This window comes from Tachysurus vachellii, chromosome 3, assembly GCF_030014155.1.
Source record: "Tachysurus vachellii isolate PV-2020 chromosome 3, HZAU_Pvac_v1, whole genome shotgun sequence".
Lineage (NCBI taxonomy): Eukaryota > Metazoa > Chordata > Actinopteri > Siluriformes > Bagridae > Tachysurus > Tachysurus vachellii.
Window position 1 is genome coordinate 21,973,355 of NC_083462.1, and position 288,358 is coordinate 22,261,712.

A 288,358-nucleotide genomic window follows, 5' to 3' on the forward strand; every position below is an offset into this window, starting at 1 on the left:
AGTAGTTTAAGGACCTTGGTGCAGCGAGCAGAAATTCACTCTTGTTTTTAGCCAGTATCATAGAACGGTCGGCTAAAATTAGTCTAGCATCTGCTGTGATTTTCTTTTGTGTTGGAAATATTACTTTTACATGTTGTCCAATTCACCAAAGTGATATTTTTCAAACTGTAATGCTTTATACTGCCCTTAATAAATCCCTCAGCTACTGTTTTGAAAGTCAAGCTCTCCACTGACCCTCCCAGAGTAATCAAGTGCCAGATTTTCCATTAAGATTGCAACATAGGATCAGGACGAAATTTTCCAGACAGCATGCATCTTGCTGAGAAGGTTCTGGTGTTCCTTTTGTTTTACTACTGTAGTACAATCAAGAAGCCTCTTTCATCTGAAAGTGCTGAAATAAAAACAGAGCCTGAAGGGCCTCCATCTGATGCAGTTTAACTTTAAACATGAGAGGAAGCTAACTAAATTGAAGCGATGGTTCAACTTCCTAATCTTTTTATATTCTCGAGTACTAATTGTCTGTCACGTGACTGTAGGTCACTTGCTGTACATCCTATAATGCATGACAATTAAATCAAATTTCCTTTAATCAGGATGGGAAAAATTCTGAGATATTTTTAAATCTTTTCAAACTTGGCAGCAATTGAACCATTAGGTAAATGCATAGCTTGCTAGCTGAGGTTAGGAAATCTATTAGAAATCTACTGCAGTTACTCATTGAATCCTGTCTTCTGAAGGAAGTTAAGTCAATAATTGACTCATTGGATGCAATTTAATGCATTTTCATCATTTAGGTAAAAACCTTGATTGAGTAATCACATTGTTTCTCAGATAGTTTGTAACCATTCCCTTGTTCGGACGTTTCTTCAGTAATCTTCCAAAAATTTCTTTCCACCTCACAAAAACCAGTAGTATTAATTGGAATGTGTGTGTGTGTGTGTGTGTGTGTGTGTGTGTCCAGTGATGGACCCAGATTTCCCAGGACATGCTCCAGATCCAGCATGAACCTGTCAAGGATAAACTGGCTATCTGAAGATAGATGAATGACATCTGGATAATGGGCCAAAATAGCAGCAATTCATACAATCATATCTTAGCTTTGGTGTCACTTTAGATTTGGGCCAAACATGGCCCACCTCTAAGTTCCCATCTGATCAAGGTTGAGAGATGACTGTGCTCTGGAAACCAGATTCGGACAAGTTTATTGCTTCATTCCAAAGCATTCTGTGGGCCAGATGATAGTAGTAAGTGTGTGCTGACACTCAGCCATTGCTAATCTGGATTATTACAAACCTCTCTGCATTCATTATGTTGATGATCAGTGCTTTCCATTATGCAGCCCCATCCCTTTATCTTTGATTAACAGGATTAGGCAACAAGTATCATCGTAAGAATTATAAACAGTAAGCGGCATGTAATAAAAGCATAATAAAACCAAGTGACATCTTATGGCAAGCAATGTGGGAAAAGTCCTGTGTACATTACTCCCTGTCATCTCCATCAGGAACAATGTGCATGTGTCTGGCCAGACATCTTGAGACAGCAAATAGAAGGAACTAGAAATGAATGCGCTTTCAACGTTTTCTTGGCCATACCGATGTTGTTTCACCACTGGATGTCAGTGTGTCCCAACAGAGACGAGTGTGTGACACACTGGAGGTCTGATAGTGCTGCGTTCACATATGATTTCTATTATCTCAGTCTGTCTCTTTATCTCACTCTCACTCATACCCTCACCACATTTCCCAGACATCACACCATTGGTCCATGTCAGGAACAGTCTGACACGCTCGCCAATGACAGGACTGTATTTTCCGCTACCACTATTTATCTTAGTTGACCTTAGTTGATTTAGAAAAAATATAATATTTTACATAAAAAAACTCATGGAAGGAATAACATGCATTTCCCCTAAGCACTGTGTCACAGCATGCAGGTTACAAGAGTGCATTTTTGTTCAACTTCAACATCTTTATGCGTTTACTATTACTGATGTGAGTCGGATGTTCCTGTTTGTGCAAATTGCAATTCTGCTGTGTTGCACGAGCGTGCACAAAAGAGTCATGGGTTCCAGATGCACTCTCTGTGAAGTCACGTTTAAGTAAAATGAAATAAGTTTTTGGCATGATAAAAAACACAATAGTATTTAGAAACAGGTGTTAAATGTTGCCGTCAAATTACGAGGCACCCGTTGAGATGAAAGTCGTGCTAGCAGATAGTATGAAATACAATACATGTCAGTGGTAGCTTTGTATGTCAGCTAATGAGGAGAAGATTGTGAGTTCAAATCTCAGGGCTAAACCACTGTGGAGCCCATGAACAATTACCCTAGCAAGTATCAGGCTCATTTCTACCTTTGATAAGAAGAGTGTTAAATTCTGGCTAATTTTACACTCCACTTAAGAAGATATTTTTGACTGATTATGAAGTGTGTGGATCCTGAGTCTCACGCCAGCTCAATTACAGGAATTTGTGATGTTGTCTGTTACAATTTCTGGTTAAACCTTGAAAAGTGTAGCAATGCTTTTCCAAAAGTCCAGCAGAATTACACCATTGCAAGTTTCTCCAGACCACCTTGCATGGAAACACTTAGCGGTTGTGTCTTGTTTAAAACTTTATTTTTATGTAAACCAACAAAATCTCTCTCTTTTATTATAAAAACCAACAATAACCTTATGCAAACGGAGAAAAGCCGTTTTATTTGTTGTCGTTACTGTTGTGATAACAAGTTCAATTAATCAGATAAACAGAACTACAGCACAGCGTAAAAAGAAACGCAACTATTTGTAACTTTTGGTTTGTATGAATTCTTACCAAGAGACCATCTGGACTAAAATGCAGACAATGTGCAGTTTTCTGACAGTGCTTTTTTTTTTTCCAAAATTTTGCAAATGCTGTTTTTTTTTATCTTCACATGTGTACGTAAATGAGTGGCGATCACCTAAGTAGTGTAAAGTGTCTCCAGATCATCTGCATTAAGTGATGTCTATGAAAGGAAAAGCTCACAGAGAGCTGAAAATGCACAATGAGGAAGACAAAGGAAACGGCATTTCTCAGAGGCTGTGCCAATTAAAATATTATTTGAAAACGTGAACTAAGAAAATTTGTAGAAAAAGTGAATTGTTTGTGATTTTAACGAAGTGTAAAAAATTGTTTGACTTTGAAACAGAGAATAAAAATATATCTACACTGTAGCAAGGTGAAAATTAATACCCTCACTCTCACTCACTCATTTTCTACCGCTTATCCGAACTACCTCGGGTCACGGGGGGTCTCAGGCGTCATTGGGCATCAAGGCAGGATACACCCTGGACGGAGTGCCAACCCATCGCAGGGCACACACACATTCTCATTCACTCACGCAATCACACACACTACGGACAATTTTCCAGAGATGCCAATCAACCTACCATGCATGTCTTTGGACCGGGGGAGGAAACCATAGTACCCGAAGGAAACCCCCGAGGCACGGGGAGAACATGCAAACTCCACACACACAAGGCGGAGGCGGGAATCGAACCCCGACCCTAGAGGTCTGAGGCAAATGTGCTAACCACTAAACCTCCGTGCCCCCCGAAAATTAATACCAATAACATCAAATAATTCCATTAAAAAATTCCATTAAATTTGTGTGGAATATAAATAAATTAGAATGAAATCTGTGTATAAAATTGCACTCATTAACAATCAAATAATTTTTGAAAGATGATCAACTGAGGTTTACAAAGACAGGAACTTTTATAGGACCAACTAAAACTGATTTGAATGAATTTCTTGTTTAAATGATCTTATGACTAAATAATGAAGTCCAATGTGATAAAAGCAGCTATTCTGGAGGATTCATTTCTGGTTTGCTTGATGTCTTGATTGAGGTGCTACCAGTTATTGGTTTCTATCATAGAGGTTTTTAAACAGGATTACGCAAATGGTGCCCCGGTGACATGTCCAAGGGTAATCGTTTTTACCAGTACACTGGCGCTCCATTGGCGCTCCACTGCTGTAACTCAAATCATTTTATTTGACATTTTAAATCTGTATAAACAAATGAATTATTTTTTCTCAGCAAGTCTGTGAGTCAGGACTCTGTTGGCTTTCAGTGTGATACATGTTAGATGCTTATGAATAAGCACTTGGGCCAACTGAAAGAGCAGAAATAGGTCTGATATCACTATTTACTTTGAAGATAGAAACATTTGTGTGAAAAAACTAATCGTTTTGGTGTTTTTTTTGGGTTTTTTTTGGAACTTGTCTATGAATATATTGTCTTCACTAGAAAGTAAAAACAGAAATGCTTTAGAAGTAAGGATAAATCATGCTGAGATGATGCTCCTGCCTTCCCTTTGAAACAAATTCAGGGTTAGCTAAAAACATCCCTATTAAAATGATCATGGCATGGGACTTAAAATCTTATTCACAGGTGGCAGATGCCTTCTATGACTTCCAAGCAATTATACCCAAACTCTTTAACTTCAGTCTATTGAACTGCAAAGTTGCATGCTGAGATTTCAGTAAGGGCCAAACACATGGAAAGCATACTTCTTTTTCAGCAAGAAAGAAATCGACAACATCTTGAAATGTGGAGATTGTGCCAAGCAGCCTACAAAGGTATTCTAACACTTTGAAGCAATGAGATAAAATAATGAAAATTAAAACCGACAGCTAGCATAACATTAGCTGACAATCGAGCTGTGTTTCAGCAAAGTCATGTGAGAGTGTTGAACCTAACCATTGAACTAGATTATACTGGTAATGCTCTCACTGAGCATGTTGGAAAAATGCTTGAATTTCATTACTTTAAATTGAAAAAAGCTGCACAATCACTGTTCTTTGAAGAAGGCGTTAAAGTCTGTGGACAGTGCCATGAGAAAAGACACCAAGAGTCCCAAGAAGCCAGAGAAGCTGCCTGCTTCTGAGACGGCATTTAGAAGCACAAACAATCCAAGGCTTTTAAACCCAAGAGGTGTATGCCAAAAGCTTAACAGTTATGCACATTTAGTAAGGATTTAATACAGAAATCATACACGACCTACATACACATACACATAAGCATTTAAGCAAATTATGTGAAAGTTATACATGCTTGAAAAAACAGAGATGTATCATTACACCTGGTCACTTCATGCGTTTTCTGTGATCTGATAGCTATCTGATCGTAAAAAGACCAGGTCTAAATGCCCTCTGAAACGTTTTCGAGACGGATATAAATCCGATCGTTCAAACCGCTTCAGGAGGTGGTCTGGGACGCATTTCAGATGAAACTGGACAGGTGTAAATGAATGTGGTTGTTCAAGCCACATACGTCAGCGCTATACTCCTCCCAAACGGAAGTACGTCACTCGCAAGTGATCTTTCACCCAGGTGTCTCGTTGGGTCTTAAAATGCGCTGCTGCCGCCAGCGAAAATGCAGCAAACAGTAAATGCAGTTTTTGTAGGCTAAACGTTGTAACAAGTTTTTTTTTCGTCTTCTTTTTGATTACATTCTGAAAACCGCACACACCAAAGCGTGTTCCATTTCAATTACCCCAGAAATGAGGTAAAATATATTTGCATTTTGGGCGAAAGTAGCAAGATCGGATTGATATCCGATTCGCCAAGATGCATTTATGTGGCCTAATGTAAATGGAACAGTTTTAACAAATCAAAGGATCAGAGAAAACACATGAAGTGACCAGGTGTAAAAAGGCCCATAGTTATACATGACTGAGCAGAGTGCAAGCATTATTGCCATTAGTTTATTAATCAACAACTTAAAATACCAAAAATGCTAGAAAATACCATGTTAGAATATTCATGACTGATTTAGTATCAAAATTGTAATTCAATTTTAACTTTAACCATGACTGTCAGCACATAATAAAGACAAATACTGTAATACCAATTGCTGAATCAAGTGCTATTTTATAAGATGGCAGAAAAGCTGTTAACGTTAAGCACATAGTCAGTGAATAGGTCGCTGTTTGCAGTACTTTTAGATACACCAATCAGCCATCACATTAAAACCACTAGCAGGCGTATACAGATGCATGCAGTTTAACACTCATGAACAATGGAATATACAGGAATCAGCTGGACCAAGCTCTTTTTTTAAGCAGTGAAGTGAATAACATTGATTATCTTGTTATGGTTTGTGGGCTATATTATACAAATGTACAATACGCTCTTGAAGTTGGTGTCTTGGAAGCAAGTAAAATTAAAAAGCATAAGGATTTGAGTGACAAGGACAAAACTGTGATGACTAGACAGCACCAGGATACAACAGGATGCCTAAGAAGAGGCAGGTGGGATGAATAAAAAGAGGCAGTGTGAAGCTCTGGGCAATGTTGCAATCAGAGAATGCCTGTGTTCCCTAATACCGTTGGAATAATGCTTCCTGCCACACTGAAAAAAACGGTTCAGGAACATTAGATGACAAACAGTTCAAGGTTTTGATTTGGCCTCCAAATTCCCCAGATCTCAATCCAATCAAGCATTTGTAGGATGTGCTGGAAAAAAACATCTGTTCTCACCTCACAACTTACAGGACTTCTGATGCCAGATACCACAGCACACCTTCAGATGTCTTGTGTGGTCCAGGCCTAAACAGGTCAGAGCTGTTTTGGCAGAAAACAGGGGACCTACTCAATATTAATCAGGTGGTTTTATGTTATGGTTGAACGACATATCTGCTTCAATGTTTGCTGTCTTTTCTTTCATACTGTATAATTACATTATTTTTCACTTTTAGCATTTCTGCATTTTCTATCCATATCATAAGGTTAAAGGATTAAACCATAAAACCCCAAAATCCCCTCTATAACTCTTTTACTGTGTCTAAAACACTCATAAGCCATTGCACATCATATGCTCTCTACATTCATCATGTTAGAAGACTATGAGGCTGGTTGTTTTCTAGTGTTTGTATTTCACTTTGTGTCACTGCTCAACCTTTACCTTCACTCACGTCCACCTCTACCATCATTCCTGACAACACGCTTAGTTCTATATCTTTTAGTTTTTTTCTTCACCAAACTCTATGTGAACATATTCCTCCATGCAACATATAAATAAATAAAAATGAATAATTCACATGAATAACTTAAATGATGCTAAAACAAAATTATTCCAGTGGGATTTGTGCATCAATCTACACACAGATAAATATGAACGTGAGTAATTTTGTGTGAACTTTATCACAGTGTTCTGCTTTACAAGTAGCTCATATCAAGTGCGCAACACAAACACACCATTAAATCAGTCAACTGTAATAGAATAGGCAACAATACAATTGAACGATTCGATGTTAAAGGTTTTTATACTGTGTTTCCCAACAGTTATGTTATTCATATATATGCACAGAATTTCTGTGATAAATGCCATTATCAACATTTCTTCATGGTCTGAAAAACTGACAGAAATTTACAAAAGCATTATTTTATTAAAAAACCTCAGACCTAAGGCTTAGTTCATTTGAACACTTCTCTATTGGATTTGTAAAGTCCAGAATTTGAGACAGTTTAGTTTCTGGGATGCTCACATTCTGAACATTTCCTTTAATAGAGAAAATGCCTGAACTGATGAGACGATCCAAGTGCGTCACTACAGTCCATGTGTGTGTGCCGAAAAATGTCCTTACTAAGCTGTGCTCGGCTTTAACAGCATGCAGCGAAAAGAGGTTTGCAATAGAGCCACACAGATCTCAGAAAAGTGATTCAATTTGCCCTTATACATACAAGGTCTTATAGATATATGCCCTTTCCCTACAATTTCCCTCTGTATATGTAAACAACTGAATATTCTATTGGTGTTTAAATGCACAGAAACCTGCTCCATCCATAATGTCTCTATTTAGACAGCTGCTTGAAATATTAATGTCTTAAATTTCTCCTATAATAAACAAGGAATGAAACTGAAAACTTCATTTTATTGTGCATTGTTTGTTGCAAAAAGTGTATCAGAGTTTACTGAGACCAATGGCACAGAAGTATATTTTTTATAACTACAAATGTAGAGTTGCTTTAGCTTAGTTTTCATTGTTAACATTTTAAGCTGACGTACCCTTTTAGGAAAACTCCAAGCTCCATCCTGGAAAAAACATAAACCAATGAAAACAAAGAAAAGGTGCCTTTCTGCTACTGGAGTTGTTCATTGACAATCAGTTCATGTGTCCCGCTAGTTTAAAATGATCCAGTAAAAACTGACATGAGTCAGTCAACTATATGGGGGATGTGGTATCCTAGTGCTTAAGGTGTTGGACTACTGATCAAAAATTGTGAGATCAAATCCCAGGACCACCATGGTAACCATACCATAACCCTCAATTGTATAAAATGAGATAATAATAAAAAAAATATATAAATGATATATGAATATATGAAAAGAAAAACAATAAACTGCGCACACTTCATAACTAAAACTTTATCAAAGCACATTTTGTGTGCTTGTCATATAGCACTCGGTTCTTTGGGGTCTACCAACTTGGCACATCTTGGTTTGCCAATTGTATTCCAATCTTCTAAAATTTCTCCAAATTGCTCAAATTGGATTTAAATCTGCAAACGGATTGGGCCATTTCAAAACATCTTAATTAATTTGAATTTGGGCTTTGCATCAATATCATGCTGGGAAGTAAAATTTTTCATCATGTTTATATATTTTGGTATATTTATGCTTCCATATATCTTGAATAGACCCACAGCCTCAGAAGAGGAAGTAGCTGCATCGCGCGATGCTTCGACCACCAGGCTTCACCGTGGTGTTCTTTCATGGATAAGCTTTCTTGTTTTCTTTTTTTTGTGTCATACATTTCTTTTACAATTATGCTCAAAATGTTCTACCTTTTTTTCATGAGAGGCAAGTCCCATAATGCAGTTTGGTTTTTTTGTTGTTTGTTTGTTTGTTTGTTTGTTTGTTTGTGAGATGGTTTCTGAGGGCTTCCTACTAGCCATCCTACCCCATGGTCCAGACATATGAAGAATGCAAAAAATGGTTTTGTCTTTTCTTTTGTCTATAATTAAAAGATGTCTTTTGGTGCTAATGTCAGTGTGATGCCCCATGGTACATTTAATGTCCAATCTGGAAAAATCAGGAAAATTTGATTTCTCTGTTTTTATTTATAGTGACCCAGCAGACATGTAGGTTCCGTAGGCTAGAAGTCACCATGTATATTTATATTTAAACAATAGTAATATAAATGAATAGCTATAGTGCGCTATTCATTCTCAATCCCACCATCTACATGCCACTGTTTTATTGTTTGTTATTTGTTATTAGTCAGATTAATTAACGTTCACAGATGACACATGACCTACTGTAATCAGAAAGAGGAAGACTCAAGGGTGTGGAACCACAGACTAAACCAAGCAAAATAAGATGCAGACAAAGCTGTCCTATAACTCTCCAGTTAGCACAACACATGGTCACATGATGAGAAAAATAACAATACTAGCCAGACTCAGTTGATATCTTTTATATTTGATGTGAAGAAAAAACACAACTTTTAGCTAAACACTAGCTGACAACTTCATGACTTTTCTGCAGGTGCAAACATAATCTGCTACTTCGTGGGATATGACCATTTGAAATGTCTCCTAAATGAGGATTTTTCTTTGTTTGTCTTATCCCTGTCTCTTGGGTACAATTTAGAACTATATACGAGAATAATTTAATAATAACAGTGTCTCTATCAGATAGGGTTTGTTAGATACACAAAAAAACCTTTTCCTGTGTAGAAAAGCTTGCAGCAGTGTGTTTTAAGGGACCAAGGTTGGGATTTTAGAGCTGGTGTAACCTTGATTCATGGGATTTGAAAAGAGGACATTGACATGAGAGAAATAATAGTTAAGAAGAGGGTTAGAGGCTGGTACTGTATGAGCTGAGAGATGAAGGGATTTGATTTTGAGTTTTGAGGGGTCGGGGAGAATTCACTAACCATGAAAAAAAAGTGAAGAGGAGAATTGTTAGATACATACAACTAAAAAAAGAATAACTGTGCTACAGTATATACTGTTAGTAAAAGTTTATTAACTACACACTGTCTTGTACTATATACTGTTAGTAAAAGTTTACTAACTACACAGTGTCTTAAAGTCAATGTGACACTGTGAGTTCACCGACTGCATTGAACCAGCGGCAGTGCTTAAACACCACAGGGAATCAGCGATCATTTTATAATGCATGTTAATTCTTTCTTTCTAGATTTTTCTGAAAAGTAACAGCACGATATAGATTGTTTTTGGTGACGGACAACATAATGTGTCCAGTTCTGAGGACTGGATAATCACAAATGATCTGCATTATTGAGACGTTCATTATTTAAAAAAAATAAATAAATAAAAACCTAACTAGACAACAATGCATCATACTTGAGGAATCAGTATCATATTTTATTAATCATTATACAATGCTTTAATGCTTTGAAGAGTACACACGCTTGAGCTGTCAGATCTGATATAGTACGTATTCCCTGAAGGTATTTTCAGATTGAAAGGGATATTTTCCGTGACGGCAGTTCATTCTCTGCGCTGTGGCAGCCTGTTAAAGGTTCCCGAACTTGGACGGTTGCCTGGTACAAGGCCAAGTTTAGACAAGCTTCCAAATGAGATGCCATTTTATTTCATATATGGGATTTGTCATTTTAAAAATAGCTAACAGTGGAAAATCAGTGGATGCAGAATTAATCCAGATCCAGTATATCAGCTGTTGATTGTTCATGTACTGTATGGAAAAATAACTTTAGTCCTGAAGGAACTGTTCTCTTTTGGGAAGTACACAACATAATTGCAACGACTTGTTAAATGTGCTTGAAATCACGACTACAAAAAGCACACATTTTCCATTCGAAACTACCCACACAGATCTGTACAGGTCTGCATTGACTCAATGTGGTATTTGCATGTGTTTGTCTCAGACCACGCCTGTTTTGGTCTTCTTTAACCCCCTCACCGAGACCCACCGCCGAGAACACCACCCATGGTCCATGATCAGCAGACAAGGCCCAGTGCTTCTCCATGCTATGCACAATGTAAGAATTCCACATTTACAAAAGTGAGTCACAGTCCAAATTTTTCTACTCTCTTTCCCGTCAACAACACATCCATTATAGCTTGTCTCTATGCTTCTTGGTGAACTTTGGGGATGTAATGGAGGAAAGATTCTGGAGGATAGTGCATCATCTCTGTGGCCTGTTCTCTCAGCTATTTAAAAAACTTTAAGAAACTAATAAAAAAAATTTATACCATCTGGGATATATGATATTTTAAACATGTCATAAAAACTGGATCAATAGCAATGTTATACTTGCATTAGCACTATATCATATCATCGGCGCAGTGGTGTCTCAAGCGGTTACGGCACTGGGTTGTTGATCTGAGTTGATGATCCACCGGTGGGCCCTGGGGCAAGGCTCTTAACAATCAGTGCTCCAAGGGTGCTGTATCATGGCTGACCCAGGGTTTTGATCCTAATTTCCAAAGTTGGGATATGCAAAGAAAAGAATTTCACTGTGCTATAATGTATATGTGTCAAATAAAGGCTTCAATAAATCTATATAAATCAGCATGGTGACTAGTGCAAGCGGGTCATTAAAGTACCACCTGTCAGTCAAAGGCATAATTTTTGGCATTCAATCACTGGTTTAAGATTGATGTTCTTTATGAGGTTATGTAGATCAGCCCCTTCAATAGTGCTCCCAATCATCATATGGAGAAGCCATACATCCAGGTAGGACAAGCAAAGAGCAATAAGCATCACCTTTTTTATTCTAAGAAAAACAGCTTATGTATTACAGTGTGTGTATGTGCGTGTGTGTGTGTGTGTGTGTGTGTGTGTGTGTGTGTGTGTGTGAGTGTGTTTAGTTCACAAATGCATTCCATAATCCTTGAATATTAAATTTCAACCCACATAATTGATATCTTGAGCAGCCATCAGTGTACATCAGGTACATACATACTAAAATAAAAAATCTCCTAAAAACCAAAAATGGACCAAAAGATATTTGAAAATTAAGAAAAGAGACATTTCAAAAAAAAAAAAAAAAAAAAACATTTCTGATTTATAGATTTCCATTTGAAAGACTGCAAAGAACACATACCTGTACAAACAATGCTCTGGGAGCAGGTGGAAGACAGGAAACATGTAGAAGGACTAATGTGTTCCTGGCAAGAATATTTTGCCAAGTTATCTTGTAAGAACAAACTTGTAATAACATGAGGACTGGGAACAATCCTGTAAGAATTTGAGATATGCCTTTAGTGCCTTAAGTCCTAGCAGTTCTCAGCTTTACATGCCATGGCATAGGTAACAACCCAATAAATCTAACAGGAGCTTTCTCCTGGTCAAATAAAAAAAAATGAAAAGGAATGTTGAAAATTAATCAATTGTATTATGCATTTCACAGGTATTTCTTAATTTGCTTAAAACCTGTCGTTCTCTTGCTAGTGTGTTACTACTGTAGATTTTTGCCGTTAATCTTATATTTTTCAGCTTGTTCACCTAACAAGTCATCAACGGATGTGTCCACTATGTGAACATTGAGAGTGACAGTGGGTTCTTCACCCCTTTTTTCACGTTATTTAAAAAAAAAACTCTAACCAATTAAATCAGAGTACTGTTGAATTCTTCGCTCTGATTGGTTGCTTGATGCTGATGAATTTTGTGTCACCCTGTCCCCGTCACTGATTAGTTTCCCATTACAGCACTCCTATTTGTGTTTTGTTCTTTTCTTTCTAAACACTGATTTAAGCCTGTTAGAGTATTTTTTGTACACTAATTTTCATCTTTGCTTTAAAACTCTTGTCCAGCATCTGTAGTCTGTTACTACAATAGAGATGCTGAGTTCATTTTGAACAGTATTTTACTCTGGTCAATGATTTTTGATATTCACATATATGAAGTAAGTGTAGAAGAAGCCTTTATATTTGTCATCTAGACATTACAGCACAGAACAGAAATTTTAGGACGTTTGGGGTCAGAGGGCAAGGCCAGCTATGATACAGCACCCCTGGTGCAGAAAGGGTTAAGGGCCTTGATCAAGGGCCCAACAGTGGCAGCTTGGCAGTACTGGGGCATGAACCCCAACTTTCTGATTAACCACTTGAGCCACCATTTCCCACATTTGTTAAAGGTGCTTGTGAAATCTTGTGTAAGGTTCCTCAACTATCCAAAGAACCCTTAGGAGTCCCTGCTTTTTTTATTTTAAACAATGTAATAATAATTACCCAAACTACAACTATCAGCAGTGAATAGGTTATAGTATGTGTATCAGGTTCTTCTCTCGGGGGTGATTTTTGTTAGGTTACCCCTCTGTGTCTTCTTCTTCTTCTTCTTCTTCTTCTTCTTCTTCTTCTTCTTCTTCTTCTTCTTTTTCTTCTTCTTCATCATCATCTTCTTCTTCTTTTTCCTCTCTCGCCACTTACCCCAGCCCTGACCCTGCACATTTTTTTTGGAACACAATATGATTGTGTGTCTATCATTGATATTGAGGACTAATCCACAGTGTAAACTATGTGTGGAAAAGAGTAAAATGGCTGAACCACACCTTATATTCTGGTTCACGTTTATCCATCCAGATTGAACTGGTTTCATTAAAGGCAGACAGAAATGTAATCATTGGGATGACAAAAAGGAAATAGTATTAGTCTATTAGTCTATCAGTCTACCAGGCAAAAATATGTGCTCTCTTTTATTGCTTGCTATATTACTTATGAGAAAAATAGTTACAGCATAAAGAGAGAATTTGAAAAAATCTTTTTACCTTTCTGCTTCCAGAAATTGCGAAACAAAATCCCCAAATTTGAAGCAGGAACTAAAGTAGGACTTGTCACTGAGAGGAACATACAGGTATGTTAAGAATCTTTTTGTTTGTTCGTCATTACTTCCAATGGATTTCCCTTTTTCTGTCTCCGACATGCTCACATCTAAGCAGACTGGCTGTCTTCTGAATATTTGTAAATAAAGGATGCCTAACATGTGACACAATTCATTTAAAGACACCATTTTATTTTTCCACCCCTTGCAGATTAATGGCATGCACCTGTGTGAACTTATTCACACAGACAATTCTGACATATTTGTGCACTGAGACACTCTGTCTGTGTTTCATCCCCCTTGAATTATCAGCAAATATTTCTCAACAATGGAAATTATTTACTCTTTTGATGTCAAGTCAATGAAATGACTTTTACGTTAGTATTGAAAGACACAATAGCACAAACCATGTGCAGTAAAATGTTGTTAAAACCTGAAACTTTTAATATTTCTTTATGCACAGCACATAGGCTTAAAACAGTGCATTCAGCAAGTATTCAGACCTCCTTCACTTTAGTCAATTTCTTTATGTTGCAATAATCTACACTAAATGCCCTGTAATGGCAACGTGAAAACAGAATTCTGGTAATGTCTGTAAATTTATTTAAAAATAAAAAACTGAAACATCACATGTACACTAGTATGAAGACCATTTACTAATACTTAGTTAAAGTACTAAGTGGAACAGGATTTTATTAAGAATATTTTCTCAACAATGACCAGGCTCCCAGTCCCTGCTGCTGAAAAACACCCCCACATCATGATGCTGCCACCACCAGCTTCACTTTTTTGCAAATTACAAGCAGGCTTTCATTTCGTGTTTTGTACTGATGAGAGGCTTCCGTCTAGCCACTCTTGCCATAAAGCCTAGGGTGGTGGAGGTCTGCAGAGCTGGTTGTCCTTCTGGAACTGAGTTTGAGTCGGAACTCCACAAAGGATCTCTGGAGCTCAGTCAGGTTCTTGTTCACCTTATTTTATTTTATTTTATTTTTTTTTTTTTACGAAGGCCGGGTTTGGCCGGGTGACCAGCTCTTGAAAGAGTCTTGGTTGTGCCAAACTTCTTCCATTTAAGAATTATGGAGGCCGCTGTGCTATGAATCTTCACTGCACCAGAAAGTTTTTTTTGTAACCTTCCCCAGATCTGTGTCTTGCAACAATCCTGTCTCTGACCTCTTCAGGCAGTTGCTGTGACCTCATGGCTTGTTTTTTGCTCTAATATGCATTGTCAGTTGTGAGGCCCTTAATAGAGAGGTGTGTGTCTTTCCAAATCACGTCCAATCAATTTAATTTTCCACAGGTGGACTCAAATCAAGCAGTAGAATCATCTCAGCACAAAAATGTCTAGATCTCTTTTCACATTGTCAATATGGGGAGTGTAGATTAATAAGAAAAAGAAAGAGTTTGAACGATTGTAGTACCTGGCTGCAACATAACAAATTGAAAATAGTTAAGAGGGATTGAATACACCGTAAATTTAATGGATTTGCAGCATTGGCTAAAATAGTCCCAAAACAACACCATTATAAAAGGTTAAACATACTTTTTATTTCTTTGCTAACAATGAGAAATGGAAAAGAAAAACAAAAAGAGAGAGAAACAAAAATCTTCTGCCATGCAATGATCACATTTCCCTGTTCCCTTTGCCGATTTAGAGAAGGACTGCTTTTTAATGTCTCTTTAAATCTTTCCCAATTAAATTATTGTTTACTTGAACAAACTCAAAATACCCGAACAATTAACCCACCTCAAAACCATAATAAATGTATTATCATGAACCTTTTTCTTTCTCTCTGAACTGAAGCATGATGTCATATCCTCTTCCAAAGTACTTTCCAACAGAATTGGTCAAATTTAATAGCTTTCATAGAGAAAAGGCTTGGTAAATTGTGCTTAAACAAGGCTTATTGTGCTCTTTTTATTAGAGTGATTTTTGCATTCAGACTGTGCGGCAGATGCGTAATTTGTGGTATTTCATGTATACTTTATTTAACCACTGGCATGGCATGAAATTTTACGTGCTGGAACGTTCTTTGGTTAAATGCAAGCACATTTGTCTGCAGATAATTTAGGTTATGTTCAACTATACATTTCTTTCTCTTCTTGATATTCAAATCCCGTAAGACTTAATCAGGTTATTTGGTTAACAGCTAAAAAATGAAGAAAAAGGATTCTTTATGGTGGTATAATCAATTTTCTTATAATCATTATGTCTTTTTCATATGCCAACTGATGACTTAATTAATTTCCAATAACAGCACATCTGTTGTTTTTTTCTCTTGAAATAAACACTAACAATTTTACTTATTAAAAATATTTTATATAATAAAAAATTTAGATTTTTATTACAGCACAGTAGTATAAATAATTTACTCTATTTACTCTGCAGACTGGTTTGACACCCACTGAAGTTTTTTTAACAGACTATAGTCTTGCATTAGCACTATACAAGTCGGAGGAACTTGCAGGCAATCCGTGTTGTCTGTACTAATATCCAGCAAGCAGTTAGGCAATGTGCCAATAGCCAGTGACTGCAGAGCTGCTCCAGGGTTCAGACTGCTTCTGTCACATTTTAAACCTAAGCCGAGATGTAAAAGGGGATCAAGCAGGCTATTGGTCTAAAACAGAATAAGACAGCTCCACTGAGATTATCCATATGCAAAGGCATCAAAGACAGAACTAAACAAAAGGAACACTGTGTACAATATTACACTGAACGATACACTGTTGTCACGGAGACATGCCATGGAGTCTCTTCCCATGATGGATGAACCTGATGCAGAACTCCAAGGTTGGAGTGGAAGAACTCATGGCAGCACAGAGCCCTGACCTCAACCTCTGAGGTAATTGAACATATCTGAGATAAACCAAGCTTGTCACTTGCCATCAATGTTCAGCCACAATTCAATTCAGTTCGATTTTATTTGTATAGCACTTTTAACAAATGTGACAGTCACAAAGAAGATTTCCAGGAATATAAAAATTTTATATCTAATATAAAGGATACAGATTTAAATTGTATCATTGAGCAAGCCAGACGTGATTGTAGCAAGGAAAACCTCCCTGAGATAAAGATCACCGTCATGTGAGTGACACTGGATTTTAAATAATTTTCTTTCTATAACTGTATTATTGAGGTTAAATTGGCAAATTCCAACAGCTTTGCACAAAAATCTAGTAGAAAGCCTTCCTAGAAGGGTGGAGAATATTATAACAGCATAAAGTGACTAAGTCTGGAACAAAATGCTCTAATTGTCAGAGAAGAGGCTGAATTAATGGATAAAATTTCAAACCCAAATGCAAGGATAACATAAAAAGGGTTTTTTTCAGAGAGAAAAAAAAAACAATGGGCTAGAAACACTAGGAAACTGGAAACACACAAACATGAAGTCGTGGCCTAATGGTTAGAGAGTTTGACTCTCTGAGGTGCCCTTGAGCAAGGCAGCAATTCCCCCCCATCTGCTCCCCGGGCACCGCAGCATAAATGGCTGCCCAATGGTCCGGGTGTGTGTTCACGGTGTGTGTGTGTTCACTGCTGTGTGTGTGCACTTTGGATGGTTAAATGCAGAGAACGAATTCTGAGTATGGGTCACCATACTTAGCTGTATGTCACATCATGCATCATGTTAAACACAAGGACTAAGTAACAAAAACAAAGACAAGACAACCGTTATAAATAGGGGTGACAATCATTGAAACACAAGGAACAGATGTGCAGAGGCGGGAACAGATAAGGAAAGGGCAGGGCTAACACACATGATAAAACAAAGACACATGGCACAAAACAAAGACACATAGCACAGAAAAACAAACTGCAAGAATGTCCCCCTAGTGTCCAAACAGGAATAAGTCCAGGCCATGTCCTGATGCTAATCTACATTATATGACAACTAGGAGGTTTGTATTGCTAACTTAACTTATTAGCAAAAATTAGCTTTTATTTTCCTGGCAATGATAAAGAGATTTTTCTTGTCTGGGATTATTTTTACACCTAGACATAAAGACCATGAAGCAACAGACAACTTTGGTACATTTTCTGCCAGTTGGAATCAGCAGTTATTGGGATCCCATCTTTTAGCCATCTTACACTTTTGTGGAGTGAAGCCAGACATTTCGTCATCATGACCAAAACAGAACAAAATATATGACTTATATACAATGATAATATATGTCCAGAGGGTTCAATCTCTTCTGCTTATCTTATCTTATCTTATCTTATCTTATCTTATCTTATCTTATCTTATCTTATCTAGGATCCAGGAGCTATTGCACTCTAATCCACCCCAGATCCAACATGGCTCTCTCAATCACCTACAGTAAACTCGAGTGCACCTGTTTCCTATTTTCACCCATTACTCATTACAGTACATTTAAGCATTTCACTCACACATGTCCATGGTGAGGTTATGACTTTCTTTTCATTTGCAATTCTGAGCATTATTTCTGATTGGTTTCCTGGCTTTGGACCATTGCTCATTTGTCTATATTTTGATCTCCACTTTGCTCGCTGTGTGTGTGCCTGACAATGTAGATTAGTTAAAAAGAAACATTTTTGCTCGCACTTACGTCCAAGTCCCTCAAAATTTGTGATGTTGGTTTTGGGTTGTGTCTTTTCCTTTTTTATTTATTGCTTCAATCAAAAGCAGGAAGTGAAATTTTCTATTATAGAATTTTCTAATATTTCTATCTATGAAATAAGGCAATAATATGAGTGCTGGGATTTTATAGGAAAACAGAGTTGAGTTTGGTGAGATTATGATTTATGGGAAAGAAGTCAATATGCTTTCTGTACTGGGATTAATGAGATAGCTTGTTGCTATAATGTGAATATTACAGGTCATAAATGTTACACAGAATTAAACTGTCCTTTCATATATGGACAATTGATTGTAATGTAGTGACCCCTTGGGCTTACCATTTATTATAATTTTTTTTTTTTTATTGTTGTTTGTGTAAAGATTTTTCTGGCCAAGCCATCTGGCTGTGAGTCTCTAAGACTCGCGCTCTGTGACGCAAGTTCCTTTTATAAAGCAGATGTCAGATCTCGTACAATTTACGTGCTTTTGCTGTTTTATTTATTCAGCAGAGCTAATTGGAGAACTAAATGCATTTATATTTCACAAGCTTATTGTCAAGGATAATACGTTAGGATTATTATTGCAGTCATTGTTGACTTGTGATGTTGGATAGGGTTAAAAAACAAATGATTATCAGTGAAACTATTCAGGTTGCACAATACATCATGTGAGGCATCAATTATTACGACACACACCCACACACAGCTGCATTCATGATTGAACAGCTCATGATGTAGCTTCAAGTCGGTAAAGCTCTATTTCTTCATGTTTGCTCCAAATATCAAACATGGCTAAAAAAAAAAAAAGAATAATTTTCATTCAAACTAATGATTCTATCATCTGTCTCTTTGTGTAATTTTCACTTTGACTTGATGTACAAAATGTTCTTTTCTACTTGGCTACTTTTACTTTTACCTTCAAATGATGTTGTATTTGGAATGCAAATACAATGTGGTGCAGTTACATCAGTAAAGGAGGTGAAAAAGTTCAGCTCAAGCTTCACGTCTTCATACCATTTTGTTGCTGGTGCTGTTGTTTAATTCCACACAAAAAAAAAAAAATAATAATAATAATCTGATGCAAAAAAAAAATGGACCTTACTTGGTAAAACATGGTTGCAGTGGATGATACAGAACTAGGCACAAAAGCGGCGTATGGACGCATTTAGTTTTTTATCTTTTTAATCGTGCATTAAACTAAAAGTGAACACTGCAGAAAAGCACTGAGGAGACGCTGAGGTGAACCGAAAGCATTGAAATAGCAGATATATTTAGGGTCTCTGCTTAACTGTAGTAAAAAGTTGTGTTAAAACAGTGAAAAGTGCATGATGAGAAATAGAAGAACGTAATGGTAAGAAGTCAGTGATTGAAGCTGTGTGTTTGTTTAGTAGCACTCAGTGTTTTGTGGTGTGGAGAGGAAGCGACAGAGAGAACATGAAAATCAGTAGATTTTAGAGTGAATGGTGAGTATGAAGAAGAAGAAGGCTAGAAAGGAAACCAGACCTGCAGACACATAAATACCTGGGCCCATATTCACAAAGATTTAGATTATGATCTCAGAGAGTTACCCTACATGATCTCAGAGAGTTCATAATCAGAGAGTTTATAATCTATCTTAAAAATTTCTAAATAGGATATATATATATATATATATATATGAAATTTCTGCACTGTTGGAGATGTTTACATTTACATTGGTCCCAAAAGTAAAATAATCCCTACACGATCTAATCTGTGTCATCTTATTAACTCACTATCATTATTAAATATTGTATACAACACTTTTCTTCTCCATCTTCAACTTTTGGCAATGTTCTCCTCTTTTAAAGAAACTCTTAAGCCTCTTAAATGTCCTCCTCACTACTCCTTACACTTTTTGACTTTATGAGCTCTTTTTAGGGTTAAAATGCTTTGAGAATAACTTTTATCTTAACCAGGATCTTCTCCTTAATTTTAAGGGGAAATGCCCACATTTCTAAGAATTTTCTTAGAATTTTAAAATTAGGGCTGAGATCAAGCATTTAGTATTCTGAAATAATCTCTCCCTCTCTCTCTCTCTCTCTTTCTACTGAGCCACACATGCTGATATCAGTGATCTTGATGCATCTTGATGAAGTCACCCAGATGAGTAGGCTACCTTTTTGTGACCTAATAGCAATTTGACTGACGTGCATGGCAGGTTCTGGGTATTGCGAAAAGAAAAGAGCTAGAAATACTAATAGAATAATACACAGAGTAACAAGAACTCAAAATAAATTTGACTGTAATAGAATGGGTTAGCAGAAAGTTGAAACCAAAAATAAATTGCTTAATAATAAAACTACTCAAAAAGAATATTGGTCCCATCATTTCCTTTCCTTTTTTTTTTTTGACATGTAATCCATGTGGATCTCTTTAAAATGTGGGAACAGTCAAGGATTGTGGCATTGTCTGGGGGTGTGAGAGATGCTAGTATGCTAGCCTTGTTGGGTAAGTTCAGACAGCTGACCAGCTCTTGGCCCACCGTAGCAGGGAATGTGGAGGAAGCGCCAGTGAGTGTTACGGCCCTGCAGTGCTCTGTAAACACCTGCCAGAAGCAGTTGAGTATACACAGTTCTCCTGCATTAATGCTCTCTTGTGGACATTTGTGAGCTGGAAAGAGGTGACATTTGTAAGGTAGCATGGAGTTTTACAGGCTCATGCTGCTTCCTATTCATTTCACAGTTGGAAAAAAATAAGAGATATCCAGGAAGTGGTTTCAGAGGAAGGCTTTGGCTAGCACAAAGATGATAAATAATGACACCTGAGCAGGCAGTGGGAACTGGAGTGTTTCCAGCTCAACGATTTTCGTCATGAACTTTCGTCATTAGAAAGTTGAATAGACCAGAGTCCCGATCACGGAAAGTAAAACACCAGTTATAGGAAAAGGAGTTTGGGAATAACAGACTAATCTTAATGGATTTTTTGGAATGGGCAATCCTCCTCATTCTACCCACAAAAATGTTGTGATTTTATCCACCTTAAGTATATAAAGGCTACCTCAGTATCTTCTGTCATCCTAAACAGGATCACATGGAACCTGGAATATGTCCCAGGGGATTCAAGGCACAAGGTGGGGGTCACCCTGGGCAGAGTGCACAATCACACACACTCACACACTCACCCTTTCACATATTAAGGAGAAGTTTAAGGGAATTGAACCACCAACCCTCGAAATGTTTACTGTCTAAGCCCCTGTGTCTCCAAGCAACAACATATATGAGTATATGAGAAAATCCATGAGTCGTTTATTATTATTCATTATTCAATTCGTTTGAGGGATAATACATTTCTCACTGGTATTTAGTGATAGATTTTTCAACTATTTTTTCTGATTAATATTAATATTAAAACCCTGAGTCTTTGCTACTTTTCCTTACATGATTTTTTAGCCAGGAGGACAAGAAAGAAAAGCTGTTAATGTTAGTTATGGCAGTGAGGCTTGTTAAGCTGTTGAGTGTTGGAAGTGATATCAATTTGCTCCCCCACTTCAAATAGAATTGTGATCTTAGTGTTTCCTGTTTTACTGAGCAATCTTCACTTAGATCTCACAATATGCAGTATATGGCAGAGCATTCAACTCTGTTTGGCTAATCAGAAATGATGAAAACACTACTTTGTCTTTCTTTGTTTCAAGTACTGAATTTTATATAATGTCGTGTTTTTATATAAAAAAAATATACAATCACCGGATAAGTGTGATAAGAAGAGATCTTTAAGAGAAACAGATCTTTTGTGATGAGTACTTTGAATGTAGAAATATAGTAATAAACAAGTTTTTTTTTATTTTTATGCAAATAAGTAAGCATGCAAGTATTCAAATGTAATAATAATCAAGTAAAACATAAAACCAGCAAAATTATAGTACAGTATTATCAGTGTACAGTTATTGTTCCCTGAGGTTAAGAACAAAAGCAAAATTTCAGCGAATTCTCAAACCATCCTTGACTGTTGCATAACTGCTTATCTGTAGTACTGCACATGGCAATTTGAATGAAATGTCACAAGTGGTTTAGGTTAGAGCAAAGGGCAGGGGTAATGCTCACTTTATTGGTAATCCAGTTAAATCACTCTAGCTCGTTACCATTCCTTTAATTGTACATTTAAGCTGACTAAACCGAGAGACTTCAGCTTCTTATAAGTAAAAACAATTAATAAAACATCAAACTATGTGCAAATTAGCTGCAGTTATGGTTATGTCCATGGAAAAACAGAGTATGTGATATGCGGCAACAACAGACCTCTTAAAATAAGCCGCAAAAGGACTCTACGCCAGGATACCATGGAAAAAAGTGAAATAAATATATGATCAGTTCTGAATCACTTCTGCTTGTTTGCTTGTAATACACTATTAAACATGTCTAGACGTTCATTTTGAAATCTTTTTTGAATGCTGCAGTGTAGTGACGATTATATTTCCATCTTCTGTGCTATGTGGTAGGTCAGGGTGAGTCTTGTTAAATCACAAAGACAAGAGTGATAAAGACCTAATGGAAAAAGGCTTTAGGGCACTTGTTTCCACTGAAAATAAGCTCAATAAACTGAGACACAAAAAAAAAAAATAGTGTGTGAACTGCAGACCAAATGACATGCAGCTCAGTGGGGTATGTAGGATAAGATTACATTATTAATGCAAAAGTGTTAGAATCTAGTATAATATTGTATAGGTCCTGGTTGTGCTGCCAAAAACAGCTCTGACTCATCGAGGCACAGACTCCACAAGACCTCTGAATGTGTGCTTTGGTATGTGGCACCAAGAACCTATAGCAGTATTTGCTGAACATATCCCACAGATCCTCGATCGGATTAAGATCTGGTTTAATTTGGCAGCCCTTGTCATGTCCTTTAAACCGTTCCTGAGCAGTTTTTACAGTGTGGCAGGGTACATCATCCTGCTGAAAGAGGCCATAGCCATTAGGGTACACTATTGCCATGAAGCGGTATGTTATGTTTGGTCTGCAACTATGTTTAGGTAGGTGTTATGTGTCAAAGTAACATCCACATAAACACCATGACCCAAGGTTTCCCAGAAGAGCATTGCCCAGAACATCACACTGCATCTGTTGGATTGCCTTATTTTCATAATGCATCCTGGTGTCATCCTTTCCCCAGGTACATGCCTTGGCCATCCATGACACTGTCAATGGTTCAGCTCAGTTTTGGAAGGTACTGTACTACCTGACGCATATCAGGATCACCTCACAACACCTGTCTTTTTGGAGATGCTCATACTCAGGTCAATATATACATGAATGTGTATTGCTATGTAGTTAACATATAGCCTCCTAACTACCTTTTTTTGGTGTACTTTTGTCATAGTTTGCTTTGATGTGCCAGCTAGCTTAGCCAAATACATGTTCTAAACATTGTTACACTCGGTAATAGGCCAATGAGCAAATGGCTAGTAGTAAAAACTACTAGTCAAGCATAACCACTAAGAAGAGAAACAATACCACAGGAGCTAAAAAATCAGCTATTATTTATTTTAATTGGCATGAATTGCATTACTGGACAGTGGAGGTGATGACCTCACATGCCTCTCCTAGGGTGGTCTATTCTGTAGGAAAGCAAAAAATGTCTAGAATTGCGCTCAAGTTTTTGTGATTTGTGGCACAGGTTATGTATGACAGTCTGTATCCTGAGCTGTGACTTTGTTGACTTGGTTTCTAGTTCAAGCCCTATAACATTTATATTTGTTCTAGTTCTCCTATTTCTATCCCTAATTGTGCTTCTGGTTTTAATATTCATCAGGGCCATGCTTTTGGATAAGCCTTAATAAAGAAAATCAGCATCCAAGTGCCTCTGGCATATAGCATCTACATGATTACTACTGAACGCAAACATTCAGAGCTGTCATCTTTTCATCTGAAGCCTTAGCTCTAATTAATCTTGGGCTCTGAGCAGCAATGGCTTAAACACAGACACAATTTTATTGGGCTATGGGTTTTCTGGATGTTTGCAGCCAACATCTTTTATTAATTGTAGTAACCATCAACTAATAGTTTTCCATGGCAAAAACAGCTCTTGCAATCTGCTTCTGTGGAAAAAAAGCCATTGTTTTTGCCATGCCTGTTAAACTACTTCCTGTATTTGTGCATCCAGGACATTTTTAAGACATAATTTTATTCTATATTGATGTCATTTTTACAATATAGGTTTATGAGATCTGAACTTCGGGACATTCTCGATCACAGCGTGTGCCTAGATCGCAATGAAAGTCATTACACCGTGCTCTGTTTCTGGCTGGATCTCCATCTCTGCTTCCTCACCCGCCTTAGCATTTTAAAAAAACGTTGTGTTTTTTTGGACAACTTTACATCCATCCATTGTTCCATTTATAATGAACCTTGACTATGTCATGAAAAGTAAGCAAGGTCTTTCTTCACGAAATGTGCCCAAATAGATAAACACACACAATGCCTAACTCTACTAACTGACCAACTACCACCCAGTATCTCATAGAAAACTTAGAGAAAAGATGTCTAAATACCATATTACTGTAGATCAACTTTAGCCGCAGTCTTGGCAAAGTAAGATAATCAGATATTCTGGGTTGTGGGATTATGCAAGTTTCAAATGTGTGCTCTAAAATGACTCATTTGTTCTTATCTTATAAGCTTACAATAAAAAATATTACAGCAAGCAAAAAAAAAAGATCATTACACATGTCTCTGTATAGGTTACCTAGATTTTATCGAAGTGTGTTTTTAATAATACCTAAATCATTTTATGTCTGTCTGAATGTTCTCCTCTAGATTGGTTGAAGGTTTTGAGTGTAAACCACAATCACTTTCAAATTCTTTTCTAAACATGAGTCATCTAGAGGTGGTTTTAATTACAAGCACGATTGCAGTAATCTGCTTGTCTGAATGTGTGTTATCCGCAAATGTCTATAAATAATCAAGATAAAGACATTCCATGATTACTGTTACTCTCCAAGTGAGAGGAAGAAAGACAGGCCAGGGTTCTGGATGAGGTCCTAAACAGCAGGACTGCTGTTCCACATAAACCGAGGCATAAATTCAAGCACACTGCCAGGGTGCTATCCTAAATATATTTCACTATAAAAGAGAATAAACTTTCCATGGAAATGTACTGGTGAGAAACCTTTAAACCACAGCCGCTGAACTTTATTTTACTCTACTTCCAGAGATGAATGAATATGTTTCTAGTTTTACACAGATGAAAAAGAAAACCCAGACAAAACAATGATGCATGCAGATAGCTGTATTATTTATCAGTCATGCCATAATTCCAGGAAGCACGCTTGTTGATGAGAACTATTACTCACATATATAACATGAGTCACTGCTGCTTCGTAACTAGAGTTCACATGTCTTTAGGCCAAACGATATCAATAGCCTTGACACGGCTTGATGTGGCGATGTTTCCGTTTGGCCCAAATGATTTCATGCATGTCTTAGATGTGGAAAGATGTAGGATTGCTTTCTGAAATCTGGAAAGCAAATGATTTTTAAAAAATTATGTTTTTATCAGGTGTATTACTGATTGAAAATTATACACTGAGATAAGTTTGTCTAAAAATATCACGGTTATCACGGTTTTATATATATATATATATATATATATATATATATATATATATATATATATATATATCACGGTTATCACGGTTTTATATATATATATATATATATATATATATATATATATATATATATATATATATATATATATATATATATATATATATATATAAAACCGTGATAACCGTGATATTTTTAGACAAACTTATCTCAGTGTATAATTTTCAATATATATATATATATATATATATATATATATATATATATATATATATATATATATATATATATATATATATATATATATATGTATATATATACACATACACATATACACTTTTTTTTCTTAAAGGTGGGGTCTCCGAAGTTTGAAAGCCAGTGTTGACATTTGAAATCACCAAAACAAACACGCCCCTAACCCAAATGGGTCCCACCCCTGTATTGATAGCTCCGCTAATGGAACTAATGGAAAGAAATGTGTCTTTATCATAGCTGAAGGGAAGAACAATACGACTGCAGATAAACAAACAAGCAAAAAAGACACACAAGCATAATCATGTAGACGGCATATATTAGTTCTGTGAAACAAAGCAAAACCAACGTTACTCACCTATTGAGAAGGAAAAAAGCAACCTTGGCGTCTTAAGTAAAGTTGGCCGCATATTCACAGACTGGAGTTTCCCGAGTCAATAACTCTTGAGCTAAACGCTGTTACTAGCAAAACGCGGTTGTAGCTCCCTCTCTACATTACTATGATAGAAAAGAGGTGTTATTTGTGTAGTAACAGCGTTTAGCTCAGGAGTTATTGACTCTCGAAACTCGAATCTGTGAATATGTGGCCAACTTCCTGCTCCTTCAGTTCTCTCCAGCGCTGGAAAGCTGATCCTATATTAACACGGGTCCTACTTCTTGCCTTTCTTCGCTTTCTGTCTTTGTTTTTATCCTCCATGTCAATGTTAAAACCGCTTTCTGCTAATGTCACACATGCACACTGAACACTCTCTCCGCCGCGTATTGACAAGACCCGCCCCTTTCTGCTCATTGGCTACACGTTTGTTTTGATTTTTGTTTAGTTTTCGGCCCGACTCAGTTTTCTGAAGCATTTCTCAAAAATCGGAGACCCTACCTTTAACTTTTCATATATCTCATATATTTAAGCAGGAGACAGAGAGATTCTGTACTGTTCTTTGTGTGATTTTTATGGTGTAAACCACAAGTTCCAAACCTTGTCGAGTATTACCCTTCTTGTGTTTGTTTTCAGCTCTAATTTCAGCTCAGTAAGGGCTGTTACTTATGTGCTGAGGTGAATCAAGTATGAATATTCTACAGTTTGCCAGACAGGGGGTATTCCATGACCAAGGTTGGGAACCTGAGCTGCACACAATAAAAAATAAACCTATACACTGTATAACACAGCGTAAAGGACATTATGAACAGTATGTAACAGAGCTTCATACACCGTCCTTATTTAAGTATGTTGAAGCTATTCTAGCTTTTGCAGGTTTTTTATGAATTAATGACTTTTAGAGCCAACAATAGGTAATTTGTCCCACAGACAGAACAGTTTATGTCCAAGGCTCACTCTTGCTTCAGTGGACAATGTATCTGGTACCTATAGAAGCTACAGTAATCCTAAAGACTGCTATGTGAATCTCCTCACTACTGAGATGCCAAATTATTTAATAACAAGGAAATCCAGTCTCCAGAGAGAGAACAGCATTTCAGCACAGAAATCCCTAGTGTACTGCTAATTATTTTTTAAACATGTGTGCCAAGAAACATTAAGAAAACAGTGTGACTAATACTTAGCCATTAGAAGCTTTTCCATATTTTTTTTTTACCAACCAAAGACATCACAGTTCCACCCACTTAGTTTGTGTTGGCTCACAAGTCTGAATGAACAGGTCAAAGTTCCCAAAGTCAGAAGTCCTTTTCTAAAATCACTGAACAGAAATAAAGGACGCCTACACACCTTATTTTTTGGCAGAATAAGGGTCTTCAGAGGACAGCTGTATTCCAGATAAGACAACCTTTATGGTGGGAATGTTCTACCTAAGTAGCGAGCTGCTTTCCCACTGGAACACAATGTCTCTAGCCTTCATATTGGAAAGTGAATATTATTTCATCAGAACTACCAGTACCTTCCACACTGGATGAAATGTGGGATAATTTATGTGCAGACAATAAACATTAATACATATGCACTAATTAATGAATAGGATTTATGATTTTCTTTGTTTTTGTTTGTGCTAGTGACCATGGTTAAATCTAATGTTAGAGTTCTGACGCACAAAGGAAAGTTTTCTAGGTTTACTAAAATTTTTACAACCCAACAGGAAAAAGCATTCCCAGTAAATCTGTCATATGTGAATGAGTAAAAGCCTGTCTGGCTATTCTAGATTGAGAGACTTGCCAATCTCCTCATCTTTTGCATCTATTTTATTTTGTATCTAAATTATTTCAATGGGGAAATAAAAGGAGAAATAATGATGGCACTCATTAATTATAATGCTGACTGGCAAAAATAGTAAGAATAAAAACATTTAATTCCAACAAAAAAGGAAAGAAAGTGTTTCTAATGGGAAAAGATTTTGGAAATCATTGGTAAATGGTATTACGGTTGGGTTAGGAGCTGAAACAAAGCACAGAGTTGCTTCTCATTGAATGTCTTAGCATTTACTGTATATCTTTAATTATTTACATTTATGGCATTTGGAAGATGGCATTACCAGAAGTGCTTGCAGAAGTGCTTTAAGCCTCTATCAATGAAAACATCCTGGCATTGGTTCACTAGGTCATGGTCTAGGAATACCATCAGTCTAGAAACTCTGTATGGGGAAAATATGGCAACAAATGCATAAGTGCTATGCTATTTTAAGTAATATAGGAAGAGATAGGTCTTTAATTGTCATTTAGAGACTAACATTAAGTGACATAGCTGTTCGGACATCTCTAGGAGAAGTTCATTCCACCACCAAGAACTCAAAACAGAGAAGAGTCTTGATGCAGAGCATCCGTGTACCCTTAGAGATGGTGGAACCAGTCAAGCTGTGCTAGAGGATCTGCCGGGGTGTGGAGCAGTATGTGGAGTGAAAAGAACTTTGGGGTAAAAGTGGGTGCTGGTCCTTTTTTGAACCGTTTTAAATCTGATGCATGCAGCTTCCGGAATCTAGTAAAGGGAGCATAGCAATGGGGTGGTGTGAGAGAACTTTGGACGATTGAAAACAAGTCGCACAGCTGCATTTTAAATCATCTGTAGAGGTCAAATGATGCTCAGAGTCAGACCTGCCAAGAGTGAGTTGCAGTAGTCAGTCCTGAAATGACAAGGGACTGAAATCATAATTGGTTGTATGCTGAAAATTTCCCCTAAACGAAGTAGGACTGAAGATAAAGATTTTAAACAGCAACAATGAAAATACGAAAGAGATTCATTATGTGATTTTACTCAAAGGATTTCTTCCCTTTTTATCATTGTCCAAGCAGTAGATGATTCATCATTTTACTGGAACTGGCTCGGTGTTCTGATTTAGACTTTCCGCTGGACAGTGACGGTTTCAGTAACATGGGACTTGCAAGGGAATAACTACTGTTAGAAGAAGTAAGCTGAGCAACAGAGTCAGTGTGTCCTCTCTGGAGACTTCTGTTTCTAATTGAATTAGATGCTAGACACTGAATCAACTGTCTAGAGTAGGATTCTGTATCACATCAGCCACAGACATAATTCTTTATTTGATAATAAAACACAGACACAGATTAGTGGGTCAATGACATGTAAGACCACTTGGGGATGAATGAAATTCAAAAAAGCACAGACAGACAGACAGATAGATAGATAGATAGATTTTATCACATAGACATGAGAGCACAGTCAAATTCTTTTATTTGCATATCATGAGTGTGTGTAAAGTCAGCAATGATACTGCACCCTTGGAGCAGTAATGGTTAAGGGCCTTGCTCAAGGGCCCAACACTGCATCTTGGCAGTACTGGGGCCCCTATCCTCTGATCAACATCCCAAAGCCTTAACCATTTGATCACACACTACCCTAATGTGTTCCCTTATCACACAAAGATGAGCTGTGATACAGTGTTATGGTTAAGGGAAGAATGATTTTGTGTGATGGTTAAGTTCTTATTATGGATGAATAAGTCTGTAAAAATGGGCTTTGCTGTCTCTGTACAATGCCATGACTGAGGTGGGATGGATAATCCATAATAGAGAGCAGTTTGTTCAGCGACCTCCTATTTCCCACTGACTTTCCTATTTTTTGTCCAGTGAAAGGTTTGGGCCTAGAGAATGAGTTTCTTTATCCTGAAATCTCAGAATCTCAGACTTCAGAGAAGAGCTTGAAGGTTATAGTTCCCACTAAACTGTCCCTGTCCCTGAAACTGACTCTTATTATTGTCTCGTATAACAGATTGATTAAAAAAATGAAACTTACTGTTTTAGATCATACACAGTTTAGAGCAATTTTTTTTACATACCAATAAACATAAAGCCATGGCATTCAACCACTCTATGTATAACACTAGAGTAATGGATAGACAGTATTTACTCTATAAATAAGTTTTGTGGGGCCTTTTTTTCCCAGGGAGCAGACAATGTGCCTCCAGAGAGTATACTAACATCCCTGTGGGTGTTCTGTAGGCCGCCGATCTCAGGACCTCTTTTAGGGAGGTTTTGGACTTAGTTCAGATGAAAAAGTGGCATGGAGTAATTCAAGAGTGAAAGATTGATGCTGGTAAACTGAAAGAAGCATTCAGAAGCCAAACTCATTGAAGATGCTCATATGCTCATTACTGTAAAAACATGCCCTAATGTTTGCCTCGTACAGTAAGTTGTCCTTAATTTTTTTCACAAGCATTAAAAAGCTAAATGAAAAAATATCTGAAACATATTTTATATAAATGTTTATATATATATATATATATATATATATATATATATATATATATATATATATATAACACAAAAATGTATGTCATCTTGTATAATTTTTTTAAATCCATCCTATTAGATTTCACCATGTCATGAGTCCACTGTTGTGAGCAGGGTATCTGGGTTAAATTTACAGTGTCTTATTTCAAGATTTATTTTCCAGTTAAAAATATTTCCCCACATTTTAGGCAAAAGGTTTGGATCCTTTACATAGGACGTTGTGCAATCCGTATCCAAATACAGCCAATAAAATGTTTAGTAATGACCTGATGGGTCTAAACAGCTATGTGTATTGACAGGCTAGACATTTTGATTTTATTATTAAGAAAGGTGTTTTGAAATTCTCTGCTAGTGAAAATGACTCATTGAAATAAATACCTTGCTAAAAGTCAACGTACAGCTTCAAATCTGTCATTTGTGTTCAAGTGGAACAGCATCAACCCTTAAATTTAGTTAAAGTGTCAAAGTACAGGAAAGATTCACAAAAGAAAGAGATTTTGGCCTCAAATCTCACACTGATGGTAAATTAGTGCCTCCTTCAGAAAGGAACCAAGAAACATGGGAAAACAAACTCGAGTCCATAGGATTTGGGAAAAATACGTGCAGCAATTCCTAAAACAATACACAACTGTCATGATAAATACTTTCGATTTGGGAGGAACCTCAAAAAGGTCAATTCAGTCTATTTCATGTGTGTTTAACCCCCAGTTTCTATAATACCAGAGGGGACCTATGCTTATATTTGTGCTTATACACAATGTGTGTCCAATTCTCAGATCCTTGCTGTGAATTTATAATTTGATAATATTGCATACGATTTCCAGAGTCCGCCATGTTAATTTCGTGTATGTACAATTGCATTCTTCCATGTCAGGGAGACTCCCAGGCTTAATGGTTGTGTGCGTTCTCTCATCACATCAAAATTATACTTTGAAAAACAATGTCATCTGTCGATTACTTGGAAAAAAAGGGAAAATTAGATTTGACAGTTTGGCCTTGGGCTATGACCTGACATTTGAACATTCTCATACACGTTTCCAAACCAAACAAACGTTCTAAGTAATTCTGCTTCTTTAGAAGAGATAACAAGTAATGTCAGAGCTTTTTCAAAGACTTTTGTGATTAAAAAACACAGAAGGAATCCTATAAGATAGATCTGTGGCTGCTGAATCAACATATGAGGGTGAAACGTTTGAATATTAAAAATAAAATGAATAAAATTAAATACACAATGCAAAGTAAAAAAAACTGTATCTTTAATTTGTAGTTACAAAGTAAAAATGCGCTGCATTGTGATCAAAAGCCTGTTCTACTGTTTAACATTTGTGTCGTGTTCGGATCAAATTGTCCATCTTTATATTTTTTATTAAGATCTGCATTTGCAGGTGTATTTTTGAGAGCTCTGTTTCATAGCCAGTGACTGCAATAATCTTTTGATTCTCATGCTTCTATTGTTGTTCATCGCCTGTATTTGATAAATCAGTACAAAGTAATAAACAATAGCTTAAACATTGTTCCTTTTTTAATTTGTTTCTAGATTTTTTTGCCACCGAGGTCTTTATTATAGTACATTTCTTTTACAGAAAGAGAAAACATAACACAAATTACATTTTAATAAACTGATAAGGTTTTGAAACCTCTAACTACGATAAACAATACAGAAATTAAAAGAAAAAAAGTTTTCCTAGGTAGTGAGGTAGTGTTTAGGTCAGCATTTAGGCAGATATAGTTTACACTTATGGGTGTATAGGATTGACTTAGTGAACCATACTGTGTGTATTTACCTTTACTTTAAATGATATCTTCATTCTATCAATATAAATAGTGTCTGGAGTGCTTTAAGAGCTGGAGTCCCAATGTCTGGTTGGCAAAAAGAGTATGTTAGCACAATCCAGAGGAGGAAAAAAGCAGGCCCTTATCTTAGATAATTGCTCCTCTCAAGATAAAATTCACTCTTTCCATGAGCATGGCATTGTAAACTGTTCACACCATGTTCCATGAAGCTTTTTGTGCCTTTCTGTATTTTGCAATTTTTTCTTTATTTTTAGGGATCTATTTTATGTCATTCTAAATCAGAATATTACAATATTTATAATTACGGACGTGAGGCAAATTCTTTTCCCCCTACTCTGTGATTTATACATTTACAACATGGACTAGAAAGCCAAAATAGAGAATTCATCATCTTCTGGTGAGTCAACTTCTTCTCTTCAGACTAAAATTGACTGAAGAGTCCAGGCAGAGTATGATGAAACTGAATGAGATTATGCAATCTCTATAATTCAGTTATTTGCTGTACACGAACATCTTTTCATACACTTAACTGCAAGGATTATACAACTGATGTGGAATGTGAAACTGCAGTTCAAGCTCAAGGAGAGTTCAAGATAAACTGCAACAAATATGGAATGTATGTTCTCCAAGCATTTCAGTATTTCACTTGGCTTTGTTCCAGGGGTCAGAGTCTTTGATGGAGGGACCTCACAAATGCTGGGTACTAACATTTCACTGGCAACAACTACAAAAAGTCGGCACTTCTGACATTTGTGAACATGGCTTTGCAATCCAGGAACACATTCACTGAATTAAGCATGCATGGTCCATTGATGTGATAAAACAGTTCTGGAAGGATATGCGCTATTGACTGCTATGGTTCCAATAATGTCTTTGTAGTCTGGTGGACTTTGCAGAATCCTATCATTCAAGCTCACTATTCATTATATTTTCAGTCATGGTATTCAGTGTTTTTTATGATCTCATGAGTAGTGAATGGAAATGTATGCCTGGTATTTGATTATGTTATGTGTAATATTTTATTCTTGGTGTGCCAATAATAGAAAATTGTATATTTAAGCTTCTACAAAGCTCATTGTACCCAAACCTTTCTTCACATATTCCAGCTTCACATATTCCAACATAACCCCAGGATGTTGTGGTCAGAGGATGGGGTCAGCTTTGATGCTTATCAGTTTTGGGGTGAACCACAACTTGAGACTTTGTCTATATTGCTAAAGTGCTATTACTGAACAAAAAATGTGAATGTGGACAATTCAAACTATTCCCTTTAGTTCAAATTAAATATAAATTCATTTTCCTTTATGTAGCAATTTTAAATCATTTTCAAATTTATTTTACAGACCATTGTCAAAGTCAGAAAGTCATCAATTTTTTCGCTATTCTGAATTTTGATGTGAACATTAACCAAAGCTCTATATTTGTGTCTGCCTGATTTTATGTGCTGTACTGCTGTCATATCATTGGCTGATTTGAAGAATAGGTTTATAGATTTTCATATTAAGTGGCCAGTAAATGTATAACATGGATATATTTAGACCCCTATTGGATGTTTATTTGAATGCTTGCCATTCACTCATTCATATATCATGATATAAACCTTTAAGATTTTTCAGATTTTATACTTTATTTTAATCCATCTTTTGACTACAAAGAAAAAAAAATGCAATTTCCATTTTATCAATGATTTGTTTCAGGTTGATTTCAATTGTCTTGTGTAGTCCAGAAACTATTGAAACACTCAGATGCTTTTACTTTGAATGCTCACAAATTTCCCCATGTAAATATTGACATAACATTTGGACCTAAGTCATAGTCTTAAGTCACCAGCTCTAAATACGACCCAGTGTGTTTTGTAACTATCCAGACATTGCAATTATTGTTCAAACGCAATGGGTTTATATACAAATTAAACAAGGAAGTTAACCAGAAGAGAACAGCAGGGTTGTGTTAGTATCTGGGAGATTGTGACCTCTGATAGTGGATAGAGGTATAACATACTGAGCTCCAGCAGAAAGTTTCTGTTTCCTAGGAACAGGACGCTTTTGCCTCAACTGTCTTTGTCCACTCCATCTTAAGATATATATGGATATACTGAATGTGTATGTAGAACATTGCAAACTAGTTCATAACAAAGACCTGGGAAAATGAGGGAACATTGATCAATCTATTAGACATTACTACCATTGGTGGTGATGAAGGGCTAATCTGTTAATACTATAAGCAATGCATAGGTCAAGTTTAGCATTAGTATTTACTATTAGTATTTACATCTCTGTAATTAATTCAGGGTTAAAGTACATTTACCAGAAAATGTAGCTACATTTTAGTACCTTCATCGTGTATTAGTCCACAAGTTTCAGGGAACAGCAGAAATATCTTTCTGTTTTGATTTAAGTTTAATTTGAGCGGTATAACATACCGCCATTACATCATTTTCTCCATTATTTTGTTTTATTTCCATTCAGTAATCTCCTAAGATACAACCTTGTGGGAAGCTGTAACTCTATTTATGCTAACAAACCAATCAATAGGCAAGATCCATTTTTTTTATTCTATAAAATACAACTGAATCAAGCAAGAACTAGTTTAACAAGACAATCAGCTGGTCATTGATCACTTTAGCAGAGCTCATTCTGTTATGCTGTGACAGTATGATGCTTCCTGAAACCTGAAAAATTGTACAGTATAAAGGATTTGTTGGAGTCACTAAAGCAGAAGGACGTGTGAAGTGGCAGATGAATTTATCAATTAAGTTATCCACCAAAGCATAAAGGTGTAACTTAATCTCAAATATCTTTGAGATGAACAAGCAGAAGGAACAGATATGTAGCATATAGGCCTATATATGACATCATATATCTGTGTTGGTGAGTAAAGGACATCTTGGCTTCTCCTCCTATTCATTGTTTCTAATCTCATGAGGACACACACGGGGCTTGTTTTCATAACTCACCCTTTAATTCTTCAACCTTTAATTCCTAATGTCCAGACAATCAATGTTTAGCAAGTACTAGCAGGTATTTTCTATTCCCTTGAGATAACGCAAGTCTTGATCTTAGCTAAGAGATTAAATGTTGTGAAAGCTTTTTCATGCGAATATAAATTCTAGAACATATTTTGTAAATGTCCGCCAAAAATGTTTATGATACAATACCTGGTCAGTGCTCTCTACTCTTCAGTTTTTATTAAGAATGTACTTGAACTATTTACGTTACTAGACATCTGAGAACAAACTGCAGGTCATGGTCAGAGTTTCACTGAAACAAAAAGAATATGTCATTCATTTGATTTGGGGTAATATACAGATTACAGACATAGGTAGTTATGTTTGTCATGTATCTTTGGGCTGTTGTGTTTCACAATGATTTTAATAAGCATACATGGGCTGTGGAAGATGTCAACATGACCATCTGAAGAGTGATCAAAGCAAAGAATTGAAGCAGTCAGGCTCTTCTGCACATTATCCAGCCTCCAAGATTGGGCTTGATGTTGGGTGGCTGGGAACAATCATAAAATTGCTATCTTGATTTATTTGACTAGGTACCATTACAAACATGTTAGGCTGAAAGGATAATAGTTAAGTATAAGAATTATATTAAATATGAGAATAAGTTTTATTCATGGTATAACAAAGTTCCTATTATTTAATAAACAACCAAAAATAGCAGCAATTATTTAAAAATGTAAAATATATACATTTTAATTGTGTGTAAGTTTCTGAACTAATTTAAACATGTAATTCTAGTTTCACACTTATTTACTTAACTAAAGTATGTACAGATTTCTTGTTTGACAATACATTTCATAAATTAAAAGTCTCATGGAGCCAGAAAACAGCTTCACAGAAGAGATGTAGCTCTTCGTATTCACCATATCAAGCACGTAAAAACATTCACGCTGATGATACATAAAGTAACTCTTTTAATAACCTCAATCAATTCTCTAGAACTTGTGGATCCAAGCATATTAGGTAAATATTTCTGGTAAACACTTTTCCCCAACATCCAGTTTACATCTGGTTGTTAAGTGTCTTGCATCTGGATTGCATCCTGATAAGATTTTAACCACATGTATTCACCTTTGCAGTCAAATGTGACTTTAGTTTGCCAAATTGAAAGCAGATCATGCAATAAATGACGGAATACCTCTAAATATATTTCACATTTTCTTTTCACTTTCTTTATTTATATATATATATATATATATATATATATATATATATATATATATATATATATATATATATATATATATATATATAAGACACACAAGTGTGAATATTTATTAAGTATGAAGTATGTATATATAAAATTTCAAGGCCCTTGCCAAAAATCCTGTCTGACATTTTTTATTATTTTGCATCGGCTAAGATTTATTCTCACTGATGCCAAAACTAGGATTTATCTAGTAATAACATACATACAGTACACACTGTATAATTCATGTGTTCATACTATATAAATTATAATGTAAAGTCCACCAAAATGATTTGAATATTGACTTCTTGGGAAATGAAATGAAAAGACTTTTAATACTGTGGCGTAAAGTAAAGTTTTCAGCATGATTGGCCATTTGCCTTTTTGCTTATTACAAAACACACAAATCACATTTAGAGGATGACTCATAAACATGGGCCAAAAAAATCCCAGACACAACAATTTCTTTTTGAATTCATTGGTATACATGCTTTTTTTATTAAGTTAGTTTGCTTCCAATCTAAAACAATGGCCTGAGCTGAACTAATGCAGTAAGTTTATGGCTAAAATGATCCATAATATTTAAAAATATTTCATATTGGAGTCTATTTTTTTTTTTAATATTGACAGGAATTTTATTTTTTACAGACTAAATAACAAAATACAATAAGAAAACTAAAACCTGATAGAGGTTGTGCAAAAGGCTTTGGAAAAAAATAACAGGACTTGAAAGACGTTTCCTGAGAATCAAAGAAGATTTATATTATACTTTGTAATTATACTTTCTTACTATGGTTAATGTAACATTATTATCCAGAGAAATACAAAGAAACTCATACTCCCAGAATTCTGCCATTTAACATAACACTTCTACATTGGATTTAAATTCTCAGCAAACCACAAACCACTTCACATCTTCAAACATGCTATTCATTGATCAGTCAATCACTCAATTGGAGGATTAGGGTTGCTGCCACTGTTTGGGCCTCTGTTCCAGTGATGCTGTATCATGTCTGACCCTGTGCTCTCACACCAACCTCCAAAGTTGGGATATGCAAAGAAGAAATTTCACTTAAAGGTATATGTAACAAAATAAAGTCTTCTATACATGTAACTGACTCACCTGTGTTCACTTATACACCCATTTTGTTGCATACACCCATTTTGTTGTATAACACTCACCTGTGTTCACTTATGCACCCATTTTGTTGTATAACTGACTCACCTGTGTTCAATTATACACCCATACTGTTTTTCTCCTCATCTGTTTAGTGTTGAGTCCCCTGTTCTTTGTGTATGATATTCCTGTTTAGTGCTTTTATTTATTTATTTATTTCCCTTTGGTTTGGTTTAGGTTCACCTGTCCTTGTTAAACATATGTTGGGGTTGTGTCTTGTTTTAGCTCTAAAATTTAGTTCTAAATAAATCCTGCAGTTGAATCGTACTGTTGTGAAACAAGTGTGATTGTGCTGCATTCCATTTTTTATTTGAATTATTATTAAAATTTAATGTTGTTCTCTAATTACATTTACAAGAAAAAATATTTATGTTTAATTTAGAGCTTCTACTCAGTACAGTATGCTTAGGTACTCAACTCTCTTCTGTTATCCATCCAGTGATACTGTATGTGAAACGAACGGGTTCGATTTAGCATCAAGTCGAGTTCATCAGTGATGAAACTGGGCTTGATTGTCCCTGGTCCTACGTCAGTAAAATGTTTGAATATGCTGGACTAACTAAAGACTCCTACTCTCTGTCTCCTTTGCCCAACTATATGGCACAAACCTCCCTAGAAGGCACTTTAACTTTACCTGACTACATTTAACAAAGTTAACATGTTTATTATTTGGTAATGCCAGGTTAGACTAGCTAACAGAATTAGAAATATATAAGTGGTATATATAATGTAAATGTAATCTGTATATATATATATATATATATATATATATATATATATATATATATATATATATATATATATATATATATATATATATATATATATAATGTATATAATGCAAATATAATGGTAAATATTTGCTATTGGCATTCTGTTTAATTCTTTTATAATGACTCATCTATTAATTTTGGATAAGTCAAGTCAAGTCAAGTCAAGACTAAAAAAGGTTTTATTGTCATTTCAACCATATATAGCTGACGAGTTAGTGATGAATGAAATGAAATGTTTCTCCAGGACCATGGTGCTATATAGAACAAAAACAGTGCTACATAGAACAATACAGAGCTAAGGACTTAATGTAAGTTAGTCCAAGCCACATAAAGTGCATCTGTGCAACCTAGTGCAATAAGGGCAAGACAAAAGACAGTGCAAAGAAACAATACAAGACCAGTGTACACAGTGTATATTCTACATTACATGTGCAAAAACACAAGAGTATAACAGCATTATAGCAATATACTGTAATAGCAGAAGTTATATGAGGTATTGTAATGAGTAGTTAGATAAGTAGACAAACTTGATTCTCTCAGAAAAATAATAAATAGTAATACTTGACTTTCATTTGAATACATTCTTGGCTGGATACTTGGTTCATTATCTATACTTTCAATATAGTTTCAGTATATTTTCTGTTAATTTTTTACCCATGCTGAAAATATGGCTCATGACGATCAACTATCAATGGCTTAATACTGTAGCTGTTATATCTCTGACCACACTTGGTCTGTGTTAGCAAATTTGTATCTTTACTGATGTTCCTACTATTTTGGAAGCATTGACGGTCTGTCGAGCCACAATTGAGGGTAGCTTGGCCTAGTTAAATTCAATCATGAATATTAGGAGAAAATAAAATTACTAATTGTGATGAAAGCTGCACAAATCAAGATCTATATTTTTCCACATAAAAAGCATACAGTTGATGAGAATCAGGAGCCAAGGAACAGCTAAGCTAATTAATATGAAATTAGGCAATCAAATCTCCATAAAAATGGAAAGATTTTCTTTTATAGACCACATTGTGTTCCAGAGTCAGTTTGATATATGGTTTTTGTTGTGCAACCCATGAGAGCCAGAGGTGATTCATATTTAAGGTACAACACACGTGCACTGATAGTTTGAAAGAATTTAAAATAAGCCAAGTAGTGGTATTGACATTGACACTTCCTCATCTCATTGTTCCTTGTTCTATATTGTCACATAAAACAAAAATGTAAAATCTCCATCTCCAGATTTCCTTCCATCTGCAACAGTTTACAAGCTTTGGCATGATTGCCATGTCTTCATAAACATAATGTGTTTGGTTCCATTACCTTGTGTGTTGTCTCTAATTATCGCATTTGATACAAGCAAAAACTACAATAAAAAGTGGTTCTATACACATATAAAGCTGCAACAAAGGATGGATCAAAGTTACATTTTAAAGCAATTAATCTCCAGAGAAACTTTTGGAAACTGGGCTGAACTATGATCCATGCGTCGATAGGTTTAATGACAGAATCACAATGCAAACACATATAACAGGTCAATCCGTGAGTCAAACCAAATATTCGCAACTAGTGAAATTGTGAGTTTATGTGATTTGTGAAAGTCAACAAAATAAGTGTCAGATGTCATACTAGTACTCAATATAGTTTACCCAGACTAGACAAAGGATAATATCCGGATCTGCTGTTACAACGATAAGCCCTTGTTAGAGGTTTGTTGTTGAAAATATGTTCATCAATGTATTTCATCCTTGCCTTGATTCTTTAATTCCCTAGTTCAAGTAATCATGTAAGCAAATAAAGAAAATGAAACAAATATCCACATTAGCATTTAAAACAGATTAGCTTTGAAATAGATGCCTTTCTTTTGTAACATAAAGATGCCTTAAGATTTGGAAGTTAGAGATCAGCCATGATACAGGGTCAGCCATGATACAGGACCTCTGGAACAGTGAGAGTTAAGGGCAACAGTGGCAGCTTGGCAGTGCTGGAGCTTAAACCTTGATCCTCCCAGCAACAACCCAGAGCCTTACACTTGAGCAACCACTCCAAAAGTATTACACATGATAAACTAAGACGTAAACAGGAGAGTCTCTTTTCTACTTCAAGGTAGTATCTGACTATACAGTAAATCTTGACTAGGTTGAGATTCTTTATTCCCTTATCTCATTCTAAGCTGTGTTAGATTACAGTAAATATAATGTGTTGTTTAGCTGCTTTTAAAAGGATATGCTCCTAAAAAGTTATCATAGTTTGGTGGGTGTGAAGATAATTTAAAAAAAGAAAAAAGAAAAAAAAACTTTTAAATATCCCACTGAGCACCACAAAATATTATTAAAGGAACCAAATGAGAGAGAGAGAAGAAAGACATTATTGGGGGAAAAAAGTATTCTATTTTATGTTTGCCAAAAGAACAAGACTCGTGCCTGCAAACATTTGGGAAAAGGTTCTCTGGGTTTAAGAGGGTAAAATGTGGCCTATATTGATGCTAAGTTTGGCATAAACCTAACCATGCTCACGTAGACAAAATCAATTTTAACTAGTCAATCAAAAAGCACAGATGATAAACAATATAAAAGAAAAGCCATAAATACTTCTCCCATATGATATCCAAATGTGAGCAGTTTCACAGAGTGTGCAAATAGTTATAAAAAACACAAGCAAGACAAGCAAGACACAAGCAAGACACTCAAACTATGACTGTGGTTCAGGTCACAGAATACAATAGGTAATACATTGCAAGTTCAAATGAACTCATTACTGAGAGCATCTGCATGTTGGCTTGTCTAACTGGGATAGAGATAGTAAGAAAGTTATGCAGACTGTAACCCGAAAAATTCCAGAAAAATCTGTTGTTGGAAAACCTGCACTTTTAACCATCAAGTTTGTTCAGTTAATGTATATTTCCGCCCTTATGGAGGAAAGCATCAACGTTAATTTGTTAGAGAAAGAGTGAGAGGAGTTTTTGTCCAATTAGACACAGAATAGCCAGGGAATAATTCAGAGTAATAATTTAGTTTAATTTAATGGTTGTGATGAATATTGTTTAAGTGCACAGTACTTTACTTTGTCCATATTTCGAGTAAGTGAATTTAATTTGTACGTTTGTTTATTTTTTTTTTTGTAGGAGACATATTCTGTGCTTAATATCCTCTCAAGTTTATTTATGTATACATCTGTTTTGTGTTATTCTGTTAGTACTTTTTTGAAAATAAATGTTGTCGTAAATTGTTATTTATTTGACACGAGTGCCAAACCACTGTGGTATGGATGACATTATTATTTCAGCAGAACCAGGAAGAATAACCCCTTGTAGGACTTGGTCTGAAGTCATGTTGTAGTTCCATTTGAGGTTCTGTGACGATATTGTGCCTGGAACTCAAAGTGACTCAGCTTTTTTTTCCCTTAAAGGTAAAAACAATATACTGTATTGAGGTTTGAGAAGTAGGTGTTTTTTCATACCAGGTTGACCGACTGTTCATACATGGGCACATTGTAAGAGAAGTTTGTCCAGTAGGTCACTAGAGGCACAATTTTGTGCATGCACAGAATAGTGGTGGGGAAGGAGAACACACACAGTCCTGTGGTGTACCAGTACCTATGGTTCCAGACAACCCAGGCACACAATGTTTGTTGCCATATAGGAAGTCAGCAATCCACTGACGAATGGAAACATGCAGAATAAACTCTGTGAATTTCTTTTCTTGCACCACAGTGTCTTGCATTGCAGTGGAGGGGCTAAAGAAATCTGCTCCAGCTGCTTGTCTAATGTGCAGGGGGTACACCATGTCTTATTGTTTAAGGATATTGTACAGTTATTCATTTTGAGAAGCCAGGTACAGTGGTAAGTCTCATGTAAGCATGTAATACACAATGTTCCTCGATATTGTATTAAAGAAGTGCCCATGGTGTTTACTATGCCTTTACCAAATGGTTAAATACTATAAGAAATAAATAAGGAGATATATTTTCTTTTTCTGATTAAGCTTATAAATTATTACTTCTACCAAAAAGAAAAACAAAAAACACATGGGATGCCAGTTTATCACAGACACACACATATTTATACACACCTTCATAGACTTGTTAACACATAAGAACAATTTAGTGTTACCAGTCTGCCTACCTGAAAGAGCTGCAGGTAAATGGAGTATCTCTAAGAAACCTGAATAGGGGCCCTGGCGCTGTCCCGTCCCCAACACCTCCCACCCCCAAATTTTTTTATTTTTTATAATTTTGTACCTTATGCTGTTTATGAAACATATCATTTGCATCTATAATCCATTGTATTTGCCATATGAGCTCTAACAGTCTCTAGCACTGTAATGCCTTATGGGAATTCTGTATCTCTTGGACATGTATATGTACTGTATTGTGGGAATTCATGGGCTCAGTATTATTTCAGACATGAGCAAACTTTCAGTAATGCAGCACATACTGTTTAGCATGCAGTGTCAACACCTCCATGATGGAAGTCTTTGACATGTTCGTAAGTGGGTATAATTAACACAGAGGGGTAACAGGGTTACCATGTTTTCTTTAGCAAAGCACTAACATTAGGTCTGATGAATGATGGCTGACACATCAGGGATGTTGATGCTGAGCAAGTCCTTGTTCCTTTACACTGCAGCCACATGTTAAGTTTGTTTAGACTGTCCCACATTAAATCATTTAAATCACTGCATTCAGAAGTTATTACACATCTATCTTATATATTGGCGTTTTTGCCCTGCTATTCGTGGATGCTTTCAGGAAGGATGGCATTGATTTAATTAACATCACTACGGGGTGGTGTTATTTGTAGTGTGTTTGTTGATGGAAACCAACAACCCTGCCGTTTTATTGAGTTTAATCTGTAAAGAAATGGCACGTTCAAAGGAATCAGTAATGAGGTTGTAAATATGAACATCTGGGCCTAGTAAAGAGTCACTGGGCTTAACACTTACCCACGAGAGAAGAGTGTCTCAAAGCACAGAATTGTCCCATGTTCCCAAGGGTCTCCCATACCATGCCTACACTTTAGGGTCAAAACGCATTTAACATGACTATTACTTAACTGGAAGATTTAACCACTGAAGCCTCTTTTCTTCCTTTTTTCCATCAATATGTGTGTGTGTGTGTGTGTTTGTGTGTATGTATATATGTGTATATATATGTATATGTGTGTGCCAAAAATATATGTTAAATGGCTGCAAATTTTAAATGTTCTTAGTGTTCAAGTAAATGTTTTAACTGATGAAATTAAGTTGTCATGTTTTCGTTTTAAAAGTAAGTTTTATTACATATACATTATATATTTATTACATATTAAACAGTTTCATAATAAATGAATCAGAAGTAAAATAATATGTAAGTAAACAATATTTACCATTGGCTTCAATTTCACTCGAAAACAGAAACAGGCAAACTCCGATTAAAAAATAGCTAGTTAATGTTAGCAAATTAGCAAAATGTCCTTTGACATTTTCAGCTTGGATGTACTTTATGCGTTCTATGTAAGCAAAGGATATGGTTTATTACCTGCCAGCATATTTACATTTACAGCATTTAGTAGACACCCTTATCCAGAGCGACTTACATTTTATCTATTTTTTTATGCAACTAAGAATTTAGGGCCTACCACATCCCTATACATATTTAAATGTTTTAGTGAAGTAAGATAAGATAAGATAAGATAAGATATACTTTACCTTATCTTATCTTACTTCACTAAAACACAAATAAGATATTCCTTATCCTATCTTATCTTATCTTATCTTATCTTATCTTACTTCACTAAAACACAAACAAGATATACCTTATCTTATCTTATCTTATCTCATCTTATCTTACTTCACTAAAATACAGATAAGATATAACGTACCTTATCTTATCTTATCTTACTTCACTAAAACGTTTCAATATGTATAGGGATGTGGTAGCCTAGTGTTTAAGGTGTTGGACTACCAATCGGAAGGGTGTGAGTTTGATTCCACCAAGAAGTAGGACATGGTACACTCATTCTCACTGCACTCCAGTTACTTGTCTATGTTCAGTTTCAAACAGATAGCTACAGTGCTAACTGCGTGTAAAGCATGAAAGTGTTTTTTGTTTATCACGCTGAAGAATTTGATTTAATTCTTAAGGATGAATCATGAATAAGGATGTTAATTTAAGAAGTTATATGTCAAAACTTTTTTTTTATTATTATTTAAAGAGAACAACTAGTTAAATAATACAAAAGTAGAAATACATCAATCTTATATTTAAGAATAGTAACTGAAATTGAATGAATGATCATCAAGTCTCAAAACTGTAAGTGAAACAAAGCTGTACTTCATGGTAGTGCTGCTTTTCAGAAACCGTCTGCATCAAAGAGACCAGTGTGCAAAGACATTTAACTGATGTAATGACCCCAGAGCAATGAAAAAATGAATATGGTCCGACTTTCACCATATTTCCTACATCTGGACAGTTTTATGTTTGATGGAAGTTTAAGGATGCATTCAATCTAATGGATCTCCTGCCAGCTATTAAGTATGGTAATGGAATTTATAATGGTATGGGTGGACATCTTGTGGAAATCATTTAGCCCATTGATTGCTTTGTATAGTCATGTAGCTGCCAACAAATACAAAGTAGTTTTACAGCAACAGATGTACCTTACAATGCAGGTCTAGAACTAACAAGATCCTGTTATTCAGATGGCCTGCTGAATAGTGGCTGAATAATGGAAAATGAGCAAAATACTTAATGAATTATTTAATTGTGTGAAATACTGATGCAAATACCCGATTAAATTTAAATAACGTGTTCAAAAATTAAAGCATATGCTGCATTTACTTGCCCAAACAACGTTTTAATGATCAACTACGATTTGTGCCAGGAACCTCCTACTGCATGATTTGTAATTACACCAGACGATAAATGAGCCAGACAAACATGCTTGCTTTAATAATAAAATGACAGATAAAGACAATAAAATTATAGTTGTTGATTAATTGTTGAATGTGGTTTCAGGCTCAAATGTTCTCTTTAGGAATATCAAGGAATATTTGGTATTAATGATAATGGAGTGACTATAATGCATGCTAATGGTAGTGTTGTGGTCTGTATGATGAACAATGAACAACTGATTTACATTTACATTTACATTTACAGCATTTGGCAGACGCCCTTATCCAGAGCGACGTACATAAGTGCTTAAATCTCTAACATTGAATACATTAATGCTGGCTCACTAAGTTACATACTTAAGATACCATGAGTTTAAAACATTTGTTCAAAGTTACAATGAAAGTGTCAAAGGTGTTTTTTTTTTAAGTGTTCTATTTTCTTTAGCCAGTGCTAGATGACTATCTGTCCATTTGTTGTCTTTAGTACAAAGAGTTGCAGGGGCATAATCACACACACACATACACACACACACACACACACACACACACACACTCCCTTTCACACACTACAGACAATTTGGAACTGTTATTCATTCAGCCTCAATACATGTCTTTGGACTGGGATACTGGGAAACCCCTTAATGCACCTAGATAATCTGCAAACTATAGTGTGGAGGCAAGAATTAAAACCTTCAACAAGCCAAATATGCTACCCACTAAGCCACCATGCCCCTGTATCTAACATTAAGCACAGGGAATCATATTGCCATGCCCTGGTAAACACTTGTTCCTGATTATGTTCCCTTGTTCTTGGATGATTGTTTCCTCATTCATACTGTTAAAGGTGTTTTCCTGTTGTATTCCAGCATTAGGATCCCATGCTCTCATTGCCATGGCCTGGTTTCTGTTCCCAGGCAGGAAAGAAACCCAGCCACCAAGGGCTTAACTGTCAGTTCAACTCTTTGGTTCAACATTCAACTCAACCCTCTTCCATTCCCAAGCCCGGATAAATGGGAGGGTTATGTCAGGAAGGGAATCCGGTGTAAAACCTGTGCCAAAGGAAATATGTTGACCAGATGATCTGCTTATTGTGACCCTGAACAGGGAGTAGCTGAAAGAGCAACAGGTATATGTAAACAGCATACAGGTAAAAGTGGTCAGTGTGGTTTATTGAGCACCATTTTAAAGTCAAGCACCTTTCATGGCCTCCATAATCAACAACTAGTGTAAATCACAAAAGATTTTCTCATGAGCACTTCTACTCCCACCACAAGAGAAATAAGTGGTGGGAGTAAGAAAGAAATCGCTTCAAGAAGGATTAAAGTTTACTCCTTATTAGGCTCTTGATTTTAATGTGTAATATTATTGGCTTCCATCATTTGGTCATCCCCTGAAGGACAGTATACACCGACAGAGGAAGAAAAAAAAAGAGCTTTAGTCTTTGTGACTTCACTGAGTTTAGTTGGACAACTTAGCAACTCTTGTTACATATGAATAATTGAATCTGATGATGAAAAATGACCATCCCTAGTTACTTCAACAGCAAATTTGTTGCAGATGTGTCATGAAATAAAATGCACAATATAATGAAATCAGCATGGAGGTCAAAGCCAATCACAGGGAGCTTTTTGGGCAAATCACCAAGCTCCCCCGCCAATCTGACGATGGAAAACTTGGTAGGGAATCTCTCCTAGGGATTTCTCTTGCATACACGTGTCTAGATTGGCATATACACATTGTATGTTTAATCACATTTGGCACAGACACTTTTCCAGAGCAAATTACAATGAAATAATGATTAGGCAATAACAAACAAGCAAGCGTGCTGAGGCATTAAGTATCAACACATTTAGTACAACAGCACAATTGCAAGTGTAACACTGCTTTCATTCTACACTCTACATTCTAAACAAGAAATTAATATTGACAAACTGACACACAATATGGCAATTGTTATTATTTTTCCTCAACAATAGCCTTTCTCAACAATAGTAAGCAAAAAGGCCAAAGATGGACAGAGCATTGGGTGTTTAAGTAGTACCCATAGTAAGCACAGTAACAGCTATAAATTGAAATTTTCTGTAGTGAACACTACAGAAAATTCGGAACAATCGGAACAAATGGAACAATACAAACAATGAAATGTTCTATATAATAAACATTCATTTGCTTCACACATCTTAGGTTGGGAGTTCAAATCCCACTTCCACCCTGTACATGGACAGTTTCCACATTCTTCCTGTGCTTTAAGGGTGTTCTCTGAATAATTTAGTTTCCTCCCCAGTCCAAATACATGTCTGTAGTGTGTGAATGGGTGCGTGAGTGTGTCTGATTTATATCCTGTGGTGGGTTGCATGCTGTAAAGGGTGTCCTGGGGATGGCTATGGGCCCTCTTGGAATGGCACTTGCTTAATAACATAATATGGCAAGAAAAATTAAGAATCAAAGAATAAAAGCAGAACAGGAAAGAGGGCATGAATAAACCAGCAGTATAACCAGCCAAGGAAACAAATATGAAACTAAACATATACTAAATACAAGTACATTAGTGCATGACTAGACTTGTTATTGTGGTTGACTTGACACCCACATGGATACAGTACACATCTATGGAACTATAGGATTTCCAGCATATTCTTAGTACAGTTTGTCCTTCAAACAATTACATCACCAGTCTACCAAAAAGTCTGTGAGGGCCTTCACACTGAATTTACATTTACGGCATTTGGCTGATGTCCTTAAACAGAGCGACATACATTTTATACAACTGAGCAATTGACGGTTAAGGGCCTTGCTCAGGGGCCCAGCAGTGGGGTTCAAACTCTCAACCTTCTAAGCTGTAATTCAACGCCTTAAACACTGAACTACGACATATCCTAATTTAAGGCCTCCAAGAGCTGAAGACGAAAAAAAGAGCTTTAGTTGCAGCAATTATTTATTCTGATGTGTCTTTGAAAACTAAAAGTAACATACAGCCCATGGGACTGTACCACACTGACCTTTCTCATTTGAGACGAGTTGGCACATTTGAGACGAGTTGTTGTGTAATTGGTTTATTAAACTTTTTTTTTGGTCTGTTCCGACTATTAAGGAAACTCGTTGCAGAGCAGAACAAATCTAAAAACAAAGGGAAGTCTGAAGATATTTGTTCCACCAATCACACTAACAATCTTGGTAATGATCCCAATTTAACTATTGCCATATGTTGAAACACCTTGCGCCCCTTTCACCTTGCATTTTGTGGAACAAAACGGTACGTCATTTTTGACTTAGATTTGACCTCTGATTCAGTTGCCAAAGACATTTGTACAGATTGATAGGTGCAAGTATTTGTCTCTGTTTTGCAGCTGTCTTGTATTTTACTTTACTTATATACTATATATAATTTATTTATTTATTTTTTAAGTCTCTATTGAGAACTGGCCATTATAATCAACAGAATCTGTTAAATGTTTTACAAATAATCAGTACATTTTTTTTCTTCTTACAGTAAATTATGTTAACTGTATTTTATCTCAATAACAAATTAAGCCTAAATCTAAAAAAATATTTTTAACATTGTAGGGAAATTTTAAAAATTACTGAATTTAACAAAAGAAGGTGAATGTTACATAAGATGTTTAGTATGTCTGTGTCTTATTCCAGAAAAGGTTTCCAGTAGAAGGTGTGGTCATGTACAGTATGCTGCAGAGGAGTGAGTCTCCAGTAGAGTCTCTCTTTTTTTTTTTTTCTTTCCAAATGCTTTTGGATTCTCTGGAAAGGTTGATAAAGGGTGATCCAGCCTGATCAGAAACACATTATGGATGAAAAGGAAAAGGAGACAGAAATTGAAATTGTGCTTAAGCAGAGTCCCCCCCCTTTTTTTAATTAATGTTTTTGTTAAAAATGAACACCTTTTCTATTATAACACAAACTGCTGAGATTTCTGTTCCTCATTTACAATGGAACAATGCAAAAGCATGCAATTCAAAATAAGGGGGAAAAAAGCTCAGAGTTCATACATTGATGGATTGCAGAAGTTGCAGAACGGAAATTGGACCATCTGCTAGAAGCAAAACTATATTGCACGCCGGATCAGATGCCAGAATATGGATAAAAAAATCGGTTTGGTTTTGATACCAGATCTATAAGCTACACAGGAATTTGATTAAGCAAATCAGTGCAAGAGCAATGTATGTGTGGCACGTGATTTGATGTATAATCACATACAGGAGAGTGTAATCTATCAAATGCCACAGCTATAGGGCTCTGAAATACAATAGATATGCATAAGTCTTCATACCATTTTATAATAAAGGATGTGGCTGTGTTCAAAACGAACCAATCACGTTCAATTTCATGTTCAAAAGCAATTCTTAGGCTGCTGTCATCAATAAAATGATGTATTTTTAAACCCAAATAAAGATCAGCTGTTTCTACTGAATCCATGGACTGCAAAAGTTAGTTTTAAAATCATGTGATGTATCTCTCTCGATGAAAGACATATATATATATAGTATGAACTGAGCTAAAGCCTGCAGTTAGCACAAGATACTGTGCCAGATCCCTGCGGCAGAGTATAGTGGAAAGAAGAGAGCCCCTCTGTAAACACATCCAATATATATACTGTATATACTTCAGGCCATTAGATACGCAATGGAACAGCATATAAGGGCCAACAGAAATCGGCAAATAGAGCACCACATACAGGACAAACAGGACGTCAATGCAAAATTTCTAAAAGGACAAGGCAAAAGCTTATCCATGAGCAACATTAAAGGAGCTGCAGGATTATCTGTCGAGTCCTGCACTAGATGCTCCAAGCATAGGCTTGACTTCAGAATGGACACTTTCCTTTTCTGGAGAGTCTTAAGCAGCTTAAAGAGAAGCTTAGGGTTTTAAAACCCAAATAGTTTTTTAGAATTAACATTGGTAATAGTTCTCCTCATTGCAGTTGTCTTAAACACACAGTCACAGAGGCTAAGAAAAAGATCCATCCATCACACTGCAGACCTGCTGAGGAGGAAACTCTTACACACACAGGCACATGTGGAGTCTTGTCTGGGTCAAGATTTGCGTATGAGGCTAACAGAAGGGATTCGTTTCAGTCTGCAGCATGCTGCACAAACACATCACATGATTGAAACAAACGTGATCACTCACTAGACCAGTCGACTGCTTAATCATTTCCTGGTTGGTTGACAACCAATTTGGACCCTAGCACTGCATTTTATCAGTAACAACTTCACAGTGTGTTTGAAGTCAGTTTAAGTGATCGTCTGAAGGTGTTTTAGGTGGCTGTAGACTCCTAGAAAAGAGAAACGAGGAATACATTCTTTTTCGGTGAAACAAAGCTGTTTTCCTGACCACTGAAAGTGTTTACAGATGTGTGCTCAAATTTTATATCTGAAATTGCAGCTCCAAAGAGCTATTAAATATTCTTCTCTCATAACACAATCGAGTGCTATCAATAACCCATGAAACTTTCCCAGAAAGCAGTCTTACTCTCCTATTCATTAGAGAACCTGTATGACAGGCCAGTCTTTTTACTGATCCTTTTATTGTCTTATGTACAATGGGGTCTATAGGGGTGGAAAACAATTATAGCTTGTGTCTTTTGGTCTTTTTGGACCTGTGCATGGATTCCAGATGTGAAAACACTGCAGCTCAACTCTGTGTGTCTAGGATCAACTGAGTCTCATCTGCAGCAGTTGATTTAAGGGAAAACAAGGATGGAGTTTGAAAGCATGTACACAAGCATGTATTGTGTGTGTTCAGTGTGTTATGGCACAAATGAAGAAAGCGTGTACATCACATACATGATTTGCTGAAGTCTGTAACCGATCGTCAACACTTCCTGTTTTGTTTCCCGTTTGCTTTCGAATCTTCTCCTTGCTCCACCTTAGTCATTCCCCTCGATAATTCTTTGCACTTGCAAGTAGTTTGTCACACCTGGACTTATTTTATCTCCTTAGTAGTGTTTATAGTCCTTTGTCCTTTGCTTAAACACAGTATTATATTGTGATCTTAAGACTTTAATGTCTCATTTGCATGCCGACACACTTCTACATAATCCGACCCATCGTATATACACTATATAGTATTTCCATATTGGACAAATCCCTTGACTTGGGTGCTTAGGACAAACACAAATTTTGTCAAGTGAAACTAGGCGGTCTGTTTTTGATTCACATCTCATTCACTCAGTAAACAAGTAGACTTTTCCAAAAAAAAAAAAAAAAAAGCATTTCATATGATGTTTTTGACGTAGCATTATTGGTAGCACAAACAACCTTGATACCATGGTGTAACTTCTGTGCACATGGAGCAAGGACATCGTCTAGCTGTAGATAGGAATACAGGATAATGTTCCAAAGACATTGGCCAGACTTGAATAATCTCTTTGTGTGATCCCAGAAAAGCAGCATGCATATCTAAAGCCAAAGACTTTCTTCCTTTTTTTGAGCACACAAACACAGCAGCATACCGTAGCATAAACTTACCCAGTGTGCTAGATAATAGAGTTATGGATTATTGACCCCTATATACTGTGGGAGTAAACAGGATACACAAGTCATGCAAATGCTTCTATAGGATATTAACTATTCATTATTCTAAACTATCCGAAATTCTCACAAACAAGCTGTGATTACTCTCTCATCTTGTGTAAGTGAGAAGAAAAGAACAGCGAACAGAAATCAAAGTAAAAATGAAACCAAGATTCTTTGAGTATTTGCTACCATCCAACTACATTAATTGATTTGGAAATGCCAATGTTGATATTGTCAGCCTGTTATCTCATTTAGGATTCGGTGTAATAAAATTACACACTGTGAGGAACTGGCATCACATCCAGAGTGTATTCCACCCTCATGCTCTGGTGATCTAGACCCCCCTTGACCCTGACCATGGTAAAACACATCGCATACTGTAAGTACATAAGGTGTGATTTTAGCTAACAATCTCAGCAGTGGATTTACAAAGCTGACTGAAATATATAACATGATCTTATTATGCCTCGCAAATTGCATTTATTTACATGTTTATTTTTAACCAGGAAACTTTTCTTGTGTCAGTGTCAGCGAAATTTATGCACTACTTCGGAAGGTAATTGCAATATTATCTACTAAACCATTGACACTTCATAAAACAAATCATCACACTTTGTAATACGCCTCTGTTGCTTACTTTGAGATGTTCGGAAAACATTCCGCAACGGAACATTAAAAAACTAAAACGAAATCAGCTGCAGAGCAAGAAGCTTCAAAGCACAATGCTTCAAAGCTAATGGCATGTGCTAATAATGCCATCCTTACAACAGGCTTAAACTCCATTTACACTGACTGGAAAATGTTTGCTTGTTATCTGCATTTTCAGGAGCCAATCACCCAAACTCAGTGAGCCTCATACATCCGCTACAATTGCGGCCTAAGTTTCAGAATCATTTTAAGCAAAGGGATTCATACGTGGATTGTAGTCTCACTCATGATTTGTATGCTTTGACCATGGACAGTTGAGTAATTCTCTGATTGTAGTAGGAAAGGTCTCGCTAAACAAATGGGCAGCAGAGTGGCATTGCTGCTGCATGTGCAACTACTACTCTGATTTCTGGTGTTGTCTGATGATGAGAGCCAAATCTGATGAAGATTGGACAAATTTTTTATTGAATTGAACATAGAAGTTGTATTAAACATTTGAACCTGGTGAATCCAGGATTGCTTGACTTTCAATTTTGGACACACTTTTCAAACGTTATGATGATAAATGTATTTTATAAATAGGCCCAAATCTGCCCCAATGGTGGCCCTGAAACATTGGTAGCACATGGACAAAATTTGGTAAGAATATTCTTTCGGTCCTCCTTAATCATTGTGCCAAATTTCATAACTTTTTACCAGACAGTTTTGTGGATTTACCATAGACATGCAGAAGAAAAAGAAAAAGAAAAGGTAGAATTAACAACTTGGTGCTTTGTCCAGTAATAATATTAAATGTTTCTGTAAATGTTAATGCAATGATACCTTATGTTTGATTAACATTTGTTTGATGTGATGTGCAAAAGACAATAATTGTCTCATTACTCAGACAATAATTGACTCATTACAGCCCATTAGGAAGGTCAGGAACTATCATTGGCAATAATAATAATACCAGAATATAATAAATTCTTTGACTCTCACAACGTGACTAACACTCAAGCAATAAGCTTCTCAGATGAATGTGGGTCTGGAAATGAAGCTAATTGATGCCTGCAAAGCTATAAAAAGATATGAAATCACTTCCAGCACTCACAATTTCCAGTGTTTGAAATGTCATTAGGAAATTGTGTACTGTAGCTCTTGGTTACATAACTCCACTTGAGTATACACAATTGTAGAAAGGACATAATTTATTAATTTACTCTTGTGTCTCCATGATGAGGTTCCCTTTTGGTTCTGTTTCCACTCAAGGTTTCTTCCTCATTTTTTCGGGGAGTTTATTCATACCACCATTGCCTAAGACATGCTTATTAGTGATGTGAATGTAATAATAAATTTAAGTAAAGTTACATGTAACTGTGGAAGAGTCAAGGCAAGCTCTGGGATTGGCCATATGTTGGGTAGAAAGATGCCTCAGAACACTCAACTGAACATTAAAAAACTGCAGAAACGTTAAGTGGTGCAAGAGTCTTTACAAGGAAACCTTTGTTTTCTGTATGTATCTTGGATGCAGTGGTTGCATTTACTTTGTTGAAAATTTAAATATGTAATTTAGCCATAGTGCCCAACTTTTTCCACACAACATGGTTGCGATGCAATCTTCCTAAGAAGTGCATCCAGATCTCAAAGGGTATTAAAATTACAAATATGAAAAATTACTATACACTAACCTTCTGATTATTCTTCTGATCTGCTTTCCTTAAGTCTCATTCCTTCATAATGCTATCTAATTCCATTGGAACTGATTAGCTAAGTTCAGATGTGGAACAAATTTAAGAAATTAGCAACAAAGGGAAAAAAATCCTTCCTACTTTTATTCAGAACTTCAGCAGAATAGATTTGTATTTTATACTAAGCATGAATGTACTGTATGTTGGTTAGCACTTTGCGGGCTATAGCTTGTATGCTCTTAATTATTTCAAGATGAAAGGACATAATCTAGTAAATTCATTACATTTGCTTGTTTGTGCAGCTTTAAAGTTAAAGAAACGTGCAACTGTGACTGAATTATTTTGGCAGGGATACATCAATTGTAAGCTGCCAGCTGTTTCTTTCGAGTGATTATGATTTGAAGCAAGGACAAATTTAAGATGTTTATTCCAGCTTTAGCTACATTTTTGTAGTGAAAGTACTCAAGGCAGGCTTTAAGCATCCACAACTCGATCCATATTCTCATATTGCATCAATTCCTGAGACGGACAATCAAGAACAATAGATGCCTGCTCCCTCCTGCTGAGGTTTGTTCCAGTGTTAATCTGAAACAGATTCTTTTGTTAAATTTGAATAGATGTTTAAGGTGTCTTACATAAGTCTGAACCCAGGCTCTGTTTAAAGATTAATCTGAAGTGGCACCACTGAATTGTATGGTCCTTTGCTGTTTGCATTTTGTGATGTACCATACGTTGTGTATAATGGACCATACATTACAAATACTACCATTTATTCTAGACAATCCATTTAGCTATATGTGTTGGAAGTGGAAAGAAACTGGAGGAAAGTTCTTGCAGAACTCTACACCTGCAGTAACCTGAGCTCAGACAGGAACCATTAGCTATGAGGTAAAAACACTACCCAAATAATTTTAAAAAAATGTATTTCAAAATATTCAGTAGGCTTGTGGTCTGAATCAAATTTGTAAATAAGTACATTATACAAATTTCCTTATGTCATAGTTTAGTTCAAAGCAAGTGCTCCAGATGTGAGGGATCTAATATTAAGCAACTCAAGCTACAGCTCAAAAGTTCAAAATTTTGTGTGATTCAACTTTATGCTTATTCGATTGAGTTTTTCTGAGACATTGCTGCTTAGCACTGAGAACTAGTACAGTTTTATTTTTTGTAGAAATGATGCTTGGAGACGGCTATCAGAAGGTATCAGATGGGCTGATTTCTGCTGCCTGGCCCAAGTTCTGGATTGTCACAGATTAACTCTGTCATAAGATCATGAACCAGACAAAGACAGAGAAATGAGAACACCACCTTCTAGAGTAGGATGGATACTGTCTTGTATCCAGTGCAGAACATAAAAAAACTGACACACATTAGATGTAAAAAGAGGAGACAGGTTCAGGTCACTAAGTTCTGGAAAGCATGTGCTGCAACTTTGAATGGTGACCTGATGCAATATGATGAACAAGTGCAACATGATTTGTTGAGTGAGCGAGCAAGAATGAATGGCTGATACAAGATATATGTATGGCTAGGTCCCTATGGATGCGCAAACACAGGGTTTTAATTTAACACTGTACTAGTTATTTTAACACACTGAAGTCCACTTCCTGGGTGTGGTTAATCTAAATAGTATGTGTGTGTTAGAGAAGAGAGGCACTCACACAGGTGGAGAACACATGCTGGCCAATGAACATAAACCAAGACACACAGGCTTTCAAAAAAGCACTATATGACTGAGTGAAACAGACTGATGGCAACTGCTGTATTTTGTTGCTCAGCCCCATGAAAGAGGAATGAACAGCCAGCAGGGAGAAAGTAAAATTGCACTGAATTTGCAACTTTGCATAAGGATGGAATGATGGGACCGTTAGGAAAGGAAAAGGAAAAAGGAAAGAAGGCCATGGTTTAGCAATGTGTTTTCAATTTATTTGGCTTTTTCAGGTCCAACCAAATGTTTTGTGTACTGGTGCCATCATAGTAATACATACTTTAATGTGCTCAGTGCTTTAGGTGTTTTTGGCAGTTTCTTGATTATAAATCATTAATAATGTGCATTGAGGGTTTTCTGGCAGCTAATGGTGATAAATGACACCATATAATTTAGATGTTGGTAGAATCCTATTGCAGGATGCACATGTACAATGAACACCACACATATATTTGATTGGGCCCATGACATCTTTGGACAAAATAGTCCTAACCACTGTACTTCCTTCTGTTACACCTCACACTCATCGGTCAAAATCAGTTTGAGTTCAAATGTGGTCAAGACTGAAAGGTAACTATTTCCCCTATAAGATTTAAATATGAATGAAAACCCTTTTCTCTGGAGCCCTTTTCAAGCACTAAATCACACATGTAAGATGTCTAAGATTTCCAAAGAGGCAGCTTCAGCACAAGATGATGTTAGCTGTGTGCAGAGGAAGAATAGAAGTTGAAATAAGGCCAGATTAAAGAATACTCTTTGGGCTTCTTGTTGCTTTTCAACAGCCCATTGGCATTCAAAGCTGATTTAGCAAAGACTGAAGGGCTAATCATTTGCCAGTGAGCAAAAATATGAAGGCCCCTGCATAGACAGTCCAACAGTAGTTCCTCGGTATAACATGGTGAGCAGATCTGTGTCCTCTGCAGACTTCATATGGTCTATATTCTGAATGCATTACAGTTAAACTCAGGGTTTAGCAATTCAGGGTTAAGGGATGAGCCATCACAGCCTACCAAAGTCAGCAATATCCAAATTCGAAAGATATGTCAAAAGTCATATGGGGTTCATACTTTTCACTGGTGCAATATACACAGATTCAGAAGTGACCCATTTGTTAACCTGCCAGATTTAGTCACCACTGATCTCTTATACAGTTACTATACTTTCTTCCTGTCATCATGTATTTTGATATCTAATAGTCTATGGAAGGCTACTATTTCTGTTGTGAATGTTGCTTATTTGACCAATTTTATTGCTACCGTATGTTTGATAGAAACTTTATACACTCCTGTTTACTTGATTTTTCTACAGTCCAATAGCAGATTTATATTATTTTCTTTATTTTGATCCAGTTTTATCCTCAAATGGTCTATGAGGGTGCAGGGTTTCATTCTAATTAACTTACAATCTCTGTTATATTTTGTAGTCCAAAAAAAGCCTAAATACTTATTAAAGTCATGAACTTTATATCTTAATTTAGCTATTTTTTAAAGTGAGTTAGCACTTCTGTATCAGTCACTATGCAAGCTAAAACCCACAAGCAATAACAGTATCAGGGATTTTTATTGAAACCCTCTTGTGGCTGATGGATATTTATCACAGATGGTTTAGACTATTCAGCTTTGCAATACTGATTTCTTTTCATCTCGTATCTTCACTCCAACATAAGGCAGTAAGCAGACAGTCTGTCTTGCCTTGAAATAATCCAGACCTTGATGTTTTACTGAACAAATTACCAGATACAAGCCTTTTTTACTGTATGGAGTTTAATTAAATCAGAACTGACAAAAACAAAGCAAAATGACATCAAAAGCTAACATAGCTAGATAGGGCATTATTCTGCGATTTGTCCATTTCCTATTAGTGTCTGTACAGTATGCCAGAAAACAATTATAAAACAAAGCCTGTACTCTAGGGATGATCACAGCACAAACATTCTTTTAAACAATGATTCTTATGAATGCCTTGAAATGATGTTGGTTGGTTTGACCCGTGTGAATTTCCATAGCTAGCACAGTATTAGCACAGCAGTTCAGAATCAGAATCAGAATCAGAATCAGATTTATTGGCCAAATGTGTTGACCCACACAAGAAATTTGGTTCCAGCAGTTTGTGACTCTCAAAAGTACAGACATACACAATACTATACAAACAATACAAGACAATGCAGACGATGGGATACAATATAGACAGAATGAGTATGAAATATAGAATGAATAAAATGTATAAAATATGAATATAGAATATGACAGATCAGTTATGTACATAAAGTGTGGGAGTGCAAATAACAACTTGCTCATTTCAATGTAGGAATAACATTTGATAAAACTGCTAACATTTTTAGTCAAGATGTAGGTCTCATCATAGCACAAAGACAGCACTGGTTAAAGTGGTAAATGACCGGCACCTTGCTGGTGTTACCGTCTTTAAACTGCTGTTGCATCTGTCAGCTTCGTGTTTGGGAATTCAACAGTGAACAGTTTAAGACTTGGGCAGAAAGGAATTAGTGTTAAGTCTATAATGAACTCAGAATTTACACTGATGTATTAGTTACTCAGGAGCTCTTGGTTTCACTTGACATCATTTACTGTCCAGTGTCAACCAAATTAAGATGAGGTTCCCTGAGTCTGGTTCCTTTCAAGGTTTGTTCCTCATATCATGCAGGGACTTTTTTTCTTGCACGGTTGCCTCAGGCTTGCTCATTAGGGACAGAAGTTAGAGATAAGTAGTAGCTTAATTTTAAACTTTGATTTTTTTTTATTTTACATTCTAATACTTCTGTAAAGCTGTTTTAAAACAATGTCCTTAGTTAAATCTGATTATACAAATAAATTGAACTGAATATTAGCTAAAAAGAAGACTGCTGTGTTTTGTGGGCTTTTCTCCCTTGGCTTTGTCTTTTATACTATCCAACATTGAATTCCCAATTTACCAAATGAGGTTTTACTACTGTTTTTGTCATCATTATCATGTCCAGAAATCACTTTATGCAGGCTCGGGACAGAGGGGAGGCTGGTTTACTGGGTTGGAAGGTGAAATGTGTGCGATTACCATTAGACTACTTGTGTGCTTTTGTTGTACGTGTGTGTTTAGTGGCTGTTTTTGGTGTGTGGTGACATAGTTAAAGACATATTTGGTTAAGAAATTAAAAGTAATCTTAAAAGTAATTAAAAAAGTTCTGATGAAATTCTGCCTGCCTCTTGGTTCTTCATCTGTCTTCCTCTGTTCACACACTCCGTGATGGCAGGGCAGCATCCACACACACATTCACACACATGGACAATTAATTTTTTTCAGGGGTGGGAAGAAACCAGAGAACCTGGAGAAAATCCAAGCAGACATGAGGAAAATAAGTGAAATTCCAGACAGGCACAAACCTAAGCTCAGGTTCAAATCTGAAACCCAAAAGCACCACCATGCTGCACTGCTGGTTTTGTGCTTATGCTACATGGAGTCTATGGGAGGTAAGAAAAAGAAATATATTTTGAAAAAAACAAAAATCTAAATAAAAAAACAAAAACCAGACAAAGTCAGCTAAGAATGACACACGATGAGAATCAATTTTCAGGGAATTGTATGGTGTGTCTATTAACCAAAGGTTGTCCCAGTATTGTGGATACATTTTGCATTGATTCTGGAAGTCTTTCTAGTAACAAAATGGAAAAATAGATTAAAATCCCCAGGGGATTTCACTTTTCACTGTGAGGGTTGTTGGACTGTTTTCAGAATGACCTGAAGGGCCTCCAGGTCTGTCTGGCTAATTCGTGCACAATTTAGGTGCATAGAAACTGAACAAAAGCATTTGTATCTTTTGTGTTTTTCCCTTCTTCCTCTTTCTTCTTCTCTTTTTCTCCTTTTTCATCACATTCAAGGAGAATTTCACATTTTGGCTTAAACTCTTTGTCCTTCACCAAGCTTCTTTCCTCAGAATCGAGCCTCTTGTCTCTTCACATTCATATTTTGGTATCATGAGATTGCAATCAAAGCAGTAATTCTCTGCACACACTGTTCTTTGGAAGTTGAAATAAACATCACAAACAAATATGTATGAAATGTTTGCTTGAAATTAAATGTCAAATCATATTTGGAAGTCACGTCAGAGCAGAGTACAGAAGTCTTCAGCCTTGTGAAATTCTGCTGTCTGAATTTAATTCCAGTAAGTGAAGAGGACGATGTTAATTGTTTCAAGATCACAACATGACCAACTGATCTGTTGCATTGGATCTGCAACATACAACTATAAACTGAACATTATTGAATTTGAAAAATGTAGAAAAACAACTGACATCAACTAATTAGCTGTAACATATTCTTCAACTTTGGAAAGACTGTTAATTATTTGATTCATGAATCAGGTGTGTTGGAAAAGAGCAGGGTTAGACCCTCCATGACCAGGGTTAGAAACTTGACTCTAAGTAATATTCACAAGGATCAGAGATTCCTTTTAGGCTGCCAAGTCATAGTAGGAGCTGAGAAACCAATGATGCTCAGTGAACCACTCTCTGTTTAGCCAAGGGACTTCTCCATGTCCTTCCCCATGACGGATGAACAGTTATGCTCCTGATTGAAATATCACTGCCTGGTTCACATAGTACTTCCAACAAACATATACAAAGAACACAATAGACCAGCGGTGTTCAATCTTTTCCGGAAAGGGTCGGTGTGGGTGCAGGTTTTCACACCGGCCCTTTGTCGATAAGATTGGACACCGCAGCAATAGACAATAGTCATCAAAATCACGGCTGTAACAGCAGTGTGGTCAAAGCAGATCTCCCTTAATGAAATGCTGCAAGGTCAATATTTTTAGCAGAAACAGTGTGTTCAACACTCCAGGGTCATCTGGCCATGCAAAGTGAGTTTATTGATACTAAGATACTAAGCACAGCGTTTTTGTCTGATCACTGCGTTTAGTGAATTGAGTCCGCTTATGGAGTGGAGCTTTTGTGCTGCCATGGTGCTTGATGCATCTGACTAGGTGATCTGGTTCATCTAATGCTGGCTGCAGATCTGAGGCTGGTAATAACATTTACCTTTTTGCAGTTATGACAAACACCAGATTAATTCACTGCTCTTGATTTGGCCTTTTAGAAAACAGGTGGAAAAGAACTCAGGAAGAAACCCGTCACCCTCCACATATTTCCGAATTCAGTGATTTATTCCTGCCTCAACAGATCCACTCAGAGAGTAAAGGCAGATTAGAAAGCCTCTTTTTAAAAACGTTTCTGCTTCTAGCTGAGTGTAAAAGAGCTTGAAATGATGTTGATCACACTAAAGTCAAATTTATGAAAAGTTTGTAATTTGGAACATGTCATTTTATTAGTTTTAACACAAATAATGAGCGAAGCTATGACTCCTACAGTAAATGATAATCCTAAAGCAGTTCTGGGCCTAGCTATAGCTCTCGATGCCTATCAGCCTACAACACATGGCTTTGGACTGTGCAAGGAAACCCCAACACAGGGCAGAGGCAGGAATCCACACCCAACTGGAGGTGTGGGGCAAACAATTTAACCATCAAACCCATGCCCTCTTCTGTAATAAAAAATGTTTAAACAAATTAGAAATGTACAATCATCTAAATCACTACTGATACAGAATTCTGCTTCGAAACTTTCAGGGCCTTTCTGAATTTGACTTAGCAAGTAATTAAGGTATAGTTTAATAGTAATGTGTAAAATATAGTAAAAAAGTAAATGCAAAGTTTAGACAGCAGTGAGTTCAACTCCCATCTCCACCCTGGGTGCTTGGAGTTTGCATGTTCTCCCTCTGTTTTATGGGTTTCATCATGGTACTCTGTATTCGTCTCCCAGTCCAAAAATGGGTCGAATTGCATCTCTAAATTGTCTATAGTGTATGATTGCAAGATGTACTTGTAAGATACCTTGTATCCCAAGTCCCCTCGGATAGGTTTCAGGCAGCCCATGATGGATGGATATATAGTTGTATGTCCGAAATGGCGCTATATCGAAAAAATATACAAAATTTCCAAACTCTTAAGAGCTGAGTATGATTTAAGTGTAAAAACCACAAAATAAATTCAGATTTCCTCAACTCTCATAATGACCTGTGAACAGTCAAGGATTGTATTTCCCTGATATATAAAACTATCCAGACTATTTATTCAGCTCTCGGGATCAACTAATAACGTTCTGCTTAGTAAAATGGTTTAAGGTGCCAACCAGGTTTCAGCAGTGGAAACATGGTCAATGTAATTGTACTGCTGTTTTCCAAATATTTGTCCAGTTGACTGCTCCAACACGTTATCTAAGCTTCAGTTTATAAGGTAGCAAACAAACAACCAAACAATAAACAAGCAAATCTGTTTTCTAAAAGAAAAGCCGGAACTGTGAGTAGTCTGTTCTCAATAGCAATGCTGGCGTTCACTCAAAGAGCTGCCAGGTTTACAGCCTATTATAAAAGGAAATGCATTCCTATTAGAATTGATTTTTGAAGAAGGGAAACTGCTAAAATGAATAAATGGTCCCATTCTTGTTCTACTCAAAACCTGAAAAAACAATCCTAAAAGAAAAGTATTTATTTATTTTTTTGGGAAAAAGGCATAAGTGATTGGCATGTCACATTATAGGCATTTGGACTTATCTGCAAATGAAAAGTAAAAACTTACAGACTACTGAAATCTGCCTATCACACACAGTCAAAAGATTAAAAAACTTTTATTTTTTCCCCAGATGTTAGTTTTGCCCAGATGTTGTCTGAGACAGGATTACGAGGAAAATATCTTCATGGTGAGAAGAACGTCACCAGTTCAGACAGATATTTTTTTTCAGCATGAAGATCATTTCTTATAATACCCAAAGCTTACCAACAATATGCCGTTGCACAAAAACACCAGCTTAGGTAAATCCTGGATACTGTGGGCAATACTTAAAATCCTAACAGTTTATGAAATGATTTCCATCTTATTTATGTAGATGTTTGTGGTGATGAACAAAAAAGAGCTAAAACACACACTACCACATGCTATTTGATTTGTAACTTGATGCTGAATTAAACATTTAAACATATGCTTTTCTTTTACTTTGAGGCAGTCATAGCAGAATAAATATGGAGGTTTTACTTGATTGGTTGAAGTTTTGACAAATGCAACCCATCTTTTCTTAATCTATTTATATACACCCATCTGTCATAACATTAAAACCACCTGCCTAACATTGAATAGGTCCTCCCTATGAGGCCAAAACAGCTTGTGATGCACTGTGTTCTGACACATAGCCAGCATTAACTGTTTCAGAAGCTCTACTGTGGGATTGGACCAGACAGGTGCCTTCACTCCACAAGTCTTGGGTGCCCATGACCCTGTAGTTGGATCACAGGTTTACTGGTTGTCCTTCTGTGGATCACTTTCAATAAGTACCAACCATGAACTTGGAGCAATCCCTCAACACTTACATTCTGTAGATGCCCTGACCCAGTCGTCCAACAAGAACAATTTGCCCTTTGTCAGAGACACTAAGTTCCTTACACTTGCTCATTTCTCCTGCTTCAAACACATCTGCTTTAATAACTGACTGTTTATTTGCTGCCTAATTTATCCCACCATTTTACAGGTGCCACTATCACAAGACAATATTATTTATGTCACCTTTCAGTAGTTGTAATGCTATGGCTGAATACATTAGACCAGCATACACTACTACTATAAATTGTTAATCATTCTAACTGACCTGGACACCTGTGTTTAATTCCCAATAACTTTGCCTCAACAATCCTTTCAACACACTTACTACTGCTAACCTTTATTTTTCTACACCTATATACTGTCATAATAATTAATTCTACATTCTGGTTTCACCCAGATGAGGATGGGTTCACTTGAGTCTTGTTTCTCTGAAGGATTCTTGTTCTTGTCATCTCGAGGTTTTCCTTTCTGCTGTCTAACCGTCTAAATCTACATCAGGATTACTGAAAGGCTGCTTCATGATGGTGTCTGTTGTTAAAAGTACCATACAAATAAATCTGAATTGAACTGACCTGAAGCGAAATTAGTCACATGGTTCTGTTTTTAAGTCCATTATGGATAAGAATGTCTCCCACCATAGACTGCGCAGGACAAATTGTGGTTATGATCAGTGCAAAAGCTGTATAATGTAAACCTGGCAGATTTAGGCATTAGCCATTAGTTCATCTCCTGGGAATCAGCATGATCAATCATTACATCATCTGCACAACGCTATGACAAGGACACAGGCTACTCACGTGTGCTGAAATCAAAACAAACAAAAACACCTAGCTTTTTACAGGCAGGGTAAAGTTTCAAGATTCATGTGTTTGCTCCGTCATCTTGATTATATAAACAACCACATAAAGTCTAATGGTTCCCTGATGGCTTATGATTGCCTGATTGGAGGATGAGCTCAGCAATACAAGTTCTGTTTCCATTACCCAAAATGCCCCATCATCGTTCAGCCCATGCCAGGTGCCATGCTGATTAGCTTCCTGGGAAATGTAAGCCCATACTACCATGCACAGAGTCTGGTATATGATTCACATACAGGTTAGAAAAATAATCTGAAATACTCATCTCTTCAGAAATAGCAGAATATTTTTTAGACTTTCATTATTAATTTTGCTGCATGTACACCATGGATTTATGGCCTGATTATGACAAAATGTTGTACACACAACTCAGGGTGTTAAAATTGGGGTATAATTTTGAATGTGCTAAACAAATGGAAGGTGTGTGTGTGTGCGTGTGTGTGTGTGTGCGTGCGTGCGTGTGTCTGTGTGGCTGGTTCATGTGACCAGCTACAGTGAAGACTGAGGCCTTAGCTACAGTTCACAATGCCTTATACCTATCTAACAATTTAACAACTAGGAATTTATGGTGGAGAAAATGTGTATGTGTATATATACTCACTCAATCTCACTCATTTTCTACCGCTTATCCGAACTACAGTACCTCGGGTCACGGGGAGCCTCAGGCGTCATCGGGCATCGAGGCAGGATACACCCTGGACGGAGTGCCAACCCATCGCAGGGCACACACACACACACTCTCATTCACTCACGCAATCACACACTACGGCCAATTTTCCAGAGATGCCAATCAACCTACCATGCATGTCTTTGGACCAGGGGAGGAAACCGGAGTGCCCGGAGGAAACCCCCAAGGCACGGGGAGAACATGCAAACTCCAAACACACAAGGCGGAGGCGGGAATTGAACCCCCAACCCTGGAGGTGTGAGGCGAACGTGCTAACCACTAAGCCACCATGCCCCCACCATATATATATATATATATTTTTATATAAATTAAATATTACATAATTATATGTTAATTATATCTATTTTATATATCTAAAATATTCTGTGCTATTACCAAATATGAGTCTAATATTCTCTGTCTGTAGACTTTGTAATGGAGGACACTTAGTACCTGTTAGAAATTGCTGATGCATAAGACTTCTTTCATAAATATTACAGAAAAAACAAACAAAATCTTGTTTTGCAGAATATACATCATACAAGTCCTTGTTTAAGCTAATAGAATGAAAACACTTTATTTTCACTCTGGTGGGTGAGTTTTATGTTCAGTCGAGCAGAGTAGATTAGAGTACTTCAGTAATCCCTGACGGGACATTTGGTGTCATAAAAGTCAAAACACAGAGCAGGGCAAGACTTAACATGCACAATAAACTCAAAACACCGAAAGTACACCACAAATAATAAACATGAATAAACATAGACATAACTCTCCACATAATGCAAATACTGTGATTTATGTACAGATTTACTATATGGTAAATATTACAGGGTGACAGGATTAACAACTGCATGCTAGACATGTGAGTTGTGTTATTGTGTGTATAGAAAATCTACAGTTCTTCTAAATGCAGCCATAAATAATCTGCATCTGTAAGAATGTGCACTAACCCTATCTAAAAAATAGAGAAAAAAGAAATAAATATTATAGAAAATATTTACTCCTTTCTTTGATAAGGTTGTGAGAGTCTCAATATTATAGAATTACAATATTAAAAAATGAACCTTTTCACAAGTTGATACTTGCACTGATCACCTCTGTGCAAGTAGATCAGTATATTTATATATAACCTTTTACCTGCTTTAGTCCTGAGCGTTGTCTTAGGTGTTCATACCTTGGGAACTCGGTAGTGGAATAAATTGTAGTCATTACTGAATTATCCATCTGGTAAGCATTAAAGGGAGCTTTAAAAAGAGAGCTAAATGTATGACTGAATGTGGAAGTAACAGAGTTCGTAATTCACAGTGAGCTAAAAAGTGAGTCATTCTTTACACATGAAGCCTCAGACTTTATGTTCACTGGAAATATCACCACTGAAATGTCCATTGCTGTTATGCTCTACTTTTCATTCATTCATCATTCATTCATCTTCTACTGCTTATCCGAACTACCTTGGGTCACGGGGAGCCTGTGCCTATCTCAGGCGTCACTGGGCATCAAGGCAGGATACACCCTGGACGGAGTGCCAACCCATCTCAGGGTACACACACACATTCTCCTCCACTCACACACTCACACACTATGGACAATTTTCCAGAGATGCCAATCAACCTACCATGCATGTCTTTGGACTGGGGGAGGAAACCGGAGTACCCGGAGGAAATCCCCGAGGCACGGGGAGAACATGCAAACTCCACACACACAAGGCGGAGGCCGGGAATCGAACCTCCAACCCTGGAGTTGTGAGGCGAACGTGCTAACCACTAAGCCACCGTGCCCCCCTATGCTCTACTTATGTGTATTAAAATATAAGGTTATTTTTATTTATTTATTTGTTTGTTTGTTTGTTTGTTTGTTTGTTTGTTTGTTTGTTTCCCCTTTAATTCCAATCCCATCCTGTCAAAAGAAAATGCTAGCAGGCCTGTAATTACAGCATGGATTGAATTTTCTTTGCGAATCAGGTTTCGCAGGTCCACTCAAGGGCTAGGTCACTAAAATGACACTGCTAACTAGGTTCTCGCTCTCATGCTGTACAGTTTTGTTTGGCTTCGGACCAGACATTTAATGGATCCAGACGTCCCATTACTTCAAACTTATCCCAAATGGCTGCTCGTTGTCATCAGAGAAACTGAACTCTGCCCATATTTACTTTTAATCTAATATAAGGAAAGTAAATATAAGTTGTTTGGGTACATATTTACCCAGAAACCAATGCGGTCTAAGTCATGCTATGTTTCTAAAAAATGTGGAAAACAATTTTTTTTTTCTTTTTTTTCTTCATAATTTAATTACATCACTGTTTTTTCATTGTTATGTGACAGTTATGTCTTACAGATTGTTGTATAAAGTTTGTATAATTTTTTTTTAAATAAATGAAATCAAAAAACAAAAATGAAATAATTGTTCTTTGCTGTTCTTACAGTTATTTTATCATTTCTTCTTTTTTTTGTCTTTTTCTGCAACTTTTGTCTTTTTTTTTTATATCGGTGTGCTACTGGATATATAAATATAAAGGAAATCACTTGTTTCAAGTCATGGAAATTTCATTTAATTGTGCACACCTCATCTGTTCATTAGCACAATAATCTGTCCATCAACCAGACTGAAGCTGGATAAACACTGGCTATTGATATAAACTGTTAACATTTACTTAATAACCTGAGATCTGACAGTGGAATGAGGCATCTCTCCAAGCTGTCAGATGAAATGATCCATTTCCAGGATTAATTTTAAGCAAAGCACCTTGCCAAGAATGCACATTATAAATTCTTCGTTGGTTCAGCACAACCTCAGACTGTCTGAGAGCATATTGCACAGGGAGTCCTCTGTTAAGCTGAGTCTGTGGTTTAGGAAGAACAAACTGATTTTTTCCAGAATTTAAAGGCTGGTAGTTCCAGTTATATAAGTGTTTTGGGATGATCTACTTCAGTGGTTCACATCCACTCCATGCTGCCTGTTGGCACATTATTACAGTACAGATTAATTCCCTGCTTGTTTTTGAGAGTAACCCAGGACATTCTTGTACTGCATGTGAAGAGACTGTGAGGAGAGTGTATTTTCATTTCTCCCTTCAAAGCACAACCTGAATGAAAGAGAAGGAACAAGTGTGTGTGTTTGGGTTACACAGCTAACATGTGCTTGGCTCATTAGTGCAATTCAATGCTACTGTGTTGTGAAAAACTGGATGCACTTGTAATCACGCCGTCACAAAAACATTCAGAGATTAATAATGTAATGTTTCATTAAGTATCACAGACAAAATAAACGTTCGAGGCAGCAGATTGCGATTACTGAAGATAAACTGGTTGGTGTTCATGTGTCTGCATTTGCTGGCATCTTTGCAAAGGGCTCGACAAACGTGTATGTGAGAGACGATATAGCATGGAGTTTTACAATGGATTTTACAAATAACTGAACAAAACAGCATGATCAAATTTTGTTCAATTTAAATGGCTAATTGTATTACACCAAACTAGCAGAGCGTTTGCCATGTGTCGAGGATGAGAATAGAAACGGTGTCTTTTGTTTTGTATGATGACTAACTGTGCAGTACTGCAGTGACCAAGAACTAAGTTATTTTCAATAAGCTGGCTCCACCTTGCACGTCTGAGCTAAAGTGCATGTCAGGATGTGTCAGCGTGACATATTATGTATCTATTTATTTATGGTAACACGGATTAACCAGAAGACAGGAAACAGCTTGTTGCTTATGTGTAAGGCCATTTTTGTAACTACTCTTTTGCCGTTCTAAAGTCAACAAGAACAGACCGTGCACTACACCTTTGTTATATATTATAACTTAACCAGGAAAAACTGGAATTCCGGATTTCCATGGGTCTTCTCTTTCCTCATCAATTTCTTCAGCTGTATGCAATCAAGTGGTAACGTCTGCGGATTGTATTCCTCCGTACTGATAGCATGAGGGTCTGCTTCATCATTCTGGTCCCACGTTTCATCACTCTGGTCTCATTCAGAAGAAGGCTGATAAACTGAAACTGATTTTCCAATATTATACCTTCAGTATTAAAAGCTGCTATCTGCTCGTCTTTCTTCACCAAAAGTTATTGACATGTTCGTAGATGCTGCTGTATAAAGATCATTAACACATCCACATGCTAGCACCAGTAATTCAGTCTAAGCATACCATTAAATTAAACCCTTAGTACAACATATGGTTAGTGCTGTATGTTAGAACAGTGACCATAACGGCACCATTTGTGTTTTTTCTTTCAACAAATAGTGCTCATTTACTTTAGAGAAAAGTTAGATCTCCAGGCTTTGTTTCGACATCAGAGTTTTAGACATCTGTGTCGGGATCAGATGTTTAGACAGCTAAGTCAAGTTCATTTCACCAGCAGGATTTCACAACACAAAAGAACCTTGATGCATGTCTTCCTTGAGATATGTGTGTCGAATTGAACCACATGAGAAGCTTGTTGAGTGTCATGAGCACCTTTACGTTCGTACATTTTCAGCTTGGTAGGTGAGCATCAAGAGTTCTAGGAAGCAGAGGAGAAGCAGTTGTTAGAGATGCACAAAGAGGAACTAGGGAGCAAGCTGCAGTGGTCCAATCTCAAAATAATATATTAAACCTTAATGTATCTAAATCAGAATCCAAGTATGGAGTAGGGAATACTGACACAGTTTAAGTTGACTTAGTGCTTTAAAAGTATAATTGTTGTCATGCAAACCTTTTCTGAACTCTCAGAAGAAAACATCTCGTACAGAAAGTTTACGGCTGACAAAGATTTTGTGGTTTGAGAGTTCTCCTGCCTTTCATAATCACACTCACCAAGCACATCTGCTTTTCTAATCTAAAAATGACCACTATCCTGAATGTTTGCCAGACCCAAATATATGTAACCCAAATTCCTATAGTTTAACCATTTCATCTCTAGATTTTGCTGATATGTTTTATTCTAATTTCCCTCTGATTGGTGACTATAGGCAGATGTTTGTTTGCTTTGGATGAGCAGAACAACTGATTCAATGTGGCTTGTAACCGATGGGTTTCTTTCAGCAGTCAGAGAACACAAAGCTTTGAGACATGCAAGATGTTACAGAAACTCACATCTTGCTGACTACATAATGACAGAGTCCCAGTGTGGTTACAGCATAAAAATTTCCAAACATGATTTCCAAGCGGCTGCTCCAGCAGGTAGAGCCGTCAGAGTGGAAGATTTACCCTGTGATTCAGAGTCTGGGACTTCTACAGTCTGAGTCAGTTTGCTTTCAGTCCGATTCAAGCTCAAATTTTGCTATATTAATCTGAATTCCAATCCAATATCTCCCATGTTATGGCCAGCATGTGCTTATTCTAATTCTATTATTGCTCCAATGGCATGACAGGGCAGCATAACACATTCAGAGGAAAATGTTCATCATTCCAACTCTCTCACACAGAAAGCATAGCTATTTGTCTCCCTTCTCTCTATGATCCAAAATCAAGGCGTTATTAATGGTGAAATCCTTGTTTCACAAAATAAATCTGTTAACCTTATAGGCACAATCTACATACAGATCATTTTAATATTCTGAATATACATTCCAGAAGATCAGCTTAAGTATCTGCAAAGACCAACTCTTATACAACTCTACTGTACATTGAGGATCTCTCTATCTAGTAGAATAGGATGAGTTTTCTCATGGCTTTTTGCTGGCTCATCAGGCATCTATATTTACATTTGGATTTATGTTTTGTGAATTTCATGCCAAATTACAGAGCAGAAATACTCGCTGTATTAACTGTTCAAAGTGTTTGGTTTGCACATCAAAATGGGGGAAATGCGCTCCCTACGGAAAATAGCTGAGGCGGTCTAGTAGCATGTGGAGAATGGAAATTTGGTGACATTTGGTGGTTTGGATGAAAATAAGGCAAATCCATGCAAATGTCAACATTACTGTGGAAAAACAAAATCAGAAACATAGGAAAAACAAAACACTTTTAAGCTGCTATTGCATTTATTTTATATTTTTTCCCCTCTCTACACAAAAGTTCTAAAAGAATAAAGCTATTCATTGGTTGAAACATGCCTATCATGTCAACTTTCAGGTACTTAGAGACACAACCACAATGTACTTTTGCTCTAATAACCCTGCAGAGCTCATTATTCAGGCCAGAGCACTTAAAAAACAAGATCCCATGAAGACCCAACGCTAGATTTTTGTTCTTAGTGACATTTAAATATGTTCGTCTCATTTTTGATTTACACCTAATAAGCAAGACCGAGGTAAAGGTGGCAAACACAAACTCCCTGAGATGATATGAGGAACAACACTTACAGTAGAATGAACCAGACTCCAAAGGAAACACATCCTCATCTGTGTGACACAATGATTATAAACACTACAGTTTATTGCAATGCATATTTTATACCCTATAACGGATGACACATAGAAATCATGAGATGTAAAATGAATAAACACAATACAAACATCGAGCTTTGAAGGGTTTGTAGTTTCTTTTTTGTTATATTTGTGTCTATATTCCAAGGTAAAGTAGTTCGGTCAGGTGGGTTAGGACGGGCAAAAATTCATTGTTCTGTGTGATTAGATAAATTACTTTACTAAAATATTTTTAAAGTATTTACATGTTGTGAAAGACACCTAGGGGGGCACGGTGGCTTACTGGTTAGCACGCTCGCCTCACACCTCCAGGGTTGGGGTTCGATTCCCGCCTCCACCTTGTGTGTGTGGAGTTTGCATGTTCTCCCCGTGCCTCGGGGGTTTCCTCCGGGTACTCCGGTTTCCTCCCCCGGTCCAAAGACATACATGGTAGGTTGATTGGCATCTTTGGAAAATTGTCGCTAGTGTGTGAATGAATGTGTGTGTGCCTTGCGATGGGTTGGCACTCCGTCCAGGGTGTATCCTGCCTTGATGCCCAATGACGCCTGAGATAGGCACAGGCTCCCTGTGACCCGAGGTAGTTTGGATAAGTGGTAGAAGATGAATGAATGAAAGACACCTTACACAAGTTGCAAATTATTTTTTTAGGTTAATTTTACATGCATAATTTGTAAAAGTTCTAACAATGGGATCCAAGTTACCTCCTCAATTATGGAATCTCCTTTAAGGATATATGGCAGTATGGAGTAGTCTGTGGCTATTTAAATGGGGTTAACTTGAACTAGCTGCAGAGATCTGGAGTAATAATTCTGGTCGCCAAGGAAGATAGTAACAGAATGTTACAGCTTGCCCACAAGGCCAAAATGGATCTGGTTGAAAAATAAATAAATCAGGTTCTTTTATATGTGAAGGTGTCTCGTGTGACAGACTAACACTTTGGATATCTTAATAAACTATAAAAGATGACCACTGAATATGCATCCTGGAAGTACAGTATACTAGTGCAGACTTTTACAGTACTCTTATTACTGGCAAGTAACAGCTACAGTTAATGAGTGGTCCCACTTTCCATTTGTGGAAGCTGTCTGATTCATCTCAGCCAACACTGTGATCCCTATCCTGGAGTGTATATTCTTGCTGTTGGCAGCTCCCAAACTGTAAAGACAGATATTGGGCAACCTTTCAGCAAATTCAGCAGCATATTTAGGGTTTTACCGCATAAAAATTGCACCCTTATGGCCACAGTTCACTACTGCTACTGAGCAATTCATGAGGACCCATGGAAAAGCTGTAAGACATTGCATGGAAACAGCATCTTTCTTCAGGAATACAGTTGAATGTCTGACAACCTGCTGAGCTGACATTTGGAAAGAAAATTGAACTGAACTGAAGAGATCTAATGGCCAAGGAAAAGATCAAAGTACATTCTGACTCTCAGAAATGTCCAACTCCATCTTGTCTGGAGAACTTCTACTGTATCAGATTCTGAAATCTAACTAGCTGTCAGCATTGTATATAGCAGTAAAACAGCCATATTGTAAATGTTCAAAGTCCAAGGTTTAGTAGTTACAGTTCATTGGATTGGTTCCTCTGTGTATAAAATATAAGGTTAAACACTTAATGACTCTGTCACCAAATGGCATTAAGATGATCTCATACAAACTTCATAAAAATCTGAACAAGCAGCAGTGATGTCATTATAATTGTGTTCAGTTGAACAGAAATGGACTTTTGAGTGGCACAATGGAAATTTGACCTTGAATCTGGAAATATCAAGTTATAATCATGGTCAGGATACAAGAGAACAGAATTTGCTGTTATATAGTGAGGGAAAAAATATTTGATCTCCTGCTTATTTTGTATGTTTGCCCATTGACAAAGAAATGATCAGTCTATAATTTTAATGTTGGGTTTATTTTAACAAGCCACTCGAATCTTCAGCTCCCTCCACAGATTTTCTATGGGATTAAAGTCTGAAGTCTGACTCCAGGACCTTAATTTGCTCCTTCTTGTTATGCTGGAATACCCATGCACAACCCATTTTCAATGCCCTGGCTGAGTGAAGGAGGTTCTTGCCCAATATTTGACGGTACATGGCCCGTCCATCGTCCCTTTAATGCGGTGAAGCCGTCCTGTCCCCTTAGCAGAAAAACACCCCAAAGCATAATGATTCCACCTTCATGTTTGAATGTGGGGATGGTGTTCTTAGGGGTCATAGGCAGCATTCCACTTCCAAACACGGTGAGTTGAGTTGATTGAGTTGCTGAAGAACTCGATTTTGGTCTCATCTGACCACAACACTTTCACCCAGTTCTGTTCTGAATCATTCAGATGTTCACTGGCAAACTTCAGATGGGCCTGTTCATGTGGTTTCTTGAGCCAGGGTGCTGCAGAATTTCAGTCCGTTAGGGTGTATTGTGTTACCAATTGTTTTCTTGGTGACTATGGTCCCAGCTCGCCTGAGATAACTGACTAGATCCTCCTGTGTACTTCTGGGTTGATTCCTCACTGTTCTAATGGTCATTAAAACTCCACAAGGTGAGATCTTCCATGGAGCCCCAGACCGAGGGAGATTGACAGTTATTTTGTGTTTTTTCTATTTGCACTAACTGTTGTCACCTTGGCTTAGTGGTTAGCATGTTTGCCTCACACCTCCAGGGTTGGGGGTTTGATTCCCGCCTCCACCTTGTGTGTGTGGAGTTTGCATGTTCTCCCCAGGCCTCGGGGGTTTCCTCCGGGTACTCCAGTTTCCTCCCCCGGTCATGGTAGGTTGATTGGCATCTCTGGAAAATTGTCCATAGTGTGTGATTGCGTGAGTGAATGAGAGTGTGTGTGTGTGCCCTGCGATGGGTTGGCACTCCATCCAGGGTGTATCCTGCCTTGATGCCCGATGATGCTTGAGATAGACACAGGCTCCCCGTGACCTGAGGTAGTTCGGATAAGCGGTAGAAAATGAGTGAGAGAGTGAGTGGGTGTTTTCACCTTCTCACCAAGCTGCTTGGCGATGGTCTTGTAGACAATTCCAGCTTTGTGTAGGTCTACAGTCTTGTTCCTGGCATCCTTGGACAGCTCTTTGGTCTTGGCCATGGTAGAGAGTTTAGAATCAGATTGATTGATTACTTCTGTAAACAGGTGTGTTTTATACAGGTAACGAGCTGAGACTATGGACACTTTTTTTTTTAATTCTCTTTTTTTTGCTGTTATTCTGTCTCTCATTGTTTAAATAAATTTACCATTAAAATTATAGACTGTTTATTTCTAAGTGGGCAACTGTACAAAACCAGCAGGGGATCAGAATTGTTTCCCTCACTGTAAGGCTTTCCTGCATTGTTGGCTGTTGTGTGATCAAGAACATCAAGCTATTCACCAAACTGAAGACAACGGAAGAAAACTTTTCATACAAAATATGCAACAAAACATACCACACTTATCTAGCAATATTATAAAAAAAAAACAAGAGCTCTTTTATATATTTTTAAACATATATATATATATAGGTAGATAGGTTTACTATATATTTACCTATGATTTGTTTTGTTTTTTTAACTCAATTTGTTGAGACATGATTTTTTTTTTTTTCTTCTAACTTCAACCTCACCATGACTTGTTATAGCACACAGGGAGTGTCAGACTTTAAGCTGGAGCCAAAACATGTCAAACATATCACAACGTACTGGTAAGAGATTCACTGGAATAAAAAGAAAAAGGATCAAAGCCAGCATTAGGCTTTAATCTATTTAATGAATGTAAATAAAAAAGTCTCAAATATTTGCAAGCAGGGTATTGCGAAAATAAATACTCCAGGCAAAATGACTGGCTCAGACTGTTGGAGTAACATGTAAAAAAAGCTGTGAACCACAAATACTTTATAACAGCCTGTTTCTGGGAGTTGTATTTAAAATCAAGTTTAGTGTTAAGCTCAGATTTTGTAAGTAGTAAGAGACTGGGGAATTTGCATGCTATTAAAACTGATTTGAGTGACGCAAGTAGTCATCAAAAGCAACATCTGTGTTTATACATGTGGGTCTTTGCATGCTCTAGATCTTATTAAAATCATACATCTGCATCATACATGAATAATGAGAACATGGGAGGAAAGCAGTATCTTAAGTTGAATCGAGGTTACACAGTACAAAAAAAAAGCCTACTGAGAAGGTTGGACCTGGACACAATAGTCAACTTTCTGTTTCGCTCTGGTTAAAAAAATAGGTTTTGATTAGAGGTTAGGGATGTACTCTAATATACAATCAGAGTCAGAAAGACATAGACCAGTGAAAGGCTGTGGTAAGCATTAGGGTTGTTCTTAAACATCTTTCACAAGACTGTTTGTGGTAAATTTCAATTCCAGAATCTGGTTGGTCTGGAGAAGGAGTAGGAAACGAAATATGAGGTTGGAAAATAAAAATGATTGGGAGGGAAAGGAAAGTGAGACATACAGTAGGTTTGCATTAAATCAGAGAATGAAGATAGAAATGGTTCTTTCTGAGATCCCTAAGCTGGCATTAGTGGGAATCCCGACAAGGTTACTTCAAATGAAACAAATGTCTTAGGGCACAGGGCTATCAATCTAAACTGAATGATCATGCTGCAAAATACTGAACAAGAAAACCTGATGTGTAGCACATGAGAAGCCAAAGCCTTTACTTCATTTTAATACATTGTAATGCATTTTTCTCATTAGAAAATGATGCTTATGGTAACCCAAAGTCCCTTAGCATCAACCTTTCAATTTTTTTTCTACTCTGCTTATAAATTGAAAGCCCAAAGAAAACTTTAGCCGTATCCTGATGGGGTTTTGCACCTTTTCCTTTAGAACATCCCAAAGATTGGGCTCCACTAAGGTCACTCAGGTGCTTGTTTAGTTTGTTGTCATCTAAGACTTGGAATACTGCAATTCTATCCCAGCAGGTATACCTCTAATTGCGACTTGAATCCTGAATGCAGATTTATGACTTCTCTTCAATGGCTTACAGTTGCTGCATGCATCAGATATGAAAGACTGATTATCCCATACAAAGCCATTATCAGATGACTCTTACCTGCTTGAAGACCCTGATCAAACCCTGCTGTTCACCATGCTCCCTTTAGCCTGTCACATGATTGAACTCAACCCACCATACCGGAAGATGCATGGTAAACACGCATCAAGACAGTTTTCTCTCCTGGCACCTGAGTGGTGGAATGACCTTCAAACCACTGGACTGTCTTTAAATAAAAGCTAAAAAACAAATCTCTTCACTAAACATTTAAATGAGCACTAATGCTTGCTGGTATTAGCATCAGCATATGTTTTTGATAGAGACTATAACTACAAAGCAATTCTATAATTTACTGTGTTTAATAGCATCTGCCAAATGCTGTCAATGTACATGGAAATGCAATGGAACAATTGGTTAATAGCTTTTAGTTCATCTAAGCCTCAACGTTTTTCACTAATACCAAAGAGAGGGGAGGGTGTGGTAAACAATTACACCAGTATTTAACTATTTCTGCCAAGTAATAGAAAGCCTTAAGGGAATTTTTAATTTTCAATGTCTTTTGGAAGAGGTTCTGTGTGTTAGAACGGCAAGAACGAAGAAGAAAAAGTAAAGCTTCGGCAAAAGTGCTGTTGGTTTTGGAAGGTTTCTAGTTATGATGTACCAGTGCTTCCTCTAGCATTGAAGACTGAGCAAAGCATTAAGCACTAGGATAGTTCTACATGTTCTACAACCTCTCCTTATCAATGTTGTAAAAAAAGATCATATTTAAGCTCTAATAATTGCGTTTTCTGTTTAAGTGTGTGGTGGAGTGGCACCATGGTGGTAATACTGGAGCTCTGACAAACTCTGGCTGATTTTTCCCAACCATGACCGCTGGCTACTGTAAATGCTTGAATTAGTTAACTAGCAGTGAGACTAAAAAAAGCATGAAGCTTTATGGCCCAGAATCCCCTCATGCCTTTGGTACTATACCCTGCTTCCCTTTTTATTTGGTATTACTGTATGTATGGAAATAACATTGGAACTGTTCTTTCTGTTGGTCCTATCTACTTACAGAACTACTGTATAATTTACAATACATATTATCTGCCTCTCGTACATTTCTGCATACCCGCTTGCCTCAGTGTGTGTTTGTAACAGACCGACAGGTTGACAGAGTTGTTTAAAGAAGTTCCTATCCTACACATCAGACTTATTCCAAACATTTCCCATATTTTCGACATTGCATTATTTTGAGGACACTCGTCTAGTGATGAGGACACTCGTCTAGTGATGAGTGTAGAAATGTATTAATTATGGCATCCAGTCCAAACATTTTTCAAACCGTTTTTCTGTGATCATATGATCATATGAAAACTACTACACATAAGTAAAGTACTTAGATTAAAGATTACCCCAAAGAGGTTTCCATGTAATCATGACAAATCTTTGAATCTACAAGCCAAATTACAGCATTTGAATAAAGACTCCGACAATTTCACTAATTTCCATTACTTTCTACAATTTGAGGTTGTTAAAAATCCAAAGGGAAAAAGACATCTGTAGGCGCTGTAGGCCAATTTCAATAGCATTGTGAACAATTTCATAATGAAGGGATTCCATTAGATTGCTGCTCCAAGCACAAAACTATTATAAACACAGATTTTGTCATGGAAAAAATAATTATGGCAGTATGTAACATTATGGCAGTCATTTAAATAGGTTGACCCAGTGAAACCACGCAAACTGACTGTATCAGAAAACAAACACATAAATAAACACAAATAAATAAATAAATAAAATTCTATTAGTATAAATGATGCCTTAAACTCCTTGGAAAATAGATATATAGTATATTATAGTGCACTTTAAAATTATGATCAAATACAGTAATGACTAGGAATGACAATAGACATGGAAATACAAATGGAACTATTACAAGGAAAATGACAAAGCAAGAGTCAAGGAGTTGGAGAACTTTTAGTTGGAGAGTTGTTAGTTATGAGTTAGAGACTTATTAGTTATTAGACACTATTTTTCAAAGTGCATTACATTTTGTAACTGCCTGTGGCTCTCAAATCACCACCGCTGTCTCTAAGCTAAGGCTGAATTTCTACGTCGCTCACACTGGTACCGTTTTATTTATAAATCAATATGAGGCTTGTTACCTATATATTTGGTATACATAATTTTTGTAAAAAATGGAAAAATTAGTGATCTGGTGTCCCTGCTGATCCGGAGGCAGGATTCCATGCTTCCACTGCTCTACGGGCCAAGCCCAGATAAAATGTGAGGGCTGGATCAGGAAGGGCATCCAGCGTAAATCATGTGCCATTCAGGCAATATGGAATTTCAAGGAGTTTCAAAGGAAATTATTCAACCTCTTGATCTTTGTATTGGGTCCAAGCTGGATTTAAATGTCTTATAGAATGTAGAATGTAGAAGAATCTAATGTAGAATAACTTACAGGAACATTTCTAAAAATGCTTTCTTTGCTGGTTTTATTTATTGACCTGATTTATAAGCTTGATTATAACCATGTGGAAAGTTGCTTCTGTAATATTTGATTCCATATTAATATGTATGTATTGTACAGTATTGTCATGCTTATTGTTGTATTTTTAAATGTTGTTTCTTTTTCTGCCTGCTTGGCCAGGTCATGCTTGTATAAAAGATTTATTTAACCAAATTAAAAACTCATTGAAATAAAGTTATTCCTACCACTACTACTATTACTAATACTACAACTACTACATCTATGTAAAGTTTCATAGAAATCTTCATTAGTCATCGTCGGCAAGAACCGTTGTGGAAAAGAGCATTGAACCAAAAATCTCAATTGGTTCCAAAATCTCACTTATGGCTTCTGATAGTAACACCAGTATTGATTTGCTGACAGATTTATCTGTAAACAAGGGGTTGGAATAGTTCCCACAAAAAAAAAAATTAAAATAGAATGCATGCAATCTATTAACATTTTCTCATCACATGAGGTTTGGCAAATGGTTCGGTATGTTTGGTTATCTGGAGGGGAAGAATGCATTGCCCAAGATTCTCCAAACCAAAAGCATTTGGCCCGCAGAGACCTGCAGCTGTCTGTCAGATACAAATAACAGATCTATGGTATTTATGAGAGAAATTTATAATGAAGATCAAAGATCAAATCCCTGTGTACAAAAAACTGACTGATGGTAAATGACTGCTGTCTTGTTAGAGGTAATGCTGTGTTGTATTTTGTATTGCAAGTTAGGGTCACCCTTGTAGCTGAATAAAGATAAACAATGTAGTTTCTGTTGGCTCGAACATTTTGTATTAATCTTCAGACCTATTTTTATAGCTCAAAGGATTAAGGAATTAGTTCTTGCATCGGGTGCTTTATCTTTAGTTTAACGCAATCTTTAGTATATTATTAAAATATTATATAGTATAATATTCATAATCTTTAGTATTACGCAAACCTTGACCCTGAAATAATATTTTCATCTTTGGTCAGAAAGGCAAACAATCTCCTACTAATTTGGCTGGATGTCAAATTATTACAAATTACAGTGTGAATTTTTACAAATACATACTCATTAGCACAGAGTAGTGAACAACAGTTAAATGGGTGTCTCTGAGGGCCTCTGAGTTTACGCTGAGAAAAATGAAACACTAAAATGTTGGCCCTTATGTTAGTAAGTCTGTCAAACTACCTATTGTCTGTTGACTACTTATTGACATTTGCCTTCAATTACATATTTACTGAAAGTCTGTTTCAAAAATATGTTTAACTATTGTGTCTACTATTAGGTATCATATTATACACATCTCTACAAATTTCTTTAGAACATATGCTTTCAATATTTTAGGTGGCAAAGGTAATATTCTTTCGTTAATGCATTCATTTGTTTTGCTTCAGTAACCATCTGATGCTTGTTAGGGTCAAGGTGTATCAGACAGCCAGAGGAAACGAGAGAACCCACAGGAACCTCGAGCTCAGGCTCTAACCCAGGACCCTGTTCAGTGGCAATGCTACCCACTGTGTGAGCATTCCAATATCATGATATCAAGGATATCATTGTTTCTTCTTTCAACTCATTACTAACTTACTGAGCTTATTCATACAGAACACATTTTATTTAACTTGTTTTAACAAATTTTGTAATGGACTCATAGAGCTGTGTTTGTGTTGCTGTGCTGGCAGTAGAAAAACTCTTGAGGCTGGGATTTAGCGCCAAAGTGCGTGTTAAGATCCGTGAAATTATTTCAGTAATTGAATTATTTCAGATCAGTGCATATTTTCGCATTTGTTAATAAAAGTGTATTTCCCCATAATCATGTGCATGTTTGAATCAGCTCATAATACTGATATAAGTTGGGGATATTAGGAAACGGTACTCCTTACAATGAATTGGGTAGACAATGGACCATTCCAGGACATGCCATGTGCACAGATATGCCAGTTTAAACTTTTGAAAGACCAAAAGCAGTACCAGAGCCTGAGCCAGTTAAGTAGTATTGGCCTGAGATTAAAACAGAACAGATAGGCACTTAGCTAAAAAAAAATACTGATCTCTTCTTTCAGTCCATATACAAGTCACATTAGCCTTCCCTCAAAAAATTAACAACAATATCACATAGTGACCACCTCCACTCAATTGATTAGGGTGAAGGGGTACTGCATCACTCAATTGACCAGTTCCTGCCCCGTCAATGTTGAAACAAAGCCATCACACATGTTGTGCGGTAATGCAGTAGAGGCCCAGCCATCAAATGTCTGCCTGCCAGATGTTAAAATAGACCAGGGAGGCGTGCCGATATGCAGGTTGCTGTAATCTTGGTACTCCAATTCTTCATAAAGAAGGGCATTCTGCATGTGCATACCAAAAAATATTTGCCAAGATCTTGTGGCCACAGACTCAATGATGAGGGATAAACATCATTCTTTTCCAGGTGTAGCTCTATCATCACTACCAGCATCACAAACAACTGGTGTGCCATAGTGCTAGATAAAATTCAGACTACAGATCTGACAGCTATTCAATGTTTACGCAGACACAGCAATGATGATATGTGGATAAGTGAGTTTGCCTCTCCATAACTATACTGACTCTATTGCTTCTGGTCATTGTTAAATATATATCTTATTCTTCTTCTGCAGGTATAGTTTCTAAGCTGGAGGGCCACTCTAGAATCTGTGATAACTGTAGAACCTAAAAGATTGTTACCAAGATAGAAGTTTCAGCACCAGGATAAGTTAATACCGGTGTCATTACTTGCCATCCCTGTGAGATTACCCTACTATGTGAAGAGAGACCAGCCAGTTGGTAGTGTCTACCCTACAAAAAGCATCAGAGGCCCTTCTGTGTTTCCTGGATACACAGGAGATATAGGAATAAACATCATGCAGACCTTTCACAGTCATTATATTGATTTGAAAAAGGCACTAAGAGGTGAATGCAACACAATACTCTTTCTCCTGTATAAACAAAGTTGACCACTTCATAACACTTTACAATCCTTCATGCTCCCTGAGATCAAATAACTCAGGACTCCTGTAATTCCCAGAATATCTAAGTCTACTAAAGGTGGTCGAGCGTTTTCATATTTAGCTCCCAAACTTTGGAATAGTCTTCCTGATAGTGTTCGGTGCTCAGACACACTGTCCCAGTTTAAATGTAGATTTAAAAATTATCTCTTTAGTCAGGCGTACACATAATACATCCCATAATATTGTGCACTATTACATCAGACTTGCTAATATTATGAACAGCAGCTAAGTTAATCCCTCTCCACTGCTTCTCTCTTTCTACCCATCCCGAGGCGATGAAGATTTTGGAGCCCCACTGAGATGAGGCCGACTCTATGAGAATCCTGAGGCATCTAGAGATCTACCAGCTCCAGTTGGACTCTGCTATACTATTGAGGAGATGTGAACTCCATGTGATCTTTTGCATCAATACAACATTTGTCAGACAGTACAGTATATTTATAATCACACCCTCCAGTGTCACCCATATGCAGATGGGTTCCCCTTTGAGTCTGGTTCCTCTTAAGGTTTCTTCCTTACCATGTAAGGGAGTTTTTCCTCCCTACTGCTGCCTGAGTCACCTCAGACTTGCTCATTGGGGATAATACATACACATTTAAATATACTGTATATAATATTAATCTTGAATTTTGTATTCTATTTATATCATTCTTTATAATAACCTTTTGTTCTATGTTTATGTTCTGTAAAGCTGCTTTGAGACAATGTCAATTGTAAAAAGCGCTATACAAATAAAATTGAATTGAATTGAATTGAATTGAATTAAGGTGTTATACATGAAACAACGTCATTTTCTTATACCAAGGAAACAACATTTACACTATCCTGGGTCCCTTCAGCATAGTATCTTAAGATTATCTTGGTTTTATATTTTGTAAAATCATCTTATTTTAGTACAAAGTCACCTTTTAGTTGCCATTGCTTCCGACTTACCTCTGAACATCTAAGCAAAAAAGCATAAAAGGTATCCTATGAAGTAGTAGACATCTGTAATAAAGACCTCTTCTTTAGCATGTGTGAGCTGGAAAGCCACAAGCTTGATTTATATTTGTATCTGGAAAGTTTCTTAAAAACAGGAACATGCCGAAAAAACCTTTAAGCCTGACATCCTGACCAACATAGCTTTGCAATAATCAATCACCATTTAAATCATACAGCAGCCATTCAGCATTCTTTCCACAATACAAACTAAAGGCATTGTCTATCAAATGATAGAAGGGCTTTGGTGTTCCCCTCAGTAAATTAGTCAAATCAGGGAAGTCCTTTGGCCTTTATCTGTCTGTGGCCTGGTGATGTTCTTTTTGGTTCCAATGACTGCAATTCCAGGAAAGAAATTTCATGCATGGGGCACAAAGGTTCACTTTTTGAAATTTGTGATCTCCTTCATAAACTGAGATATTTGAGAATATATTATACTACAAATTAGCATACTACAAAATCTACATTTTCTTCATAAGATTATAGCTATCATAGTTTTCCTAGTTGCTTTGTGTCTGATTTGGCCATATTAGAAAGCCCTGCCACCGAAAGCATTTGGATTTTGGAATTGTTTATGTTATAGTAGCTCAGAGATAGGAGTAAAAAGTCAAAAGAGTTTTATTTATTTATTTATTTTTATTATTGCATAGGAAGAATAAGAATTGATTCCCACTAATGTTTAGTTGTTGTTGTTTTTTCAAAGTATACAATTGTCTTGTACAAATAAGGAATAATTTAATAGAAATCAGCAAATCTTTGAAGTAAACTGTAAATATGAAAATAAATCTTACGGAAAAAAAGAAAAATACCGGGCATGTGATGTCTTTTTTAAAAATAAAAGCCCCAATAAAACTGTTGTGCTGTTGTAGGCTGAGCTATAAATTCAGTATTCATTTAAACCATCTGGTATTATGACACAGATCTGCCACCATCACCACCTTCTATTTCTGCACCTAAACATTCAAACAGTCATTATCAACACCATGAATAAGATCTAGCAGTTCATTAATTAACTTTGGATGGGAACCATTACTCATTAAAGTCATTAATCACTTTAACTTGCTTACCCAGTTACTCAATCAACACAAGGTCTGGCCTCCTACATTTCACTCACTTCACTAGCATTGCTGGACAATGCTACTGCCTTTTTCGAGGTGAGTCCTCGGATTCTGGTTACCAGACTGTGACCCCAAATTCTTGGCCCACGCTGCTGTAAGGGCTTTCCCCTTTATAGATTTTCTTCCTGTAAGTCTGCACAACTGGCTTTGATTTGAGCAGTCACCATGGAGTAATCAAGCTGCAGTTGCATTTCAGAAACTATTGGTGGCTGTTTGAACACAACAGCAGAGTTGCGGTTTGACATTTAGTATATTTGTCATGGACTAAGAATTTGTGTATAAACACAACCACCATTAGCACGATGCTTATATATAATCCAGGTGTTACATTTCCTTCCATGCTGTGTCTCTACATGCCTACTAGCATATTTTTTAGTTTTTCTACATCCAAACTAGCTATTATATTGCACCCATGTGGAGAGACTGAATGAAGGTAATGGAAGGTGAGCAACGCTGCACGTATTGCTTGTTAAAACTCTGTTAAATATCAGCAGGATGACATAGCACACATCAGCAAAAGTAAGGGTAATCAAGCTACAATGATTTTGAAGTGGTGAAGTTGTTTTCTGAAGTGTAAATACACCTTTGTATGATTTTTGCATTTTGTAATTAATGACATCAAATATTGGTCTGTAGCAGATGTGATTTAAATAATGGCTTCAATCTTCTTCTACTTTCTGCGTTTCACGTTAGGGGTCACCACAGCGACTCATCTGTTTTCACCTATTCTCGGCATCCTCTGCGCTCGCACCAATTACATTCATGTCTTCATTTAACACAGCCATATAGCTCCCCTTTGGCCTTCAATTCTCTCTACCTACGAACGCTTCTTCCTCCTCTCCTTCCTTAACCAACAGTAGCCCAATTTCCGCCGGCACCCTGTGGGTCAGCAGTGCCAGTGGTCATTAACCCGGGGTTCGACCGATCCGGTATGGAATTCACACTGGCGACTTGCATGTTTAAATTTGGCACGTTTACGCCGGATGCCCTTCCTGATGCAACCCTCTCTGTTTATCCGGGCTTGGGACCGGCACAGAAATCTTTGGCTTGCAACCCCTGTGGCTAGATTAAATATTGCTTCAATGCTGAAGCAAAATATTTTGTCATATGCATGCTTTATTTCTTCAACAAAATCAATTTTGTGAGAAAATGAAAGAGAAGTTCACACATTTATATATCCACATCACTGTGCAAACATTCACATCTCTTTTTCTACTATGCACTTGATTTCCAGTTGTATTTTTTAGCATGTCACTATCGACACATACATTTTTCATTACCATTTAGATAGAGAAAAGTTTTTTGCAGCGTTTGGCAAGTTTCAGTCGATTGGCGCATTCATTTTTCAGCAGTCACCATGACACCATTCAACATATCGTCAAGTGAAAACTGGGTCCTCTTGTGTCTCCAATGCAAAAATCTTCTTTGACTAAAAAGGCTTTCTGTTCAGGGGCCAGCTGTATCTTTCATCAGGTAGTAAAAGTTTCAAAGAAAGGGAACATTTCTTTGAATAAAATAAATGAAGTGTTAACAGTAAAAGGAAAGAATGCCATTTGTTCTCTGGTAAAGCTATTTATCTACTATTTACCTCAGAATTCAGAGAAGCTATAAAACTTTAATGATATTGTTTCACAAACAAGAAAAGAATTTTGACATGGAACCAATTTTCCAAATGTATTTTTTTTGTAGTTCAGTACAGATTGTTCAATCAAATGATAGTGTAATGAGTCTGTCTGTGTTTCTGTCCTGTTTCTGTCTGCTGTCTTTCCCGGTTGTTAATTGTTTGCTCCGCCAACTCTTTGGTTTCCATGGACATTAATTGTACTCCTTCTCTCCTTCAGGTGTGTTGTCTTTGTCTCTAATTAGTTCCGCTTTTTCATTGGTTCCTGTCAGCTATATATACTCTGTTTGTTCACTTCCCTGGTGTTGGTCGTTGTTGTAAGTTGGTGCTAATGTTCCCGTCTCCTGTGTGCTCTGTATTCTGCTCTGTTTGTTTGCCTGTTTCTTGTCTTGGTTTAGTAAAAGTCTAAAACTGCATTTGGATCCTCTTTCGCCTTTGTCCAACATTGTGACAGATGGATTGCCAAAGGTCACTATAAAGAACCATGAAAAGGGCAAGAAGGATTTCCCTGGATTTGATTTGTCACTAGTTTAACTGCTAAGCCTTCTCTTTACAAACTGTAGAATTTATACAACTTGTATGAAAAGCTATAAATGGTTCTGTAATGAAACTGCCATTCCAGATTTATTTACAAAGCACCACAACTATAGTTAAGAAAAAACTCTCATGCTTTATTTTTTTAAATGACCTCTTTAAAAAATAAGTGCTGTGATTATTAAAAATCTAACCACCCTCATCCCTGATTGCATTTTTTAAGTAAAAATAAAATAATCTGATGTTTTTCCAGCTTTAATTGTAGCCAACAAAATTCAAGTTAAAAAAATATAAATGTTTTATGGGGAAAAGGAAAAACTTACAAATAACGTAGTTGCCCTTAGCTAATACATTGTTAAAGCACCTTTTCTTCTAATATATCACTCAGTCTTTTGGGGTAAATGTCTACCTGCTTAAGTCATGTTGCTTTGGAAATTTTATTCCACTCTTACTTGATTCAAAAAATGCAAAATGATTCATATTAATGTATTACATTTATAAATGTATACATATATACAACTATAAACCGATCACCAAACTTCAGTTTGCTAGCAAATATCCCACCTAATAAACTTTATTTTCTAATGAAGCATTTCTATCCCGATGGGAATGGTCTGTTCTGGGAAGAACTGAATGGATTGATGGGGATGAAAATGATATACATTATACTCTGTGACCTTTTACAGTAAGATCAGTTGAACCAAATTGAATGTCTCTTGGAGGTTTTGGATCAACATGTTAGACAGCACTTTGCACAATCATTATCAAACCATCATTTAAGAAAATTGTTAAACCCCTTCTGGACAGTTTCAGTTTTGTGCCATACAAAGATATTGTGTTGAATTTTCTTTTAATTTTACTTTATAGCATTTGTGTAGCTTAAAATTATTCAAGGGTTTGTTTGCTAGCTAACCGCAAGAAGTATATACTGTAAACTTCACGACGTGTAGCTATTTTCACATGAATTGTTCTTTTTATAGCAAAGAAACCCAAATATTAATCACTATTTACTACACTAAGTAATCCGATCTGCCTGCCTGTACTCAGTATACTGTACAAGTTAGCTTTTATACAATATCCTGGTTCCAATATAATATACACATTCACTTAATTAAAACAAGTGCAATACTAAAACCAATCATGAAAAACATTCATCTTGCTTTTTATTGACTCATTTGCTTAACATTCATAGCCTTAGCAGTGTCTCTACTATTTGATACTGTATTTGTGTGCATGTATAGATAGATAGATAGATAGATAGATAGATAGATAGATACTGTAGATAGATAGATAGATAGATAGATAGATAGATAGATAGATAGATAGATAGATAGATAAATCTATTTCCTGTGTACTGTATTTCAGTAATTTGAAGTCAAAATTAAATTAAACGCATCAGCCTTATTTTCTTGCCAGATCCTGAACTTCATCACATCATCCTCCTCCTCCATGCATATACTCCTTTCCTCTCACCACAGAGAAACTATATGGAAATGAATTATGTAAATATTGTATCTACAGAATTAATATGGGCAACTGTAGTGCAAATCAGCAGCAAATAATGTGTAAGGGTTTTCTTTTTCCACTCACAGGGGCAATACAAGTGAATTCAATTAAACTGCTGTTGGACGTTCAGCATGGTCTCTACAATTTATAGCCAGTATTGACAGGAAACAGAGCAGGAATTACTAGAGAGCATTTTGGACTTTTAACATTCCAAATATATGACAAAATTAAATGTTGACATGACAACATAATATCAAGATAAGCACATTCAGCTTGTTACATTCCACTATGTACTGGTTTTAATTGTGATGGTCATTAATTTAAGTGTACCTGTAATGAACACGGGACAGAGTGGACCCAAACGCAGGATAGCAAAAATAAACAGGGTTTAATAACATAAAACACGAAACATGCCGCGGACTAGAGACAGGACAAAACCACAGTAGATGCCGCGTTGCACAAGGCAACGCGGCACAGTTAAATAGACAAGGTAATTACAATGGAAAACAGGTGTGTGGAAGCGGACAGGAAGAGACAAGGGGCAGGGCAGACACTGACGAAGAACATAAACAAATGCACGTGGCCAGAGTCCAGTCAGAGTCCTAACAGTACCCTCCATTCAGGAAATAATATAAAAAACAAACAAACAAAAAAAAACGATGTAACGTCTGCACTTTAATCTTTTTTCCTTAAGGTTAAAAACATTCCTAAAATTTAGAACACTGGTGATTGCTTCTGCAGTTTAAATTCCTTTAGACTTAGAGTGAAACTAGAGTTAGGAGTAATACGCATTTCTTCCTTCTGGCCACACAGACATGTGTAGACTACATATAAAACATAATAAATAGTTATAAAGAATTTACAATTAAAACATTAAATGAACAAGAAGCCACAACATGTTGTCAGCATGCATATGTGTGTCTTTAAATACCCTGGCCGTGATTATTCAGTTATTAAAGCTTGTGTGGTCTCCAGCCTTTCATGTGTACCCTTCTCTGGTTTGTATTACTACATTGAACCTAAATGTCTAAACTCGCACACAAGCTGAAAAAAGTAAAAGTAATGGAACTGGAGCTTTCTATCAAATTAACTTTCTCTATTACGATCAAATAGATTGAATGGTCTAGGAATCCACTTTCTTGAAAAACCTACCAATTCAGTTCAATACAGTATTTGCTAGTCCAGTCTAGGTAATCATGAATCATAAGAATTATTACAAATGTGAATATCATGATTTTCTCTTTAAAATATATTTCTCTTAATAAAATAATACTCATCATTATAATCACAAGACACCATACGGAGCGCTAGACTGATGCATGTGTCCTCTGATAGACCGAACACTGGAATAATTCAGTAAGAAGAAGCACATCACTCTGAAACACCCCAAAGTCCAAACTGTGCAAAAGTTCAATTCAATTTTCCATGTACAGTATAGCACTCTTTACAATGGACATTGTCACAAAGCAGTTTCACAGGAATAAAAATAATGCTGAAAAGCTGGGGGACACTGGACAGTGCGATTATAAATTGTTTCCTTTATGTCAGGTACAGTTGATTATCCAGTTGATTGTACAGTAAGTAACTTATGAAAATTCATGTCAGTATTATTTCTGAATTCATTCTAGTTTTAACATGAAGTTTTTTGTTAAAGTTATGAAATGTTCAATGATGGAGACTTAAGTGCAAAGCTCACTGTTGCTATTGCAGTCTAAAGCCATCATCCCAGTCTCTAAGTGGTACAATCCACAGCAATCCCATGATGGGATCCCTCCAGGTTGTCTATTATGTCTGGGGTTATCCTTAGCAGCGGCAAGCACCTCCAAGTGATGAGACGCTGACCAGAAATAGGGAATCAGTATAGATCAGGCAGATCCAGAGACAGAAGAGGTCAAGAACGCTGGGTTCTCAGAAATAGCATGTGCAGCCTAAAAGAGAGAAAGAGACAGAGACCCTGGGACCTAAAGCCAGGTGTACACAGGGCATCAGGCACACTTATTCACACACCAATTCAAACATATTGGTAATCTAGTGACATTAATCTACCTATTAGCGTGTTTTTGGAAGTTTACTGAAAAATTCAGTAGTATGGTGATCTTGCGATCTGTTGACAAGAGTTCAATAATGATATACATTAAAATCATATCACTACCTTAAAAGGAAGTTTGTTTAGAATCTTGTTTAATCTAACATTTACTGAAATATGATTATATATTACTTAACACTGAACAAAATGGCAACACAGATACAAAACTCTTCCATGGAAGGCAGGAATGTAGTTTGAAAATAAGGACAGCAGCATGCGGAGTTTCCCAGGACAGCATTTCTGGATCACATGCTTTTGTGCTTAGTAGAGGTCAGACCAAACATAGTATGTTTATTTACTGGTTTTGGTTAGACATGTTTTGGCTACTCCATTTTCCCGTCTCCACTTTTATACCATCAAGCATCAGAGTGAAAGTAAATCATGTTGGGCTTTATATTTCCCATACTTCAACCTCCGTCACGGGTACTGCTTCAGTTTAAGAAAATGGGCTGGAGATTGATTTTAAGAAAATGACTAATTTGAAAATGACATCCATTACTCACTGACAAACAATCAGGGAGAAAAGCCTGGGAAATTTTTATAATGTTTTGATTGCCTATATAAAGTTAAATTGTATTAGGGATGTCTTATTGTCTTCATGAAACATGAAATTGTGAACAAACAAACTCAATCTCATATAAACTTCCAAAGAATTCCATTATCCTAAATAAAAATACACCTGTTCCTCTGACCACTGAAAACTATTAAAAACCTTTAGAAACCTGTTTTATCTCAACTCAGTGACCCCCTTGTTGGATACCATGCGGTTTGCCTTTAGCGCAAACATGTGTGTGAATGGTGCAGGCTACATAGATCTGTAAGTGATATGGAAACATCTGGACAGCCCAGAGTCATATGCAGTCATTCTGTTTGGTTTTAATTCTGCATTTAACACAATCTTAGTTCTGCTACAGGCCAAACTTTGCCAGCTGTACATGCAGGATGCTTCTAAACACTGATCAACAGCTAGCTAACAAAAAGGAAAAGGCATGTGATGCAAGATTAATGAGTCTGCTTGTAGACGGGAAACTTTACTGATCATCGCTAAGCCATCCATTTTTGGGAAATTATTTAACGCATTTAAGGACTGCCAAAATATAAGAACAGCTGAACTGTTCCTGATCTATGTGGACATCTCAAATTACATACAGAATTCTTATTTTAATTAATTAATTAATTATTTTTATTTATTTTTTTAGCTTAGAGGCTACATGGTAACTCAGCAGGAAGGTACATCAATTTTGCAACAGCTTCCCAGTTTGACTATAAAAATGATTTCAGTACATTCTTCTTTTGTCTTAGTTTATATTTACTGATATATTTTTTGCTGACTCTGTGTCAAACAAACTAAACTTTAAACAAGACATTTAGCTAAAAAGCATTAATTTCATGACTGTGTATATATAGACAGCTTAAAAGAACTCGGTATTCGGTAAGAATTCCGCCAGAGTTACTAAAATATCTTTTCCTGTAAACACAGCCAGTGATAAATGATTCAGAATCTTCAAGCTATTGACACATCTGCTCGACTGTCATTTATAATTTGACATCTTCTGGGTGGATTTTGGCCTCGACAAAATCCAGGCCACACTATAGAGTCAGACTGCAACTAGCTTGCTTTTACTAGCATGATGTTTTAATCATGTTTGCTATAGCGTTTGGTTTCAATTTCAGTTCCCACATCTGTACTTATACATAAGGTTTGGCACATTTAGTGGGCGGTTATAAGAGATAATTGAGAGATAGTGACATAATTGAAAGTTACATTCATTTCTCATTTGTGAATTGTTACAAATCATTTATAATAGTTTTCTTTAATATTTTAGAACATTTACAAATGGTTCTATTTTCTATGTTTGCATTTTTCAAATAATTTAAACACATGCTGTCACAAAACTCATTTATTATAATTCCTACAAGTTTCCATGAGATCTGGCTGTTGAATTGATTCGAATGAAAGGAGTGTCATAGTCATATTTGTTCACCCACAAAGAATTCTCTGGTGGTCACCTGGTCTCCATCAGTCCATTAGTAAAATATAACACTGGCAAACAGAGCTAATCTAAGCGATCGTACTGTGATATGGCGTTAATGTGGAAAGTCTGGTTCCCACACAAAAGCTGACCTCATTTTCAGTGTGTCTAGGATCATTTAGAGGCAACTGTCTGCATCTGATTTGGAAAAATCATGCTCAGACACACCAGGAAGCTTGAATTCTTCTTGATGTCAAGTCGTGCTCTGTGTCATCATATCGCTATGACAACCGCAGTATTTCTACTACAGAGCCAGTTGGCACTGTTTCTGACTGCAGTTTTTCAGTGGGGAAAAACAGGGGCACTTTTATACCACACCATATTAAGGCATTGTTCGTTCTTCATTACTTCCATTCTACATTTGTTCCTTTAGGAAATCTGAGGAAATGCCTCAGTTCAAGCCACAAAGTCCGTTTTTGAAAGAAAGGGTTTGTGAAATCCTTTTCTATATTACAAGAAATGCATCCTCACATCTGTCCGAGACATTTCTATACATGCGGAAACATCTATGATGTCAAACCAACTTGTAGTCAAGAGATAACAATGCCTTTACAGAGAGAACTGCATAATCCATAACTCCAAACAGACTCATTTACAGCTTTTGCTTTCTGAATGCATCAACCCACACTTTGTAAAAAAATAAAAAGTGCAGATGTTCCAGCGCTCTCTTCCCCAAACACACACACACAATCCTTGTTCTCAGCATATGTGTGAATTAAGTCATACTTTCAACTCCCACTCTACATGGGTGAAAGAGTTTTTGTGGCCCATGACAGACACATCAAAACACAATTCTGACATTTTCAAATTCATTAAATCCTTTTTCAATATCTCAACCAAGATTACCTGAGCTCTGGAGAATGTGATGCTGTATTTCAGTACAGTACATCGTTGTTGTAAAAACATGTCATGACAACATTCTCAGTGAATGGTGGTAGAAGATGCTACTAGAAAGAAAAATATTCTGCCTTGTTATTGTCTAGTGACTTCACAGTTCTGCAGAAATAAAAGCTTCTTGACTTGAAGCAGACAAAACACAGTCAACCTCCACACCTGTCAAGTAGTAAAATATGCTTAGTCTAAACAGCTGGTGAGGACCCAAGGAAGGCTGGAGCATGAGGAGCTAGTGAGTTGTGAGTGTGTTGTTTTCTCTGGTTATGTCTGGATGTCCATAATGAGAAGCACACGCTGGGTGAAAGTCATAGAATTCAGAGGACATTATCATTTATCTTCAGAGCCTCAAGATGGTAAACAAATGCGTTTAAATACTCCAGTATGGTTGGAAGTTTTATTGTTAGAAAACAGAGCTGGAGGCTTTAGTACATTGTCCTGGTGTCACAAAAATACCATATGTGTTTTGGATTAAGATCTTGGACCAAATAGTAAAGGACTTGGTGTGAGCTCAGCAGCAACTTCTAGGCTTGTGAGCAGAAGATTATGGATTCAAATCTTGCTACTGATGTAAACTTGATTAAACGCCCTAATACTCAACTGTTCAGCTTATCTTACTTGCAAGTTGCTTTAGAGAAAGCATTGACCAGGGGCATCAATAGACCCATTTTACTGTGGTACAAGCTTCAGTAAAACTTTCTTTTCATGAAATTTTCGTGAGAAATCATTGTCTGCTGATGTAGATTACAGTACATACATCTATCAATAGAATATTCGATTGGTACATGAAGGCTAACAGTGCAACTGATGCAAAAATATCCTGCACCTCCTCTTCCCCCTCACTGTGCTCTTCATTCCTACACTTTTTCCCAGTGGAAACCTCGATAATTCACAGTACAACATTTTAATTAAGGATTCAGGAGAGGTAACTGCAGGCTGCCGTTATTTATGTTGAGTAGTATACAAATTCATACTTAGCTGTATCCAATTATCAAGATCTAACTTACTTGGCACAGATTGAATCAATTGTTAGCTAGTTAAAATCTAATTAAAACCTAAAATAAAAGACTAAACTATTTTTCTACTTTTGTAAACATTTATGGGGGCCTGTGCCATTGTGTTCATTAATCTGTAGAATTGCCCCTGGCAATTCAGATTAATGAACCTGACTAAAATCAGGTAAAATAATTAGTATTTAAGTGATGGATGGATGGATAGATGATATCATTTTCAAATCCAAAGCAACAAGCTCCAAGACACCAAAGGTATTTCATAAAACTGTTTAGAGCAATGGTTTTATAATGACCTGAAGAACATGGTTAAAGGTTAGACTTTAAAGCTTTAAATATTTTAGAGGAACATTTGCTGAGCGAGTAGGGTAAAAACACATGCATGGCTTTGTATGTCAAAAAGCACAAATGACAAATAATGACTTATAAAAAAAAAAATGTTTTAAAAATGGAGTCAGCATGACCCTGCAACAAACTGTCCAAAAATGTTCCTTCCAGAAAAATTAAGATTCCAAGGTCATTAGGGAGGAAGATGTGTTTGGATGATTCACTGCAACCACAGGTTCAGAGGTGGACATATTTATAAGGTAGTAATCTTTTCTGGCTTCAGTAAATTGGATAGGAGGACTAAGCCTTCTCTCTTTTTAAAAAAAAAAAAAAAATGTAACTGTAAGGTTCAATTTTTTTGGTTTCCACATTTACAGTATAGTCACTGTTAACAAATGGCCTAAAGTGGAGTTTGGTTGTTATAATTGTTGATATGTGGAAACAAGAATAAGATCACCACTAAGAGCAAATAACTTGAATGGTATTAAGTTTGCAAGCTTGGGTTTCATTTTGTTTTACCCTTGATTGTAGATTAATACATACATACATACATAAATACCTCTAGATTCAATGTGCTTTAGGTGAATAATAACGTATTAAAGCTCGGTTTACTGATAGTTCACGACAAGTGGAATATAATAACAGTTTATATGTGAGAGAGAAAAATACATTGGGGATGTTGTAGCCTTGTGGTTAAGGTGCTATACTACCAATCTCGGAAGGTTGTGAGTTTGATTCCCACGTCCACCAGGCTGCCACTGCTGGGCCCCTGAGCAAGGCCCTTAACCCTCAATTGCTAATTGTAAATGTAAAACCTACAAGTTTATATGCTAAGCAAACTTCATCCAATTAAAACTGTATGTTGTATGAATACTGTAAGTTGCATGTGATAGAACAAGATAACTCTTCAGAGCGTTTCTGTTTTCTATTTGGAAAAGACACGATTACAGACATGAATATCGACTTAAAACGCAATCCTAAAATGCGTAATAGTTGTATGCCTATGAGGAGACCCTATATTGTCTTGCCTCAGGCTTACCTCATTACTTGGACACACGAATTGACCTTTGAAGTGTGATTTCTTTAACAAGCCAACATCCACTTTTGTTACAGTAAAAAATTCAGAGCCAAACATTCAAAGTCAATTATGCTAGCTGCTTATTTGTTTATTTACACGAAATCCTTGAGATGTCCAGACATATGGTTTCATACTTAACACCTAATCGAGTAAAAGGCAGACGTGTTATGTCTGAAAAGACTACAAAGCAGCATTTCTTGTAATACGGGTGAATGCCTGGCACCTCAGTAATTTACAGCATCAGTGACCTGAACCTGTTTTGAATTGCTGATACACAATGTTTATTAGTTGCTAAACTGTAATGGCTTTTCTGGCTGTGTTCTTTGTTAAATTCCCTCTTGAGTTTCCAAATGAGTTAAAAACCACATATGGGATAGCTAGTCATCTTATCAAGGGTTTAGAAGTAAAAGGATGCAAGTGACTTTTAACAAAGTTTATATGTGGTTGTAGGGTTGGTTTTTGTAATTGCTGCTTTAACAGGTTTGATCCATTATGCAGTCATTATAAAGGATTATTTCAATGATTATTTTCACAAGGAACATCAATAACATTTTTGGGGTTCAGACAACTTTACATTAATGAGCTTTGAAATTCAGAACGAATTAATCATAGTAAAGCAATGAAAACAGAGTACCAAAATGATGTAACACGGAATGATTTGTTTAAATGATAACAAAATATATCTGAATTATTTTTCTTTCAATTCATAAATAACATTTAGCAGATTATAAATAATTTTCTTAAATCTTGATAAATTCTTGAATTCATGTTGACTATGGTATTTATTTAGATCAGTCTGTTTGGTCTGAATATTGATGAATTAATTTTTTTTATTTATTTTGTTAACAATGAAATTTGGTGTGTTAATACAGAGGAAAATAGTACTAATGGCTCAAGGTATATAATGTCATTTAAGAGGAGCTTAATGCCTTAACTTTTATCGTTTTCAAAGAAAAGTATATAGAAGTAAGTCCAAAACACAGCAACATTAGATAAGGGAAGAAAAACAAATTGTTTAGCTCTCAGTTTGTTTAAATTCCACCACACACTGCAGCTGTATGTTAGATTATATGTAAAGCATGATGGACATGATATTGCGTGTCTAACCATATGAGATGCAGAACTAGCCATCACTGAGAGGTTCTTCACACATTCAGTGCAACTGCTCCCACTTAAATTGTGAAATTACTCACATATAACACTAATTGGTAAAATAAAAAGAAGATCAAAATGAGAAGAGCTCATTTAGAACCTAAAAAGCATAAAAAAGGTATTTAAGCTTGTAACCATTTCAATAGCAGGAAACAATTTCACATGGGTCTAAATCGTAGAAAACACCTTTTCAAACCACAAGCTGATAACCAGAAACACGACTTGGCACTAAGTTCTGCTCTGGTTTTTGTCACTGTTTAAAAGAAAGTATTTCATCATTTGTTATAACTATGGCTCTGAGCCTGAGTGAGAGTATCCCCAAATCTTCTGTGAAATAGACCATAATTACTCCACAAGGGATCCTTAAGCACAGTCAAACAACACAGAATGTACCGTCCTAGACCAAGTAACAGTGCCATTTGGTTTTACTTTTCCAAAAAGATCGCGGATTTTAACTCCAATATGGGACAGATTTCTGTCTATTCAAGAAAATATTCTTTATATCCTGTGACACCATGAGGAGATAATAATGCATGGGAGATTGACTGTGAATAGCAGACCACCCACATTACACTCCACATGTTTTACATTGTTTCACACGTAAGTCAAGTAAATAGAGCATCTGGTGGAATATTTCAGGAAACTTTATGTATTGTTAAAAGAGCTGCTTTTTCTTTTGGATGCTGTTGCTGTATTTGAATCAGTATATACTGTATTAATTGGATACACACATTAATTGTATTTTACTGTTAGAGCTTCATTTTAAATATACTGTGTTTATCTTGGTGCAATTGAATTTAAAGTATTTTAATAAACTGGATTACCACTTATTGTCCCTACAGGTCCAAATCTCTATGAGTTCATACTGTAAGACCTGTGAGTAGCCTTCTGTAAAGCAAGCATTGTGCAACTTGCTGTAGGTAGATAATAATTATTTGCTAAACATTCAGGGTTTCAGCTTATTCATTCTGCTTATTCAGATATGACATATGTGTTTAATTGTGCATGATACACAGTATGGCCAAAAGGTTGTGGACACCTGATCATTATACCCATATGTGCTCATTGCATATCCCATTCCAGATGTATTCCCCTTTTGCTGTTATAATAAGTTCCACTCTTCTGGAAGGCCTTAGTGGATTTTGGAGCATGGCTGGGATGCAGTTGGTGTTCCAGTTCATCCTAAAGGTGGTCAGCAGCAGAAGGTCTACATGGAGCTCTGTGCTGGAACAGGTTTGGGCCTTTTATTTCCAGTGAAGGGAAACTGCAATGCTACAGTATAAAATTTCCTTCTATTTTTGGCTTTTCCTATTGGGGTTTGCCACTGCCACCTAACACAATCCTCGGCATCCTCTACTCTTGCACCAGTTACCTTCATGTCCTCATTTAACACATCCATATATCTCCTCTTGACCTCTTACCTGGCAGCTCCATCTCCAACATCCTTCTACCAATATAACCATCTCCCTCCTCTGTACATGTCCAAACCAACTTAATCTAGCCTCTCTGACCTTGTCCCAAAAGCAGCCAACCTGAGCCGTCCCTCTGATGTGCTCCTTCCTAATCCTGTTAATCCTCGTCACTCCTAAAGAGAACCTCAACATCCTAAACCATAACGCCTCTAAACCATATAGCCTTACTGGTCTCATTACTGTCTTATACACCTTTCCTTTGATTCTTGCTGACACTCTTCTCTCACTCAACACTCTTGACACTTTTCACCACCCACTCCAATCCGCCTTTACTTGCCTCCTTACCTCTTTTCCATACTCCTACAGTATACAAATATATCCTATGTAATTGTATGCTTCCAGCTGTGTGGGAACCGATGGAGGAGGACCAGGTATGGGTGTGATGGTCAGGTATCCAAAGATTTATGCTTAAAATGTCTTATCATTTAAATGACCTTCTAATGCAGGCCTGTTGGTGTTTGTTGGTGGTGCAGACATGGTTCCAAAGTCACTGTTACAACTTAAGTTTAAAAGTTATGAAAACATGTATGTGGGGAAAGATAGTGATAGTGATATTACAAATTGATCTATACAACTACTTAATCCAACTGCCTGAGATTATGTAAATCACCTGTGTAGAGTTCATGCTTTCATGCTTTTAGATTTGTCTAGCGTAGAAGCATCCACGAAAGAGGTTTTCAGTGGTGTTTACATAACCAGCTTTAAACACAAACACTTGTGTTTGCTGATGGGTTGAAAGATAAGATGACTCAAATGGTATTCTGTGGTTTTGAGTTTATGTAAAATGCTTAAAAAAAAAAGTCATCAGACAGTGACTGGATTTAATATAGCTCCTCATTCCAGCTGATATCAAGCTAGAAATATGCATTTAATTCAGTGTCAGACTCACCCATAACTGAGACCTTTTATGTAAGTAATTAAACACATAGTTATGTCTAAATAACAATTTACAAAATTTCCATTCTCAACTCTGTCTACAGCCCATTGCAGGATTTTGTAAAGAATTTGAACTGTTTAACAGGCCTTCCTAATATCTCCACATTCCTGATTCTAATATTTTAATGATGCTTATGAAAGTCCTTAGACTTTTGTCCAATAAAAGAGTCTTTGGAATCCAATGACTGCTCCATATGTTTTGCATTTTCATGCTGCTGTTGTTAATGTACTTGTTGTTACTTAATGACTGAAGGGGAGCCCTTGTTTTGATTTGGGCACTGACAATATAGTGATTTGATATGCACAAGATGGTTTTTGTTGGATGCATGCTGTGCTGAAAGACCATTTGGATGCAAGAGGAATTATTATTACTCCCATAGATGAGTTTCAGAAGCCTATTTGAGGCATCTATTGAGAGAACAGCCACAGATCCGTTTTTGTGAGCATAAATTGATTCCAGCTCTGCTTAAATCATATCGGTTTCTAGACTGTCTCAAAAGCAAACAGCACTTAATTAAGTGATATAAAGAATGTGCATTTTATTTATGTGTGTACTATATTTTTGGCATGAAGTCAAAGGAGCAACCATCACATGCTTTCTGTATGGTATGTATAGGTTAGGTCTGTAGATGTAGAGCATCCAGTGATGTAGGACAACTTGTTCAAATTGAATGTCATTGCCTGCTCACTGTTTTGGGGTCACCACAGCAAATCATTTGATCCGCATATTTGATTTTGGCACGAATGCAATCCTGATGCAAACCTCCCTTTTTATCCAGACTTGGGACTGGCAGTGAGACCAGCAGGGAGTGGCTAAGACCAGCTGGACCAGCAGGGACCAATGTGACCATATTAAATAATTACACAAAATATTTTACTACCTGTCAAATTGTCACAACCAGGGAAGGAAGGAGACGAACCCGTACACAGGATAGCTTCAAATGAATGGGGTTTAATAAATGATAAAGACAAAGACAGTAAAAAAGGGACGAGGACTAAAGTAATACAAATGACGAAACCTAACCTTGACTAGACGTAACCAATGAATCCGCGCTGCCATCGGCAACGTGGCTCACATTTATACAAAAGACAATGAGACACAATTGGGAACAGGTGTGGAGATAGGGAGGCGCAGACGAAGGCGGGGCAGACACATGACAACAACAATAACAATAACAGCACATGGCCGAAAGTCCAGGCTGATCCCTGACACAAATAAGGTTCCAAAATTATATTTTCAAAAATGTTTACTATTAGGCTTAGATTATTAAAGTGTACATCCATGTAAGAATGATAACATATTAGAACGTTGGGTGACAGATCCTTGAGGTACACCTTCCATAGTTCCTATGATAAATATGTAAACATAAAAATAGTTTTAATTATTACTAGTTTCCATGAACAAATAAGGATTTAACAGGAGGTATTATTCCAGGGAGAGGAAACACTAGGCAGTATATGTACAGTATAATTTTCTCTATTGCATTTGACAAGAAAGAACAGATAGTAAGTTTGTCTGCTTGAGCCATCAACCTACAATGCAGTAATCAGGGGCCTTATTCGGGATCAAACCAGAGACCTTTAGATCTTTAGTTTTACACTCTCCCAAATGTGCTATTTAAGCTTAAAGCTAGGCTACTGCTACTAAAAATGTGCTGAGTGATTTACAGCACAGAATAATATCCTAGGATCATTTCAATTACTATTAATGTCTTTGTGCTGGTGAGAGACTCACAGTGTAATATGCAGGTCTATGCGGTTTAATGGCATTCTCAATTTTCTATCTTTTTTATAGTGGTCAAAATAGTTTTTATGAAGCTGTTCTTATGTTACTACTACTTTTCCTTTACTTTTTTTAATGAGCTGGCACATTTACATTCAAAACATAAGTTAACGTGTTGAAGAGCCTTACTTAATTTTTTTTTATTTACATTATAGGAAATATGAGCTTGTCTGATGGAGAGAGCCAGTGGGTGATCTGAATAAAATTTATAGCACCAATTCCTGTCCAACAAAAAATGACACACAAAAATGTGTTTGCTTATGCAAATCCCAAAATGACGTGTTTTATTGTGTTCTCTGTGGAATAGTTTTACTGCTGCTTATAATCAGCCTTCCTGAATTTCCTCATGTAGCCTTCTGCAACTTCTGAGTTCTTCCCTATTTAGGAACATTACATTTCTCTTTCACAATGGATAATGGGTTTTGTTTATGAGCCACAGCATCCAATAATTATTCCTCAAGCCTATTTATATCCAATGCTCCGTAGAAGTGTCTAGGTCTGGTCATCCGAACCAGCCACTGGGATGATTAGCAGAAGGAACCTTACAGCTACTGTCAATGAAACAGATTAACACACTGGTGAGGAAATGAAGCGGCTCCAAAAGGAGCAACTCCTGTAGTGCTAACTGCCATGGCTTCCAAACTGTCCTCTGCCTCCCCTGCTCTTTCCATGAGGTAATTCTTGGCTCTGGAATGTGTTATGAGTTAATAGATCTGCTAACAGCCTAAAAGAAGAAAATCTTATATTGCAGTTTGGTGGTTGTTAGAAGCAGTGTTAAATACATGCGGAAAAACTTCCTTGTGTTACTTCTACTGGTTTGTGTCAAGGATTGCATCAGCCACATCTATTATTATTAAGTTTATACATGGTGATGCATATGCATGTAAATGTTGTGAAGTATTGCACCATGAGAACACCATCAGTGGACTGTTACCTGTGTCAAATTTAGGACATTTGATATATGCAATATTTAGAGTGCTTGGTCTCGAATCTGATTGCTCAGTTCTTTTTATTTTTTTGTAGCAGCAGCTACCGTACATTGACTCATATTAATCTGAATTTAAAACACTCATTCTAATACATTAGCAATGGCGGCAAATAATGTCAAGCTTTCTATGAGGAGATTTTTCCATTTTAGAAAGAGTCCCTGCTTTGTAGAAATCCATGTAAAAACTGCTGCTTTAAGCTTTCTGACATGGGAAAACCTCATGCTGTTTAAGAGTTTAAGGCATTGAACTACTGATTGTAAGGTTATGAGCTCAAATACCAGGACCACCCAGCTAAAACTACTGGGCCCTTTAGAAAACCTAAACTGCTCAGTTGTATAAATGTGCTTATGCTCTTGATAAGGGTGTCTACCAAATGCTATTAATGTAAACAATAAATCTGTCTATAAAAAAGAGTTTTGTTAATGAATAAAGAAAATTGTAATTGGCAAACTGCTGTAGCGTAAGAGGAATAAAACACTCCTAGATGTTGTTAGTGGAAGATGATCAACTCTATGGTGGCAATAAATGAAAAATAGTTTTGCTCATTGCATCATGTTTATTATTAACTGAAAATCCTATCAAAATGTATTACCTCTGTACTATACCATCTTATTTTATCTAAGAATGTCTTGATTTTTTGCCCATTTTAGGCCGCTGAATGTCTAGTTGAAGCTATTGGACTAGACCGAACACTGAAGAGTAAGACCTCTTAAACTTGGATATGATGTTAAATCACTGACTCGCTACGTTCTGCTGATGTTCCTTATACTGTGGGTTGGAGTTTGCCATTGTTCTCTGATCATATCCCATCCAAAGCTACATTCCTCCAAAGGGCTGGTCTGGATCACAGAAAGACTTCAAAGGCTGTGTCTGAAAAAACAGTGCTCACTTCCATCCTTTCCTCACACCTTTACACAGGTCTTTCAGTAGAAGTCCAGACATGTACGGGTGAAATGTACCAGAACTGCCCCTTTTGCTTTAAATTACTGATAGAGTTACCATAGGAATGTGCTTCTATTCTCCACAGCCTTTCATGTCTTTGAACTAAATCTAAGACGTGGAATTATATAGCTCCTTTCATTATAAATCAGTTCATAAACAGATCCTGCCTCCATTAAAACCCTCATGAGGTAAACTATAAATTTAAATCTATTCATGGTTTATAGACTATTCACATTTAACTCCTTAGTGTATGTTCATTCATTTTCTACCGCTTATCCGAACTACCTCGGGTCACGGCGTCATCGGGCATCAAGGCAGGATACACCCTGGACGGAGTGCCAACCCATCGCAGGGCACACGCACACTCTCATTCACTCACGCACTCACACACTACGGACAATTTTCCAGAGATGCCAATCAACCTACCATGCATGTCTTTGGACCGGGGGATTAAACCGGAGTACCCGGAGGAAACCCCCAAGGCACGGGGGGAACATGCAAACTCCACACACACAAGGCGAAGGCGGGAATCGAACCCCCAACCCTGGATGTGTGAGGCGAACGTGCTAACCATATTAGTGTATGTGTTTTGTTTATTTTTTAAGGGTGAAACGTTCCACTTTCATGTATTCAATTTCTAAAGTTATAATTCTATTAATGCTAACATTAGGAATTAGGAATGATATCCTGTAAAAGTTAAAACATGGCTGCGATAAGCTTAAACGTTTAAATGTGTATAACAATGTAGGCATTTTTTTTTACCATAGCGCACTTGAATTCTCTGATCTGATTGGTCAGAACATGCTTTATAACAGCATGACTATTACAGTAATGCAAACTGTAATACAAATCATAGGCTCAGATTAATGAGCTCATTGATTGATTTCTTTCTTTCTATAGTAACAACTTAAAACGAGACTTGTATTGCTGTCGCTCCACAGGAAGATTTTTTTAACGTGTAATTATTGGACTGTTTTCTGTAGTTAGAGGTTTATTTAACAAATTTGAAAGGAGTATCCAGCATCAGTGTTGTGTAACAGTCAGAGATGTAGTTGTAACTTTGTTTTAAGACATGATAGAGTCTTCAGGGCAAAAGCGTTTATGCTTTGTGGTTTCTCATTAACATGACAAGCTCCATTACCTTCAAGAGAGAAAAAAGAGAGACTAGTGAAGGAATATATATAACTTTATATAGCTGCTAAAATATCAGTAATTACAGGAACTTGCTTCATTAAACTAGCTTGCTTCCTACACAACATTAAACACGTAAGTGTAAATGGATAATAAGAAGATTGTTTTGGTGATTTAAAGGAATAAAATACTTCAGAATATGCTGTTAAAGGAAAATACTGCTTTGTGTTTCTTTACACCACCTCGCCACTGGTTATGTCTTATAACAGAATGCACTGTTGTGTTTTATTCCTTACTGATGTACTATAGTTACCTAAAGTGTTAGCTTTTATACTGGACATTAAATTACATGCTATAGATTTTTTTTCACTAATTGAATTAATAAAGCATAAAAGCATTGACATTTTTAGCTACGTCAAAAAATCCAGAGCCTGTCAATATCCAGCACTACACCAGAGTCCACTATTTTTGCTGGTTTTGTGTCCCATGACCAGTATTTGCATGAAAGAACATGATAGGCTCTTATATTTTATTATGCAGTAAGACTTGGTTGTCACATGAAGCAATACTACTAACAAACTCTTTCTTAAAAATGCACCAAATCTAACGTAGGAAAGATTTATGTAAAGTAATATAAATTAACATAATTTAAAATATTAAACGGCAAGAAATTAAATAAAAAAAATGAATAAATAATAAGAGGTTCTGTTTTTGGATGTCTCTAGTGCCAGTGTTAAAATTTCTTTTTCATCAATCCTATTGAAATAAATGCAAGACTTTGAAATTTTCAGTAGTTTTATTGAAAAATGCCTCCTTTGTTTCAGAAATAAATAAGAAAATAAGGCTATGGAATTCACAATTTGCAGTTACAAACATGAAGCAGCAATACTATATCCATAGTTTTGCACACAAATGCCAACTGCGTTTGATACTGATAACACAACAATGAGAACAACTATATTCTGAGTAAAATAAACCAATCAAAAAACAAAAACAACAAATAAACTTCCTAAATATACACGACAGACATGCAATTCCACCTTTGGTAAAACATTGGCTGTGAGTTGATATAAAAAAAACTGATAAATATTCGGTTTAGGATAATGCGATGGAGGCCACATGTTACTGCAGATGATAAAAGAACAAACGTTTCTCGGGTGTTGAAGGCAGGGAACATGAATGAGTGATGTGTGGGTGTATATATGACATTCGCTTTGTGTTATGATCATGTTGGCAGGAGACAGAAAGTGTAACTTTCTCCCCAGCAATACAGATACATGCTGAGATTTAGCATAATGGAGCAGACAATTTACAAGCACCCAATGGGAGTAGATAAAGAAGAAAAATTGGTGTAGAGCCTCTGTCATGTCAAAAAAAGTTCATAAACCTTCATGACCTTCACTGCATGTGTGAATGAAAAAAACCGTAATGAAAAAATTTACATTTCTGCAAATAAATTTTTATGATGATGTCCATTTGAATTGTCTTCGGGACAGCGATCTCTTGCGGCGCTTGCTGGGTGAGAGCTCAAAGTCTTCTTCAGGTATTTGGAATTCACGGGGCTCGGGCTCAGGAGGAACCGCTTCTGCTTGAAAATATCATTTTGCCCAGTTGAGCAATAATGTAACAGTACACTTAAAGTCAACAAGAGCATTGTGTTGTAATACCACATTAAAAAACAATAAAATGTTCCCATTTTCTGATGAGTAGAATGAGACGAAGAACTGGGAGCAATGATTTCATATCAAACATATTGGAAGATTTAAGTATGTGACATAAGTAATTGTAACACAGCTGAAGAGCTGGTTGAGGAATAACTATACAATTGATGACAGAAGAGAAGACTTTCTAAAGACACCACCTCTGTGCACATGTACACAAATATCTTTAAAAAAAACTACAGGGTCTCGTCTAAAAAGGCACGAGGTTCAAATCGGCCCTGAGCAAATTCAAAAGGTATATTACTTAAAAAAAAAAAAAAAGGCAATCATGTTGGCATTCAGCAAACAGCAGAATACAAGGCACAAGCTGGCTACTGGTGTTAAAACTAATTTTAGTGAATTTGGGGTCATTTACAAGGCACAATTAGTTTATTTACAGATTAAAAAAAACAATGCATTAGGCTAAACATCAGCTGTCTTGGCTATAAATCCTCTTGGTTAGTAGGTGTTGCTGGTGGTGGTGTTTGTGTGTTTTGGGTCATGCTCCTTCACCCGCCTGTTTGGCGTTTGGCTTCGAGATTGTAAACAGGCCACTGCATTGCTGCCATCACCCGTTGCGTTGGCGGTTAAAGTTGCAGCAAACTCTTGTTAGTACCAGTCCGTTATTTTATTTTGTGGCATTGTGTTTCATTTGTGGCTTTATATTGTTTTCTATAGTGTTCATTAATCATTTTCTTGGTGATTATCCTCATAGGACAAAGCTCAATCAGGACTCACTCATGATTTCTGAGTGAAAGCAGCACGGATGCTTTAGAATGCTTACGAACCTGGAACAGGTCAGAGAGCGTGTTAGAGAAAGGAAACTACACCAGGGGGTTTTCACATACCTGATGCTATGTTAAAAAAAACACTAATTCTATTGGAAACTTTAGTGCTAAAGTAATGTATTGTGAGGTAGCTATGCATGCACTATGCTAATTGGTATTTATGCATGCATTATGCTAAAACATGCTATAGACGCTATTAGTGGTGTTTTCTAATGTTATGCAGAAGGGCTTTTTTTTGTGAGAAATGCCCTACATACCTCTGTATTGCTGCCCGTTATATGGGATCCCCACACACTGAGAGGAATCGCAGTAGCCTGGAGGGCCGGGTGGTCCTCGAGCCCCTGCAATACCATTACGACCAGGTGGACCACGAGGACCTTGAGCACCGGAGGGGCCTGGAGGTCCTTGTCTAGACTCACCTGGTTGGCCTGATTTAGAAAGAAGCAACTGATTTAGAAAAATAAAAATGCTTTGTTTTGTTTTCTTTTGTTTAAATAGTCAACTTAAAACTCAAAGCACAAGCAAAAATAATAAAGATGTAGTGTAAAACACTGAAGATAAGTCGTTGAAGGTTGAACATAATGTTGCTTTATGATTTTAAATATTTTCAATCGTAGATTCTCCAAGACCAAACACGACAGTTTCGGCTCATTGCTTATTTGCAAGCTAGCTGTGTTTGCATGCAAAAGGCAACAAGAAAACTACTTTAATAGTTAACAAACTATTTCAGTTCAAACCACTTGGCTAAACAAGTAAATAACGTTTTTATATTTGTTCACTTCTGTGCTACATGAATTATTTATTTTTAAACAGTACTTAAATAAAAAATTATGTCTGAGAAAGAAAGACTTATGCTTGAAATGGTCAGCCAGTTAGTATTATGTAAGAGTTCATTAAGAACATGAGGTACAGTAACACACTTGTCAAGGAGAACCTTATTGTTATAAAGACCCAGTAAAAACAAGCTAGCTGACACTCACTTTCGTTCAAAAGCCACAACGTAATAAACCAAACTGAAAGGAGAAAGACTTGCTTGACAACTGTACTAACCGCTCCTTAAAGGGAATGATTCGGCCATGTGGTTTTGTGTGCCTTTTTTTAAGTGAAAAGACTTACCAGGTGGTCCAGGGAGGCCTCGCTGTCCTCTCTCTCCAATCCCTGGACTTCCTCTGTCACCCTTCTCACCAGCTGGGCCTGAATTAAAACATATGCACATACAGAATTAGGGGGAACAAACAGAAAGAAATAAACCCCCACAAGCAATAAATACATGTGGATGTATATAGAATGTCTGGAAAGACTTCAAGGGAAAGTCCAATAGAAAATACAGGATGGAGAAGTATCAATATCTCCCCAGCCAAGCCTCTTGACATGGCTAGACATGTGGTTTTTGCTGTAATAATGCGCCTGATCCAACTGGAAGTAAATGGCAGCAGTCAGCAAAGAGCAAAGAGCAAAGGTTAGGATTTTTCTATTTTTTTGTTTATTTATTTGTTTATCATTTTTTGCTATTCAATTTATTCATTGCCATTTCCGATCCACTCCGATCCACTTTAACAGCTTTAATTTAAACGATCGAGTATAAAAGAAGTGTGTAAATATAAACCCAAGTCTCTATCATAACAGTCCATTGCTACAGATTTATATATAAAATAAACCGATTAAAAATAAATGATGTATATTCATTGGCAGGGCAAAGCTTTCTGTAAGAGGATGTTTAATTAACATTTCTATAGCATTGTATACCAGTGAATAAGCTTCTCACTATGGGAAAGTCATCTGGACAGAGGGAACATGGTGGTAAGTTGGTGTTATTAACGTTGAGATAGAGAAAAAAGAGGAGTAGGTGTAGGAACCTCTGTTTATAGCTGCTGAAATTAAACAGCAGAAAGCATAACTATTAATGGCTGAATACTCTGTTGTGCCTTTTTAATAAATTAAAATTGGCAAAGTTTACCAAACTGCTGTCGTATGTGAGGTATAAACCTCTTCATAAAGCTGAGATATAGAAAAATAATCAATGTCAAGATAACAGTAACTGTTCATTGTTGGGGTTGATTGATTGATTAATTGACTGATTATTTTCCTATGACTGCACACCTGCAGGGGTTTACTCCTTACTTTTATTTTAAAACATTAAAACATTTTTTGCTATAAATCCCTCACAGGAAAACTGTCATTGCCGCCCAACTGCATTGAAGTCTTAGACAGGTTTATTTGTAATATCTAACTCTAACGATTTGCCCCTGTGGGTGATATGAGGGATGAAACTCACCTATTTCTCCCTGTTGTCCAGGCGTTCCTGGCCTTCCTGGGAAACCGTTTTGTCCAGCCCGGCCAGGTTCTCCACGTGGTCCTTGAATACCAGGTAACCCAGGTGGGCCTGCAGGTCCAGGACTGTTACTGCGCATGTCACTGGGGATCTGGTTCAGCATTTCACTGAATCGGCTCATCTGACCTTGGAGTAGATCAGTTACATGTTAGCACTTGCTAGAACACAATGGACCAAATGAACTTTCTTGCATAATATGAAATGTACTGCTGTAAATACTACTTACGACCAAAAAAATTGTGAACTCAAAATAACACTTACTGTTGACTAATTGTTCACAGACTTGTCTGGCAATGGAACGCATCATGCCCTGAGATGCAAGGTCACCCTAAAAGAGATAACACCAGAATTCGTAACTGCAACTTCACCAAAATAAAAATATCAAAGGAAAAGAAAAATCTGAATCCAAACTATACATAAAAAATAAAATCAAAGCCATCACTCACTCTTTCACCCTTGTCTCCTTTCATTCCACTAGGTCCCTGTGAAAATGAAAAACATATTTTACTTTACATACGCCACCACATCTAAACACCCAAATCCCACTTGCCTTTAAATCTCCTCTACCACAGCGTTCACTGCTTTAAACAAACATCCATTAGTTTATCGCAAGCTGGAAAATCTCTCCGGGTGTTATTTGGATGTCACTGGAGCGGGTTTTGATGAATGCCTGAGGGCTGCTGTCGGTCTTTGAGAAAGAGGTAAAAGTGAGACGGTACGTCGTCCTCACGTCGTCGTATTTCACATAAGCCATCTGACAGCGTAATATTAAGCTCTTCTGGAATGTGGCTGATTTGATTGTCGCTTGTCTCACTGATACATATCTCAGGAAATATATCCCAAAGAAAGTATAAGATTTACTTTAGTGTCCACCTGTATTATAACATACCGTGTGATCTTAGTGTTTGAGTATGGTCTAGTGAGTATTTACTTACAGGAACACCGTTTTCACCAGACTTGCCAGGTTTTCCAGAAGGACCTGGCATTCCAGGAGATCCAGGTTGTCCCTGCACAAACATAACATCAAGTTCAAAATCAGTGCATTTTACAGAGGCAAAAACATCTCTGCATATCTTGAATGCTTCATGGTCACAAGAAAGAAGTACAACGGCATGATTTAGTATTTTCCTCAATAGATTTCAGTATGAAATCCTAATTATTAGAACGCACCATTGGTCCCGGCGGGCCTCTGGGCCCGGCAGGTCCATCTTTCCCTGGAGGTCCCTGTATCAAAACACACACACAATGAAATCCAGATTTCCACAGTAGAGTACAGGAAGAGTTACTTAAACAGTTATGCACTGCACTCTGACTTGCAGCAGAACTCACCCTCACACCAGCGATTCCCATAGGGCCGGTAGGACCAGCTGGCCCAGGTGGTCCCTAAGACAGACAGAAACACATTTACATGCTTGTTAGCACTGAACACATTTAACTCAACTAACGCTGAGTAAGCAACTTATACCGATCACAAAACGCACTTTAATATATACATGTTTTTATTTCTGATTTGTTTTAAATGGCTTTGGCAGTGCAATCATTTCCCCCAATTCCTTCCTTCCTCATCAATCGCAGCTCTGGAAATCGCAGGAAAGAATCAAACCATCAGATGCACTACAATTCTTAATATTATGTTGAGCCAATTTATGTTTTACAGATTAAATCTTACAGATCTTTGCCTGGAAGGAAAAACAACCTCCCTGCTAGCTAATAGCTGAGGTTCTGAGTTTGAAGTCCATATGGAGTCCATCCAGAGTAGTAGCATGAGTCTCACAGGGTTCTTGTTATTTCAGATTTTTCCTCCCAAATGCATGCTTATGCAAAAGAAGACTTACTTTCTGCCCAGGTAGTCCAGCATCACCAGGATCTCCTTTCGGTCCTGGACGCCCCTATGGAAAAACAGGCAGAAAACAAAGAGAGGAGTTCGTATTAAAACCGCATCCATCAAGGTAAGTGGAGGACTCTATGTACTGTCATTATACTGGAAATCTGACTCATAAAGCATGTCTGGATTTTGGGGACACTGTTGCTTCATGATGTCTGACTAAAAAGGGAAGTAAGAGACTCTGTGGCTGAGAGTAGGGAGGAAAGGAACTGGAGTCAGATTTATGTAGATACATTAAGAATAAGGTGTTTTAAAGGGTGTCGAGTATCCAGCATGAGGTTGACAGGCTCGAAGGAATGCACAATGCTGAACCACAGTTACTGTGCAAAATCCACTCAGGAGAAAATAAATGGCTAGAGTAATCCTTCAGTTTAGGGGCCCTTGGAGATTTACAGCTCACTACTGAGAACTGGCTGTGTGCAAAGACAATGGATGGGGAAGGAGTTAAAATAAGAAGGAAAAAAGCCAAAAGGAAGACTTACAGCTTCTCCTGGAATGGAGTGCCCACTGGGGCCCTGAGGTCCTGGAAGACCCATCGGGCCAGGTAAACCCATCTCTCCACGAGGTCCGACTGGACCCTACAGTACCACACATGAGAAAAGTATTTATATTGTATTGCTTCGATAAATAGCAGAAGTTAGTTGGAACAGGAAGTCTCTCCACTCCAAGATGATACTTACACCCGGGCCGATTTCTCCTTTTTCACCTCGAGGACCTTTGCTACCAGGTGCTCCCTGAAAAAAAAGAGAGATATTATATAAGATGCTCTAAGGATTCAATTATCAATCCAAAAGTTGCACTTGACTGTGTCGACATGGTTCGTCATCAATTTAGATATAGTAAAAGTAGAAATAATTCACTTTTTCAGCAGCATCTTGGATACACATATATTATGTATATGTTTAGCAGCTAAATCTAATTCTCTCTACAGTCAAAATGTATGGCATGTCTAAAAAGGCTAATGTTGAAATCTTTCACTTGTGTCTGATGCAAACTGTACTGTTCTCTGTACTGAAAAGTAATAATACAAATCAAACTACTACTAAATTATCCTTCTAATCCATCCTTACATCCAATTCTTCTTTCAAACATTAAGCCAGACTTCCTTCCTGTGTCTGATACCAAACTATGTGCTCAGGAAGCGAGTCCAGCTTCGAAAAGGCTGTTGTCCAATTTTTAATAGATAACTGTGCATCACAGAGTGTTAGAAAACCACAAAACAACGAGCACAAAAGTAACTTTGATACTTTGAGCTTCTCAACATTTCTTTACCACATTAGCATCAAAGTTATAAAGCTAAAGAAGCAAACTTTGAACACCAAACATGTGTTGGCATTTGGAATAAGGAGGACATTGTGTAAATTGTAGTTTAGGCCAAATTTTCTTTTCATAATGGCTAATGCTGTGCTCCTGATGGATAAAATCCTGAATGAGAAACAGGACAGTGGCCTAAGGCGAATTCTGCGCTTCCTAACAGAGCGCATGTGAAATGGATATGCTGCACTTTAACTAATGCTAAACAATGAACTGCAGGGTGCGGTAATTCCTAGTAGGTTGGATATAATGTCTGCTCCAGGTACTGAAATTAGAAAGCATCTTACCACAGGCCCCTGAGGTCCAGGAAGCCCCTCACTGTCTGATGTGCATGTGCAGGCGTTGGGAAGAGATGGACACTTGGACTCGTCTCTCTAGAACAGAAAGACGGAGTGAGTGAGATTAGCGGCGATGAACGAGGCCGTTGAGGATTAGAGCTGCATCAAGAGTAAATTTTATTCACAGAGGTGAGCTCACGACTAAATGAACACATGTAAAGTACCTAGGAACTTGTGTAGTTACTAGTGAATGCATTTACAGCACTCACAGGGAAAAATTAGCATAACAGTAACATTTGAGGGAATTTTCTCAGGATTTGGTGGAGACATGGGAAAGACATTTGCTTCGAACGTTCAACCCAAAAAAAATGACGTGTGTGTATTAAAGTCTACATTTTCCACCAGTGAAACACTTGTTCATGCTGACAGCATCATTTAGACACTGGGCTCTATTAAATATTATTCATGAGTGTGACATGACGAATGACAGCCTTTCAGCAGGGTGGCACAGCTATGTAATTCATGTGCTGTGGCTCTTTTGTGCTGACAGAGCTATTTCGAGCAGTTTTGCCCTGTGTGCAATGAGGAAGTACAACGAAAGTACGGGGGTAGGAAAAAAGACGATATAAAGACAGAGGCAAACTGCAGATCGATGACATTAAGCCGTTTTGAAGCTGCAGCTGAGCCGCTCTTATCCTTCATCTGCTAATTATATCCAAAACACCATCATTTCATGAGGCTTTAAAAGCAGCAATTTGCATTTCTTTCTTTTAAGGCTCAAATGAAAACAGTGAAGCGGCTGTTTCTCAGAGATGCTCATGCTACACATTGACCCTTAAGTCTGTCTTGCCAAAAAATGTTGCTGGCATCAAAGCATTTTTCTTTCCACACAAACACATTAGGACATGATAACCTTTCTGACAGATGTTCTGCCAAAGTATGAGCTATAACGGCAGTACATGGGCAAATGTTTTTGAGGGAACAAAAAAAATTATGGGTAAAATCTTCCAAGTGTGAGTGTTAACGACCCTGCAGAAACTAAAGGGAAAACATGAGAGAAATGACGACACCATTGTCCAAGCGCAGATGTTAATGTGTGGCTAATTATACTGACAGGTCTTTTTTTTGTGCCCATGTTACTTCATGGCATTATGTTAACAAATTAACACACTCAGGTCAAACACATTTACAAACAACATGGAAGCAGAAACCACCCAAAGTAACAAACAAAAAGGCTGGCTTTGAGTTTGTTTAGGTGAATCTTACCATTGAAGGAAGGTCACAACATCTGTCCCGACTGGTCCATCCCAGGCTACAGATTATATCGAACATCTGGAGCTGGAACTGTGCACCACAAATGAAATTGCATGTTAGATATCTTTGATCCAAGCTTCACATTTATAGAGTCAAAAGAGAGAGTGAGAGAGGGAGGGAGAGAGAAAGAGAGAGAGAGAGAACACACAACAACAAATATAAAACACCAGATAAAGATAAATGACATCCAAAGTTAAATGAAATACATCTGGGGTTAGCATTTAGCAACTTTTCTTAAATATACAAAATAGATAAAAGAATGGAACTCCACATGCTCAAATGCTAAAAATTTCAGGCAAATATATATATATATATATAAATAAATATATAAATAAAAAAAGCAAAAAGCACTTCTTACAGTTGCAGAGTCTCCTTTGGAGCCGATCGATTTGGACATTTTGCCCAGCACTTGATAACCATCTGCTGATGTATTTCCAGCTTCCTTAATTTCCTTCTCTGCCACCTGTTGACAGTCCAAGTTCAGTTTGACGCTGTTGGGTGAGACCATGATGTGGAGCTGAAAATAAAAAATGAGGCCCATGAGATTGTGGAAAACACCGGCTCATGATTGAGTCACTAGTGGATCGGACCACTGTCGGTTTCTCTGTGTCTGTGTAAATAAGGGGTATCACCTCTTCATGGCCTCTTAGAGATCTCAACTGATCCTTAACAGTTTACCATGTTTTACATTGACCTAGATTACAAAAGCTGTGTATGGATACAGAATGCAGATGTGCTGATCATGAGCAGATCTGGAAGAGAAAATAGCCTAAATTGGAAAATATTTCCAGATGCACCAGATGCAAACAAACATCAGATGGATATTAGCAGATTAGACTTGGTATCTTCTGAGCTTTCCCTTGTGTCATTTTTTTAAAATCATGGTTATTAGTCATAAAAATAAGCATCACAGATTTAGAGATCTTCAGAGATCCTCATCTCAGTTTACTTTCTGTGTGGAGTTTCTCATGTTTCTGTTATGTCTGTGTGGGTTATCTTTGGATTTCCAGATTTGTTCCCAGATGCTCGGAGGTGAACAGGCTTCACTGAATTGGCTCTAGCCGTGAAAGTGGGTGTGGCCATTGCCCTGTGATGGACTGGCAGTCCATGTGTACAATATTCCCATTTTGTTCCCACTGTACTCAGAATCTAGCCAGTAGAACATGGTTACAGAAGGAGTGAAAGTCTTGCATTTACTTCCCAGTGTGTGGTCTCTTGTATTAAAATCATGTGAAATCTGACAGATACTTTATATCGTAGAGCAGTTTGTCTGCACTGCTAGTGTTAATATTACACACATGCCATAAATATGCCCAGAACACCAGCGTTTACAATGATGGAGTTAAGTCAGTGATATTATTGATGATATCTATCTTTTCTATCTCTCGCTTTCCAAACTCTGCACGCGTCCCACTCAACAGCAACACTCAACAGCAGCTGTTCCCCACTGCCTCCTCCCTTTGGGAGATTCTTAAGATCACGCCATAAGAAGTGTGGGTTCTGCTCAACATCACTGGAAGTGGAGGTTCTAGGTTGACGTGAACACTGTCTGGACGTCACAGTACGGTCATGACTCTGGATTTCAGACAGTCTACAGGCAGGAACATCATGCTGAGAGACTTTGAGCAATGTTTTCCTTTCTTCCTGAACAGGGGGTAAATGAGGTGAAGAGAGGCAGCACTAAGAAGATGGGAAAGAAGAGTGGAAAAAAATACCTTAATGGGACAACATCTGGGAGTCAGTGTGTCTCGGAGAAATGTTACTTACTCAGCAGACCTTCATTGTAGAGCTCTGGTAGATTTCTGCCTCCAGCTCTGACAAGGCATTCAGGATACATTCAACTGCACTATTATGTAATGCAAGTTGCACCTCCAAATTTCTTAAGCAATATGTCAGACTAAATAAAAACTTTCCAACATCATCTGGGGTAACCATGTAGCTCATTTTAGGAGGATATTTCGAAATAAACCTTGCTGTTCAAATGTAACTTGTCATAATATGCATGTATTCTTGTTCTTGTTCATGTATTCTTCACAGGCACTTATACAGTACAACATCAACATTTCTTTTCCGTTGATATGGTACATTTTCCGTGAGAAGACATACATTTAGACTTTTTTGGATGAAGTTTCCAGTCTCCTGGTAGCATGACAAGCTCCACTTTTTGTCTTAATAACTTTAAAAGTAAAAAGATAATAGGTGAGGGAACTATTGTTTGTGCTTAAGCTGTTATAACATAAGCAATATCAAGAAATAACTTTCAGATATCTGATCTGATACACAAACCTGTTTAAAAAAAAAGAATTGTTTAAAAAAATTTCACCGCTGACAAATTCTGCGGTATAAGAAGGTTTAAGATTTGATGTTATTGGAAAATAAACATCTTTGAGAATAAATCTTTGGATATTATTTAAAATAGGTAAATAAAGAAAACAATTTTCATGTCTTGGGCAATTCAAACACACAGTGTAGTGGTAGAGTTAATTCATTTTGTCCTTTAAATACAGGCTTAGTATTATATTTAAGTGCATTAGCAAATTTAAAGGAGTCAACAAATTGGTAAAAGAAATCGTGTGGACCATGAAGCTCTCCATGGTACCAAACACAAGACTGTATGTGGTGGTGTGAGTTCAGGTTGCACTGGAACTGTGCCACAGTTCCCATGAATTAGAGCACAACTCAGACAAGAGTCTGCAATTTATCAGGATGTAACTTAACTTGCACGCGAGTTTAACACGATGATGACATCATTAGTTTCCACGACACACTTGTAGCATGAGTGCAAGGGAATATTTTGGGTCACAGAAGATAGTCGATATAGAAAGGAACTCAACAGAATAGAAAAGGTGTAATACTGTATATAGCCACCTATTGAACATAATCATCTTCTGACAGCTGATTTCTGGATGTTTACATTGTCTTAATTTCCACCAGCACAAAGCTAGAAGCTCACTATCTAATAAGCCTATTATATTGTATAATAGCGTCTGTTTCTAATAATACAATGATCGAGACATTAATAGGTTTACACATCATGTCAATAAGAGGTGTTAATGTGTCATTAAGAGGTTTGTGGCATATAAACCAGCTTTTTCAGACAGTCTAATCAAACTGCATAAATATTGATCCAGATGATGCTGTTGTTATGATAATAACAGTGATAGCTACTCAATAATCTCAAGAATACCGGCCCAGGAAATGAAGTCCATGGCTGGTATTTAAGCTTCTGTGGAATACTTGAAAATGTCATAAAAGAGGTTTCCTGAAGACCAAAACATTTTCTTAGTAAAGTAGCTCCTAGAGCAGGGCTTAAGAATGAATAGGAGTAAATCTTAGCAGTAATGCTTATGACTGCTCCATGAATGACGTTGCAATTTGAACTTATATTTAAATATGATTTTAAAAAAGAACGTTTTTTAAAAGTGCAAACACAAGTAAAATAGTTTTAAAAGATGAATATATTACTGTTTAGTCTGGGACAAAACCCATTTTAAGATTTAGCCTGTTTATGCCATTTAACTGTTCTCAGTTCAAAAAAGCCCATGAATCAAATGCAGTCCTTTGCCAACCTTTGTGGCTTGGAAAACTCAAAACCTGCACCATACAGCAAGCTCATTTATAAGACCAAGAGAGATGAAGACAACTACACAGAAGCACCAGTCAGGAGTAGAGGCTTCAGTTAGAAAGTCTAAATCATCTGTGTTTATCCAGGAACACTAGATGATTTAACACTGGGGGTCCAGAGCAAGGCTTTCTACAGTATGTGTAAATCAATTGATGTTTCTTGATGATTTTTAGGTTAAAATAGGTTGGATTGCTCTTCTCTGAAGATCTATGAGATCTGAAGCATGGTATGTAGTTTGCATATAAAAGTATATATTTGTAAAGTGAAAGATAAAAGATTGTGCTGCTTAATTTCACTCCATTTACTCGGGAAACTTTCTGGGACGTTTTAGACAGCTTCCTGTGGGAGTAACAAGGACTCTCTGCATTTACATCCATACAGAGAGGTAACCAAAAAATAATTGCTACTGCAGTGTAAGCATAACTACAGGAATTCCCTCATCCTGGAATCAAACTAATAGGGACACACAGCCAGACAGAGAGACAGGGAGGATAGGGAGGGAGACAAAAAGCAAAAGATAGATAACATTTGTGTAAGAATCGTTGAGATATGTAATTTGTAATATGTAATTTTTTAAAGAGAGACCTCAAGAATCCAAGATATTGATAGAGAGCCAGAGAGAGAGCAGAGCAAGACAGCCTTCCCCCTCTGCTTGGCCTGCCATTTCACTCACGTTCTGATGTAATTGTTTAATGGCTAATCCGGTGACCCAATATTTTCCAGCTCTGACTTCCAGCGAACAACTCCACCATGTTTCAAGAGCTCCAAACAGACTGTAGATTCAAGCGAAAATGCGAGAGCTTAGCAGTCCTCACGATCATCACATAAAGAAGTGATTGTAAATGAAGTGTTGCTACAGTACATATCCCTCCTCATTCAGTCTGTTCTGAAGCTGGGCAAACAGAATTAAGCGGTTTTTCAGAAAGAGTATTAACTTTGTGTGTGTGTGTGTGTGTGTGTGTGTGTGTGTGTGTGTGTGTGTGTTTGTGTGTGTGTGTGAATCAGAAATTTTCCACAATGTTCTCTTTACCCCAAATATATTTGAGCAGCCATTTGTTGCCTGCGGGTTTCTTCTTTAGTTTCATAGTATAGCTACAAATTCTGTTCTATTCTACAAAGTCTGTCTCCCAAAAAGCCTCTGATTAATATATTTTACAATAGAGTGTGAAGCCTGATCCTGACCACTTCTATTCTACTGCTGTGCTACAACCCGTTTCCTCCTGATAACCGTGGCGATCCTACAATTTTATGCTAAAGATATACACATCGAAACTCCTCCTTCTCTAGTTAATCTGACCTGGATTCTTTCCATTATAGATTTGTACTTAGACCTAATCAAAAAGACTAGGAAGCTAGGAATGAACATCTTTTCAACACACTCAGTACTGTCTCATTTTATAGCATACTGTAATGATTTATAATCCCACTAACCAGAGTCACGCAGAAGGAAAAGGGTTCTTGTGTGAAACTTGGTCCTCAGGTTTGTTCAAGTGGGACTGAAAATACATCTGGATTTCAGTATAGCTGCTTTGTTAAATGTGCTATAGACATAAAATTGAATAATGTCATTTAGAAAATGACCACATCTTGGCTTCATGACAAGATGTGGACATTCTGTGTTCACCTAAAAGCTGAAACTTGTCATGCTAGTCCACCAAAAAGACCACATATGGTTTAAAATGTCATAAATATTTGGACACCGAGGTGACACACACTTCATTACTCTTGTCTTGGCTGATCAATTACATGTAAGGTAAGTAAAAATCTTAATAAACATTCCTGTATCCCGCTACAGATTCAACGCTATGTTACAAAATCTACATCGGAGGAGCTACACATTTTTCCCAGCTGAAAAGTTTGGAATGCACAACATCAAACGTTTTCCATGAAACATTCCGTGCAATTCAACTTTTTATGTACTAATACATCAATGAAAATGTCAGTTGTCCCGAAACAGCCGCATAACAACTTCCATTCCAATTCCCGCTCCTTGTTCCATTCAGACTTTGATTCACATTAGTTTGGTCTATGAATACAAATTAGTAACTGAGAGCTGCTGAGGCTGAGAATATTTTCTTTCAGGCCATGTATCAGGACTTTCAAGTTGTGTATAAATGTCCCCCTCTACAGCAAGCAACCTTATGAGATAATAGGTATACTGTGAAATAGCTATATACCCCATATCAGCTGTCTAACGGTATGATGCCTTTAAGCTATATATTAGATAACAGCTCCAAAGTGCCATCTGCTAAAGAACAGACATTTACAAACCACCTACAGGCATATCACCTGTAATAGTAACATCTGGAATGCCTGCTATCCTAGACATCTGTATACCCTCAGGTCAGTGAAATGTAGGCGCAACTGAAAGCACTTTTGATTGACGTGCCACATCCCATATCGATACACACACAGAGGTCCACGTAGAGCACAAAAGCAGCAGCGTTCACCTTGTGGAAGCTTCCATGGAATATTTTCTTCAGTTGGGGACTGTCAAATGTGGCCTTCTGAAGCTCTCCTCGTGTGTCCTTGTTATAAAATGATATGGTCTGTTTGGAGGCTGCAAAAAGAGAGAGAAAGAGAAAAGGAAATTGTCAGATAGGCCTCCAAGCTCTTCCTAGGCTCAGTACCATACAGAGCAAACATCCTTCACAGGAAACATTTATGAGCAACACTGAGATGTTGCGTGAAGCCTGCACCAAATATGACAATTAGTAAATCTTCTGAAGCATGAAGCTTGGAGGAAAGAAGTCGTGCAAGGTCAAGGCTGCATACTTAGAGAGGCATAGGAAAACAGGCTTGAAGCCTGGAGACCATTAGATACCATTCATGGTGATCTGAGGACAGCCAACTGAAATAGGAATGAAAATAATAAAAGGGAGAAAAGTCAGCTGGTGTGCATCTTCTGTCATTAATGAGATCTGATGTCTTCTCACTTCTGCGTGACTAACGTTGTCTGAGTGATGTGACTAAATATATGATGTGAGTTTCTGATAGATGGATAGATAGATAGATAGACAGACAGACAGACAGACAGACAGACAGACAGACAGACAGACAGACAGACAGGTAGGTAGGTAGGTAGGTAGGTAGGTACATATGAATAAAATAGTCTATCAAAAAATTTCCATTTTTAATCTGAGGGACTAAAGTTATACTTACGGTCAATAGTGACACCGACCTCAGGCTTGTGGTTCTTATCAGACACTTGCCAGATATCGAAAGGCTGATTGGGCGTGTCTGGAAGAAGTCTGAACATCAGAATAATGGTGAATGATGGAGGAAGGCCAAATGGATGGATGTCTCTGTGAAGCACAAATAGAATGAGTAGAATGAGGTTAATACTAATTTCTCAATAAATAATTAAATAAATCACTAACACCGCTGATAGTGAATAATACTGAGACTTTCACCTGTATTATATTAGGGCAGCTAGTTAAAGGTTAGTTCCTGAAGTAAATGTGTTGGCAAGCGTGAGGACCTGAGTAAATTTTGCAAAAGGCCGAATTGTGAGTCTCAGAGCATGGCTGATACATATACAGTATAAAAAGGAATAACAGATAACAGATCTAGGAGCCTGTTTTCACATTAGCTTTCCAGTGTCCAATTCTAAGACATTCCCAAAGGGCGATTTAAAATCAAATTCCGGTACAAAGTAACTGGATATATATTTAAACTGCAGTGTAAAAGATAAAAAAGGTAATAGATTTGTGGAAGAGAAGTGAAATAGAATGCTTTGGGAAGCTTTTGTGTGACAGACACTGAGACTTGAGTTAAAACGAAGCCCTTTATCAGCACCTGTCAGGATCGACTTTAACAGGGTACCATAAATCCCACAAACCTCGTTAGATAGCACTGAGGTCTAACAGCTTAACTGAGAGTTGTCATGTCAAGTTTAGAACAACAAAACTGAAAGCGCTCCGTCATCCTCTAATGGCATACTTTCAGCAACAAGCTGTATTTACATCTGCAATTGCCTTGATGCGAACACTATTTATCACGTGTAATGAACATCATTAGTGCCGTTTTGTAAGACTAAGGATACAGAAGGCCTCAAAGAACTCAAGATTGGGACTAGCTTTATTTTTCTTTTTGGGTAAACCAATAAAATGTGTTTTCATATATGTTTCTTTTCATAATTTGAAAAATGTCAGGTCACTGATTGGTCCCTGATTAAACAAAAATAATCCACTTATAAACCCTAATTTAATCTGCAAAAGCTTCAGCAATCACAAAACACGACATCTACAAGAAAAAAGAAAACAGTAAGCACACTTTCACCTTTTAAATACTATTTTATTTACAATCAAATGTTTTGGATAAAAGCCAAATTTGGCCATAATGCTTATAAACCTGTGTTAACATTTTAGATTTTATTTAGATAATATAGATAATATTTTTGAATAATCATGGGAAGAGAATAGAAATTAAATTTATTTTTTTTTCTTTGACACGCAGATATAATTTCCAATCCCTACTAAGAATGAAAGGAAATGTGATCCCAGGATTTATACCTACAGTATAAGACAGCATACATATAGGTGTAAAGAACTTACACTGAAGGCTGACTGATGAAGGCATCTTTATGGAGCCTGTAGGCTGTGTAGCTGTTGAAGGAGCCTGGCTCCATTGATACACCCTTAACCGAAGCGTACATCTTTTCAGTCAGATTGAACGCCTCGAGCATTCGGAAGCCTGCGGGAATGCGGACAATAATAAATTATTGAAGCAAGATGGAAAAAGGGATATGCCGAAAATATTTGAACTGACTGTTGAAACAAAACTCCTGAGAAACTGCACTTTTTCTCTTTTTTGCTTGTTTTTTTTTTGTTTTTTTTGTTTCAAAAATACAAATGTTTAACGGCCAACTATTTAAAATGATCATCACCACACTGTATACCGTTTTAGATTATATTTGTAGTAGAATCTACAATATTTTTTACAAATTTCTAGATTATTTTTAATCAAGTTTTTACTAAATGCTTTGGTTTAAAGCACAAAACATTCTTTAACACTTCGAATGCTTTAATGGTTTTAAAAGTCATCCTGTACAGTATGTGTATATAACGCTATAAAGTATAATTATATTTATTATCTGTACCTGGAGATGTGAAGCCGTTCACATAGATCAGAGGACAAGCTGTGAAAGGAATAAGAAAACAATAATGTTCAATAATGAATAAAGTTTAATAAAAAACTAGTTACCTGCATTAAAAAAATGTTAAAATACAAACATCATAATATTTGAATAAATCATTTATTTAGAATTAACACTACCTTTGATACTTGTTAAAGAATACATTATATACAACTATGACTATGGAAGCACATTTTTATTGCTACTGCTTTCAATAAAATGGAAAAATGGACTTTTGGGAATTTTAGACTTACAGGAAGACGCAGTCTCACAGATGAAGGTCACCAGATTGTCCTGTATCGTGGCAAAGGCATCAAAGTCATCCACTATGAAAACATGGCGTTCGCTTGGCTTGCTGGCGATGTTCTGGAGCTCAACGAAGTCCACATCAGCCACTCCAACCACAAACACACTGTAACCTGAATAACAGAACACACCTAGGGGTCACACCACTACACTGATCATCAAAAATTTTATGTAGATTATTTTTTTTTTATCACTGCCAAATGAATTCGAAGAAAAATATTCCATAAGGATCAGTTGCTAATTGCTGGATTGTGTTAGAGTTTAAAAATAATACAAATGTAAATAATAGTATTAAAGCTTTTAGAATATTTAGAATAATAGTAAAGATTTCAGAAAAGCTTCGAGTTTTGTGATAGCATCGTGTTTTAAAGCACTGGACAAATAAAACTCAACTGAATTAAATAACAAATAACCTTCAATTCACTTTTAATAAATAATATAATAATAATAGCAATGATTGGTGTTTTCTGGTTGATCAAACAAAAGAGTCACAAAAGTATGTACAGAGAAGGTGTGTCCTTATACACTTGTATAAAATTTATACAAATTTAGTCATTTAGATACACCAAAAAATGCATGTAAAAAAATTGTAAACAAATTTTTAGCAGTACCTACTGGTTTTAAAAAAAAAGTAATAGCAACCTCATTGACATGTAATATCTTGCCATGGCCCAGGCATGTACAGTAAAATGACTGGGTCTCACCAGCATGTTGCAGCCTGGCAGCATTTTTCTGCACTTCATCCTGAGACCTTCCATCAGTAACAGCCACCACCACCTTCGGGACATTCCTCCTCATTCCACTGTCTGACGTGATCACTCTGTCATACACGTATTTCAAAGCAACGCCTGCACAGCAAATACACAGATGGTCCTTATGTTGACTATTTTCCTAACTATGAAGTTACTGACAAAAGTCTTAAAACTCTATTTCATCCTCCTATCCAATATCTGTGGTAGAAAAGTACAGTGGGTGCAAATAACATCACCGTGTCATAATATTTGTTCTGGTATAATCGAACATGCCTTCACATTTTAGATTACAGAGCACAGTATGAGAAATAAGATAGACAATGTGTAATAGTGTAGCTGAGGATTACTGGAAGATGCACAGCACCTGTCTTTGTGTTTCCTCCCTTATAGCGGATGAGCTGCAGAGCTGACAGAGCAGTGCCTTTATCATCGTAACTGTTCAGTCTGAACTCAGTCCTGGCATCGTCGCTGTACTGAACAAAAGCAACCTGGCACATATACAGAGAAGTGATCAATAAATCCGAATCGAAAATTGATATTTGTGAAGAATTAGCTTAATAAAATTCCTTTTGATGTTCATGAATAGTTAATGATTAGTTCATGCCTAGAAATAGGACACATCAATCTGATCCTGATTATGTTTTTTTTCTTGGCAGAGCATCATGTTACCAATGTAATAATAAAGACTTTAAAGATGAGATATACTTCTATGACAAATCATCCTTGATTATTTTGTTTTCATGGTTTCAAATGTAATACACACTTAGGTAATACACTTATTGATCCCAAGACCAATCTTTCTTAGCTTGACCCTTTAATGGCTGCTATCTGCCAGCACTATGGTCACAGTTTCAGCATTTTTCAGCATTTATCTTAAACATTTTTGTTTTAATTGAAGCTCAATGCATAGTCCAAATATATGCCGTGTACTATGTTACCCCAAGGTTCTTGTTTTGTTTTTTTTTTTAGATTAATGACCGACAGCAAAAAACAGCTACTTTGTTTTAAATTGTTCGCTTTAGACATTAAGCTAAATCTTATCTGAACTCAAAACCCTAAACCAGAAAGCTTATTATAAGCCATGTGTTTGCATACATTTTGATTCAACTATATATCAGTTTTGATTAATTTAAAATGGATATATCCATTTTCTGTAGCATTTATCCTACACAGGGTCATGGGAAACCTGGAATCTATCCCTGACACCGAGTATGGCCTGCCAACCCCTCACAGGTCACAATATCACACACACACACACACACACACACACACACACACACACACACATTCACACATTATAGACAGTTTAGAGATTCAGCCTATAACAAATGTCTGTGGACTGGGGGAGGAAACTGGAGTACCCAGAGGAAACCCATAAAGCACAGTCTGAACATGTAAACTTCACACAATCCAGTAATAGGCAAAATTGGCTTCAATTTTTATGCAACTATTCCAGAGCTTCTGGAAGAAGCATTTGTTTTCAGGCTTAAAGGCTTCCTGGAAAGTTTGTCCATACCTGCATTCCTGATGGGCCAATGACATCAAAAGCTCCCATGATACTGAAGATAAACTGCCGTACTTTGTGGAAGCTATCTTCACCGATGCTCCATGAACCATCAATAAGGAACACAACATCTGCCTTGGCACCTTTGCACACTGAAGCAGAAAAACAAAGTCGTTCAGATTCAGTGCCATAGTTCATTACTCAGGCTCTTTCATAAAGACCTACACAAAGCTTTTGCTGTCTGATTAGAGTCAGACATTCAGAAAAAAAAGTTCTACAAACAAAGGCATTGACACTACACATTGCAATTATGCCTTTAATCGATCAAGCTTTTATGTGAAAACAAACAAAAGCAGCAGAACACTTGATCACCGGAAAAGTCTGAGAGATTTAATAGCTGTTTAACTCAGAAGAAAACTGGCAATATTTTACAAGATAATGTTTGCCTGATGCACTGCAGCTTTGCAGAATTGCCCAAATACTACACAAACACCATTGCGTGCATTCTCAGATTGTGTAAAACACTTTCTGGTCTCCCTTAACACCTGAACTGAGCAACATGCATGAAGTGGAAACAGATATGCCTTCCAGCATATAGCCATCATGGTTAAACATGGGCAGAACTTAGATTGAGAAAAGAAACAGGATTTGAAAAGACTCCAGTGTAGACTTGGTGTTTGTCCAGTTTCAGTAAAAAAAAAAGCTGAATTCCATGTTTATTGGACGAGGGCTGTGGTCCAAGGTATTAAATTGATACTGATTACACCTGTCCAAAAGCTTTTACCTAAGTAAGTTTGAATCCTTACAGCTTGACATGCTCTCTTTCTCGGCAATCCAAGTCACCCACACAGTAATCTTTTAAAGGTCAGTCAGTGAATGAGTGAAAAATTAGTAACCCTTTTTTTGCTAAACCGAATCACTTCTGAGGTCTTTTAACACAATTAATTCTTTGTCCAGTCAAAACAGTTTATTTACAACACTTTAGTTGAGGCAAGCCACTCCATTTGGACGTGACTTTAGGTATATTTCTCCAGCAGCATATATTTTTTTCCAATAGCTGCCACAGCAGACGGTGTTTATACACTGCACGCACGCCACAGAGATATTCGATCCTGACAAATGTACATCCATCTTGGACACAGGACAGCTCATTCTGACCATGTTCCACTCAGATAAATGCCAAATTGACAACTGTCTGCTCAGTCTCAGTGCAAAGTAGCTCTAGACATGTATGTTTAAGGAACAGTTCAGCCAAAAAGTAAACTGATTCAATTTTCCATGGGTGTTTGATCAGCCAACATATTTAGTTGTTTTTGGGAAACGCTGTTAAGACGTAAGGGAAGTTCATAGCCACCAGTTTAGAATCAATCAACATCATATTTTGTTGTACTTTTATGATGCTCCATATCCACATTCAATCCCTATTCTTGGTTTGATGCGCATAATTTTAAAAGCATTGTTAAACTGAAATCTATCCATACAGTGCAGTTTTTCAGTACTGTATATTCAGTATATATAGAAGAATAAGAGAGTGCTGACCTGCCCAGCCAGGAGGAATGGTCGGTGGAGGAGGAGGAGTAGGAGGAAGAGTCGGCACCGGCGTTGGCTTTACCACTGTAAGAAACCGAAGCAGCTAAGCAGATAAGCTTTTTTTCTGGATCATAAAATCAGTGTGAAAAGTAAAAGCCTATGATACGTACATGTACGCTCCTTGGTGCTGACTCCAGGTCCCTCCAGGTTGGGAGTTTGTACAAACACAGTAGCGCTATATAGAGAGTCAGGACTCAAGCCGTCAAAGCAGTACTGACTCTGCGCAGCTGTGATGGTGGTCTCCTGCTGACCTTTAGCAGATGCTGCAACATCAAACCAGACAAAATAACATGAGCACCGGCAACAACTCTTCAACAGGAACGCTTCTTACATTGCACTGAGGGTCTAAACATCAGATGACATCCACTATTCAGTTAGATCAGTTTTCAAGACTAATCTTTCATTTAAACTAATAAAAATAACACAATGATGCATCATACATACATAAAATATTTATTTATAGGCTTGTGTAAATATCTTATATAAGGTTAGATTAAAGCCACCATAGTGCCCTGGAAACACATTATACCAAAGAAAGAAATATAATTGCTGGCTACTATAGCAACTGCATGTCTAGAAAGAAAAATGCAGTTTTATATATATACATATATGTAAAGTATATACATATATATATAAATACATATATGTAAAGTAAATACATATATAATAATAATATATATATATGTAAAGTATTATGTGTCAGCTGTAGCAAACTGCATTTTTGAATTTAAGTGAGTAACGTGACGTGACATACAGCTAAGTATGGTGACCCATACTTAGAATTTGTTCTCTGCATTTAACCCATCCAAAGTGCACACACACAGCAGTGAACACACACACCGTGCCATTTATGCTGCGGCACCCGGGGAGCAGTTGGGGGGGTTTGGTGCCTTGCTCAAAGGCACCTCGGTCATGGTATTGCCGGCCTGAGACTCGAACCCACAACCTTAGGGTTAGGAGTCAAGCTCTCTAACCATTAGGCCACGACTTCCCCGAATTGAATTTTGGTTACACTATTCATCTTGCCCTGTGAGCACTGGCTTATAGACCACTTTTAGTCTATATCTTTCTCTCTCTCTTTGAAAAATCAGTGCACATGATGTAGACAGTTCCAGTCTTAAAAACTCTTAACTGCATATTATAGGATTGCACTAAAAAATAGAAAATGAAACACTATTCTATTACACAGTCAAATTGACTAGACTCTAAATTTAATTTTAAGATACTAATGTTCTCCTACTTCACTGAAATCTATGCTCACAAGCCACTGCTTATTATTCAGGTAATTTATTCATATGTGAGTAAATATATCTAGCTTGCAGACCCTGGCTTTAGGACCTATGCTGTGTACTGTCCTGATTTAATCTAAAATCAGCTCTTCCTTTCTCACATAATGTCATTAACCACAGGGTGATTCTTTAGTAAAACAGAATGTGATACCTAGGAACACCTTCTTAAACCCCAGACCATGTGTGTTTCTTATTAATCTCAGATCTTTGTGGCGAATTGATTTTTTTTTTATGTCTCAGCCATATTGGCACTTTCTTCTGTGTCTCGAAGATGTGCTTTGGGTCATTGTTTAACTCTCAGGAATTTGCCGAATGGGCCGAGAGTGTGGATATCCTCCAATGTCCTGGTCTTTTTATTTTTTTTTGACTAAACACCCTTAATCTATGTGTGAATAAGAACCAGATGGATTTAAGGAAAGAAACCAAACTTTCTAGCCTGTCCAAATCGATTAAAACTCGGTGGTCGAGTTTATTCTACATATGTCCTTTGACAGAGAATAAACGAAGAAAAACACAGAGGATAAACATTCAGTCCATTCGACTGACGTGTTGTCATTCCAGTAGACTGATGACACAATAAAAGGCAACAGAAACGGGTCGCTTCGGCAACGATCGACAAACAACTTTAACTATTTATACAAACAAGGGGGGGTAAATTAAACCAAATGATCTGGACATGATCGAAATACACGTCAAAGTGGTTTGTGTGACTCACGATCCAGAGGATTCAGCTTGATCCTGTAAGAAGTTGCACCACGGTGAGGTGTCCACTTGACGCAGAACCGGTCATAGCCAACGTTGTATGTTTCCAGGTTGGTCACATTGAGGTAGACTGAGAAGATAGACAGAGAAAAGAAAATGATTTTCCTTCTAAAACGACTTCTCCTAACATTGCTTTCCTGCTTCTTTAGATTAAGGTGTATAGTAGAATTTTATTTTTATCCACATTTGTTTTTCATGTCAAAGCAGTTATAATAAGCACAGTGAACACCTGTTAAGGACTTTCATTCATTCATTCATTCATTAATCTTGAATAACCACTGAATAACCATGTCATGTTGGGTACGCCATCAATCCAGAAAAAATAAAAGCATCATATTTTCTTTATTGTTTCCCAGACCAATCTAAAACTGCCTTAACATGAAAGAGTGTCCTACTTATAACACCACCGTAACATTTACCGTACTGTATTGCAAAGTTCCTACTTTGTCATGAGAACCGTGTTATGATTTAAGATTCAATCACGTACGTGTTGTTCCTTGTCCTGTGAGTGCTTCGCTTACACCAGCGTCATACTGAGCGTACACTTTGACATCGTAAGTTGTGCCAGGTAGCAGGTTGTGAAGAGTATATGAGGTAACATCACCGACAAACACCTCCAGCGTCTCATCCTTATCTGAGAAGCCCGAATCACAGAAAGTCTATACATGACACTTGCATACACACTTTTCATACATGCTGTTTATTTTCCTATTTATGCATTGGATACTTTGCAAAAAAAAAAAAACATGAGGTTTTGTATGTTTGTGCTGTTTTATTGTTTTGTGTCATTGTTTTGTTGTGTATGTGTTCCACCATTACATTGATAATACATTCTGTAATCTGTTTAAATGAGACATCTTGAAGTTTATATGTACTAATTTAGTGGTTTAAACAGTATAAGGTATCACTTTTGGATGTGTGAGCATGAACGCAACTTTTGACAAATGCAATCAGTTTTATGCACATAATTGTTATTACAGGTGTATTTGATAGGAAGAGAAAGAGATTGAAACGTACCTGTGGGCTGATAGACGAGTTTGTACCCAAGCACCGGAGCTGGAGCAGGGTCCCAGGCCACACGGAAACGTGTGTACCATTCATCTGACACGCGAAGGTTTCGAGGCTCCAGCAGGCCAACTGTTGGTCCAAAGCATACAGCAGAGAAATACCTCAGTTCTGAATCCCTTCCGCCAATTACCCAGAGAAAGAACACTAAAGCATGACTCAGTTCCATTGGGTAAAGAAATCCTTATTGGCTTGGCACGGCCCGGAGCCGCTACTGATCGGGTCCACATGATTTTTCTGCACCGTGTTTATGCTGTCTTCATGGGGAATATGTATGTTTAGACTAGGTTTATTTTATTTTCACCGTGGTTTCACCAAGGTAGCTACAATACAGTATGAAGTGCCAGGCGTAACACTATTAGGCGTAACACTATTACATGCCAATATATTCAAACTCACAATGACATTTACTGTTCAAATAGCATCCTGCATCCTATCAGAAATCAGGCTCAGACAGGTTGCTAAATTTAAAAGAAGGTTTTTTCTTTTCTACTAGTACACTGGTGCTCCATTCTACTGGTGTAATGGAAATCGACTTATTTGACAATTTCAATCAGTATAAACAAATGAGTGATTTTATGGACAGAAGTCTGATATAAAATTAGTTAGGACATTGTTGACTTTGTTTTTACCTCTGACGGGATTTTGAAAGTAACACTTGCTTATGAACGAGCACTTGTGGTATTTCAGAGAGCAGAAATAGGTTTGATATCAGCATTTACTTTGAAGATAGAAACATTTGTGTGGAGAAAATAACTGTATGAATGAATACATTGCCCCTAGTAGGCTAGAAACAGAAATTCAACAACTACAAATACTGTACTTAAAGCCATGGGCATCTATTTTCATATGGTCCATTAATCACAACTGTGGCATGAATCAACAAAGAAATTCAATGCTGCACTTGCGTTGCACCCAAACAGACACAAGTTCCATTTATGCAGAATTATAAACAAATATACTTTTTGGATTAAAAGCATTGCAAAATTAAAAAAAGCACAACCTTTGGAATCATCACATAGACAATTTGTCATATTATAAAGCAAAAAATAATTAGAATTTTAAATAAGACGTTATTCTAAATAAGACTGTATCTCTTTCAATGCCACTAAACGTGGCCTAGAAAATAAAGTGGTTTAGAGGAACATCTGCCGTCAGCTATTCCATGATATTTTGCAGAATTTTTCAGTAACAAGGCAAGCTGGATTTTATTTGTATTATTAACAGTGAGACAGAGGGGGAAAGAGAATAGAAAAGATCATACAGATTTCTTTAAGTCTCACTTACGTGTCTTTCCATTTCCAACCAGAGACCCTCCCTGGGCGTCAGCATAGATGGCCTGTACCGTGATGTTGTAAGGAGTATCGGGGAGAAGATTTTGGAGGGTGGCAATGTTTCTATTTCCAGGAACAGCAGTCTGTGGACAAACATATGGATCTCAGATGGACTTATAAAAAAGAAGATTGAGTGATTTTCTTCAAATGATAAGCTGCTGAAGTGAAGCTTGAAGTAAAGCATCATCTGTTGAGCTCTACCCAAAAACCCCACTTCAAACAAATCTCTTAGGCATTTATCACCAACACATGGTCCAATCTGAATCTCAAGCCAGTAAAAAAAAAAAGAATTAGAGGTTGATGGCTAGAGCACTCCACAATAATAATTTCCCTCAACAGTTACTTAAAAGAATTGATTCATTTCTACTTCATTTGTGGGTTTTTGTTTCTAACAGAAGCTGAAATAACATTACACCAGCTGCTCAGGTCGGAGAATAACATTCTCTGCTTTCATGCTAACTGGCTCGCCGGCTATAAAACATAATGTCAGTGTGGCATTTGTTAGCCTTGTTCATTTACTCTATTAAGAATATTAGTGTTCCAAACATTTAATGGCTAAAGATAAAAAAAAATCCTGATATTGTAAGCTCTGTTGATATATTTCATATGTCATTGTCAACCTGTAACAAATACGTAGTAATAACCGCTTATACAGTATTTGTTAATGCAAATGCATGCAAGTACTTACTGTAAGTAAACACGCTAACAGGTTAATGGCGTTTAGTATTTCAAGATATATTTGGTTATATATAAGGTTTCTATTAATATTAAATCACTAGTTCTAATAGAAAATGTATTGTTTTTATAGAGAGCTGACATGTTTAGGAACATCGTTAGGATTGAGATATTTCATGGTAACATGACATTTTGGTGTTGTTGATTAAAGAAGAGAGGTTGGTGTGGAAACGACTATGATATTGTGTAGAAATACTCACAAAACCAGCAACATAAGCATACTGCATGTCTATATATGTCTTATGTGCACTTATAATGGTTTATGCTACACATTATAATACAAATGTATAGTACAGTATATGTATATGTATAGTATAGTCTCTGATAATGTGTTAAAGTGATAAAGAAAACAGTGACACGGTTTCTGAAGAAATAAGCTACATACAAGCAATACTTACAAACTCGGTAATGGGGTCTCCAGTTAGTGGGGCATATGTAATTTTGTACTGCATTACAGGTCCTTCAGCGTGATCCCAGCCGATACTGAGCGTGCTTGTGGTGGCGTCAAACACACGCAGGTTCCTGGGCCCGGCACGTGGCACTGAAACGAACATTGCTCACTGTTAGCGTACTTCACACACTAAAATGTACAAACAAACTTCATACATAACAAATGACTGATTCTGTCATGTTCCTGCATCCTGCCAGCGTTAGAAATTCTGTGTTGATAGTATAATCATAAAGTTTAGCTCACATGTTTTTCCATTTCCTTTGACTGGTGGTCCATTTCCATCAGCATACAGTGCCAAGACATTGACGGAGTACGGTGTGTCGGGGACGAGCTGGTCCAGGAATGCATTGTTGATGTTTCCAGGAACCAAAACCTTCACAGAAAGGACCGTCATGTAGATGACATGCAGATGAGCACACTTAAGTGCATCCTACTTAAAACAGTTCTGTGGACATCACTAATCTGACAAACGCAAATCTAAATAATGACCTCATCATTAAACCCCTGTTTAGATTAGCAGAGCAAAAGGACATCTTCAGATAGATGTGTAATGTAAACAAAAGCTGCCGTGGGTTAAATGCTAAATAGCATTCTCCTTGACGTAACAGTTTGGACGGCTGCTGTTGGTATGAGTGGGCCTGGGGTTCACCTCTCATTCAAGTCTAAACACATCTGCTGCTGGTGTTTCACAGCTGTGGGGAATCCCATCATGTACCTGTCAACAACCAGCAGGATTATCACTCCATCTGATGAGTACCCTTTTTATCTGTGAATCATTGCATCACAGGGAATACAGATGTGTATTAGATCCATGACAGCCCTTATTTCACTACACACTAAAAAGAGCACCATTCGTGCGGGTCTCGGGAGCAGTAGGTTGCAAAGTCCGGGTGAACAACCATGAACTGCTATGTAGTTATTTATAAACAAATAAAAAGCCTTTATTACATTTTTTCCACAGCTATGCTGAGTTCTTGAATCGGATTGGTCAGAAGACGTTCTACAACAGCAGCTCAAACTACAGACTGTAATTACAGTCACATTTTATTTATAACACAATGCTACAATGTAAACTATGGTTAATGAGAATAAAGAAAAAACATGTTCTTAAACACAGGAAAATGAAGAGATGTCCAATTAACATTTATATAAGTAGTCTCTAGTGTCCATTCTTGGTAACTGCCAATAGGTTTCCTGCTTCAGGACAGAGGACTTTCCAGTGCTGCAATAACATGATTAGCAGTGTTTTTGTCTCTTATTAATTTCAAGAAAGAAGAAAAAAGCTGCTATAATATATGCGGGAAGAGGAAATTGCTTTGTGGATATAATACAAATGATATGGTCATAAGAGAAAAGTAAAAAGTGTTAACTGTGAACTGCTTGAAACAGTGTTAGTATTAACTTAAGGAATAAAATACTTATTTTCTTCCACAACACAAGTACCATCATTGAATATTTTCCAATCCGAGCATGCCCAGTTGTATTTAATTCCATAGTATTTCACAATCAGTAACACATTTAAAAGTCATTTGATTTATATACTGCTTTTAACAACAGCCATTAAATTAGAGATTTACCAAAAGCCTGCACCAGAGGAAAACTTTCTAACTGTTTCCTTAGAAAGAACTCAGGCACAAAAGGGGGAGTCACTGAAAAGATTTTTAGCAGTATTTCTTTTAAACACTATTTCATGTCAAAGGTTTTCTGACTTATCTCTGAATGAATATAAAAGCTAAAAAGAGAGAGAAAGAGAGAGAGAGAGAGAGAGAGAGAGAGAGAGAGAGAGAGAGAGAGAGAGAGAGAGAGAGAGAGAGACTGGTACTAATTCAGGGACATTCTTGGTGTCTCGCTTATCATAGCTGCCTTTCCCCTCTTTCTGTTCATCTCTAATATGCATTTCAGGACAGACTGAGAACTTATTATAGTGTTTTTTAGCTATACTTAAAAATCCTCATATTCATCTTTTGCCAAATTCTTTGGAAATACTGGATAGTGGGATTACAGTAGCAATATAGTCGTTTCTTTATTCTTTACTGATATTTGACAAAACCGTTTTTTTTTTATCTTGACTGATGCAATACAGGTTTCACAAAGGTGCATACTATATTATAAAAATATAATATCATTTAACATTCAATTTGTCTCCTTTTCAAGCAACTTATTCCTGAACAGAAACTATGAATGTTAAGGGAATTCCAGATAACATAATGAAGGCGTTCTTGGCAGAAGACGCAGACATTTGGCCCTTACTGTAGGTATAAGTACAAAGCTCTAAACATGGACACTGTGGAAAAGTCATGAGACAATGAAAGCAAATCAACTTCCATGTGGCCTTTGTTATAACAAAATCCAGACTTGCATCAAAGAATATTCTAATCACAAATCCAACAGCCTCATTATTTCTTATTTAGAGTCTGAGACTTGCACACATGTCCCAAGTTTCTCAATGTCTTGTACAGATGTGCTTGAATGCATGTTTCTTGTATTCAAATCTTCTTCTGGCCCTGTGTTTACTGTTTAATCCAAAAGTACATCAGTGAATCCATTCAGGGGGAAAAAGTAGAGAAGGCATGATTTATGCATGAAAATCCACCACATAGCTGACTGTGGGAACTATTATAACTATAAGCAAAGAGAAAAAGGCATTGGTTATAACTGGCTGTAGTGGAGTTAAGAAGACCTAGGAGAGGTTAAGAGAATTAGCTGTGCCTTGACTCACTACTGACACAATATTGTTGTAAACCACACCACAGTAATTGAGACTTATGAGAAATATGTTCCACCATATTTGATGCTTTAACAATATTGTCTGCTAACATTCATGCCAATAAAGTACTTTGTTAATTGACGTTGAGATATGATTGAATTGACGTAGAACAGATGATGGAAAGAAGAGAAATGATGAGAAGGAACTCACAAACTCAGAAGGTCGGACTCCAGTGAGAGGTGCATACTCAACACGGTACTGCTGTACCTGCCCTGAGGCCGGCTCCCACCGGACGTTGAGGCTGTTTGGGGTGGGATGGTAAACCTGGATGTTCCGTGGTGGAGTTCGAGGAACTGTAAAGTAAAACAACATAGAAAGTGATATACACCGCTAGTCTTAGATGCCACCAACCAGCAATCTAAGCACGGAATTTATTTATAGTTTAAGCGTTAGAGCAAGAAAAAGGGCATCCAGCTCTGGCCCAAATTAAACAGGAACTAGAGCTATGTTACAGCAATAAATCTAGGAAATAAACGCTGAGCTAAGCAGTAGACATAGTCGCATTGGTTTTAATGGTATGCGTGCTGGGAATACACAAAGCTGGGGGGCTACATTTACACTGTACTTGTACTGAAAACTGAAGCAGATGTTTCTTTTGTTTTCTAGTTGTGTGCAGAACTCCAAGCGTGATCTTGTTATAAACAAATGTTGCTCTATTGTCACTCCCAATTTGAAATATAGCCACAAAATCCACAAAAGGCAAAAATTCATCATTCACGGGGCACTGAGTACAAGTACAGTACTGTATGGATTTGTTCCAAATGCACATAAAGTATTATGAATTGTAAATTGAGCATGGTAACGTCTGCACAGATATTAATAGCAAAACATGGGAGAACTTGGCAAACACTGTCCTAATATATGATACATGAGGGGATCATGTACTGTTGTAAATCATTGGGGTGTAATTGTCAATGAGGGACTTAGGAAGACATAAACGCATAGTTCCCTGATGCTGTTAGTGTTGCATAGAAGGGCGCTGGAGAAAACTCAAGATTTGTTATATGTTCATGCTCCAGTGAAATCTGAGCTCTTCAATCAGCCTTCTCCAGACAAGGGATTTGCTGAGTAAGCATTGCATGCAGAGTGAAAATGAGGCCAATATGCTGAGCATGATCAGACCAACCAGACTCATAGAAGACAGACAACATAAGCCAACTTAATCTCTCCACAAACGTATTTTTTTCCTCTTTGTAAAAACGGCAGATGTGGCTGGTGCACAAAAAGCCCTTCTAATTCCATTTCTTTATTATACATCATAGTGTGCAAACAGTGATGAGAAACTTCTTCCAGTTCACTCACGTGTCTTTCCCTTCTCTGACTGTCGAAGACCCTCTCCCTCAGGATACACTGGAGCCACAGTTACAGTATAGACTGTATCTGATAGAAGATTCCTCAATACCGTATTGGTGGTTCCTCCAGATACTTGCTCCTGTCAACAAAATATGCCAAGTATAAACAAGAAATCTAATTACACAGGATACTCTAAACCTCACATATTCCCATTATACTAAGAAAAGAGGATGTGAATGAACAGAAGATAAAGGGTTAATATCTGTTAGGGGTTTGTATGGGAAAGATCTATCCGTAGATCAATGGTGTCTTGTTCAACCGGGACAGCAATGAAAGTAAACAAATTGTAATTTCTATCATTTCTATCAACTAATAGAGTTGAGCCTAATACATTAGCACAGCCTTGTTCTATAGGCATAGGCTACATTGGTGGCCAGTGGTACTGTAGCTCAAGTGCTTAAGGCCCTGAGTTGTTAATTAGAAGGTTGTGTTTGAGCCCCAGCTCGACCAAGATGCTCTCCATACTCCTGATTTGTATGATGGCTGACCCTCACCCCAACCTCCAAAGTTGGAAGATTTAAAGAAAGATCTTCCATATGTTGTAATGTATATGTGAGAAAAATAAAGGTTTTTTCTTCTAAACCTAAAATGCATACACACTGGAACACACAGCAGATAGGAGAAGGATTTGTTCTTCCTAAAAATAACAATAACGATACGAATAACGATAAACAGAAAAGTAGTACCTGGAGGAAGCCAACTCCTATATTAAAAAAAAACCTTTGTGTAATTTGGACTTTGTTTAGAAATTGTGCCTATGCTTCTACTTTTAGTATATCCTTCTAACGTATTTTAAAGACAGATAATAAATAATGAATGGTCAAGAAAGTAAATATCCTTGTGTCACATTTATTACAGCTGCTACTGTAGTTATTGTGTTAATATAATTATATGGTTCCATGTCTGAGTTTATTACCTCCTAACTGTATTGCAAAGCATTTTTAGTGGCAGCCATTTTGTAGCTTTGTTCAAGTTCTTAGCTGACATTTTTATTCTCAGGGTAGTTCACTGTTGCTCATAAATCTGTACATAACAGTGCATATCGAATTCACACTACTTCTATGCAAAAATACTGTAATGCCTAGCAATTCTTTCAACTCATGTTTTCTTAGCAAAATTGTGGATTTTTAAAGAAATCTATAAAATTTAGCTAAATAAATGTTTACGTGCTAGTACATACCAACAGTAGTTGCAGATTTAATATATAATGAATGCATTTATTTCTTTTCTAATTTGTTTAGATGCATAAAAAGACACTTGTAAAGTTAACTCTGAGGTCTCAGAATTTAATGATTAACTGGACAGATAGCTGTCTACTATAAAACTCTGAGATGCTAAAATCTCAAAAAGAAGACAACAGAAGTTGTCTATATATCTCACCATATCCTCTGCACCTCCTGTAGCAGGCACATAGAAGAGGCGGTACTGGCGTACGTTTCCTTCAGCGGGCTCCCAGCGCACTCTCAGGGAGCTGGTGGTTGGGTCGGTGACCTGCAGGTTCTTCACTCCACCCAAAGGTTCTTAATTAAAGATAATATTATATTGTCATATGGTTGGTTTAGAGTCCAAAACGTCATGTGTTTTAATGTAAATAAGTATAATGTGCTGTAATGTAGATTAAAGTAACGCTTGACTGATACCCACTTGTCTTTCCTTTTTCTGATGCTCTCTTCCCCTCCATATCTGAATACACTGGCACCACAGTGATTGTGTACTCCGTGTTTGGCTGTAGGTTCCTGAGAATTGTGTTAGTTGAAACTCCAGACACCTGAGACTAAGGGAAAAATTAGCAGAATTATTATTATCTAGTAAACAATTGATGTTTGGCATTATCACTAATCTCTGCTCTCAGTCTTAAGATGATGATCAGGTCCTGCATGAACCTGGGTCAGGGGTAAAACTACATGCATGCTCTTAGCACGTACCATGCCTTCAGCGCCTCCAGCAGTAGGCACGTAAAGAACGTTGTACTGACGGACGTCACCATCAGCTGGTTCCCAACGCACCCTTAAAGAGTTAACAGTGGGATCTGTCACCTGAATGTTCTTTACTGCACCCTGAGGCTCTGCACAAAACACAAGACAGCATGAGCTAATGTGATGCAAATCTGAAGCATTGAAGCAAGTCTGCCTATGAAATCACAGATGTAATCACAGTACAACAGAAAATGGACCTACTTGTCTTTCCATTCTCAGACTGACGTTTTCCCTCTATGTCTTTATCATATATGGGTAACAACGTGACCTTGTAGACAGTGTTGGGATCTAAGTTACGCAGGACAGTGGTGGTAGTGCTACCAGAAACCTGTTCCTGTTTACATGACAAGAAAAAAAAAGGAAAGAGAAAATCAATACATTGTATAGCGCATGCCTGGGCATTAATTAAAAGAAGTAACAGATATGTTTCAACAAACACAGCATCTGATTTTTTTACCATTTTCTCCTCCGTTCCTGGTTGTGTCACATAGAAAACCTTGTAGTGACGAGGATTTCCATCTGCATGGTCCCAGCGTACATTCAGTGTGCTTGCAGTTGGGTCGGTTACCTGCAAATTTCGAACTCCACCCAGTGGTTCTGGATAAAGTAAGCAAAGTTTGGTGATCACAAAACATGACAATAACCATAGCTTCCTTTCATTTGTTTATACATCTTTAGTGAGGACCTTATCCTGGTCAGGGTTACAATCCTGACAATTTCCTGAAAACACTTGGCGCAAGGTTGGAATACACCCAGGATGGGACACGAGTCCCCATAGGGCGGGTCACCATGCATACGCACATTGACCTCTAAAGGGGAGATCAATGTAACTAATCCACCTTCCCACATGAATATGGGAGATCACAGAAGAAACCAGAGACCCAAGATGAAACCCACACAAAGTGCCCTGGATGCACCCTGAGGCAGCTACCTACTATAGCACCATGCCACCCAGCAACATTTTGTTTTGGCCAGAACATTTTGCAAATGCAAACTATTGCAGCATTTCTGCAATGAAAACCCAGACTCAATCCCAGAGAAAAAGAGTAGTAGGAACCTATTACTGGGACTATTTTACATTATGAATCAAATGTATCTACATGGTACAAGTCTCTAAACGCAGCCTGAGAGGTACACGCTGGGCAAAAATTCTCATGCATTTGATTTCTCATAAAAAATGACCTTGTAATTATTTTGTCCCACTTTTACAGGCCCATAAATGAGCTCTTAATGCAACAGAAGCCTTGTGAACTAAAACAATTATTTTTATTTTGCCATATGGTAACAGCAGTGGATTTTAGTTAATATATCTTATTAGCAAATTTATGACTTACTTGTCTTTCCTTTCTCTGACAGGGGCTTCCCCTCCATCTCGTGGTAAACAGGTACCACAGAAACAGTATACATTGTGTCAGGTTCCAGAGTCTTCAGAACGGTAGAGGTGGTGCTCCCAGATACCTGTTCCTATTCATTCACATTGACATATAGAAAGCAATGAGTGATCAGTCAGCACAGATGAGCATGGATTTTTGTTTTTTCCAGGTAATAAGGAGTTTTAAACATAGATGACAAAATTTTGGTTGTAGACAATAACAGGATGTCTCACCACATCTTGTTCACCACCAGCTTCAGGGACATAGATGACAATGTACTCTCTGACGCTACCCTCAGCAGGATCCCAGCGAACCTTGAGTGTATTTATGGTTGGATCAGTAACCTGAAGGTTCCTCACAGTACCCAGAGGTTCTGAGAACAACAATTGAATTGAAGTGATTCTTTTCATTTCCAACAAATGACCTTCATTTTTGGATGTTACCATTGTTACTTACTTGTTTTGCCCTCCTCAGAGAGCTGTGGTCCATCTCCTTCAGCATAAACAGGCACCACAGTGACTGTGTATTCAGTATTGGGCATAAGGCTTTTCATCACAAAAGTAGTGGTGCTCTCAGATACTTGTTCCTGTGAAGTGAAACAGGAGACATTCTACTGAGATGAACTGCCAAAAGTGGAAATGGAAAAACTTTTCCATTCAGCAAGTTCTGGTAATAAAGCAGTATCTCAATTGATCTTTTTCTTCCTAGTAATTTTAACTCAAACCTCATGGCATATGCCTGCCAGTTTCAAATAGGTAATGCAAATTCTTGCATGATCCAATTGCCAAGTCAAATGTAATAATACATTTAATTTAGAGATAGTATTCTTTTCACACTTGGTTTGCTCCAAGCAATCCTGAACATTGGCATGCAAAATAGAAATGTCAAGGATCCATTTCCAAATGTCATGCATAATGGATTTAACAATTTAATAAAATTAAATCATTTTTTAGTTTGTGTGCTTTTCACACTTGCTTTGCTCCAAGTGATCCCGAACAGTGGCATGTCTAAGGGGATTTCAAATCTCACGTTCAGGATTAAAAATCTCAGTGACATTTTCAGCTGATGAATATCTTTTTCGGTCATCAGGGCCTATGCCAGGCGCTTACATTTCACATCTCAGAAAATCTTTGCCTGTCATCAGGTGATGTCAACACTGTAGTGATGTGGAAGTTGTGATGGGGGAAAAGAAAAAAAGGCCAAAAAAATAAAAAAAATAAATGCAATTGAGCAATGAGAGCAAAAGAGGCAGAACTGTACCACAAGTTCAGGGCCTCCATCTGTGGGCATGTAGATGACTTTGTAACCTTGAACATTTCCATCGGCAGTATCCCAAGTTGCTGTCAGCGTGGTAAAGGTGGCATCAGAGATACGGAGACCCCTAACGCCACTAAGAGGCACTGTAAAGTGATAAGTGGTAGTGACTCAGCAAGACAATGATCAATGACAAAATATGTCACGGTGGTGAAACAGTGACTTGATACTCACAGGTCTTTCCGGTATCAGACTGTCGACGACCCTCAGTAGCTGGATATACTGGCAAAACTGACACAGTGTACAGAGTGTCTGGCTGAAGGTTTCTTAGGACAATGTTTGTTGTGCCAGCAGGAACTTGGTCCTGTTCAAAATAGGAATGTATCCATGTCAGTGTGTCCGTATTTTACTGCATAATTTTCTGTACATAGAAAGCATCAATAATAGTAATAATTGAGGCTCACAAAGTCTGTCACAATATCTTTTGGAGCTACAGCATACAAATAAGGCAGAAATATCTATTCAAATAAACAAAACCAAGATTAGAACGAGTTTCAACAAGTCCCACCGTATCCTCAGTGCCTCCAGCTGCAGGGACGTAGAAGATCTTGTACTGGCGTACTGCCCCGTCAGCAGGGTCCCACTTGACATTGAGAGAGGTCATGGTGGGGTCAGTGACCCTCAAATTCTTTACTCCTCCAAGGGCCCCTGCAGAAACACATTTATTTTGTTTTACAATTTTGGTGTTACATTCTCCACTGTAGAGAGCTCTGAACTATCAATCAAAAAGACCACGACACAGATTAGGTTTAAACCTATTTTACTTGCTTTAGCTGATGATTTAATGGCAATAATTGGAAAACTCACTTGTCTTTCCATTTTCTGACATCCTTTGGCCATCACCATCAGCATACACTGGGTACACAGTGACGGAATACAGTGTGTCTGGCTGCAGGGCTCTCAGGACCGTAGTGGTAGTCGTTCCTGATACCTGCTCCTGTTTATTTAAAGAATAGCAAATGTTAGTCAATTTGATCTTCAAAGCAAAACTATTTCTTGATTTATGTTGCAAAAACAGAAATGACATTCCAACCCAACATCAACAGCATGCTGACAGTCCTACCAGTCCTACCATGGTTTCAGCTCCACCACCTTCAGGAACATATATGACTTTGTACTCCTTTACTTTTCCTTCAGCTGGCTCCCAGCGCACATTCAGCGTGGTCATGGTTGGGTTCAGGACCTGGAGGTTTCGCACCCCACCTAATGGTTCTGGAAAAGATCAAATATTTCAATATTGCAACTTTACTTAAATAAAATGATATTGTATTGTGAAAGGATATCATACATACAACTTGGGTAAGTTCTTGAAGGAAAAAGAAGCACATACTTGTCTTTCCTTGGCCAGAAATGTCTTTGGGCTCTCCGGTGCGGTACACTGCGGCTACAGTGATGGAATATGCCGTGTCAGGAGTCAGCTTCTGAAGAATAACACTGTTCTTCTTTCCTCCAACCTGGGTCTGTTTGGAATACATGTCAGCAGTCAGTAACTGTTTGCTTTAGACAAATTACTGGAACTTTTTTTTATTTCTGTTTAGAAACCAAGTAATCAAGAAAACCACTGGCTGACATGGTGATGAGGTGCTAAACATCGTCATAGCATCACTTTTATACCCCACAAAATAAAGCACTTCATGAAGTTTGTGAACCTATAGTAGTTTTAGAAGCAACACTGCTGAAAGCTTAAGGTTTAAGGTGCCGTCCAACAGTGCTCAAAGCCAACATTAACATTTATTATGTAAATGCTAATCAAATGGGTTGGAATCAAAAGTACCGAGCATGCATTTTTTCCAGTATTCCTGGACTCAGGTGTTTTGGAAATTTTTACTTCATGTGCTCAAATGAACTTAAACTGAAATGACAATTTAAGAAAGATATAAATTAGTATTTGACCATATGTGCTATAACCACATTATGATTTTGGCCCACTGACAGAAACTTATTCTCATGATTTTCCTTTGCAGTGCTTTGCCAATATTTTTTGCTGCAGTTCTTGTCCATTTTGAGGCATTTCATTGGATGTAATAATTGTATCTGAATAAGCAGACTGACTTGGCCAGTCTTAAACGTTCCACTGTTCTTCCCTGATGATCCCACAGATGCATCAGCTATGTGTTTTGAGTCACTGTCTTGTTGCATAGCAATACACAGTCCATTGAGTCGTGAGGCAATGAATCGCCTCATTTAGTTATATACATGTAGCAAACAATTTGAAGCCAGCTTTGGAGTTTTATACACCTGACTAGGATTAAAAATTAGCAGTGATACTATATCAAAAACTTTGTACTTAATGTAGTATGCATATGTTATTTTTTTATTATATACAGTTCTATAAAACCTCTGCAGGATTATATATAGATATTTTATGATCTAGTCTATGAATCATATATTAGTTATTACAATATGATGTGTTTATTAATATATTTTTAGCTTAAATACTTTGTTAGTATTTCAATAAATTAAGATATTGATGACTTAATCATAAGCTTTACATTTAGATTTATACCTAAACAAGTGTGCAACATTATCTATGTAAGGCATACGCAAAATTCTTAAATGATTTTGATCAACTAGCAAAGTCTGGTGCTGTAAAAAACATGTCCTTTGTGTGAAGATCTAAGCCCAGAGACAGTGGCATAGTCTAAATATTAAAGTAATAATGTGAGAAAAGTCAAATAGCCCAACAATTGTTTTCTCATTGTAAAGTTTACATCATCACTATTTATTAAATAATGAGTCAGAAACATACTTTCCAGCTGCTTTAATGCCATGGTGGAATGTGTTTATATTTTTCAACAACAGGGATTGCTTTAGTATTTATGGTCTTATTTAACCCTGTGGTCAGTTTTCCAGGCTAGCCCTTAAAGACTCCCACATTAACCAGCTCTTTTTGCAGCTATTTTAGTGTCCAGTGATACCGAAGTAGGATCCCCTGATGATGTGTATCTAATATCATCGAGTTAGTGGAGAAAAATTATTCCAGGTTTTCCCCAGATTTGGAGAACTAAGAGGTAGCAAACTTTTACCAGCAGGCAAACTGAAATGTTTGGATAAGCTTTGAATTAATTTCTATACTCTTTTTAAAAATATCTGCATAGGAATATCATTCAACTTTTCCTAACATAGCCATCCACAGTGTCAGTATTGTCTTCTGTTATGTACTCACATTTGTTCTTTAAAATTGGATCCAGTGTTGTTTTGAGTTCTGTGTTTTTATAATTGTAAAACTGCGTGGAAAACATGGGTTAGAACATGACGGAACAAATGGCGAGAGTGGATTCCATTATTATGAATATCCAGTTTCTTAATAATTTCTATTCATGCTCTTCATGTGAAAAAATGTATGTTCTTTGGCCAACTTGGAGATCTACACAATGTGGTAAACAAAAAAACAAATAACAGCCAAAAGCCTTGTTGAGAGGGTTTTGTACAGTTAACAATCCTTTAGATAATTGACTTAATCACACAAGCTGTGCTCTTTAGAATGAATTGCTTATGGCTCGAGACATTTAACAGAGTTTGTGCTGTGTTCCAGAGGTTGTTGAGGGTTATAGAAAAGGGTTTCCAACTTTCCAGGGGGGTTCCTACTGTAATTGATAACATAAGGCTTAACAAGTCCGTAAAACATATTTCGTGTTAGTAAATGTGGAAAAGTTCTGTTGGACATTTCGAGACAGTTAAATGCAGCCCATTACGTTGTGATTATAAAGATCCGCTCTGCAATGAGGGGTGACGCGGTGCAGGAAGACTTACAGACAAAGTTTTTCCACCATCCACTGGCTGAAAGTCGATCTTGTAGTTCTGGACGGGGCCAGGAGCATGGTCCCACTTCACAGTCAGAGTGGTGGTAGTGGCATTAAATACTTGCAAGTTCTGAGGAGGTCCATTGGGAGCTGGTGGAAGGTGAAGCATAAGTTAACCAAGTCAAGTTGTACTATTCTTATTACATTCAACCCTGGAAGCTGGATGGAGAAGTGAATGGTGATGGTGATAAAGCCACGTTTCACAATGTGGACACAGTAGAGCCGGGCAGGTTATGTAGGCACATGCACATATAATGACACCAAGACTGAGAGCTAATGACACTGGCAATGAATGACATTAATGACAGGATGATGGGTGACATAATGATTTTGACAAGACTGGTGGATGGGTGGTGTTTCTGGTGGAAGGTTTGCTGCAATTCACACTTTTTATTAGCAATTGCAGCACCATGTTCAGTAATGCACATGCAATTTTTTTTAGTTTTTTTTTTTTTTTTGGAAAAATTGTGCTTTCATGAGCATTTTCATGACCAGCACCAGCAGGTGTTATCATTACAATTATTGTAATGTCAGTATTTCTTCTTGTTTGAAACAACATACCAGGTATACTGATCTTTGACACTAGAAAAAGATGTTAAGAGAACAATAAGTTATTTCAATTTGGTCACTGAGGAAGACATTTTTGTTTGTGTATTCAACTTGCACATGTGGATCCGTTTGGATATGTGGTTCTTACATGTACGTTGGCTACCAATCAGGTCTTCACTCTCAGACTCGTCAGGGTAGATGGCTGTGACAGTAACGTCATACAGAGTTTCTGGGTCCAGGTCTGTGAGAACATGAGACGTCTCCTCGCTGCCAAGGATCATCTTATGAGAGACAAACATTTTAGTTTTAGAAACACTATATAGGCAATTATCATCACAAGCTAATGATTTAATCTGTACAAGACTCCTGCGATTCTGAGGCTAATTGCTGCTCTTTCTTTACTGACTGGGTGATCACAATGACCAACTTGTCTTCTTTATCTACTGTATTGAGTAGAATGTTCTAAACATTGATTCCTACATTGTTTTCCTTCTCCTTAGCTGGATCTTAGAGAGATTCTCTGCTTTTGGTGATTAAGGAATTACATAAAGCATTATAGCAATACTTTAGATGAATTTATATCAACTTACATTTTGGATGTCCGTCCCCCCTTTCTTAACCCATCCAATGCGGTAGAGGGCAACGTCTGGGGCCCCGTGTTCCCATGTGGCTCTAAATGAGGTCTGAGTCACCTCGGAGAACCTCAGGTTCTTTGGAGCTGGAACGACATCTGCATGTGCGGACAAAAAAGTTGACCCAGTTACCAGACTATAAGTCATCATTTAAGCTCTAAATAATGTTTCCTAATGTTGGCCCCTTTTATGAGTCTCACATGAGCTTTTATGTTCGTGTCTACAATAAATGGCTTTGTGTGACAGTGAAAATAACTGCTTACTGTAGCGGTTGGAATTCATAAATAAACATTGTCCTATAAAAAATAAACATTGTCCCATGAATCACTGATTTAGGAGCTATTTGGCCATAATGCATAACTGTTAAGTGTTAAAATGCATGGGAAATGACAGAAATAGCTAAGATATTAAAATGTCTCTCATGCATTCTTTCAGCAACCATGAGCTAATCTGCAGTATGATACTCTGCAAACACAAACAATTCACCGTCCCCAAAGAATGAACCAGAATAAAATCTCACCTGTGATATCACTGCCGGTCATTGTGCTTCCTGTTCCCGCATCATATACTGGAGTGACAGTGACATCATACTCAGTTTGAGAACGAAGGTTATTAAGATCCAGAGTAATGACATCACCACCAACCTCAACCTATCAATTAAACATCAAGGTGAGAAAACAGAAATGTCAGTAAGCCCACAAAAAATGTGGAAAGGCATAAAATGTGTCCCTTAATTACCCTTAAACAGTTTGGCTATGTGTGGGAAATTTGCATACATTGAAAAATGTATTCTGAAAATTCTATTGACCGCATGACTTTTTACTATGTAGTTTCTGGCAAATAAACTTTAACCCATTTATAAAATCTTCAACACCCCGGTTAATGAATTTTTCTTTTAGTAGGACTCAGACAGCCCTGCACTATACAAACACCTCAATAGATCCATGATTGTTTGTATATCAAGCCTAACAACAAAGCAGGGTCTTTTTCCAGCTTCAATTCGACCACACAACCGCATAAGTACTGATCCATTGGGCTTTAAAGAAGTTTGAATTCTGGCCCCACATTATGTCCAATTGTAACACTGCTCTGACTGACCACAGCTGTAGTACTCAAGGGTTTAAACATGAATTGGAGGTTTGTGAGTTCCTATTGGTGTTAATTCCAGATGAGTTTAGATAGTTTTTTTAAATCCTAGAGGTTTAAAACATATGACAGGAGCAATTCTATCTCCTATATTCACTAATCCCCATGCACAAATCATGGATCGTTGCTCAATGCTGATGCACAGCCAATCTTCTCCAACACTTTACATGCTCTACATAGTGAGTTCTATTTCAAAAAATGCGATGTTCGATTTGCCATTTGTAAAATAAGTTATACCTCATGGTGGAGTAATAGTTTTGCTGTCACATGTTAGACAAGATAGAATATATAATACCTCAGTTATCTCTCCACCTTCAGGCTTGTAGGTGATGATGTATTTTATGACATTTCCTGGAGCTGCATCCCAATTCAGACGCATGGAACTGTGGGTCACTTCGCTGATTTTCAGTTTTCCAGATGGAGGGAGAGGTACTGAGAGAGTCAGACAACATGATGAAAAAAAATGGAGAAAGTTACAAATGGATCAGCAGGAAAAAAAACAGGAATAGTTTGGATATGAATTTAAGTTGACGTACAAGTGACTCCCTGGTCAATGAGGGGTACACTGGCAGCGTTCCCGTGTAGAGCAAACAGGGATAAGGCATAGGCCGTATTAGGAAGCAGCTCCAGCAGCTGGACATCATTCTCATTTTCCCTAACTTGCATCTGCACGTGGGAGAGAAACAGAGACCGGATGTTAGAGAGAAGGCAGAACAGCCAGACTTGGGCAGGACTTGTCACTTTTTTTTAAATGCCTCATTCAAAACGAAAGCTGTTTTTTCCCTAAAGTCTATTCCTACTTTTGGGGGGTTATATCTGGCAGCCCTACGTCCCCCCTGTAGAAAACAGAAAGTAAAAAATACACAGCATCTGCTCAAATCCTTTTTGGTTCATATCAATGCAATGACTTCAGGGGAGAAACAGCTGTCACATACCCAACATGATCTAATCTTTGCCATTACCTTGTTGGGTCCCAGAAGCCTGTTTTTTGTATGTCCTTGCTTAACAGCACAGTAAAAAGCATAGCTTTCTTGCATTTTGCCATCTGGAAGTGAGGAATCACTGGCAAGGTTCTTGCCAACATGCTTCATAAAGTGGCTATGGAAAGGCTGAGTAAGCATTTGCACATGGTTTAGCTCTCACCTCTTTCTCCACAGTGGGCACAGTGGCGTTAACAGCAATGTACTTGAGCAGGTAGCCACTAGCACCTCCTACCAGCTCCCATCTCACTCGCATGCTGGTCATAGTTTCGTCATAGACTATCATGCTCTTCACAGCATCCAGGGGCACTACAGGAGTAAAGTGAAGTCTAGGTATTACAGATACAGAGGATAGTCTATTGTATCATAGCTGAGTATTTAAGGTGGTGTTTGCTTGAGGTTTGAAGTAAATTTATGAAAATGCTGAAAAAAAAAACAAGATTTTATCTCTGCAAAAAATAGTCAATTTTTATATACGGCAACATAAGAAACTTGGCGCTGGTTGATATGTCTGTGATACTTCTAGTGCCACAAGTGTAAATAAAAACTTCAAATATCAGACAGAGAAAACATTGTTTTTTGTTTGTTCAGTTTCATTTCATTTGGATTATTCTTTAAGCAAAAAGACAACCATGATTAAAACAAACTTCTAGCTTACTAGGTCAATAAGAAAGAACAATGTATTGACAAACATATGATCAGTAACTGATCAGGTAATTTCCCAACCAAAAACGCTGCAGGTTGGTATTTATAGTGGTCTAGAGTAGAGGAAGTGATCTCAGAATTTATTTGAAGTAAAATAAAGTAGAACAAGCTGGAGAAATTCAAGGACCAGTAAAACAAAGAGTACAGTACAGTAAATATTTGTACAACTTACAGGTGGTTTCTGTGCCTTTGAGGGGTTCACTGTTTTCCTGGCCAATAATGGAGAAGACACTCACTGCGTACTCTGTGTCCGGGATCAGGTTGGTCAGCACCAAAGTGTTCTCCTCACCATCCGCATACACCTGTAAAAAAATCAAAATAAATAAGGCTGTCAGATAATTATTTAACGTCCATAGATCATAGCAGACAATAATATGGTAACAATAACAACGTTGATGTAGTATAGATTACAATGGATTAAAGCCAGATCTTTGCAACCCAATTCTGAAATATTTCAATACACCATCTTACAACAATACAGAACACCTAATATTTAATATCCTTTCAGACTAAAACTCTAATATCTTCAAATATAGCAGTAGTTTACAATAAAATCATACCTCACTGGACATTTATGATGATTTCTGAGAGATCTTTTTAAAAATATATAGGAAAAGTGATGTCTACATATAAGAATACTGGGAATGTAACGTATAACCAGACCTCCCATAAGACAGATTTATATGTGGTATAAATTTGATCTTATTATATAATAGCAGTTGTTTCCACTGTAAGAGATTCAATAAAAAGTCAAACCAATGTGCAGTCACTTCTGGAGGACTGTAACTCATGCCCGGCTGCAAAACCTCAACTTTATGATGCCTTTAATAGGCCGACGGAAAACGCTGGGCACGTGTACGGAAAAAATTCTGTGGAGAAATCCGGCACTGAAAATGTATCTAAACTGGCTGTTTCACAAGCATAAAGCAAACTATCAGTATGGACTACTGATGATAAATCAGTGGAATGGGTTGTGTTCGTTGCTGGAAAAAGAGTGTAAAAATAAATTCAGCCAAACATGATATTTGTACAATTTTCCCCTTGTCAATCAACCAAGACATTTTTTTGGTGTCTGAAACCTGTTAGATTAGTTTCACAGCAGAGCTCCCATGTTAATGCTGCTAGTGAGTAAGAATGGTTTTTAGGATGATTTACTTTGTTTCTGACACACAATTGTGTGGACAACAGTGTTCTGCAGAGTTAAAACAATTGCAATCTTAAAAAAAGAATCATTTCCTGTGTCAGTTCCTAACTTGGCAACACAGCAATTCATCTGACAATATTGCTACAGTTGGATTTGTTGGCTTTCGACTCATCCTAATTTATTTCAGAAACTTGGGATATATTTTGACTTTCTGAATTAGACTACAGTGCTGAACTTGCTATCAAGAGTTTAGCTGCAGTATATAACTAAAGAAGCTTCAGACATGTTGACTGGTTGATTGGTCTTTTTGAAACAGACAACATTTTTCTGGTTGAGTAGTTTCATGTAAGCCAGTAGCCATCAGGGAGTCTCACCACTTCAGTCTTGCCTCCAGCCACAGGGACATATTCGATCCTGAATCTCTCGACAGGTTCATCAGGGGGCATCCAAGTGGCACGGAAGGAGTATTGAGTCACCTCTGAGGTCTCTAGGTCTGTGGGAGTTCCTGGACCTCCTCCTCCTTCATGAGCAATGGAAAAATTGCGATGTGGAGTGAAAACAGCTCTCACACTACGATTTACACAAGCTACAAATCTATCTGAGGCATATTGGTTTCTCTTGAAAAAGGTGAATTGGATCAAATATCATTATCTTTAGGGGCTGGACTGTTTGAGGATATAGTGTACACATTCGGCATGCGGTAAATCACCATTATGCTTTTGGGAGGAACTGAGCTCAATATCTGGACTCCATTGTAGAGTTATGGCATTGTTATGCTTTTAGAGAAATGTATTTTTAAAACAAAGTCTTGAGAAGTAACAGCTACGACGGTTGGTGGTTCACCTCAGCCAACTTGCGCAGCTATGATTTACAATCTTCCCCTTCAAGTTTATTCAGTCTGGAATATCACAGCTCCTAGCTCTTGCTTGACAACTACAATGTAGACAGATATTGAAATTCCAATACAATCTGACTGTCAAAGCCAAAGTGATTCTGTCCCCAATGACCCATCGTAATCTGTACACCATATGTCCCATTTTATTCTTTTATTCATATTATTACTTTTTATGCCTTCATTAGGATGTGGTCATGATTGTTAACAACCTGTTTGTATTCAAACACTCATTAGAATGTGTGTAAAATGTATGGGTTTGTTAGGAAACAATTAGCTTTAATCTTTTACTAGTTTTCATTAGAACTGACTTTTTTCTGTGCCTCGCCTTATCTACTGTCTAAAAGATCATATCCTCAGTTTCAAACTATATGTCAGTTTTTTTTTTATGGAATTTACCTGGTCCTTTAACACTGTTACAGAGATTCTCGGTGAGGTCATCAACAATGTCCATCATGAAAGAGAAATCATTAACGTTGTACATGTGGATCTCATCGGGTTCAGAGGCAATGGACCTCAACTCGTTCTCGTCAGCATTCTTCACACCTATATATCGAGAGTCAAAAAGTCTATCTTGTTTTCTCAGTCATAACAGAACCCCTGAATGTCTCCTAAGCATTAAAACTAGTCCAATAATCTCTTATTGAATACAGCTTAGCATACAGTCTCTGTGAAATGCAGCATAACTAAGTATAAGAAGAGACTGTGGTAACAAATACCACGCAAGTACCACTAAACAGAACAGAATTACTTCAAGTTCCTACTTTTAGCATTGTAACTCACAACATAATAAACTTGGTCACCCACCAATGGCGTAAAGCTCGATGTCTTTGCTCTTCAGGTTCTGGGAGCTAGCAATAATGTCATCCTGTGACTTGCCATCAGTAATGAGGACACCGATTTTACGAGAGTCAGGCCTGAGACCCACTTCTGGTTTAAAGTTGTTCTGCAGGATAAAGTTCAAAGCCAGACCTGTTCAGTAGAAGAAAAGTGGGAAGAAAAATCAGTTTAGCCTGGATTATAGACACACACTTATTAAATGATCATTTAAATGAACAAATAAAATACTGAATATATGCATCAATGTGCTTTATACAGTAAACACTGGAAAAAATGTTGTAAATCCAGACATGATACCCGTCATGGTGTTTCCGCCTTTATACGGCAGGTTAGCCACAGCATTTAAGAGGCTATCACGAGTTCGATGAGCATTAAGGTTCCACTCTGTCCTGGGGTCTCCACTGTACTGAGCCAAAGCTGGAAAATATGTAAATTAAATGTCAGACCTGATGATTTAGGAGATTCTCTTTTATTGTTTATTTTATATTGTTCTCACACTTTTAAGCAAAGAACTCCAAAATTCAGGTAATAACTCATTTCTGGGCCTCAAATCAAAGCCCACATCTGGCATCCAGAAGTGTTAAGTCATAGGCATAAATCTGTGCCTCTAAATGCACAAAATGCACCACAGCAGCGGAGTCTTACCAATCTGGACCTTGTCTGGTCCAATGTCAAAGACGCCCACCATGCGAGAGATGAAATTCCGAATGGTCTTGAAGTTCAAACGGCCAATGCTCCAGGAGCCATCCACCAGCAGAACGATATCTGCTTTGGCTGTGGTTTTACACTGAGTATCTGTGGAACGAGGGCATGGAGGACACCCGTCATACACAAAATCAAAACAGCTTTAGCGACAGGGAATCCCTGAGACTAACAGGACGATTAAAGAAAAGGAAATCAAGCAGGAAATCCAATAAGGACAGGAACAAACTCTATTAGTTAAGAACACACATTTGGTAAAAAAAAATCTTTATTTATTTATTTAACAATGGACAGTTTCAAACAATGTACAAGATTTATGACCCCCTTCCTTTCCCTCCTCCCTGCTTTCCCCCACATCTTTGTTCTTTCTGCAGTATCCAGTCTCCTCTGGTATCCATCCCTGGAGGCCAGACATGATGGCCTCTGTCTCCTCAAGAAGAAGAAGGTCTGTAGATGAGTGATATACGAGCAAAACCCACCCTGAGTTATGGCACATTCCTCCTTTACGTTCCATACGTTTTTTTTTTTTTACACAGCTCCAGACACCTGCAAAGAGACTAGTGCACTGCACACACTGCCTCTGCAATTGAAAACATGTTATAGCAGCACATTGATTTATTCATGACTGATTCAGGGGAAAGCCAAAAGCCTGTCTGCAATTTGGAGACTGAGCTACAGTTATGTACACAAGGTCAGTGTTAAGTTCAATATGTTGAGTAAGCCTGAGTAATTTGTACTCTGATCTTTGATAGATGTTTTTTTTCAGCGGAGTTCTTTGGCTAGTGTGTTCAATCAGATATCATGGTTTACCAAAAAAAAAAAAACATTCTCAATAATACGAGTGAAAACGGGAACAGAGCATTTGAGAAAATATATTATAGAATTATTTGTATGCCACCGTCTGATTTTCCTTGTCTCCTTCTCTGAGTGTTTTTTTTGACTGGAAAAAGAAAAAAGCTAAACAAAAAGTTATTATATATATTAGTTTGATATTAGTGAAATAGTAACAATATTAAGCATGTGAATCAGCTCATCGTCTAGACATGGCTTGAAATGTGGCATCAAATCAGAATCTAAAGGGAAAAGCTTTATCGGGTCTTAGCTCCATTGAAGAAGGAGTTTTTTGCTTGGGTTCAGGCTCAAATCACAACACTCACTATATGAGCATAACATTTTCCTAGCTTCATGCTGCTCTGTGACGAAACCACATAACTCTCACTCTCTCTTTTCTCTCTCTTGGCTGCAAAACTGCTCTTAACTGGAAGCAGTTTGCTTCTTTTCCATAAGGATTTCTCAGAAGCAGTGAAATATGAAAGAGAAGAAGGTGGTAAACAGATGCTACATTCCTTTGGCTTGTTTGTTTGCTGTGGCACAAGTAGAGACATGCTGAGGTAAAGTAGTAACTTTTTCTTTAAGGTTTCTTACAAAGGAGTACCTTCGAGATGGAGAGATTTGGAGGTTTTTGGGTAACGTTACTTTTTTGTTTTAAATCATCATAAGTGAAAAGTGAAAAGAACTTCTTTCACAAAGTTTGAACACCATTAACAGTTGTGTTTGTGATTTTTCACAGCGTGCACGTGAGCTCCTGTCACGTGTATGTCTAAAGCGTGTATATATGTATTAGGTATAGTGACGCTTTACCAGGAGGGTCCATGGGTGGGGGATCAGGTGGATCAATAAGTGTTGTTTTCTCCTCTCCAGCCAAAGGCAAACTCTGACCTCCATCAAACATTCCAAACACAGCCACTGCGTACTTTGTTCCTGCTCTGAGGACAAACCCAGAAAACAACCTTTAGGAAAAATGTCGAGTCTAAGACTGAAACTGAACAGTTTAAAAAAAAAACATAGGTTTTTTCACCCTACCTGAGCTCCTCTAAGACAACTGTGTTGTCATATGGTCCCACAAGCATCTCTTCAAGATTTATTTCATTATCGCTTGGGTGAAATGTGACTTTGTAGCCGCGCACAGCTCCTGGAGCTGGATCCCAAGTTACACGGAAACTCGTTTTGGTCGGTTCAGAGGTCTGCAGGTTTCTTGGTGCTTTGTAAGGTGTCACTGCACAAGAAACAGATAGCCATCTTAGTACATGTTAATAATAACGTTGTACATGTACACCAGTTATATGAAGGGAGACACACCAAGCTTTTCAAATTAACTTGAACTAACTGTATTAATAGTAAATTGCATTATTAATCATAACTAGTAGTAATTTCTTTTCAGTGAAATAAAGTATCCCATCCCCTCAGTTTCTATTCTAAAATCTCACTGGGTATCTATAGGAGGGGCTCAGCGCTTGAGGAAGGTTTTATGATTTATAACTCTAAATATTATTGAACAAAAAGGCACCTATTACCGGCAGTTCACTGCTTTTTGCTACCTCATGTTCTTGACTGGTAATGCTCTATTGTTCTATTGTATTGTATGTTTCTATTCTATATGAGTTAACATGCAAGTTTCAAATACACTACAGGTTTCACTTTAAATTTCAACAGACATGAACTGTGCCATTTATAATGTAAATAATGTATCTATAATCCTTTAAGAATGATCACACATAAAAGTGCTACTTAGAATCACCAATGTGCACAGAATAGCTCTTGATACCAAGAATGATGTAACCTTTGATGTAAACTACAAAATCGGTGATTCTCACAAATAATGGTTGAAGGGATGACAATAATAGGAAAACCTATAACATTAAAGTGATCTGTGGTGATGTGCTAAAGTGATGTGGTGGTCTGGGGAAATTTGCTGACAAGTCACACACTGGACTGAATTCAAGTAAACAGCCAGGAAATGATGAAAAATCTAGTTTTGTTTTGGCATATTTACTAAAAGGATGTTAAAGGTTCAGTGGTGTGCAAATATGGTGGTCATTCAGAAAGAAATCTGTACGTGGAATCTTCAGGACTAACATGAAAATATCAGAACTTATTGTTCATGATCGAGGTGCTAAACCTTAAATTATTCAACGTCAGATTAAACACATAAATTACATTCCATGTAACTGACAATGGGTTTGGGATGTAATCAGTCTTACCTCTGTGTTATTATACTGTAAGTCAAACGTTTAGAAACAGAATACACAAAAATAGTGATGGGAGCTGTTACTTAAAGTAAGCTTCTATTTAAATTACTTTTTGTCACACTTAGGATGTCTGTCTCCCTTTCTCTCTCTCTCTCTCTCTCTCTCTCTCTCTCTCACTCTCTCTCTCTCACACACAAACATGCCCCCTGTGACTCATGGGCTTTGAATTATGGGCCAACGTACGTGTGGTTCCTACTCCTTGCCTTGCTTTGCCTTCTCTGTGCCTGTAAATGGGGTGAACAGTGATGTCATATGTGGTCATGGACTGCAGCTTCTTCAGCACGGTGGATGTCATATTGTGCGGCACTTTCACACTCAGCTGTCTGCCACCAGACTGGGGTGTATAAGTCACTCTGTAGTTCAGCAGCCGGCCTGGAGCTGCCTGCCATTTCACTCTCATTGACTTTTCCGTCTCGTCAGACACCCTTAGCGCCTTTGCAGCGGCAGAAGCTGGAGACAGAAACAACAGGATTACAACAGCTGCCTAAAATATCAGACAAATTATGCTGTGCCACACAGAAACACCTAAGCTATGTGGTTTGTACAGAGCTAAACTGGAACTTATGAGCTTCTGTTACTAATCAACCTACATCTGGGGTAAGACTCCTGTTATATGGCAGTAAGTAAGTGAGTGAGTAAGTAACTATTGGTATAGTTCTAAGTGAACAAAGAAAGAAAGAAAGTACTGCCTTTCTACCAGCAGTACCTTGTCACTCTGGAAAAAAGTAGGTTCAGGAAAAGGAGTGTTTTAAAAAAGCAGAAAATATTAAGCTGGGCTTTGAAATAACAGATGGAAGTGTGGATATTGGCTTTTTTGGTTCGCTACTTTTTCACAGTTTTGTAGATCTCAAATCACTCTGTGCTCTTGTGAAATTGTCCAGACAGCCAATTACTTAACTTTTACAATAAAAATGCAATAATAATCAACTGATCATGGTTCATGTTAAGAAATTAAGAACTTGAAATTATCCAGGGATGGCAGATGAGCTAAGCTCATAAAACACAAGCAACATTTATTACACTGCACATTACTCCTGTTAAATTGTGATAAGAATAAAATTATGCACAAGATTTCAGTTTCTCTAAACTATTCTCTGTGTATCTAAAGGAGTTTTTGATTGTCATTTCCTGTTCTGCAAGGCCAAAAACTATCCGTTAGGTTTTTTTGCATACTCTCATCCAAATCTTTCTTGCATCCAAGAAATGACTGACTCCAAGACTTTTACTAGGAACGCTTTTACGAACGGAAAGAATTGTGGCAATCCAATGTACTGATTGACCTAAGCAAACTTTTGCATCCTTAACCAGAGAATGAGTCCCACTCAACTGCAAAACTGGCACAGGGACTCATTGTTAAAAGGAAATGGGGATAAAAACCCCAAAACCCCAAAAAAAAAAAAAAAAAAAAAAAAAAGAAAAATCATCCTTGCATTATTAGATGCCTCACATTTTTTCACAAATTTCTTTCCATAGCTCCACGGAGTTTCCTTGCACATCCATGTGTAGATGGAGAAGGCGTATAGTCTTTAACTAAGCGTGTCCAAAGTCTGTTCGAGCCTGTCTCCGACATATGGCCCAAATTAGAGCCGCCATTGCACAGATGCATAGTTTTAAAATGCTTTCACTCTATTGCCATGATGTTATCTCGCCTGAACCACCCCAAACCCACCCCCACCCTGAACCCCCAGCCTTCTCTCACAACCATCGGCTCACTTTTTCCACTAAGGAACAGCCAAGGAGTCTCCGGATTCCATTTATATATTTATATGGCTGAATCCCACCACTTCAACATGGTCTCAGTAAAAAAGAATCTGGCTGACTTACCCTGAAACCCCGAACTTAATTTGACTTATCAGACCACGGTGGTCAGGCTTTACTGCATTGTAAATGACTCTGCTTTTAGTGACCATCACAAAAGAAGTCTCAGGTGCTCCACAGGCAAGTCTGTCAAATTTGTAGTAAAGGGATTTAGGTTCATCAATCATTATCTTGGCACAAACTGGTTTTGAGTTTCATGAACCTTAGGTTCATAAAAATGAGCCAATAGAAACTATATATCAAAATTGTATGTGTTAAAAAATTCCCAAATGGTACAGAGGTGTAATCCAAGCGAACAACTGCACCGACTCAAGCGTGAACATTAATCACACATCTAGGCTGACCTTACTTAAACTGTCCCTTAGAAATACATTATCATTATTGGTCCATTTTACATCACTCCTGTCCTTTTAAGCTAATATTATGGCTGACATATTGTGTATGACCACAATAGCTGTCTTTTCAACATTCTCAAATAACTTACAGCCAAAAAACTAAACATCACATGGACGACTTGAGACCGCTTAAGACAACAACAAAGACCACTTCTATAATAACATGAATCAAGAATCCAAGAATGAAAAGGCAATGATTTCATGGGTGATGGATTCTGGAAAACTGGTAATTACATTGTTTTTGGTGGTGAAAGAAAAATACCATGCCTGAAATCAGAATACTTTAATGTGATTCTTGAATCCAAAGGCATAGCCAAAGAACCTATAAATGTTGTTTCTTGCAGAATAACACAGTAATGCTTTCCTGTCTCTACTAACCTTACAGAAAAGCTCTAACTGTGGAGAATGTTTACTAAAGTACTAACTGTCATATTTTGTAGATTAGCAGATGTCATTCTGTGGTTAATTAATCAAATTAATATGAATGCTTCCTCATAGCTCATGTAGTACATTCATTCGTTAGAAATACATGCTTATGATGGATGGATTTCTCAATTTCAATGTCTTTCAAGTTTCGTTTACAATGCTACGATGAAAGAAACACAGCATACCATCAGTGGTCTCATCTCCCAGCAGAGGCTCCCCCTCTCCAAGGCCGTAGGCAGCAAAAACAGACACTTGATACTGTGTTTCAGGGCTCAGGCCCTCCAACAGAGTGCTTGTCACATCTCCTGGCACTGTTACGTCCCCTGATTCGTCACTAAACTGCGACATCCAGTGGACACGGTACTGTCTGACACGGCCTGGGGCAGCTGACCACGACACCATGAAGCTTGAATCAGTTATATCGCTGGTTATAAGGTCTCTGGGTGAGCCAAGTTCTGTGGAGAAATCACACACGGCCTAGTGAATTAGAGGGTAATGAGGCAACTGCAACAATGTTCTTTTTCTTAAAACCACAAGGGTTCTCTGAGGGATTCCCATGTGATTTTATATAAATTGGTAGTAGCAAAATAATCACTGCTTTACTCAGTTTCCTCTCCCCACTGAGTGCTAATGAGAATGATATAAATTGATCTGCAAGTTCACAGGAATTAGTAGCTGTTCCACAAACAAAGACACTCACACACATTGTATTCATTTATAAATGTTATATTTACAATCTATTATTAAGTTAAGAGTTGCTGGTTAATGTACATGGATTAAATGATGAATATAACAGCAGTCTTCCATAAACACACACACACACACACACACACACACACACACCTCAGAAACCATCTGCTTCACATACAAAGTATATGATGTTATGGATATTAGCTTGAAATGGAGCATTCCAGGATGTGTTGCCTCAATGTACTGTAACAACTCTGAGGCTATAAAAAGCCTTACTTGGACTATATATAAGTCTATAATGAATTTGCACAAAGATGCCATTTGAGACACCCAGCTAGATCCGCACTGATCCACGCATCATTTAGTCACCATGTTGCAGCAGGAAATTAAGGCTGCATGAGGATTTACTTTTGTTTATATCAGTTTGTGGCTCCAAAGGAAATCCTCTTTCCAAATGCTCAAATCTCAATTTCAACTAATAATTATAGACAGGAAACAAATTACAGAAAAAATAAACAATAACAACAAAAACAAAAATAAAAAAATAAAAACAATTTTGTATTATGCTGTTAGGTGATTTACTGATTTCGCCTTCATCCTATAATGAAATCTTTCTATTTATCCATATCAGTGCACAAGAACTCACTGAATATGATGAAAATGGTGTGAATCTTATGCTTTGACATTTACACTGAGCAGATTTCGACTTAACTGTACTGTACATTATGGAGCTGAACTGATTTTGGAGCAATTGTCAAAACACCAACCAGGGGAAAATCTTCGGAAGAATGATGTCCATCCTTCCATTACATTTGCAAAGATTTGTAGAATCTGGACCAATGTATAATGACCAAATACTTACTAAGTTGCTTTTTCCTTAATCGCCTGTCTGTATATTTACAATGACATAATGTGCATTGCATGGTGTAAGCTACAAGGTCAATACCCTTTTTTTTATACAGTCATGTGAAAAAATTAGGATACCCCATTAAATATTCAGTTCTTTATTAAGAAAAGTCAACATGTCAATTTCTGTTCTTGTTTTAATTTGTACCTGTAGATGAAAGTGAGGTAATTGCTTGTAAACAACAAAGATGACTTTGTTTTCACTTTAGTTTCAACAAGAAATTAACAAAAAATTAAATTCAAAAAATTTAATTCAAGAAATTAACAACTGAGGAAAAAGTTTCTCAGTTTCCCCCTTTGGCTGAAAAAACCTCAATGAGATGTTTCTTGTAGCCATCTTTCAGTTCCTGACATCAACTGGAAAAGGTTCCACACTCCTCAATGCAGAATTCTTTCAGCTGTGTGATGTTTAAGGGGTTTCTTGCATGCAAGAAAGTTTGTTTTAAATCACCCTACAGGATCTCAATAGGATTTAGATCTGGGCTTTGACGTGACCATTCGAGAATTCTTAGTTTTTGACTTTTTAGTGAGTCCATGGTGGATTTACTGTATGTTTTTGGTCATTGTCATGTTTAGGGTCTCCAAATAATTCAATTTTAGACTCATCTGTCCAAAGCACATTATTCCAGAAGTCCAGATGGCCTTTGCCTCTGTGTTCTTTACCAAAATTCAGTCTTGCCCTCATGACCTCTTGCCCTTTTCTTAAACAGCAAAGGTTTCCTCCTTGATAATTAAAGTTGTGCGGTCTCTTCTTGATTTAGATTAATGTATTTTGACAACTGTAGCAAGAGCTTGCTGTAGGTCCTGTGATGATATTTCAGGGTTTTTGGAAACTTCTTTATGCATCTTGCGGTCTGCTCTTGGGGTGAATTCACTTAGATGGCCTCACCTGGTCATGTCGCCAGTTGTTTTAAATGTTCTCCACTTGTAAATGATTTTTGGCTAATTAAAAATTCTTTTGAGATCTTTTTATATCCCTTACCAGACTCTTAAGCACCAACAATCTTCTTTCTGAATGCCTCAGAGAGATCTTTGGATCCCACCATGGTGACACCTCTCACTTCAACAATTAAGAGTAAACCAAACTAAATTTCTGAGGTTTAAATCAGACAAACCTTCTTCAAAATGCTCTGTAACAATGTTCTAATAACTTTCACCTGCTGTGACACACCTGTGGGTAATTTTAATCCAATTTAAGTACAAATAAATGTTGGGGTGCTTACTTTCTCCTCACAAGAAATTGGAATTACATTTTATAGACTTTTCTTTGGCTTTATTTGCTTAGTTATATTACTTGAATCTCCCAATGTTGTTAAAATAAAGATCAAATGCCCATATGTGTATCTATTTAAAAAATAGGGGTGTCCTAATTTTTTCACATGATTGTGGGTAAATGTTTCCTATACTAATTAAAATGTCTGCACGCTATCCTAGCATTACTATTTTCTTAATTTGCATTTCATATTCTATAATCATCTGTAATAAATACTAGAATAACAAATCCCAAATGTTCTAAAAATGTTTTTTTTTTTGTTTGTTTGTTTTTTTTTTTTTTTTGGCCAAAACTGATAATGAGCTAACTAGCTGAATGGCTACAACATGTTCTCAGATGATAATGCAATTCACATGGTCAGTTTTTTGATTGTCTCAGTGAAAAACTTAATTAACAAGCTATTAGATGCAAAGATGTGACTTATCATCAGGTGAAGAGAAAAATGTCTACTGTTACACTAAAAATACACTGAAAAGAAAAACTGGGTTTTCGTTTCAAGACTGATAAAAGTATTAGATTTACGTGTTGTTAATTTCATAGATCTGTGAGTTCGCCTCATCTGATTTCAGACTAAACCTTTCCAACAGCTATGCCAAAAATAATCCATCACATTCAGTATTTCCCTTAAGCATTCTGGCATACTTTTCTTTTCCGTAATTTTACTGCAGCGAAAGAAACGTCTTCAGGATCTCGTCTGTGTTTTGCTGTCTTATTTTTTAGGTATAGAACAGTTTGGGTAGCATCAAACGTCACACTTGCATTATGCCATGCAAAATTTCTGCCAGCTTTATATTTCCATTCTAAATCTAAGTGCTAGTATATGTGGAGATTTTTAACTTTTTCACCAGTCATTACCTTACAAAAAAGCCTTAACCTAGAAATAATTCTAACAATGTAATCTTATAGGCACTGACAGTATAAACTACACTGAGTATAAAGCTGATTAATGACTATGGATTTATCTATTGATAGCAACCATGTAACCATGAAGTCATTTTATAGACCAAGTAAGCACAGTGACTTGGACAATTTGAATATTTCACTCAAACATTTTAAATATACTCAATAGTTAAACTTAGCCTTGACCACACACCAAATTTCATTGGATTTTGGGTTATGCTTTACCAAGAAAAGTCAGCACTGGGTCACAAATTAGTGAGGATTACAAGAGTGGGCTGTTCACATGGAATATACTTATATTTGGAGTTTTCCAAACAAGCTACATTCAGTGCTGACAAAAGATCCTTGAAGATTAATCTTGTGTTTGTAATAAAGATCATAGAAAAGTTATTTTGTCTTAAATTAATCCCCCTAACTGACCTTAAGAGTGGGAAAGTGCTGAATAGGTGCACAGTATTTTTCAGTAACATCCCGGGGTCAGGGGCCTTTAGAGCGAGACCTAAGCCAAATACATTATGCCTTTTTCCAAATGTTTGGGAGAGAAGGTCATCCTCAGTTGACAGTTCCCAGGTGCTGCACCTTGTCAGCAAACTGCAAATAGAAAACATTGCTTTTGGCTCTCTCTCATCAACTGATTGATTCCATTTCTACATCTCTTTGTTTTCCATGTCTCTTTTTTTACCCTCATCCATCTCCATTTTCCTGCTTAAAACTCTGAATCCTAAATTCGTGTGGATTCCAATATGAATCAAAACTCCCCTGCTTCATGTTTGGAAATGTTTAAAATGCAGCAAGTTGTATCAACTGTTAACTTGTCTCTCTTAATTTGTTTTGATTGTTTTGCTGAAATTGGATGTCAGCAGTTCTGTGGGCAGACACGTTTTCTTGATGAGAGGTCAATGGAAAGTGGCCCTTGCGTATAGCAAGACCATGGTAACTCATATAAACAATCCACAATGCTAGAAAGAATAAAAGTAATCCAGAGAGCACAATGCTTTGAACCTTAGGTAGGTATGTGGGCTACAACAATAGAACATGACATAGACCATGAGAGAAGACCATGTATTTAGATCATGGGATGCACTTATTTCCAGGGATTTCAGAACAGCGTAACAGATATTGCGTCATCGGGTAGGCGTGGCCTATTTGATAATCTAACCCTAACCCTAACCGTAGTTTTTGGTTATTTATTTGTTTTCGAAAACAGGTTAAGATAATAAAGCATAATAGATATAAAATATAAAATCTACCTGTATGACTGTTTTGTCCTTCATTATCCATCGTAGGTATGCTCTTTTTTTTTTAAAGAGGGCGTTTTGCCAAGATCTCCAGAAACACGCCACTTTACGTCGTGGTAAACAAAACCCCTGGAATTTAGTGAATGCCTTTAGATCTTACTATGATTTTCATTTTGTATATTTCCTCATTGTCCATTGAAATTCATTTCTCCTTAAAAACTAATTCATTTTTTTTTTCTTTTTCCTTCTTTTTTTAACTTCCTGAACTCATAAGCATCTTAGTCTGCTATGCAATTTTGGCTGTGATTTCCCTGATTTATCAAAGAAAATCTAGAATTTCTGCCCACCACAAAGAAAAAACATCCCACAGGGCTAGTAGTTAAGTGATACAGCACTAACGAATCCTGAGATTGACGGCCTCTCAGCAGACCCTTGCAACCTACAAATCTCCATGTAGTCTGCTGCTGTTGACAAGACTGTTCACGCTCCACCATTGAGCTCCATACCCAAGCAAAGTTCAAAATCCTCCTACTATTATCCAAAAAACTCAGGAGTCCTGGAATATATCAGAGCCTCTGTTTCCTTCCCCACGTCTGCAAGTTAGGCATTAAAATGTCTTTAAAAGATTGCAATTCTTGGATTGAGAAAAGTACTAAAGGTCAAAGCGCTGTTAAAACGGCCATTATTTTTCAATTAACAATGGAGTCCTGGAATATGTCTGAGCTTTCTTTCACCACATTTGGATGTTAAGCCTTGAGAGATACGAAATCTGAAGAAAATTCTTTTTGCCTTGCCTTTTTACTTGCTTCCAGAAGTTTCCTGTTTACAGGATTGAGCAAGTACCTCTGAAATCACAACTCGAATAGAGGAAGGTAGCAAAGTGCTACTAAAGGTACTACAAATATCACATTGTTTTCTTAGTACATAGGGATTCCTGGAAAATTTCAGCACCTCCATTTATATTAATTCAACTACTAGTTATACATTAAAATCACAAGTTTTGTAGTGAGGAAGGGATCAAAGGTGTGATCTATGAAACCAAGTTACAGGATGTTTAATATCCAGTTTACGTTTCATTGCTTTCCAATATAACTCGTAAGTACAGGAGTATGTTATAACCTCTTTTTTACTTTTTTCCATTACTGGAAGTTATGAATTAAATTGTCTCCACATCATTAAGATGGTGTCTCGTGCCTTAAATGTAATGTGAATGTCTCTTGGTTACAATATGGCTAAACATTCCTAACAGTAGTGCTGGAATTTTTTAGGTGACACAAGCATCAATAAAACAGCTTCTATAGTTCTTCTGATGCATTTCTACTACAGTGAATTCATGTTTATTGGATTGTGCAAGCTGTCAATGAGATCAGAGCTCTTGGATGCAGGAAGGCACAGGACGTTTCGTTTTAACATGCGCTATTATCCACATGGTTAGGAAATGCTGGAGTTTTCATTTCTTTCTTCACTGTTAGAAGTTAGGCATGAAACCATCTTTAAAACAAAGTTTTACTTGATCTTAGTTCCAGCAGCTGCATGTTAAGTGGATTATGTAAGCCGCTGTGAGATCATAGCACAGCCAGTTCAGCAATGAAACTTTCTCTGTTAGTCAATGGACAGACGGAAGAAGTAACATCACAATATATCATAATCAAAAGGCTTTGGTTGCTGAATTGGTCAAATCCCTTCCATATGGCTCAAGGAACCAAAGGCAGGAAGATACTCAGACTGTTCAATTACGTCAGATATGGACCCATCAGCCAAAGCTTTAGGACAGATCTGCTGCATTCCAGGCAAGTCCACACAGGGTCCGACACAGCAGAAGAAAAGGTGACTCATAATAATAACCCATCCCCCTAGTTACCACTACTATCACCACTCACACAATATTCTCCTGGGCAGACCAAATTCCAGCTCCACCCAAGCCGAAGTTCAGACTTGGGTGCAGCATAAGCAAGGGTAATATGTGCAAGACTGAATGTCAATCTGCTTTCAATCAACCTCCCAGTGCTCTACCCAACACTGAATGTTATGGGGCAGTCGGTTACTGGGTATACAGTCCATCAATGGCCTAAGAAAGCATTTGCTTAGATAAGATTGCATGATAGCACTTTCTGTGGCTGGCTTTTACTCTCAACTTAGAAATAAAACTCAATTCAACGGATTCCTCAATGCCACCGTTCACTGATTCACAAAATAAATTCTTGTGACATCCCAAAACCCCATCACCAAGCACAACTGTTTAGCCTCCACCCCACCACCAAATAGTAATAAACTTTATTTTGGTCCAAAATAAAGTTCATTACATCACAACTATACAGTGTAAAATGTGACACAGATTGCATGGACATTGAAATCAAAATGTGTTAATGAGTGGATTCTAAAAGTAAAATAATAAAGAAGATCTATGTTACACTTATTTGCACTTAAATATATAGATGAGCTTATAGACACTACTGTCCCAACTGTTGCCATTATTAGGTTACCACCAACTTACAGAAACAAATGGCTTAGGGATATTAGTATTATTTACTCACCATCGAGAGTGGTGCCCGTGCCATCCAGGGGCTGGCCAAGGCCAGAGGAGTAGCGAGCTCGGACAGAAATCTGATACTCGGTGCCAGACTGCAGGTTTTTGAGCATGGTGGACGTTCTCTTCACTGACAGTTCTTTGGTCTCTCCTCCCTCAGTTGGCTGATAGGACACCAGATACTGCTGCACTCGACCAGGCGCAGGCTCCCACTCCAGTTGCATTGATGATACTCCCTCATCAAAAACTCGCAGGTTTCGTGGAGCACCTAGCTCTATAGAAGCACAAGCAGAGCAAGTGGTGAGGAGCAAAGCCAAGCTCAAAATCTACAAAGCTAGCATTAAAAGAGATCTAATTTCTAATCATTTCTAATCAGATATTAGTTAGCGAAGAAAATGCATTTGGCTGTTTACATAAAATGTACCTGTACCTGAAAATGTTTTTTAGCTGTTTACCTAAAATGTTCCTGTGCCTAAACTTCCTTTCTAAAAATTTTCAATCTTCCACTTATTCATGCCATTATGAAACCATTAGGAAGATATTTTTCTATTATACATAGCACAGAGAATATCTCACTGCATAAGATTTGCGTTCTGCTATAACAGACCCTTAAAATATCACAGCTGCATTACTCAGAGTAGCCAGATAGGAGCAGCTGGAACATACAAAGGCGCTAACCACATTGAGCAATGATAACAAGTGTCTGGAATTCCACTGCTTTGGCAAATGTAAATCAGTTTGTTTATTTCCATCAGCCTTCCCAATAGATGGTTGTTGCATTAGCAAGCAGGCTCATCTCCAGGGTAACGTTCCATCACCTTTAACCTCCCATAGAGCAAAAAGTGTGTGTGTGTGTGTGTGTGTGTGTGTGTGTCTGTGTGTGTGTCTCGCAGTGCAAATTTCCACAGGGTTTCCTGAGATTAGCATTTTCCATCCTGAAATCTAAATAACACGTGTAGGGTTGGACTTGTTTAAATAGTCAAACATTATAAAAGAAAATAATTAAAGGGAAAATATGACATCATAATTATTCTATATTACTCATTACTGAAACTCACCCTCTTTAGTTGTGCCATCAATTTCCCTTTCCTTGCCAGTGCCCGATGAGTACTCGGCTGCCACACTCACTCTGTAAGTGGTGAGAGGGAGGAGCTGATGGAGGATGATATTGGTCTCTGGGCCATTTGTAAAGGCTTCCCTTATGTCATTGTCACCAACATAGGTCAACTTGTATCTCACTACGGCTCCCGGAGCCGGTGCCCATGACACACGGAAACTGTTGGTGGTCTCCTCGGAAACACGGAGGTTACGTACGGTTCCTTGGTCTGCACCAAAAAAAAGGGATGTTAGAAGTTATTAATGTTTTACCTTGTAAATCTTAAAACAGTGTGTACTTGTTGACTAAATCTTTAAACACAACAACATGTGATGTGTTAAAATTCAAATATTATTAGTTAATATAATAATAGTAACAACATTTGTATTAGATTTTGACATGTTTGATAGCAAAATTTGTTAGTTTTTAAGTTAGTATGCTGCTCCTATCTATTATTATATAAAGTTACAATTTTAAAATATCCTGTGCAACGTTACTTAAGTAAAGAGAAGTAAAATAATGGAACTGACCCTCCAGCGTTGTCTCATATTCAGTGAGAGGTAAACTGTCTCCTTTGTCGTATTGTGCGGAGACATTGACCCTGTACTTGGTGAGTGGTGTGAGATGTATCAGCATAGAAGTGGTGGTGTCTCCTGGTACTGAGACGGACACATAATCAGCATGAGGATCTTCAGCAGGTTTGTATTGGATTAGGAAGGACTCGACATCTGTAGCATCGATAGTCCACGTGGCCCGGAAACTTCTGGAGCTTATTTCAGAAAAGCTCAGTGATTTAGGTGGTACCAAACCTGCAAGATGATCACAGTTTATAAAATGGAAGCTCATTTAAGTGTCTGCATCATCCTGACTTTCAACTTTACTCTGATTATTTAGTTATTTATAGCACTTATCTATTATATAACAATTTCCGAACGTTATGGCAAAAGTCTGCAACATAATGGCATGGCCAAATACATTTGGGGATTCTTTGTAACAAACTTCCAAACATCCATTCGTTTTTACACGTGAGCCACATGTTCATCAAATCAAAAACAATAAAACTGAAATTGAGGCTAAATTTGAAATCCTTATTATAATTGCACGCATGTGAACAAATTATATCTGCAGCTGTTAATTTGAGTTTAAAATTACATTACAAGTGTAATTTCAGCAGTCAAATCATATACATATACATGTTTGTTTTTGTCTGCAAATTATACCTGGGATGGATAGGACTGTAAAATGTAAATACATAATAACAATATGTGGATGATTTATATCAATCAAATGTTTTTCAGTTCTACAAAAACCTTATAAATGATATATTTCTAGCTGAAATCAGCCCTGTGCTTTACAACATAGCTTATGCATGACATGTTTCTGGAGTTAAACAGAAAGGCTTTGATTGCAAAAAGTAAACATACCCATATTTGCCTAATGACCGACCACTTCCTGAAGTACTTATAGGTTTAAGATTAATTGTATCCTTAGTCTGTGGCCTAGTGAACCAGTTTTTCCAGGGTGTATTGATTGATAAAGACTACAAAGCATTTCTGTAAGTCAGTTTGGATAAGGGAATCTGCTAAATGCCATAAATGTAAATGTAAATATGCCAGATATCTATCGACCTAGCCTAAAATACATTTGTAATGATGTCATGGGCTACCTCTACAATCACCACACTAAAATCACCACACTAATCTAACATATCCCCACAAGGTTTCTATACAGACCCCTAATATCACATTTAGCAAATAAAAATTGCGAAGAAAAATGCTTTAAAAAGTCTACTCACTTCTCTGCTTGATATTCAGAAGTTCCTGCTCAATGCGCAGGCAAATAGACTGGGTCAGTTCTTTGGAGATCCGTTGGAAGGCATCGAAATCCTCCACAGTGTACACATGGGTTTCAGCAGGATGATTTGCAATGGCTTCCAGCTCCGACCTCACGGCATCTTTCACCCCGACGGCAAAGATCTCCACATCACTGCTCCTCAGCCTTGTGGCTGGATCTTTAAAGGCATCGGAAGACTTGCCATCCGTAATGAGGATAGTGACACGGGGCACGTTCGTGCGAGCTCCTCGGTTGGAAACAAAGATCTTATCCCTCACGTAGGTCATGGCTTTGCCAGTGTTAGTGGACCCTCCTCTGTATGGAAAGCTTCTCACCGCTTTAATCACTGCATTCAGATTGTGGTGTGTGTTCAGATAAAACTCAGTGTGTGGATCCCTGCTGTACTGCACAAGGCTGATCTGGACCTTGTTGGGACCGATGTCAAAGGAGGTGACCAAGTACTCCAGAAAAGCTCTCACTTTTGCAAAGTTAGCCAACCCTATACTGTATGACCCATCCACCAGAAGGACAACATCAGCCTGAACATCCACTCCAAGAGAACATTCTAGAAGGAAAATGGTCCAGTCACTTTAGTGGATTAATGGTATTTTGGTTGGAAAACCTTGACCAATACCCAATATATCTTATTTCCATTTCAATCGCTATTTTTAACTTTATTTAAGAGGTTTTCACACTAGGCATGTTTGCTGTGATCTGAACCAAAAAGCATGGTTCAGAGTAATTTGATACAATCAAACTCTGATGCATTTGCGTTCATCTTACAGAGACATGCATGAAGAACCCAAAGCATCTCACCATTTGTATTGTTTTTGTATTCTTTTGGTGCCAGTATTCACAGTAAGACATCACACCTCTTCTGTGTCCCACAAATTTCATTGCACTCATGGAAAATGTGTATTGTAATGATGTCATTATTGCATAAAGAAACAGGTTACTGTGGCACAGTACTTGTGCTCAGATTTCAGACTTCTTCCTACACTTAGTCTTAAGTTTGGTATCATGGTGCACTTAACAGCTTTAATATTACCAAATGTTCATTCAAACCGTGCTCAGTTTTGGACTAAACAACCAGTGTGAAAGCCTCCTTAGTAAAAAAAAAAACAAAGAGACTTAGTATACAGAACATAGTAGTTAGCTAATAGTAAACAAAAACTGCATATTCCTATTTACCCAGTGATATTTTGAGAGGTTGGGTCTTCTGAGTAGCAATGATTGGCTCACTAGGTGTTAGTCCTTTCAAGGCAAATAAGCTGATTTCATACTCAGTATTTGGAGTAAGGTCCCTCACATTCACACTGGTCTGAGTGGGACCGACGTAAAGCTCCTGCCGCTTGCTTCCCGGTGTCACAGGCACCAGCTGTATCTTATAGCCAGTTACTTCACCCAGAGAGGCAGCCCATGTCATCCTTATCGATTTGGAAGCCACCTCTTTGACCTGCAGGTTCGAGGCAGGTTCGACCACTACAATGAAACGTAAAGAATCATTTAACAGTCTATAAACAATGTTTATGCAAGAAGTTACAAGCCACAAATTGTCTTTAGATAAGAAGCCTGAAATGAGAACCACTTGTAATGCTAATGTTCTGCAGGCCACTTCTCCCAATAAAGAATAATGTTAGAACAACAGGAACACAGTCTTGAGAGACTTAATGTAGCAAGTTTAATGTAATTTAAAGCACTGAATTCAGGAAAGTGACCATTACTGTATATACACTGATTATTATATATGAAAATACACGTTAGCATGCTATGAACTTATTCACTTTTTAATGTGTGTTTTTTGGTTGTTGTTTTTTTTTACCTTCTTCAAGACTGGCCAGTGAGCTTATCTGATTCTCGACTCCAGAACACACATGTACAATGAGATCCTGTTGCACCGTCTTGATCAGATCAAAGCTAGAGACGCTATACACGTGAGTGCTGTACGGAGTGGATGACATTTGTTTTAGCTCTTCTTCATCTGCCTCATTGATCCCTGATTTGAAGAGAAACAAAAAAACTGTTTTAACATCTAGAGTACCTCAATAAATTGGAAATCTTTCCAAGGATTAACTCATTTCTGCTTAAAAGACAACACCTGCAAATCCCAAATGTCTCATAAAGTTGATAGCTGCATGTGAAAACGGTCAGAAGCATCTGATACCGTTCTGTAAAAATACCTCACACTAGATATTCACTATAAACATGTGAAAAGCAGCAGCTGCTTATCGTGTCCCCACTTTTAACGCAATCCAGCTGGATTAACAGTGAGCCTTTTGAAATAAGGAGTTGGAGGTCAGGTCACTGGAAAACATTTAAAAGCAGCTTATTTTCCCTCCACAAGTAGGAAACTATGATAATGCCAAAGACAGCATCTGCAAAACCCATCTGATTAGACTATGACTTCTTGAGGGCTTTTTTTCCACCTTTCGATGCAAGTTGCGTGACGTATGAGTATGGAAAGACCAGAAATTCTTCTGCTTCAGGTCTGAAACCTTATACCACAAAAATAAAGCAGTTCATGTTTGAGAGTCAGCATCAGACTCCTACATACCCAGACTGAAGATTTCAACCCCGTTGTTTCGCAGTTTTTTAGCATAGTCCTCCACTAAGTCTTGCGATTGTCCACCTGTGATGACCACAGCAACTCTGGGGAATCCTTTTCTGGCACCGGCGTTTTCCGTGAAAATATTTTTCAGCAGGAAGTCCAAGGCATCACCTGCGCAATGGCAGCAAATAAAATAAAATTAAGCGATTGCCTTGCAAGACAATTTCTTTGAAATGCACCTCACTATTTTTTGCCATGTCATTATTTATAAACTGTCAGGAATAAGAATTAAAATTGTGGCTGCAGGCACATTGCTGGTTCTTAAGTGGATTTTGGCATGGAGCGCCCTGCGTGTTTGGCTGGAGACTTCTGGCATCCACATAAACAGTACAGTGCTGATTTACTTTTGCACAACACATGCTGTATGTTTATAATGTGGGACTGTGTGTATAATGTGGGACTGTGTGTGTGTGTGTGTGCGCGTGTGTGTGTGTGTGTGTGTGTGTGTATGTGTGAGTGAGTGTGTGTGTGTGGATAAAATGTGAGATCTGACGAATGTGGTGAAATAAAGCCTTGTCACATTAATCCTTTTAAACATACTTAGGTTCTGAGTCTAAAGTTTTATATTGATAATAGCAGTTTTAGAATCCCTCAGCTTAACAGCTTGTTCTCTATATTATCCATGGATGTAGTAACATTATGTTCTTCATTACAGCCCTTTTCAAATAATTGTTGGTTGCAACAGGTGTTTTTAAAAAAGTATTCTAGAAGTGGTCTGTATACAAAGGTTTCTAGTACACAAACTGTCTATTTTTCCTACAGTTTTACAAAATACATTAATGACTAGTTAGTCAAAATTCTCTGTTACACAAAGGAATGAGAGATGCTTCTATAACAGTGTTGTTTCATCTCACAAACAAGTTTTGGATAAAGGTTTTCATTTAAACTACATAGAGATGTAACATCTCATCAGCTGGACTTAGGTGTGGTTCTGAATTGAGATAAAATTGGATATTCGTAGCTTAGGGGTGTAATGCAATGGCTCTATGTGTATCTGTATCTTTAATCTGTTTATTGCTCCGTATTTTCATATCCGTAAATCCCAAATTAGTGTGTCCTAAATGCCTATTCATTCATTCATTCATTCATCTTCTACCGCTTATCCGAACTACCTCGGGTCACGGGGCTAAATGCCTATGTGGCATGAAATTATATACTTCTCACTCACTCAATGTTTTTTCCATCCCAGTGACCTTTTGTGTCCTTTCTTACTAGTTAAAAAACTGGATAGTTCAGAGATAGTTCATATCTTTATTACGTGTTCGCGACAGATAATTTATTTGCATTTGATTACATCCTTACCCTGGACTAAAGACAACTGGGAACTCAGACAAATCGAAAGCATTAATCTTTATTTGAATGAATAAAAGAAAAAGAAGGAAGAGGAGAAGAATATTTTGTTAGATAAGGTGTAGAACTTGATACGGTATCTCAGATGAATGGTGAAACATATGTAAGTTTAAATAAAAAGTACAGTTGTTCTGTTTCATTAGTACTAGATCTACAATTTAGTTAGAATTAAGTCTATATACATCTGTGTGTGTGTGTGTGTGTGTGTGTGTGTGTGTGTGTGTGTGTGTGTGTGTGTGTGTCCTACACACCTGTCCTGATGTCTCCTCCTTTGTAAGGCAGGTTGTTGATGGCACGGAGCAGTTCAGGGCGTCTCAGGTACTGGTTTAATGTGAACTCAGTCCTTGCGTCCGTGCTGTACTGAACTACGGCCACTCTGCTCTTGTCCTCTCCGATTTCAAAAGCCCCAGCCAAGGCTGACATGAAGCTGCGGACATGCTTGAAATTCTCCTGCCCCACCGTCCAGGAACCATCCACAAGGAAGACCAGATCTGCAACTGCACTGGCTGAGCATTCTGGTGGGAAAAATTTTAGAAGATACTGTACAAACTCACACTGACTTCATACCTGTGATACATTTTCTGTCAAGTTATTTGGGGAACTAGGGGCTAATAGAGGACACTGAATACTGGCTAAAACCCAGTACTGAACTAATACTGACTATATTCACTTTAATAATTAGAAAATGCTTTTTAAAAGTTGTCGCTATAAAGGTAGAACATTTAGCGTTATTTATTTTTACCTAATAATGATCAAATAATGGAGCAAGAAAGGTAGTTCAGTCCTACAGATTATCCCTGATTGGTGACTTCAGGAAATTCATTACTTCTTTTGTATATATTTTAAACCATACAGCACCCAGATGATAAATGTGTACACATCACTTCCATGCAATGTAGTAATGAAGTAAAAAGTAATTATTCCTGAACTTCTCTGACTTCACCAACTCAACTAATCCACCTAATAGTATCAAACATACGTGGAGGATCCTTTAGCATTTAAATAGTGTGATCCTGAGCTGCATTAAGCTGCCTAATCAGCTGCTGAGGGAACTCCTCCACCCATGCTTAAGGCAGAAAAAGTCATTAGCCTTCTGCTGAAGAAGGAGGGGGAGGCCACGAGGCTCTTGTAAAATGAGCTGCGGTAATGCTTTCCACTTCTCTCAGCATATTTAGTGCCTTGTTTTAATCAGGTTGGGCATGAGGGGCCATGTACAGCTGCACGGGAATATTCACCCACTGACTCCCACAAAGTCTGCCTCACTTTTTCATGCCTTAGTAACAAGTTAAATGTTGTCTGGACTCATTAAGTAAAAGACAATGGGGCATTTATGAAAAAAATTCTAATAAGCCTACAGGGGAGGGTAAAAGCTATGGGTTGAGAGATAAGTAAGAGGGAAACCGGGAGTGAGGTTTGCTTACTGATTGAATCAGAAACTTTTGGTTTTCTGCTACCTCCTTCAGACGCACTCGATTGAACTATAGGGAAGAGAATGAATATTATTATTTTTCTACAGCAACTTAAACAAGCCTGACACACCAAGTTTATTCAGAACATGACTTACTTGTTATCTGACCAGAGAGAGGTATACTCTCTTGTGATCCATAATATGAAGAAATTGTAACTTCATAATCTACGTCAGCGGTTAAATCTTGGATGGAGGTTTTTTTCGCAGAGGCAGGAAGTGTAAACTCTTTCACAGGCTCATCTAAAGTGAGGACAGGCAGAAAAAAAAAAACACAGACATTTTAATCCTTTTTATACTAATATTCAAATATAAACTTGGTGTCCTTTATGTTCGACTATATGATTTACTGTACATTATACATTCTGTGTATTGTTTTGAAAGACACTATTGTTTTGGTAGACTTGAGATCTTGTAGACTTGTAGTGAGATTTGTGACTTATATCATAACCTTACAGCGAATAGAATCGGATTTTTGTTAGTATAGTGTTGTCCTTTATCGATGAATGGTTTGTTTTCTGATTAAAGTTTAGAAGTCTGAATAGACAGATAAGAAATCAAAGTTCAATAGGCCTATGGCAGACCTGATGACCATACTTACACATACATAACATAAATCTGTAAAAGCAGACAAATGAAAGATATATAGGGTCATAAATTGATTACCCACCTGTCCCTGATGATACTTGTATTCTGAAGCCCTCTATTCTTGACTGGGGCAATTTCCATGTCATTTCTACTGTGTGCTCATTTAAAATTTTAAATTTCAAATCCGACGGAGGCGTTACTGCGAAAAAAGGAAGTATATCAAGTCAAAGCCACAAGACTTTTTTTTAAATCGTATAATTTAAAGAAACACATAGCAAGTGCATGGACAAGACCCCAACGATCAACACTTCATGTCTGAAGTTAGCACGTTCATTGTTGGGAAAAGAGGAATGACGGCAACACAAGAAAAAAAAAGAGATAACGCCATTTTAGATTAAAATGACATCTGTTTGAGAAGTCTGGCCGAAGGGCTGCAGACAACTCAAGCAAAAACACACAGCAAAAAAACAAGTGATCCACAGAGACCGGTAAAGTGCCAGATTTTTTCACATGCTGTCACAGCAGTCAGTCCAACACAGCTGGATTCACTGTGGTGAACTACTGAGGAGCGTTCTCCAAAGAAATACATTTTCAATGTTGATTGTACAATGGAACAATGTCATATCACAGTGCATATGTTAATAACGCATCCCGTTCTACAATGCATACTGACTTGACTAGAATGACAATCCATTGCAAACCTCTTAAAAGAATACACAGTGTCAGTGGTGACTCGTGTGTACGTTCTTTTCCACGTTAAATGAGGATGCACGATAAAGTGAGTTGCACCAAAACTGAAAAAAGGACAAGAGAACAAACAGAAACAAACAACAAAAACAAACACTGGGTTGGTCACATTGGGCAGAACGATGGCGGATCTGCCCAATGCACATGTACATGAAAAGTTGTATGCTACAACTTGAAACTTCCATGTACAAGACGAACTACAGGGAGAGAATATATTTAGAAATATTTTAAAGTGATATCCTTGACTGTATGACGTGTGACGCAGGGTGTTTTCTATGAGGTATATTTTGAAAGTTGAACTGTGTAAGAGTGTAAATGTGAAAAGTGTGTAGGAGGTGTCTATGTTAAGGATATCCCAATAAAATATTTTGTGAAGCATTAGCTCTGATCAGGCACTGACCAGAGCCAAAGCTTGACCAGGGTAGGGACATTAAAAATAAGATCCACCAACCTGGCTGACCAATTCAACTTTGATGATGGCTTCCATTTCTGGTCCCATTTGGGCCCGACGCAACCCTTATTAATATTACGTTGGTCATTAACGCAGCCGAGCTTCTCTACGGCACGCATATTATTTTAGAATATTTAATACACAAATATATTTACAGGCAGGTAACAAATTACAGGGAAAATCTCGCAAAAAATGAATGAACAGATGCAGACCCATGGTTTGGGTCCAGGTTTTCCTTTTGATTGTAGCGTCATGGCAAATCAATACAAAGTTCTTCTGACTGATCACCTTTATCCGCTGATGAAACATTTCTATCCCGAGGGGAGTGATCTCTTCCAGGATGACTCCACACCCATACACAGCACAACACTGCTCACTTCACTGCTATGCTTTGGTCTTTACGGTTTTCAAATCCCAAAACAATTGAACAGCTATGGGAGATTCTGGAGTGTTTTTTTTTTCAGCACATGATCAAAACACCAACTAAGGGAATATCTTCTGAAAAATGTTGTTCACTGCTTCGGTACATTTTCAGAGATTTATAAAATTGTCTCAAAGCATTGTCATTGAAACTGTTCTGAACACTTTACTAAGACACTTACTATTATTTTATCTGTATATGTAATATATGACTGTCAGGATATATAATGGAGAATTGTAGTATCTTGTTCACTTATACTTTCTAGTAAGTATTTCTTTTTCATTACATAAATCATAAACCAAGATCCAGTATATCACATAAATCTGTCTAAATCTTTTCTATGCACATGTAATTTCTCATTTCATCATCAATCACGCAGATGTTTTTTTTTTCTCTTTATTAAGAGAAATTGCGATCATGACTTTTAATAAGGCTCACAGACCATCTCACAGACCATCATCCGAATCTTCATCTAATCACCGCCCTTATCTATAATAGTAATAAAAATTCTATTTCTTTCTAATATATGGAGCTTAATTAAACAAAAAGTAAAGCACATTGTCACTGGGATTCTCACATTACTGCTCCAAAAGCAAAGAACATGAGCAGACCAAAAAAAAAAGATTTGTTTTCATAGAAAAGAAAAAAAAAGAAGAAGAAAAAAATAATATTTCTGTCTTTGTGCTCCATTAAAGCTGGAAATTTGGCCTCTGGATGGAAGTTGAAAGCAGTAAAAATGTTCCATTAGGCTTTCCGCTGAACACCAGTAATGGCGCACTTTGTACTTTTACGTTTGGTGAAGATGAAGTCCGGTCACTGATTTTCTGCCTTTTGGATGACTCTGAAAGTGTTTCACCACATGGATTACCTGCCCTCAGTTAGCATATGATCCTGCACATCTATTTGTGCATTTTAGTTTATTTTTTCATAATATATAACCTAGATGTATTTACATTGAATATCCCATCCATGATCCTGGATCAGCATCCTGGAAGAAGATTCATTTTAATAGATATATTATTATATATCATACATTGTTATATCCAGGATATTGACCCTTTTCAAGCAATTATCATTTTTGATATTAAAATTTAACAAACATAAACCACATCAGCATGTTGGCTGAGCTGATTTGTTCAGATGTTAATGGGGCTTTTCTTTTGGATTGTTGTTGTTTTTTTTAACCAATCCTGAGCATCCTAATTATTTGATTTCACCATTTTTATATGTTTCCACTTGGTTATGTTTGACTAGATTATTTTAAATGAAATTGTTCGCCTGAACTCCGTATCTCTTTCTTACAGTTCACCAGTATTCCCAGTATGGATTGTAAACTAAATTTAAAAAAAACACAGTTGTTGAGTTAAAATGAACAACCGTTTAGCTTGCTTAGCTAGAAAGGAAATGTAATTGAAAGCAAATCCTGGTGTTTAACCTATTTCCTGAGCACAGATTAAGACCAGTGTTATCCCACACAGGACTGCAAATAGACACAGACAACACAGAGACTTAATCTGACTCTGAGAGCAAATGTGCCCTGCTTTAGGCACAAGGTTTTATTTTATTCAAATCAGAGCTTTAATAAAAATAGAAAGCAATTGTGCTCGGTTAGACCCAGATGGGTGAAACAGGGGCGCAATGGAAAATAAAACTAGTCCACATGGCCATTGCATGCTCAGATAAAAAAAAATTCCTTTGGGGGGGTATACATATATATATATATATTCACATTTATATAATCAAATAATATTTATATAATATTTATATAATCAAATAATTTTTTTTATTGAGGGGGAGCCTATTGCTATAAGGAAGGTGTAAGGGGTTACAGAGGAGAGAGAAAGAAAGAACAAAAGAAAGAACGAAAGAAAGAAAGACGAATGGTAAAAGAAAGCAAAGTTTGAGAGAAAGAGCAGGATAGTGAGAGAGAGAAAGAGAGAGAGAGAGAGAGAGAGAGAGAGAGAGAGAGAGAGAGAGAGAGAGAGAGAGAGAGAGAGAGAGAGCACAGACATGAGAGAAAAAGACAGATGATGGGCATGAAAGAGATTATAGAGAGCAAAACGAATAAGAGGAAGAGAGGAATAGAAGAATAGAGAGCATGGTGAGTAAGAAGATGGATAGAGAGAGAGAGAGAGAGAGAGAGAGAGAGAGAGAGAGAGAGAGATGAGAGAAAAAGACAGATGACGGGCATGAAAGAGATCATAGAGAGCAAAACGAAAGGAGCAAAACGAATGAGAGGAATAGAGAGCATGGTGAGTAAGAGGATGGATAGAGAGAGAGATTGAGAGAGAGAGAGAGAGAGAGAGAGAGAGAGAGAGAGATCAGCTCAGAGAGACCAGAGAGATGAGTGTTAAAGAGAAGAGAAAGTGATAGAAAGACATAAGTGGTTTTCTTTACCTTCACTCTGAGCTCTCACACACGACACTATTGCCACTGCCATGAAGGCAGACGCTGCCAAACACAGCCTACTCTTCATTTTCACTCTGTGTCTGTCTCAACAGAGCATGAATGGACCTAAGAAACAAGCACACATTACAGTCTGCATTCCACTCTCCAAACTCTCACACCCTCACACACTCTTTCCCTTCATCATACAGAAGATTTATTTTCACCTCATTTCATTATTATTATTCTCTCCTGTAACGAACAAATTTAAAAGGACAGAAAGTGTGACTTTATGGGATGCATACAGGTATGAAAACAATTCATAGTCATGAACATGGAATAAAATGATCTCTAACTTTAGAATCATTTCCATATTAATTTTCAGTCAATAATATTAACAACAATAATATAATTAAATTAGAATTCTGTACAAAAAAAAAAATACTAAAATTTGATACAAAATAATATTAACTACCGATCATATAATCAAATCAAATGAAGTACTGCATTTTAAAATCTAGGAGGTTTGTACAAGTCTGTGCGCTCAAGCATTAGACTTAAATTAAACTAGAATTCGGTGTAATTTGTCATGTCGGTGGGTTAGATGGGTAAAATCTAAAGATTTGTTTAACAGATCTAGTGTGCCCTAAAAAAGTGTCGACAAGACAAACTACACGCTATAAAGCATTTTAATTTCTATTGGAACACTAATGAAATGGGAATTCCTTTTTATTACATTAAGTTGCAACTTCACCAAGTCTCTACAACAAACCAAGGGGAAAAACTATCCCAAAGTCGGGATCAATATCGGTTTGATTGCAGATATAGAGCGCCTCCTGCTGGACACTTCAGTTCTCATTCATCTTTAGTTGACTAGGCAAAGTGCACACAGACTCTCATTAGAAATGAATAGCAAATTTACAGGATCATCAGGAATAAATGTTGCACATCATAATTAAGAACTAATCCGTACCATCATTAAACTGGCAGGTCATCACAAGAACCTAATACTCCAAATATAATATTTGAATTGTGTGCATGAAAAATGTGAAATGTCTTTAAAAATGTTTAGCAATAATTCCATTTTTTTTAATTCATCAGAATGTTTGTAAAGTCTATTTTAATGATAATTGAGTGATTTATTAATAAAGTGTCACTAGAGCTGTAATGAGCTGTCTGTAGCAATTTACATAAATATCTTCAGATATATTTAAAATGTATTTTCATAGATTTTTTTATTTCAAATTTATTGCATTGTTTTGTTTTTTGTTTTGTTTTTGTTTTTTTATGGTGCATAACAGCAATAAATAAATGTATCAGGAATGAGCTGTAAAAGGAAAAGAAATTCAGAAATTGTGTTTTTTTTTTTTTTTTTAATTCCTTAGATCTTTTATGTTTGTTTGTTTGTTTGTTTGTTTTAATAAAGTAATAGTAACATAAATGAGTATAAGTGCCATAACTGAACTCACCATTCAGTTCCAGACAGTGTCCAAAAGAAATGAGTGATATATCACACAAACAGAGGATGAAGAGAATGGAGAGATCTGGTGTCCCGTCTGTCCTGGTTTACTTTGGACCTGATTGTTCACAGACAGCCGGAGTGATACAGCCTGAGGAGGAGGAGAGGCAGGAGGAGGAGGAAGGTCCGCTCTCCAAATGGGCCAGGGTCTGTCCTTGGTCTGCTACTTAACGGGGGGCGGTGATATTGCGTGGAAAAAAAAAAAAAAAAACTTACGCCACCGTCCTCATCATGAGAGCTGCTGGGAGGAATATTCACTGCTGGAAAGTTCTGCGCGCTCCTTTGATGGGGATGGAGCTCATCCATCAGAGGAGCTCAGGAATGAAGGCTGGGGTTTTACACACACGCACACACATGCGCGCACACACACGCACACACACACACTCTCACACACACACATGCGCGCACACACACACACACACACACACACACATGAGCGCACACACTCACACATGCGCGCACACACACTTGCAAATTTGTCTTACTCTCCTTCTGAGGACTTTTCGCTTTATTAATGCAGCTAATTAATGTTATGCCTACACCGACTTCTCAATTTAAAACCTTTGTCTCAGTGATTTTAATTGATTAAATAAATAAATAAATAAATAAATAAATAAATAAATAAATAAATAAATAAACTGGGGACTTGTCAAATACGTTTAAGAGAATATGCGGTATTTGGTATCTCTCTGTCTGTCTCTCTCTCTGTCTGTCTCTCTCTCTCTGTCTGTCTGTATCTCACACACACACACACACACACACACACACACGTGCAGAGACTTGCAGAGATATTAAACATATCTTCATCATAAAAAAAAATCCCTCAATAGCTGTGTTCAGTAAATACGGAAGACCTGAACTACAAGTCATTGTAATAGGAAGGAAAAGAAAACAAACATTATACGAAACACCACACGTTAAATAGAATATTTCACATAAACTGATAATTAAATAGAACGGTTATGAGTTCATTTGACTGAGATAAGATACCGTTTTAAATCATATATTTGACTTCCTGTGTTTGTGGTAGAAACACGTTCAGTTATATCTGTATCTTTTTGCCTTTCTTGTCTTTAGAGCTGTTTAGTATGTAACTTTATACTGGTTGATTGTTTTGTGTATGTCTCCCCCTAGCGGACATACCTTGCCTAGTTACAGTATATTAGATATGCATTATTGAGCTTACACTGTATTCCTATTAAAATGAGTTATTCAGTCATTTTTGAATGAACTAATGAGCTCCAAGATCCCCAAAATCTCCCATTCTGGCTGGTTCTTGGATTTGAATGTGCAGTGGAAAGGCAGGTATCATCTACGTCTTGTGATTGCTGTCTGCTTTTCATGTCTATACTCCCTTTGAGCTCCACCAATGTTGTGAATAAGTCCAAAATCCCTGTTTTTAAAACCATAAAGCCCCTGGTTTCTATAAGTGGGGGGTTCTTGGTTGGTATCTTGGTTCTTAATGTTTTTTTGCACTTTTTGCAGGAAATAGTGAGCTATTCGAAATGACTAAGTGTAGATTATTAAATCATAGCATTATTAATTTTCCTAGCTAGCTGGTCAGTTAGTGTAAGTCACACAATAATGTATATATACAATGTGCAATAATGTTATATAGTTATCTGATCAACGAATCGTGTGGCAGCAGAACAACGGGCAAGTAGCTTTGGATAATGTTCAGGTCAAACATGATATTCAAATTAATAGCAATCAGTTACACCTGCACCAGGGTGCATTTAAGGAGAGAAATTCTGTTTGTAAATATAAGATTCATGTGCCTCATGGAGATAACAGTGCGACTCAGTTATTCTGCTATAATTACCTGGATTATTACTTTTAATTTGGCTGTGAATCATGTGCAATCAAGGATTAACTTCTTATTCTTGTAAAGTGACATTGCTTTATGTTTGATGATTTCATTAAGGTTATTCAAGGTTTAAATTTTAATCATTTAATCATTTTTTTAATCTTTTAATCATTTTCTAGCTGTTCAGACTTTAAAAAAAGGGAAAAGGGGTTAATTTAATGGTCATTAGGTGGTGTGCGTCTAACCATCTGCAACAGAACACCTCCAAGGCCAAGCTGATGGTGGTGGACTTTCATAGGAATGAACCATAATCTCAACCGGTGTCCTTACAGGGGGTTGATGTAGAGATGGTAAGGACAATGATGGGCTGGACTGGACCATGAACATAGATTCTCTCCTCAGGAAAGGACAGAGATGTTTATACTTCCTTAGAAGGCTTGAATCCTTCAACATCTGCAAAAACCTGCTACAGATATTTTATCAATCTGTGGTCCTGTGTCCTTTTCTACACTATGGTGTGCTGGAAAGGAAGTTGCAAAAAGAGAGATATGGCACGACTGGACAGATTGGTGAGGAGGGCAGGAGGCTCTGTGGTTGGAACAGATATGGACTCACTATTGACAGTAGCAGGGAGAAGGACCTTTGACAGACGGACCCTTGACAGTGTGTGTTCAGTGGCAGACTGCCTTCTCTGTCCTGCTCCACTACAAGACAAGAGAAACTCTTTTGTCCCTCTGGCCATTAGACTGGACAAACTCTCATATCACAGGGTGGAAACAAACTGAGGAGATACTTAAATTCTACTCTTCCACAGACCCAGTAAGAGAAAGAGCCAATACATTTACCTGCTCTGTTTAGATATTAATATATTCCTTTTCATTTCCCTTTACTTCAGACACAGGAAAGTCAACTAAACAATTTCAACAAAGAAAATTATGTAAGTTTTTTCATTAAGCAGTTACACCAGACTGTATTTCCTTACTTTATCCAGTACATATATGAAGCGTTGGCTACAGCAAGCAACAAGCTTCTGATGTACACCAAGGTTCCTGTCTTGCCCTGCGGAACTACAGACCAATACATTCTGCCAGCTTTACTGCTGAATCTTAGTATCTACAAGAGGGTTCGTTTAGAAGCTGGAGTGTTTAAGAAAACAGAAAATTATGTCCTTTAGTGATGATTAGAAAACTAACATGCATTTCAAAATGAGACAAGTCATGGGAAGCAGATTTTATTATCCAGCACTACATATTTGTAGATTGGTCCCATTATGAAAAACAATAAATATACAGCTTTTAAACTCCTTACAACATGTACACGGCCTTCTTGGCAGAAATAAATCCAGGAGTTGTTTTTAGTCTTTTTTATGCGGGAGCGCCGCCTTGACCAGCTCGTATATTACAAAGGCAGTTCCTAGAAAACAACACACAAGCAAACGGTGTCAGACTTCAAGCAGTAAAGGCAATAATATATTTTATATATTATATATAGAATATTATATATTTTAATATATTTTATATATAGAACTATATATTTTATATATAGGCTTGTCTAAGACACATGCAGAAGTTTATACTAAAGCTGCCACTGCTGTCCTTTGTTACATTATAATACATCATCTCTTTGTATGAAGTGTAAAGGTGTGTGTGTGTGTGTGTGTGTGTGTGTGTGTGTGTGTCTGGCGTGAAGGACATCCCAGTTCAGAATCAATCATTCTGGCTGAACAAGACGCACATTTTGAGACTTGACAGTCCTAATAAACATCAGAGACACTGCTGTAGACATGGTATCTTCCACCAGTGGCGGGTTGAGCCATTCCCTCCCTCCCTTTCTTTATTTTGGACTGTTTTCTCGCTCGTAACTGACACGATTTTTGCTGCTGTTTGTTTCGTTGTATTATTTAATGCTGCTAATATAGCAGCGTATACAGTGACATCCTGAATCGTTTGTGCTTTGATTATCGAATAAATAGCTAGTCGACTATGTGTTTAGACTCCTGTTTGCCTCCTGCTTTACTCAGGAGGCTCAGTTCCTGGCTTCATTTTCCAAAACATACCCAAGATGGTGAGGCCCATTGTCGTGCGGTACAGGATGGCATCACCAGCACCGCCCTTCAGATGAACTGGTACGCCATTATTCTCCTGAGAGACATGAAAATGAGAGCATATTAAATGTTCATTTTGCAACAAATTTATAGACTTAACTTTCTTTTTTGTAATATAACACAATGTCAAGTGGCTCAGTAATTATAGTTTATAGTTTATAATTATAGTCTTTATTTTCTTACTTTGCTGTGATTTTTTTTATTTTACCTGTTTATCCCAGAGAGAATTCACACCAAAAATAAAAAATAACAATAATAAATAATAATAATAATAATAATAATAATAATAATAAGTAACAGTGAACTGGTGATTTGTAGGTGAACATTTCTGATTTTACAAGCACATATTGCCAGTAGTTAATTTCACTGTTACATGCACATCCACAGAACAATAAAATTAATCCAGCAATCACAATCATTCACATCGCCTTGTTGCCATCCAAAGTCTTCAGTGGAAGACTGTTAGCAATCAAAAGAAAGCAGGATGATTCAAACTGGCTGTTAGAATCTCACCCAGAATAAAACCCCCAACAGCAGTTAGGACAAAGTGAACTCTACACACTAGAAGCATGAATAAAAGGACTGTGCTGTGTGTAAAAGCCTGTGTGATGCTACTGCTGCTGCGTTTACGCACAACGTTACACTGCCGCTGTTAGACTGCACTAACACACCATCCTCGGGTTAGTGTGTTACAGCCTTGTTCAGCTAAGATATACTTATCTGCTGGACATGTTTCGAGTGCATCAACCTGAGTGTGAAGTGAACACACACAGACACACACACACTTTCAAAAGAAGAAGGGAAGAAGAAAAATAAATAAATAAAAAAGCACACGTAGATGTTGGTGTATTGCTGATCAGCTGTGTGTTTGCAAAGCGCATGGAATGATGCTCTCAGCTCTCATACGGTTTTGGGCTCCGAATATTAACTAGCTCAACTGCCCATATAACACAAGACAAGAATTGTGTATAATTGTCTCGCTCTCTCTGTCTCGCGCTCTCTCTGTCTCGCGCTCTCTCTGTCTCGCGCTCTCTCTGTCTCGCGCTCTCTCTGTCTCGCGCTCTCTCTGTCTCGCGCTCTCTCTGTCTCGCGCTCTCTCTGTCTCTTTCACAGTGTTCATTTTCTATAACAGCACCTCTGTGAGGTTTCTTATTATGTTGGCTTTGTAGAAGCCAACATTCTGTTTTCCTATTTAAGCTTAGACAAAAATGTATAAAATTTAATGCGGCCTAGGGCTTTCGAGCCACATGCACTAAATTTGGATATGTTGTAGACCCTGGTCTGAAGTTTGTTGCTTTTACTTTTCTAAGCGATCCGAGTACTGGTACCGGGTCTCAACGTGGCCTTTTTCCCCATAGACTCCCATTATAAAGTTTGGAGGCTTATAACTCGGCAAGCTTTCGAACTATCTACACCAAACTCGGCCAGCTCCTTTAGGGTGATGCTCTGAACAAAGGTTTAAATTGATGTACCGACTGGCCTTTCGGTTGTCCCACAGCCCCGCCCCCAAAATATGCAAAATACAAAAACTTTTTACAACATGGACATATCAAAACACTCAGAACAATGAGGGGAACTTCCTCACGTGTATTCTGATGACGTCATGTGACGTCACATGAAAATAAAAAATTTCGCACAACATGGGCACGTGATGTACCAAAGCACTCAGCCCAATGAGGGGAACTTTCTCAGGAGTATTCGGATGACGTCACATGCTCGTCTCCACTTGCTTCCAAATGTTTTGGCACCCTATCTTTCTGTCCACTTGCCTCCAAAAGTAACACTGACCCTTATGTCCACTCGCATCCAAAAAGCACCGGCCTTTGCGAATACTTGCCTCGTCAAAGCCAACATCAAAGTTTGTCACGACAAACTTTACGAATCTAGTTAACAATCTGTAATTCTGTGGATTGTGAAACGTACATACAATTCAAATGAATCGATTTTTTTTTAGCCTCGTATAATTCAAGAGAATAAAGTGAGGGAACGACTGTTGCTCTAACGATGTCCTGTTGTGTTTTATTCTTTACGTGGTGTAGAAATGATGTTTTGGGTTTATTTCTCCTCAGAATGTGTATGAATAATCTGCTGTAAAATGAAGGTGTAAAGCTTCACGAGCTTTCTGTGTAAATGTGAAAAGGAAAGTTCATTATTAGTTCATTTTAGTAAATCTCAATAACTTCATGGCTCAAATCATGATAACAATCTAACGTCCGGTGACACACACATGCTTTCCTTACGTAAAGGTAGATTATATTAAGGTGAAAGTGTTTCTGTATTAATAATAATACTGAATTGTAAAGATTACACACATGAATGTGATGTTATGTGGAATACTGAGCAGCACACAGGCTCTTGTTCTGGTTCCAACATTATTCAGTCCCTCAAGGATTTGTTTATGATTGTTGTGGATGAAATGCCTTGATTTTGCTGCTTTTTTCAAATTTTGCAATGCAAATTTATAAAAAGGTCCAAGTTCCTTTGAACATCGTGGAGTCCGCTTGGTTTTGCGTTTATTTCTAATATTGCAAATGATGAAATCCATGAAGGACTGAATGATAGCGACGGTTAAATAAAAAGTGGTATTTATTTTCATGTAGTATAAAATGAAAAGATGGTGACTGAACAGGGCTTGGCCACTGTGCCGGTCAGTTCTAGGGAGTTCTCTGACCTCCAGAGATAAAGCTGTTCAACATGAAGAAAGACAAAGAGAACAAAAAAAGACAACAGAATGAAATGCGCATAAAACATCTGCAGAACATATCCAGGTGTGGACATTATTATCCATAAAGACAGAATAATCTGATCAGCTCACCTGAAACAGCTTTTGCTTCTGGGGCACTTTATTCTCCACCTGCCTGCGAGCGCTGCTGGTTAGCGTCCGCCGGGACAGCTGCTGAATCGCCTGCAAACACAAACACTACATATTACAGCACTGGACCTAATTATTCATGCATGCATTACAGAGGTGGACAGATTGACAGTTGCCTGTCCATCATGCCTCTTCTTGCTTGGCAAACTCAGGCTTTCATCTAGATTATTTTTCTGTACATTTGTATTTCTTTGTGTGAAGAAAATTCCCTCTCCTGATTTGTCCATGTGACAAAGTCAGACAGCAAGACCCTAAGATATTAGTGGATGTGGTAGCCTAGTGGTTAATGTGTTGGGCTACCAATCGGAAGGTTGCGAGGTCGAATCCAAGGTCCATCAAGCTGCCACTGTTGGGCCTCTGTGCAAGGCCCTTAACCTTCAATTGCTCAGTTGTATAAAAAAAGATAGATAATGTAAGTCGCTCTGGATATATGGGTGTCTGCTAAATGCTGGAAATATTAGTAATTCCATCCAACATTAAATCAATTAATTTTATTTATATTACAGCTAAAGAAGTCCTGGGTGAAAAGCTCCGATCTAGACGATTAGTCAATGAAGCCTGAAGTACACGATTCGAGACAAACCTTCTCTTTAAATTTTAGTCCTAAAGAGATGGGGTCAAGTTGACGTACATTTGCCCCACACCTCCAGTTTAGAGTTTGATTCCAGTCTCTGATCCGTGTGCATGGAGTTTGCACGTCCACACAATTAGAGCTTTTTTCATGAGGGTAGTCCGGATTCTGTTCAAACACGACTGCGATCGTGAGTGGGACGGGTTCGACTGCGATCGTGAGTGGGACGGGTTCGACTGCGATCGTGAGTGGGACGGGTTCGACTGCGATCGTGAGTGGGACGGGTTCGACTGCGATCGTGAGTGGGACGGGTTCGACTGCGATCGTGAGTGGGACGGGTTCGACTGCGATCGTGAGTGGGACGGGTTCGACTGCGATCGTGAGTGGGACGGGTTCGACTGCGATCGTGAGTGGGACGGGTTCGACTGTCCAGGAAAATCCATGAATGACTAAATGCTGCTAAGAAATGATCATCATTAACCATTTCTCCTTAAAAACACCAGTCCTGGAGATCCACCTGTCCTGTACAGGTCACTCATTTCTCTGCTCTAAACAAACACACACCTCAGCTCAGCAAAGGCTGGTCATTATGAGATTAGTAATTTCTACTTAGATGATGAGACAGCTTTAATACTAAAAACACGTACAGAACAGAAACACAGTGCTCAATAATCAGGTTCTCTCTCAGCAAAAAAAAAAGGAGGAAGCACTAAGACGTTATGACCTTAACTTCGACCCCTTCTTCAGCTTCAAAGCAGCCGTTTTAGGATTATATTATAATTTTTTAATGATTATTTGTCTGTCTGAAACTTTTGAATCCCACTAACACACCTAGTTACCTGAGAAGCTTCTGTTTAGCTTCTGTTTTAAAGTTTAACCGTTAGACGTTTAACCGTTTATCCAACGACGGTTAACTTAACGTTCAAACTCTAACGTTCTTAAAAGATTTCTATCCAAATGCTAATACAATTATTTATTTGTTTACTCGTTGAATATTTTATTTACGAGGAAAATCTAATTCAACATAAACATTAGCAAGTTCACTCTGTCCTTCCAGGCCTTGTGTTAGCACGCTAGCTAACACGTAACCTAGCCAAATAAATTAGCTTAGCGTTACTCGAAAACATATTACATCCCACAAGCTCTACGTTAGATCCTTATTAATACTTTCACGGTTCTAAAATAATAGAATTTGTAATAAACTCACCGTGATGTGTCTATACATTATCTCTTGCTCCCGCTTAGTCTTTCCAGCCAAGGACACTGAGAAGGAAGTAAGTGCAAAACTACAAATAGCTCCGTGCTCCCTACATAGGGACACTTCGTTCTATAGAAGTACGCTTCGTTCTGTGCCCTACTTAGTGCAATACGAAGGAACCGGTGTTCTACATGTGGTTCGTCAATAACGTATCGCCACCTGCTTTTGTGACGTGGTACCTCAGTTTTATTTTTAAGGGGTATGTGTTGAATATATTTATATATATTTATATAATATGCTACTATCGAATAGTAGATTACACCTCGATTATTAGTAATATTTACTAAAAAGTTTTTTGTAATGCTGTTATGTCCATCATATATAATAATTAAATAACAGACTTCACTCATCACATCACTACAATTTCATTATTAATGTAATTTCTTTTAATGTAAAATTCTGTATGTTGTATTTTCACTTTGAAGGCCGGTTTTCTGGACATACCCCACAATACTGCTAACTGTGGGATTTATTCCATGCTTCAGCTTTATACAGAGAAGGTGATGCAGCGGTGCTTTATTCCTTGTCTGCCTTATGCCACTTCCTCATCTGTACTCTCATGCTAATGCTGCCATCACACACAGACACACACACACACACAGACACACACACAGACACACACACAGACACACACACACAGACACACACACACACACAGACACACACACACAGACACACACAGACACACGTCACTGGAAAATGTTGTGTAAATGAGTTGCTGCACTTTTGAGTTAAACTCCATTGTATCATCACACAGTGAAGTCAATAAAGCACATGATGAGACCTAGATAGGAAAAGCCGAAATCAGGAGCTGGATAGTTTGTTTCCATTTAATTTTATTTCTCTGAAAACAACAGCGACAAACACATCCGTAACCAAAATGAAGGACATAAAGCTGTGCCAAGATTAAGGTGCAAACAGCTGGACGTGACATGAAGATGACAATTTGTAACACTCAAAATCTTCAAACCATAAAACCAATATCCCTCAGTTAAAATAAAAAAAAACCACAAAGGAATGCATTTAAATAACACACATGGGTCAAACGATATTGTCGATTCGCTTTATAAACCGCAGGAGGAATTAGTTTCGATCCCAAAACCCATTTTTCACTGTATAAACTTCAGAGTTGTGTATTAATTACAAGCGTTTCACTGTTAGTTAATCAGCCTCTGCACTAAAGCTGTAAGGCTCGTGTTTGGCTGAACTACAGCTGTTACAGACGATGTATTGGATCACGTGTCCGGTCATTTTCTTTAGGCAGTAACACTTAGGCAAGAATTCAGCCATAGCTTCTATACATTCACACTTATCACAGCCTGTGCAAATATATACATGTAATATTATAGAAGCTTGTGTGCCATACTAAATTACAGAAATACTGGCTAAAAATAAAATCATGACTCGATACAGAACATTGTTAACCTCTTTAAAAAATAAATACGTATATATAGATATAGATATAATTCAACAACTGTCATAAACTTAAATGATCTGCAGCGCTGCGCTCCAAGCACGAGACTCATATACACACAGGGACACATATACACACAGAGGAGCTCAGAGGGTAAGCGGTTGGTCTTCATCATGCATGTGGCAGACGGCATGCGAGTCGAGATCACCCCGAGTTAGTTGGGAATATCAGAGCTATTGTTGCGGTTTCCGTATTTGTGGTGGATGACGAGCAGGACGACTCCGAGGAAGAAGCAGACGGAGCCCACTGTGATGTAGGCGATGCCCAGGAACGGGTTCTTTCCTCCCATCCAGGAGATGGTGCTGAGGATCATGCGCTTCCGGCCATCGAAGCTGCGCACTGGATAATCTGAGGGTGATGGGTCAGGGAGCACAACACGATAACACATTCACAAAGCATTTACACATCAGTATATTGTTAAAACCCTATAGTACATTACATATGTTTCTTCTAGATATTAGACCAATTCTAGGTGAATAAGTTCACATTTAAAAAAGAAAGTAAGAAAAGCAGTAATAAAACGCTCAGCGATGCGGTCTACAATTCAGCTTACTGCATGATAAGTGTGGCGATCTTTTCCCGTTTAGACAGAGTGCAGTTAAACCCAGAATCTTATCTGAACTGAGAGGATACTGTAAGTGACTTCCAGAGTGTAGTTTCCTCTGGGAAGCGTCTGCGTCATGTTCCTCTTCTGGATGATGCGGTAGAGTTTCCTAAACGTGGGCAGGGCAGCCGTCCGCATCCACACGATGAAATCTTCATTAATGAAGCCGTTGTTCTCCGGGTCCGAGTCCAGCTCATAGACAGCCTTACGCCAGTTTACTGGTTTTACAGTTCCTGAAAGAAAGAAGACTTCCTTTAAAGAAGAAAAAAGTGTGAAGGTCGTGACTCTGCAAGTTGTGATCTATGAATACCAAAGAACAAAGTAAACACCCCTTCAAAAGTCACTATTGGTTAATGGATGTCACACTATGGCCTGTGCGTTCGCTTCGTGCGCTTGGTAACGATGGCTGCGGCTGCAGTAAACAAAATGTTTGCGGTCACCGTTCAAAGTCATACTGGTTCAGGCACCATAATACATCTAAAAAATTAATTAAAACAGCTCGACACCAGGGGGGCACGGTGGCTTAGTGGTTAGCACGTTTGCCTCACACCTCCAGGGTCGGGGTTCGATTCCCGCCTCCGCCTTGTGTGTGTGGAGTTTGCATGTTCTCCCCGTGCCTCGGGGGTTTCCTCCGGGTACTCCGGTTTCCTCCCCCGGTCCAAAGACATGCATGGTAGGTTGATTGGCATCTCTGGAAAATTGTCCCTAGTGTGTGATTGAATGAGAGTGTGTGTGTGCCCTGTGATGGGTTGGCACTCCGTTCAGGGTGTATCCTGCCTTGATGCCCAATGACGCCTGAGATAGGCACAGGCTCCCCGTGACCCGAGGTAGTTCGGATAAACGGTAGAAGATGAATGAATGAGCTCGACACCACTTTAACTTGGCATGAAGTTCTGGAAAAACTGCGCCCAGCATCAAAATAAGGTTTGCAATGATGCCCCCGAAGGCACAGGTTGAAGACCCAGTCAGTGACGTCACGATATGCTAATTTGTTTAAAGTCATACCTACGTAATCACCATCACCAAAATTGTACTTTTTTTTTTTTTACATTGAAACTTGAAAAGAGAAATATAGACCTACCTACCGACCTTTTTTTTTTTTTTACTGTTACTGCAAACCAAAATATTTTTAAGGATGGCCTTAAATACAAAATTATTATAAGCCTTGAGACTTTGTTGGATCTCAGGAAGTATTCTGAATCTTAAGATTGTTAGATATTCTGTCCTACCTTGAAAGGCAGCAGTGAGGTTGGAGTTACTGCCACCAGGGTTTCTGAATTTCACATGCTTATCCGTCCACCAGGCAATGCCCTTCGTTATCAATTTAATTGGTACTTTGCTTCCGTTGGGATCGATATACATCAGTTCCAGTGTGTCTGTGGTGTGGAAATAAGGAAAAAGTCATCAAGCTTACTGGCTACCACGTAATTGTCCGTTTAATCAAATTACTGCACTAAATTCCATTTTGTTTTACCGTTAAACATGCTGTTAGCAATAGCACCACAAGGGGCAATGGCTGCTTTTCCAATTGTGCGGTACGGCTCGCATTCTTTACTCGGTTCCTGTGTTAGAAAAAACACATAGACAGTGAGGAGACTAATGGTCAGTACATCATATTGTATGCTGATCTACTGCGTGAAAACTCATTCTCTAATCTTTTATCCATACCTTCAGAGAACTGAGGTCTCCATTCAGCTGGCTGTCATCTCTGGATTTCACGTAGCGACGATGGTTTTGGTAGAAGTTCGATAGGCCATAGTACATAAAAACATTGCTCTGGGGATGAGAGAAAAGTGGGAATGAACTTTGATTTAGAATTATACTGAATTGCGAAAAATTTTGGAAGGCAAATTATTTATTAAAAAAAAAAAGCCCCATTTGTATGGAAATTTTTGAGAAACACCATATAATAAGGTTGATAATATAGGGTGTGTTTTCCACCACACTAAAGAATTGAAAGAATTTGTTTTGAAAGTCACTGAGCCAGTTATGAGAAACACTGTTGTAAGTGTGTAGTACAGCTGAATCATTAACTATAATGGAAGTAAGGCCATTATACATTATACTGATTCAATGTGTTAGGGGAAAGTATGAAAACACTGCACCAAAACATGTATAGATTATTTCCCCCTTCACCTTGAAGCTCAGTGTTGTATAGATTTTTCCATTGGTCCATTTTTAAGTAGTCATTTGTTCTTTCCCATATCACTATAACCCTGTTTATATTACAGCTTCTATTATGACAGCTAACAAAATATATTCCAGGATGCAAAGCTGAAAAGAACATTCAGCCGTGACACAGTTACACTGAGCATCAGAGGTCTAGCAGAGAGGCGTTAAAGCCAAACAGGAACTTTTTGTCTAGGAAGCACATTGTTCTCATTGAGGAACCTCCTGCAAATGTTCAGTTCCTCAAAACAGTTCAAATGCATCCTGTAGTACTTATTTATACAGACATATACTCTAAATGTATATAAAATGAGGTGTGAGAAATGAAGCCAAGCTGTGTGTTTACCTCAAAGGGCTGCTCGAGAGAGAAGGGCAGCGAGCATTTACACTGCGTCGTGCTGTTCCAGCTGCCCTGTGAGCAGTTATAGCATGGACTTGAGGGGTCTACCCCGGTGTAATCAAGCTGTTCAAATACAGAGAGAGAGAGAGAGAGAGAGATGAGTACATATAGAGCTTCACTCTGAGGCATGACAGCTTTATTGTAAATACTCTGTTATTTGGGACAAATTACATGTCATAACAGTTATAAAAGTTGTTATTTCAGTCTCTCTTTAACTGAAAGTTAATACAACTTAAAAAACCAGCTTGTCATGTCAGATAGAAACTGCAAAGACTTGACAAAAAAACGTTACAGCTTTATCTCTGTAACGTTTACTGATCTAAAGCACTAACACTGGAGACTAACGTCATTAAATAGTCAAATGAAAACTGATGAACACCTTCTGACCAATCAGATTCGAGAGTTCAGCAGCTTGTGATTGTATAAAGTCTGTAATGTATGTGTATAAATGCTCACATATGGCATGAACGCACAGAAATGAATTGAACTAAAAGGTGACTGAGAAGAGTGGACTGTACTGTACATTTCTGTAAGTGTTTGCTTCCTTGTTTAATGTTTCATGAGCTTCTGCATCAGTAATGTGCTCACTCCTCGATGCCAAAAGAGTATTTCCTGTTTGTGCATTCAGTAAGTTTAGTTACCATCGACAGAAACAAAACAAAACTACAATGGAATAAAACAAGCTTTAAAGCAGTCAAACCGGTGCTTCCTCCAAGCCACCAACTGTATATTGTGCATGTTAAGACAAATCATATTCTGTTGTACTGTGCGAGATGACAATCAAATCACAATTTAAAAATCTCTGCCAGCAGTGGACAAATATCGTATGGTATGACTATACTGGTATGACTTTCACTCCCAACCATCTAAGATTTGACCCTTGCTGCCACTAAGACACATTGCTGCCTCTGAGTGAGCTTTCTTAGAATGTCGCTGCCTCTTCAATAGAACATAGCTGCCTCTGGGACAGTTTTCCTAGCACACAGCTGCCTCTGGGACAGTTTTCCTAGCACACAGCTGCCTCTGGGACAGTTTTCCTAGCACACAGCTGCCTCTGGGACAGTTTTCCTAGCACACAGCTGCCTCTGGGACAGTTTTCCTAGCACACAGCTGCCTCTGGGACAGTTTTCCTAGCACACAGCTGCCTCTGGGTGAGCTTTTCTAGCACACAGCTGCCTCTGGGTGAGCTTTTCTAGCACACAGCTGCCTCTGGGTGAGCTTTTCTAGCACACAGCTGCCTCTGGGTGAGCTTTTCTAGCACACAGCTGCCTCTGGGTGAGCTTTTCTAGCACACAGCTGCCTCTGGATGAGCTTTTCTAGCACACAGCTGCCTCTGGGTGAGCTTTTCTAGCACACAGCTGCCTCTGGGTGAGCTTTTCTAGCACACAGCTGCCTCTGGGTGAGCTTTTCTAGCACACAGCTGCCTCTGGGTGAGCTTTTCTAGCACACAGCTGCCTCTGGGTGAGCTTTTCTAGCACACAGCTGCCTCTGGGACAGCTTTTCTAGCACACAGCTGCCTCTAGGACAGCTTTTCTAGCACACAGCTGCCTCTAGGACAGCTTTTCTAGCACACAGCTGCCTCTAGGACAGCTTTTCTAGCACACAGCTGCCTCTAGGACAGCTTTTCTAGCATACAGCTGCCTCTAGGACAGCTTTTCTAGCACACAGCTGCCTCTAGGACAGCTTTTCTAGCACATAGCTGTCTTTAGGACAGCTTTTCTAGCACATAGCTGCCTCTTGGACAGTTTTACAAGCCCCTTGCTGCCACTTGAGAAATGAAATCATTTGCCTTCTTAGGATTTAAAGATGTACATTCTACACTAGAAATGGCCTCCCATTTCAAAATACATCTTAAACATTCTGACCAAGAAAGCATGCGTGAAGAAGAATTAGCAGGTTACAGTGTGTCACATTCTCACCTCAAACTCCTTGATGTTGTTGGACGTTACGTACAACCCGATACCGATAGGGATGAAGATCAGTCCGATAACGAAGAACGCCGGTAACACGGTACCAGCCGTAAGAATCGGCTGCCACGCCGGTAAACGCTGCTGTTTGAAAGCCGTGTTGTCTGGTTTTTTACTCCGGACAGCGTTTCCAGTAGCCCCAGAGGCCCCGGGATGATGGCCGTCTTCTTCCTTAGCGTTGTAACCAGACGCCATCATGTTTGCAGCTCAAGCTAGCTTAGCCTAGCTTAGCCTAGCTAAATGCTAAAACCTGCCGAAAAACGAAAAACCTGCCGAAATTATTTAACACGTTATAGTTGCATGCACCTGTTAGCTACGCGCACACGATCCTCTCCGAAGACAAATATAGATTTTCATCCGCTTTCCGCTTGTTTATTTCTAAGTTTAAACGGGGCGGTGTCTTTACGGACGTTTTGACACTAACCTGACGTGGTGACGTCAGCCAGCCGTGAGGGACGTTAGCTGTGCGTGATGACGTCTTGAAAGACTCGAGTGTTGTTGTGTACCTCAGGAATATAATGCAGTTTGTCAGTTAGACTCCAGGGGCCTTTTTCAGAAAGCGGGTTAAGTGAAAACTCTGAGTAAGTTAACCCTGAAATGAGGGAAACTCTGGGTTAAGTTAAGCCCGTTTCTGAAAGAGAGGTAACTTATACTCAGAGTCAGTTACCATAGTAACTTACTCTGTGAACCTAACCTGGTCGGGAGCAGGTTTTCTTCAGTAAACCCAGAGTTTCTTTTTAAATGGGAAGCGACGTTTAAACAACGCGAATGTGGGATGTGGTAGCTCAGTGGTTAAGGTGTTGGACTACTGCTCAGAAGGTCTTCTTCTTCTTTCGGCTTTTCCCTTCAGGGGTCGCCACAGCGAATCATCTCTCTCCACCTAACCCTATCTTCTGCATCCTCAACACTTGCACCCACTAGCTTCAAATCCTCATTAATTACATCCATATACCTCCTCTTTGGCCTTCCTCTTTGCCTCCTGCCTGGCAGCTCCATGTCCAACATTCTCCTACCAATATACTCACTCTCCCTCCTCTGAACATGTCCAAACCATCTTAATCTCGCCTCCCTAACTTTGTCCCCCAAACGTCCAACATGGGCTGTCCCTCTGATGTACTCGTTCCTAATCCTGTCCAGTCTTGTCACACCCAAAGAGAACCTCAACATCTTCAGTTCGGCTACCTCAAGCTCTGACTCCTGTCTCTTCTTCAGTGACACTGTCTCTAAACCATACAGCACGGCCGGTCTCACCACTGTCCTGTACACCTTCCCCTTGATTCTTGCTGATATTTTCCTATCACACAGAACTCCTGACACCTTTCTCCACCCACTCCAACCTGCCTGCACTCGCTTCTTTACTTCTTTCCCACTCTCTCCATTACTCTGGACTGTTGACCCCAAGTACTTAAACTCCTGTACCTTCTTCACCTCTTCACCCTGTAACCTTACTGTTCCACTTCCCTCCCTTTCATTCACACACATGTACTCAGTCTTACTACGACTGACTTTCATTCCTCTTCTCTCCAGCGCAAACCTCCACCTCTCCAGGTTTTCCTCCACCTGCTCCCTGCTCTCACTACAGATCACAATGTCATCTGCAAACATCATCGTCCAAGGAGACTCCTGTCTGACCTCCTCTGACAACTGGTCCATCACTATAGCAAACAGGAAGGGGCTCAGAGCCGATCCCTGATGCAGTCCCACCTCCACTGTGAACTCCTCTGTCTGACCTACAGCACACCTCACCACTGTCCTGCTCCTCTCATACATGTCCTGCACCACTCTGACATACTTCTCTGCTACTCCTGACTTCCTCATACAGTACCACAGCTCTTCTCTTGGCACCCTGTCATACGCTTTCTCTAAGTCTACAAACACACAGTGCAACTCCCTCTGACCATCCCTATACTTCTCCATCAACATTCTCAGAGCAAAAATTGCATCTGTTGTGCTCTTTCTGGGCATGAAGCCATACTGCTGCTCACAAATTTCCACCACCTTCCTTAACCTAGCTTCCACTACTCTTTTCCACAACTTCATTGTATGGCTCATCAACTTTATCCCCCTATAGTTGCTGCAACTCTGCACGTCACCCTTATTCTTAAAGATCGGCACTAACACACTCCTTCTCCATTCCTCAGGCATCCTCTCACTTTCTAATACCCTGTTGAACAAACTAGTTAAAAATTCCACTGCTGCCTCTCCTAGACACTTCCAGACCTCTACCGGGATGTCGTCAGGACCAACTGCCTTTCCACTTTTCATCCTCTTCAAAGCCTTCCTGACTTCATCCTTTCTAATCTTATCTACTTCCTGTTCCACAAAGTTCACCCCTTCTACTCTTTTTTCCCTCTGATTTTCCTCATTCATCAGCTCCTCAAAGTATTCCTTCCATCTCCTCTGTACACTCTCCTCACTTGTGAGCACCCTTCCATCTCTATCCTTAATAATTCGAACTTGCTGCACATCCTTCCCATCTCGATCCCTCTGTCTAGCTAACCTGTACAAGTCCTTCTCTCCTTCTCTAGTGTCTAACCTAGTGTACAACTCTTCATATGCCTTCTGCTTGGCCTTAGACACCTCCCTCTTCACTCTGCGCTGTAACTCCTTGTATTCCTGTCTATTCTCTTCAGTCCTGTCCATATCCCACTTCTTCTTGGCTAATCTCTTCCTCTGGATACTATCCTGAACTTCCTCATTCCACCACCAAGTCTCCTTATCTTCTTTCCTCCTTCCAGATGACACACCCAGCACCTTTCTCCCTGTCTCCCTGATCACTTCTGCTGTAGTTTCCCAGTCATCCGGCAGCACTACCTGACCACCCAGAGCCTGTCTCAACTTCTGTCTAAATTCCTCACAACATTCCTCCTTTTTCAGCTTCCACCACTTAGTTTTCTTCTCTATCTTTGACCTCTTCCTCTTACAGACCATCAGAGTCATCCTACACACCACCATCCTATGCTGTCTGGCTACACTCTCTCCCACTACCACTTTACAGTCACTAATCTCTTTCAGATTGCCTCTTCTACAAAGGATATAGTCTACCTGTGTTCTCCTACCTCCACTCTTGTAAGTCACTCTATGTTCCTCCCTCTACTGAAAATAAGTGTTAACCACAGCCATGTCCATCCTCTTAGCAAAGTCTACTACCATCTGTCCTTCAAGGTTCCTTTCCTTAACTCCAAACTTGCCCATCACCTCCTCATCACCTGTGTTCCCCTCACCAACATGTCCATTAAAATCCGCTCCTATCACCACTCTCTCACCCGTGGGAATACTCTCAATCACCTCATCGAATTCACACCAGAATCTCTCTTTCTCCTCTAACTCACAACCTACCTGCGGGGCACCCTATCTGACACTCTCTTCACCTCCAGAACATTCCTCACAAACTCCTCCTTCAGGACCACACCTACCCCATTTCTCTTACTATCCACACCATAATAAAACAGCTTGAATCCTGCTCCTATACTACGAGCCTTGCTACCCTTCCACTTGGTCTCCTGTACACACAGTATATCCACCTTCCTTCTCTCCATCATATCAGCCAGCTCTCTACCTTTCCCTGTCATAGTACCAACATTCAGAGTCCCTATTCTCAGTCCTACACTCTTACCTTTCCTCTTCTCTCTCTGTCTGTGCACTCTCCTCCCTCCTCTACTCCTTCGACCAACAGTAGCCCAATTTCCACCGGCGCCCTGTAGGTCAACGGCGCCGATGGCGGTCGTTGTTAACCCGGGCCTCGACCGATCCGGTATGAAATTCTTACTGACAACTCGCATGGTTAGATTTGGCAATGTTTTATGCCGGATGCCCTTCCTGACGCAACCCTCTCTATTTATCCGGGCTTGGGACCGGCACAGAAGTCACTGGACTGTGACCCCCATGGCTAGATTGGACTACTGCTCAGAAGGTCAGGGGTTCAAATCCCAGGTCCACTAAAGGACTACTGCTCAGAAGGTCAGGGGTTCAAATCCCAGGTCCACTAAAGTTTTTGTGGACACAATTGCTCAGTTGTATAAAGGGGGTAAGGGGGTCTGCTAAATGGCGTAAATGTAAAAAGGAATGAAGTGGCGTGTCCTTTTTAGAGATGAGCCGGATACTCGGCTGAAACGAGTATCCGGTACGGATAAAGCACTTCTGCCGAGTACGAGTATTATACAAGTAATACGAGTCAATATCTGTGCTCGGATTGAATGAAAATCATCATTGGGTATCTGATTGTGTCAGCGTTCTGTGATAGGCTAGTCACAGCGCCCCTCCCCTACACACATACAGATGTATTGTGTTGCTGTGTCTCGCTCTGCTCACTCACAGTCACACACAGAACAGCTCTCTGTCTCTCCCTCAGTCACTCGGGTCCGTTAACGTTTAGGGTTTCTTCAGCTTTTTACTTCGGGTTGTAACGTTAATAATACGTACTTACTAACCAGTAGAGTTCTGGTAAACGTGGGTTCGTTCAGACGTGGTGCTTGCTTGGTAGAATGCGACTCGCATTGCGTCTCTGCCTGTCGGAGATTTTTTTTCTTTTTTAAACCTTCAGCTGTCTCTAACCAGTAACCAGACACTGAGTGTCTGACACGTTTTTGCTGTATTTCATAAAAACATAAAGGTAGTAAGCTAGTGTTATAAATATTACAAATTAATTATTACTGGTTAAAGCCCCGCCCATTTCAAGACAAGCCCCACCCACTCGGGTACGGATACGGATACAGATAATTCATATGGTTACAGATACGGATACAGATACAGATAATGCTGTACTCGCTCATCCCTAGTCCTTTTATGGACGATCCTGTTGATGAAGAGTCTGTATAAATTTTTTTGAGCTCAGAGTGGATTTTTGTCACATCCTATGCATTTTTATTTGAGCGATACCGTTTTTCTTTACAGTCAATTAGATCCACAATCTCATCCATCCTTACATCAGCCATCGCGGTCGTGCTCTTACATCCGAGCAGATGCTTTGCGTTGCCTTAAGTTTCTTTGCAAACTGTAGTTTTGTGTATAACATCGGGGATGCGGAACATATTAGTAAGGCTACTGTTTGCAGAGCGGTCAGGAAAGTGTGCCTCGCTCTTAAGCGCTTTCTGACCATTTTTGTGTTGTTTCCTGATAAAATAAAATTCTGTTCTTCCAGTTTCACCTCTTATATTATAACAGTTGGGAATTTACTCTAAAATAGTTCTTAATTACTAACTACAAATTACATCTTCAACCAGTCTAATTAGATTAATGTAATAATTACTATCTCTAGAAAGTATTGGTCTACTTATTAATTTGGTCTACTTACTTATTAGTTACTTTCTAAATCCCAAATCAACCTCAACCACTTAAACAATAAGGAGAGAGAAGAAATGAACGATATACAATTGCATGAATTATCCTTGAATTGAACAAAGTGTGTAACTAGAGGGAGAAGTTTACATTAAAAATTTAACTTTTAAAGGTATATTTTATATATATACATTTTTAAAATACACCTTTTTAAAATTTGATGTTAAATCCACTATTGTTTTATACAGCTGTTGCTTTTTTTTTTTTTTTTTAAATACGTGTTCAAATTCTCCATACACTTGCATAAGCACTTCCGGTTCTGCTGGTGAGAAATATGCAGACTTTTCATTTGTCTTACGCTGTTGTCATGGTGAATCGTTATATCTGCGCTCCATTGATAATTGCTTTTTATAGTTGCGGTGCACGCGCTTAACTCAGAGTCAGTCAAGAGTTGATAAAACTAACTCTTTTCAGCTGTTCTGTAACCGAAAACTCAGAGTTTCCCATCTCAGGGTTTGTCAACTCAGAGTTCAAGTTTAAACTCAGAGTTGGTTGAACCTCCTTTCTGAAACGGCCCCCTGGGCTCTCAAGTATCACGCATTGTCACGCACTCCCGCCACAGATCGTATTTCTCACGCAGAAAAACTTACTATTTATCATATTTAATATGCCGCAGAGAACAAAATGTATCTGTCCGCACCGCTGTCTCTATGGAACCGGGAAAGAATCAAGCGCGTCTCCCCTGGAGCTCCCCTGGACACTTATCAGCCAATCAGAAAATAGCACTATTGTATCTGGGTAAGATTTAACGCAACAACCAATGAAAAAAACATATCCTGTAATTGTTCCGCATCATCCTCGTTCACCCACAGAGAAAACCACTGGAGCTGCGAGCATCACTTTGAGCACAGAAAGTCATGATCTCCTGTTTTAATGTTACAACAAATTCACAACTTGTCACAATGACATTTTGACTGCTGTTAGAGAAAGTTTCCCAGATAATCAGCATCAGTTTTTCATGAGTGTTTGTAACTTAGCCAACAGAACAAGTAGTCTAGGCCAGTGCTTCTCAAACTGGGGGCCCTGAGATGGTGCCAGGGAGCCCCGGTTCACTGACAACACTTTCTCAGAACAAGTAGTCTAGGTCAGTGGTTCTCAAACTGGGGCCCCGAGATGGTGCCATGGGGCCCCCGGTTTTATGACATTTTATAAAATAATGAATTTATCATAAATTCTGGGTAATTAAATCTCAGAAAAATAAGGCTACTAACCAACAGCACTACATTGTATAATTTAATATGTTTTGTTTAATTCAAATATTAAGTTTTGGAATGTTCTACGTCATAAATTTTATTTTGAGGGGGCAAGTAGGGATGCACTGTATACAAGGGGGGCCGCTCACTGAAAAAGTTTGAGAACCACTGGCCTAGGCCTAGTCATATTTTCGTTATCACACGATGATTGACATTTTGTCACATTAAACATCTCTCTCCAAATAGGCTTAATAATTTTATTAGCACTAAATAAATGAAAGTGTATTGCATCGACGATGTTATAGGTCACTTTTAAAATCATATGTCATATCATGTCATATTTGATATCCTGGCCATTGATGCATTAATCATTGCATCTGTCTTTCAAAGATGTCAATTAAAAGGCAACTAAGCACCCTAAAGGTGCTTAGAAGGTGGCGAAAAGGGTAGGCCCATTGTTGTGTTTGGGTGAGGGGTTGGAGATCTCACTCTTGCCTGTCTTCAAAACCTGAGAGCCCTGGCATTATATTTATGGCATTTGGTAGACACCCTTATCTGTTTATACAACTGAGCAGTACAGTGGTCCCAGCAGTGACATCTAAGTGGTCCTGGGACTTTAACCAAACCCTTCCAAACAATAGTCCATTAGTACTGAAGAGTTTCATGAATACAAAATACATCTTCATTTTCAATAGCTCATTGTGAATTGTCTCTCATCTAAAAGAATCACGTTAAAGAGTCGACCCATCTCAGGGGGATTGGGGGGGGTGATGGGATTGTGTATGCATCTTATCACATACAAAGCCAAAAATTTACCAGCTTGCTCTTAGCTCAAAGCTCTTATCACTCTTCACACTGCAACACACTCCCTCAGAGCTACCAGCACTGCTCGACTGGTACCAGCATCTCTCAAGGTAAGAGGTAGGTATACAGGTATATATCTTTTCTTTTCTGACACCAATTTAGTGGAATGAACTCCCCTAGATGTCCGAAAAGCTGAGTCATTGTCTATCTTCAAACGACGGGTGAAGACCTACCTCTTCCTGAAATACTTGAACTAGAGTCAGAACAGAGTTTCAGGTTGATGGTGTCTGTAACCTAGTGAACAAGTGTTCACCGATACTAATAATACTAATACAGATACTAATACAATGATAGACTTAAAAGCACTTATGTATGTCGCCCTGGATAAGGGCATCTGCCAAATGCGTAAATGTATATTTAAATATAAATGTGTAAGCATAATCTACACTGAATCTATGATATGGAACATACTATTGAAACATCACATATAATTAAGAATTATTCATAGCCTACATTATATACGTTTTCACTCATTCTTTCAGCTGAAAGTTTTAAAGTCACAACACTGATAAAATTGTGTTAGTTCTTTAACGTTTATTAATGTGGTCAACATTTCAGGCTTGTTATAACATGTTCCAGTTTACCTGATTCCTGTTCAGTAATCACACTATGTACAAGGTAATTAATAGCTGTATATCCATAATGTCAGCAATTTCTGTTTGAGAAAGAAAAAATCTGGACTGGACTGTTTGTACCATGTGTTATTAAAACTAATTAAGTTCCACTGACCAACTTCGTTTGGCATCCATATTTTAATTTAAAACTCACTCCATTAAAACAATAGCTCCGTAACAACAGTGTTTGAATATACATATATTTCCACAGCAATACCATCATAACTGCATATACATACAATTACCAGGTCTTCAAAAATAATGAAAACAAATGGAATCAAAATCACTTTCACCTCACAATCACTGATATCTTTTAAATGTCAGTCATACTTCCAGATTTCATGTTTTCAATCCAGTTCTTTCCTATTGGCATGCATTCATTTTCCGTGTATCCCACAACTTACTTTTTTTCTCTGCAAAATGTCCATCACTGAATCACACTTTATTAAGAAAAAAAAAAACAGCAGTAACAAAAGAGACTTGTGTGCCCCAGATTCCTAGGAATTGGTTCCAGGAGTAAAGTTGAGGGTGGTGCTGATCCACATGCTCTTTGAGGAGCATACAGGAATACTGCAGACTGAGTAGTAGATATGCTTATCCTTAGTGCTACACCTGTCTCAACGAGGCTCCAAAGTCATGCGGAGCACAACATTTTCTGCAGGTGAAAAAAGGAAGAGTTAGCTGAAGATGCAGCTATTAGTCTTGTTTTTTTTCTAAGCTAAACGTAATAATTTATTGGCCAACACTGACACACTGTGAATTTAGCTAGACTATACTGCCAAAAAACAAGACCTAAATAGATCAAACATTTATATAAAGCATCTCTATAATTATGAGTCAGATCTAGGCCCAGGAACAGCTGAGTCTTTTTATGATAATTTAATTTATCTTTATAATTTATGTTGGGTCAAAGATCAATTTTTGATGTTTCTTGAAATCAGGTTGCTCACTGGGGTACTATTAATAAATCTGTTAAAAAGTAAGTAAGACTGTATATATGATTGTTTTATATATATATATATATATATATATATATATATATATATATATATATATATATATATATATATATATATATATATATATAACAGGTTTTAGGCAGGTGTGAAAAAATGCTGTAAACAAAGAATGCTTTCAAAAATGGAAGTGTTAAACATTTATTTTCATAAATGAACAAAATGCAGTGAATGAAATCTAAATCAAATCAATATTTGGTGTGACCTCCCTTTGCCTTCAAAACAGCAGTAATTCTTCTAGGTACACTTGCACACAGTTTTTGAAGGAACTCGGCTGGTTGTTCCAAACATCTTGAAGAACTAACCACAGGTCTTCTGTGGATGTAGGCTTTCTCACATCCTTCTGTCTCTTCATGTAATCGCATATATATATATATATATATATATATATATATATATATATATATATATATATATATATATATATATATATATATATATATATCATGTTATTGTTTTATTTTATTTTTTTGAAAAAACCTGTATATTGTTCTTTAAATGCCAAAAATAATCATTTTTTTTTTAGAGTTTATCATTTAAAGCACCAAGCACTAATGCTACAAAATGAAGGCTGCATTAAACAAATGACAAAGTTTAATAATGCATTTAAGTAAAAGTATTATTTTATTGATAGATCTTTAGTGACATGGTGTGAAACTCCATATGCACAGTAACCCAAGTTCATGATCAAATTGGGGATTGGAGGTGTAAGGCAGCAAAGCTACCACTATGTGCTGCAGTGCCTCCTAATGGAAATCTGTCATCCAAAGCACATTTTGCCACATTGCAGTTTCATATCATCATTAAATATTATGTTCTGTATTTCTAAAAATTCTAAATGGGGAAAAAACTTCAGTGGGGAAAAAACTTTGCTAGTTAATGAACAGAAGTGGATACTAAAGCTACAGTATGTATTGATTGTGTATCTTAATGATGTTGGTCATCACATCTACATGAAGATTTAGACATACTGAAAGAATTTCTGACTGAATTACATTTGACTGAATGTTAGCTGAATTTATTATGAACAGCACTTTGGTGAAAAGCTGGCGCTAGTCAATCGATGGAAAAATGATTAGAAAAGAAATATTCCAAAATAAAAATAACACAGAACATTTGTTTTTCGTGTCTGATGATATAATGGAATGGATACTGATTTAAAAAGCCTGGACCACACATTAGTAGGAATTTTCTTTGTTTTCTTGTTTCTTGAATTTTGTCTGTTGTCTCAAAATTTTTAGTAAAAACAAATGTGTGTCTTGGACATATTCTCATCTGTCACTTCTTATTTTTTGCCTGATCTTCAGGTACACGAGAAACACATCCAATAATAATACTAGTAGTCTAGACTTGTGATATCTTGTATCATTCCCAGTAAATGGTGGGAAATTCCCCAGCATTTTAACCCTACCTGTGATAAGCACATATGACATCATGAAGCTTGGCAAGAACATATGTTGAACATTGAGGGCTAAATATATAAAGCTCTGTGAGGATAACTGTTCACTTCAAAAACTTTGCTTCAGAGATGTCTTGACATAGATGGCTTCTTTCACTCCTTTGTCAAACTTTGTCTTCTCTGTCCAGAATGTGAGATTGTTGTTCTCAGATGATCGATGTTTTGTAAGTGTTGAATCTTGTTGCACTGGTGTTTATTTGTGTGGTGGCATGGAAAAACCCTTCACAATGGGAGTATAAATAGTTCTGAAAAAAATTGTCTTCATTTTGAGTTGAAATTTTGACATTCATGTGCATATGAGTTTATATAAACTGAACTGATCAGGCTGCAGAAAGTAGTTCTCCAACAAACATCCAACATTTATAAAAATGTTTGACATTTATTATGTAAAGAAATCAGTAAGCAGGAAGGTTATAATTATCATTAGACAGATATGTCTAATTTTCTTTTAACCATCCTGTTTGTTTAGTTGTCTCTTTACCCACCATTATCTCTAAAGGTAGATATAAAATATATAAATATATATAAAAAATATATTTACAAAGAATAGTATAGAGGGAAAACCCCATTTTTTTTTTCCAAAACCAGTTTGTATGTTTTCATTCTTTTTTTTGCAGGAATTCAGGCACTGCCCCATCTGATGGGTTTTCCAGAACCACTACACAAATGTGATAAATTAAATTACACATGACATGTTTGTATCTAATGCTTGTATCTAGTCTGATATTGTAGCACCAAACTTAGGTCTCAAATACCAACAAAAAAGATTTTATGTACATGCCATATCCAGCAAGTGGCGTAAGACACCCATAACAAGTCATCTGTTTGAGAGTTAATGCATTTTTTCCTGCAAGAATCCTAATATTGAATTATAACAAAGCTGACATTTGCTCTGCTTAAGATCTTTAAGCCAGTCTCAGTAACCGAATGCCGTTCATGTTTAGTGAAAGTGCTGCATGCTCAGTAAAGCATTTTATGGTGCCTTATCAGTGTTTATGCAGATGAATTAAGAATTGCAGATGAAAGAAGAATTAAATGAAGCATGATGTATGGCATCATGGGACACCTATTGGAGGTTTCCTAGTCCATGTTTGATGCAAATAATATTATTAACTTGTTATACAAGTAAACGGTGAGACGTCAACAGTAAAAGGCAATCTACTGATGTAGAGGGATGAAAAATTTCCATTTATTAAGGCTTGGTGCAAGTGAATCAAACATGACAGATTATATTAAATAGGCAATTTTTTTTCTTTTCATATTTTGGAAACCTCCACTAGAAACTATCATGTCAAACAAAACAAACAAAACAGCAAAAAGAAATTAAATGATAAGAGAAGGCACTTAAGTAAACCAAAAACCCAGCCAATGGGTTAGTAGCCTAACATTGTGCTTTAGTAGGGAAAATGATGTAGCATTCCAGCCAAAGAACTGTATGTTCAGTATATTCAAGTGTCAACACAATATACATTAGATAGTATGTATATACAATACTATATACATACTGTATACTTTCCAGACCATATTATATTTTAAAATACAAACATAATCACATTTTCTAAAAGCAGAGGTGATAATGATATTATCTGTTATCTGTAAGTGCTTCAATTTTGAGTCCTCATAGGTACACTTTAAACTACTCGGGTACATCAGTGGCTCTGAGCATAGATCAATTAACTTTAACGATTACAGAGTGCCAAAACTCTCAGCTTCTGCCCCCTGCAGTGGACACTGAGCTGATTACTGCAGACTTCCTCAGTTCAATTTTCATTGACTGGCTTTCAGCTCGAGACTCTATCCTGGATACTGCAGCAAGGCCCATTACAGTTTTGCCTGGTTTCATACCTTTTGACATAGGGATTCGTGTTGCTGAGCAAGACCGAGTTGACTGCACATCCGTCCCGGACTGGTAATGAAAAAATTGAAAGAAGGATATGTGTCAAATAAAAAGGTTTACAGCATGTTTCATCACAATTTCTAAATTAAATCAATTGGAAAAGTGCTGGTGCCATTGTAATAATCAGGTGACTTTAAATATTAGAAAAACAGAACTTTACATTAATTACATTTATAATTATCCCTCAGCCAGAACAGAGCTGGTCAACATCACTCCTTTCAGTAAAAGACAGCCCACAAGTCATATGGCAAGCCCCTTCATTGCAGATTAAAATGTCCGTCCATTTATTTCAAAACATTTTAATAATTTCTGTTTAAATTCCAACACTGTCAAACTGTTTAACTGTAGAAAGGGATGGCCATCTGCTATATAACAAATACTCAGACGCTTCAAGCAGTAAAGAGTTTTTCAAGGATCCAAAAGGCTGATTATTTTATAAACATCTCCAAACCGTGTGTTTAACATGTGACATTTATATAACCTACCATGTACCCACAAGAGTCGATAACAGATTACACTTTAAGATTCAGCCCTCGATTAGCTATTGTGCTTGTTTTAGTAAAGGGTCGTATTGTGCCAGGATATGCATGTTAGCGCGCGTCTGCTCACACAGGTAGAATAGCTAATGCTAAGTGCTAGGCAAATAGTTCAGGCTATCTTTGTGGTTAAATATGAGGGATCAGTCAGTTGGTGCCAAGTAAAACTTATTTTAACAATTGAAGAAATAAAATTCCACTGGTTTGGGGTGGAATTGGCATAAAAGGTCATTCCAGGGTTAGTTAACAGTCACATGTTAGGTAATGTATTGCACTTATCTCTACCTGGACAGAGATCTATCTAGGGAGCAGACACCCCCTGATATCATTTTGAAACAATTCAGAAGCAACTGTAATGTAGAAGATTGCACATCATTATGTTGTTTAGGGTCACAAGGTCACACAGTTTTATTAATTGCTAAATAACTAATGGCAAACAAGAGGATTAACAGATGGCATATACTATGTACTGTTTAGGATCACTTACCACAGACTGGGTTGGCCTTGAAGGAGCAGACGTGATGGGAGTAATGGTGATGCTACTTGTCATCTTTCCAGGAGTGCTTTTCCCTATAGAAGTGGAGGAGGACTGTCGGGGGGAACGCAGGACAGTCCCTGTAGCAGGCGTCTCCTTGTTCTCTGTGGATACACTCATAGGCCTTACTGTGAGCATAGGGCTGCTTCCAGAGTCCTGAGGCCTCTTGTACTGACTCCCTAGATGAATATGGATTTTGTTGTCTTCTGTTGTTATAATGTTGGTGTTGGAGTTGTATTTGCGGACCGGTGTTGGCACTGTCTGCTTCTCTGGAGTCACCTTGAACACAGCTCGACCGATGCTTGAGGTTTCCTGAGGTTCTGGAGAGATAGGCGCCTGTAATACTGGGCTTGTGCTAACTGTAATGACTGAGACAGGAGAACTTGGAGAGTCAGGATAGGAGATCTTGCTACCCTCTGGTGACTTGGCTCTAGAAATGGTCGTAATGGTCACTGGTGACTTGGTCCTGTCCATTGCATCATAGCTGCCCTTTGGTGACACAGTAGTGGGTTTAGGAACTATAGTTATCCGTGGCTTTTGCAGCCCTAAAGTGGGGATGATTGTGGTGCTTGAGAAGAAGTCCTCAGCACGAGGACTGGTGATCTCCAGTGTGGCAGTGCTGTTTTGATGATCCGGAGTTACCCTTATATGCAGTGGCCGGCCTGGTCGTTGTGTCATACTTAAGTCTGGCGCTTGAGGTGACGCATCTCCATTAACATTATAAGTCAACTTGTCTAAGCCATCCTGTGTGTCAGCACTTGCTTCTTTCTTCTTCATCCAAGGGATCAATGATTTTTTTACACCTAGTTCTGTAGATGCAGGTGGATAACGGTCTAGAACTGCTGGCTTTTTGAGGCCTTTCTGCCTCAAATTGCTCATCACATGATTTTCTTCCAGAACAGATTTCCTTATGAACACAGCTGGAGTCTCTTCTTCAAGAGCGTCGTTGGCATGTGCATCTGTCTGAACGGCTGTTGAAGTGAGAGGAACATCCACTATCCTCCTTCCATTCATGCTAGGCCGTAGTGCTCTGCTGTATCGCTTAGTCACCTCTAAATCTTTGGTGAGGTTTAGGATCTGTTGGCTCATACTTTTCTTTTTGTCCTGCTCTTCAATGAGCCTCTGCTGTAGAACCGTGTAGTCGACCTGAAGTTGAGATAATTGATCCTCTTTGTTCATCAGCTCATGAATCTTCTCCTTAAGAGCCCGGACATCTGCCTGCAAATCTCTGGTTTTGGCCTCCTCCATCTTGCACCTCAATCTTAATTCAGCTTCTTGGCTCACAGCCTCCCCCTTTTCGATGGCCTTGTTCCTGGCAATCTGTGACTTCATTTCCTCCAGGAGCTGAGAAAGGACATTGGCCTTATCCTGCTCTGTTCTAAACTTCTTTTCAAGCATATCATATTCATCCTCTGTCTTCATCAAATCACCCTCCACAACCTCTAGCTGCTTCAAGCGATTCTTTAGCCTATCAATCTCCTCTGTTAACTCCTTAACTTTATTGTCTTCATCAGCATATCTTGCCTTGTCTACATCGGGTCTATTTCTGGCTTTTCTTTCGGCCTCCTCCAAATAGTCCACTCTCTTTTGCATTAGGATGACCTTTGCATTGAGATCATTTTGTTTCTCTTCTTCACATGCAAGTCTAGTCCTTAAATCATTTTTTTCCTTTGTGAGAGCCGACACTTTCGTTTCCATCTCTGACTTCAGTTTCAAAAGCTTTTTGCTCTCTTCAATCAGCTTCTCTGTGATTTCCATGACCTTGCCTTGCTCAGCCTTAAACAGCTTGCTCATGTCTTCGCTTTTTTGCTCCTCTTGCTTAATTCTTTCTGCCATGTTCTTCCTCTCATCCACTAATATTACAGTAAATGACTTCAGTTTTGTCAGATCATCTTTTAAGCTACTTTCTGCCTTTTCAAGCATCGACTCGGCACACTGAAGCTCTTTAACATGTTTTTTAACAGTTTCCAGTTCCTTGCTTAAATTCTTTGTCAAGTTCCTTTCTCGTTCAAGGCTTGCATGAAGTTGCTTACACTCTGATTTGCTTGCGTTGAAAGTACCCTCAAGTTTCTCCAAGTCTGCCATCCTTTTCTGTAGCTTTTCGATTTCATGCTTCAGCTCACGACTGTGATTCTCCTCGTCTTGAAGCTTCCTTCTCAGGTCCTTGCACTGTGCTTCAGCTTTTGTGATCTCCTCATCTTTTCCCTCCATCTCCAGCACTCTCTTACGGAGTGTTTCAAGCTCAGCCATGAGGCTTGAGTTTCCACATTCTCCCCTGCTGATTTTGTCCCTTAACTCTTGCAAATCCTCTTCGGATTTCTGAAGCGCTTTGTTACTTTCCTCTAGCTCCTCAATTCTCCGAGACAGACCAGCCAGCTTTGTGCGTAGCTGTCGGTTTTGGGACTCCTGGCTGGAGAGCTTGTTCATCATGTCCTCATGTTCCTGTGAAAACTTAGCAGCTTTATGCTCTAACTCCACTTCTAACTTTTGAATTCTCTGACTGTCCTCTTTGTATTTGCTGGTGACACTTTCCAGATCTTGATCTCTCTCTTGCAGCTTTTTGCCGAGGTCCATGATCTTTTGGCTTTGCTGATCAATCTGGTCAACGTGGAGCTGCCTCTCATCCACCAGCATCAGAGCGAAGGACTTCAGCTTCACCAGCTCATCTCTTACTTTTCCTAGTTGCTTGCTATGATCCTTGTCTTTACGTGTTTGATATGCCTTCTCTTGCTCCAACAGTTTCTTTAGTCTGGGAGGAACACAAAGTAAATAGAAAATCTGTTTATGCTGATGATAATTCGTAAGAGAAATTAATGAGTGTAAACACAAGATTTTTTTTTTCTTATAACTCAGTTGTTTACCTGACAAACCTTGAACCCACATATGTGAGTTCTGTGAAACCTTGATCAGATGCCTGTATAACAACATAATAAAACACTACTGGGATGCAAGGCAGAGAAGCAGAAAAGAGAAAAAAATATGACAGCAGAGAACAAAGAAGGGGTCATGTGATTATCTCTGACAACAGATTAATGTGTTTCACATGCTTGCACTGTAAGCACTGCACAACATAACATGGCATGAAAGACTTCCACAAAATCCCTGTTCCTCTTATGCGTGCCTTGCACTCAGAAGCACCTAAAAAGCAGCCACCCGTGATAGTGGTAAATGTTTACACTGCTTCAACTCTGCAGGGGACCTTTATGTCAGCACAATAAATCCACTGCAAGTGCCGCAGCGCCCATTAGAGATAAAAGAGAAGCCAAATTTAAAGTCAACTTATTTATCAAACTTCTTAAGTGCCAGACATCACAAGATTCTGAAACAGATCTAAATCGAACCTGCACTCACCGCTGTGTTCATATCCTCAACATCTGTCAGATTCCAAACAGATTTCAAACTCACCAGCTAGCTATAATGTATTCCACGTGCGTCCATGTCTAATGAGTTTTCAGCTGTGTCTGTCGTTATGAGCCGTTAAGACTTCGGCAGGGTCGAGCGAAGGTCCCATGCTCCCTGCAGAGTTAGGCATCGCATTCCAAACATGTCATCAGTGCAAAATGAAAGGTGAACACTGTGTGGAAAGGCACTGCTCCACTAGCTGGTGATATCATCCTCCCATATAAGGCACAGAATTGTTCTACCCTTGTTTGGGCAGAGGAGGAGGGGACTGACAAGAGGGGGGGTGTCGTTTCTCACAAAGTCTGTCCTCACTCTCTTTTCACTGTTTGCTTAGAATGAAGTCAGGATGTTGTCTCAGGAAATGGACAGAACAACAGTCGGTCAAAGTGCCAAGTGGTCAAAGTACTTAAAGATTGCAAGGATTCACAGTTCACACAGCATGCTAACCGGGAGTCCGGCATGACCCGAATATTTCCTTTTGCTGTCGTGACCAAATGTTTCCATGGAGACAGGACAACAATGCAAAAGAAAAGTTTTGTTTTGTTGAGGGAACAATGCCAGACTCGTTCTCTGTCTAGCTCAACCCTTTTACCCTGAAATACTGCTGGAAAAGATGGTTTTTCTTTAGGTCATGAGAATTATACAACATAAAAACAGTAATGGAGAAGTTTTAATAATCGGATTTGAGTAGGATTCTGCTTGGATTTCCTTTGTTTAGAACAGGCTGCTAAAGGCAGTTGTTAGTTTATATAAATATTTATGCAAAATATGCAAAATGCCTGAAAGGCTATGACTACTATGGTCCAGAGCTTCAGACCATGCAAATACCTCAAGGATGATGTAACCATCAATGTTAGGTGAAGACGTAGAGTCAGACCATTTCCCTGATCTGAAACTGACTGACCAAACTGTTCTCATTAGTTTACACCAACTCTGAATGCAACCTCAAAACAGTCCGAAACGTAAGTAAATAATGAATTCTAAAATCTTCCAGTTTCAACTTATAGCTAAAAATAAACAGTTACATCAACTTAAGGAATGTGACTAGACTAAATTATAAGACTGATGGGAATTTATTAATGAAACTCCTTTTTAAACACAGCTCTAGGCCTAACATCCATCAGGAAATGATTATGTCATTTAAACAAGGGGGGGTTGAAACATTAGAAGTACATTTGAAGTATATTAGAAAGGAAAGAAAAGTTTACTCTGCTTTAAATATGAGAAAATATGATTAAATATATGATTAAAAAATAGCAAAATAATGTAATGTAGAGGGACAACGGCAAACCCCGGGCTCCCTGTTGGAACTGCATCCACAATAAGTTTTATTGTTCAGGGTGGGCCTTTCCGCTTAGCGCCCTGCTAACCAATCACAGGTGCTGTGGGGTCCGTATGACATCACCTGTGATGCATTTCTGAGATGAGCAGATCGGAGAAGAATGTGCTCACACGTTGCTGAAAGATGAGCACTGAGACGGAGCATGAGGCGATGTAAAGGGGGGGTCAGAAAGGCACTGCAGCAGCATAAACATGACCAGATACTACATGATATACTCCACGTACAACTGCGGTGCAAATGGTTTCATAGTTTCACATTTAAATGTTGATGTGTTTGTGTAAAAGGATCTAAATTGAAAGGAGATTATACCTTAAAAAGTGCTGAATGAGGTAATTAAGGACGTATCTTAGGCATCAGGCAAATGTGAAATATTTGTGCACTAACTATGGAAAACATTCAACATTCATTAAACTTTTATCTTATTTCAATTATTGTGCTTCTATTTTTCTATTATTTTATCTCATATCATTATTATTTGCCTTTTTCTGTCACTGCAGTTATTTATTACACTATTATTTTATGCCTATTTTTTTCTTTCTCTAAAAACTTTAATGAAAATAAAATTATAATGATTATAATTATGCTTAGTAGTAATAGTATTATAACTACTATTAGTAACTACGTGAGCTACACATAAAGAAGCAGAGAAAATGGCAGAGAAAAAGCTTATCTTGGCTGAATAATAATTTTTAACATTTGTGATGAAAATTACCAAAATGTCAAACTGTCCCATCAGTATGTAAAATTCAACAATGCATTTATTTATTTAGTTAGTTTGTTTGTTAGTTTTCTGATTTTTATTGATTTAATATTATTCATTCTAAAACGTGTCTAAAACTATTTTGAAAAAAGACCAAAACTTTAACTTAAAATAGATTTTTAATTAAAACATTTTTAATTTGGTCACAAGAATAAAGATGAACAAACAAACAAACAAATAATTAAATACTAACCAAATAAATTAATAGCTATTGCAATCTTGATATTATTTTTGTATCAAATTTGATACAAAAAGCTTTTGGGTTTTTTATTTTACCCACAGAATTTTAGGCATTACTACTGTAATCAATAATCATTAGTTATTTGATATAATATTAATAATTATAATACAAGACATAATATTATAAAATATTATAAAATAAATGAAAGAATTTGAATGAACGTTAAACAATTTATAAAGTAATCATTCGTTTACAAAAAAAATGTCATAAAATCACCTGTCAATTTATGAAATTGAGCAAAATTAACTGGAATATTATTAATGTCTGGTGAAGTGGTAGCTCAGTGGTTAAGGTGTTGGACTACTGACCAGAAGGTCATGAGTTTGAATTCCCAGTCCACCAAGCTGCCACTGCTGGGCCCCTGAGCAAGGCCCTTAACCCTCAATTACTCAGCTGTATAAATGAGATAAATGTAAGTTGCTCTAGATAAGGGCGTCTGCCAAATGACACGTATGAATTAAGGAATTTAAAAACATGCTAACGTGTAGACAACATGTTAGAAGAAATCTCAGTTTCATAGACAATGGAATTAAAGACTGTCAAATATAGGTGTCAAATTTGATATCCACAGTGTTACAGGGTTTATGGTAAAAATCTGAAAAAGCCATAAATTCACAGATTACTCACATAAACACATAACATACAGCGATCAGACAGAATTCATCAGTCAATCTGATTAGCCTTACACTGTAAACAAAAGCTCTCAGACAGACCAGGGTTAGTAGTTTGGAGGTTTATATCATGAAAAAAAGCAGCTACATGTGATTTTTTTTCCAGCGAACAGGGTCACCATGTCAACTTTCCATAAACTGCTGTGAGCACCCTTGACGTGAGTAAAGTGCGTATTTAATGTGAGCAACAAGTATTTTATAACACAGGCATGTGGTGGAAGCCTAATGTACTTTTCTGCCATTATACAGTTCCAAGAAATGCCACCGCAAATAAATTGGATAATTAGATTAAGCTGTAATAGGAACTCATTTCCAAGCTTCTAAATGAATGAAAGAGTGTAAACAGGTTTCTGCAGAATAAAACCTTTTATCCGTTCACCTCGTTTCCTTATGCTTTCATACGGAGCATGATCACAACCTGCCATTTCTACACCAGGACCAAAGCCTTCAAATCTATATCCATGCATCAAGTTGTCAAAACTGAGAGGAAATTATCCATGTAATATTGGATGAGATCAGCGTTTGCATATGAGCCATGTCATGCCATCCTAGTGAGCACACAAGGGTCTGATAGCAATCATCTTCTGTAAGGGATTTATCAGATGGGCCAGAATATTACAAAGCATGTGTCCCAACATGTCAGGCCTGGAGAATGTGAACAGAGTCACGATGCTCAGGTTGCTCAGTTGTGTGTGCTGCTTATCCAAATAGAGTATAAACATAGCTTTGCCACAGTTAATGAGAAACAGAATGTCTCTGCTGTACTGATGTAGTCCAGTGGTTCCCAATCCTGTGCCTGGAGTTTCCCTGTGCTGAACATTGTAGTATTCTCTAAGAAATCCAGGAACAAGCTGTTAATGATCTGATCAGTTGGATCAGGTGTGTAAGCAACAGGATTCTCCTGGACCACCGAATAACCAAGAGGCAGCTGTATGTGAGTGTGTTCATGTGTATCTGTGTGTATGTGAGTCTGTGTCTGTGTGTGTGTATGTGTGTGCGTCTGTGTCTGTGTGTGTGTGTGTCTGTGTGTATGTGTGTGTGTGTTTGTCTGTGTGTGTGTGTGCACAGTATGTGTGCGTGTGTCTGTGTGTATATGTGTGTGTATGTGTGCATGGGTCTGTGTCTCTGTATGTGTGTGTGTCTGTACGTGTGTGTGTGTGTCTGTGTGTGCGTGTGTATGTACAGTATGTATGCGTGTGTGTTTGTGTGTCTGTGTGTTTGTGTGTCCAAATGTCTGAGTCTGCTATAGTATAGTATTGCAATTCAATTCCATTTTCATTTGTACTGAATTTTTAATAATAAACAGAGCAGTTTTCCAGACAGTGGCAAAAAAACTTCCTCCACACGACATGAGAAAGGAACCTTGAGAGGAAACAGACTCAAAAAAAAAAAAAAACTCAAATTCTTCAAATGCTCTTCTTAGTGACATCAGTCTGTGTGATTGTGTTTAAATCATTAGAGCACACAGTTGTAGTAAAAGTGTAAAGACAAACAGGATTTTCAGAATTAGAAGTTAAAAAAAGCCTTTGAATGACAACAGAACATGAGTCTTTATTTCATCAATTAACACAAAGCATATTTACTGTACCTCTATTCTGGATTTTCTCTGTCTACAAGCTTTTTGCTTATGTAATTCACCTTCCTGCTTCAATAGAAACCTGGATGTCCTACTGACTTGCACTTCCTGAGAATTTCAGCCATGATTACATGCTCCTGCTGTTTACATAAACCTGTATTGTTTCTGCTCTATCATAATCCAAACTCCCATCATGCATCACATTACCCCCTCCTTTCAAAAACTCCATTGGCTCTCTATTAAACTCTGTATTGATTTTTCGTTCTCCTAAATATCTTTATAATCTTGCTTCTACCCTCCCTCCCTCCCTCCCTCCCTCCTCCCTCTCTGCTCTTCCTCATCAGAGCTCCTCGTTACACCTCCTGCCCGTTTAACCACCACAGCGGCAAGAGCATTTAGTCTCACTGCTCCTCGTCTCTGAAATTCTCTCCAGAAATACATCCGTAACACAGACTCTCTCACCACATTCAAAACCTATTCGTTCAGAAGTGCTTATTACACATGCTCTTAATATCATGATAAATATTATTGTTTTTTATTGTTGTTTACTGTTAATTTTATTATTTATTACTTGTTTGAATTTGTGTAGTGACCTTGAGTGACTTGAAAGGTGCCTATAAATAAATTATTATTATTATTATTATTATTATTATTATTATTATTATTTATTTATTTATTTGTTTGTTTATTTGTTTGTTTATGTATTTATTTATCTATTATATTTATTATTCTTATTCTTATTCTTATTCTTATTATTATTATTATTATTATTATTATTATTATTATTACATATTTAAATAACATAGGAGGTGGCTAAACATCTTCTTCCCCAATCAGTTTTATGATTAGTCTATTGTTTCTAACCACCAGCTGGGCAGCTTTCCGTATGCTCCCAAAGTTTCTGAGCAGCTTATTCAAACAACTAAGAAAATCACATTATCTATAAAGAGAAGCTACACTGCAGTGGTGGAAGCATTGCACGGTCTATCAGCTAGAAGAATAGAAAAAATCATTTCAAATAAATAAAGATTTTGAGGTATTGGGATATCTGGTGAGGTAAAAATAGCTGTTGCGCCGACTCTTTGTGTGTAGTTATGTGGTGTACAGTACAACATCGCTATAACCATATATTCACACAAATCTATTTGTATTTTAGATCTTCTGGCTGTGTCATTAACTCCAGATTTGTTCCAGATCACTAATCAGCGGTGCTTCAAGACGCTTCACTCATCCTCTGTGAGCCCTAAAAACACAGGCCATTTGGTTCATTTGGTGCTATTTGACTTTGTGAGCTGCTGTGTGGCAGTCTTTGTGTGATTACACTAAATCTGAACCAGACATGTTTATGGAGACAGTGTGTGGTGTGTATTCTAGCTCGATGATTCATTTCTGACCTGGGAAAGTCGACTGTAACATACAGTGCTGGAATAAACCAAAGTATTGGCAGTATCTGTAAAACTTTAGGCAGACTCCATAAGAACGTCATAACACATGCGTAAGCATAGAATATAATTACACTTACTGTATAGTATAATGAGTGATTCTTAACGAACAGCTAGTGTTTGTAAAATGATCCGATGTTTTATGAAGCAAAAAGACTCGTATTACTGCGAGAGAAAATAAAGACATCATAAATGACTCATAAGCAGTGAATAATGTACAAACATCTGCATCGCCTGAAACTAGATACTCTTATAACATTAGTTCATTTTAAATATTGGCACCAAAATTTTTGCAATAATGCATGAGAATTTATTTAAAACATGTTCTAGTAATGGAAGATGACATCATTATTTTAATAAAGTAAACACATATGTATTGACATTACAGAAATAAGAGCTTCATAGCACACACGCACACACACACACACACGCACACACACACACACACACACACACACACACACACATTCATTCATAGACAACTTATTTATACGTTTTTATTTTATCAAGAGTTGGAAATGATACTTCTTAAGTATCAAAAAAAATAAAACCTGCTATTGCATTTCTCCATAAAGCAGATGAACTCTGCAAATAAGCAAAGCAAATAAGACCAAATAAAAAAGTCGAATGCTCGAATATTTCTCTTAATATATGTGACCAAATGCTGAGCAGTATGTTTTAAAGTCATTATACCACAGCGCTGTTGATTTCCCAAATCAATTTTGGGAAAATCAAATGCTTTTATATAATATTCCTGGAAGGAGTCTATAGTGTTAGTGCTTTGTAATAGTCAATGTGTATGAATATAGAACATTGCTCTTTCTGGTTTCTCTGTTTCCAGACAATGTGGGGGATGTGGTAGATTAGTGCTTAAGGTGTTGGACTACTGAGTGGAAGGTTGTGACTTTAAATCCCAGGTCTACCAAGCTGCTATCACTGGGCCCCTGTGCAAGGCCCCTTAACCCTCAATTGGTCAGTTGAATAAAATGTAAGGACGTTTGCCAAAAGCCGTAAATGTACAAATTGTATTTTTTTGTTTGGTTTGTCTTATTAAATTATAAAAGAGAGAGTAGAAATAGCGGCTTGTAGAGGAACAGCTAGAATGTACGTGATAACAGGAATTACCTAAAACTTCTTGAGACATGCTGTAATTGGAAAGAAATCAATCTGTCCTGCTTCTGTCGTTGATGATTATTTACCAATAACATCATGTTACCAAGTGTCTTATTGTTTGCGTGTTTTCTCTGACATCTATGCAAGGCATATGATAAAATATGCCTGATGCTATTTTGGGAATACTGACAAAACCTCTTTATATATTCTCACTCATTATTGTATAAATAAATCATTCAAAGCTTATGAGTGTGTTATGAAGTCCTTATGAAGACAGCCTTGATGTAAAGTCTTACATAAATATTTAATCACAAATCAAGGCTTGTGTGATTGTAACTGCATTTTTTTTTCACTTTCTTTTTGTGTCATTTCTGTCTCTCGTCTTTTGATCTCGGTCATGTTTGTTAGTGTTTTGATGTGTTTTATTTGTTGTCACTCAGCATCATTGTGTACATGCGCTCGCCCTCAATGTGTTTCCCAAGATGTAAGTAAATGGAAGTGTTGTGGAACAAAGCTCGCTTCTCTGTGTAAGAACAATGTACTACATGCTGTGTGATATCTCACTCTAACCACACACACACACACACACACACACAGAGCAGTGTCTCCTCTCCTCACCTCTCACGCTCATGCTCCAGCAGGTTAGTAAAGTCGTCGCTCTTGTTCATGAAGTCAATGTGTTTGCGCTTCTCACATTCCAGCTCATTAACTGTACGACGGTGGAACTTCTCAGCCAGCAGGAGCTGCTCTAGCATCCGTCTGTACGTCTCTCTGTGCTTCTCCTCCAAACGGTCCAGCTTTAACGTCACAGAAATCATCTTCATCTTAGTTTTTATATTAGTATAAGAATATGTTATCATAGGGCATATTATAGAGTAATATTATATAGTATATTATAGAGAAAACTACACGTTCGGTTCAATTCAATTTAATATGTATAGCAATCTTAACGATGGATATTGTCACAAAGCTGCTTTACAGAAATATATCAATTCAGGATATGAATGATTTAATGATTTAACATTTTAAATGGATTCTTAATGAGCAAGCCAGAGGTGTCGGATATGAGGACGAACCCCCTGAAACGAGGCTATGAAGAAACTTTGAGAAGAACCACACTCAAAAGTGTGTGATTAGAAATCATTTCCCTTTTGTAATTGTGTACTATATAGTTACATTAAATAGTGTAATTGCGTAAACAGGAAATAAAAAATAAACAGTAATGTTACCACCTCTATGAAACTCTATATGTTGGGTAAACGTACACTTTTAAATTTTTACTTAAAGTTGATAAACATGCAAATCTGGACATTTCAAATGATTATAAAAACAGATGATGACGGTGAATGTATGATGAAGATGATGAAGGTGAATGTATGATGAAGATGATGAAGGTGAATGTTCTAAAGCTAACTACTGTTTGTAAAACTGAACCAGAGAGTTAATTCTAGTTAGATAGATAGACAGATAGATAGATAGATAGATAGATAGATAGATAGATAGATAGATAGATAGATAGATAGATAGATAGATAGATAGATAGATAGATAGTTGTTTCTATCTATCTATCTATCTATCTATCTATCTATCTATCTATCTATCTATCTATTTTTGATCAAAAACCAGCAACGATCCACTTATAATCTGATTGAAAAGCCTGTAAGTGTACATGTGTAACAGTGTGTTATTTAATGAAGATGCTCTGTACAGTATATTACATAATTAACTGAGATGCAGTCATCTAATTAACGTTTCTAACCTCAATCATGGGGAGCTCGTAGACGTCTTCCTCACGTATCCTGTTAGAGATGAGCATGTTGTCTCTCTGTAAGGCCTGCAGAGGCGAGACAGGGGCCGCCGATCCATACTTAGCCTCCAAAGACTCGGGCTGCATCCTTTCTGACTTCAGCATGTGAATAATGTCCTCACGAGCCTGCAAAAACAAACCAACTGCTACGATGATGATCTGAGGATAATGAAATTGTGACATATATTGATATAAATAATTAAATAGATCATTTCAAAAATCACAGACCCCATGTGTGTAGATTTATAGATTTGCTTTAAACTATTCTAAATAATAAATTAATAATTCTAAGCTAGTCATTAAAATGTGTGTACTGCAGAAGTGGGAGTAAGTCACACATGTGCAAGTCACAAGTAAGTCTCAATTCATGAATGTCAAGTCAAAGTCGAGTCTTTTTTTAATATTTGTCAAGCAAGTCTCAAGTCTCAAATTTGCGACTTAAGTCTGACTCGAGTCAAGTCATATGACTCGAGTCCCCCATCTCTGGTGTACTGTAATGTTTTGGTTATATATTGGCATCTGAGAGATATTTATTTCTTTTTATGTAATTTTCTTTATTTTTTAAAGAATGCATTGGTTTATTCATCAGTTTATTCATTGCATTTTTTTGTTATTTGAGGTTTGTATACAAATCCATCAAAAAGTTAAAAACATTGAAGGTAGTGAACTGAATTACATAATAACTTTATTTATTTATTTAATATATCACTGACCGCCTGGCTTTGCTTTATGTATAGTACAAGTGCAATGTGGGAAAATATTAACATTTAAACATATCCTGGAAAATGTGGGAATGTAAAGTCTAGTTTTTCAGTCATGGAAAATTCCTAGAACAGGAAAATGTCCTGAAAATAGTAAAAAGGTCATAGCTGGAAAACTGGACTATTAAACGGGTGAATAATTTTGTGTATTTTTTTATATACAAGATGTCAGCTAAGGAGAAAATACAGTAATGTATGTGGTTCCATCTTTAGTCAGTGGAACAAATTTTTGAAAAAAGTTTTGAAAGCCCCAGTGTCTTTTGAACAAATGATTGCTTCATCAGAGCACCTGGAAGATATAAAGTCAGTGTAATGTTACACAAGGAAGTCTAAATTAATACCCATAAAACAAATCCTTGTCACTGTTGGACAAGTCGCAGTTAAAAAATATTTTATATTTGTGTCACTTATTGGCAAAGTTCCTTCGACATGTTCCTCACTGGATTAATAACAAGTTCACTTTCTTGCTATCTAACGTCATTCAGTAGGGTTGGCTCACATCGCCATGAGAATGTAAGGTTACATTTTGAGATGTGAGTCACTATTTATTCAAGAAATGAGTCATTCTAAGATGATCTTCCATCAGCCACAACTGTCACTAACTTAATTTGTGACTTGTAAAAAAAAATGGATTATGAAAACTGCACATTTGGGTAAGTAAAAATGACAGAAAGTCAAGCAAACTATTAAATAAAAGTGCTAAAGTGGTGTGAAATTATTTAAATGGAGCAATGAATCAATCAATCAATCAATCAAGTGCAATATGTGGATTAAAGATGTTAAAAAGGTCAATAAATGAGCAAATGTGTAAAAACCTGCAAGACTCAAATATTCCAACACCATTTGATGCAGAAACACCCTCAGCTGTGTGTGTGTGTGTGTGTGTTTGTGGGTGTGTGTTTTAAGGTGTGGTCTCTTTGCTATAGGGAAATCTCCCAGTTGTTTGTGTTACTTGGCACCCTGTTGCAAGGCGCCGCTCTATGACTGATTGCTTAGTGACACCTGTGTATAGCTTTCTTGAACACAAACACTTACTTAATTCCTTATGTACAGTTAAATATGTCTCTTCATTCTTTGTACCTTTATTTTTCCCATTTTGTTTAAGGTCAGTTGGAAAGCTCTATACTTCAAGCTCTATGACAGCTTCATAGCTTATGTATACATACTTTAGTAGAGAAAGTATGGTAGTCAGGGGTCTTTTGTATATTTTATATTAAGACACATAACTGGATCTGTGTTATGCAGCCATTCCGTGGTTAATATGTTGCCTTGCACCTCCGAGGTTGGAGAATCGTTCCTCTGTTCCTCTCTTTTTGGAGTTTGCATGTTCTCTCTGTGTTTCAGGGTTTTCCTTGAATTTCCCCATTTTCCTTTGCTAATCAAATACATGCATCGTAGGCTTACTGTGTGTTTGCGATCATGCACTGTAATGATGTGTCACCAAGAATAGGTTCTTCTCTCTTATCTTGTGTAGGGTAAGCACTACAGAAAATGAAAGAATGTAATGTGTTTTGTTTGTAAAATAAATAAATAGTATTGAAACTGTGACACAAGGTGTGTTTGCAAAAAGTGGCCACAAGAGAGAGACATATATAACTTGAGGCTCTAAAATAAAAAAGAAAACAAATAACAGCCAAAAAAATAAAGTCTATTAGAAAAAACTAAAAGAAGTTCTATAGAGTTTCTTATTAGCCCGGATATATTTAAAGTGAAAGTTTGTGTCTTTAGATTTTTACTGAAGCTACAAGCCTAACATCGCTAGGAAGTAAAATAATGTTACAAGCTGCTTGTAAGCATCCATTATAATGTTTTTTTTTCTGAAATCTCCATCAGTGAATACATCAATACATTTTTGCTGTATACAAATATCCATCATTTTGTCTGTGACAATGTATGAATCTATAAAAATGGATAAAAGGACATCCTTGAACTAAAATAACATGATCTTGACTCTAAATCAATTCATTTACTTCTGCCAGAGCTTATAGTTGAATATATGAGTTACCTGCACTTCTCCCTCCATGATGCCGAGCAAATGAAGCAGCTCCTCTTTAGAAAGCTGCATCAGTCCTGCTTTCTTCCTGCACTTTTCCTCTGCAGGATTCTGCGATTTCTGCACTATCACACGTACAGGACCGTCTTCTACTTTCTCTTCCTTCTCCATCTCCACCACAGGACTTTTCTTAATCATATCCTCAATGCTGTCTACTTCCTCCTTGTCTTTTTGGTAGACTTTGCTGGGCGGTTTGACTTGAAGGCGTCCGCAGTCAGGAGCCTCCATCCCACTGCTTCTGGACCTCATTCTACATGACATACAGCAAGAGAAAAACTTAGCATGTTATATTTACTAAGATGGAATTATAGAGGGAATAATATGTCTGAGCATGATATAAATGTGAATATTTATTGTGCACAGCTTCAGAGACATTTTCCATGTCTTGTCTTTTCTTTTCGTTGACAGTTTTTTTGTTTGTTTGGTTGTTTGTTTGGCTATCTGTAGTCATGTCTCCATGTCCATGCTTTTGTTTTTTTAGGTAATAATGGTTTTAAGAAGCTGAATTGTGGTTACTTGTAACCACTGAAGATATCTCTAAACTCTTTTTATACCACTCTTGATCTCTGGGTAAGGTTAATTTTTGTTATTTTGAGACATTTGCACCTACAGTATATAAACTTTCATGATTCAATTAAAATTTTTTTATTTTATGATCTTGAATATTCCGAGAGTTCATTTTTTTAAATCCAATGGGAGTAAATTCAATTGAATTAAAGGTCTGTCAACAAATTAAGCAAAGGTTGTACCTCAGACAGCACCTCTAACCTGAGCAACAACAACGTGAACAGCCATGGTGTTGTTTTTGAATCTATTTGAAGTCGATGACAACATGATGTGACCTCAAGTCTACATGTGTAAAACCCAAAAGCACTTGGGTGGTCTGACTGACATCACCAGGAAATGAAGAGTGTGGATAACTCAAGCTGCTTGGAAATGCAAGTCATGAAGTCATGGCGGTGATTAAGATGAACACACATCCCTCAGACTCTCTGTATCCAAAGACGGCATTTAAAATGAAAGATCACTAGCACGAAATGAAAGATCAGTAGCATGACAATCTAGCCTCATGAGCTCATTTGTTGACATGAGGTAATAAATTGGAACATTTCCTAATTCATCATGTTACTGAAACAAAGATCTGCTGTGTTACTACTCAGGACCTCCTGGTTTACTTCCTGATTTCTTCACTGTTGTCCTGATCACACATCCTGAGCTGTGTTATTATTGTTCATACACCACCTATCTAATTAGTCTCATTATTGTCTTTGTGTACAGTTTGTCAAAAATGATTTAGATTTGCACAATTTCAGTCTTACCTCAAGTGTTGTTGCGCAGCCAATACATATGCATTGCAGCTACAGTACTAATATTGCTAGCAAATAACCCTAAAGCGTTTCACTAACCATCTGCCTCAAACTGTTCCTTCAGTGATCTTTCTGGTGTGGTTTAGGACACAGTGCGACATTTTGTAATCTATAAACACAGAAAATTTTGTTTACTGTCCAACTGAATGCTGTAACATTCAGGGCAGCCATTTTGGACAGCTATCTTGTTTTTTTCTTTGTATAATTGCTGTTATTCTAGACCATTTTGATTTGTAGTTAAAAGCTGGGACTCATGATGCAGATCAATTTACATTTTACATTGACAGCATTTGTCAGATGCTCTCATTCAGAACAGCTGAGATTTCTCAATTAATCTCAATTATACATCTGAGTAGTTGAGGCCCTTTAGGCCCTTGATGAAGGTCCCAGCAGTGGCAGCTTGGTGATCACAAAATTATTTCATTTATTGTGTAGCTTAAAAATACCAGTATCAAGTATATGAAGATTTTGGGATGACCAGATTTTTTAGAAACCAGTGCAGGAATATACTTTCATGACTTTACAGAGTAAGAGAAGATGGAACACGGCAAAAAAATAAATAAATAAATAATTTTGGTCACAGAGTTCTTATCCTGTAAAATGTGGTTGTGTTTGTATCCTGTGTCGTCCGATTGCTTGTGTCAGTTTTCTTGTGTGCACAAATCTGAATTTGTTTTGTTTAGGTAGAAATGGTCTTTGTAGTCTTATAGCTGAGCTTCTTCCCGTACTTCTGTTATGCTGCATGTGATTAAATAAATTGCATAATTGATCCAAGCTAGTTCTTTACAATTTATGCATATATCCCTTTGTGTTTTGCAGATCCTTCTATGTTATATACAGTAAATATCAGTATCTAGTTCCGCCACTTTATAGTCCAGGTGTACCTAATCAAATTGCTTGCATTTTTTGGATTACACATATGAATTATCTTCTTTTTTTAATGTCTGCCTGCGTTTTGACCCCATTCATTATTGATGTCATGTTTTTGGATGAGCAGCAAATCAAGATCCACTCTGCCTCCTGTTTGTTACTTGTTACTTCTTTATCGCCTGGAGTCAAAATTGTCAGTGTACACTGTTAGGACACACTAAAGGATTTCATTTGTTATGAAAAAAAGCAAATGTGTTCTCAGCCTTGTCTCATCAAATCATCAGATATTGACCTTTAGATGCTGAATGCAGGTATACGAGTTTAGAACGATCTGAAACAAAAAATGGTGGAGGCTCATGCGCTGACCCTGCATCTCATTTGTTTTTGCAGTAAATCTATGTCAGCCCTGTTCCCAGGCACTAGTGATTTGTGAGGGGGATTTCCCTCTGAGAGAGAGAGAGGGAAAGAAAGAGTGAAGTGAGCAAGACAAAATGCCTCCCTGCAAACTGAAGCTTTATGTAATCCCCAATAAGATCAGGCATGACATCAGGATTTTTGATCAACAACATATTCACCGCGCCTCACCGATGATGTCAAACATGACCCCTAACCCTGATCTCATAGCCTCTAAGCTCTAGAAATTTGCTCCGGGTGAGATGTGATCCCACGCACTCTGTGTCTCGACTGGATGTGATGAGGAGGTGAGGTGTTGAGCTCATGTTCACACAGGGACTCTGAACAATGTTCAGTGGGACAGGGAGTGATTTTTACAACAGCTGGACCTTAACAGTAACAGCATTCATTTTAATTTTCAATTAAAACAAGATGCTTGAAAAATTCCAGAGAGGCAATGCATTATTATTTTTTCTGTCCTATTAGCCAGAGATCTGCAGTAACTTTTTAATGATTTCCAGATAAGAAAAGTTTTTTTTTTCTTTTTTCTATAATAGACTGAATTATTTGACACAAGAGATCTGCTATATTTTAAATGTGCTCATAAAGTGCAGTATATTATGGCAGGAAATTGTATGTGACCTCAGAGTAAACACGTGGCATCAAGTGAACAATCTGAAAAATGAAATTTACCACAGGAAAATATTTAGAATAGATAATACATTAATTATGTATGAGTAACATGAGTTTCATGTGATTTATGTGACAAGGTTGAGACAACAACTATTACACCAGTGGTCAGGGGAAAGGCTGTTATTTATTTATTTATTTGCTTACTTAATTATTTATTTTATTTATCTATCCTAATACCTAAAATTATAAAATTGCAGTCAAAAATATGTAATCTAAAATAAAAAAAACAATTTGGAAAATAAATTACTTGTAATAAAAAAAGAAAAAGAGTATTCATTTTATTTATGCAGGAAAGAATGTCTTAATTTCTACAGGTGATGGGTAGTTAAATAGCTAAATAGATGACATAAATAGAAATTTGTGCTATTTATTTGTGCTGTTCATTTCACCTATGATGCGTAACACTATTAGAAATATCACAACATGGTGTTCATAACCTCCACTTTCTCCATTAACTTTCAAATATCATTTCTTTTAGGTCATCTCATTTCTAATTTTGACCAGCACTTATTCAGTTCTGAAATAAACTCCAAAACTAATAATAAATAATATGAAATTGTGTTGATAAAAATTCTATAATGAGAGTTTATATTAATGAACTCATGCTTATACAAAAAAAATTTTGTTTCTTTTTCTTTTCTCTTTTTCTTTGTATTTATATGGAAGATTATAGTAAGTTGTACATTTTAGAAGGAATCTTCAATGTCAATGCTTTATAACGGTCAGAAGTAAAGCTGGAGGGCTTTGTGTTTCTTCTGTAACAGGACAAGCTGTGTTTTTTTTGTCCAAATTAACTTTGAGAGAGAATAAAGTCTGATGAGGGAATGACTTTATAGCTGCTATAACGTAAGCTATAACAGAAAATAGTTTCAAAGATGTTCTGCAATATTAAATGTACCTACAAATGGTTCAAATGTACGATATCACTTTTTAATTACAATTAAAACATTGTTAGTGCTGGTAAATCGCTGTAGTATGAAACAAATGTGCTATAAAAGGGAAATAATCAACTTTGGGGTAACAGTATCAACAGTATACTAGTGTAATGAAGTAAAAAAATGTAAAAGTAAAAAAATTCTATGTAGCAAGCAATATAATATTAAACAATATATAATAATATAGAAATAATAAAACATTGCCTTTTTATATTCGACTAAACAGTATCCATAAAATAAAGTAATTAGTGACTAGATTCAATGCAACACAACTTGGGTCTTGCATGTTAAAGCGTGAGCCTGTTGTTTCCATTATCAAACCAAGACATACTCATGATTTCCATGAGGTTGAATGCATGCCTTGTTTGGATCTTGAGAATGTTTATGGTTCGGTGGTTCTATTTTGTATATGAGAGGATACTGAAAAAGCTGAGCAACACAGACACGTTAATAGGAAGGCCAGCGATTAAATTAATGTGCTCGTTCACTAAACCTGTTTACGAAGTACACTGCTGGGAAAAATGATTATTTATTATAATGAATAGGAGAAAACAATTCCAAGTATGACAGCGCTGATGTACAATCATGTCCAAATCTTTGCTTACGTGATTATCGATGACCTTACACAGTGCCTCAAGTGGAGAACGAGAAGGAGGAGGAGGAGAATGAGAAGGAGGTGATTTGGCGAGCTGTTTTATGACCGTTTCTGGTAAACATAGTTCACACAAATGCTTGAGTGCACTAAGTCCAGGGCCTCACACGTTTGTGGGATGCTGATGAAACCAGCGTGTGACTCAGTGGATCTGTAACAACTCGTTTAGTGTTTGGGTTATTAATAGTCATTACAGGGGAACAGCCAAGCACTCCTGCGGGTGCTGTCTTCATTTCGAACCTCAATTTGGTTTATAAAGCAGTCTGGCATCCTCAGCTCAGTGTGTAATACATCAGCCTGCAATTTACACAAATATTGAGTATCACATAAGTTTATACTAGCAGCAGTTCAAAACAGTGATGACTTGTTATTTCTACTTAAACAACAACATTTCAGTAGACCGTGTAGTTTGGATAATTAAACAAACTCATGTATTGTGCAATATGCTACTATTATTATTGTGTTTATTACAATGCGACATAGCAACTTTGCTTGCACCCTTTGCACTGTAGATTTTAGAAGATTTCTTATTATTATTTACATAAATTTCAGAGATTCTACTCTACTTCAAATTCATTGTGACAATACAAAAGTTTGATGTTTTTATTCAATCTCACAATACTCATGTTAAACAATCGTTTAATATCATTGTCCATAAGACAAAAAAAGGATTAACATCTCAAAACCAAATGAATACAGTATAAGGAAACGGTGGGAGCAGCTGGATTTGTGGATGTTTATTAAAGGTAGAATAAAAAAGGGGTTGAAAAACAGGCAGTAAGATCTGGGAAAACAGAGAACACAGTTCATGGGACAAACAAAACAAAACAAAGACAAAAAATCCCAAACCAGAAAGCCAGAAACAGAGCAAAGTCGAACACAGAGTGACAAAGAGAGAAAACAATGAAATGGCTTGGAGTGCAGAATAAATACTTTGCCTCATGTTGTGGTGAGGATGCAGCTGAAATGTTTGGGAATCCGTAAGTGTTCAATTGATCCAGAAGTGTTCAATATTCAGGTAAGGGCTCACTCTGGTGGTTCGGAGGGGGAATAGAGGTGTAGCTTTGACAAAATGCCCCCTCTAGGAACACCTCCCAGGGATCTTCTTCGATTGTGACCCATGGATCTTGATGCAGGTCTCCCTGCTGTCCTGATGGAATTCTGCTGTAAGTGCTGGGTCAAGGATGTCACTGGCATCAACTCAGGCCTGTAGCCCTCCTAATCGACCAGGTTTCAAAGCTGACCTACTCTTCATCAAGAGGTCTTTTTCATGGGTGGTTGAGGTGTGTTGTCTGGGTTGTTGCTGCAAGAATTGGGGTGAGCTGGCTTCAGTAGTAATGCATAAAACGAGGGAGCAATGCAATAGTTGGCTGGCAGCTGGATACGATACATTCTGTCTCATCTGTCTGAATTGTGAAATGTATCTTGGGTTGAGCTTTTTGCACTGTGTTTTGAAGCAAAGCTTTTTGGTAGATAACTCTGGAAGTGTATGTGTGCACTTTCCCAGACCATCTTTGCTTCTTTGGAACCAGTCGTCAACATTGAGCATGTCAGAGGACTCCCCCGACAATGGGAACAAAGGCAGCTGATACCCAAGAATGCACTGAGAGCATGTCAGGCCTGTAGATGCATGTATCAGGGAGTTCTGGGCATATTCCACCCAGGGAAGGAAGTCTATTGGTGAGTTGAGTATGCTAAATCTCCCAAATGTCCCAAAGCACAGAGGTGATGACGAAGGAGGGTGGAAGAATCTGGTTGTCCACATCATAGTTGTCCTCAGCGGTGGTTAGTTTTTGGGAGAAGTATGCACATAGAAACAGCTTGCCTGGGTTGCTGTGCCTCTACTACGCAGCATGAGGCATCAACCTCAACAACAAATGGGAGTGGTCCAGGTGATGCAGTACAGGTGCTGTTGTGAATCAGTGTTTTAGTTAGTCAAAGGCTTCTTAAGATTGAGCAGTCCATAGTAATCTCCTGAGCTTGCCACAAAGAAGAATCGTGAGAGAAGCCGTCATCATGCTGTAATTTCAGATAAATTGTCTATAAAAGTTGCCAAACCCTACAAATGATTTTTGATTTGTTAGTTCTTTGTTACTAGCAGCAGTTGCCACTGAATTATTTCCCACAGCTATCAGTTTATTTCTAATTATTCAGATCAGTGCTCATTTAGGGTTCTGAACTCATATAACACCCCTGAGGTTCACTGTCTAAAATTATATGCTTGTATTTATGGCGATGTGATTACTGTTGATAACATGTAGCACCTTTGATTCACTCCATTAGCAATAATGTAACTTCTATATTAAGATAAAATTTATGTGAATATTTTGGCACCAACATGATCATGATTTGGCACCTTAGTTGGGATCCAGGGTATACTACATGCCCAGTTTTACTCTGATAGATTCCGGATCTACTGTGACCCTGAGTAGAGTATAGTGCATATCAATAGGTAACTGGTAATTATTGTATGATAGGTAGCAGATGGTAATTATGACAAAATATTTGGGAGAAAATAAAATAAAATAAAAAATCACTTTGATGGAGATGTAAATGACACCATGGGGTAACAATGATAATATCAAAGATGATGTTGGTGTGTGGGTTTAATTAGTTTATTATATTCTGCATATTACATAATGCAGATATTATCTAATTATTTTTTAAACTGAAGAACAAGGAATACTAGGCATATACAGTAAAGTCTGGGTACTAAATTGTAGAATCAGAGATACGGAAAACTATCGTTTAGTCTGTTTTGTGTTGCTGCTATTGATAGGATTTGAGAGAGAGAGCAAGAGCGAGAGAGAGAGAGAGAGAGAGAGAGAGAGAGAGAGAGAGAGAGAGAGAGAGAGAGAGAGAGAGAGAGAGAATAACATTTCTCCCACCCTGACAGCATGGCCAATTTTGCACTTTTGGACTAAAACAAAACTTGGATTCAAAGTGAGCACTAGAGTGAATGCATTTCTACATTTCTATAATATAGTCTTGAGAACTCTACACAGACATGGCCAAAGAATAAATTGTGCAGTAAAAGTTATCCCTAAGCACAAATGATATACTTGTAAAAAAAATAAAAATACATGAAGGTTAAAGACACTAATGGTGGTGATTAAACAGGGTTTCACAGATCCAATTCCTCAAAATTGAATAAACATCAAGTTTTATAATGCAATTTTAGATGTTAATAGCAGGAAATCCCACTAGTGGAAAGTTAATGATACATCAAAAGGTGTGTTATTGGTGTGTTTTGAAAAAATGTTGGTAATCCATAAAATCTTTATATCATCTATTTTGTAATTTAGGATACACCCCCGCACAAGGAAAATGATTGAGAGAGAACCAGTGATGAATATCCAGAACTCTGGATATCATCTACAGCTGAGGTTGATATTTATGGATTCTTTCCCTCGTGTACTCTTAGGAAACACTGAACATTATTACTTGATCCTTATCTACAGCGCAAGACTTGCCAAAGCATCGGTTTAATTCAAGCCGCCAATTGTGGACAATGTTACCCGGCCAGAGGTCGAGATCTTAGCATGCTTAGCACTGTAGCATGTTTGTTCCTCTTGTGTTAATGAATTCCCTAAATTACTGGGCTATTGGGGTGTTTAGCACCACAAGCACACAACATATAAATATAGCCATGGATTCTGCTTGGGTGTGCTGACATATATAATCCTCATTGGGATGGCAGTCAGACTAAACTAGGAACACAAAGACCAGCTTTTGCCAGCCAGGAATTGCTAACGCAATTGCTGTGGGACATAAACAGACTCGAGGCCACAGTATTTTGGTTTCTCCTGGGTGCTAATGTCCACCTGCCGCCCTCTTTCAGCCGGCAACCAGTCAAAACAGTGCTAAAATTCTTCTGACTGTTTCCACCCTATGCTAACACACCCCATTCAGCCTTTCCAGATTTCCAGATCACATCTCACCTTTTATGGTTTCTTTTCCTTATCTTTTGTGAAAGACACAACAGAAGAAAAAGAAATAAGAAAAAAGACATTAAGAAATTTTTGCCATTTCCACCCCCTTAAACTAGGGTGGGAGTGTGCCTAGTTAGCAGCAATAAAACAAGGTTGTGACAGGTGCTGGAGCCTTTCCAACCCCGACCATCATCATTTTTTTTTCTGATCCTAGAAGAAAATTCCCAAAAATAGAATTTGGATCAGCAGAAATGTGACTAAATAAGGGGATAGTAACATGAACAACCTTTTCCTTTTTAGAGAAGCTTTCAAATTAGCATAAAGCTCATCTGTTAGCCTTTAGCATTAGAGAGAATTGCAAGGTCATATCTTCTTTTAGCTTTGCATGTCCTCAAGTTTCTGTTGCTTTATTCTGTTTACATGGTGACACTTGGTTTATATAAGATCTTATGGGTACATGCTAAACTGTAGTAAATCCATAGAAGAGACTAGTTTTAACTGACTGATGTTTGTTTTGTGTGATCTGTCATGGTGATTTGCTGTCCTGTATATATCTAGGTTACAAACACCCAATGTTTCACCACAAGGACAGGAGGGTCACTGTGGTGTGTATCTCCAAAGCATTTTAAAGTATTTCTCAACAAGATGGAAGCCCAGACAGTTTATTAAAAAAATCACTGGAAAACACTGAGAAAAGGCCCTCTTGAGGAAACTACCTTGAAAGATATAATTTGTGCTTTTCTTACAATTTCATATTAAAATCCAGGCTTCCCTAAGTTTTCTAACTTCTTATGTCGAGTTAGAAAAAAAACTACACAATCAAACGTATAATAATCAACCGTTATATCTCTTACAAAGATACACAGCAACACACACAGAGCTGGTAGACATAAACCAAATACCTCAGGTTCTAATTAATTTAGAAATAGACAGCAGTATAAATGGAAAGCAGAAAAAATTAAAAGAGTTTTTGGATGATGAAGTTCTGTAGAAGCATTTAAGCCTATTTTATTTGACAAGGTTCTTTCTACATTATCACAGAGGTAGACACAGGGGATGGGTGAAAACTGTGGAAAAAGTGTTGTAAATGTCAGATAAGAGCATTTTAATTGACTCTCCAGTCACAACCAGTCAGGTATGTCCAATATCATGTCCCATGGGAAAGCCAGTCTTTGTGAATTAGCATTTTGTTGTTAAAACTACACATATTGAAAGACACTTTTATTAACTCCTCCATTGGACCTATAACTTCACATTATTTCTATTAGTTTCATGTTTTGCATTTTTATTTGATTAACAGACTGAATATCTAAGAGCTGACTATATCTTCAACAAAAGCTAAGATGCTGCTGTGGTTATTTTAAAGGCAGATTATAAAGGGGACCTGGAGGGCCTGGAGTTGATTGCATGCCAATAACTTTAACATGAACCAAAATTATTTATCCATCTTATAAAGCATCAATTTTCCAGTGCTATATGTATGTACAGAAGTATAATATATTATTAAAGAAAATTTATAGTACAGTTAATGTCGTGAAACATGTTATTGCATTTTATCCTTTGCATTATCGCCGCTCCCTCACCACTGTCCTCTTGAGCTTAATAAGGTAAAGAAATCAGGTTACTCAGGTTACCAAGAAACTGCAAAACCCTGCATATTAAATATTTTTCTTTGTCAGAAATCTTAAAATTACAGCTTTACCTCTGTCTTTTACAACTTTTACAACATTTTGACACTGAAGAAATTATAAACAAGCATCTCAGAAAATTCCAACATATCAACGACCGAAAAGATATAACTCAGTTATAACGATCATCCGCCATATAATATAAAAAAGGATAATATATTAAACAGGTCAATTAATATAAACCTGTGTATAAAAACTTGTCAGAGCTTCTGAAAATGAATCAACAAAATCACTGAACAATCACAGGTGGAGAATTCAGTAGCACAAGAATAGTCCTGGTTGAGAAAAAGACACAATTTCACAGAGTTATTTTCTGTAATGCTTTTAATACTATTAGCAAAAATCTGACTTCTAGATTGATCTCAGATATCATCAACAGGTTTCGCACCTCATACTATGTGTGTTTGATGTTTTCCAATTTGGGCTGCTATTAATACACAGCACCCCAGCGCTGGCACCCTGAGCCTAAGACATCATGGGTGAGTCCAAGTTACAATGTCTAGATCATAAATCTAGCTTAAGTCTAATTACTTCCCAGCCATCTGCTCTGTGCTTTCGTCAGTTAGCATTTATCTTTAGGATCAACGTGATGTGAGAGACATCCTTGGATATCTCTGACATGGATTGGTGTTTGCATGTCTGGAATGTTGAAGGAATTCTCCAGCATTTTTCCACCTAAACTCTATTGGTTGCATAGTGGTTTTGTGATTACCAGAGACCATTTGTTTGTTTGTTTGTTTTTTGTTTTTTTTTTTCTTTTTTTGTTCCACTAAGAGAAAATGTTTTACCTGAAGTTCAATTCAATGTAATTTTAAGGGTGTTGAAGTTCATCATAACTTGTGAAAAGAATTCGAGAATTTCAAACTGTAATTGTTGTACAGAGCTGAGAGGAAGTCTTAGCAAAGCTGTTCTTATGAAGCTTTATCCAATACAGTAAAAAGTAATTAAGGTTCCTTACTCTTTAGGTTTTGTGGTATCCATGTGCAACCAAAGCCACACAAATTCAGTGGTGACGCATAACCACAAATTCTTTCCCTTTAAAACGTTTTTCTTCATCTCGGAAAGGCTGAATTATACAGATTTATAGCTTAATTTAGAAATAATTTTGATTGATGAAATCATAAAAGCATTCATTCAGGAAATTCGACATAGACCAAGAACTGGTTTGCCATTGTCTTCCCAGTACAGGGAAGTGGGTGGAAATAATTGTCTGTGTAAAGACATATAGTATAGATCACGTACATGAACTCTTGAGTACTCTTTTAATGTTATGGGATACAGCTCCATTAAATATTACTTTAAAATCTAAAATCTAAAACAAGCCAAAAGCAAATCAAACTCAACCTAAAATTTCTGTTTATGGTATTTACAGGTGTCCAGTTTTACCTACACGTCACTGGGTGTCAGATCATCAATTATTTTACTCATTTAATTTAAATTTATAACATGAAAGCATGAAGCATTTACGGTGGATCTAATGGATGAGGAGTTAAAGGAATATCCGAAAGTTAGCATAAATAGAGTGGGACCTTCTGCCAAAATCTATTTGAGCCGTCCTCCACATGAACGTGACCCTATTACAGGTCACCTACAGTGGATGAAGGGCCATAACTCCAGAGCAGCGTATAAAAATAGAGATCATAAATGCAGGCCTGAGTTGGGGAAAGGCTCCAGACTTACTGTACTTCATTTCAGACCAAGCGAGAAACATGGATAGTTCTCTAACACTTGGGTTCATGTTTCATTTTTAATGGTCTGCAATAACTGAAATGTAAAAGCAAAGAGAAAGAGTTTTGGGGCTGAGTGAGTGTGATCAATGAGTGAGTGATAAGTTTGGGGGTTTATCTCCAAAGACAGAGCCGTCCACGTCCAGAGGAGTGACATCACTGGCCAGATGTACTTCTCTAGCAGCCTGGTCTCAAATGCCTTTCTGCTGGGATGGAAATGAGATCACTTCCCTCATAAAGTAAATGCAGAGAGAGAGAGAAAGAGAGAGAGAGAGAAAGAGAGAGAGAGAGAGAACAAATGCTGACTATGTCCAATGTCTCCACCATTTATGACGGCTTTTCAGACTTATCTTCCAGTGCTCAAAGCTCTCAAGGGTTACATTCACAGAGAATCTCTCCAAATATCTTACAAATTATAGAGGCATCTGAAAGAAGTTTAAATTAAATAGATATTACAGCATTCCCACGATACCTTTCTGAAATGTTTAGGAATGTCTGAAAGGACAAGTTGTAAAAAACGAGGTCATCGTTCCTTAGGTTTTTTTAGTATCTGTTTTTTCTTTCTGCATGTGTGTGATAAATGATTATCTTCGGTATGTGTGGTTGTGTTATGACGACCAGGATACAAAGACAATTCTATGTTTTAATGGCTGGAATTTTAAGAAACACCCACTGAAAGAAGGCTGCGGATCTTCAGATGCTTATACTGTACCCATACTGTTCCTTGTGTTTTTGTACCAGCTTAAATATGAGCTTAAATATAACTAAAAATACGAAGAAGAAAAAAAGATTTAACCAAATTTGTCTCCATCCATATATAGGCATCCATCCATTGATTCATGCACACTCACACACACACACACACACACACACACACACACTCACACTTTAATTGCTATACACATCTACTACTTTCTAAATGCTATATGAGATTATGCTGAATAGAAATACTGTATTAAATTTAACCAAAACTACGTAAAGTGTGAGATGATCCCACTGTTTCAACATTTAATAATTTTGAAGAGTAAAATAAGAGTTTCTGATCCGGCGGAATATCTGTACAAATGACTGTTCTGTAGCTTAGTACTGCAATGCATTTTAGTTTTCTTTTAGAGAAAAAGCTAAACGAATAGAACTCTGTGCTGTCTGTTATGTTGCTAAGTGTCAGGCAGTTTCTGTGCTGTTGTTTTTCTCCCTCAGTGACATGGCCGAGCTGAATTAGGCTTCTGATCTCATGGGCCGGGCCGCTTATCGCTTAGCTTTCAGCTGTGATGCCGGCTTGGGCTACTTAAAGGAAAACATGGTGTTAGCCATTCCTGAGAGTGAGAGAGGCAATTTAGATACATCTGGAAAAAAGCATTACGCCTCTGTGGTACAGAAAGGAAGGACAACATAATGTTTGTGAGGTTGTGACTTATTTCATTTAGACTGAGAAGAGACTTCAGGAGTTTACAGTAAACTTGCAATGCCTTCTATTATATGACCAAGAAAAGCAAATCAAATGAAGTAGAAAAGTTATAATGAATCTTTCACACAGTAAATGAAATAGTTGATTTATAAAAGAAACACAAAGCGAAACTTGCCAACAAGAAATAGAGAGGGGATTGCCTAGAAATTTGAGATCTATGTTGTCCAGGATATATATATTTATAGCAGAAATATGAGGACTTCAAGGTCCAACAGGGAGCTAGTTGTTATTGTAATATCTGGGCATATAACTTGCTGTCAGATAAGTGAATAATACACCGGCTCAAATCACTTTTCTATGAACTGAGCAAAGTGATATAAACTCTTAGGATTAATACGATGGAATGTCGTTATTTAATAGTGTTGTTTCGCTAAAATGGCTTTAGCATGGTATCCTCTACCGTTAACTCATCCAGGACTAATGAAATGGCTAATGTATTCAGAGCTATCTTACCCAAATCTATTCTGTAGATTTGCTAAAAGAAATTTGTGAAGAAAAAGATAATCAGATAATCAGCAAAGAGTGTCTGTATTTAACATTTTATATTCAATTATATTACCACCAGAACAACTTCTAGCTTTCCATTACAATTCCACCTTGAAAAAGCAGTTATCCAAGATGGCTGCCCCATAACACACATGTTTGGCTAAATATTAATAGCTTATCATTATTTTTAATATATATTTTATAAAGGTTACAATAAATTGACATACAGTGCAGTGTTACTAAAGAATCTGATGTGAAAGCAGATATTTACAGGCTAGATTAGCTAGATTAGTTTCATATGTTTAATGCAAAACTAATTATTATTACTAATTAATATATTACTATTACTCTCTTTGTGAATATGAATTTGTTTGGATCCTAAGCTTTAAAAAAATGTAACGTTTAAACATCTCTCAGGAGATGATTGAGCCTTGGTATCTGTGACTTATGACACTGTCGCTGTATCATTTCATTGTCAAGTCTAAAAGCTTACCTGTCACCTAACTCTCCTGGGTGTGATGCTGAGCTCTCCACCACTCTGAGATGTAATCCATTATAGCAATGTATGGACGCATTTCCTGAACAGATACTTTGCTGAAACTCAGAACTGCAGCCAGAGAATTTTGAGTGATTGCTTTCCTTCGAATATGTGACTCTGAGAGTAACTCACTTGAGTTGTACAGCAATGAGTCAATGCACACATGTTACAGTTTTAGTGATTATCATTCCCCTAGACATAAATCAATAATGAACAAGGGAAAGGGAAAGGCTTAAAAGTCTGAATATGTGCACACATATCAAGGACATGTGCATTCTATTGGATGTGGTAAAGTTGCTATTGCAAAATGGGAAATGTTCAGTAATCATTTTCCCCATGAGGTTCTTGTTCAGTTTTTATAAACACACATGACAGTTCTTTATACCAGTGTCGGATAATAGACATAATAAACACAAGCTGAGAAACAAGAGCAGTGCCTTACCTTTCAACAATGGTCCCAAGTATGAATGCTTACAGAAATCAAAAGAAGTCCTAAACAAAGTCCCAGTCCTTCTTCTGATTCAGTTCAACAGCCCAGAAGGAGACACCATGAGAAAGAGAACTCTTTCCAACCCTCTTTCCTTCGTCTAACTCCCTGTCTGTGTTTTGTCCTCTCTCGAACTCTGCGAGCAAGCAGAGACACTCTGACATGCTTAGAAGGAGAAGAGAGAGAAAGGAGAGTGTGGCAAGAGAGAGAGAGAGAGAGAGAGAGAGAGAGAGAGAGAGAGAGAGAGAGAGAGAGAGAGAGAGAGACCAATCAGAGAGAGGAGGTGGTCAGATATTCTCTATCACCACCAGCACTTAAAAATTCAAGCTCCAAGTAAGCAAGGTCAGAGAAAACCAAGCAGACCGTTGGTAGACTCCCACTCCACCTTTTTGTTCCACAGAGTGAAATTAAAGTGGAGTATGGAGTGTAGGGACCAGAACTGTGTCTATATTTAACCCCCGTTCTCACTCACTCATTGCTGTTAGCAGCTGAGCAGATTGTGGCCGAGCTTTCCAGGCCCAGCTGACAGCTGAACTCTCAGACTCCCCCATAAACACAGAGATCATTCCAGCAAAGCCTTATTCTACGGCCTGAAATGGACTTGGCGAACACTGACCCAAGTTTATACCAAATCCAGGCCAGTGTCAAGCTTTATTTAACATGTTTATGAGAAACATTTTCCATGAAAAGGATCATCTGTGTCACAGTATAACCTGCTTTATGTCAAACAAACAAAACCAGGTCTTACGTTTATGATTAATATACTGTACAAAAATCCTGGTGAGCACAGAGATCAGTAAATGGTGTAGAAAATCTATATAGAATTTATCGATAGAGTGAAGTTTTTAGACGGACAAGGTAAGAATAACACAGAAACAGACCACAAAAATAATGTGATTAAAGCCAGGTAGAAGCCTTTAAATAATAATTATTAAAAATAATTTTAAACAATAACTTAATTTAAAAAAAATTCTTAGAATAAAATTAATAATGTATCAATAACATTTTACAACGTAATCAACAAGTCATTTTCACTGTAATACACTTCATCTCCTCAATCAGGTGGAAACAGAAGTATTTGAAATGAAATTATTTCCATTTCGTTTCTCAAGTCAAACTTTATCGATTGCATTCACCAGGGAGTTTTTCCTTTCCACCGTCACCGCTGTCTTGCTCATTAAGGCTTTAAATCGGATTTCTGTAAAGCTGGTTTGACAATGTCCATTGTTAAAAGTGCTATTACAAACCAAACTGAATTTTAAGTTAATTTATTCTCACACGGTTCTTACGGCCTTTGGAGGAAAAACAGATTATTCATGGCACGTGGTTGTTTTTGTATAACCCTCATTCTTTATACACAACCAGAATTAATCCTGCAAAATGTCTAACCTTACCAGATGAACCCTGTGAACCAAATTATGAGTGCTTTAATTTGTATGTCTATTAGTATCAGTTTTGAACATACTGTCTGTTTAATCTGATTAATTCATTTCTACACATAAATTATTTTCTTATACGGGTGTTTTATTCACTAAGGGAGCACATGCCGTGATAACGACCATCATCATGCACAGCTTTACTCAAAGAGTCATATAAGATGCTGCTAGCAGCTTTTACAAGGCTTTCACTGAAGTGTGACTCATCTGGCAAAAGATCTTCAAACAGTCACACTGAGGCATCTTAGGTTACCCTCACTGAGGTCACGAATATGTGTTTGCGTACACAGAGAGTTAATAAGAAGACAGAGTCAGACAATGAAAAAGTAAAAAAGTTTTCACTGTAGATAGGTGTTGAATGCCATTTCCCAGGGATTGGGATTGAAGGGATTTCCCAGGCTGAACACACACACAAACACACACACACACACAAACACACACACATATAAATTAGTTGTGTGTGTGTGTGTTATATTAATTACATGTCCATCTAGGACAGGATGATTAAAAAGCACAAATGTGTGTCATATGTGACATATATATATATATATATTCCCTGTTTCCCTGTTCCTGTTTTGCTGTTATAATATCCTCCACACTTCTGGGAAGGCGTCCCACTAAAGCCTGGAGCGTAACTGTGGGGATTTGTGCTCATTTAAGCCACAAGAGCATTAGTGAGGTCAGGCACTGATGTTGGGTGAGTTGCTCAAACATGAAATCTACAACAGATGATTTGCGGTTAAGCAGTATCAAAAAGCTAATTCTCTTTGTGTCTTCTATACATTTCTTTATCTAAATTCTTATATTGTGTAAGTACTGGAAGGTTCATGTACCAAATCAAATTTCTTGGGTGTGAGTCATGAGGAGAAAGAAAAAAATATCATGGAAGACCAAGCGCCTTCATTGGATGTTTCATCAGTAGATTAAGGGGATGACATCAAGAAATCCTACCAGTAGCTAGACAAGGCCAGTCTGAAGGATGCAGGTTGTGCAAAGACACCCCTGAAAGAGTACAGCATATAGCAGCAGGGTTAAACAAGTGGCTAGTGTATCTGTGCAGGTTAGAAGTCCCCAATTCTCAATGGGCCACACCACAGAAGCTTCATGTACCAAATCAAATTCCAAATCAAATTCCTTGGGTGTGAGTCATGAGGAGAAAGAGAAAATGGTTGCGAACACAAGCAAATATCTATGATCCTGTGGGATTTAAAGTTCCAGAGTGACATGCAGCTACTAGCTGGTCAAACAGATACTGCCCAATTAGACGTAGTGGTGATATACAGTACAAGGAACAGGAGATTGCAGTTGTGATAGATCTGGCAATCCCAACTAACAGTAACATCAGGAAGAAAGAGCATGAGAAGTCTGAGAAGTATTTGGGTCTAAGGAACAACTGGAACAGATGTCAAATGTGAAGACCAAAGTGGTCCTAGTGTTAATATTCTCCCAAACTGAGAAAGTGTTTCCAGTAGCCTCTGGGGATATGGTAGCCTAGTGGTTAAGGAATTGGTCTAACAATTGTAAGGTTGTGAGTTCAAGTCACAGGTCCATCAAGCTACCACTATTGTTCCCTGAGCGAGGCTCGTAACCCCCTATTGAGAACAACCCCAAAATTAGATAAAAATGTAAGTCACTCTAGATAAGGATGTCTGACAAATGCTGCTTTCTGGTCTCTGTCCAGAATAGTGCAAACCTAGGAACAGCAAAAATAGTGTGTCAAACCTTGAAACACAAACCTTATGGGAGAGGACCCCAGCTTAAGGATGATTTCTCAACCAGCCACCTTTAAAACCTATACAGTTTCAGAATGCTTCCGTTCATTCATGAATGGTTTAAGCTCTGTAATGCCTGTATAGAAAAGATGCAGTTACTTTAATACATTCTGCTTTCAATATTAGATTTGTCACGATGATTGTCATTTAAGAAGAACATGAAATTAACTAAAGAATCTGACTTGCTGGATTAACCTCTGCTTTAAGGATTATTGCTGTTCCTGAATCCTCCAATGCTCCAGCCCAATCTTTACATCATTTCCAATTACCATCAGTATACCTCACTGAGCATGTTCCTCATTGGACTTTGGACTTTCTATATATCCCACTTCACTCCATGGACTCTTTATAATTTATAATATACACCATCCTCCTGTTACACAGGGCAATTGGTATACATAGGTGAGCAGAACTAAACCCCCTAGGTGTTCAAACATAAAACCTACATCAGATGATTTACTGTTAAAGAAACATCTGAAAGCATTTTTTTCAACAGAATAATATGAAGCCTATAAAGTCGAACAAGAATGTTAGTGTAAGACATTAGATCTGAAATTTTTCAGCCAACTGCACTGACACATCTGTAACACGTCATCAACAGTGACTGAAGAGGTGCATGTGAAATACAGTCACAGGTGGAACGGACATTAACGAGGTGGATTATTTACTCTATCATACTTTTTTCCTCTTGAATGCTATTAGAGAAGAAACTAAAAGAAAAGTTTGCTATATGTGGATATCAGACTCCCATGCTTATACAGCCAAAGAGCATTAGTGAGATGAGGCACTGAAGTCAGGTGAGGTGTTCTGAGGAGTCTCCTGGTGTGCAGTCACCATTCCAACTTATCCCAAAGATGTTTAACAGGGTTGAGGTCAGGGCTCTGTAGAGGACCCTCAAGTTCTTCCACTCCAATCTCAGCAAACCAGAGGCGCTGTCAATCTAGAACAGGTTTAAGCTTCATAGTTAAAGTATACTTTATAGTTATAAAGTAAACTATAACTATATAACTATAACTATAACTATAAGGAAACTATAATGCTACATCATACAAAGGCATTTTACATAATTGTGTCCATTTTACTACAATTCTTATCAAGCACATATGGGTGTGATGGTCGGGTGTCCACATACATTTGGATACAGATGAGTTTTTTCTTACTGTCTCTACATGACAGTATTTAATATAATGGAGTTACTGTGAGAAAAAAACCCTCAACCACGCCTAAAAGATGCTTTTGAATATATTATTTCTCTCATATTGTGTAATGACACAAACACTAAACCTGATTTTTTAAGTTATTTTGAGAATTATTTTGCCATATTAAATGCAGTGGAGAACTTTCCTAAGATTCAGTGATGACTGGCACCATCCTCCAAGGCAAAACAAATGCTGGAAATGGAAAAAGGTCATCCGGTTTTGTGATGATCTATTCTGTTGCTGATGTGAAAGCTCTGTAAGGTCTTTGCTGCTGGCATAAAACTATATACATATTTATAAAGGTTTATTGCACAAGGTGATGGTTGCTATAAAGCCTGATTTTGTTCATTTTCCAGCTTACGCTAAAAAAAGCACCTGACTTTGTAACTCAGTGCTGGTATGGAGACAGACTTGTCATCTGTGTTCTTTTTTAGTTGATCAAAGTCAATTTCCTTTATGAATATCAATAATAATGTCATGGCAAGTAAGAATATTTCTTATTTCTGTTTACAGGAATTTTATAAATACATAACATTTTAAATCCTTTTATTTTAAGTCATATATTTACTTCTGTGGTGCCCAGCATCCAAAACATTTCTGTCATATTTAAGGCTTGAAGATGTGAAGTGGCCATGCGGGTAACAAGCATCATGGATGGCGTAGCAGCTGACACCACTTATCACTAATCTGTTAAAAGCTACACTCAGTGCGTCTCAGCATGAGATTTTTTATTTAGGCTGATATTTCCTGATGACATCATCCTCGGACATACTCTTCCTAATAATCAGACTCATTTCAGGGAAATATCCTGAGTTGTAATGACTCAGGTCGATTATATTACAAGACTGTCTGCTTGTGGGTTTTTTCTTTAGAAAGGAGTTCAAACTCATAAATCGAAAGCATTTAAATACACTAACACTGTAAAACATGAGTATTTTGGCTCAGTCATTGAAGACTTGGCCCATTAGGCTGGAATAATAAAAAGAAAAAAAAATTATACAATGTACTGTTAAGAAATGTGTTGTGCATTTCAAATGGATCATCAATGGAACAGTACGTATGTGTAAGAGCAGAGGACAAGAAAACACACCATCTGACCCAACATAAAACAGTCTCGCCCTTGCTTCAGTGAGAAATCCATACTATAGATTTGTATCTGTGAACTGCTGCTGTGATTATAAAGAAAACTGTCCTGTGCTCATCCCAGGACTCTTATTCCCAATATGCTCATACGGAACATCCTTAAAACACAACGATGCTTCTCACTTGCACATTAGGGATCTTATTCTGGGATGTAGACCTGCAATAAAGGAACCACCTGAGGTAAGGCTGCCTTCTGCTTAACACTGAGGCTTTTTAAATACTAATAATGGATGTGTAACATAGGAATGTGTAACAATATGCATTTTATTTAGCATGGCAAGGTGCTGTGAGGTGATAAGGAATCCCTGCACTGGTTTATTTGTAGTGAAATGGAGGGTGGGCCCTGACTGGGTTCCTGCCCAGGGTCCCAGGATTTACTAATCCATCCTTGCTGCCAGGAAAGCATGAATAACGCTCTGATATCATTTGCAGTCTGTATTTTGTTATATATAAAAATCCTTCCATGCTCAGGCCAAACATAAAACGTTTGTGCATTTGCACTGAAAAAAAACCTCACATAACCTTAAAAAAATTGTATAATGTAAAACAACCCAGACTCACATTTAGCAAAATCAGAATGCACTGCACAATAGGGTTTGAAATCTCAAAAAACTCATACTGTAAAGTCTCATAATAACAAAGTATTTTTAAAATATTCATAGAGATATAGTGGAGAAAATGGTGCATATTTAGTGTAATTAAAACAGAACAGTGAGCTCACCATCCACATTTCCACCATCCTCTCTTCCCAAAGATTAGATACAGTAGCGATGTTAATGTATACTGACTGGAAATTGTTCTGATATACAGCTCGAATGATTGTGGGATTGCCTCAGGCACCACTCTTCTTATTCATGGTACATCAAACATGTAATAAAATGGATGCCTCTGTTGGTGATGCATCTGTAGATCATCACTGGAGCTTTTATTTAGATCTTGATTACTCCTCCAGACTAAAGCTACTGTAACACCTGCTCTATGCTTGCTTTTATCTCAGGTCATTTCAGCCTGATGTCTCTGTGCTTTTTTTAAAATGTCGGTGAAATGATTTCACCTGCAGCACAAAAAAAAAAGTCAAACCATTAATTAAAAATTGACACAAAAATAAATTACACATTTTTCCACATATAAATGTATGTTATCTGCCAGGACATATTTAAAAATTACTCAGAAAGGATGTGTCACTCAGTGTTTGAGGTGGGTTTGTATTTTTGATGGTGTTACTAAGCTAAAGAATTGTGGTAAGTGTGTGATTGTTAAGATTTGTTAAGATCTGCAAAGATTGTTAAGATCTGCAAAGATTTTTTTGGATTGATATCAAAATAAACACAGTTGTGGTCATCTATGGGTCTGTTCCTTGTTGTAGATACATAGATTAAATTAACTGGATAAGTGAATGATTCCTGTATATGAGTGTTTGATATTAAATGTTTAAAGCTGATAAGTGAACACATCTGTTAACATGTAGGTGTTAAACATTTAGTCACAAAGTGCAATGTAGATTAAAATATAAGTAAAAACATAAGTACAAATCTGTGTCCAAAATGAATTTACTTATATTTTGAGCAAATTCACTTTGGACACAGATTTGTTGGATAATTGATGACGTTTGGGGAGAAACTGTGTATATTTATACACTAATTGATAAAAAAAATTTACTGCTTTTTCTCCTGCCTTTGTATATTTATTTATTTACTGTACTTATGTTTTTACTTATATTTTAATCTACATTGCACTTTGTGACTAAATGTTTAACACCTACATGTTAACAGATGTGTTCACTTATCAGCTTTAAACATTTAATATCAAACACTCATATACAGGAATCATTCACTTATCCAGTTAATTTAATCTATGTATCTACAACAAGGAACAGACCCATAGATGACCACAACTGTGTTTATTTTGATATCAATCCAAAAAAATCTTTGCAGATCTTAACAATCTTTGCAGATCTTAACAAATCTTAACAATTACTGCAAATGTGTTCACCATGGCTATTTATTATTTGTCCTAAAGAAAATAAAGAGGGATGACGTATTTTTGCATGAGAGTTTTGGAACAGTGGCTTCACATTGTGTTACACACCCTAACACAACCATCCTCCAAGGCAAAACAATCAAATTCATGACATGCACGATGCATGATAACATTCCACAATACTCACTGCTGATGGACATGAAACACTCTGTGTGTGTGTGTGTGTGTGTGTGGGTGGGTGGGTGGGTGCAGACATTCCAGGAATCGCAGCATATCATTATAACTCTCACTTAATTACACTGAGCTGAAGGTATGTACATGTAGATGAGTGTAACTAGCAGAACAGAGCTCATATTCAGAAGACACGATGAGAGACACAGAGACTCGATTCACACAATGCTGATGGGAACCACAGTGTGTAACGTGTGATTGTGCGTAAGAATGATGGAGAATGTTGGCATTCTCTAGGCTGCTTACGCACACTCACATGTTAAAAGTATAATTAAATATAATTATAAAATTAAAAATAATGAATAATTTACAGTGAGGTAAAATAAGTATTCAGACAATATTGTTTTAGTTATTTAGTCTTTTGACTTTTTTAAACATGATGAAAAAGTATGTATTAAATAGCAAAAACAAATATATTTTAAATGAATAGGTTAAAAATAGGTATTCAGGTATCACAAATGACCAACTTTTGTTTGTTGGAAAATTACAGATTTGAGTTTGGTTAGAAATGTTTGGTGGGAAGTAATCAGCTTTTGTAGCATTGTTGTTTGATTTCATCCAGCAAATCATCTTTAGTTCCAGATAGTTCATTCATTCATTCATTCATTCATTCATTCATTCATTCATTTTCTACCGCTTATCCGAACTACCTCCGGTCACGGGGAGCCTGTGCCTATCTCAGGCGTCATCGGGCATCAAGGCAGGATACACCCTGGACGGAGTGCCAACCCATCGCAGGGCACACACACACACTCTCATTCTCTCACGCAATCACACACTACGGACAATTTTCCAGAGATGCCAATCAACCTACCATGCATGTCTTTGGACCAGGGGAGGAAACCGGAGTACCCGGAGGAAACCCCCGAGGCACGGGGAGAACATGCAAACTCCACACACACAAGGCGGAGGCAGGAATCGAACCTCCAACCCTGGAGGTGTGAGGCGAATGTGCTAACCACTAAGCCACCGTGCCCCCCCTTCCAGATAGTTATTAACTGTTATTAACAGTGGATTGACTAGGCCATGCAAGGTCTTCTTAAGTAATTTTGGCTGTATGTTGAAGCCCTTATATTTTTAATATTCTGTCCAGATAATGGTTTTTGGCCAATAAGAATAAATTCATGGTGCACTGTTCCATTGTTGCTGTTTTCTTCAATAATTATGTAATGTCTTCATATCATGATCCTCTCACCTATATACTTTCATGCTGGGGACATCATGTTGTTAGGATCATACGCGAAATGCTTCTTTCTTCCAAAATTATTAGCAGAATCCCTTCAAAAAGTGCAATCTGTGCAGAGTGTATTGACTGAAAAGAATGTGTCAAAAATGCTTTTAGATGCTTGTCTTTGTGCTCCTTTTTACAGCAGAAATGTCTGTGTTTGGTCCCTAGATGGCGTTAGTGTAACAACAGCGACAACAACAACAAAAAAGAGAGGGGGGACCCCCCCCCCCATTTTATGAAGTGTGTGGTAGGATGTGGAGGGCTGTGTGTGTGTGTGTGTATGTGTGTGTGTGTGTGTGTGTGTGTGTGTGTGTGTGTGTGTGTGTGTGCTCTTAAAATTCATGAATCAAATTAAGCTATTAAGATAACCCAGAAAAAAGTCAACAAACAAACAAACAAATTAATAAATAAGCTGTGACTGTTATTTATTACAGTAGCAGAGTCAACAAGGAATAAGACAGATGCAACGACATTATATCACAACCGACATTAAGCAATTTGTGCTACAGTAGTTCTTCAGTGGGCTCACACCAGACAGGCTCACATTCGTTTCCCATGCGCATCACTGATCTTAGGGTGTCCATAACCCTGTTACCAGTTCACTGGTTGTCCTTCGTTGGGCCACCACTGGTCCACACATTAATTACCAGCTGCTACTTACACTTTAAATTTATCATATAAGCTTATGACAAAAACATTCAGCTAGTTTGGACTGTCATTCTAGCTAACAATGAAGAGATTAGGAACAAAGAAAGCTCTTTGTTAGCATTAGATATTGATTTCTCATATTTCCTATAATGTAAACCTTTTGAGCTTGAGAAGAATTTAATAAGTTCAACTTTTAACAAAGTCTTTTATTTGAGTAATTAAAAATAAAAATAAAACTAAATAAATAAATAAAAATAATTGTAAATAAAACATTTTAATCAATCTGGGATTCACTTAATTATAAAAATGTTTTTTAAAAGGAAAAAACAAAACAAAATAAAAAAAAGCCCTATTCATTTAAAAAAAACTAAATAATTAAATAAACTAAACAATAATTAAATAATATAAATAATATAAATGAAATACAATAAAAATTTATTTATTAAAATTATTTATTAAATTAAATAAACTAAATAATAATTAAATAAAATAAATAGTGAAATAAAAAACTATTAATTTAAATAAACAAAATAATTAAATAAACTAAATAAAAAAATTAATAAACTAAATAGTAATTAAATAAACTAAATAATGTAAATTAAATACAATAAAATTTTATTTATTAAAATTATTTATTAATTTTTATTATTATTTATTAAAACTAAATAATGAAATAAACACAAAACTATTCATTTAAATAAACAAAGTTATTAAACATATAGAACGACATTTCCCATGACGCCTAAGTTAAACGCTTCCGGGTTTTGATGTCTGTTGTCAGTCAGACAAAAGGCGAGACAGTCCGCCTCTCTGATTGAACCCGAGTGAGCAGGGCCGGGGCAGGGCTGCAGAAAAATAATTACAGGACATTCAAATGTGAAAAATAAACTGGATTTGCTTGTCGTCAGCACTCGGTGAAGTTATTAATGGTCTGCTCTGCTGGGACGTTTGCAATATTCACACGTAGCCTAAAGGTAAAGCTTTGCATTCTGTATTTCTAAAGGAATTAGCTTTGCTATTAGCATCTATCTTTAGCCACTTTATGTGTTTTATATCCCATAATATCTACAACAGACAGTCAGTCTCGCTAATTCTCCGAAAATCATTACAGTCCCGAATGCACGAAACGATTAAAAAGTGCAGATAAAAACGAATATATTTAACAAGCTAGCTAAGTTGTAACTGTTAGCATCCGAGCTAGCAGGGAAAAAAACGGCCATAATGTCTGATTTAACTTTAGTAAGCTAAGTGAGCTCGTTATAACGCAGACGTTTGTGTGTAACTTCGTCTCAATGCGTTTGTGATACTTTTAAGCAAACACCCCTCACGTTAAAACAAGTTTATACCACCGTAAATTGTACACGGGTTTAAGATTCGTGTTGTTTTGTTTTTTTTTTTGTTATTGTTGATCATGTGCTGTGTTTTTGTTTTGTTTTTGTTTTGTTGAAATCTCGTGTAGCGTTATTGCTGATCTAAGCAGGGTCGACATGATCAGATCAGTCCTGGGATTTTTGCAGAAGGTGTTAAAAAAAACTCTCAGCAGAATTTAAAGGATGTAAAAAAAGAAATCTTTTGGGTTGTATTTGCAAAAGGATACAGAAATGTATAATGAAACTAAATATCCCAGGCTTTAGTGCAGATGGGACTGGATGATGAGTGCATGGACTGATGGCTTGATCTTTTATTTATTTCATCTAGATTCTCAGAGTGCAGTTATTTTTGGCTGAGAATGGGCAGTTTGCTGCAATCGAGCTTTTCCAGGCCAAGCCCAGAATGCCTTAGGCCTTATATTTATATTGCTGGAATAATGAGGAAAAAAATGCATTTAGTTGTGCTGCATATTCCCAGTCCATTGGCATAGGGGTGTCCTGTATTGGGGTTCATATTTAAGAACATCACGTGACTTTGTTTGTTTGTTTGTTTGTTTGTTTGCATGGTCCAAAACACAGATTGTTTAATGATCAATGCTGGGACAGCTTTTTGTCCAGTCTCAAAAAGTTTTTTTTAATTTTGATCCTGATTTTATTAATTAATTTTATTAAAGTTTATTAATCCTGATTAAACCCAAAACAGGTGAGTTCGGCATTTTTTTAATGATCCCATCCATGTTCATGAAGCTACGCCATCGGAATCTTAATTTGCCCATTATGTGTCTAAAATGATCGATAGATCAGAATTCCAGTTCTCAGTTCTAATAGACCTTTATGCTAAGCTTAAGCCACTTTTTTTTTAATCAGGTGTATATATTCCACGTATAGTATATATTCTTATTTTACAAATAAGGAATAAAAAAATTGAAATATTGCATTTGCATTGTGTGTATGAATCGATTGAATCAGTCTAGAATCGTTAGTGTTAAATCGCTTCAGTCGTTCACCTTTCGCCACAAATTTCTTATTACAGTTGTATTTATTTATACGACTGAAAATAACTTCACATGATGTGATCGCTGTGTTAGAAAAAAGTGTCTTTCAGACGAGCAGACTGTTAGAGCTTCGTGTTGTTGCTTTAATCAGGATGGAAATAATTTCTGTGAATGCCATGATTTATGCAAATGCACAAAAATGTTTGTCTGGGGTGTCTGAGATCATTCACGATCACTCCCACTCAACATAACCCGTATCGAGATCGATTTTGAAGTGTTTATTTGCATATTGCATTCTTCTGCACTTTCTTCCTCTCGACATCTGGACTATGATGTTGCTTTGCATTTTAATTGGTGAATACTGCATAACCAGTCAACATCTCCAAACAGGATGAGGTTTATGGGTAAAACTGAGACCCTGTGGTCTCACAAGCAGATGTCCACAGAGTAAATGCTTACTTTATAACATGGGGACTTGTGGTGATTTTATGTTAAAAGACGCTTGGGACTGTATTAACGGTGCATTTGCAGCGATTGTGCCTTCGGTGTTGTCTGGTAATGATAATCTAGACCCAGTCAAACTAAACTCCCTTTACTTGTCACTGTTATTGAAAATTAATATAGTCTGTTTTTTAACTTGTGCAATAAAGATCTATAATGTCTACTTAAATCAGTGTTGGGTACATTTCAGTTTCATTCCACTTGTAAAAACACACATCAGAGGCACAGAGTGAAGCAATGTGGGTGAAGCAATAGTACAGTTTTGTACCTGAGTAATTAAAAATCAACACCTTTTTATTTTGAGCTGTGACCTGAATTCCTTTCGCAATCAACCCTTTTTTTTTTATATTTTTGGATGTAAATTAAATTCCCGGCTGCAGTGTGCTGAAGGATTATAATGCCATAAACGTTCCTGCACAAATCATTTATCATCATAATGGCGATGCAGAGAAATGGTGCTTCTTTATTTTTTTTTGTTCTCTCTCCCCTCCTTGAAATGAGAGATGAAGCCGTGGATGTGTGCAAACCTGCCGCACTATATAAAAACTTTATGCATATTCTGAAACACATGCAGCATTCTGAAATGATTTCATCAACATCTGGCTTTGACTTTCATGTAGGTATGTTGGATGTTGGAAGACTAAGTGAAGGATTATTATTATGATGTTATTTATTTTTGTCATTTTTTTTGGTGCAGTGCCATGCAGCTGTGGACCAGTCAGTCTTACGCAGTCCCTTCTCTCGCTGCTAACCAGCACCTGCAGCGTCACTGCTGCAGATTAGTCTTCCCTGTGCTTTATGGCCCTGAGAAAAAGTGGTGCAGCCTGTGGGGTGATTCTGCTGTTCATTTTCAATTCTTCACTATGCCAACCTGCCAATTGGCACGGTGATAAAAAGCACAAGGATTGTATTTGTGCTGCAGATTACAGCAGTGTGTCAGAAGCGATGCTTAATGGCAGTGTTTCTCGCGCCCCTGCTCCGTAAGCGTCTCTTTAGCACTTAGTCATTCTCTCATGCCCTTGTCCCATGATGTGGCCTATTTTAAGAAAAGTGAGCTTTATATCTGCCTATTTAGTAGGTTTTTTGTTCATTTCCTTTATACGTGTTTAATAATTGGTAAATTAAACCATTTCTTTTTTCATGCCTTCCTGTAAGATTCCCAAATGGAAAAAAAAATGCAGATTTTATATAGATTACTAAAGTGTATGCCTTTTTTACTGTTATTAAATAAAATAATATAAAGTCTTATCTTTTATAGTCTTAGTGCTTTGATGTCACGGTACGCCTGTTTTATCTTTTTTTTTTTCCCCATTTTTTTTCTGGTATTCCTTTAATAAAGTAGGTTAACGCTTAACTCGTGTACATGGGCCGACGGAAAATGGAACAGAGACTCGTCATAAAACACATACGTATGTTTGGCGTATTGCTTCTTTGTGATGCGTTATTGTTTCTATAGTAACTACATACACAGGGATTTGTACGATAAGGTTCACATAAAGTGATCTTTTAAAAAAAAAAAAAACAAGCGTATAATTTGTTCATATGAGGCAGTCTTTGGTGAGGAGATTTTCGGTGGAGTCTCCAGTGTCTGTCAGAGGTAAAGCTGTTTAAGCTTTCAGACCGGTGGGCTTTTTATTTCCTAAGTAACATGACAAGCTGCTTTAAAAATTTAGGGTTAGGGAGAGAAAGTGTAGAGTGTTGTTTCACTAAAACTGTACATTAGTATGTGGCTATAAACAAAAGTGCACTGTGGTATAATTTTTTTAATATATATAATAAAACACTTGCTGTAGTTGGAAAATAATCAACTTCATGTCCTGCCATGTAACAGCCGGCATTTCCTATTACAGCTCATCTCAATCCGGGGCAAAACTATTGTCCCAAACCATAGACATCAACCATGTCTTAGCTAATCCACTACACGTCCTGGTGTATGTTTTGTAGAGCAGGTTAACTCTTAACTCGTGTACACAGGCTGGTGTGTCGAAGAAAAATGGCCCAAACACATCAGAGCTCTCCATGTGGCACATCATTCCTTTCTCACTGGTACACTATTAAACTGCTTTGGTCATCTATTAACATGAACGCGATTATAATGTAACCAGCTGACACAGAGGACACATTGCGCTTGATCATAATCCAGGTATAAATTAACCGACTAGCTGTTAGCTGACTATCTGTACTTGACCTCTAATCACAACCCAATCAGGAAAAAGTACACAACGTTTGTAACAGATGAGCCAAACGTGTTTCTTTATCCAGCTTTAAACGTGCACTAGAGAACCCAGCTCTGTTTAATGCTTTGTTCTGATTGGTCAGAATTTTTCCAGAGTTCTTCCAGTCTGTTCAGTTCCGCTGAGCTTTTTACCCGCTGTAGCCCAGGATTCCCGATCATGGCTGACGGCAGCGTAACCCGACGTGGCCTTCTGATATTGTAGCTCTCGCTCTGTTTACCTGCGTTCTATTCTCAGACGTGTACATCACTGAAGCTCTTGGCTTGTATCTGCAGGATTTGATAACATTTGATTGGTTGACTTGATAACTGCATATGAGTGGGCAGGGTGTAGATAAAGAGAGATATCAGAAGGAAATTGTACAGATGTGTAGCTATACGATATACCGTCTTACTCTCTCCAGGGGAACACAAACTCAGCACGCATGTAGCCTCCGTTATTGGCAGATTGCAGCAGACTGTAGCCTACATCCCTGTTATAATGTATAGCATTGACTTTTTTTTATTGATAAAATACAAATGAATTGTTCCTTTTTTTTTTTAATAACGTGCCTTCATATACAGTATATTGCAACTCCAATATTTATATATTTAAAGATTATATTCAAACCATAAAAATAAAGTAAGGAGTAAAACACCATATAGTTATAAATCGTTTTACAGCGTAGTTGTATTTCGTATCATAACACTTCATTAATATACTTCATATATAATGAGCTTACCGTATTTTCCACACTATAATTCGCACCTAAAAGCCTTAAATTTTCTCAAAAATCGGTCGTGCGCCTAATAATCCGGTGCGCCTTGTGTGCAATGAGTTCCAAAAATCTGTAAAAATGTTGTGCGACTTTGGTAAGCGCCCCGCTTGATTGACTGTCGGATCATTTCCCACTGACACAGGGACGTAATACGTATGCTATGAACGCTGGCAGCGATAAACCAATCAGAGGCTGCGTAGGCGTAGGCGTAACTGATAGCCTACAGGCTATCAGTTACTGTACGCAGTTGTAAATGGGAATAGAGCAGCTGCGAAAGATTTCAACATCAATGAATCTATGGTTCGGAAGTGGAGGAAGCAAGAAAATGAACTGCGCCAAGTTAAGAAGACACAGTAGAGGATGACTTTGATGGATTTGTGGGAGAAGATTGATTAAAAAAATAATGTGTGTATTGTTAAATAGTAGAATAAAGTTGAACTAAACTCACTGTTTTGCTTCCGTTACCTTTTTTGTAGACCGTATGTTTTAGCATGCGCTTTATAATACGGTGCGCCTTATGTATGGGTTAAGTACAGAAATAGACCCTGTAATTGAGACTGCGCCTTATAATTCGGTGCGCTTTATAGTGCGGAAAATACGGTAACCTTTATTGCAAAAGTTTGGCTGTGTGTGTTATGTTATCTTCTGTTATTGCCAAGACTGTGTGTGTCTTAAACACAGGGAAGAATATTTAACAAACACTCGAGGTCTACATTAATCATATAGACACAGCTTCCTAAAAAAAAGCTTCACACCTGCCTGCTTCAACCTGTTTTTATATGTGAAACAAATCAATAGCAAACATGCCAGAATTATTGTTAGCTGCTTTTTTTGGACCTTTAAATATTATTTAAATAATACCAACATACGGTCGTATATATTATTTCCAGACCCAATGTTCAAGAAAAATTTCAACACTAAGCAGACTTACAGTATTGTAAGACAAAGTATGTTTGCAGTTACATCCGAATAAAGGCTGCGAAATCTCAGGCAGTGAAGAAGGAGCATCAGCAACTTCTTTAGCTATGTCAGAGTTGTATAGTGTGATGACAGGCTTTCACTGCCCCCAGAGGTTTAACTTTTCTGACAGCTTGCAAAGTCTTAATCGGCGACTACAGCGAGTTGTTTCCCGTGTGGCAACACTGGCAACAGAAGCCTGCGTCAATCTCGTCTCTAGTGTGAGCCACAGAGAAAGGCTTCTGTCTAAAGAATCATATTCAAACAGCTTCGTGTAGATGACTTCAGGGCGAGATGGCCACCAAGATGATGGAGTAAACCGTATCATTCACCGACACGTCGGCCCGCACTTCAATTTCTTAACCGAAAGCCCAAAACAAAAGCAGTTCTGTAACTCGACATTGTATTTACACCCCAAGAACCTTGAACAGAAATATACACCAAAAATAAAATTAATCTGTGTACGTTAGACAGACTGGGTGTCTATACAGACAAAATCTCAAGGACAACACAACAAAGTCACGTTCTAGAGCTTGTTGCTTTGATGGAGATTCACGGAGTAATGATTAAGAGATTAAGGGGCTTTTTCTGCGTTTTCTGTGATCGGATAGATAGGTGTAAATAGCTAGGTCTAAATGTCCTCCGAAACGTTTTTGAGACACATAAATCCGATCGTTCAAACCGCTTCAGGAGGTGGTCTGGGACGCATTTCAGATGAAACTGGACAGGTGTAAATGAATGTGGTTGTTCAGGCCACATATGTCAGCGCTATACTCCTCCCAAACGGAAGTACGTCACTCGCAAGTGATCTTTCACCCAGGTGTCTCGTTGGGTCTTAAAATGCGCTGCTGCCGCCAGCGAAAATGCAGCAAACAGTAAATGCTGTTTTTTGTAGCATAACCGTCGTAACCGTCATTATTTCATCTTCTTTTTGATTGCATTCTGAAAACCGCACACACCAAAACGTGTTCCATTTCAATTACCCTGGAAATGAGGTAAAATATATTTGCATTTTGGGCGGGAGTAGAAAGATCGGATTGATATCCGATTCGCCAAGACACATTTATGTGGCCTAATGTAAATGGAACAGTTTTAACAAATCAGATAGCTATCGGATCAGAGAAAACACATGAAGTGACCAGGTGTAAAAAGGCCCAAGAGAGATGATGTAAGACAGTTGATTGGACATACAAAGTAAAAACTGAGATTGTGTGACTGTTGTCCTTTTTTTTTAGGTAAGTTGTGTGTTGCATTATATACCTTGTGGTTGGTTGACATTCATGCAATCAAACACATGCTGCTTGCTTTGGTCCAAATAATGCAGATGGTTTTAACAATAACTGTCAAGGCTGCACCACTGATATATGACACCATATAACACACAGCTCAATATGTTCATATCACGCGGCTAGAAATGTGACGAATCTCTTAAGTGTCACAAAGTAATAAATGTTGTATGCTGTTTCCTCTTTGTGTGTTATTACTTTGGAGCAAATGATCAAAACCGGCTCAGTATGTCACACGAGTAAATCACGTTACAGACCATCTGAGGAAATTACATATTAGAGCTGAAGGGTTTCCATGGCAACAGCAGAAGTGATAAGTCACAAAGAGCCATATTAATGAAGGGAGAATGTTTCCAGACGGAAGGAATTAGGTCACGTATAAAAAGGATTTTCCCTTTCATTGTCAGGACGTGCCGCAGAGTCTTGCTGCTGTGCGGAATGTCAGCCATTTTGAGGCGTAGCTTTTCGTTTCATTTTTTAATTTACAAGACATTACATGCTTTTGCATATGGCTGGTTTTTCCTTCACCATTTGTTATCTTCTCAGTATAAAGAACCCGTTCTATAATGTTTAGCTGTACCATGCCTGGTTACGTGCATGCCTGAGCACACATAAGTTGTGCTTCAGCATTCCAGCCCTAAACTATAGCAACTTTACCCACAATGCATTTGGACAGAGGTTTCTGCTCAACAGTGTTGTTTTCTGCTAACTTTTTCTTTTATTTTCAAATTTCAAGTTCAGGACCGAAATGTACAGACAAGCTTCAGTTCACCGCTTAACCTCTAAGCTCTAATGCCTAAACTTGAATCCTAAAATTCTCCCAGATGTAAAGAGGATAAAAATTAACCTTGTTACCTGAAGGACCAACCAGTAAAATGTCTCTGGACACAAACAAGCCGTGCTTCATTATCCCCCAACACTGATGGTCTAAATCCTTACCCCTGAACCCAGCACCCAGAAGCACTGAGGTACAGATTTCTGTCTGTTAGAAATGTTTTTTCTTTTTCTTCTTCTTCTTCCACCAGGATGTCCCAGTACACAGACGAGCCGCGCTTCACCATCGAGCAGATCGATCTGCTTCAACGGCTGCGACGGAGCGGCATGACCAAGCCCGAGATAGTCCATGCACTGGACACACTGGAGCGTCTTGACCGAGAGCATGGAGACAAGTTTGGGCGTCGTGGCTCCGCCTCCTCCTCCTGTGGCCCTGCTCCATCTGTATCTGACCCCACCCCGTCACATGGCACCAGTGAAAGTTCCACCTCCCACATGGCCATCGTTACTGCCACCACCTCCACGCAAACTCAGTTCCTCTCCCCGTCACCAAGCAACAGCTACGCCACCTCACCACCCGTCTCACTGGTTGCGGTGACGCAAAATGGGACGGCCAATGGGAAACTGTCTCCACCCCGTTATCCAACAGGAAACGCGGCGGCGGCTGTGGCGGTGAGGCCGTACGGGTTTGATGGGACAGAGGAAGAGATGGACGTTGACGACAAGGTGGAGGATCTAATGAGGTCGGTGATCAGAGGAACTATTTCCTATCAAATTCTCCACGATTAGGTTGTAACCATTGTTTATAGAATGCTACGGCAAACCTACCTTTAGACCGATAACGAAAAGATTTGTCTTTCTTTCAATTCTTTTCCATTGCAACTCAGTAAATGAGATCGACGTGACTTTTTTCCAGCTTTCTTGGCCTCTTTGCACTCAAGTGATAAAACTGCATCTACCTATTTTTTTTTTGTTTGTATTTAGCACTTCGTTTACTTAATTTTAGCGCAGTTCTTATCATGATGTGAATTTGCTGGTAAAAACGTTGTAAATCTAATGTACAATAATAGTATAAAGTACAATATAATTATGAACCCCTGGCTAGTTAACTATTGCACCTTAGGTTAGCTACCTCATTAACAAGCTTGCATGACTGTTGGTCCCAGTTATACTATACATTCATTTACTTGATGTTATTTAGCTTCTTAGTGCACTTGAATAATTAATTAGTGAAGGGAAATAAAAAATTTAAAACAAGCTAATCTGACTAAATGTTGTAAAGAATAAAATAGAACTTTAACGCTTGGCTATCTAGCTAGCAGTCTGAAGGAGTCATGAATAAAAATGACTTAGCATTTAGGACTGTTGTTCAAGCAAGATATACAGCTATTATTGTTAAAATGAGTTGTTTCTAAGTCAACTTTAAAGTGTTAAAGGTGCATAGAGTCTCACATAATAAAAGACATCACGTAGCTTAATTCATTCATGTTGTTTGAACAGCAGTTTAGTATCTTAACAACTAATATCGATATTCAAAATCTGGGATTCACCGGGATTATTATATTGGTGTGTAATAGTTTTAACAGGACTGGACTTGATTTTTTTTTTTATATTATAAAGACGTTAACCTCAGGAGAATTATCAGTAGATGAGAAGAGAAACACCTTTAACATAATACAACACAAGTTCTGGCTTGGATCAGTGTGGGAATATAACGTTTCCCGCCAAAGTACTGGTTAAACCAGGTGTAGGGTTTCTTTCCAGGTTGTGTAATGACCTCGAATGAGACGTCTGGCATAATGGTGGTGAGGTTTTTATTGTTTAAATAACACTTTCTTTTTGTCTGCACAACAGGACAATACACACAAGTAAAAGAAAAAAAAATCTGATTCAAAATCAACTTCAAAGCTAAGAGGACAGACTGATCTATTAACTTTGTTGTTTCTGTTAAAGAGTAAACAAATGGCACTTCAACACAGTGAAAGAAACAAATTACTCACACAGATTGTGTATTAGCACAGCTGTATTTGTGCTGTCTCTTACAAAAAATGTTTGCTGGAAGCAGTTCAGCTGAAAAATACATTTTCAGTTTTCCTCCATCATTCCTGGCTGAACCGTTGCTGTAAATCCATCACGCTGGGCGTATTTGTGCCGCTAGCGAGTGCGGTCGATCCCACAAGGAGCCTGTGCTAAAGGAAAAGAGAGGGAAAAAAAGCATAAATTATCTGACTAGTTAAAGATAACACAAGAGTCTAAGAGAAATAAAGCAATCCTTCCTTCCGCTGCTCATTATCTGCTGTTTCTCATCATCCAGTTTCTATATGAAGTGAGTGTAACGCAGAATACTTTGATATTTTCCATGAATTTTAGCTTGTTATCAAGCATTTAATCGCTCTTAATCGTATCCATAAAATTATTATATATCAGAACGTTCCACATGCTTGATAATCCCACTTTTTCACCGCAATGAAAATTGGTCTACTTACATTTTGGGAGAGAAAATTAATTAATGACTTTTTTTTGTTAGCATTTTTATGTATTTATTTATTTTTACAGAAAGACAAATTTTCACTGACAAATTTAATGTGGTGTATTGAAATCCACATGACAAATGTCATAACCTGTAACAGAACTGTGATTTGTTATTATTATTATTATTATTATTATTATTATTATTATTATTATTACTACTACCTTTTTTTTTATTTCAGACGCTATATGACCGTTATTTATTTATTTACCCTCTTTTTTTAAAATTAATTTATTAGTAAATCAGATTTTTATAAGATGGAGACAAACAAAAGCACAGTTCATAACATTTATGCAAACAGTATGCAGCCTCAGGCACCATGTTAGAAAAGGATGACTGCTTTGACTAAGGAATTTATATATTGCTTGATGATTAACTAGTTCGACATATTTATTCCAGCATGTAAGCTGTCATCTTTTTGGCCTAGTTGGTTATGTTTTCTGGACAACCAAAGCATGAGACTGGATAACAAACTGGAGCATTAACATGTTCAGTGGCTGGATAATTGAATTAAGGTTAGCTGATGGAGTTATGATTTGTCTTATCACTGACCAACATGCTTGCATTCGCACGAACAGATGGATACAGTAGAAAGCGAGGAAGTGTAATTAAAGCAGTAGCGACATTTCATTATCAAGGAGCATCTTTCTGTGGTGGACGCTGTGATTATTATTGTGGCCAAGTGGTCATAGGCACAAAGCTGCTTAAAAATTGCCACATAAAGGTGTATGTGTTTGTCTGTTTAGGAGGGACAGCAGTTTGGTGAAAGAGGAGATCAAGGCTTTTCTGGCTAATCGGCGCATCTCTCAGGCAGTGGTGGCTCAGGTCACAGGTCAGTGAGCGTCTTCATTAACTCCTTTTATTTTCAATACTGATACTGTATCATATGCTGTTTATGCACAGACACTTTAATGCTGTTTTGCACAAAAAGTCATGCTGTTATTGGAAGTGTGTGCATGTTTACAACCCTCTTACTGTTTACTAATCTCTATTCGAACAGTGCCAATACAATCTGTACTCTGGACGGCGCTATAATTTATGTGTCTGTATTATAGCTTATTCTATTGTTTGCACTGTCCGTCTTGCGCTGTTTGAACTAGGTTGCATGCTATGCACTTTTCTTGTTAGACTTTTCCAATAGTTTTGTAGTTGTCCAATATGTTCAATGTGTTGTCTTATGCACCGCTCTGTTGTCCTGTGTAGCACAATAATCCTGGATTTCACTATTTACTATTTACTGCGCCAGTTATATATGGTTGAAATGACAACAAAAAGCTTCTTGACTTGACATTTAACCTACTAGTTTTCATCATCTCCTCACTTCTAACCTACTGGTTCTTCAATTGAGGAAACATGTTTCTAGCTCTTTAATTTAAATAATTGTAATCAACCTGTACCTGAATTGTGTAGTATTTATATAATTTGGAAAATAAATTAATTAATTAATTTCTCTCTCTATCTCTCCATCAGGAATCAGTCAGAGTCGGATCTCTCACTGGCTCCTGCAGCAGGGATCCGATCTGAGTGAGCAGAAGAAGAGAGCGTTCTATCGCTGGTACCAGCTGGAAAAGACTACTCCAGGTTAGATGTGCTCGATTTAAGCCACTATTAATTCTATAGGACTATATTTTGTAGAGCTGATATCAGGCATCATGCAGAAATCAGAATTTGCCATCTGCTTACTCAGTGTTACCCTTGCAACAGAAGCGTCTTTCCTGTTTACTTGCTTTCTTGGCACCCAAAGGTGAGCAAAAAGACACCTACAGTAGATAGTTTTTCTCGCTTCATTTTAATGGAGTAATTCATGATCTCTATTTGGTAACATAAACACATAAGTCAGGTGTATTTTTCACCAACGAGCAAATAATTAGTGAATAATTAAAAAAATAAAACTTCATTATTAAATCATTTAATATTTTCCTTTGGGCACAAGACAATGTTTCTGACAATGTTTGTTTAAAAAAATGCTGTTCATTCATCATGTGGTGATGTCAGGATGGTAAAGCTCATTATAAACCATTTTAATAAAGCAGACATGATACACACCCCACACGTCTCAGTGTCATGCTCTGCTGTTCTTTTTACCTTCTATCTATCTGACAAAGCTACTCTGGTATTCGAACCCAAGTCCAATCTTACAATATTTTCCCTGAGTCTTTAGAGTAAAAACCAAAAGGCATCCAGCGAGCAACAGAGACCGTTCACTACTACAGCAAAATCTAGTAAAAGAACTTTAAAAAGAAAGAAGTTGCTGTTAATTATGTCAGCCCAATAGAGCTGATTAAAAATGGGGAAATAAATTTTTTTATTTTTTTATTTATTTATTTTTTTTTTTTTACTACATATTATTTTTAACAACATCTATCATCTGTGGGTTGTATTTTCAGGTGCTACTTTGAACATGCGTCCCGCCCCATTGGCCCTGGATGAAATTGAGTGGCGTCAGACTCCGCCCCCAATAAGTTCAGCCACGGGCAGCTTCCGCCTGCGCAGAGGCAGCCGCTTTACCTGGAGGAAAGAGTGTCTCGCCGTGATGGAAAGGTAAGAGTGATAACATGCAGACGCATGACACGGACACAGAGTGTAGGATAACATTTAAGCTTATGCTAACATTTCAGCTTGTTTATCATTTGGAATGGGTCGTATCTGTTACTTCTGTTATTTCTGCCTTGCCAGTTGTGGGTAATTGTCACCTGTATTTTGCTTATTTTCTGTTCATTTTTATCTGTTTATTTATTTTTACTTACTTATTTAATCTTTGGCATGAGAAACTATTAGCTCATGCATAGCTTTGATGGAAGTTTAATGGTTAATGTTGAAGTAAGTATTAATAGACAAGGAGGCAGTAAGTTTGAAGCTGTACTGAATTTAGACAACTCAGTGAGTTCTCTGGAAATCTTCATGACCTTCTATTACATAAGCTATTCGAACAGTACAGAATACATCGCAACCTGAAACCACAGAAACACAGAAGTTTCAAAACAGGTTTCGGTTATAAATACTATAGTGCAAGTGTTTATAGGATCTAGTGGGTATTTGTACACTGACTATTTTTTTTGCCTCTGTACACCACAACAATGGATTTGAAATGTAGCAGTCCAGATGTGACTGAAGTAAAGAGGCTTTAATTCACACAGTTGAAGAATAAGTATTGCATAAATTGTTTGTTTTGCCTCTTTCCTTCTTATTTCACCGCCGAATTAAAGAGACGTGCATTTGACAGCTGTTCATGGGAACAATGTGTTTCAGTGTGGTGTCAATGTGTGCTAAGGAGCATCAGCCATCATTAAAATTAAAATTAAAGCAACCTCTCAGAGATAGCAGAGATGTTTTGAGTGGCCAAATCAACAATTTGGTAGATTCCTAAAAAGAAAGAATGACGAGCTCAGTAAAAAAAAACAGAAAACACTAAAATACTTGAAGATAAGTGAATGACCACAGACCACCGGTAACACTCAAGAACAGAATGGGCAGATTAGACTTTGTTAAAAAATATCTAAAAAAAAAAAAAAAAAAAAAAAAAGTGCACAGTAATCTGTAACGAGATTCTTTGGACAGATGAGACCAAGATTAACTTGAACCAAAAGATGGGAAGAGATGAGTATGGAGAAGAAAAGGAAGAGCTCTTGATCCAAAGGATATCATATCTGTCAGACATGTTGCAGTGATCTAGCATGGGCATGTTGATATTGTCTGCTGTTCGATGTAGCAGGAGGAATTCTGAAGTGTATAGAGCTATGCGTTCTGCTCAGATTCATTCAAATCTTCACACTACACAAATAATGTAGTGTAAAATAAAACATATCCCAAAAGCAATCAAAAGCTTCTTAAGGAAAAGAAACTGAATGTTCTTTACTGGCCAAGTCAGTCACCTGACCTCAACTCACCTGAACATGCTTTTCCATTCCTGAAGACAAAACCGAAGGAAAAAGATCCACAAGCAAAGCAGTAAAGACCTGATTGAAGCATCTCAAAGAAGGAAACAGCATTTGCTGATGTCCATGGGTTCCAGACAGATGCAAATCATTTGCAGTTAATGACTTCCTATTATGTATTGAAAATAATTGTTATATTTATAATTGCTAGGCAAATACTTTTGAGCCTGACATAGTGTAGGAATTTAAAAAAATGTAAAAAATGGCTGTTATTCCTAAATGGTTAATACAGTATTTTTGTTAAATTCCTTGAAGCTGAAAGTCTACACCTTAATCACATTTTACTTCATTTCAAATCCATTGTGGTGGTGTAGAGGGGCAACATTACAGAAATTGTGTCTCTGCACAAATACTTACAGAGTGTGTATGGAGTTATTATCCATCTCGAAAAGCCTAACAGTTTGACACTTACAAGTTAAACACAATTCTGTACAACATTTTACTTTTCTGAAATGGGACCAAAAACATTTATTGGGTTTTACAGTTTTTATACAGTGAATATTTTTTTTAATAAAAGCAGCATTTCCCCATTCACAGCTACTTCAATGACAACCAGTATCCAGACGAAGCCAAAAGAGAGGAGATTGCCAACGCCTGCAACGCTGTCATACAAAAGCCAGGTAGACAAAGTACTGTGTCACTATGGATAGAAATATTTCTTTTTTTTTTTCTTTTTCTCCTCCTACATAAAACAAATGTCTTTTCAAACATCGGGGTCATTTACGATATCTAACAATAGTACTTGTAGGCAATTGAAATTGTGTCGGAATATCAGTGTATTAGAAATCATAAGCCTGAGATTTGGCTGATGTTTTGGTCTTTAGGGAAAAAGCTGTCTGATTTTGAGCGAGTGACATCCTTGAAGGTCTACAACTGGTTTGCTAACCGTCGCAAAGAGATCAAGAGGAGGGCCAACATTGGTAAAGTGTTACCTCTGTTTCTTTTTAGTACAATCACTGAGCTGGTTTACACTTGGACATTTCATGCATTTTGAGGATTATAGCTGGATTAGGAAACAGGATTGCAACAATTCACACTGCATTGAAGGCATTTCCTCACATCTGCCACAAAGGATAGTGAAACTTCACACGTAACAGCTTTGCTCTACACCATTAAGCTCTTGCCATTAGACCAGAATGCAGAGGTGCAGCAGTAGTGAGCTTCACTGTGTTTTCTCTCTCTCTGTCCTGATGGCTTCCATAAAGTGACCTGTGGAATCATCACAGGAAGAATAATCTTTGCATAGAGCACCTGGAATTAAGGAACAACATAATTTGGTTGTCAGAGTTGCGAGCTAATTTGTATATTACCCACAATACAGCAGGAGGATGTGAATTTGACAAACCAAAGACACATTTGACTAGAAATTTAAATCCATGTGGTTCAAATCTGAATCCTGAATCAAGATGGATGAAGCAACCGGGTCGAACCAGATCTATGTTGTGGTCCATCAGCTCAGTCAATGTGATATTCATTTGAGCTAATTTCTTACTTCATTTATTTATTTACACTGTCAGCAGGACAATAACAGCAGATGAACAGAGATGATCAAATGTATGGCTTTGATGCTATTAAATATGTCTAACTTTGCTGCTCAATCAGAAATGGCGTTGTGGGGCAAAATAACCAAACATGGCATTAATTCAAGAGAACTAATCATTTTGTCTGTTTAGAAAAAATGTATAAACTTTATTCAGAACAGGGCTCGTATTCATAAAGATTCGAAGAATCAACTCAGAGAGCTCAAGGAGCACTTAAAACCTGGTCTATTATAAGCCTTCACATTGTCTCTATGGGCCTTTTTACACCTGGTCACTTCATGTGTTTTCTCTGATCCGATAGCTATCTGATTTGTTAAAACTGTTCCATTTACATTAGTCCACATAAATGCGTCTTGGCGAATAGGAAATCAATCCGATCTTTCTACTCCCGCCCAAAATGCAAATATATTTTACCTCATTTCCGGGGTAATTGAAATGGAACACGCTTTGGTGTGTGCGGTTTTCAGAATGCAATCAAAAAGAAGCCGAAAAAATGACGGTTACGACGGTTATGCTACAAAAAACTGCATTTACTGTTTGCTGCATTTTCGCTGGCGGCAGCAGCGCATTTTAAGACCCAACAAGACACCTGGGTGAAAGATCACTTGCGAGTGACGTACTTCCGTTTGGGAGGAGTATAGCGCTGACGTATGTGGCCTGAACAACCACATTCATTTACACCTGTCCAGTTTCATCAGAAATGCGTCCCAGACCACCTCCTGAAGCGGTTTGAACGATCGGATTTATCAGTCTTGAAAACGTTTCGGAGGACATTTAGACCTGGTCTTTTTACCATCGGATAGCTATCAGATCACAGAAAACGCATCAAGTGACCAGGTTTAAAAAGCCCCTTTGTTAAGATATTTAAGGCTACATCATGCAGGGATTATGCTCGTGACCGATTATATTAGAGATGTTCTAACATCTATGTTATAAACATAGTTAATGTAAATGTAAACATTTACACACAGCGCAGTAACGTCATAGCGCCAAATTATATCATTTTGGCTGTTTCTCTGGAGATGTTAGTGTATTTCTAAATGACATAGCAGCAGAGTATATGGCATTTCTGCACTGTGGTGGAGATGTTATTGTTAAAATATGACACAAAATAAAATAATCCCTACACGATCTAATCTGTATCATCTTATTGACTCACTATCATTTATTAAATATTGTATACAACACATTTCTTCTCCTTTCATATTCTTTCTCTTTAAAAAGATTTGTATATATAAAATGGAAGTCAAGAAGAGTGTGTTATAAACGCAGGCGGTCAGGTGTAACATAGTAAAAATGCATGTTTGGTCTCGTGTGCCAGTCGCTTAGTGGGTTTTTAAGTAGCTTCAGATGTGTCATGGCAGGGTCTTTTTTCCAAGAAGCCACAATCCTGGAGAGTCATGGAATTGACGTGCAGAGCCCCGGTGGCCACTCCAACAGTGACGACATCGATGGCAATGACTACACAGAGCAGGTGAGGAAGACACTGTGTTGTATATTGTGGTGTCTAATCTGTGGATTGGAGTTTGAATTGGCCATAAAGCTCCAGAGTCACTAAAATGCTCGATTACTACTGCATTCTTGAAAGAATATGATCATGTGACCAACTTGCTGTCTGTATATTTTAAGTCTACGGTTTGCATAGATTAGGACGTCAGCACCATTGCATTAGATGAATAATTAATAGATTGCAGATATCCGTGGACATTTTTTATTCGCAATGCCTCCTGTCACGCTGAAATATTTCACTCCTTTTAGACATGTGTTCAAGATGTTCTTAATGTAATGGTTCTCTTTTTTTCTCTCTCTCTCTCTCTCTCTCCGTATCTGCATCACAGGGTTGTGATCTGCCCTACTTTGAGAAGAGACAGTTGGCCCGGCCGTTTGGCTTCTACAGGCTTGAGCCAACATCGCCAACCCAGGTAAGGAATGATTGATGCACTACAGCCATCTACATGTTTCAGAAACTATTTCACACGCTCCATGGCTTCATGCGAATCTTAATTTTTCAGGACGACAGTACTAACCATGCAGACCATCAGGATCCCATCTCCCTCGCTGTGGAGATGGCAGCTGTCAATCACAGCATCTTGGCCCTGTCTCGCCCAGGAGGCGTGGCCAGCGATATCAAAACAGAGGCGTTGGATGACGACTGAGGAGTGCGTGCTGGATGGCGTGTGTGTGTGTGTGTGTGTGTGTGTGTGTGTGTGTGTGCGCGTGTGCGGAGAAATGGAAGTGTGCTGTTTTGTTTTTAGAGCTGAGGTTCTGCTGCCCATGCTGCTCAGACGTGGGTCACTCTCTTCCTCTGCATCCTCTCATTACACTGTATCTGAAAATGGCCATGTAGTCCAGGTTCTCTTCCTCAGCCTGGGACTGTGTTAAAACAAATCAAAACAAAAATGCGAAGGTCCTCGTGTTTTCTGGAATCTTCCACAGTGTGGGGCCACCACCTCCGGTCCTTCCTTTAACCTGACCCCAACCTTTACCTCATTCCACTCCAGGAGCGTGTTGTGCTTTTTGCGTTTTGTCCCTCATGGGTGCTTCCTGGAAGTGGCGTCATCTTTTCCGCCGACGTGCAGGAGCTTTTTTGCGGACATTTCACGTCGGCGTGTACATGTGGGAGTGTGTGAAGCTTTTTAGGTGAAACCGAAGTGTGCGCTGCACTGCTTCATGGTTGTGTACCAGACTTCTGCATTGACTGACAACTCTGTGTATTTAGGCGCTTGAACACTTTTTATTACCTTCTAAATTTGGCTTATTATTATAATTATTTTTATTATTTTAGAATTTATTTCAGTTCATTGTTCAAACAGCAATCGGTTTATTACTTTTTTTTTTTTTTTTTTTTAAAAAATAACGGGAAGATTTGAACTGAAATATAATCTAGCAAACGTGAAACTAATAAGATGTGGTTTTATATATGCCAAAGGATGGAAACTTAAGAGTCCCTTGGACTATAAAGCAATGATCAGCTAAAAGCCTCTAAACACAAAATTACTGTTTTTTCTGGACTACAAGGTGAATAAGTTTTCAGTAGAGGGTTTCCCAATAGTGTGCGTTCCTAGATGAAAACTGACTGTTATTTTTCCTTACACATACAGAATTCATCACTGGTCTATTGTGTTTTATGAAATGCTGAAAAAATGAAATTGTTAATCGTCTGCTTCACTTCACATGAAAACCGATCGAGTTGATTAGGTACCTCAGACTGTCACCCAAAGCTGGAGCCATCATGCGCTCCAATGTGACCTCCAGTCCAGAAAATACCGTAAAGGTGTTTCTAATTTAATTACTTAATTGATCAGCTTCACCCAAAGTGGATTGGAGTAAATCCTTTCTTTTTTTTTTTCTTTTTTTTTAGTATTTATTTTTACTTTTTTCTGTGTTCATATCCAGAGATTTCTGAGTAATAAGCTAAATCTGTCATGGCCTAAACATGTAAGTTCTGTAAGTTCTTGTGCAATGACTGCAGTAGATCTGATATGAGAGAGAAGACTGAGTGCTCTTATCTTAACCCTAAACCTCATAATCTGGCCAGTGCATCATGATTTCTTGATGCTGTTTGATTTCGTAACGGTTTTGCAGTGTACAGAAAAGCTAATATGTTTCTGTTCTGCCACTTCAGGACTTCTGCTGTAGGCATGTGCCGATTAATCAGATTGACGGTCGGATAAAACTCAACGTTTTAAACTATTACATAAGTAACTTTTTTCCCTTCTTCCTTAAGAACAGCATTATTCCAGTCCTTATTGTGTCTGAGACCTTCTTTCTGAAGGAAATCAATGATTCTGTTCCTGGGCCAAGATTTCATATTCTGTTTAAAATGCTCTTATTGTCTTTCCTTTTAGACACAATTTTAGTCTTTCCATTACTGTAGTAGCTCAGTTGGTGTTTGTTAGGAGACCCCTTGAAGGGGTGAGGGATTCAGTCAGCATGGATCTAGGCTTTAGGAGCAGAATCAGCCCAGACATCATTGCAGTCTGTTGCAGTATTATTGTAGAGTTCACAAAAAAAAAAAAAAAAAAAAGAAAGTCGACAAAATCTTTATGCCAGATCAAATTGACATATTCATTATAAATAATATTTTTAAAAAAATCTAATATTTGACAAGGCTTAATGCCATTAAACTTGTATGCAAATGACTAAGAATGATATTTCATGTAAGGATGTGCTTACTTTCCAAGGGCAAGTGTGTTCCTAGTTTAAAATACCCTCATTGTCATTTCCTTCCTCAGCAAGTGGCTTTTAATATAATGCTCTCTACCCACTTTTAACACTGATAATCGGGTACCTGATGCTAACATCCTCACAGATACTGAGCATCTCTCCGCAGGCTTCATTTTGCAAAGCCTCAGAATCAAGACAGCGGTGTGCATTAAAAACGTATGCCGGTTTTCATCCTGTGTTCACATTCACAATTCCGATTCAGTGTTTCAGGGCAGTATTGACCTCAATACTGATGCTCCGTATCGGATCCATACATCACTAGCAGGCTGTCTCACACAAAATCAGAATCGGCACATGCCTAGTCTGCTGTCGAATAACGCAGGCTCGGTACACTTTCCAATATGTAGCTATTTTACTCAAACAAAAAATATATATATATAGAAAATATAAACCTTGTTATATTCAGTATGATTTCCTGATTTGTTTTTTTTTTTTCTCTTTCCCAGTGTAAAAAAAAAAAAAAAAGCTATGTGATATTTATGAAATGCAGAATTAACTAATCAAGGGTTCTTCTATGTCGTATATCTTTTTTTTTTTTTTTTTTTTTTTTTTTTAAAAATAGCAGTCTTTCTGTGTGTCAAATATTTTCAAGCATATTTTGAAACAGAAAACAGAGCACCCCCTATCGAAAGTATAAGCAGTTCTTAAAGCCACATGAGCTGTCAGGATCCGTCAACTGAAGCAGTGTTGCTTGAGGATGCTGTTGGAAAAATTATTCTTATTTATGCTTTTAGCATTTTAACTGAGCAGTAAAGGCTCAGGATTCAAAAACTAGCTCAACCTACTGCTTACTAGCAGGTCACCTTTTCCACTGCGCTACGCACAGGAGAGGTTTTTTTGTTACTGAAATGTTTTCCCAGAAGCAGAAAAAAAAGTCTTTGTGAAATGAGTTTTCCGAAATCCTAGTTAGCATGTTATTCCTCCTCGCTTGCTTTATAACTTCAATAAATACGCCAATTTAAAAGTTAGCACTGAACGATGGAAAGTAACAAGCTAACTGCTTTAGCATGTGATTTTTGCTGATCTACCTTTTCTTTAATAACTGATCGAATAAATACCTTCAGTCCTTTTTTTTTGTATTCGTATCAGCAAGATTAGTAAACAGAATCAAAATTTCTCTTGTTAACTAGATACCAATGACTAAATGTCACTGAATTCTTACACATTGCTAAGCTTAGTCTTAGCTTTATATTCCCTCTGTAGCTAGCAAGATCTTAACAACTGTGTGTTTTATCTCTCGCTCCATAGCAATGCTTTGAAAGCTTTTAAACAGGGCAGGACTAGGCTAAGGTTAGCTAGCTAGTCTTTGATTCATTTTATCTAGTTGGACTAAAGTGTTTCAGCTTAACCCAGTATCTTAAATAGATACTTGGCCGACGTTGGCTAAAGCAAATAGCACTGATGTAACTAGTTTTGTTTCTTCTCTGAGAAAACAGTTTAGTAACTAAAAGCTACTGCTAACGGTGACTTGGCTCATTGCTATTGCAGTATAACTCACATGCACGTACTTGTGTGCTGAAAAACAGCACTTGTGATGTTGCAACTTCACACACACAAACACTGTGCCAAACTGTAATATCATAGTGACTGGGCTTTATAAGCCATATATATGGAAGACATAGTTCTCAGCTGCAACACACACTAGTATTATATTCCGATATTTAGCCAAAACCCTGAGTCTTTAAGCGCAAGCCTTCTATAATAAAAAGAATGAAAAAGGGGGGTGCTTTGTATTCCAGTCTTCAGGGTTCACATTCATCTGTCCATAAACATCTCCTCTCCGTATAGTTTATATTGACAGTTCAATAACGATGTATCGTAAAGAATACACTATAATAAAACTATAAATAAACTGTTAAAAGTAAATGTATTGATTTTAAGTAAGTTGGATCTCAATCATTCTGTCCCATTTAAGACTTTAGTGCCTTTTTTGGACAGTAGACTGTTCTGTAATTAAACTGTAGTATATATTAGCATTTTTTGTACAGTTTCTTTGTTTAAGATGACTTTTTTTAAAACTTGTGTTTATTTTAGTATTGTATCTACTAGAGAATAAAGGTATATTGATGAACACAATCTGTGTGTGTGTACATTTTCCCCTTGTATTGTAAAGCTTTATACTGTTAAGTCAGTGTGTGTGTGTGAATTTAACCCACTAAACACACATTGTTGAGTTTGTACAACGTGAATTGATAATTCAGTACACGTGATGCTTCTTATAACACAGAACGTTAATGTAACCTGAACAATGTAGCTGTTCATGCTAATCGAGATGCTCTTCAGCACTGAGGTGATTGTTTATCTGATACTTATTTGTTAGCAGTACTCTAGCCATAGTGATGTATTTACTTCCAGAATTAGCTATGTTAAGGTCTAAGTTTAATGTAATGCATTTGTAATACATTGGTCATGCACAGTAGGTGTTATTACACCATTAAAGTCACATAACTCCTGTTAATTAAATCCTGTAATAGGTATTAATGCAAACTGGTAAGTTATACTGTCAGAAAAAAGTTAATTACGTAATACTGTAGATAGTCTTTTGGTCACTCATGGCAGTAATAAACTGATATTAAAATAATGCTCTCTATACAAATCCCTGTGTAAGCTGTTACTAGAGAATCGATAGTGTAATAAACTAATAGAAAGGACATTATTCATAACATTCTCTGATGTTTATAATAATTTATAATCACAGCCTCCAGTGTCACCCACATGAGGATTACTCGAGTCTGGTTCCTCTCATGGTTCCTTCCTCTTCCATTTAAGGGAGTTTTTCCATGCCACAGTCACCTCAGGCTTGCTCATTGGGGATAAATACAAACACATTTAAATATAAATTTTTATATACGTATATATACTAGATATACATATATATACTATATATATACATATATACACTATATATACTATATATACACATATATATATATATAAATATAAATTAATCTTCGTATATATATTAAGCTTTTTGTACTATATTTCTTATGTTCTGTAAAGCTGCTTTGAGACAATGTCCATTGTTAAAAGTGTTATACAAATAAAATAAAATGTGCGCAATGATATGAACCTGTCTCATAACACATACCTGCTCAGAGCTGCTTTTCTTTTTTATTGTATACTGTCCTAAAACAAAACAGTTGACTTTTTATTCTTGCATCACCTTTCAGTGTCTGGAGTTGATTGTTAAATGAGTAGTCCACAGTAATAACACCACATCTCGCACTACAGCTGAAGATCTACAATCTGAACACAGGTTTCTGTCTTTAATTGCATGAAAGAAAGAATCAGTAGTTTCCCAGAATCAAAGATTTTTTGTTCCATCAGTTTACACTGTAATATAAACCACATGGTGTGCTCTCTTGTGGCATAATACTTCAAACACGATGATGAAACTCCATTAAAAGCATGTCCCAGTAAGACAAATTCATGTGAAGCAGCTGTAATACAAACAGCCATGCTATTAAACCTTATATAAAACACACACACACACACACACACACACAGGTGAATATTTAACAATTAGATTCACACATCTACCAGATGCAATGCAATCTAAGGCACATTTTCATTGATTAATTAATTATCACAATGTTTCTGGGCATGAAATATTCCTAAAAGTAAACAAGATTATGTTAAGGCACTTACCATAGATAAAACCCATCATAAATACTGATTATTAAAACTGATTATGAAATACAAAGCTACTGTTCATTTGGAACAGGTCAAAAGGCTGGTGTTTGATCTGTAGCACTGTAACAATGTTGTATGTTTAAACGTCATGTGCAAAGACTGCGACTGGTAGCCGTTAAACTGGAAGTCAGGAGGAAGAATAAAAGAATTATCACAATTTGCTAATTAATTCCTGCAGGTAGAGAAAGTGTTCCTTTTTTCTTTCGCTTTGCTCGTCTCACGTAGCTCTAAGGAAGGTCTTTGTTTATAGAGTTTGCGTTCAGGTCTTTCAGGGCCAGGAGGAAATACATCTCTGATAAATTTCCCTCAGCATTGAAGTGCTTCCAAGTCAGGATGTTGTCTTGTTCCTTTCTTCACACAAACTGTAACTTTTGCCAAGCTTTTTGAAAAGTGTTGCTTTTCATTAAGCTTACTGAAACATGTTTCTAGCTTTGTTTTATGTAACAGAGGAACTAGCTTTGTGTTAGAATCTTCCAGAACAAAGGAAGTTGTTCACTTTCTATTAAGATTGATGGATGCTTTTGTTGCTGCCCTTGAGGCATTCCAGCACAAAGACTCATTTTTCATTCATCAGGTCACCCTGGATGTAGTTATTCAGAGCTTTTCATTCAAGTGTTCCAGGACTTCCTGTTCTCTCCTCTGCGTGCTCCTGCACCTCCTTCTCCTTTTGCCAGGGCGGTCAGAGCTGCTAAGTTTGGGTTTGACCCTGACAAGTTTAGCGAGCTCCGTTTCTGTCTCCGTCGTTTAGCCGTTCCTGAAGCTTGAGCCACTCGATCTGGTCTCACCAGGACCCCATACCCTGGATTACATTGGAAGTACTGACGACCTCCAACTGAACCGTCGTTCTTACCTGCAATGAAGATAAACTCGTTAAAAAAGTATAGTGTTTACCAAACGTGAGTAATATTTATGTATCAACAGCTAGCTAAACACATTCTGCAGGTTTTGTGGGGGAGTATTGATAAAGTAGAGTCAATAGCAGGAGATTTAAGGTTAATAAAGGTTTTTAAATATCAACTCCCATATTTTTGGCCTATCCACTACATTTAGAAGAACTGTCTACCAAAGCTGAGCAGTGCTGATTAGCAGCTCTTTAAGACGTAGAAATATGTCCTTACAATCACATGACTTAACAACACTACACACACACACACACACACACACACAAAAACAGGATACCTGCTGGAACATCAAGCTCCACACCGACCCAGATCCCTTCTGCAAAGTCTGTTGGTCCAATGTAGCGCACTGTACCATTTTTGTTGCTGCCTACACTGACGTATTCATCCTCCTTCAGCCAGTCTGGAAGAGCTCCTTCCTCATGGCCTTCCTCTGTGTCAGACAGGATCTCCAGCTTCTCTAGAGGATCCACACCTTCTTTATCCATCTCTTCATCAGCCTCCTGAAGGATGCCTTTAAACGATTTCAGGCCTGAAGTCTTTATCTTCTGGATTCTGAATGGGTTTGATGTGGGTGGGTGTGTATGAAGAGCCTGTTCTTGTTTCACTAATGGCACTGGTGATGGTTTGGAGACAGGAAGTGGGTCTGAAATCCTTGTTTGAGATGAGGAGTGTGTTGCTTTTGGATGGAGGTCAGGATCAGAGTCTGAGGTTGGGCATTCCTTAAAACTATGCAGACTACATTCCTTTGGAGCAACAGAGGGTTCTATTTCAACTAATTTCTCAGAAAGAGAGGAAGATGTAAGAGCAGAACTTTCTGAAGGTGGACTTTGGAATTTCTCACCACAGGTGTCGGTTTTCTTTTTATCCTCTGGAGTAGCATTGTCTTGGCTTTTATCTTCTGTCCTTGGCTGTTCATCTCTTTTCTCTGGTTCAAATCGCATTTCTTTATCATCTACATCTTGCTCTGGTTCCATTTTTGGGGAGGGGTTGAGAGCTTCCTGTGCTTCTGACTCTGAAGAGGGCACTAAGTTCACGTCTGTATTTGAGACTAGCGTATCTGAGAGAGTCACAGTAGAGATGCTGGTGGAGACATAGCCACTAGACTCATTACTGACTGGGCTGTGAGCCAAGTTTTCGCTTTCGGACTGAACCAGAGGAAAAACCTCGACAAATACAGGTGGGTCCTGCGTGAGGCTTTTTGCGACTGTGCTCTACAAAGAGAAGATGCGATTCAGAGAGGATCATGAATGACACTCAGAAAACAGCACAGGATATTCTGATAGAAGAAAATAATTGATTCTTTTCCAATAACAGCATGCAGCAGCATATGTTGTCCCACTAACATCACAACAATTTTAAAATCGTTAAATTTGATCAGGTTACAGTTACAAAACTGGATTATTTTCCTATATCAGAAAGACGCATTGTGCTTTCTTCCTAACTTACTGAGACTGATTTAAAGAATTTAAGCATGCTTACAATGATGTCATGACACAGGATGTACTTTATGCTAATGAATATTTTTTTACCTGGGCATCAGGTGTGTTCTCTGTAACGTCTGGCGCTGTAGTAATTTGTGAAACTGGTAAAGGATGCACATCAGCCACAGTAACAGACGAAGCTTCGGGTGCTGATGAGACTGTATTTTGTTGCTGCATTGGTGTGGAGTTTACATGTTCCTAAAGAAACCCCAAAAAACATCTGACCTCAGGATTTACAAGTTAAAAAGACAGAAATATGTTTCAGGATTGAATCGGTGTACCAGTTTAGGAGTGCTGACGTCTTCTTGAGGTGTTGCGCACTGAATTACTATGAGAGGAATATCCTGTAAGAGATTCCGGACGACAAGTATTAGCTAGCCAGCCACCAGAACAGTAAACATCATGGCACCATAATGCAGAATTAAGTAACTAAGCCACTGTATGGAAAATAAATAATGGTATAACTCCCTTTTGTGATATAAAAGCTGTATGCATTTGTGTATATGGAAGGAAAATGGCAGCAACAAGAAGAGAAAGGTGAATATGTACAGAAGTCAGATTTTGTTCCATTTTAATTCTGCATAATGCATGCTGGGTATTGTAATGGTGGTGCTAAGCCGAGAAAACACTCTGTAAATTCTGTCAAAACAGTCATATGAACCAATACATTGTGTTTATTTAAAAAATTAAAAATAAATAAATAAATAAATAAATAAAAAAAAGTGTATGCACGTTTAAAATGTTAAAAGCTTCTGGTGATTCTGAGGTTCATGATCATCATGATAATAAAATGGTAAAAGGTTAATTACAGGAAAAAAAACCCCAAAAGTAACATCTATACATGTCTGATGCAAACAAGGCAAGGGCATGATATTGAATCCACACCTGTGGCTGTGACAGAGGAGGGATGTCTTTCTTCTCCTCTCTTTTAGGGAGCAGGGATTTGAGCATCTTGGGCACTGGAGAGACTAGAGCTTTAACTGGGGAGAAATAAGAGGTGGCAATGCCTGAAAGTCCTGGAGTAGAAGCATGCATGAAGGGAAAGTAAGGGAGAAAGAAAGACAGACAGAGCAGTTTTATACAAATAAATAAAAGAGCACATTCTAGAGGAATGCAATAACATAACTGAAGAATTCTTGAATCTGATTGGTCGGAATGTTTCGCCCTATTATTTTATGCCGTGTTGTTTTATTCGTTATGTATTAAGCACCAGAGATAAGACCACCGCAGACAAGCTGCAGCTAATGCTAACTGCCATGTGCTCTATACTACTTACTGAAATATTATCCAGACAAAGGAAAATGATAAGTGTTAGACAGAAATATAAATGTAACAGTGAAACAAAAAAAAAAAAAGGTGACTGGTTCTGTGGTGAACAGCTAGTAGCAAAGGTAGCAGTGTTTCACAGGGTATTAGATTGGCACGATTCAATTCAATTTATTTATTTGGCGCAATTCTTTTAAAAATTCCCATTACCTCACAGTATGGAAACAGAAAAGAGAGAAAAAAAGAAAAAAATATATAATAATAATAAGAAGAAAAAATAAGGATAAAAATAAATAAATGAATATATATGAATTTAAAAAATATTAACTTAATTTAAAATACTATATATCTATCCCTATCCCTAATTAGCAATGTGGGGTTTGTTAATCACTAGTACTTGTATTTGCAGTGTCATTGCATTAAAGTCTTGTAATGACACTGCTAATCAAAGCTGTAAACTCTAAACAGTACTCGCTATTAGCACATGGCTTACTACATTAATGACAAGTCCAATAAGATGGAAGAGACAAGTGTAAGTGTACAGTATCCAGTACTGGATGATCAGTGGTAGCTTAGTGGTTAAGGTGTTGGGCTACCAATCAGAAGGTTGTGAGTTCGATTCCTACATCCACCAAGCTGCCACTGCTGGACCCTTAACCCTCAATTGCTCAGTTGTATAAAAATGAGATAAAAAAGTAAGTCGCTCTGGATAAGGACGTCTGCTAAATGATGTTAAAAAAAAAAAAAGATCAGTGAGCATTTTGCTGATATTGTGTAGCCCTAAATTAGAATGTAGTCGGGGTGCATTACCTGACTCTGGGTTGTGGGGCAGTTCAGAATGAGATGATGCATTTTTGAGTGAGGAATGTGACAAAGAAATATCCTGGTGTCTCTCCCAAGCAGCCTAGATATTTAAAGAAGTGTTTAGACCCTTTAAAAAATATTTTTTTAGAAGCATATTTGGCAGAATGTAAAGTTTTCAGTCTTTTGTGAAACCAGATTTATACAGTTTCCCTTTCCCATTTTACTGTTGATTGTCTTTAAACTGCCGTCTTCAGTACTGTCTCAAGAATTCAAAGGGATTTCAATCTGAGATACATAAGGGACGGGAACATAGAAACACCATAACGTGATGCTGCCATCACCATGCTTCACCATTCAAATTCTATTTCTATGCATATCTAGACACAGTTTGACCACAGAACTCTAACAGAGAGCTTCTTAGACTTCATGGCTTGGGTTTTGGTCTAACTAGTGAATTGTGGTACCTTATCTAAATAAAAAAAAAAAGAATTCCATTTTAAAAACAATAAAATTCTCTCACTCATTTTCATTATGCGTTATGTGAGCAGATGTTGAATTTGCAACAATAAAATATGCAAAAAAAATAAAAAAGGGGTCTAAATACTTTCTGACTCATTGAGAAAGTCAGTCTTTCAGTATACATATTTTTAGATTTATACTAATGAGATTTAGTGGGATTCAGTTTCATGTTAATTCTAATTATTAAAAGTAATAAAATATAATTTGTTGAAAACGAACTACATTTCTATTTAAAGGCTTGTGAATGTGAGTGATATAAATATAATAATAACTTCTGAATATCCTCTGATTAGCTCCAGGATGTCTATCCGTATCTACAGCTTCAAAAATCTATCAAATCCAGTGCAGCGAGCTGAGGACTGAGGCAACAATGCCTTGTATGCTTTCTCGTCCAGGACAGAAATGGCTGGAGATGATTTGTCCATGCTTTATGCTTCGCTAAGAGTGAAGAGGATTAAGTAATCCCCACTCTACTTACTTTATTCACACCAGACTCATGGTTGCCTGAAATATCTTGCCTGCTCCCAGACAACTGAAAATATGGCAGAAAAAGTGTCAGTGGTTTTTCTTTTTTTTTTATTTTTTTTTTTCCTAAATTCCAGAGAATGTGTTCAGTTTTATATCTCTTACTCACCCTGTGGATGTTGGGTGTGCTGAGACAGCGACTCTGACTCTTCCCTTTACTGGCAAGGTACTCTTTCACTGCCACCTCCTGCTCTCACATAAACACATATTTCAGGTATGACAGGTTGCCAGATTGGTGTTAACACGTCTGATTGTGAAACCGAGCTTCTCTTTTTACAAGCGCATTGTATTTTTTTATGCTAATATGAACATAAACTCAGAATATACACTCAACCTTGAACTGCACGAAAGAGAGAAAGTGTGTGTATTTGTGTGTGTGTGTAGAGCTATATCCATGCCTGTCTGAGGCGGTCCAGCATGAGGGTATTCTCCACAGCAAGAACTGTGTGCAAGTATTTCTCTATCGCAGCCTCGCTGTCCTCTGCTTTTTTCCCTGCACTGCTGGCAAGTCTGGCCAACATCTCTCTGTCCTCTAGGCCTTGTGCATCCTAAAGACAAAAACACAGAACTGGATCAGTAAATATAGAGTCGACACGTAAAAAGTAGTGTCGTCGGAAGTCTTATCATTTGTTAGGAGGCCAATAATAACTGTCCATGAAGGATCATTCTGCTGTAAGTAGGCATCATGATGCACCAAGAAAAAAAATATAAAGACATACAGTATATATTAAGTACCCCTGGGATGTTTGAGACGATCTCAAAGGTGACTCCACTGCCAGGTATGTTGCTCCGCTGAGACATCCTCTTCAGCAAGCTTTTAGCAAAACCCTGTGGTAGACAGCAAAATAACGGTATGTTACATTTAAAAGCAACAATGTAAGATTCATTAATCTACACTTGGTGCATTTTTAACATTCTTTCCTAATGTAATTGAACTTCTCCCCGTGACCCGAGGTAGTTCGGATAAGCGGTAGAAAATGAATGAATGCTCTGTTGTGGTGCTCCATGATCGCAGCTAGGGCCACACACTCTCCCATCTGACTGACACCAAAAGTCTCAAACAATTCACAAAACAAACTAAATATAGCCTAATGTACAGCGTGTCTGAAAAGTCAGGAACAATAGGCTATACACTCACTGGCCACTTTATTAGGTACACCTTACTAGTACCGGGATGGACCCCATTTTGCCTTCAGAACTGCCTTAATCCTTCGTGGCATAGATTTAACAAGGTACTGTACTGGAAACATTTTTTGAGATTTTTTGAGAAACGAGATTTTGGTCCATACTGACATGATAATAGCATCACGCAGTTGCTGCAGATTTGTCGGTTGCACATCCATGATGCGAATCTCCCGTTCCACCACATCCCAAAAGTGCTCTATTGGACTGAGATCTGGTGACTGTGGAGGCCATTTGAGTACAGTGAACTCATTGTCATGTTCAAGAAACCAGCCTGAGATGATTCGCGCTTTATGACATGGCGCGTTATCCTGCTGGAAGTAGCCATCAGAAGATGAGTACACTGTGGTCATAAAGGGATGGACACGGTCAGCAACAATACTCAGGTAGGCTGCGGCATTGACACGATGCTCAATTGGTACTAATGAGCCCAAAGTGTGCCAAGAAAATATCCCCCACACCATTACACCACCACCAGCCTGAACCGTTGATACAAGACAGGATGGATCCACGCTTTCATGTTGTTGACGCCAAATTCTGACCCTACCATCCGAATGTCGCAGTAGAAATAGAGACTCATCAGACCAGGCAACATTTTTCCAATCTTCTATTGTCCAATTTTGGTGAGCCTGTGCGAATTGTAGCCTCAGTTTCCTGTTCTTAGCTGTCAGTAGTGGCACCCAGTGTGGACTTCTGCTGCTGTAGCCCTTCCGCCTCAAGGTTCGACGTGTTGTGTTTGTTCAGAGATGCTCTTCTGCATACCTCGGTTGTAACGAATGGTTATTTGAGTTACTGTTGCCTTTCTATCAGCTCGAACCAGTCTGGCCATTCTCCTCTGACCTCTGGCATCAACAAGGCATTTGCGCCCACAGAACTGCTGCTCACTGGATATTTTCTCTTTTTCGGACCATTCTCTGTAAACCCTAGAGAGGGTTGTGCGTGAAAATCCCAGTAGATCAGCAGTTTCTGAAATACTCAGACCAGCCCGTCTGGCACCAACAACCATGCCACGTTCAAAGTCACTTAAATCACCTTTCTTCCCCATTCTGACGCTCGGTTTGAACTGCAGCAGATCGTCTTGACCATGTCTACATGCCTAAATGCATTGAGTTGCTGCCATGTGATTGGTTGATTAGAAATTTGCGTTAACGAGCAGTTGGACAGGTGTACCTAATATAGTGGCCGGTGAGTGTATATAATAACTGTTGTATTTATTTGCTCTACTGAATCATGTTTGGGGTTTTTTGCAAATGTTGCTGCACATATTCCCATCAGTTGTAGACTTTTTGAACACCCTATATTACCCTTATCCAGAGTGCCTGACATTTTTTATTTTAATTTATACAATTGAGGGTTAAGGGCCTTGCTCAAGGGCCCAGCAGTGGCAGCTTAGTAAACTTGGGATTCAAACTCGTGACCTTCCGATCAGTAGTCAAACACAAAGCACTCCAATGCATGTGTACATGCACCGGTCCAACAGAGCAATGTGAAATGTGTGTCTTGTCGCGTGTATGGCAGTAGTGCTTATAGCAGGTGTCTGACCTGTCGTGCAGTGAGATTGACACAGATGCGTTTGCGCAGAATCAGCTGCATCTGCGCCGGGTGGCTGAGAAGCACAGCAACCCGCACGGTCAGATACACAAACTGCTCTGGACCTCCACCTCGACTCAGCTCTGCACTGTCATGCACTGTGCAGTCCCACGAAGCCTCGGCTTTCACCTGATCACACACACACACACACACACACACAGCAAACTGTGTTGTCTAGATGTGACCTAACACAAACCCACAAGCTATCAAACGATACAATACAGGGAAAAAAATAAATTAATGAAATGGATAAAGCACAGCTATAGACAATATAATAGATGGAAAAAGTAAAACGATATAACCGAATACAAATACACTATAACTATTAATCATTGCTTATTAAAGATTAGAAATATCAGGATAGTGATTCAAAGGTTCTTAGCACTAAATTACTATAGACAGGAACAATGTGATGTGTTACAACTCAAAGACAGACAGTAGACATACAGACAGATTTTTGTTTTGTATTGTGTATTGATTAAACTATAAAAAGCAATCCACTAGATTGGCTCTTACCTTGGAGTCATGGTGCTTTACAATCTGCAGCTCAAAGAAATCGTCCTCATCCTCTCTGGTCAGGGCAGCATCCATCCCTGCAGCCAGCGGAGTCAAGACACCATCATGAAGATCTTCAGCTATGGACAGAAGAAATGATTAATTATGGTTGATGATGATGATGATGGAGATAAAGAAGACCTCAGACATAAAATGGCACAGTATCAACTATTAGACTCGCTTCGACAACAAACTGTATTAAACCCGCATTGAGAACATAATACTTCTGAACATTTAAAATCGAATCAAGATGCTAAACTGGAAGCTATAAAACCACTCAGTCAAAACCTATTCATAAATATCATTTAGCTGAATGCTACGTGACCCTCTTACTCCCTGTACAAACTTCAAAAAAGTGTCTTGGCCGATCGACTACATTTGCCGTTTCTTTAAAAACACCAGATACTGACTCAATCAGTATGATCAATTATGGGTCATTCATTAATCTTCAGTAAACAATTTATTCCTGGGAACATTTTTACAAACTCGTCCCCATCTTGGGGCAATTTAGAGCAAATCCAACATCCAGGATGTTTTTGAGAACTATGAATGAACCCATGGAACAACATGCACAACATTACAAACTTGACATAATCGTGCTATATTATTTAAAAAAAAAAAAAAAAAAAAAAGCATTTATTTCTAAAAAAAAAAAAAAAAAAATGATGTGGCAGAATAATAAGAAAATTTGATGCTTGAAATGAACCGAGGTGCCACCTGCTGTATATGTATTTGTCTAATTATATTTGTGAAGAATGTTGGAATCATTTTGGAGGAAGTTAGTTAAATGTAAGCAGTTTTTTGTAGTGCAGTCTATAAGCCAGTATGAATCAGCTAGACTGTACAAATTAGAGCAGAACTCACCAGTGAGATTTAGGAAGATGACAGGGATGTGTCTCTCCATTCCTGCTACTGGAACCCTGCAGACAAAAGGAAAACATGGTTAAAGTGACCTGACAGCTGGTCATCCAAACAAGTATATATATATATATATATATATATATATATATATATATATATATATATATATATATATATATATATATATATATACATATATATACACACACATATATATATATATATATATATATATATGTGTGTGTATATATATATATATATATATATATATATATATATATATATATATATATATATATATATATATATAAATAAAAGGACATGGAGTAATCAAAGATATCCTGGGAGAAATTCCACACCATTGAGCAGGGGCTCCAGGAATACCGCTGCCAGCAGGAGGCAGTAACACTGCGTTCCGCTCCTCTGTCAGAGTGAGACGACACTCCAAAAGCTGCGACTCCCTCTCTACATCTTCCTCGGATTTATCTACAGGGAGACGAGGAAATAAGGAAAGAGGCATTCAGCGATCCTGACGGCATTCAGCGATCCTGTCTAAAGCATGGAATTTCTCAAACATGAACTAAAAGCACTAAACCTGTTTTTGGCTGACAGACTACCTTTAGCCTGAGGGGAATGTTGTGTACATTATATTTATGTGCAAGCCTTTACTGCTGTCTCACCTGGCTTACTGACGAGATTTTGGAGCTGTTGGTCCAGGTTCTCTTGTCTCTGATTGAGGGCAGAAAGCCACTGTGCCTTCAGGCGCTCCAAATCCCTCTCCTACACAAACACATGCACACCATACGTGCCACAGATTTACAGTTGCTTCAGGAAAACGTTTTAATACCCCTTCAGAAAGCCTCCAGTCCTGAAGAGTTTCCTGTACCACAAACTTAAAGCACAGACACTGAATATTTATTCTAAAAATGCTAAACATCTCACATTCAGAGACATAATCACATTAATATAAACCTTGCCCCAGGATGTCTTTTTTATAGAAACCTTCAGCACAGAAGACACCATCTGATCGATCAGATACATAAAATGTTCCCACAAGGTGTGCCACAAAGCTTTGCTCTAGGCCACTTAGTGTTTTGTTTATATACAGCCTTGGACACACGGCTGCACTGCCTTCACATCTAATCAAAGTAAGGACCGTTAGCTGTGCTGGATTGCATATGGAACAGCCTTCATCTCAATTTGACAGACATTTCCTATCTACACAACCTTGTCCCAAATGAAATGCAGCGGTGAGACTGATATTTTAAGTGCCACACCAGTTCTGACTCACCTGATAGCTGTCAAGCTCGCTGTCACCCACCTGCAGAGACAGAGGCAACAGTGTGTTTGTAAAAGACAGCTGGATTGTGTATAGGAGACAAACGTGTGGTGCGACAGCAGCTCACCTGTGGAATCGGCTGTACCTCTACGTTACCCACGTGCACACTGAGCACACTCTCGGCCATCAGGGGCATGGTGCCGGAATCCAACACTGATCGGACCTCCACCCGAATTCGCCGTGACTGACCCTGCATACACAAATATACAGTTCATGTGTTATTATTTTGTGTTGTGTGTTATGTGTTGTACAGTTCATACATATATATGTATATAAACACACACACACACACACACACACGATACCCATACCTGTCTGAGCTGAAACACTCCCCCTGTGCGCACCATTTTAGCAGGTGTCACCTCCACAGGGACAAACTCTCCCGTCTCGTTCAGCTCTAACACCTGTACCCAGAGCTCCAGCCTCCTCATCACCTCACTCCACCTGAGACAAGGCACAGTACCGACACACAAACTCATGCACCCTCATGCCATGTAGGCATGTCCCAGAATAAAGTTCAGCCAAATTATTCATTTAATTGCTAACTCATTTGCTATCACTGAACTCTTATACATCATTTTTATTTATTGTTATTATCATCATTTTTTATTTATTATTATTATTATTATGATTGACTTTTTCCTATTTTTATAAGAATTGTAAAGCTTATATTTGACTGTATTTTCAAAAGTACTTAAGTTCAACTAGTTCAGGGGTCGGCAACCCGCGGCTCCGGAGCCGCAAGTGGCTCTTTCATCCCTCTGCTGCGGCTCCCTGTAGATTTGGAAAATAAATATTTAATTTAATTTAATTTAATTTTAGTTAGTTAGTTTTTTAAAAAATGTAATTCTAAGATTATGATGCTCTTATAACATTAACAGGGCTCTCAAGTTTTGAAGACAGGCAAGCGTGACATCTCCAAAGCGCGAAAATACCCTCGCTAATGAATATGCTTTTTTTCAATGGTTGTTGCATTAAATCTTACCCAGATAGTGCTATTTTCTGATTGGCTAATGTGTAGCCTCTTTTTTTTTGATTGGCTGATAAGTGTCAGGCTCGACTAAGAGCTCCAGGTGAGACGCGCTTGATTCCTGCCCGGTTCCATAGAGACAGCGGTGCGGACTGATACATTTTGAGTGCTGCGGCATATTAAATATATGATAAATAGTCAAAAAGATTTTCTGCGTGACAAATACAATGGGTGGCGGGAGAGCGTGAGAAAAGACCGAAATGCGCGACTGTCACTCTCAATGCGTGACACTTGACAGCCCTGAATTAAAATAAACCGTGTTTAATTTTTTTTTTCTCGCGCAAAATATTCGTCATAACCGCCGACTTGCGAAATCCGACACACAGAAGCAGACGTATTTTTGGTTTGCTGCAGCCGGCAAGTTAAAATTTTGATGTCATGAATACGAAGAGGACTCAATTAGTCATTGCACATTTTATTTGAAAGTAACCTTCAACCCAGCATCTTTTTTGTTAAGGTTAGTTCAAACTTTTCAAAATATTTTTGTTTGCCTGCAGAACTAAAATTTCGTTTACTCGGTAGCAGTTCATTGATTTCATAAATGCAACACACTACAGTTTTTTCTATACTTTCCATAAAGGTAAAAAACAATATATGCAGTGTTCTCTTCATTTCAGATGTCAAAAGGGTTTTGTGGCTCCCTGAGGTTTTTTTCTGTTGGAAATGGGTCCAAATGGCTCTTTGAGTGTTTAAGGTTGCCGACCCCGAACTAGTTTTTGTACTAAATATTCATTTGATCAGTTTTGTGTGCGAGTGTGTGTGTGTGTGTGTGTGTGTGTTTTTACTTCTCTCTGAGTGAGCGAGTCTTGTCCTGAATCACCCCCATGTCCCAGAGCGCTAGGTTTCGGCGCGGGTTTGATACTTTGTGCCCGTAAACCTCAATAGCAACAGCACCATCAACCAGGAAGTCTATTAGATCTTCAGTTACTGTCAATTCCAGATCCTAAAGGGACATGAATTTTATTCAATTTCGAATTCATAATGAATTTTGTGAACCAAAAATGTGACTTATGTTTTGCGACTATAATCTTTGGTTTGACATTCAGACCTTTCCCCTAGTGACAGAATGAGTATACTGTATACATTGGATATCTTAATCACTTTATGGTTTCTGTTGTCTTAACTCATCTAGTTAGAAGACAAATAGTAGATAGCGAGTCTAATCCTTCTTGTCAGTAGTTTGTATTCCTCAAATACCTTTTAAATATAATTCAAGCAGTAAGGAGTAAGCTGTTAAAGAAAAACTAACTAACTTGTATGACTGTAATTGTCTGTATTAATTAAAAAAATCTAATCAGTTCATCAGCTCAGGGACTTTGGACCCGTGTATGCTACTAGATGCAACTAGCTGCTAGTACTGACCTTACAGCTATCGAAGGGCACGCTGCAGTGCGGCTCTTTGCTGTTCGGGGTAGATTGTGTGAACAGATTGACCTCGGGAGCTATGAACACAGGCTCCTCCTGTCCCCAGAAATCATACTGACAAAACACAAAATTGGAGAGGTTCTGCGGCAGTCCGGTGGCCTGAGACACCTTAATCTGAAACACAGCAGAGAGAAAAGACGTGGTCTACATTAATGCTGGAATAATTTTATAATGGATGGATAGATGGATGGATTAGATTGGATGGATGGATATTTTGTGTACAGTATATTAAGTTACATACCCTACAGACTAGTTTGCGTTCATGTGAGTCAGTCTCCACTTGTCCTGCCTCTGTTCCCAAAGTTCCATGCACTCTTTCCACCTCTACGTGCAGACGCCCTGAGACCTGAACACATGCAAATTCAAAATCAGGATCTTAGCTACAAATGACTAATGTATGGAAAGAAATCTCGTTATGCTAGTTGTCTGTTGTTTGATCAGTGTTTCGCTAAATATTGTTTGCTTTGTGACGTATTATTGCATTAATATGGATTAATATGGGTGGGCGGTTCCAGTGTAATGAGTTCCAGGTAACACTTTATAATACTGTTCAATGACTCGTATGCAACTATGCAGGAAGAAAGTAATGACTGATGTCTTGCTGTGACGTTCCTCAGTGGTTAATGATGTGGATCAGTATTCCAGAATTCTGGGATTTCTGGGAATTCTGGGAATCTGAAGATTTCTACATTAGAGATTTGTACTTTTGCAGTATGTTGTGAATACAGTAGGTATAAGTATATACTAACTTGCTATATTCAGTGCTATTAGAGGTGACGATAACTAGTATTATGTAATAGATCTCCAGGAGGAACGAAAGGAATTGTCGATATGATCATTATTGATGATCAGTAGTTCTACCGGAGAAACGTATAACTCGGTACTTGCTGCTTAAGATTCAGTTAAATCTCTTTCTAACATAAGTACTGGTGTTAATTAACTATTTATTTATTCCAGTGACCTGTGAGTTGTTGAACAGCATTATAAAGGGTTACCTTTAAATGAGTATATTATTCATGCACAGAGTTTATGATTGTCCATTACAGTGCATACTGATATATTTTACTTCTCTTATACAGCAGCAATTTGCCAATGGTTTGTCAGGTTACAGGTTACTGACAAACTGCAAAGTGCAAAGTATTCTGCCTTGAAGACTTTCCCAGGAAGGAGATCTTTCACTCTGCTTGGTGTATACAGTACACCCAAATGCTTTGATTATAAGCTTTTAACACTTATATTGCTAGGCTTGAATTATGAGTGTTCATTTGAGCTGGTATTATAGATATGATAATTAAACAGCTTGCATTAATGTCATGACCAACCCAAATTTACCCACCTCTCCTTTCTGGTTAATGATAGGAACAGAATACTGCAGCTTAACGTCATAGAAGAGACAGGACAGGAAGACGTTAGCCACTCCAATCAGACTGTGATTCTCCTGCTCGTCAAAGAACGGGTCCGCACGTTTGAAGTACGAACGCATCACCTGCAGGGGGATAAAGTAGAGGACAAAAGGGTAAAAGAGCTCATGTCTCAGCTCACTAGCACTACAGTATGCTCCTAAACTTGCAGATACACTCAGGGTTAAATACATTTATTAGATGCTTTGTCAAAGACCAGTACAGTTCACCATTCTCAATTCAGCCACATTAATGTCTGAGTTCAATTTCTAAGTGAAGCAGTCAACCACTAGGTTCCAGACAGATAAAGAT

At 37.6% G+C, this 288,358-nt stretch overlaps 7 protein-coding genes across 23 annotated transcripts in view; 1 reads left to right on the forward strand and 6 right to left on the reverse strand.

Annotated features, from left to right (window-relative positions):
* Positions 1-104,364: 104,364 nt before the first annotated feature.
* Positions 104,365-179,796, reverse strand: col12a1b (collagen, type XII, alpha 1b). Of its 6 annotated transcripts, none has more exons than XM_060866281.1 (78): positions 179,600-179,796; positions 178,143-178,259; positions 174,209-174,325; positions 173,638-173,781; positions 173,495-173,551; positions 172,325-172,588; positions 170,670-170,834; positions 169,938-170,111; positions 169,307-169,597; positions 168,078-168,680; positions 166,813-167,091; positions 166,245-166,511; positions 165,194-165,460; positions 157,838-158,107; positions 155,197-155,463; positions 153,788-153,980; positions 153,566-153,690; positions 151,868-152,017; positions 151,520-151,639; positions 151,190-151,354; positions 150,782-150,928; positions 149,865-150,010; positions 148,519-148,648; positions 147,805-147,950; positions 147,198-147,327; positions 147,003-147,093; positions 146,036-146,142; positions 145,474-145,613; positions 145,032-145,164; positions 144,896-144,916; positions 144,285-144,424; positions 141,862-141,991; positions 141,604-141,743; positions 141,339-141,468; positions 141,040-141,179; positions 140,706-140,835; positions 140,478-140,617; positions 139,674-139,803; positions 139,451-139,590; positions 139,179-139,308; positions 138,302-138,441; positions 138,046-138,178; positions 137,794-137,933; positions 137,513-137,642; positions 137,249-137,388; positions 135,818-135,947; positions 134,666-134,808; positions 131,992-132,121; positions 131,696-131,838; positions 130,516-130,645; positions 129,181-129,300; positions 128,651-128,797; positions 128,117-128,233; positions 126,223-126,375; positions 126,062-126,136; positions 124,535-124,674; positions 123,383-123,506; positions 122,971-123,114; positions 122,215-122,379; positions 121,925-121,963; positions 121,380-121,518; positions 119,986-120,128; positions 119,274-119,383; positions 113,557-113,715; positions 113,151-113,228; positions 111,894-111,980; positions 110,973-111,026; positions 110,775-110,870; positions 110,243-110,296; positions 109,737-109,790; positions 109,578-109,631; positions 109,343-109,414; positions 108,854-108,889; positions 108,669-108,735; positions 108,351-108,533; positions 107,192-107,269; positions 106,333-106,503; positions 104,365-105,172 (listed from the first exon to the last, which is right to left on the reverse strand). In XM_060866281.1, the coding sequence occupies exons 2-78, from the start codon at positions 178,219-178,221 to the stop codon at positions 105,048-105,050; spliced, it is 10,881 nt and encodes a 3,626-aa protein (XP_060722264.1). In that variant the 5' UTR covers positions 178,222-178,259; positions 179,600-179,796; the 3' UTR covers positions 104,365-105,047. The 6 variants fall into 6 exon arrangements, with proteins under 6 accessions (XP_060722264.1, XP_060722262.1, XP_060722263.1 ...); XM_060866279.1 differs by having other exon boundaries at positions 146,036-146,165; positions 146,957-147,093; XM_060866282.1 differs by lacking the exon at positions 104,365-105,172 and adding an exon at positions 105,341-106,075 and having other exon boundaries at positions 146,036-146,165; positions 146,957-147,093.
* A 2,875-nt stretch (positions 179,797-182,671) lies between these two features.
* On the reverse strand, positions 182,672-188,321 carry LOC132843156 (cytochrome c oxidase subunit 7A2, mitochondrial). Its single transcript, XM_060866287.1, has 4 exons — positions 188,211-188,321; positions 186,376-186,465; positions 183,513-183,597; positions 182,672-182,869 (listed from the first exon to the last, which is right to left on the reverse strand). The coding sequence occupies exons 1-4, from the start codon at positions 188,226-188,228 to the stop codon at positions 182,811-182,813; spliced, it is 252 nt and encodes an 83-aa protein (XP_060722270.1). The 5' UTR covers positions 188,229-188,321; the 3' UTR covers positions 182,672-182,810.
* Positions 188,322-189,080: 759 nt separating this feature from the next.
* On the reverse strand, positions 189,081-195,420 carry LOC132843155 (cell cycle control protein 50A-like). Of its 2 annotated transcripts, XM_060866286.1 has the most exons (8): positions 195,300-195,420; positions 194,828-195,125; positions 192,855-192,971; positions 192,008-192,115; positions 191,814-191,901; positions 191,569-191,715; positions 190,369-190,572; positions 189,081-190,083 (listed from the first exon to the last, which is right to left on the reverse strand). In XM_060866286.1, the coding sequence occupies exons 2-8, from the start codon at positions 195,071-195,073 to the stop codon at positions 189,890-189,892; spliced, it is 1,104 nt and encodes a 367-aa protein (XP_060722269.1). In that variant the 5' UTR covers positions 195,074-195,125; positions 195,300-195,420; the 3' UTR covers positions 189,081-189,889. The 2 variants fall into 2 exon arrangements, with proteins under 2 accessions (XP_060722269.1, XP_060722268.1); XM_060866285.1 differs by lacking the exon at positions 195,300-195,420 and having other exon boundaries at positions 194,828-195,293.
* Positions 195,421-202,785: 7,365 nt separating this feature from the next.
* filip1b (filamin A interacting protein 1b) lies at positions 202,786-238,918 on the reverse strand. 4 transcript variants are annotated; one of them, XM_060866289.1, is made up of 7 exons: positions 238,686-238,918; positions 223,447-223,744; positions 220,633-220,806; positions 219,492-219,670; positions 208,279-211,075; positions 207,204-207,264; positions 202,786-203,538 (listed from the first exon to the last, which is right to left on the reverse strand). In XM_060866289.1, the coding sequence occupies exons 2-7, from the start codon at positions 223,741-223,743 to the stop codon at positions 203,501-203,503; spliced, it is 3,546 nt and encodes a 1,181-aa protein (XP_060722272.1). In that variant the 5' UTR covers position 223,744; positions 238,686-238,918; the 3' UTR covers positions 202,786-203,500. The 4 variants fall into 4 exon arrangements, with proteins under 4 accessions (XP_060722272.1, XP_060722271.1, XP_060722273.1 ...); XM_060866288.1 differs by lacking the exon at positions 202,786-203,538 and having other exon boundaries at positions 204,505-207,264; XM_060866290.1 differs by lacking the exons at positions 202,786-203,538; positions 219,492-219,670; positions 220,633-220,806; positions 223,447-223,744; positions 238,686-238,918 and adding an exon at positions 211,732-211,886 and having other exon boundaries at positions 204,505-207,264.
* Positions 238,919-249,153: 10,235 nt separating this feature from the next.
* Positions 249,154-271,550, forward strand: hmbox1b (homeobox containing 1 b). 6 transcript variants are annotated; one of them, XM_060866292.1, is made up of 10 exons: positions 249,154-249,341; positions 257,493-257,984; positions 260,518-260,603; positions 261,242-261,352; positions 262,159-262,312; positions 264,244-264,335; positions 264,531-264,626; positions 266,612-266,721; positions 267,086-267,169; positions 267,260-271,550. In XM_060866292.1, exons 2-10 carry the CDS (start codon positions 257,494-257,496, stop codon positions 267,401-267,403), a joined length of 1,368 nt encoding a protein of 455 aa, XP_060722275.1. In that variant the 5' UTR covers positions 249,154-249,341; position 257,493; the 3' UTR covers positions 267,404-271,550. The 6 variants fall into 6 exon arrangements, with proteins under 6 accessions (XP_060722275.1, XP_060722278.1, XP_060722279.1 ...); XM_060866295.1 differs by having other exon boundaries at positions 266,627-266,721; XM_060866296.1 differs by having other exon boundaries at positions 266,630-266,721.
* Positions 271,551-272,706: 1,156 nt separating this feature from the next.
* Positions 272,707-288,358, reverse strand: part of kif13bb (kinesin family member 13Bb) — a 33,800-nt gene continuing 18,148 nt past the window's right edge. For 2 of the 3 annotated variants that reach the window (XM_060866302.1, XM_060866303.1), the window contains 22 exons: positions 287,983-288,132; positions 286,888-286,992; positions 286,584-286,760; positions 286,007-286,164; positions 284,503-284,635; positions 284,259-284,381; positions 284,144-284,173; positions 283,533-283,632; positions 283,212-283,338; positions 282,856-282,911; positions 281,953-282,071; positions 281,389-281,565; positions 279,400-279,492; positions 279,063-279,212; positions 278,774-278,851; positions 278,618-278,671; positions 277,627-277,720; positions 276,436-276,566; positions 275,832-275,894; positions 275,599-275,748; positions 274,347-275,280; positions 272,707-274,017 (listed from right to left, as the gene is read on the reverse strand). In XM_060866302.1, coding sequence (XP_060722285.1) covers positions 273,776-274,017; positions 274,347-275,280; positions 275,599-275,748; positions 275,832-275,894; positions 276,436-276,566; positions 277,627-277,720; positions 278,618-278,671; positions 278,774-278,851; positions 279,063-279,212; positions 279,400-279,492; positions 281,389-281,565; positions 281,953-282,071; positions 282,856-282,911; positions 283,212-283,338; positions 283,533-283,632; positions 284,144-284,173; positions 284,259-284,381; positions 284,503-284,635; positions 286,007-286,164; positions 286,584-286,760; positions 286,888-286,992; positions 287,983-288,132 — 3,444 coding nt within the window. In that variant the 3' untranslated portion in view covers positions 272,707-273,775. The remainder of the gene's footprint in view (positions 274,018-274,346; positions 275,281-275,598; positions 275,749-275,831; positions 275,895-276,435; positions 276,567-277,626; positions 277,721-278,617; positions 278,672-278,773; positions 278,852-279,062; positions 279,213-279,399; positions 279,493-281,388; positions 281,566-281,952; positions 282,072-282,855; positions 282,912-283,211; positions 283,339-283,532; positions 283,633-284,143; positions 284,174-284,258; positions 284,382-284,502; positions 284,636-286,006; positions 286,165-286,583; positions 286,761-286,887; positions 286,993-287,982; positions 288,133-288,358) is intronic. The other variant, XM_060866304.1, reaches the window with a different exon arrangement.
* The window catches only part of LOC132843165 (NADH dehydrogenase [ubiquinone] 1 beta subcomplex subunit 1-like), an 89,976-nt gene continuing 76,952 nt past the window's right edge, over positions 275,335-288,358 (reverse strand). Inside the window, exon 4 of the mRNA XM_060866307.1 lies at positions 275,335-275,344. The gene's annotated coding sequence lies outside the window, so the exon portion shown is untranslated. The remainder of the gene's footprint in view (positions 275,345-288,358) is intronic.

What these genes read in the sequence shown, in the direction of transcription:
- col12a1b (XM_060866279.1), bottom strand. Translation starts at nt 178,221, where the DNA reads ATGAAGAGTAGGCTGTGTTTGGCAGCGTCTGCCTTCATGGCAGTGGCA. An exon ending in CTGGACTACCTGGGCAGAAA is followed by an intron (nt 109,791 to 110,242) that starts GTAAGTCTTCTT and finishes TGTCTGTCTTAG; the next exon opens with GGACCACCTGGGCCAGCTGG. An exon ending in GAGGCCCGCCGGGACCAATG is followed by an intron (nt 109,415 to 109,577) that starts GTGCGTTCTAAT and finishes ATGTTTGTGCAG; the next exon opens with GGACAACCTGGATCTCCTGG.
- LOC132843156 (XM_060866287.1), bottom strand. An exon ending in AGAAGCAAAAGCTGTTTCAG is followed by an intron (nt 183,598 to 186,375) that starts GTGAGCTGATCA and finishes CATGTCTCTCAG; the next exon opens with GAGAATAATGGCGTACCAGT. An exon ending in AATGGGCCTCACCATCTTGG is followed by an intron (nt 182,870 to 183,512) that starts GTATGTTTTGGA and finishes GTTGTTTTCTAG; the next exon opens with GAACTGCCTTTGTAATATAC.
- LOC132843155 (XM_060866286.1), bottom strand. Translation starts at nt 195,073, where the DNA reads ATGATGGCGTCTGGTTACAACGCTAAGGAAGAAGACGGCCATCATCCC. An exon ending in ACAACATCAAGGAGTTTGAG is followed by an intron (nt 192,972 to 194,827) that starts GTGAGAATGTGA and finishes GTATTTGAACAG; the next exon opens with CTTGATTACACCGGGGTAGA. An exon ending in CTCTCGAGCAGCCCTTTGAG is followed by an intron (nt 192,116 to 192,854) that starts GTAAACACACAG and finishes TCTCATCCCCAG; the next exon opens with AGCAATGTTTTTATGTACTA.
- filip1b (XM_060866288.1), bottom strand. Translation starts at nt 223,743, where the DNA reads ATGAGGTCCAGAAGCAGTGGGATGGAGGCTCCTGACTGCGGACGCCTT. An exon ending in TCATGGAGGGAGAAGTGCAG is followed by an intron (nt 220,807 to 223,446) that starts GTAACTCATATA and finishes TTGTTTTTGCAG; the next exon opens with GCTCGTGAGGACATTATTCA. An exon ending in CTGGAGCATGAGCGTGAGAG is followed by an intron (nt 211,076 to 219,491) that starts GTGAGGAGAGGA and finishes TGTTCCTCCCAG; the next exon opens with ACTAAAGAAACTGTTGGAGC.
- hmbox1b (XM_060866292.1), top strand. Translation starts at nt 257,494, where the DNA reads ATGTCCCAGTACACAGACGAGCCGCGCTTCACCATCGAGCAGATCGAT. An exon ending in TGTCTCGCCGTGATGGAAAG is followed by an intron (nt 262,313 to 264,243) that starts GTAAGAGTGATA and finishes CCCCATTCACAG; the next exon opens with CTACTTCAATGACAACCAGT. An exon ending in GCAATGACTACACAGAGCAG is followed by an intron (nt 266,722 to 267,085) that starts GTGAGGAAGACA and finishes TCTGCATCACAG; the next exon opens with GGTTGTGATCTGCCCTACTT.